The following is a 213,250-nucleotide window of genomic DNA, read 5'->3' as shown; positions in this document are numbered from 1 at the left end:
CCAGGGGTTGGACTTTGATGAGCCTTTAGAACTGAAGGTATTCTGGAACTCATACCTAGCTAGTCTTTTACATCTTTCATGAAGTTTATTATGATACTTCTACTCTGAAGTCTTTTCAGTCTTCTTTATCCAGGAGCAAGTAAATCTAAAATTTCTTCAATCTCTTATTTCTATGTCACAATTTCTAAATATCTTCTCATATTACTTTTTTTTTTTTTTTTCTTGACTCTCCCTGTTCTCTAAGCTTCTTGTTAAAGCTCAAGTTTGAAAACCTTCCCTAAGCAGAACTGAACAGAATAATTACTTCATGTTTTACATATGTTTTTGCTTAGAGGGATAAGAACCAAGTAGCCATAAAGGGAGAATGAAAATGATAAACCAGGTGTGAACACCCAAAAAACACTGCATCAAAGCAATAAACTCAGCACCACTAGACTTCCACCTCAGTAGACTTTTTTGGAAGGAATAGTATGTACAAAAAAAGAAAAGAAAGAGCAATATTGTTGTCTCAAAGGTGGCTGCAGTATCCTAAGGAAGGACAATCTCCCATACACCCTGTGGATCATAAAAGTGAGGACATAATATGCTGTACATTTACTCTTTGTGAGATACATCTAGCTCCTCCCTGCAGACATAATAACTCTGTTTAGAGTTCTGGAGAAGTTAGAAACAGAGCTGGGAATCAACAACACAGGCTGCAGAAATAATCTTCTTCTTCCAAAGGCGCCTGCAGGGAGATGTACACTGGTAAAAGAGGGATTGCTCATATAATCCAGAGTAAATGCAAATTATCTGGTTCTACCTTTGGCAATATAAAATGTATTCATTTCACATTAACCTACTTGAAATGCCTGAATGGAGGAATTTATTGACTTTTTAAATTACTGCTCATCTATCAGGAGTGCTTTCATGGTCTACTGAGAATAGTCAGAATGTTCTGTGTGCATGAAGAAAACAGATAACATTGATTCTGCAGCTTGCAAGGTTTCAATTATATCAATGCATGCTACATTTAGGAAGAGTATTCTAGATAGTCTTTCAGTCTGACTTCACATGACTTAAAATCTATTTTTGATGGAAAAAATCACCAAAGAAACTAAAATTGCTGTAAAAGAGGATAAAACACAAATTTCATTTTCATATTCTTTAGTTAGATAACTGATATACTGCAATAAATGTTATCATCTTCTCTAGAGGACTTGATACAATGACAAATGGAAAATTAGTAATTAAAGTGGAGAATCTGAAGATCAGCATTAGAACTGTAGGCAAGGTGAGAAGTAGTGTGAAATCAGAGTTTCTCAAAGACTGGTCTTGAGCCTCTTAAATGGTTTCTTTAATGACTTTGCCAAAAAAGGTAGATGTGCACTATTGTTCTTTCTCAGTGGCACAGAGCTGGGTAGCTGGTGAGGACAGAGGAGGTAGAAACATCTGACAGTAATGGCCCATCAGACTAGTGCCTGGGGTGTGCTGGTTCCTGTGTAGACTTACTGAAATTATTATCAAAGCTCCTTGCTTACTTATAGAGAAATAAAGTCATCATTCCTGTTCAGTTGCTTGTCTTGCTTATTTTGACATGGCTGACAGTTAAGCTGGAGGCAGAGTTTCCAGAAACACAGTTGAGGGAAAGCTGCAGAAAATTAGCCTTACTTATGTTTTTATCTTGTTGTGTGCTTTGCCAGTTCCTTTTCTAAGTATTTCATAACCATACTGATTCTTATATTAATATACTAAGTTATATATTTTTTTAATATAGTGGAATTCTTTTTGGCTACACAATAACATTTGTGAAAATTACCCACAATGTTCCTTTCAATAATCCCGTGGTGATGTATTATTTGGATTTAACATTGCACTTCACTTCTAGCAGAAGACACCAGCACGCTCCTTTATGGAATGTGTACATATTTTCTGAGCTGACAAGCAAGGTCATTCTAACCTTGCTAGGAAAGTAGAGCCTTTTTTGATTATCAGCAGAACAATAATGCAGTTCTGGTGTGTGAAATAAATGCCTTAAAATTACATCCTTCCCCATGCAGCTCTGTAAAGGCAAAACACTGAAGATTATCAGAGTAGATGAAAACTGGAGAAATGGAAGTGGGATTAAATGTAATTGTTCAAAATGCAAGTCAATGCACTAGAAGGTTAATACCAGGTAATTCTGTCAGATAGCAGAAGCTTATCACTTGGGAACGAGATCTTCCTAACACATGCAGGGAGGCAACAAAGCCTAAGTAGTTTTAAGGTGGAGCTTGATAACTTTATAAATGGATTATGACATGGTCCTGAGATAGCAGACGGCTGGGATTTGGTGACCCAGATAGTTCTTTCCTAGTCTGTGCTCCCTTTTTGTGGTGCTGCTACTGGGGGAAGAGCCCATTGGCTCTGGTAGGATGGAGAGGTGCATGTAAGGAGCTGTGATTTGGGTTTCACTTCGTGGGTGTTTCATTTTTTTTTTTTTTTTTTTTTTTTTTTTTTTAAGGTCTGGAGTCTACTCAAAACTCCAAAGAAATAAAGTTTTCTTTGGTGACATATGTGAAATAAAGGTTTCTGGTGGCATACAATAAGTCTGTCTCATCCTTGTGATCCATGCTAAGGAGTGGCTTTTGATACCTAGGCCAGACCATCTGGGAAACCAAATTAGGGATACCTGGTAAGAGCACCTGGTGTGGTGTCTGGTGTGGAGCAAGAAAGCTGAGTAGGTAGTGGGAGAAGAGTGTTCTGCATCTGTGGGGGGTGGTGGTGTGCAGTCTAAAAATTTTTCTAAATCAAAATTTTGCAAAATCAGGCTCTCCTTATGCATAAGGAAAAACCAGACAATTATGTTTATTTCCGGAGATTTACAGGTTGTTGAGAAATATCTGGCTGATAACCAAAGGATCAAAATGTCTCAGTCACAGGAATGGGATTTGTATGCAGCACATATATAAGCTCTTAAAAAACCTAAAACTTGATCTCCCAATTAAATGGGGCAAAACCAGGAGACAGAAGTCATGAATAATTTTCAGAGTTTGTAGAAAGTCCTTAGATTATACAGACAGAGCAGTAGGATAAAGATTTATTTCCAAAGTGTAACTACCAATTATCCAAATGTATCCTAGGACATTTGCTAGTGGGCTATAGCAGCCATTTACAGTACCAACAAAAATATACACATAACATTTCCTGTTTTGTAACATGTTTTTGGTAAAAAAATAAGGAGCGGTATTACATTAATAGGTACTTGAAGCCACGCATTTATTTCCATATAAATTCACTTTATTTTAGTCAAGCAATTATTTTAATAACTTCTCTATCCTTTTAAAGTAACAATCAAGATATACTGCCCCAAACTGAGGAATACCAGTACTCCCATTACTCTCATATTGAAAGCAAATAATATTAAACCTCTATTTTACAGACAGAACTTTTAGGAGAATATGCTGCCTAACATTCACAAATGTAAGACATTTAAATTAAGAAAAGAATGAATGGAATTCCTTTCACACAATTATAGCACTATAATTAAAGACAGAATATATATTAATCATTTCCTTTAAAACCAAAAAGGAACTTTGAAATCCCACAGGTCATTAAGTTGGCAACTCATTAAAAACAAGACATTTCCCATGCAGCAGCACAAGTGTACTCCTTAGTTTCACAGAATCCAGTGCTGTAAAACTAAAGTTAGATTCGTAAGAAAAAAAAAAGTCAATGAAAGTCATGAATGCAGTTAACTTTCCATCCTTCTGTTGTAAGTAGCATATATAGGTGTATGAACAGACAATTTCCAAAATGTTTCATCAGCCAGCAGAGAAGGTAGATAACATTCATCTGACTTGGCTTTGAAAATATAACGAAATAAATATCAGCAGATCATGTAATATCCCATTTGCAGCTGAAGGGATTAATTTCCAATATTATGTTGTGATTTTTAACTTTCTTCACTGCAAGGGATATTGTAATCTTATCCTCACCTGAGCAATTTACCAGAAACCCTACCCAGAAACTCTCCTCTCATGGGAACTTGTGTAGGGAATCTCCAAAGTCCTCATTATTTCAATACAGAAAGCCTTTGTGGTTACACTACCTACAAGAAAATCACAAAGGTTTTTAATGTATTGTTGGCCAAATCCCAGGTGCAGTCAGGAAGGCATTTCTACTTGTTCATATGATTGCAGGAATTTATGTCAGTGATGGCCTTTTCTCGGATGTGTTTGGCATTGGTCACAGACAACAATGGTGAATTGAACTACATGGTAACTGAGTTATTCTGGGGCTTTTTCCTTGCAGGCAATTCTACAGAGGCAATAATTTTAAGTAGGATTTAATTAGAAGTACTGTGACATGTTTTGATTGTATTCACACTGGGTGAGGAATGTCCCTTTTCCCCCCGTTGGGTTGAAGCTCTGAGTGCCTGGCTCAGCAGGGAAGGGGCTGTGGGAAGTGATGACATTTGCTGTAGTTTGGTTATTATTAGTACTACCCTGCCAGGGACACTGTGAGTTGGCTGGCAATGATATGGTGGCCAGAGTAAACCCACTGAAAAAACTGAGGTCACAGCAACCCTTCCAGGGGCTTTGTGGAGTCAGAGATCATCATGTCAGCTGCCTGCTCCCCTCAGGGCTTACCTCACCTCCCTGCCCCATCTACCCCATCTAGCAGGTTCAAAGGACTTTGCAGCTCCAGGGCAGCACATATCCCTCCTCCACAATCTGTCATGATGACTTTCTCACTGCCAGGGTAAGGATAAATGCACTCTGAAGCAATAAAAACATCGAAAAAATTTATTGATTTTCCCTGCCTAATTTTCAGTGGCAGGCTTGCCATTTAGGAAAATGGGTGCTCATTCATATCATTAATTGCACTGTGTAGAGATTCTCATCTTTGTCCTTCACAGTCTAATGCTGGGGGTTCTGATCATGCTTTTCTTATGGGGTAGTTTCACAATATAAGCCAGGTAAGTATAAGCTTATATTTCACAATATAAGCAGGCCTGCTCCCCACAGCCCTGTGCTCCCACACTGCTTCCCTGAGCTGGGATTTAGATGTGACCACAAGTCAATCAAGCAGATGATTCCACAGAAGATTAACCCTTTGAAACAAGAATAAAAGCTAATCATTCTCCCAAATCAGCAAGCTGATCTATCTCCATGTGCCCGTATTGGATTGGGTCCCCTGCAGAGGGGGTGGTGGGGCCAGACTTTTTTGGCAACAGTCAGCCATCACACCGATTTAATGTAATCTCACTCCTCTGGCTAGAGGTTTCCTTTGAAGAGGCAAGAAGTTTAGGTTCCTTCTCACTTGCTGAGAACTTTCCAGGGAGGCTGGTGTCCATGGTCTCATTTTACTGAAATTATCAGCAAGAGCCCCGTTACTGGCAACAGGAGAGATGTGAGTTCTCACACAGCATTCTTATAACAAAGATGGGCATGGAAGAAGCAACTGACCTTTGTCCCTCGGAGTCTGAAACGGAGGAGAATGAGATATGACAGAAGCAACTACAAATTAAACTCAGTTTTAACAGTAGCCTATGAAATTGCTGGGATTTCACCTTGGCTATATTATATGATGAGATTTTTGACAGTGGCCCTGCTGAAGTTCATGGAGATTCTCCCTTTATTGAGGGAGGTTTGTATTCTATCAGTTTGCGATCATTCAGATACATTTTCTTTGCTCCATTTCCCCAATTTTAGTTTCCTTTTTGCATTCAAACAAAGATTTCTTTCTCTCTAAACATCGCTTTTACTGCCTTAGGAGCATTGCCAAGCTTGTGCCCTTTTTAATTCTTTGCAGCTAGGCTGGAGCTTTTAATTCATGATATTTAAATAACATTTCAGCTTGATCACTTAACTCTTTCCTATCTCAGCTAACTTTCACATTCAGCTATGTAGTAGATCTTACCTAGAATAGTGTTAAGGCTTGAACCTTAAATGAAGCCCTTGTAGCATATTGCTTCTGTTTGGAAAACATGCATTTGGCTTTTGGGTTCTGTAAGAACTCACTCTATGCCAAATGGGAGCAGTATTTCAAGTTTAATCCATTAGAGTGAATTGCATTATATCCTACAGAGATACGGACATGCAGAAGAAAAACACTGCACAGAAGGGAGAGGAATGAAATTGCTAGTTCAAAGGCTGTGGCTCATACTATGACTATTCAAATGAATGCTTACTAGTAAAGGAGCTCCACTTGAAAAACAAGATTGGAAAGAGAAGAAACTGGGCCAAGGAGCACAAGTGCTTACAGAGTACTTTGTGACAATAAGACAGAAGCTGTAAAAATTATTTATTTTTTTTCTTTTTCCTTTGACTTCACAGAAACTCCTGGGATTATCCTGCATAACTTCAAGTGCTCTGTACTGTTTGCTGCATTCTTAGTGCTCTTTCCAAGGAGGAAGGAGTGTTATATATCAAAGCTGTGGTTATTTCTTTACCTTTGTTTGGGCTTATGTTCCCACTGCCATAACAGCAGAATCATTTTACTGATCTACTGGTATAGGCATCTCAATTCTCATTCAAAAATACCCTGAAAGAGAGCACGTGCTGGCCACTAAATCGAGAGATCAGGCCTGTCTTTATATAGAGGTAATCTGTAATGTGTAGAGCATTTCTAAGTAGACTATAGAGCACTCACTGATTGTATAACTTAGGGGTTTTCGGTCGATCAGCTGTGATACAAAGGTTTGTTATATTCCCACATACTGTCTGCAGTACATTTGAGAAAAGAAAAAAAAAAAATCCAGTCCCCTCCACAATGTGCAACTACCAAAGTCTTCAAAGATGTTGTGAGAGGTGGCTGTGCTGAGAGTTGTCTTTTCCTGTGCGCAGTCAGATCTTCTCTGTGATGAGGAATTTTCCATTATCTCAACAGCCTCTTTATCTGGACCAACTAAAACTGAGTCAATGCAAAAAGGAGGTATTTTTGAAGTGAGCCATACTTCATTCAATGTACAAGCATTTAAGTGGGTGCAGAGTTTGCATACCATGTAACAAATCTGTGAACAGGCTGTGATAGTAATACTTGTGGAAATGTTGGCTTTTTTTAAAGAATCAGCATTTTGGTATTGCATACATTACAGACAATTTGCATTCATTTTGTATACAAATTTGCTACTGCAAATTTAAAGCTATTTTGATTTGAAGTGTCAAAAGAAAGCAAATATGAATTCCTGCAATCATCTCATCTTGTTTTAATGTGTGCTAAACCATTTTACTGTGCTCTTTGTATTAGAAATCACACACTTTACACCTTATACTGTGGATGTTCTCTGAGTTGCTGGAGTCCTATGGGGTTAGGACTTTCTCTTCTCATGCTCCTTGTTTACAGAAAGTCATTGCCATCTAATATTAGGAACTCAACATCCCTGCCAGTTCCTGGGCTGAATTTAAAAGTGTTTGTTTTGAAACTGGTCTTTCAATACTGCTCATCTAATTTTCTGTAGACATGAAGCCATGCATAAAATCATTTCATCAAACTGCTGTGTGCTTTTAAAAGATATAATGGCATAATGTGATTTTCTGTTTTCATGTTTTTCACATGAAGATTTTCCTGGACTATGTAGAACAAATGGTCTGGGTCTGTCAACTGTTCTACTCCCTGTTCTTCCTAAACTCCCTGTAGTTGCATGTTGCAAATGCATGTTCATTAGGAGGTACACGATCTGGTGCCTCTGAGCAAATAACTTATCATCTTCTGTAGTGAGAAAGTACAGTCTTTTCTGATCATCAGCTTCAAATATATTCACATCATGCAAAAAACAGATATCAGACATTTTAGAGCTTTTTAAAGTGAAAGCAGTGTGGTGGCTCAAGGTGAAATAAAAAAGGCAAGATGGAGGAAATGGAGGACTGAATGGCAGGACATAATTTAGGTCAGTCTTCCCCCCCCCGCTTCTTGTCATCAGCTTTCCGCTACCGAGCTCGTTTCAGAGAGAGCTTTCCCTGGGCCAAAGCGGGAATTCCCGTTCGCTGCCGCCGCCGCCTCCTTGCGCCGCGTTCTGCGGGCCGCGCTGCCAGCGCTCGGCGGGCGGGCGGGAGGGGGCGCCACTCCCGGCCCGGCCATTCCCGGTCCGGCCACTCCCGGCCCGGCCATTCCCGGCCACTGCCGGCCCGGCCACTCCCGGCCCGGCCACTCCCGGTCCTGCCACTCCCGGCCCGGCCATTCCCGGCCCGGCCACTCCCGGTCCTGCCACTCCCGGCCCGTCCTTTCCCGGCCCGGCCACTCCCGGCCACTCCCGGCCCGGCCATTCCCGGCCCCTTCCCGCCAGCCCCGGGCCGTCGGTGGCTCGGCGCGGACGGGCGGCTGCGTGCCGGGGCCGGTGCAGCCCGTGTGTAACTGCGAGCCTTGGGGCCGTGTCCTGCTGCGGTGTTTCGCACACGGCCCGCACGGCAGCGCGGCCGAGCCGGCGGGAAGAGCAGCCCCCGGATCCCGCTGGGCTGAGCGGGCACGGACGGAGCGCAGTGGGCTGGCGAGAGCCGTCCGGGCATCACGGGGCCGTCACGGACATGAACCCCTGGCCAAGGACGTCTGACCCTTTCTTGACGCGAAATTAGCCCGAGAGCTGCCATGGTTCCGTCTTGCTAAACTCTCCTAATATACATATTTTCTGAGCTGTGATCTAGCGTTATTCCCAGGGGTTCTCCAAGAAAGGAAGTGGAGAATGTTCTTTTCAAAAGCATGAAGTGGGAAAATGTTTAGAACTATTTATAGCTGCACTTAAGCTGTGGAAATCCCAGACATTATAAACTATTTATAGTTATTCTCTGGGTTAAAAGGGTAAAGTCAGAAATCTTATTGAAAAAGCTTCATATGCTTCTTATCCATCAGTTAGATTAAATGAGACTTCTGAGCACAGGATGGGGCTGGCTGAGATTAATGAAAACTAGGAGATGAGGTGGAAACACCAACTCACAGAAACATGCTGTGGAAACAGCAAGGGCCCTGTGGCACCTGCAGACTTAGCCCAGGGCCAAAGGGTGGTATGGACATGCACATATTTGCATGGTGGACATGCACACTCACTCCTTAGCTGTGGCTGCTGACAGCGAGTTAGAGTTTTCCACTGCCACAGGCTTCTCCATCCTTCCTGTTAGGAGGCTCCCATGCCAGCTGCCAGCGTGTTAGAGCTGCTGTCTCTGCCTGCTTTGGTCTGTCAAACCTCCTTATGCTTTAAATCCTTGGGAGTTGGTGCATGAGTCTTTTCTTCAGTGAGCTCACTCAGGCATCGGAAGGCAGCACGGATCATCAGGGGCATTAATTTGTATGTTCTGGCTGTGCTGCCTCAGCAGCTCCAGCAGCTGGGGTCGCCTCCGTGCAGGTAGCAGTGGGCTGCAGGGATGGTTCCTTGGGCTGGATGGGGCTTCCCGTCCTCACAGCACCTTGGTGACTGACTACATTTCAGAAATAAATCATCTCTAAAGCTCTTCCTGCTTTTGTCAGAATTGTCTGGACCAAGCCTGAATTTGCTGTAATTAAAGAATTCCACAGAAATATCTCTTTACTGACAGTTGAACACAACCAGCAGATGCAAACTGACCAAAAATGTCCTGTATAACGCGAAAAAAAAAGCTGAAATGCAGCTTATTAGAACAGATATATCAACAATGTAAATGTAACTAATTTAATGGGAAGTTTTTCTTGCTGTAGCCTGCATAATGTCAGACATGAAATCCCAATGATGTTTGCTTCCCACTGCAGTGCTTCTCTGATGAACTGTGCAAAACCAATACTGCCTCTTTAAAACCTCCTGAAACAAAACATAAAGCATTATTATTATTTTATTAAAAAAATCTCCTGTCATCCAGCACTTTTTGCTCTGCCTGACTAGAGTATCTTTCAGTTAGTATCAGTGATAAATGGAGTGTTTCAAGTCTTGAAAGTAGTATCTCAGTATCTCACAAAAACCTCACTTTTCTTTGAACAGTGGATTTAAATGTCTCATTTCAAAGAAGAGGGTTATATTATTTTTGCTCTGAGCTGTACTTATCTTTGGCCCTGCCTAATGCTGAAATTTGTGCCAGTGTCTTTAAAGCTTGTATTGTTTGCTGTTTGCAATGATTTTAGTGTCAGTGAAGAGCTGCTGTGTGGTGATGCCACTAATCAGGTAGGCAGTAACTTCTTACTTAAAATGGATTTTTGCTTGCTAGTGCTTTTGTTGGTCCTTCCAGCCTTTTGGACAAGCCTGTGTGGGGATCTAGATTGCCCTACCTTCTGCCTGCAGTCTCTGTGAATAGAAACATGGGGTGTACAAACAAACATGTGCAAACTACCTGGGTTATGTTACCTTGCTTTCCCCAGCTTGGCTAGATTTCTGTAGTGACCCACAATGGGTCATACAAAAAGGTTTCTTAGAGTAAAAATAACCTTGGAAATAAGGTATCCTTTTTTCCTCCCACTTCAGGTGTAAGAGGTTTCATAGATGACACTGCACATGCTGATGATCACAGAATAACTCCCCCAGGTCACACCACAGCCTTCACTGTTGAAAGAAGAAGGCCCTAGAGCTCAGCATTGTGCACTTGTACCTTTACTACCCTTCATGGTATGAAGGGCTGATGACCTAACCTGAGGTAAAGTTGGTTTGACAAAGCCAAACTCCAGTTTAGGAGTGAGTTGAGTTTAGGATCTAATTTGTCACAACTAGCATTTTGATAACTCCATAAATCATTTTATTAACACTGCCATGATTCTTTCAATCATCCCACAGCATAAAACCCAACCCCACCCAACCCAAACCTCCAGACTTAAAAGGTTGCAGATAAACTTCTGTTTTAATAGGCAGACCTACTAGATGGCATCTTTTATTGGCAGTAATGCAACCATTTACAGCCTTGTTAGCAGCCACATGTACATTACTCAACAGTTTTCTATGACAATCCCGAGTGTTTCTAAAGGGTATTTTCAAACTTATCTTATTGCAGTATGCCTCCCTTCTTCAAAATCACAAATTCATCAAGAGTTGAGCTCATTTTATTTCCCTAAAAGACAGAAAAATATTGTACAGCACAATATTTTAAAAAACCCAAACCAAAGCAAGATGTAAAATAAATAGCGTAATTTGTCCGTAAACCACCAGGTTGTTCTGTAGGAGCAGTGGATAGACAGGGCATGTGCTGATTCAATTCTAATGTAGCCCTTTCCCCTTATTAAGGAGACCACAGGCCAGTAATGAAGAATCTCTGACCCTCTGTGGTGCAGCAGAAATAAAGTATGGAAATAAAGCTTCTCTCTGAATTGTCTAACTTGCAAAACATAGCTATCAGTTTTCAGGTATTCAGTTAGCTGAATAATGGACAATAATAATGGAGAACAGAATAACAGAAATCACTTGTGAAGAGGCAGATACTAATACTTTCCTTGTGCGAGTCATGCAAAAGAGCGCAGCTCCACAAGTTAAAAACAAACATTGCATTCTAGGTACCCATATTGATACTCTGCAGAGTTTATTAAGTCTGTAAATATAGCTGGATTCAGTGGCTCATTGTACAGATTATCTTGATATCAAACCCACAGCAAAGCAGTGTTTTACGTCACTGACTACCAGTAATAGCAATGCAGAAGCAGAGGTGTTGAGTTTAAATGTCAGCCATGACCTGAAGCTCTCAGCATTTTCCCACACTCAGTTTGAAACATCCAGAGATGTTTTTCATTTTCCTGAGAGACCCTTGTATTTGTACTTTCCTTGTATAACTTGGGATTGGACATTTGTACATCATTTTTTTCTCTGTGTTGGGAGCTGGAAGTCTAGGTTAAGAATATTTAGCCTTACTAGGGAGTAAAGTAGCAATTTTCTTAATGAATTGGTGGTTTTATAGAGTCCAGCTACTAAGAGAAATGAAAAAAAGATAAGACCACTGATATGAGTGAATTGTATTAGTTACAATACAACACAGCACTTGTTCCTACTTGGAAAAAAGTGAAGATTTTCTTACCTCAGTAATTGAAGTTAGTTCTGTCAAAAATACAAAAGCAGTAAAAGTTAACAAGTAGAGATAAGTACGGCTTTGGTTATTTATTGGTAAGTTCGCACTCTAAAACTATTCTTTAATTCATTGGAAAGAATTCTGGTATTATTTTAGATATAAACGCTAGTAGAATACAGGACACAGAGAGGGTTGGCACAGTACTGAGAGTCCTTGTAAGCGAGCAAGCTCTCGCACACACTGTGTGCCACAAAGAAGTGGCATCTGTGCCAGGAGAGTAGGCAGAGCTGACCACTTTGCTACTCATTTCCTGTGGCTATATACTCATTTCATAGTCTGGTCCATGGAAAGAGACAGGTTTTTCCTATTGATACTAGAAGCCTAATCTTTCAGCAGTATAGGGAGAACATCAAAAGAAGGAAGACACCCTTTACTTGGTGCAGTAGTGGTGGGGCCACAAAGTTGGATTGCTAAGATTATTTGGATGCAGACTTCTGCCTCCAGGGTTGGAAAAATGATAGTTAATTAGGAAGGGTATTCTTAGGATTTGACCTACACTATTTCAGGTTGTGCCTATGACAGTCACAACTGAAGCTGTAGCAGACTCAGGTGTCATTAGTTTCCTTGAACTGTTGCAGCTACAGATGCAACACTCATCTCTGCTGCCCTGACCAGTTGTAGTGAGTCATTGTCAGGATGTTGTCTCTCTGCAGTGTGGCAAACCACTGTAGATCATCATACTTATCACTTCCAGCTAGTTTTGGAAGGTGCATAGGATCTTGTACTACTGCCTGGCAGCAAAAAGGGCAGGAAGCACCTGGAATTGATGCCATCAAGATTGAGGGACTCACCATGCCATTCAGCAAGATTGTCCAGCCTCCAACAATTCCTACCTCAATTATTTTAAAATCCATATAAAGTTTTGACATCCACTAAGTTCCACAGCTTGATTCTAGGTGATGTGAAGAGTAATGCTTCCCTCTCAGCCATGTCTTTTGAATGCAGGGAATTCCCCAGTTATTGCAATCATTTCTCATAGAGTGGACACTTTGACTTTGCTGCCCCTCTCTGAACCTTCTCAAATGTCCTGTATCTGTTTAGACACGAGGGAAAACAGAACTGAATACCTCTGTGCTTGGAAATGTGAAGGAAGATGCTCTAGGTGGTAGGAAATAAAGAACCTTTCTTGAATTTAATGGGCAGTCATCTTTCGGATTGCTTAGGCCTTTAGCTCTCTAACTTAGGCATGAGACAAAGCTTCATAGGATACAAATCTCTCTTCATTAATGATATAATCTCCTGGAAAACTTCAGTTGGATATTCAGACAATCTTTATCAGGAGTCTTTGTGCTTCTGCTGTCTTTGTGCCTACCTACACTTTTAACTCGCATGCTCTAAATTGCATAGATAGCAAATTTAGTGGTACGACTAACCCTCATGAAGGTATACAGAGAGTTGAAGACCTGGGTACAAGACCCTTGTAAACCTGGACAGATCCAGGCTCAGCTGTCATGAGAGCTGTAGCTTCATAGTTTGTGTGTAGCTCACTGCTGGTGGTCTAGGTATGCAAAAGATTCCAAATGGGAAGGCAGAAGAGCAGATCTGATTCTGTAACAGAGGGGCTGTGATACTGTGCAAGAGAGTACTGCTTAGAGACTATGGGTTTCTGTCTCTCATACAACACTCTTAAAATGCAATATATATGAAATATCACTACTAACATCAAGGAAAAAGAGAAGACAAGAAAGCACAGAAGGAGAAGAGGCTGGATAAAATCAGGGCAAAGTGAATCTCAAGTTCTATAACTTCAAATTCTTTTATTTGCAGCAATGCCCTTTAATAGCTTCTATATGGGTCATCAAAATATGTTCAACATCCCTGCACTTAAGGACATTCTTTTCTTCATCAAGTGGGATACTGAGAGTAGCTGGGAATAAAATAACAGTGTTGATTCCCAGACTAGAGAACTCTGCTTTTAGCGTCGATTTTTATTCAAGCCTGTGTTGCCTGGGCAATGTCAGGGAAAATATAAATTCTCTTCTGTAGGAGGAAATGCTCTTCCTCCAACTTCTAAAATGCTTGTCTTTGTGTACAGCTGAAGTATGATGAAGCATGTGTCCAAAAAAGTGTATTCCCAAGTCAGCATTTCAAGTGGGTGTGAGTTTCAAGTTATTCAGAAATATTCAGTCATTTGTGGGGGCGAGGAGGAGCCCCAGATTTCTTTAAGTGTACATTAAAAGTGGCAAAGGGATGAGCCAGGCTCTTCACAGAGGTCAAGTATCTGCAAGCTTATAGCAGGGTTCCCAAGTGTCTTAATTGTCATATGAATTGACACATTAGGCTGTAATCAGAGCAGGTCCATATCTGTTCATTTCCTGAACTGAAACTTCTTCCTTCCCCACAAATACTGAGATCAAAAATCATGGATTTTCTCAACTTAATATCTAAAAAATACAATGTGTAATTTTGGATGTTGGTTTAGTTTTACCCACAATGTGTTGCACTGAACATTTAAAGTTATGACAATTTCCATACTGCATGCATAAAAGTCATCTTGGATTTAGGCTTATCTCTAGATCCATGGGACTACTTACTTGACAAAACTTCCCCTGAACTAATTTTAATTTGAGTGAATGAACTGGAATGTTTCACTCCAGAGCAGAAAATCTGGAAAATGTTCTTTCTCTACCCCATACTTGCATCCAAGTCAACAACTAAAAATGTAATTTAGAGATGACATCATCTCCCTAACAGCTCTCACTCATGAAGTTATCTCCTCCTGTGATTTTTAAAGTGTATTTCATTAGTTATCAAAAGTTTTGAAAAAGTAGGGTCTTAAAAAAGATCTATGTACTGCAAAAAGGAACCACTTGCAGAAGTCTTTCCAAGCTTCAGCTTCAGCTGCCATGACTGTCACATACACGCCACACCAATAATACTGTGAAACAGCCTCCCTTTGCACACTCCTTCCTAAAGACCTGGTTTTCTCTCTTAAAAGCCCTGAGTGTATAGCTCTATAAAATCTGTGATGAAGAAGGAAAAAACAAACCCCAAGCAAACCCTAAACGTGCCTGGACTGGTAGTACCAACCCTTTCACCAACTCACATGTAGCTGCACCTTTTTTTTTTTTCCTTTAAATATATCTCTAAGACAATGTGAAGGACATTTGTGGGCACTGATAAATCCTCTTGGAAAATAAACATGCCATGGCAGTTCCATCTGTAGCGGTAGCTCAGGTGCTTTCCAGACAACAGAAGCTACAAGGCAAACACAAGCTGGCACGGAAGAGGTCGCAGGAAGGTTCAGCCAGTGTGAGCTCGAGATTCCCAGGGGTGAGGAAGGTGAGGACGTGCTGGCAGGCCGGGAGGGCTGTGCCTCCAGCACTGTGCCACAAATCACTCTCTGAAGGATGTTGGCTCTGGCAGTTCAAGGGAACGTGTAGTCCTGCATCACACCTGGCTGCCACTTAACACCGCGGTCCTGCACGGGAGCCTGAGCCACTTGTGGGTGATTAGAGGTTGTTTCACATCTGTATCAACAGAAGGAGCACCCTGCTTTGCCAGGCCCCAGCAAAAGCTCTCAGCAGACACCTGTGCTGATAACAGCTTTTTACCACTGGCAGTTTTTAACCACCCTGTTATCAGCTGCTGCATGATGCTGTAGAACAGGTGATGCTCTTCCAGAGCCTGCTGTTTGGTCTTGTCATGCAAAGAGCTAATTCTGAAATAAAGCAATAAAACGAGATCAGAAATAAGACCTTGATTATTGCAATAGGACCACAGCCATTTGGTTTTATTTTATAAGAGCTGTCTTTAAAAATGACTGCTGGAACAGACACAGGCTTGTTAATACTTTTCAGTTTTCAGTGTGAGAAAATATTTAATTTGTTTTGTTGTTTTCTGTTTCTTTGGAGGAAAAAAAGTAGTTTAATCAGTTTTTAATCAGTTTTCTAGATATTGTTCCTGGTATACCTCAACTTTAAGATTTATAAATATTAGAAACACTGCTCCACACAGCCACAGTTCCTGCTCAGAAAGACTAATTTAGAGCACCTTTGCCTCACAGTCTCTAAGGTTTCACACACACAAAAAAAAAAAAAAAAAAAGTGTGTGTCTGCTGGCACCTTCTTAGCACTGAATGTGCTGATAGCACTTCAGCACATAATGCAGTTGTGCCTAAATTACATTCTGTACAGATCAACTCATATAACACAAGGTTTTTTTAGTGGAACTATGAACCGATGATCAAGTGATGCAATAGTTTTTATAAGTTATTTTTATTTAAAAAGGAACAATCTCCAAAAAGTTGACAATAGTTGAGTCAGGAAAATATCCAGAAATGTAAAACCAGCAAATCTGTAGCTTGGTAAGTCAATACCAGATGGTTCATATACTGGGATCACTGTGAATTTTTAGAGCCTTTTTACTCAATTGATATACATGCCACAAATGCAGTTACAATCTAAAACTGATTACAAAAACAGAAAAGGGGAGTAAAGAGGCCTAAGATTCATCTACCTCACTGGCAATCTTTCTTTCAAACACTTCCTTAGCCAATCTTACATTATTAGTCATTAAAGTATGATTTTTTTTTAGATCCTAAGCTATGTTTTATGGATGTATGGTTTGAATAGGACACCAATTTTGCTTCCATTCTGACACAGCTTAAGCAACACATTCTTCAAGGCTGTGCCTGTGTTCCTCCTCAGTATTTGTGTATTTGCTAATGTGAGACCCCACTAAATTATGCAAACTGGGGTAAAAGCTCTTCTTATCTATGGAAGAGGAAGAATGGGAGGGATGTTGGTGGTCTGTGCACCCAATTGGTAGCACCTATACCACTGATGCAAGTAAAATGAGTTAAAATGTGATGGGAATTAAACTAAATTAGCTCAGTTAATGTGAATCTCACAGAGAAATAATACTTATTTTGACTTTTCAATATATTTTAATTTAAACAGATTCCTAATCAACTTAAGCTATTTTAGAAAGACCTTTAATGGTGCTAATGGGACTGAGCTAGAGAGCCTTAAGCAGGGGAGCAGAAGCTCTCTGAGAAGGAGACACAGCAGCTATGCTGAGTCATATTCACACATGAATGGCAAAAGCATTCTTGCAGGATGAAAAAGGTAAGGTTAAGACAACTTCTCCTGAAAAAAACCCAAACAAACCAATAAAGGAAAATAATAAAAGTTAAGTAGATCTTCCTAATAAGGAGAGCCCAGTAGCTGTTTGCAGAGGAGAAAGAGCAGGGCTGTGCTGTGGCAGAACGTTTACTGACCACTGCATGTTACAAAGATCTCAGAACTCAAAACTACCCATGAATCACTGATGCTGCTTGGTGCTGGCTGTACTCTTAGAAAGCAAGTCAGTCAGGGCAGACAGCAGTCCTATTGTCCAGAATGTGAGATCAGAATTTGGAATTCAATTTCCTGCTGGCTATATATGCCTGTCTACTACAAATTCTGCAAGAGCCAATAGATAGGGATTTCTACCAATCATATAATTTAAGGTGGAATTATCTAAATTGGCAGACTGTTTTATTGGAAACATTTTAGTTTAGAAAAAAAGGATATTAGACTTTTCACTGTCAAATCTGTTACATGTGTGACTAATAAAGACCAACAAGATGATCCAAGAATTTACAATTTAAATAGCTGAGACTAATCTTAAGAAGATTTATGAGAAAGCTGATTTGGAATGCTATATTCTATAAATTAATAGTGTCAGATTTTTATGGACACACTTAGGAAATTACTACAAAATAAACCCAGGAGGTTGTTGTAGTCAAAGTTAAGCAGTATAATTCAAACAAATGATTCTGTCATTTGCTGGCATCTATATGTTCACATGCCACAACTTATATAAATATTTTTATACTACTATATAATACTTGGCAATTACCTTCTTAATAAAGGGGCTCATAAGGTCAAGGCTGAAGGGTGCGTGTTACCAGTGCTCTGCACTGAATAGATAGTTTTGATGATAAACTGTGCAATTTGTAGACAGACATGATTATCAAATTTTGTATCAAACATACCAGGTTTTACATCAAACATACTTCTCCTAGATGAGACACTGTTAAAAATTTGCATATCAGAAAACTAAGCTAGGAAAAGACCTCAGTAAATTAGATTTTGTAGTTTATATACCAAATCCAGCTAAGGAAAACTTGAAAATGAGTTCTTGACCTTTTGAGTTACAGATGCTCAGCATTTCAGAAAATAAAATCAGTTTAATTTTCTGTAAAAAATCATAATGTGGAGCTTTCAATTATAACTATATTTAGCATTTTACAGAGCAACTATACAAATGCAATTTGTGCCTGAAACAGCCTGTCACCCACAGATACTGCTGAACTTGTTTTGAAGAAAGAGATTATATAATCCTTGTTTACAGAACATCTATATTCAAATCTCTTTAAAAGAAGTTAGAACAACGCAACAGAATGGCAATGTAAAAATAACATAAAAATCAACCATTGTACTTCAATTTTCCACAATATTATCTCCAAATAATAATTTTTTGTACAGAGCTTGCATTTTCTTATGCTGAGGGAACTCTGAGGGAAACACTGAGTTTGGAGGGTGTGAGTTATGAGCTGCCTTTAAATTACTTGATAACATTACTCTCTGTAATGATACATCATTTTGATGGTACTTGGAAATCTTTAAAGGAGCTTGTACATTTATAGGTAAACAGGTGCTATGCAATGTACTTTACATATAAAACTCACTTTGTACCTGCTAAAAACAAATCTACAGATTAAAGAAGAATTAAACACGTAAGACATTTTTATGCATTGTGCAAGCATACCTAAAGGATTTCATAGTATCAAATTTTTCAACAGATTTAAGCATTTGAATGATTTGCTTAGTGCATTTAATTCAAAGTCAGTAACTGTGGTTTCAGCCTAGGTGTAAGGTAGACACATTTTGAGATTAAATTAAAGGCATTGAAATAAAACCATACCTTAACTACACATCTGAGCATAATTACTGAGTTTCACTTAGTTTTGAACACTCAGTTTAGAAGTGCAAGCAGGTAGGTGTGAGTTGAGTGCCATAGGCAACCTTATCCTTTTACCAAAGAAATGTATTTAGCAATGGTCATGAAGATGTGGCATCGTGGCCCTTCAGGTGTGTGAAGAGGCACTTGGACTTGAGGAGCCAACAGGATTCCTGCATCTGCCCTGGGAGCACAGCTCCTGCTGACTGCACCTGACCCAGCTCAGGCACACCCACCCACGCTGGGTGCACATCTCTTAACTGCACTGCAACAAGTCTTTGCTTGAAGACTAGAGAATTCCACTTCCTCCCAGTGAATAGTGACTCCTTCAGCTTTTAGTTCCCAAGGTTTTCAACAAATAAACAAAAGGAAGATGACTTTTTATTAGGGAAATACTTTATTTCAAAACCTAAAGATTTCACAAGATGAACACTTGCACAAATATTAAAAATATAGTAATTGTTCCTCTGTATTTATAAGTATGTAACTTGCATTTTCTTGGGAATTTCCTTCACAGCTTATTTTTTTGTTGAATCCAAGCTGTGTGTGTTTCCTTACAACCATATGGAAGTTCTTGAGTTAGCTCACGTCTGAAAAATGTAGTTTTCCATAGGACATATTGTATAATGAATGATGGAATCTAAAATAAATAAAAAACCCCAGGATTATTTAAAATAAAATGCAAAAGAAACAGATGATAAAGCAACAATGTACTTCAGAGCAGTTTCTGGTATAAAGCAGTTTGGTGGAGCTGAGAACCCAGAGAGAGAAAAGAAATGCCAACAGCTGAATGATAAAAGCACTTACCATTTACTTAAGTTTTAAAAAGCTGGTGCATTATTGACCTATGTGCTTTTTGTTCTGGTCAGTCTTGAGTGAATCAATTGGCAGCTGGTATTAATAGCAGAAAGCAGATAGCCATAAACCAACTGGATTGCAACAGCGAAGTGGGAAAGATTAGGAACATCTTCAGATCTGATTTATTTGATTAAGACAGCAATTTATGGGTGACACTGTTATGTTCATACTATTATGCACACAGTTGCTGAGAAAGGGACAGAGCTTCAAAGCTCTGTATCATTCCTTTAAAGCATTATATAGGAAAACGTTTTTCAGAGATTTGATGATTCATCAAAATTAATTACACCTCATTAACTGGAGTGTGACCATGCCTTGTAAGCAGGACATAGTGATTAGAAATCAGACTGCAAAAATGAACTGAGAAACCTGTAAATAGCACAAAAAAAAAAAAGTCAGCATTTTTTTTGTTAGCAGCTGGATACTCAATTCCTTCAGTCAACTGATGGGCTGAAGGTGGGCTGTCCAGCTGCAGGGAGCTCATGAGATCCTTGACCTGGGATAAGGCAGACCTCCATGGGACCAGTAGATGAGTGGGACACATGAATCACAAACTGCTTTCAATCATTACATTTGTCCATCTGGTGCACTATGACTGGAAACCTTTGTGTTTAATTTATTCTTATTTTTAGTCCTGCAAAAACCTCTGGTTTCATCATCTGCTTACTTTTTTTTTTTTTTTTTTTTTTGGTACACTTGCTCTCTAAGTCTTCTTGTAAGCTGGAGAAAGGTGCAATAAATAATGCCACCTTCTTATGCCTCTCTTGTCAATCTTCACAATTTTATCTTATACTTTAAGTAGGTATGACATAAGATGTGCATTTAGATGAGCATTTTTTCCCCTTATGGCTCACTTATCCTTTCTTCTTTAATGGTATATTCATTCAGGTTTTAAGACATTATGATCTGACAGCATTAGAGGTCAAGAGATTAGGACTTGCTTGGCTACTCTCATGTAACATCAACTCCTGTAGTAGTTTTATTGCTAGGGTATGAATGAGACACTTTCTGGAGAAGTTTGACAGAGCATATGATATAAATTAATCTTATTTTTTCTAAGTAAGGTCCCTTTTTGGACAATACTCTTGCTGAAAATACAGTCTGTCAGAATTTGTTGCAAATGAGTTGGAAAAATGATAGACTAAGAACTCAGAAACATAACAGCAGGTGTTAAAAAGAAACTTTTTGTAAGTGAAATGGAGACTGCAGAAATTGTCTTTCAGATGTACAATACAGCATTCAGGAAAATTTCAGAGGATGCCAGTCACCATATTTCAGTATTACTATGCCAATTTATACCAATTAAAACTACATCTAAAGTTGAAATGCATGCTGCTTTAGAAACCAATTCTCATATTTTCTCATAATTTAGTTTGCCCTAAATGAAACCATCATACAAAAGATAAATTAAAAAATATTTGGATTATATTTGTTCAAGGAAAAATTAAAATGGTGAGTACCAGAACCATAATAAAGCCCTCTTAGCTGTAAGAGAAAGATCTCACCATAGAGACAACTTTCCTGAAAATCTAGCTGTAGCAGTTGGTTCCATTTTCTTCCCTTCATAACCTCAGTTTAGTGAAATACTTTTGATAATTCTTTTAATACATATTCTACGATATTTTATAGGAGCTGAAATTTGCTGTCTTACCTAATACCCACTTTTCTGATAAAGATATTATTTCCTGGTACTTCTTTCCTGGTTTTTTTCCTATACAGATTTTTGCCTGACGTAAGGATTTACATATTTTCCCTCCTGCCAGCTGTATAAGTTCAATTAGCTTTTTGCATGGTGTCTGGCTGGTAGGAGATACAAACATGACAGGCTGGTTTGAAAAGAGATTCTGCTGGTATTTTCCTGTTGATAGATGACGCTGAAGCCTGCAGATCTGTATTTGAGGAAACAAGAAAATCAATTAACCAATGTGTTACATTTCCACTCAAAGTAAGGCTAATCCTTGTTTTTCATAATTCAGAAAAGAAAGAGAAATATATCAGTATGAACTTTATTTTTTCAGGTGTATCAGAAATTCTTGGGTAAAATATACAAAGAATTTGCTATACATGATCAACACAATTCCCAAACCAGAGTTTGAGATTATTTCATTATAGGTTAGATATTTTACCTATAAAACTTCTTAAAGCACTTGACAATATTATTTTTCACTATAGTCTTACATTCTTACATTTATAACACTGGCCATCACACAGAAATCTTAAAGGATATTATAAATAATTATAGTCTTGCAGCACAAATACGAACTGTGATAGCCTTTATAACAATACAGCATATAATGCTTGCCGGCTTGGGGAGTTTACAAACATATCTAATTCACAGTTTAAATTAGTTTAGGACCTCTTTTCTCCTCCTGTGCTCCACAGATACAAACTATATATTTGCTCAGGTATATGAAGTAACACAAATGTACCAGCACTCAGAGCAAAACATTTACTGTAAATCATTTTGTGTCCACAAAACCAAAAGAAATTTCTCTGTGAGTGCTGTGCAGCTTGTAACATTTGATCTTTATAACAAAAACCTGCTTGATCTATATACGGCAAATTTTCTTCTCAGTATATACCTGGCAGAACAGTGTTCCAGCAATTAAAGCCATTTCCTTTAGTTACAATATGCATAAAAGCATTTTACACAGCAAGTGTACACACCATGGTATGAAAAATAAAGTTTTCATACCAAAATTTAAAAAATGGTTGCATTTCTTAGTGTGAGGCAGCCATTTACTTGCCAGAGCAATGTAGGTAACAGCTCTGATTTTGTATTGCTTGTCAAAGTTTGGAAAATTTATAATGAGACTGGAGTTAATTGCAAGATGAGAACAAAAAGAAATGTTTCATATTATGTGATGCCTGGAATTTTTATAGAGATGACAACATGAGCATGGAGGAAAGGTCATTTTGCATATATCTGGTTTATATGAAACATCTGAATATGAAACTGTAGCATGTGAGAAGGTGTAACTGGAGCAGTGGAAAAAATTAGCTGTTGAGTGTATCCACTCAACACACAAACATGTATGAAACTATAGGCACTTAAGAATCTAATGTGATAATGTATGTGCTTGGCAGATGTGCTGCCAAAGTAAGAATCTCCCCCTCATTTGCAAGGTTTTATAAAGCCAAATGGTTCCATGGTCTGTTCACAGATAAAAGTCCAAGTGACTTAGCACTTCTGATCAGTGAGCTAGAGGAAGATCCTGCAAAGCCTGAAACATGTGGCTCAGTGGCTCTGTGTCACTGGTCTTTGCTGTTCTGGGACATGTCTATCCATGTCAATCTGAATTTTGAGACCTCTTCTGTCAATAAATAATTCAGCTTTCTCAGATTGTTAATTCCTTGGTTACTTTCCTGAGAATAAAACTAAGTTGGTTCTTTGCTTTCTGAATTCACTAAGTTATAAAGACAGTGACTGCTATGGATGAAGCAGACTAAAAAGACTCAATCACAACCCAAGAAATACCCTATATTTTCTATTCCTTTGTAAAGCTGAGTTTAGGAATGGCATGGCACACCTAATCCTGTCTCATAGCTGCTAAATAATTCTGTTGATCACAGTGTCATTGCAGAGTTATATTGCAGACTTTGGAGGACCCAGACTTACTGAATATACCCGATGGCCCTTCCTAAACCTGATGCCTTGCATGTGCAGATCTGGATTTGGACTCAGTGGAGTATTGCCTACCTCCATCTGAGCAGAATGCTCTTCTAAGAGTGCCTGTCTGCTGGGCATCTTGGTGTCAACAAAACCAGAAAATTAATAATTGTACTGTTTTAATACATGGTATCAGATTTGGAATTCTCTAGGGGTACCATTTGTGATGGGTCTTGTGAGACTTAGAGAACATGATCACTGTCTTAAAAGAAGACTAGGTCAGGAACATAACCATTTGTAATCTGTGATATAGAGAGAGAGCAGTGTGATTTCGGTATTACTAGGACTGCAATCATTAATCTTAATTTAAAAACTGTGCAGTTGTGAAACTATGCAAGTGCTTGTTGTAAGCACTTTCAATAAATTAAAGTATGCACTGTAGTGAAAAATAACAATCTCTTTGTATCAACCTTGTAACAGCCTCATGACAAATGCAATGCCATTTTGGTTCATTTGACACAGAGCTCTTTCAACTGTTTGTTGCACAAATCAGATACAACTGACAGAAAAAAAGACAATTCAAAGAGTGCTAATTTATCTACAATAGATCAGATTTAACTAAAAAAGACAAAAGTCACACTGGTTTTGTCAACCTGAAACTCTAAGATTTTAAAGATAAAAAATTATTTGAATTGATAAATTTTTATCTTAAGAAGGCAGTAGGACTTGTGTTAGAAGACATCAAATATAAATTGTTGCAATCTGATATTTCACATATTTTAGGGAATATTATTTAAAAGAGCTAATTGTATTTCTGCTTCCTAAAAAAAATGCCCTGAAAGGATTTATTTGCTGCCATTGTAGTGAAAACTCATTTATATGATACATCTTCCTATAGAAACAGCTGTTGGATGAAATTAATATTAAAGCAAATGTGTACATAGCTAATCGTAAAATCAGGAAACCCAAATTTTAAGGACATAACAGCTCTCAGCTCATGTCCACAACTAGCATGCTTTATTTATACATTCAGTACATAGTCGGGGCACCCAGAGAAGGGAAATGCTGCTGCGATATAGAGTGGGTTTTCTTAAACAGTGTTTACAGTTTCATATGGGTTCCTTACCAGTGCATTTGAGAGGTGGGCAGGACAAGAACAGAGCACATCCCGGTGGTAGCAAAGGAAAGGTTCTACATGGACTGTCATCTCTGCATTTCCTTTGTCTGTATCACCACCACCACTTTCCCAATCAGCTAAGACGGGATTTGCTCAAGCACACTGGATCCATTCGCAGGCCACAGAGAGGCACAAATCACTGCGTTTACATTCAGAGCTCAGAGAGGAGTTTGGAAGGTTAACTTTGCTTTCTGGCCCACTGGCCTGAGAGTTACACAGCTGGCCAGCTGCTGAAGGGTGGCCAGCTGCTGAAGGGTCGCCAGCTGACCACACAGGCTTTGGCGGGGGGATGAGAGGGCACAATCAAGCCCTTACCTCTGAATTGACTCAGCTGCCTTTGCAACATCAAAGCCTTTGTGGCACCCCAGGGGTGCTCCCAGTCCTTTGAAACCATACCCATTTCACACAAACTTTTACAAATAAATCAATAATTCCTTAGCAGAGACCAAGCCTGGGAAAATATCAGATCCCCAAAGCAACTATTTCCACAAACTGTGGATCTATAAGTTAGTAGTTATGGTTACAGTTGTGTTAGTGCCTATGAGACAGCACTGATTTTCGTTCCCAATGGTATTCTTTAGCAGATGAACACTAAAACCAAGTGTTACTGACCCATCTATTTAAGCTTTTTGGTAAGACTCTAACCATGAACCTCATCCTTTCACTGGCTGGATGAGTGGTAGAAAAGACACATTTTACATGCATACATTTCTAATAAATGTACCATTAATGTAGTTTTTTTGAACCTAAGTTTTAAATGGAAAAAAATTAGTGCTGACAGAAGTAAAACTAATGGGAATGTATGACAAGTAAATAAAGCCTTTCTACGCTATAAAATAAAAAATTCACGAAAAAGCTTCACCAACTATTGTCCCTCATGTGACTCATTTTCAATCCCCCCAAGACAGAAGAGCATGTAGTATAAAAACCTCTAAATTTCATAGTTTTGTCTAGCACTGTATGAAAATACCTTCTGCTGGGCAAGGTGCCAGAACAAACACAAAACCTCATAAACTCCATAAGAGACAGCTATCAAGTGCCACAAAATTATTATCTCTGCATAATACCTGAATCTTTGTAATGCATAAAAAAATAAATATTTTGGATGTACTTGGAAACTTTTAAGCACTGAAGCTGCTAATTTCCTATATACAGCACTCAATTTTCAAAGTCTAAACTTTGAAAATTTTCTGTTGTTCCAGAAAACAACATATGAAGAAATGTCCAGTCTAAATTGCTATTAGAAAAATAATACTTCACAAAAATGAAATGAAAAGTATGGTTATGATTTATTACAATTAATAGAAATTGTTCTTGTAGCCTAGAATTGATAACATGAAATACTAGGTTCAGTAATAGATATAATGTAGCCATCTTTAATGATAACATTTCTGAAAATTTGTGCATGCACAATCAATGTAAGCACTATTAATCTTCATTCTTAATTTCAATTATTCACTAGAGATAAATAAATTTTTAAAACCCAATTTGTTTTATTTTATAATTAATACTTGAGCATTCAATATAGCAATTATGAAAACATGGAAAGCTGTAATGTCTTGGTTATTGTTAATTGCAAAAATAATTAAATATCATCTATTGAATGCAAACAGCAGAAAATTAAATTGCAGACACAACTTTTAGGTTGTGTATTTTATGGTATTATATAGTTTATATCTATCCAAAGATTGAGTATTATTCCATATGAAATGGATGAGAAATTGCTCTTTTTCAGTAAAAAGAAAACTGACTGTTGAAGTGTTAAGGATTAGTTCACTACTTTGCAAATATTAAATGAAAAAAAAACCCCACAAAACTGATGAACACCAAACCCCACAGGCTTTATGCTTTGATAATATACAGATTTTGCAATAAAACAGCACATTAATTTAACACAGTTTAGTGGTGTTGCTTGGGAAATATTAAGTTCTAAGATTTTAATATTCATATTATTTTAGTATGGATCAATATACTGTCTAAATAATGTTTACATTTTCAGTTGCTGTAACTCTTTATGAAGCCCTTGTGAGGAATGAAATCAAAATTATATCTCTGTTAGGAATCATTACACTTGCATGGTGATATGCATATTTGGACAGTGCCATTTAGTAAAAATTTAAAAGAAAAACATATATGTGGAGCCCCATGTATATGTGGAGATCAAGGGCTTACATCCACACAAGTGAACCATCAGCCTGCTTCTGATAAAAAGGAGAGTATTGCAGTGTGCAGACTTCTGAAAGTACAGTTATCCTGCAGTGAGGAATTTGCAGAATCTGCAGGATCCTACAGGGATCAAGGAGGTTTGTATTAACAATGCAGTACTGCTGCAAGACAAAGAAGGAATGCTTTCTTTTTCTTCTTTTTAAATACCAGGTTTAATACGATAGAAGCAACTAATCAAGTAGCAACTCTATTTTTGTAGGAAAAACATGTGCCATACATTTTCAACTTAAATTAAAAGCTTATAATTTCAGGTGTGTTTTTTTGGTTTTTTTTGGTGATTTTTAGCACTTGGCTGAGTTCTTTTAACATATTTGGAATACCAAAATTGAAATACTATTCACTAAAAGCTTTAAAAGATATTGATATGCTGCACTTGATAAATAAATTGGTGCTCTCTGGCATGAAAAGAGCACGTTAAGAGCTGGAAACAACTTTCTTCAGCAAGCAGTTTGAAAAAAAAAAGATCCTCAGCTTTCAAGAATGTTGTTGCACTTAATGGAACACCACACTGACGTAGGATCCCAACTGCTTCAGGATGTACTGCCATCCTATTATCTCAACAACACCCAGAACCTTATTCCACTCCTCAGCACAACATGCATCTGTTATTGCTAGTGATTTTTTTCATTCTCAGAGCAAAACTCAACTGGCAACATTCACACAACATAAATTAATTACAAATATTGCATCTTTATCTCTGACTATTTATTGAAACAATGTTTTCTCATTGGTTATTGATAACCTTTGGCTGAAATAGAAGCTCCCTGTCTGTGAAGACTTCAGACAGCCAGAAGTGAAAATATTTTCAATGCTTGATAAAGCTACATCAGCACCCCAGCACAGGCACACATGCAGAGATCATGTGCAGGCAAACAGGCCATAGGTTTCTGCAGTAGAAAACCTGGTGCTCTGAGCCAGGAGCCAGAAGTGGAAGAGGATAGAGTAGAAAATTTGGTCCGGAAAAAAAAAAAAACAACAACCCTTCAATGTCTGGTCTTGAAAAATAAAAAAGGAAGCAAAAGGAGAAATGTCATACAGTTAAGACTGTATTATCTGAAAAGTTATTCAAAACAATTTCTTCTCCTCCTCTGATACTCCTTCATATAAGAGTTTCCTGGCCAAGGCGAGGGCGAAAGCAAGAACACTAGAATCCAGACAATTTAGCTGATATTGTTTCTTTCTACTGCGTTTTGGCAGACAACTGTGCTTCTCTCAAATCCCACAGACTGATAAGAAAAGTTAATTTCACCAATCTATTCTCTGAAAGACTGAGTCCCAATGGGAATACTGTATGAAAATGTTTGGCAAATAAATCTACTGTTTGGCGGATATTCAAAATTATACTGGAGGATGTCTGAACCATTTTTTTTCCGGCATAGCAAAGTTTTGCAGGAAAAAAACCCCCACAAATTCACTTATTTTTAGTTTAATTTCCTTGTTTTCCAGAGATAGAAATATTTTTAAAAACTACATAATTCAATGTAATCAACTATATATTAATAAAAACCAAATTAGGGTAAAGCAATGTCTTTTCCCTCTTGAGAATAACTACAACTTGCAAATCAAGGAGCTGTATTTCCAATACAAATACAATTTAAAACCACTCTGATAATATTGTAAGATATGGTTGCTTTACTATAACTATTTGTTTAGAACTTCAAAAATATTCTGAAATAAATATATTTGCATTTGGTTTAAACACAAATGAAATATTTTTAAAATTAAAAAGTCCTTTAATTACGAATTTGCTGACTAAGAAAGGATTTTTCAGGACCAGAAATGTAAACCTTTTTTCCGAAATACCTCATAACTTGTCTTTCGTTCATTTTGTCTTATTTCAAGAGAACTCAAGTGACTACCAAGCAGTGATAGGAATGCAAATTGCAACCGCAAATTTATATAAAAATTCTGCACATTATAATTGGGAAGGGTTTTCCTCAACAGAATATCATAAAGCAGCCCTGTTCCATGCCTCATGCCGAAGTGGTGTATGAGTATGGCACATGCCCCTCTGAGCCCTGCACCACTGGCATTACATGTACTACATGTGATAAGTCCCCTATAATCCCAGTAAGTCTCCAAGTATCTTTGAATTCAAAGATAGAAATCTTCCACTTCCATACACAATCTAGTCCAATGCTTATCTTCTCACACACGTTATATCTTCCTTAACGATATAACCTGAATTGCCTCTGATGCATTTTCAGCCCATCATTTCTTGTCCTAGTGCCAAGCGACATGGAGAACAGTTTCTTCTTTTCCTCTTTGCAACAACCTTTAAATATTTGAAGACAGTTATCATGTCTCCACTCAGTCGTCTCTAGACTAAACAAACACAGTTCTTTCAGTCTTTGCACTGGGGTCATATTTTGTAGATCTCTGATTGTTTTGTCACTCTTCCCTGGATTTTTGCCAATGGATCTCACATCTTTCCTGAAGTGCAGTGCCCAAAACTAGACATGGTATTCCAGCTCAGGCTCTAGCACTGCTCTCTGCACATTGCAAACAATTCATGTATTGTAGGAGCATCTTTCCCAACAATGCATCTTATGCTTAGCATTCTTGTAACACATCCTTGTATGCCAGCTTCTTTTATTGGAGTATAACAGAGGTTAAATATATTGGTTCACATCCTCTAAAATATTGAGTTGTTCTTGTGAAAGTGAGAAAACTCATGAGGTGAGATGAAGACAGTTTAGTAATTAAAGAACTAACAGAATGAATCTTCAGTTTTACTAACCTTAGGTCATGATTAATCAGATTTTATAGCCTGGTTGCTTAGCAAAAGCTTAGATAACAAATACAGTATATGGATGAAATAGTTGTACTTTTTATGCCAATGGTTCCTACATGTGCTGGTGTGGTGGTCTCAATATGTTTATGACAAAGAGCTCATGTGAGCATATATGGATCTTCTGTGCAAGAGATCTAAGTGAACAATGTTGAATCTACCATTTTATTTCTGGCATTACTGGTAGGATTCTCCAACTAACACAGTTTGTAAATGCATGCAAATTCATATACCTTAAAAACACAAAGCAAGCAAAATAAGAACAGAAAGTTTCTTCCCTTAATTCAACTGACAGTTGAACAAAAGCAGTTGAGACCACATACAAACCAAAAAAAAAAAAATCTCAGCCTCCAAATAATTTGATTTAGACAACCAGCCATGACTTTAAAAGGTATGTATGTAATACATGCATGTACCTGTTTTTCATCACAGCTGGCAAAGATCTATTCTTGATGGATCTATCCTCACAGGACCTTTGGCAAAATGATACTTACATTTCTACTGGTCTAGTTTGATGCAATTTTGGAAGGAATCTGTTAGTCCCTCCTAGTAAGTGTACTTCTCACTGTGGAGCAGCAATTGGGGCACAGACTGTACTCTTTGGATGGAATACACTCAAAAAGTGGGCTCAGTTCAGGGGCGAGGCTGGAATGAGCCCAGAGCCTGAAGCTCTCAGCACTCAATCACACACTCTGCAGATCCCTTCCCAGTTGCCTGGATTACTGACTCCAACACACAGGCACCAGGGAGCATGGAGTCACTTCTGGCAAATGTAACGGGGCAGTGATACAGGTATGGGATGCTTCTTTCAAATGAAATTATTAACTGCACAAACATAATGACCTCAACTAAATGTAGGCTATCTTTTAACAGTTGGAACTTGTCCATATTGGTATCTCATAGTTAATTCTCATACAGCAACAACAAGGAGGAATATTAGTTGCATTTGGCATTTATTCCCTCATAATGCAACCATTTATCCATATTTCATATAAGGTATCCTCTAGGCTTACTGAACTCTCCCAACCCACATAAGGCTTACTTTTTGTTGGGTTTTTGTTTTAAGCAGACCAGTGCCTATTGCATGAGACCAGTATGTTATTAATTTCAGTAGAGTAGCTTAAGGAATGAAGTATTAATGAAGTAAATAGCAATGTTTAATCATATGGGAGTAAACACATCTACATTTTCACAGACTCAAATAATACATTTCCAGATAACTATATTTCAGTGATGAAAGACCACACTGAAACAGAAATTCCATTAGCTAATAATATGCTGCACTTAATGGAAAAACAAGTTTATACTCCCCATGGTTAAATACTACAAATAATGAAGACACAAGGCATGGAAGCCTAGTATTGGCATTAAAGAAAAGAATTCAAAATCGTAAGCTCATTTCAACTACCTTAGGCTTTTCAGATATTGACTCATTTTAGACAGTCCAACTTTTTTTTTTTTTTTTTAATCAACACAGGATATTGTGCAGTGATTTTCAAGAATGACATTTGTTTTGCTGGCTTAGGGAAGCGGGGAATCCTTCCATTTGCCTTTAACAGTAAATGATAAATCCAATGCTGTCAACAGATTTGCTATACCTGGCAATGTGCAGATGAATAATACTTTGATAAATAAAAGAGTTTTCTATTCCAGTAATAACAAAGTGAGTGATCTTGTTGAAAGGAAAAGCCTGGCAAATGTGAAGGGTTACACAGATGCTCCCAAATGGCTCATTCCCCAAACAGTTGTATTAACCCATAATAAATGCAATCTTAACATTAAAAATAATTGCTAGTTTTATCTTTAAAATATGAAAATGTGAGTTCTTTTGCTGTGTCTCAGCAGACTCAATTGTTTTACATGAAGACAGAATACATTCTTCTTTCTACTGTTCAGTTTTAGCTGAATGCCATTGCAACGCCCAGCAGTAACTCAGTGTGTGCCAAACATGAATATTTTTAAATGTCATTTAAGTTTTAGAGGCTAAAGTATGTGATGGGAACACAATCGTCTTGGGAATCTACAAATAACTTTAAAAAAGCTCATAAATCTGACTTTCATGTTTAGGTTTTCAACAGCTTTATGAAATATGTCAAAGCTTGAACACTGTGAGTTCATTTTCCTTCAAATTTCTGAGGATAAACTTTTCTCAATCTTTTTTGATACGCTGCAGAAAAACAAATAAAAAAGACTTGGCTTTAAAAAATCAGGCATCAGCAAAATTAGTGGGTTTTTTTTTTTTTTTTTTTTTTTTTTTTTTTTTTTTTTTTAATGTCAACAGAGGAAAAACTAAGTAGGGCATCACAAAAATGTGATGTATAATGAAAAGATTTTTTTTTCCTTAAATTGTTTAAAAAAGATGCAGCGTAATGACTAAGCACAACAAAAACCTGGAGAGCTGCATTCAGATGTCCCATGCAAACTCTCTACTTACAGGGAAGCACATGCACTACAATCATAATTAGCAGGGAATGCTTGGTTTTTAAAATATGAACTAAAGGGTCAGTTGAAATTACATCAGAGTTGAACAGCAAAAATCTTTAAAATTGTCTGAGAATCACAAAAATGACCCAACTCAGACAGATTACCTGGCATCACACATGGTGCCACTGCTGTGGAATGCTGCCCACTGCAAAACTAGATCAGAATTGGGTTGCTTTCAGAAACTCCCAAAAGAACTGCTATTGTGATTACTTCTGCTCTATAACTTCCCTGAGTAGTACTCCTTGGCAGGAATACTTCTTTATGTGTAATAACATCTCCTCTTCACTTAATCTATGTCACAAATTGGAAGATCCCATAGGAAGACTGGAAAGCAGAGACATGTAATCCTCCAGCACTAAAAGTAGCAAGTGGAGTTGCCAGCACACACAGAGCAAAAAAAAACCCCTGGGTGTTCAAATATTTGACCAGGTACTCTTTATCAATGATGTTTTAAAATTACCATTACTCAAGAAAAGTTTTTTGGAGAGGACCACTTTCTTCATAGGTGCTAAACAAAAGACATGACTAATGATTTGTATTTGATGATTATTTTCATGAACTATACTTTTTAGCATGACAATAATATAAGAACTTTGACTATATTGTGATAGAAAAAAAAATACACCAAACACATTTGCAGTAGATTACCCCACTGTTTTCTTCACAAGAGTCTACAGGAGGCAGAGCAGACACTGTGTCAGTAACCTGATCAAATGCTGGGGGAAAACAGAAGTCTAACATGTTGTTGCTGCCAGTAAGAAGTTTGAAGCATAAGCCTTATTTAGAATATAATCTTATTCCTGATTAGGATTCTAGATGCATTTGTGGTTTCAACATGTAATTATATTTCCACTTTTTAAATTTTTTATGACTTATTTCTGATTTAACTATTTTAGTGACAAAGATAATGGAACAATAGAACAATATTAACTTGACTTATTTGATACTTGCATTTGGTCTTGCAGGAACTGTCTTAATGAAGATAAAATAAAACTATGACTCTAAAGATGAAGCTATTGAAGTACTAATCTAAAGTGGCAATCAAAATCAATTCACAAGAAAGTCTGTTTCTCTTTAATGAAAATCTAATGGTGATCTTCCAAAAATCTTAAAAAAAAAAAAAAAAAAAAAAATTCTTGTAAATTCCATATGGAATTTGGGTTTGTTTTAAATTTGAGCTTGCCAGTTATGACGCAGTTAAATACAGAGAACTAGGCAGACTTATTATGGTAGTGGACTTTCAGTGACTTCTCATGTTAGCTGGGCAAAGTTTGTAGGGTCAAACTCCTGACCCTGTCCTCCTTTCTGAGTTTCTTTCCTATATTCCTGCTGTTCTTAGTCTAAGAATGGTGCAGGATTGAATGTCTACTACTTTCTAGTCTATCTGGATTTTGCCTGAAATGCTTTAGCTTTAGTGAAAGCAGAAAGCCTTTTTGAGAAGCTGTCATATGCAGGCAGTTCCAAGTTGAAAACCAAAGGATACTCAGCAAGTACTGTACATAAAATATGAGCAACTGGGATTTGAGCTTAAATGTAATATAAATACCCTGAAGCACAGAAAGTCACAGTCTTCAAGCAAAACTACTAGTTATTTTCTAGTCGCACATCTGGATATCTTACATAAAATAAAAATTCTCAATAACTTCTCTCCTGCAAACCAGTTTTCTAGTAAATGTATGTAAATAAATGTTTATCATATTTGGCTCTGCCCCAATCTAGAATTCCCACAAGAATCCATGGGAATAAGGTTGGTGTATCAGGAATACAGCTTTAGTCCTATAACAATGCAATTTCTCATGATGTAACAGAAGATACACATACTATACACTACCCAGAGAATGAGGAAAAAGAATATAATCTAGCTTGTCCTGCATAAAGGAAAAAGTTTAAAACTGTCTTGCACACTCACTGGATCATGTGTGTACTTTTATTTTAAAATTCTATTAGGTTTAAAATTGAAGAGCTAACATGGTAGTTCTACTGTAACCCATGGAATTTTTTCTTAAAATGACATTACTGATTAAAGTGTAATACATTTGTCCTTATGCCGTGGACTGATACTGGGAGAGCTATAAAGCCATCATTGCTCAGACTGTTAATAGAGACAAGAACTCAATGCAAAACACTGGAATACTCCTGGGGTTAAACAGAGAAACAGTAATGATGTGATTTGGAGGGAATTCAATAAATCCTTCTTATCAAAGAGAGGCCAGTGTCATACAGACTTTGAAGGGAGGGGAAAGATAAGTCTTCTCCTAAGAAGAAACACACATAAACTCCAAAGTGGTTTTTAATGATTTCACAGCTAAACAAAACTACATGGCATTGTCATGCTTTTCTCTGCTATATAATAGAACCATTATTACAAACAAATATGACAGTTAAAAATGAATAATCCCATACTAAACTTAAAAGAGTAGTTTTATCAATTACAACCTTATCACAGCTGATTACTTCTTCAGTTTGAAGTAAAGCTGCAATAAGGTATAAGATGACTAGAGAAGGAAAAATCAAAATACTTTGACTAGGCAAGTTTTATATTATTTCATAAATAAAAGGAATACATCAGATTTTTTATTTTCATTAAAAGCTGAATATATTCACTGTGACAAACTTTGGTAGTGCCATCATGATACAGTCACAAAGCATGAACATCAGGGTGACAGCTAAAAAGCAACAGAGAGCTTTGCGCATAATCTAAAACTAAATCTGTATGTAATTTCCTTCCCTTTGTTAATTGAAGATTAAAACTAAATCAAGGGGAAGCCTTCTATGAGGCTACTTCCAACAACAGATGACTCAACTAGCACCTGAGAATTTGTTGTGCTTGTGTGTACTGAGGTTCTGAACTTCCTGTTTCAATAAAATACCAAACAAGTTGTGTTTCCTTTACAAATAAGCTATTACATCAAACCCTGTTCCTATAATTTCAGTTTTTGTCCTCATTCCAACATTTTCTTTGGCAAATGTAGAAACATTCTAATTAAAGAGAAGAGAAGAGAAAAACAAGCATCATTCATCATGGTAAGAATGAATGCCCGAGAGAACATCCTTACTGGTTACTTGTTCATTCAGTTTAATTTGGCTTTTTAAGTGCACTTAATTATGGCATGCAGTTCTCTGAAAACATGGGTAGCAGGGTTTCCACTAATAGTGTACTGTGAAAGCTATTAAAAGTAATAATTCCTCTAATGCCATACAAATGTAATACTAGCTGTGTAAAGTAATTAAAAATATTTTTAGAACACCATAATATTTGAAATACACAATTCTTTAATATATAATTTGAACTTCTTTTAAGTGGAAATGTTCCTATTCCTCATTCCTCAGCGTGATCTGTAAGAGCAATAAGAATGCTTTCCAATGTTCTCTTGCCTAAATTTTTAGCTTTTTTTTGTTATGTTAGATTCCAGATGAAAGATCTCGGTCTACTTCATTTGCAATTAACTATGAGAAAGACAAATTCTCATGAAAAGGTAAATACCAGACCTGCAAACACAGCATAATGTAATTGGCTTAAGTACAGTACATCCTAAATATATTACAACATATGTGGTTTCTTTCTTAAATGTATTTAATCACAGAACTGGAAGAGATGAGTCACCCAAGCAGAAGCTCAAACTTAAAATGACACTATAATAGGAGTTATAATTAATCAAACAAATGCCATTTTGGATAAATCCATGTTGACATTGTATCTTTGTGAGGAGCACTCCTCCTTTGTCTTATAAACCAAAGACTTCCAGCAAATGAAGTTTCAACCCCAGTCAGCTGCTCAGGGTTCTGTCCTAGGCAAATCTGGAATGCAGTAGAAAAAACATCCACTGCAAATGGTTAAAGCCAGTAGAGGATGCTGAAAATTTCTGATAAAAGAAACAACCCCTACGATGTCTGCAACATCCTCCAAAGGCAGCATGAAAATAGAAGTAGTGCAGTTAATCCTGGAAAAACCCTAAGTTTGAGAAATGATCTCATCAAAAAGGAGAATGACTTGGCAGTGTTACTGAGAAGAAGCCAGCAGCCCTAGAGCAGTGATGAGATGCTCTTGCAAAGAGCACACAACAGGAGATTGGACAGCAGTGTGCGCTCACAGCCCAGAGAGTCAAACATATCCTGCATCAGAAGCAGTGTGACCAGCAGGGCAATAGAGGGGATTCTGCCCCTCTGCTCTGCCCTCTTGAGACCCCCACCCAGAGAGCAGCATCCAGCATCACCATAAGAAGGGCATGGAACTCTTGGGGCAAGTCCAGAAAAGGTGACAAAAATGGCCAGAGGGCTGGAGCACCTCTCCTATAAAGACAGACTGAAACAGTTTGGCTTGTTCTGCCTGGAAGAAGAGAAGGGTCCTGGGAGACCTTAGAACAATCTTCCAGTACTTTAAGGGGGCTGAGAGAGCTGGAGAGAATTTTTACAGGACAAGCAGAATGGCCATAAGATGAAGGAGGGTAGATTTAGATTAGATATTAGGAAGAAATTCTTTACTCTGAGGGTGGTGAGGCAGTGGAATAGGTTGCCTGAAGCTGTGGATATATCCCTGGAATTGTCCAAGCCCATACTGGATGGGACTTTGAGCAGCTTGGTCTAGTGGAAGGTGTCCTGCCACGAGGAGGGGGTTGCAGCTCAATGATCTTTAAGGCCCCTTCCAATGCAAACCATTTTATGATTCTATGAACCTCCAGAAAAAAAACCCCAACCAAACAAATCCAAAACAAAAACCAAAACCAACAAACAAACTTGAAGCTAAAAACCCAAGAAAAAATATTGTCTACTTTCAATATCAGATGAACTACTGCGTGTCATTCAGCATTTTCTACACGAGTAAGCAGCAACCAGCCCAACCCACATCACACAGACAATAATAATAATGGGATCACACTTTGGTACTGCATCAAGAAGCATCTTTAGTTTCATAAGTATGAGCTTAGTCATACCAAAAGCCCAATGGGATGGGACAAACAGATCTTTGAATTATTTATGCCATTCCTATGTCATAGTTTTTCTTCTAAGCCACAATTGACTCAACTATATAGTTCCACATAGTAAAGCTTCATGCAAAATTTCTTAACATCATAGTTATCTGCCTCCTTCATGTTAGATTAAATCTAGAACTTGGTAATTGTCCTCAATAAAATCTGTAGAGTTTGGCCTTGCTTTGTGTTGAAACTGCAGCTGTTTCAAGGCACTTACAATGTACCTTGAGTCAGGCAGGAATCTCTGAGGCTAGGCAAAAGTTTTGGTAGATCAAAGTTTTGGGACATGTTTTTCAGTTTTAACATGATAGTGAGGACCCCTTTAAACTAATTCTTAAATGTGTATTTCCTTTGATTTTAGAAAGTTTTTAAAAACAGATTTTTAATACTTTTTCCCTGGATTGTCTTAATATGTTTAAACATGTTAATTTAAAAGATAGGTACTAATTAATAGTTACTGTTAAAACAGCCAACAAAATTCCACCCCATTCAGACTACCCATAAAATTCCTGTCCTTCAGGCAAGCATACTGCTGTTGGACTTCTCTAATAGATTTAAAAGTAGGCATGACATGCAGCAAAGACAAAGTTGAACAGAATCAGGCTGCCTCATCTCCACAGGTAAAAGTCCCTCATGTGAACCACTGCCAGAATTTTCTGTTTGAAATGCATTCGATAAAGCCTCCAGGCCACAAATAAATCTGGTAGAATGAAATATGGGTAAAGTGTGACCTTTCAGTCAGACTGGGAAAAAAGAAAGGACAGAAATATTCTTCTGAAGATCAAAGGTCCCTGGTGCAGACACTATCCTTTGTTTTGGATTTGTACAATGCATTTAGGTGCAAAGTCTGCTTTTACATTCAATGGAAAATAATGAAGAAATTCTACCTTCATAATAGTAATATACTGACAGCAAAGTGAGGCTTTTTTTTGATTGCAGCCTCTGGGACCAACTTCAGGCAAATATTAAATAATACTTTTTAAAAATTATGAATTTAGACCATCTTTTAAATACTTCTTTAAATAACTTCAATACAGAAGACATAAACCATTGTAAGAAAAACATGACAATTGAACTTCTTGTCTTTGAAAAAACCTCCAAGGTCTACAACAGAACCTCATCAACACATAATAAATCACAAAACAGTAAGAACAAGTACAGAAGTATATATAAAAACATATACTCACAAGCACAGTAAGTCAAAATCATTGCAAAGTAAATCAACTGTAGATGGAATTTAGTTTGACAACTATCTTAGGAATACATTTTAAATTTTAATTTTTTTGGTGTTTGTGTGGCTGGAGCAAAGGTATGGGAGTTAGGAATCAAAGGAGCCTATTAACGGGCTTCTATCAGGGAAACTAAGACTAGCAGGACAAAATCTGGCACATATTCTTGGAGTATTTTCTTCATATTAGCTGTGAATTACTTCAGCCTCAATTTTTGAGGACAGTTAAGACTGTACCTTAGACACACTTATGAAAGTGCCTGAGAAGATGAGCTGTATCAGCTAAAATGTATATTCTAAAGCTCTCAGGAGATGAAACTGAGAAATACATTCAGAAAACTATCAAGTCTATAGGCCATGATCCTACACTTTAGAGACATTGTCATGGACTTAAGTATCCTATTCTCTTCCAAGACCATGAACAGAGATGTAGTACAACCTTTTGCTTATGACTAAATGAAGAAACAGCAGGGAATTTATTAAAAATAAGGGAATTTTCATTAAATAAACAAGATTCATTTTTGCTGGAACCATTGCATGACACTGTGTTTTGAGGAAGTCAGATTTGTAACTGATTTCATTGTCTGGATATAGCGTACTACAACTATAATAAACAAAAGCCAACAAGATAATCTCAACAGCTCCACTAAAACTGCCAGACTAGAAAGAGTCTCCACAAAGTTCCACCATATTTCAGCTTCTTCGGCTATTCCATCTAGAACTACTCTTCAATAAGTGATTATATAATGAAAAGAGTCCATAGTTCAAAACATTTTTCCTCTTATGAAACAACATTTCTTGATATACACATTCTTCTGTGCTACATAGAAGTAGTTCTTTAGAATTTCACCTTTTAAATAAATGGAATGTATTTTGGACTGACAGCATTTTAACTATTACAGATAAACACTGCATATAAGCCTGATTTACTGTTATGCAATAAAATGTACATAAACAACAAAAAAATATAAACAGTTTCCTTCTACCATAACAAGTGAGAGGATCAAGTAAGACAAAGCAGGATTTCAGAAGCTTTAGCTGTATAACCCTTGTGGGGCTCCAATGGCTTAACCAACAAAAAATCATTATATGCAGGAGCCAGGAGGTTTTCTAGCACTTCCTGGTCTCATGAAACTCCAATTCTCCCATTTTGTTCATATATGGAAGACAGAACTCTAATTTTTCTGTCACTACCATCCATACATGCAGTAAGTTTCACTCATAAAATGCTGAACATGTACAGAGAAACCTCTTTTACTGAAGGATAAAGGTATTTAGATGGCAGTGACAAAAACAACCATGAATTTCTAGGCATTATGATAATATATGTTACTTACTGTAGGAAAAGAATATTAAAGCTAAAAGCTGATTATTAGCATCAAGCACTTTTGCAAAGTGTACGTGACCATCTGCCAGTGAGCTTGTAATGAATCATACAGACAAACACAATCACAGTGCAACATCACCAGAAGAGAAAACACAAAGGCACATAAACTTGACTGTTTTTTTCTACTGTGGAAAAAAGATCAAAATAAAACTTTGATTGTGTTTTTATATGGTAACACGGTTTCCCCAAGTGCTGATTTTCTAGAAGTGGAAGCTACAGTTCAGATGATAATGTAAAAGCATGTGTAATGTGCTACAATTGCAGCAAAGTAGTAATTTACCAAATCTACACCAATAGAACAATATGAACATCTATTCTTACTAGCAATTAATATTGGCTGCAAGGATGACTGGGCCTGGGTCTCTTCTTATTACCTGTACACTAGTTTCAGCTTCTTTACTGCAGTGTTTGCATGCTCTTCTTGTACCTTGTTATCACAGTATTTAGACACATCTCAGTATTTCTTTTCATTTAAGAATCATGTCCTTTCCAGAAACTCAGAAAACAACCCCAAAGCAAACAAAAAATGCTGCAGTTTTGGTTTATGAAATGTAGTCTATGTTTATGTGCAGAGGAAATTCTGGGCTGGAACAAGCTGTCCTACCAACACTTAAGACATTCTTTTAGGAAAAAAATTTACATTCATTCATTTTTCATTTCTGTGTTAGTCCAAACTAGTCAAATGCAGAGAGCAAACTGGTGGTATACATAACAACTACAAGCAAAATAACCAGTGAAAAGTTTTTGTGACCAAAGTATACCAAGGCATTCTATTAGTCAGATATATGAGGCCATTTTACTATAAGCAAGGACCACAGAGTTGTAAAAAGTAATTACAGAACTGATTTTTATCCTGGAAAATCAGCTATGTAAATAAAAGAGAGCTCTTTTTAGAAGCTAATTGGGGTATTAAAGTTATTTGTAAATCATTGCAGAACATAGTCATGTGCTCATAGATTATAGCCATGTGCATACATTAAGCACATCAGCCAGAGAGGCCACAGAAGTAGGTGAGTGTCCTTCCCAGGATGGGCTCCTGAGCAACAATCAGATGCATCCATTAAGTGCAACAGGTTTCTAGAACTGTTTCTTCTTGGCTATTTTGTCATGTGTGCCATGTATATCTGAGTATAATATATTTTCAAAAACAAATTTTGAATAAAATTGGCCTTTTGACTCAGCAGGTATTTTTTAAACTAACATTTAAAGGACGTATTCCACAAAAAATGATGCTATGTCTTCCTCCTTCCAGTTTGAGCCAATTTCCCTGGTATGGAAGCAGGATGTTCTTCAAGTTCTCATGTCTTCACTGGTAATAAAGGATAAAATTAGTGCCAGGCTCAACAATCTATCTTTATTAAATAAAAATAGTAATTTACATACACATCCTGAATATGTAAAATTTCCTTTCTTTCTTGTCTGTTAGCAATGTACTGAATACAGGGATTATTCTGAGTTTCACAGATGTAACACAGACAAAGAAACAGCAGTGATGGACTAGAATATTAGAAAACCAGCATATAACTTGCAGAAAGTAATTACCTGGTAGTACCTTTTTTAACCTAGCATGTAAAGTGAGATGCCAAGTAGATGATTTATGCTCTCTCTTGTAATATAGTTAATACTAAAACTGAAAGCATGATAAATGAAGGGAGATATTCTCAGGGTTCTTTCCATTAGACTGGGAGTTGAAGTGCTTAAAAATTCTCCACATGCATTAATATTATAAGAGTTCTACCTGCAGCCACAGTAAGTTTTAGCAAGTTAAACCTGCATGTGACTGTGGATTGTATTGTAGATAGGAACCCCATTCCAATTTAATTTGAAGTTTTCTACAGCTTCCAATGTATTGAGAGGACTTGCTTCTTATTAGGTACTGTAAACACATACATGCCAATAAAAAGGAGTTGAACAGCATGAGATTTATAAATAGGTACAAGAAAACAACATTTTGAAAGCAATGCCAAATATGTAGATGTTATCAGTATTTACTTTCACATTCTGGAAATGTGAAAGAAAGGTCTTACAATAGGATTCAGAATTTACATTTCTGGGACTGCTAACTGAACTATTCAAAAACCAAGATTCTGGCTTTCAAAATCATGCTGAAAAAGTATGGTTTTTATTTACTTTCTGCCTTCTACCGCCATTTTGCAAAGGAACATTTTCATGCTTCTGTAACCATGAGGAATAGAATTATTTCTCCTAAATTTAAGCTATCATTTCTGTCCTTTTCTAATTAGTTCACAATCTAGGACGTAACACACTAAAAGGACAGAGTAACACAATCACTGGCAACAACCAAAAACAAGGCAAGATTTATCTTTTACCCTAAAATTCTTGAGAAAATTTGTAACAGCTGCAGTTTACATTTCAAATACAATCTAAACTACTCATATACAAAAGATATTAAAAGGCTCTTAGGCTTTTCCAAGCTCATAGATCAGAGATACATTCTTACTTAAAGATGCAAAGGGAGACATACCAGGATTTTTGGAAGCCTCTAAACCTGCACTGAGAACCTCTGAAAATCTGTCATTCATTTATGAACATTAAACATTTTAAAGTTTTAACCACAAAGCATTTTAAAGTATAAAATACATGGCTATTCCTGTTCATTTCATGGCTATTCCAGATATTGTTAAAAGTTGACTCGAACAGCTGAGACCAGAGCAGAATATAAAAATTAGAAACAGAATAAGGATTTAGTAATCACTTATTCTTCTGGTTTTATTCTCCTGCCTGTAACTTTTATTTCTGCTGAACTTGGCAGATGTCCCACAGAATGGGGGATGTCCAGTATCACACAGTCAAGTCTTATGTCTCATATGAAAAGCATATGGAGTATGGCTTTCCACATATTTTCATTGAAACCAGGATGATTTTCAGATGCCTAGTAAACTGGAAAAATGATGCAATACATACATGGATAAAACCTTCATGTACAGCAGATGCACTCCCAACTACAGTGTATTTGATGTCCATGTGCAGAGCTGTTACACAGTACCAAATTGTCCTGAATTTTAACAATTAGTATTTAGGATTCACGTCTCTATAAAAGAATATTAACTGGAAAAAAAAGAAGAAAAAAGAAAAGGACAAGATAAGAAATCCTCTCTTCCTTAGTTCTAATTCTGAATACTTAAATTTCTGTTTGTCTTCTGTTCATTAAAGTTACTTCATTCCACCAGCTGTGATATGGTGCAATATCCACTAGGCCATCTGCCAGTTCAGTTTTTTGGAAACAGGTGCCTCCTTCTGACATGGAAGAGCCACAAAAGAGATGGAATCTGAGGAACGAACATTTAATGAAATTTAGGAACATTGAGAAATCAATGAAGGGAGCTAAGTTTCACTTATTGTAAAGCCTGATTTGAACCAGCCACAAAAGCCAATATTTTCACTAGTGATAATACCTCTTGAAAATGCTTCCAATTGTTTAACTAGTCCACAGAATGTTTGGTGAGAAATCTGTATCTTTAAAAAAAAAAATCTCACTGTGTAAAGCTAATGCAAATGGCAACTGTGTGAGGATTCACACATTCTGGTTTCTTTTAAAAATACACTTGCATTTCAAATAAAGACAGTTCTTGGCTACTGTTCATGTCATTAACAGTTATAAAAGCCTCGGGCCATCCTCTGTAAGCAGGCACAGGGCATCTGCAAATTACAATAATGCAGAACAGACCCATATTTTGTTTACTTCAGCAGCTTCTACTCATTTTCCATGACAGATGTATCACAAAAAGGTTGTGACTGATACTAGAAAAGTCTTCTAAATGAGAGGCCCCAGTTCACCTTTAAAGCATCACTTCTTTTTCTTAGTCCTCGAGGCTATCAGTTTATTGAAATAGCTCTCTCAAAGCATGTGTTATTTTTCTTTATTGGATGTACTGTAGTCTAAAACTGTGGGCCAGCAGAGTTAGGTCAGAGGTGAGTGAGTGCAGATTTTCTGTCCCCACTGCAGAATCAGCAAGGTAAAAAACATATGAATACAAAGGAGCCCATTTCACATCAAATAAATGTTCAAAAATAGAGGTTTTAAAAGTAGAGAAATTGATCTATCAGAAGTTAATGAAGAGCAATTTGATTTTGATGTAGTTTGTGGCTTTTTCAGTTCATGATGTCCATGAAATGCATTTTTAAAAAATTGTAAAATTGTTTACTGTAAATATGTTTTAATAAGTGTTTTTTTTTTTTAATTATGATAACAAAAGTAGCAATTAAGCCATTGATAATCGAGAATTATTTGTCTGGTTGCAAACTTCTCAGCCAAGAAGTGTTTTGTGTGGACAATAATAAGTCTATGAAGCACAGTCTCACTCTGATGCTTTTAGCAATTGAAATAACTATATTCTTTTGCATGTCATTGATGGAATTAGTAATATAAAATTAAGTTGTTCCAATATTGCAAAGAAATATGACACCATAACAAAAATTTCAAATATTATACACATTGCTGCATTATACTGGAATAATTGTGTTTAACCATTTGCAGGCATTAAAATTAACTTCTAACTGATAAGTTTAATTTAATGTCTGTGAGAAAATGCAAGAATTATTTCAACTATATTAATTATATTTTTATCATCTGAAGAGGGATATTTTTTCCTATAAGCACTTTTCACATGGAGGTCCAACAAAAACATTTTTCTTTCTTTCATCAAAGTGATGAGGTTTGATGAGAAAAATTAAGAGATGTAAAAGCTTATTAAATCACTTAATTCATACTGCTGCCAGCATGGGATTTTCCTTCACATTTTTCAGTGTTTTGCCATTTGTATTACTCATACCACAGGGATTCCACTGCTTCTCATGAGAGGCTTTTCCACAATCTCATAGATCTTAGCTTCAGAAGACATATCTTTATACTCTGAATGAAATAAAACAAATTTTAGGCCATGACTCCCTACAGTTTCCCTGCCTGCTGTAGTTCTGCCTGGAATACTTCCCAGCTGGCTGAAAACTTGGTCCATTGTTAGTCCATCCCTCCTCACCACGGGCTGCACTGGGGTTGCAGAACAGTCCCTGCTTAAACATTTCAACTGACATTTACCAAAGGTACAGTTCTTAGCCTCTCAAGATGTGCCTACAGCGTAAAAGAATTTTGCTTCCAGGGTGAACAATCTATTTAGACCAAATTTCTTACTGGCCTGTTTTTTTTTAATCAATTCACAGTCCAAGTGAATCATTACCAAAAGAGAAGAGTAGCAAAAAAATACAGTTTGGATACAATAATCTGAAAATTGTAATAAAATAAAATGAAAAATACTGATAATACATTAGCAATAGCACTTTAAGATGAGACAGTGAAACACATATGAAATCTTGAATAACCATCACTTATTTCCATAAGTTTCATGACATTCATTTCACCTAAATTTTGATGCTGCCATTTGAACTTGTTACCCAAGAGCCTCCTTCTGATCAACAGAGAGAAATTTCTCTGACTCCACAAGGAAATATTGGTTGACCTGATATATGCATTTAATCAAAGAAGGGCACCGTAACACCCTACACAAGGATATAATATTCATTATTAATCTTCAAAAAGAAAATATTCTAAGCTGGCTCAGTTAGGAGACACTGTCATTTCATTACATCATATAATAAATATTTGAATGTATGGATTTTACTTCCTAAAATGATACTCAAATGGATAAACAGGCAAAGGAAAGCAGAAATTAGTAGAAGAACATCAGCTGATCACTAATTTGATGAGCTAGAAATAAATTTTTATTCAAGAAAAATGCTATTTGCTGGACATTGCTATTAAGGCTCAGGCCACAATGCTGAAGCAGTACCAAATCAGAATGTATAATTTAAAAGCAAAGGTGAAGCTTTCTCAGTTATTTATAATAGAATTTGATCACAGATTTGACTGAAAATATTGACATAAAAATCAAGTTAGAGCATAAAAATACAAGTAAGAGGTTCTATAATCAAGCTTAAACCTCAAGCTATTAAGCTAAGATTGAACTATTTTATTTGCAAATAGAAGTCACTTTGTCTGTGGCTAGCCTGAATGTGGATGCAATGTAGATATCACTAATGTCATCTCCAAATTTCCGGCACATATATTTCGAGTTAGACTGAATAAAAATTTTTAAAGATTTGGATTTTCTGTGTAGAGAAATTACTCAAGTAATAATCCAGATTTAGATGAAAGTCCACTAAAAGGACTTTCTAATTGGTTTGTGCTGGAAAGAAAATATACCATTTTAATGATAGGATACTTATAAGAGATTTGGTCTTGTCTACATGTTCTACTGGGGATGGAGGGTTATCTTTCCAGCAAAGGATTTATTTGGAGAGATAAAGAGGAGAATGTTACTCAGCCAGTGAGGTACTTACGTTAATATTTACAGAGCAATAAGTTGTATAGAGGCATGGATTTCAAACTCAAAGAAGCCCTAATCTTGGCATCTGTATGCAGCTAATCTTTGTGCTGCCCCATCATGGGTTCTGATGCCTCACTAAACAGGGAGAAAAAAAACCATTTTAATTCCTTCCTTTGCTTGTAGAGCAGTAAGGCCAACAACAAAAATAATGCCCAGTTTTTGTGGCAGAATCAGCAAGAAGGGTGGGCAATGTTTTCGAGAGCTATTACAGAACTATGTTTATTAGTACTGAAAAAAAGAAAATATTTATCTTTATGGAGTGCAAAAATAGTTTGTAGTTGCTCTGTCCTCTTCAAATTACATATCCATAATACAGTTCAACAAATATGAATATATGAAAACATGCTGCAAATATTTTTCTTGCACTCTCCATAAAAAGGTTAGTGCATGTACCGTATTTTTTTCTTGAGGGAAACAGATGTCAGGAACTAGGTACCTTACTGTTGCCATAAATGTCCTCTCCCTCTCTGAAAGTGTTGTTTATTCCTCTTACACAGTTTTTCACTTCCTTTTCATTCCCTCTTTGACACCAGTTTATCTTTGAATTCAGATCTTAACTTGAACATGCTCTTCGGAAGTGTGACACGCTGTTATTATCAAGTAAGTGTGCTATTACCAGATGAGAGAACCTTCCGCTAACCTGCCTGACTGCTTACAAGAGGAAGGATTTAAATCAGTGGACTGGGGTGACTGGTAAGGCTATCCTGCTGTCAGCTGCTTAGACGTTTTAAAAATACATTCCTTTAAACAAACGGCATATGCATTTTTCTTTAGGATGTGAGTAAGGCAGATTTCTCATTTTCCAAAAGCCTTCTGGATTCTTTCAGAGTCTGCTGCCTTTTCACATCAACATAACACAACATTCACATAACAGAAGTCAAAACCTTACATAAAGATTTTAGGTTTAAATTGTCCAAATGCACAAACCTGTAATTTAAAGGACATTTTTCAAAGCATAGAAACAGTATATAAGCATACAGAGTAAGAACATCTGTTAAGTTTTTAAACTTATAATTCAACAACAATGAGTAAACATGTAAGTGCTATGGGAACAATTTTTTAAAACAGGTTTTAAAGGCTTTACTATACATTAGCACACAAGTTATTTTGTTCAGTTTCAACCAATGATAACCTGTTTAAACAAGTGCTTCATTATGCTTTTCCCAGTATGGGAGATAGGGCACAGCACTTAATGCTGTCAGATATTCAGCAGTGCAATTGTAAGATCCTTAACATTAGCTGTAATTTCCATGTTAGTTTTGAACTCGTTCTATTTGAGTTTAAGATGCAATTACACTTGTTACCAGCTAAAGTTTGCTATCATCACATAACTCTAGAGAGAATAAGCACAGCCTTTGGGCACTATAGCCAAACTATATAAAAATGTTAAGGAGGAAGGACATGTAGCAACTAATCTTCATAATCTTGGGACTCACTTCCTACTTCTGTATGTAGATGACTCATCTTTCAAAGATTAAAATAACATTCATTATTAGAAAATCCTCACAGTGAAAGACACTACCATCTGTCCTACAAACAGGAACTTCATTAATGCACAGTGAGAGTCTTCTTCGATATGTGCCTACATTATTTGTATAGACTAGAGCCTGATAGATACTTGTGAATTCTCCTTTAGATATCACTTGAAAATTTGGACTGAAAAAGGAAATCACTATAAAAGTAATGAAGCAGCAGAAATTAAAGAAACATTTTGTATTTAACAAGGTTTTGGAATATGGAAGTGATAATGAGAGGAATTTTAAAAAACTCATTAATTCATTTTATTGTTATTACTCAGGATGTGATATCATAAAGTCCAAATCTAAATTAACATGACCAATTATATTTTAGGTACAGGGGCATCAACAGCATACTAAGCACACACATATATACAGATATAACTATGTATATATAAATGTTAATGTTTAATATTAATACAATATTATATTAAAAAAGTGGGACACCAAAATAAGTCTATAATTTGAAAATATGATCACATCAAGTATCTGATTATCTGAGAAAAGATATCCCAAGTTTAACCCAAGACAGTCCAGGAAAGCCAGTCCAGCCAGTGGCTACAAAGAAAGCAATGAAGTTGACATATTGGTAGGACAGGTGCTGAATTTAGACCTTCCAAATTCAAAGCAATAAGTATATAAGCTACTTGTGTGAAGCTCTGATGGTTGTCTAACCATCTTTATGATAGCAAAGTTGACTATAATTTTCTGAGGCAGAACTAATATAATAAACTTGCTAAGCAAGTCATGTTTCAAATATTATGGAGGAGCCAGAGAGATTATGTTGATGATAAGGACTAAGATAGGGATTTGAGACACATTAATGGAAGCATGGCATCAAAAAAGAGAGAGAATAAAACATCAAATAAATAAAGGAAGCATAACTTGCAGATTTTAGGTTTAAATGCATTGAAGGATAGTGGCAATGTCAATAGTTAAAGAGAAAAAGGGAGCATGGAAGAATTTCCAAGGAAATACACAAAATCTGGTTATGGCTGCATTATGCTTCTACTGGTGCTGTGACATCTAGGAAAAATACTGTGTACTGAAATGATGGATTGGATGTTACAAGGCAAGATGGGAAAAAACAGACGGAGTCACCAAGACAAAGTGGTAACTGAAATTTTCAGTGGATCAGATTATTGACCCCTTGTCCCTTCAGGAGAAGTACAATATGAGAACTACTGGGCAAATGCCCTCCCTTGTAAGGAAAGGCACTCAAAGGAGACGTGATGGAATGTTAGAGATGGAACATAAAGATGATTATGAATTCACAAGATGTTACACCAGATGTTCTGAGTGATTAGAAATAAGCTGCAACTGAGAAAGTGAGTGGAATCCTGAGACTGTTAAAGAAGTCATGAGAGACTGGTGCAGGAGCTCAGATGGAATAAAAAAGATAACAAGCAAAAGGTAGGGAAAGTAGGAATGATTCGTAAGATATTGTCATTAATTTCAAAGTGCTAAAAATCTGAACTATGGGTAGGATGAAAAGAAATTGTTTGGCTTGTAGGAAAACACAATAACTTATCACTCCTCTCTTTGAAAAATAGTGTAAGATCTATAAACAGACAAGATTTTCAGCAGCCAAAAAATCCAACAGGGTCCTAGATCCTGTTCCCTGTTTTTTTAAGAAACAAGTTCATGAGTCTTGTCCTTGTTGACATTTGTTCCTGAGAAAAATGCTAAACTACTTCCAGTGAAGGAAAATATTTTGAAGACAGCAAATGCAACTGTCATAAACTAATATTAAAGTACCAGGAACCAAAGGTGGGAACTTAACATTGAGTGTCAAAATGTGAGGAATGTAAATGCCAAGAATTTATAAAAATACTTTATTAATTTATTCCATGATTCAGATTATTTTTCATCTCAGATTTGATTCTGAAGTTACATTACAGCATTTTCATTTATATATGTAGATCAAATATCCCTGTAAGAAAGCAGCACTAAAACCTGCTTGTTTACACGGTTTTGCCTTTAGTTTACACATACTTTATGATGTAGTTTTCCCTTCCTAAAATGAGAAAGCTCCTGAAATAAGAACTTATCTACTAAATCAACATCTTGAAAGTTTTAGGTGGCAAAGTTTGCAGATAGCAGACTAAATCCAAGCCAACATTTTCATATATTACCTAAGTTTATATGCTTCCTTTTCTGTCAGAGATCTCACAAAATCTCTGTATTTGCCTGTCAAACAGAAGCTATGCAGCTGTAAGTAAAATGATAATTGGAAAGATAACATTAGTAGAATTCAGGCATCAGTCTCAAGGCAGCCTAGTCATATGCTGTATGGAAGAAACCCGCAATTGGCTGAGTAAGGGAATTTACTGTTTCCCAGGAAAGGAAATTGCCTGCACACATCTGGGAAAATGTTCTAAATGTTTAGTTTTGAAAAAATACACATTTCAGCTCTGCATATAAGGTGAGTTCTATAGAGTGGGTATCTTCTTTCTAAAAAGGGAAAGATCTAATTTGTACTTTAAATATACCAATCCACTATTTGGTATTTTATGGCATATACTGTATACACTCGGCTCTAAAGCAAGCAGGAACTCACAGGCTAAAAGCTATATTTTAGTTTACAGGAAAAATGTATCATGAATGTAAATACAACACACCATATCGACAGCAGAAATGAAAGATGAAGAGAACAACGAACATGAAAGTAATACTGAGAGGATGTGACTAATCTGAATTATAATTTTTACTCAGTTTCTGACATTTATGAGACTCCATGCCAAATTATTTAAATTCCTCCCTACATGTCTAACAAAGAAATGGTCATTCTCATAACTGACAGGGGACATATCTTCTCAGTCATTCAGTTTTCAGAATAAGCCCTCCCTTTCAAGTAGACTTGTTAAAATGCCTCTAAGGCTCAGCAAAAGGCTGTATTCAGGCATCTTCCTTCCTCTTCCTCAGATTTCAAGGACAAAAATGGTTTTAACTTGCCTTACTTTTCACACCAGTTTTCTAAATTTAGCTGTTACTACTTTCTTTCCCCCTGAACTCTGACTGGCTTTGAGTCTCTGGAGAGGCAGAGAAGACCACTTCCTCCTCCACAGCTGGGAAAGCTGCTCCCCAAGGGATAGAAAGGGTGAAGGATCACAATCAACTGCTCCAAAAGATGCACCAAACACAGCACTAAGCTGCAGCAAAGGGTTAAAGGGATGTATATTTATTTTGTTGGCAAGGTGAACAATCACTGACTTTCCTGGACAGTGGGAAAGAGCACCTCATTAAAGCAATATGAGTCCATTGGACCCAGATGGGGAAACAGCAAAACCCTCTCTAGGTTATATGTGTGTGTGGGGGTTGTATTTCAGTTACTGCCCCTACAGCCTGGGATTATCAATGAAAAGTTGGGGAAAACATTACCATGGTGGACCTCAGGGTGTGACTCCAAGATCCAGATGAGAAATACAGTGAGTAGAAGCTAACTTGTGGTGCGTGCTGTGGCAAGAGCCTTCCATTAAGAGTTTGTTGTCACTTCTCAAAATAATACCTGTGCTTTCCATACCTTTTCCCTGCACTGCAGACAACCATAGCAACTGGCCATTTACTCATTCATTCATTCACAACAACAACAACAACAACAAAGGCACAAAACCCAAACCCAGCTTAAAACACAGTAAAAGGTGAACTTACTTCTCTTTCAAGTATTTCTACAACCACAGTTCTCCCTAGTGGAGGCCCAGGATACAGCAAGGCTTCCTAGGCAGTCTCCAAATTCAGTTTTACTCCTGGCCTCATTACAGCACAAGGGCCTCCCGAGGTCATGCTTTGGCCTTTCATAAAGGAAAAGAGACTCCCAGTTCAAACCTTTAGAGACACTCATTTCTCCTCCAAAACCCAGTGAAACTGAGCTGCCAGATTACAGCAGTGATGTGACGCGCTAGGGTGGCATACAGATGGCAAGCTTTATGGTCATTCAAAAGTACTGATTCAATCCAGCCTCTCATGGAGATCCTATCTAATGAATTCTCAGCAGATTCTCCTTTAAATCTTGTCTTTTATATGTGTTCAGTCCCTTGAGCAGAGCTCTAATAATTAAAAAGAAAACTTCTAGAAGACTACACTGCTCAGTCTCACATTTTCATTTAATATCTAACTAACGAATTAAAAAAAAATCCATGAAAATATAATCAGAAAAATAAAGATTATCCTCCAATTCTTCCCTATTAAGAGACAGATATTTCCAGGGCTGGGGCAATCTAATTTTCAGCACTACTTTATTGAGTATACACACGTGGTGGTGAAAGGAAGGATGACTAGTAAGATATGGCCCTTTATTTTTTCAGGCAGCTGTGCAAGGAAAACAGAGAACAGACCAATTTAAGGACCAGTTGCAATGGGAAATTCTCATTTAACTTAGCAAATTAATTAAACCTAAATGACAGAAAATACTGAATTGGAATGTCTGGTTAGATAGAAATGCTTCACAGAGTCTAGTGCATTAACTGATGCTATATTCTGTTTTCATTGGATAACAGTAGGTTGGTGAAATATCTTGGAAAGACTGTTATTCACATGGAATTAAACACTCTTTCAAAGACTTCATTGAAAATTAGAAATCAGTACACACAAAGTTTGAAACGATGTTATCAATTCAAGTAGCTGTCACATTTATCTGCTTGGCTATTGCAGTACAAAATTGAAGGGATGGAGAATGCATACTTCATATACCAAACCCTCCAAATACATACATTTTGTTGCAAATAATCTTGACCATTCCAAACATATTCCTCTGTTGCCTCTGGTTAGAAGGTTAGAAGTGGCATACGAATACTCCATAGGAAAAAAATCTGATAAATTGGTTTACTCATCACAGTCCAAATATAATCAGAATCTTTCTGGAATTTGCCAGAATTAAATTCTAGAGATTTTCCTTTCCAAAGGTAAAGGAAATGTACATAAAGAAATATCAGCAGCTTCCAGCAATCTAAGACATGAATTTTAGCTGCTACAACTATTTTTGACAACTCTGAATACAATTTCCATGATAAATAAAAATAAAGTCACATGAATACACTATATGTTATAAAACATGTTATATAAGAGTCTGTCTTAAGAGATCCTGAGACATGCTGGGATTTTCCTTGAGTATGAGAAACTTTGATTAGTAATTCATGTTAGTTTGACTAGCATGGGTTTATTTTCATTAAGAAAAATCTATAGTTTCTGGATCGAGACCTAGCCAAAATCACAGGCAATTCGTCTTCAGGAGTCCGTAGCCTATCATGCTGGTTTCAAGAAGACATTTCTCCTTACAGAGAGGTAAACTTTTCAAAAATTTCAGTGGATTGGACTCTTTGCCAGGGTTTGGTAAGTTAAGTTGGCTAGTAATTTTCCGCTTTTTCAAGATGACCGATCATTGCAGAGACCATGGGAGTTGGGAAGTAGTCCTTCTTACTCTTACATATAAATTTCAAACACTTTATTAGAATTCCCCTCCCCTTTTATGGGTATTTCCCACTCCCAAGGGCACAGAATTGGGCTAGGGAGAGCTAGCAGGGTAATTCCTATTCGGCCATGCCATTTCCTGAGCCATGCCTTACTGCCACTGCCTCAGGATGGTTTTTCCTCTTCCAGTCCCAGCTGACTCGTGATTTCTAACTCTTTTATTAAACATTAGAACTTCCAAAGTTAGCCATGTCATACAGAAAAAAAAAGAAAAAAGAGCGCCTTTAAAATAATAAATAAATAAAAAGCTTGTAAATGCTTAACTCTTGAAAGACATGCCTAAAAATGAGTGTTCATCTCAGAGATTCAGTAAAAGACAAATTCTGTATTCCACAGAAAACCTCTAATTACTGCTCCTCGTATTCTCTTTGCGAGGACATACCCAAGCCTGCTTTTGTATGCATGGGACAGTGTCTTTCTCTGTAATTCCACAATGTATTAAGCATCAACTAAATTACATCTTGGTTCAGTACATTTAAAAGAAAATAAATTAAGAACGAACAAGCCCAGGGACTTGTGTGTGTGTGTGTGTGTGTAGTGGGGGGGTGGTCGAGGGTGAGGAGCTTAAAAATTATTACCATCGCAAATAATTTACTAGCATAGTTGGAGGCTATCGGAACTGGTTGCTCTGTCTAGGAAACTCTTAATTAGAGCCGTGCTGCAGGAATTCGCAGGGGTCCTGCCGCTGCCGGCTCCTCCCTGGGGTTTCTTCTCACCGCCCCGCTCCCGCCAGCCGCCGTGCGCTGCCCCCCGGCCCTGGCGAGCCCGGGAGGGAGGAGCGGCTCCGCTCCACACGTGTGTCTGCTCTCACCAGCGCTGCTATAAGGGCAGGGGAGCGAGCAGCTCGGGTGCGAGGCGGCGGGGGCTCGGCGCAGGAAGGCAGCGGGCCAGGCGGGGCGGCCGCAGCTGCTTCCCGCGCCGGACAGCTGCGGGCACGGCGGGAGCGGCCGCACCTCCCCGGCCCGCCCGGGGCAGGCAGGCAAGCCCAGCCCTCGCCGGACGGCACATGGCAGCGGAGCGCTCGGCTGCGCCGCAGGTTCGCTAGGGCCGGGCTCTGGCCAGCGCATCCAGGCTCTCTAGGTCTGCCGAGTTACCGCAGGGATTAAAATGCAGCTGGCCGCCTGCTTCTTTTTGGGCTGCGGCATATTCTTAGCTTCAGGATACAACTCCTTCAGTAAGAGCATGGAGACGATAGGCAAGAAGCAGTACCAGGTTCAGCACGGGTCGTGCAGCTACACCTTCCTTCTGCCCGAGGCGGACAACTGCCGCTCCTCGACTCCCTACGTGTCCAACGCGGTGCAAAGGGATGCACCTCTGGACTATGATGATTCGGTTCAAAGACTGCAGCTGCTTGAGAACATCATGGAAAACAACACTCAGTGGCTAATGAAGGTAGGGTAATACCATTTATATCCCAGAAACTTAACATCCTGCTGTCTCTTTCAGTGCGATTTCTTTTTTTCTTGAACAGTGCCCAAAATTCGCAGAGTGCATTGTCTAAGCTAAATTTCTGAATTATCTTTCAAGCAAAAAGTTGTTTTGATGTCTGGGGCCGTACTATTAACTAGAAAAGAACAGTGAACTGCACAGTTCTGCAGAGATTGTACTTTAAAATTTGTCATTACATTTGAGTTGCTGGGACAGATTACACATACAGATGGACTGTGGGCATGTCTGAAGTTTCTGACATGAGAGAAGCAGTTACTAGTTTATAATTGACTGGCAAGGGCTATTTTAGATGTATTTAAAAAATATAGAATGTACCTTTATCCAAGGTATGCCTGAAAAATGTTATCTGAAATGTGATTTCAAAACTTGAATGCAGAAATTAACCTATTAAACCCCACTTACAAAGAACTGTAGTTCCAGCAAAGACTGCAAGTCAGACTTGCAGTGAAATTAGCCTTGTCAAGTGACAGAATTTCAAGAAAGTTCTTTAGCAGATATCTTTTGCATCCTGCAGCATTTTTCAGTGAAATGTGCACGATTCAAGGGAAAAATAGTCTGGAAAAGGTGTTACCGCAGAGCTTCCTTTAATGCAACTCCATTGGAGCTAAGAGAAAATGACATGTTTACTGCCAAAGAGGCAACATTTGTACCTGAAAGAGCAGGAACAAAAAACTTGCAGCATATATATTTATTATTACTGGAGAATAAACCTGATCAATCTTTCACATTTTTATAGAAATTAATTTGATTCAAAATCCTATGCAGCTCAACAGATTTTTGACTTGAAAACCCTTTATTTCACTACTACTTGGAAAAGTGAATAGTGGATAAAAGTGGATAGTATAGTCTAATTGCCTAGTAAATTTATGAGCATTTATGTTTTGTACTAAGATGCCTGTCTTCTACACAATAAATATTTTAAGGATTGGCATGTAGTTCCAAATAAGTATTCCAGTGGTGCCATAATGGTTTCTTCACAGTGAAAGAAATCTGTCTTGCGAATGGAGAGAATTCCATTTTTAAAAGAGTATAGCCATTTCATACAGAGTTATAAAATAATTTTACATTAGGGCTTACTACTCTCATGAGTTACGAAGTTACAAAACTTCTGTGATACAACCAGTGAAACCTGCTGGCAAATTTTTGAGTGTTAAAATTCACATTCCAAAACAAACAAACAGCACATGGTTTTCATCAACCTGAAAATGAGCCTTGAAGCTTAAATCCAAAATGCATACACTTGAAGGCTCCAGTGTGGAATTCAGATCTCTCTTTATAGGTTTAGGATGCTTAATTTGGAGATACAAATAATGTCAGTTGAGTAGGTGTTTTTTTTGGTTTTTTTTTTTTTTTTTGTTTTTTTTTTTTTTTTTTTTTTAACAGGCAAGCCTGCACTTACTTACCTTTTTATTTATTTAGTAATTTACAATGCTCAATATTGTATTGCTATGACCAAAATTAACAGATGTGCAATGTAGGATGGAAAAAAACACCAAGTGGAACAGTCTAATCTAGCCAGCTGCTAAGCAATTTCCTAACATAAATAGTAAATCACACAACACTTCAGTCCTAAATGCCACTTAAGTAGACAAACACAGTATCATAAGTGGCATCAGGTAAACAGAAACCAGAAAGCATCCTTATTTAGTAAAAACTCTGCTTTTTCCTGTCAGTCCCTGGGAACTCAATGCCAAGAGGAATAGGATAAGTGTCTCTAACCCATTCTTTGGGGGATCAAAAGATAGAATCTGATTTACAAGACAGAGAAATGTTTCTTGTATTTTAGCAGAGAATTCTGAATAAGATGCTTTAGAACAGCCTGTGGTTTTTTTTTTTTTAGCTCTTCCACAGCTAAACATCCTGTAAAATATCTGTTGTTTGCCTTTTTCACTATTTTAACACCTGCTCTCTATGTCATCTGTTTTGTTCACAAAGAGCCTCCAACAAAAAGTAGCTTTTCCTCAGATTCACTTTGCTAGAGACACCTGGTCTGCAAGTGAAGATAAAAAGCAAACAATAACTCTTAAAGTTGCTTACAGAGTTTAGTTGCTGGTTTTTTAAGGTCACTAATACACATTCTTAGGTTCATATTTCAACCTCCCAAAATATAGTGGAAGGTCAGGCAAGGTGGGATGAAAAAATTGTATTTGCTTAATTTTTTTAGTGTACTGAAAGTGTAATACAAGATTGCTTTCAAAAATAAACATTTAGATTCTCAACAATTGCACAAAAACCTTTGGACCTTTCTCTTTAAAAGTTATTTTTGTTCATTTAAGAGGCAGAACCCGTTTTGTTTTGAAGCTGTGTAAAATACACATTACAAACTTCTAGTGTGAATTAACCTTTAAACATTGTTCCTGAAATACTGCACATCCCCAAACACTTTTACACACCTCCCCCTCTCCTGCCTTTAATCCATCAACTAAAGGAAATGTTCTGTTTCTGAATGAACACTGGGCTGTATGAATGGAACAGCATGGGAAGTGTGTGCTTCATCTGCTTAATGGACAAACACAATGGGAAGAAAATGAGTTAGATATGTCCAGGTTCTTTTCTGCTCTGCTCCTGCATAGGAAGCAAAAGACTCTTTTCTACAGTTACTACAAATTGCTTCTTCATGAAAACACTTTTTTTTTTTTTTTCAATCTGAACTTTAATAATGCATTATGCCACTACTGTATGTGCCATACATAAAAATGGAGAATGTCTTTTGAAAAGCAGACTATGTTTAAGCATTCAGATGACAAGCTACAACAAACCACTCTTCCACCTAATCCACGGTTTAGCAGTAAGCCAGTAAGTGATACTCTGAGGCAAAGGCCAAAATCCTAGATCAGCTGTGCTGCCATATACCTGAAATGAACTTTCCTCTTTGACTTTTCCTATCTTGGGATCAATTTGTATACTGAAGTGTAGTTTTTTTTTCCTAAGGGGTGTGTGTGTGTGAGCAGGGAGAATAAAATTTTCAATAATAAAATTTTCAGTTAACTTGAGACAATAACAGGTTGGTGTGCAGCTGAGATACAAGACTGGAAAATTTAAATATATCTATATATGTTGGATATTATACTTTGGAACCTTTAATACAAAACACCAGTTTTTCAGATATTGCTAAAAGACAGGTAATCTCTTAGATTCAATAACTTAACTATTTCTATCTGAATAAATGGCAGCTTTCACATTTGGGTCACAGCACTTGTACTCAAGGAACTGCATTTTTTTTTCAGGTATTAAGACACTGAAATAACTGAATGCCAACTTGAATTTGCTTCTTAATATATTGACTGGACCCTATGACTCAGGAAATATGACTGTCCACAGCAACAGTGTAAAAGAAACAGGTTATATTTTCTTAGTCTTTCCTGTTACAAACAGATGAAAACAATATATGATCAAATTGATGATAGCATCTGGAATATAGGTAATTTATTTGTAGTGTACCAGCAGATCAAAAGACTAGCAAATACAAGTCTGTGTCAAGAGTCAACATTTAAACCCAAGACCAGAGCTTCATCCTGAACCATCCCAGCAGACTAGGAGGGGAATGCACTGCTGATAGAAATGCAGTATCTTTGGATATGCTTAACTGAGATTAATTTTCCCTTGTCTTGATACCCTGAAAGGTTGTAATTATTGCTGTACTGTCATTTGTCAAATACAAAAAGATACTTTGACATGCTGCCATTCAAAGGCATCTGCACACAATGGGTAAAGATAAATATATTGAACAGTATTGGTTTTTGAAGTATACAAGAGGAGATTCTGACTCTGAATCCTACATTCCTTTCTTAAGTAATGCATCTGTTTTTACTTATTGTGAAAAGTGCTTGTTTCTGTCTATCAACGATTATTTGCTAAGCAAAAGAAAACTGGCAGGACTCAAAAGAAAATACTTCCGTACTTTCAGGTTAGTATGTTACCAGATAAAGCTTCCACACTACTCTGGATGATATAATTATACAGTTTATTGTTGTATTTCCTGTAGGTAAATTTCAGTGAAAGGATTTGAAATGGTGCTATTGCATGTGTTTAAAGCCTATGTTGTAGAAACCATTTCTTCATCATTCCACAAATACCAAATTGGTGATAGAGGTATGAAACTGTACAAAATCAACAAAGAAGATAAGACTTTCTTGTACAGATCTACAAGACAAAATTGAAATAGAGAATTCACCACAGAAGTTATCAGTAAAAAATGGGATAAATAGAGGCTTGTTTTACAGAACCAGTCTCTTGCTAGCATTCAAGACATATTTTCCTGTGCTTTGTTTGTTGTTAACATGACCATAAACTTGTCATCTTTGACTGGTCCACATAGCAAAATGGGAGATTCTCTCAATTACCAACAGCAAGTGCTTAATTTCCTTTTTTTCTTTCTTTCTTTTCATTTTCTTTCTTCAAACGTACATATAGAAAATGAGCTTGAAGATACTTGAATTGCCAATTTCCAGCTCTTTTTATTTGCATACCCACTTAATATATAAAATTTAACAGCATAACCTTTAGAATATCTTTGATACTTTGTCAGAGAGAATGAAGTTGAGGATAGTTTCTTTTACAGAGGATTATTGTTACTGCTCCTTTTTTCTTCTTAATTATGAAAAAATTCAACTATTTGCATCTCACCTCAAATTTACCAAGTAAAACAATATAATTTGCTTGATTCCTAAGTTATCACTGCTTAGAATGGAAGTTAGCCTAGAGCACACAGAAATGGGTTAGACCCATTTCTAACCTTCTAAAATATGACAACTGTAAAATATGACAACTAGTATCTTAAGTGACTGTTTAATATTATCCTTTGCATACTTCAGTATTTGCTTTGGAAAATGTACCATATTTTTCTATTTATAATACTAAGCAGCTTAGTTAACCATTATTTCTTTGATTACTTTTAACATACTTTAATGTAAGAACCTCCTGCTGCATCTGTCATTTCATGAAGCTTGTAGAAGCTTCTACACAGCTTCAGCTGAAAACCAGGGTGGATGCAAAGTAAGACAGCCTTCCCCCACTGTTACTATTGTTATAGGGCTAGACAGGCAAAATGTTGCTAACTGACACAGAAGATACAGTCTTACATCTTACATTAGTTGTCTACAACAGAGAGGGGCTGGATCTTTGGAACTTCAGAAACTGAGAGAGTTTCATCAGGGGTCTCAGTCTATATTATTTAGCTCCCTACAGTAAATTGAATCAGCCTCTTCAACCTGAAGGAGACAAATAGGGGAATGGCAAACTTGACAGAAATCCCCCTTGAAGAGGCAGATTTGCCAGCATTGCTGAAGAACTTAAAAAAGCTAGCATGCTGCATGGCTCTCATCCTGACATACTACTTCAGCACTGAAGGTCATCAGCCTGAAAATCCAGGGAAAGTAGGTAGAAGGTACAACTGTAGACGAGACTGCAAATATCATATGAATATATAGATACACATTATGCTTCCCACTTGTTAAAATACAGCTTGAGTACAAAAGTCAAAGCAGGATTGATGGCTTTTCTGTAAGACTTTGGTGTCTTCCTATTTGCACATTGTGACAATCACACACTGGTTTGGTTTGGAAGGGATCTTCAGAGATCATCTAGTTCCAACCCCTCTGCTGTGGGCAGGGCCATCTTCCAGACCAAGCTGCTCAAAGCGCTATGCAGCCAAACCTTGAACACTTCCAGGGATGGGGCACCCACAACTTCTCAAGGCAGCCTGTTCCAGTGTGTCACCACTCTTACTGTAAAAAACCCCAAAAAACACAAACAAACAAAAAACCAAAACCAAAAAAAACCACCCAGAAAAACTACAGTAAAACCAACTAACCAAAAAACCTAAATCAAAAAACAAAATAAATAAAAAAAAAAACCACGAACAAAACCCCCCAAACTTCCTGGAACTGGGGATGCAAATTGTACTTCAGAGAAAAATGGTTCTCATATCAAGTTAACATGTGAAGATACTAATGGGAGCCTTGAGGATACTTGTACAGACTGTGTAAGGGAAAAGGGGAGAAGATAGGTCTTGAAAAACAAAAAAATCATGTATCTGAAATAAGGATGTCACACAGAGAAAACAATATGTCAGTGGACCGTAAGTATCACTAGATCCTTTAAGAAAAGGAGAAATTCTATGGCACTGAATAAGAAGTTTCAGAAATATGCACTGACAATTTTATCTGCCATTTTATTATTTGAATTTCTCAGATTAGCCAACTATAAACTAGTGGTGGTAAAATAATAGGAACTTCAGATAATTTAAAAAAGTAAAGCATTTGGGGAGAAAAATGTATAGCACAGTAATTTAATACATGGAAATGCTTGAAAGTTATGGCACATTACACAGCATTAAATTAAGTAACCTAATGCACACAATAAGTTAAAAAAGTGCTTTGCAACTGAAAATACTGTGATCATTTAATTTCCTTGACCAGACATATTTCTAGGAAATGGGGCATAGAAAAAGAGAATTTTCTTTATTCTCTAGTGAGAAAAAGAGAAATACTTTTTGGTGAACCTGATTTTCCAAGTTAAACCAGGCTTGGAGGAGATGTTAAAAAATTCTTCAGGTTACAAAATCCAGATCTATGTTTTGTAATAAAAAACCCCCACACCTAGATAGGTCTGCAAACACTCACTGTGTCGGTTCTTAAGCTGCCTAGACAAAGACATTACTACTCCTTAAAAGCTTTTTTTTTTAAAAAAAATCTTATGGTATTCCAAGTAATTACTGAAAATCCTGTTAGTTTTTATCTGTTTGTAGAACAGGTTAACCCTAAAATTAAGATGTTTACAAAGCTCAGCAAATGTATCCTGCAATTTGTATGTTTAAATGATATCCATCTATTCTCTTTCCAACTTCCAGCACATTGTGGCTTAGTCTGAAGGGAGCAGGAAGCTACAGGAACTCTTCTGCTGTCTTTATACTGCCCTTATGAAGCTCTATCAGTTTAGCTAACAATCTTCCAGGAGTCTATTAAGGTTGTAAAAAGGTCTTACTATTAAATAGAAAAAGCTGATAAAATATGCAACCCTCCCTCTGTTAACTTTTCTCTGTTAATAAGAGTATGGATGGGAATCTAGTATTCTTCACAGAATTCACTATTCACAGAAGCTGTAAGGAAACATTTTCCTCTCTAGATGAGCAAATACTTCAGAATTCTTAGATGACAGCAACTTTTTTTTTCAGTTCAGCTGTCTCTGGAGATTTCTTGTTAAAACCAAGCAGCATGTAAGTGTCATAGCTTTGCTTCAACTCCCTTTAATAATGTAGGGAAAAGATTATCTTTTTAGTTTTGTACTTGTATTCAGGTCTCAAGCAGCATGATAGAGTTTTAAAATAAAAACCACAACTATACAGAGTTCATTTACCCTCGAGGGAACAACATATCAAATTTGTATAATTGATTTTGCTCAGGTATTAAAATCAGTGTGTTGTGGTAACACATCTGAGAGCTTATTATTTCCAGTAGGGGGAATAAAACCACTTGCTTGATTCATTACTGCTCTTCAATATTAGAAACTGAAATTCTCCTAATAGGCATTCAGGTGTTAGACTGTGTAATAACTTCTAGTAATATAATTATCACGAGATTGAAACTAGCTATGCGCATTTCAAAATCTGTACTAAAGCATTGATGAGGACCCGAGTAGTTCAGTATAAAATCAAAACTATATCATGTTAGAGCATTTCAGTGTGCTACAGTATCATCATAACTGCCATAATTTGTACTTCAGAAGCAAAATTTTAGTATAGTTTTTGAATAAACTGTTTGTCAAAACCACAGGAAAACACACTGAGCAAATGTTTGATCTTTATGACTCCACTTAAATAAGTTTCTGACAGGGAGAAAACCTAGAAGTTCTCATTTTTGGAGAAAATAACTGTATCTATTTTAAAATAGTAGGACATCCTGAAAATCTCTGGAAAAAAGAACTGAGCAGTGTCTTAAGCCTTTCCAAACAACAGCTCTGCAGACCTGTTCATTCTCATGCTGCAGGCACTAGGAGTCATTCACCTCCTGCACTCACGGTATCAGCTTCATCGCTATGCCTGCTTTTTGGTTCAGGCCCTGCACCTGATGTGTGTGATCCTGGAAGGAAAAGCCTCTTTGTTCCATTCTGTCAGAGTGTGGGAATGGGGAGACACCCAGCTCAGTGGAAAGGACATTTCCTGGGCAATAGCCATAGCCCCCATAGCAGCTCCCCTACACGTGATGTGACATCTGTGATGTGACATCCGTGTGCCACAGGGCTGCTGCTCATCATGTGACCTGATGTACAGAGGTACCTGAGTAAGCTGAGAGGTTTAATTTTGATCCCTTCCAGCTAAAAGTCTTTTTAGTTTTGTCTTTCTTGACAGAACTTGTAGACATCATGTTATGACACTTTATATACTTGCTTTAGGTCTTTTCCCATGAACTACATTATGTTCTATGCAACAATTTTCCTCATTTTCCATTTACAAGGTATAACTACCTGCAAGATACTAGTTTAAGCCCATGGCTCCAGAATGAAATATAAACCAGCACCTTAAGGAGAATATGCCATTCAGTCAAGAAGCAATAGCCTCATTTTTCCAGGCTATCAGCTGTCAACTGACAATCTCAGCTATGCAAAATCTTAACATTCAAACATGAAAAAGCTGCATATCAAGACTAAAATACATGTAATAATGGAAAATACACTTGCCATACTTTAGTTTGCATTAACAGATACCCTGTCCAGTCAGTTTTCTTACTCAAGGAAATTCCCCAGTGAAGACCTAATGAAAATATTTCTGTATTTTTGCTTTTATTTTCAGAATTATTTTTACAAATAGAGTAATTCCACTATTCAAATGAAACACTAGTTTCCAGTTTCTTAGTACAACTTAAAAATTTTGAAAAAATAGGCAAAAGACAGCTTAAATTAATAAGTAAAAAAATACAAAAATCTTTTGTTTTACTCCTTCTAAGGAATTGACTTTAAAAACCCCTCAGCTTCCTTGCATGAAGTCTGAACTTTGACCATATTAACTATTCCTGTGTTTTCACTTATGTTAAACTGTCACCCTGATGCCAGATTTTCTGTCAGATATAATGTTTGCATATAAAGTAATAGTAAATTATAAAACCCTATTGTAATTGCTACTGGAGCCTTAATGGGAATGTTTTCTGAAAACTACTCTGTTTCATCCTATCAAAGTTCAAATAACTAGAAAGTAAGCCCCTAGACTAATAACCTAGCCCTTAAAAAGAGTATAAACTGCAACAAATACAAACAATCTGACCCTGTTGAAATCTTAGCACATACAAGCAAGGATTCTGACAACTGCAGTCTACCAGCTAGGCAAGAAAGTTTAAATATATAGTTAAAAATACTCTATTTTTTCCCCCTGACATGTAAGTTTATTTGACTTGAATCTTGAAAAAAAACTTAGCTATGTCTTGAGTTCAGCTTCTTTGTTATGGTAAACTTTATTATTTTAAAAAGGCTCTGAGGATAGCATATGAAATCCTAGCTCTGCTCCAAACAAGTAGAAAAATTCCCACTGACTTTTTAGTGAAACTAAAAATACTTCATTTCATTAATTAAGTATTAATAAAACAATATTGAAAAAGCATTTGAAGTTGATAATGGAGTAGACCAGTAAATTAGACATGTCCTTTAAGGCTTAATTCATATGGACTACCTCTAACTAAGTAAGGATGCTACTGGAATAGAAAAAAAAGTAATACTTTTCATCACAAGGAAATAAGCATTTTCCTTTTCTTGTCCCTCTCTAGTCCATGTGGGAGTAACATCTCCCAAGAGTCTCATCCAGTCAAGTCCTTTGCACTCACCATTTTCCTCAGTGAATTTTCTTCCAACTGCATGATGTGTTTTGAACTTCAAGCAAAACAGAGAATTCATTCCCTCAGCTGGCTTAAAGATCAGCCTTCCAGTCTCCTTTTGCAGCATACTGTCATTAAGAATTCCTATCCCTATTCCTATCCACATCCACTTTTAAAATTCTGCTCACACAGATTCATTTCCTTTATTTCTTTCCTTCTATTATAGTTATGCAGCTTCCTGGCAGTCCCTTTCCTCTACATTCTTCTCATTCAGAATTCTCAGTTCTGGATTCTCCTTATTGCTAAGTTTGTTTTTAACCTTCTGTACATACTTTCCTGAGTTTTCACAGAATCACAAAATGCTTTCGGTTGGAACGGACCTAGTTACCTAGGTAACCTAAGGTTGCCTAATTTCAACTACTCTGCTGTAGGCAGGGGCACCTTCCACTAGAGCAGGTTTCTCAGAGCTCCATGCAGTCTTGGGTTGAACACTTTCAGGTATGGGGTGTCCACAACTTTCTGGGCAACCTGTGCCAGTGCCTCACCACCCTCACTGTAAAGAATTTCTTCCTAATATCTAACACAAACCTACCCTCCTTCAGTTTATGGCCATTCCCTCTTGTCCTGTCAGTACGTGCCTGTGTGAAAAAGTCCCTCTCCAGCTTTCTTGTAAGCCCCCTTTAGGTGCTGGAAAGGTGCTCTATGGTCTCCTCTTCTCTAGACCGAAAACCTTCTCTTCTCTAGACTGAAAAATCCCAACTCTCTCAAGCTGTCTTCACAGAAGAGGTGCTTCAACCATCAGTCATCTTTGTGGCCTTCCTCTGGACCCATTCAAATCCCTTCTGATGCTGTGGGACCCAGAGCTGGATGTAGCAGTAGTCCAGCTGGGGTCACACCAGAGCAGAGCAGAGGGGCAGAATCCCCTCCCTTGCCCTGCTGGCTATGCTGCTTTGGATGCAGCCTGGGATACCATTTGCTTTCTGGGCTGCGAGCACACATTGCTGGGGAATGTTCAGCCTCTCACCCACCAGCACACCCAAATCCTTGGCAGGGTTGCTCTCTATCCCTTCACCTCCCAGCCCATGCTTATGCTTGGGATTTCCTGGACCCAGGTTCAGGACCTTGCACTTGGCCTTATTGAAATTTATGATGTTTGCACAGGCCCACCTCTCAAATCTACAACAGCTTTTTTTTTTTTTTTTTTTCTGGCTAGGTGCATATAGTATTAATGTCATTGTACTTTCTCCACTGCTAATGTGCTTACTCATCTTGACAGCAGAGTTCTACATCTAAGGAAGTCTCTGGAAACCATATTTAAAAAGCTCCCTGTTCAGTGGTCCTTCTTGTAAGATCTTGACAGAGAACAGTGTCCCCTCATAAAATACCCATCCTATAAAGTATAGCTTTGGTCCTCAGACATTTTTTTCTGAGAGTTTCTCCTCTTCTGGTTAATGCCAATAGCATCATTTGTTTTGAGAGGATCTGGCTTCTGGTCGTTCTAGGAGGGCACCACCTGGCAGCTGCAGGGTGTCAAGCTTTCCGGAGCACTGACTGGAGCTCAGTGAAGAGGTTACTTTCCATCATCACCTGAGTGCTCAGGGGGTACCAGAGGCAAAGAGGAAATTTTGGAAAGATCTGTCTTCCTGTTTCTGTTCCAAAAACCTAAGCTGTCTGCCTTTAGATGGATGATTCCAGCTATTGAGGGGAAAAAAAAAAAGTATTTTAAATGAGGATTACATAATTTAATTTTTTTTCCTGCATCACACACTACATTTTGCTTCTGCAATATGCTGCCTATATGTTCTGATCTTGCTTCCAAATATTGGTGTTTACCCTTATCTTTCAAGCATGGAATTCCTCAGAAGCTTTTGCTCAGAAGCTTTACTGAGCTAATGGAACAGTACAGAGAAATAAATAAATAGCATTTGACAAGAACATATAAGGATGCTATTTTTTTTAACCAAGCAGAGGTTATCACCTGAGCTTCTTTTTTTAAGGCAGCCTTTAGTGCTTTCTGTAGTCATGTTAAGGGTTGTTTGGTTTTTGGCTCCTGCTTCCTCCACCCAGTGTTTTGGAAACCTTTGGGAAGTTCTCTGACAGGTTTGGCCCAGCAAGTGAGGAATTTTCAAGAGGTGATGTAAATGTAGCAGTTCTCCAGACACCCCACTTCCCCAGTCCATCTAGCATTTTATCAATTGAAATGGTAGTGAGAAAGATGCAGTGCATCTTAAAAAATGAACTAGAGTGCTCGAGCACGAATTTCTTTTCCCCCCTCCTAAATCAGTGAATGGATTCTTAGTAAAGAAATTCAGTCTCTCAAAACTGAAATCAGTACCTGACATGTCCTTCAACAAAGTCTTGAGCATTCAAAATTTGTCTGGCCTTCAGCAAAAATTACTGGTTGTCACTTGGTAGCATTATTGAGGCTTATTCTACAGAAAAAAGGTATCATAAAAGCTCAATAAACTATAATTAGATGCCAGTACGTTGCAAAGCTTAAGAACTACTAAAATGCTTTCAGTTTCCTTAACCTGTGAACTTTAAAAATAATTTAATTTTTGTCATGCTGAAAGATGCTCTGTGAACACAGCTTTGAAACTGGAGACATGCAGTTTTATAGCTTACAAAAGGGACTAATTGTGTTCCATAGCTTCCTAACTAGTTTGATCCTTGAACTCCAAATCATTCTTCCTTCTGGTTGGAAATAGAATGCAAGATGACTGCTTCCCTAGAAAGCAATGCTGAGAACGAACTGCAAATGCCTAGCTCTTTCACTTCCCCAGTAACATGTTTTGAGAAGCAGAATTTGCTTCATATTCATCAAAAACTTGAACTCTGATTTGCTTCACCCCATGATGAGCTGTTCTGTAAAATAGACTGTCCCGTTGAAAGAGGAGTTCATAAAAAAACCTTGATATTTTTAGTTGAGATAAAAAAGATAAATGGCTTTAACTGTGACTGACACATTTGTTACATATTTTTAAAGTTTATGAGGCTACACAGACAATGTTTTTCATTAAAAATGTCACCAACATATCTGATAGTAAGTTAATTTCAGCTGCCTATTATTCAATGGAATGGAAAAAATACACAAATGAGAGAGGATTATTGGGATCTGGGATAGCAAGTGCTTATTTAGATGTTATCTTTGTAGGGTAGAATCTCGTCCTTACACTGGTCTGGTAGAGTCCTGATTCCCTAATGGTAGCATGCAAATCCAAAATCTGATTGCAAGCATGTAGGCGTGTCTCCAAAAATTTTGAATATTCAATTTGTGAAATTATAGCCCAATGCCATAACCTAGTATTTTAAATTTAAATATTGATTAGCAGTATTTCCTACACTGTTTATTGGTATGGAGTCCTAATTTTGAGTATTGCTGGCTTGTTGCATATAACAAAAAATATTTATATGGATTTCAGTGAATGGCAGAAGCATCACTGGCTTCTTGTCTTCCTGGCTTCACTGCTACTGAACTTTGGCAAAATGCCATTCATGACTCACACTATTTATTTATTTATTCTTTATTTTTAGACTAATGGGAACTTTATGAATTCCTTCCCTGATTTTTAAGAGAAATACCGCTTAACTGTGATCCAGAAAAATGGTGATTCAGAATCTTAAATTATTACCTGAATGAATAGCCTTAACTCTCAACAAGTATGGGTAATCACCAAATAATTAATTTTAATTTTGAAGATACTCTTGTTAAATTTTGGGGTTTTTTCATTATTTCCTTATCCGTATAGAAATTCAAAGTGGTTTGTCAAGTTGACTATTTAGTTTCCATTAACAGTGTTTTTTTTCATTTGCAATTTAATGTACAACTCCCCAGAAATGCACCATAGAAAGTATGTGCATCATATATAGTAGAAAGAACCTGTATCATCCTCCAAATGACAAAACACGTGTGTAGGAAAGCAGCAGTATAGTATTACATGTACAAAATAAGCTCAGTGTCTGGAATGGTGGGAGCTCAACTCTACGACAGCCTTTGGAAGTGTTTCAGCTGTGAAAGTCTTGTCCTATGTGCTCCTTTGCCTTTTCTACATCAGCACTTGGATTGTAACATTCATAGTTCAAAACATACAGTAGAAGTACAATCATGATGTAATAACTTTTAGAATTAGGTACAAAATACTTCCATTCAAGAACACAAGTTGAAAGTCATTCTTCATAAATATTTGCATAGAAAACAAAGACATTTCAGACATTTTGTTTCATGTTATATTAATGAAAATTTAGTTTTTATTTAAGTAGAGTTTTGCCAGTAAAGGAGGGGGGGGAATATTTTTCTTCCGTTAGCAAGTGTAAATTATAAAAGTGTAACACTTTCTTTTAAATGTATGTAATCAAACAGGAGAATAAGCTGTTAAGATTTCATTTAGTGCACAAGTGTCCCTACCAGAACCGTCTGCATATCATTTACTTTAAAGTCAGTGTTTACTATTTTAAGAGTTAGCATTTAAACTTTTAGTATTTTATTACACAATTTTAGCTTGAATATTTCCCAGTAAATCACAGCTCACTTCCAGATAGTATTCATTTATGATGTTACTTTCACCTTTTGTTTGCTGACAGGAAAATGAGATAAGAGAAAAATCTTAGCTGGAGGTCTGGACAGACAGACATGTTTGATGGGGCATGTAAGAATCTAATAGCGTAGAGACATCTCAGGCATTCCCATATACATTCCCAAAAGATTTTTCCCCCTCCCTTGAGAAACAACTCTTAGACCATTGGGACTTCCTGCTCTAGGGAAAAGACAAACAAACAAACAAACAAACAAAAACAAAAAAACCATACAAAACCCAAGACATTTTTAAATGTCTCCTTTTCAGATATGATTGTGTTTTATTTCTGCAGTGTACTAATTTTTTCCAAAAGTTACAAGCTCCTAAAATTGATAACTTACTTCCAGAAAATATGGAGAAATAAATTATTTTATTAAAAGCTGATTTAAAATAGCTTGAAGTCTGATTGATGGGGATTGATGCAATGCCATTAAAAATGTGTTCCCTTAGGTCTGTCAAGATAAATGACTCTTGGAAAGGGTAGTGTTTCTTCTATTTCCATTCTGACTTTAAGCAGTAGGAACATGGACAGACTGAAAATAAGTATGAAAAGCTATTTTAAGGAGAACAGAAGTGTCTGCAAAATTGAAATTTGGACAGCATTTTGTCTTCATAACACCAATGCATTAATTTGACATGATAATACAAGTACAAGCACACATGAAGTGCCTGTCAGTATGGTTACATACATACACATTAAGGAGCATATGCAGCATATATATGTTGGTAAAATACTACATATTGCCTGCATAAACTGCTGTGATGAAAATGAGGCAGTGTTTTCTTCTTTTTCAAAGAGTGCATTACATTTCACTATTATCCATATCCAATAGGATACAAGGTGGCTCATACCAAGAAAATCTTTCTAATGTACCGACTTAAATTATACTAAAAATAAACAATTTGAGTATTTAGTATTTTAATTGAAAATTAGGTCTGTTAAAATAGTCTTTTTAAAACCTATATTTTTGTCTTTATATAAAAAAGGTATCTGTGAATGAGAAATTTAAGGATTTTGTGGCATATAATGATAGCCTTTTACAATCAGAAAACTGCACATTGGCACAGCATTTAAAAAAATTCAAATTATAGGCTAGATTGTACTTCAGATGAGTCATGAAAAAATCAGATGTGGCCACAATCCAAAGAACATTGCCACTCTGAAAAAAGGGCAGGGTAACTAAGACCAAGCATTACTAGGTTAAAGATACCTCAAGACATCTGGAGTATGAGAAGCAGGAAGGTCTCATCTATACTCTGAAAAAGTATTCCCAAAGGAACAAATGAGACTCAGCAGTTTTCTTATTTTGCCCTGTTACTAAAACTAAGCAAATCTGATTATGGATGCTTAAATACATTTTCCATTTTGCTCACTTTTGTGCGTATAATGAACATCTTTGTGAATAAAGCACCAGAATGATGACCACAGGTATTGGAAGAGCTGATTAAACTCAAGTGGTTCAAATTTGCAAAGATAAGTTTTGAATAAAGCACATGACATTTTTATTAGAGATGTGAGAACCATAACTTAAAGCTTTTGACACCTTAATATATGTGTCACATGTCACTCCTTCGTGGAAGGGAGCACCTAAAACTCCTCAATGCCTTTGGTCAAAGAAGAGCAGCAAAAGCCAAAAGGGTCCAAAAGAAAAATGCTCACAAAGTTTTATTAACAGACTACACACTTGGCATGGAAATATGTTTGCCCTTATAAAGAGAAATGAGATAGGAGAGGAAAGGGGATCACCAGTTCTAGGTCTAGCACTGATCCAACCAATAGGGTGTCTAAGGTCCTGGTGGTGCTACCCAAGCTTTGTAGGGTTACCATTTTATAGGTAAATTTCCCTCCCCTGGGAATAGGTTTCCTCACTCTTCATGTAAATGTGAGTAGGTGCACTCCATTCTTCTGGACCTTTCTGGAAATGGGTTGAGGGTCTTTGAGGGTCTTTTGATAGTCTTGATCCTCCCTCTACTGGACTGACCCTGAGTTGACAGTTCATGCCTTATTCTTGACCCTGCTTCTGTCCATCTGCTGTCCTTTATGTCACCACAGACCAGAAGAGGGAAGTGGGGTCCAGAAAGGTGCTGCCCTACTTTTCAGCAGCCCCTCTTTCTAGCCACATCTTGTTCTTACTTGCACACTTGAATAACCATCAGCATTTGAGGCACAACAACACATTAACTCCTTACTGCCCAGGTTCCAACGATATACCAAACTCTGTAGCTTCGATGCATATTTAAAAGGTGCCTAAGATGTAAATGTATTTTTTGTTGCTAGGTTTTCTACTCTGTCTACTCCACTTTTGTAAATCCAAAACAAAAGTTTGAGGAAAACTATTACATGTGTGTCATTAGCCCTGCAGTTTTCTATGTATCTGCATTAGATGACTAAGTATGTAATATGTGCTGTAACACAACCTGTTCACACAGGACATGGCACTGTATAGAAACTCGTGATTAATATTAGCTCTTGCTGAAAATAAATGTTAGTTGACAGAATGAGTCTGTAAACATTAAGAAAATCACCAAGCTTTATTTGGAAAGCCTGCTCCAATAACTGACAAATTCAATAAAATAGAACAAACATCCAATACTTTGTACTATTTATATGGCGTAGCATTTGGCAAAGGAGGGATGTATGTACTCATGGAGCATAAATGCTGCCAGGAACATGACTGTTTAATTAGTATAGATTAAACATTTGGCAGCAAAGAAAAAATGCAAGACATAACTTAGAATGGAAAAAAATGGTAAATCAAATGTCTATAAAATACACAAATAAGTTGCTGATTCTTTGAAAATTTCTATAATATGGACATAAACTATACCATCAGGAAGACTTTTCATTTGACTGAATATTGATAGCCCTTCATAATGGGTTAATACTATCTCTACCAGTGGTTAGAAAACATACTTCTTTTAGTGCATACTCTACATGTTGTCTTTCCTTTCTTGCCAATTTAAAGCTTGTTTAAAAAAAATGCCTTGACTATAAAAGCAATTTGTTGGAATGTGCTCTAATATGATGACCTGTCCTTTTTTTTTTTTTTTGGCCACTTAGCTGAAGTATTTTTGCCAAATTTTATGATTTTATATGATTTGAAGTAATAAAGCATGATGCAGCCCCAAAGTGATGACCTTAGAGAATTTTTTCTCTAAAAATGCTTCCCTATAACTCTATAACAAATCTTAACTGTGAAAGTATTTCAATTTTCCCAGCTGTTTTTGCAATTTAAGCATATTTTGAGACATGTTTTTTCCCATCTGTGTTTTCATTTTTATACTTACTTTGTTCAGTAATACATGCCAGCCAAAATATTACACAAAAGATAGAATGTTTAATAAAAAATCCCAAGAAGAATCACTGAAATGCTATCAACTAACTATTCCTTCTTTCAAATATTCTCTCCCTCTTGCATTATCTTTAAGATAGGATTCATTGATTTGCTTACTCCCTTAAAAGCAAAATTTCTGAAAGAAGATGCATAACTTAATAGTCAGCTATTAGGTTTTAATATTTATTTTGTTCAAAATAACAATAATGTAATCATGGTTAACACAATTCTTATAATATTCAAATATAATTTGAATTAAAAACCATCACTAGCACCATGGCAATGGAGAAATCTGGCAAATAGTCCCTGTTTCACCTTCCAGATTTGACAAAATATTGAAGAAGACAGACATGCTGTTCAAACTACCAAGCCTCCTGACTGATGGATGGGGACTGAGGCATTCATTCCTGTGTCCTTCCTTATTTTAAACCTTTTTTTTACCCAAGCTATTCTTCCCCTTTCAGAAACTCTGAGTGTGCTACTGCTTACAAAGAAAGGAGGCTCCTTGGTAGGAGCTGATGAATAGTACTCTACAAAGAAATTTGCCACAAAGAACTGCAGTCCTGCAAAATGGCTGCTAATCCTCAGTGCTGTCATGTAGCTCAGTGGCTGTGGGAACTGGAGCTCGTGTTAAAAAAGTTCTTCCACCACTGTCTCAGCATAACCCAAGGGTCTTGCTTGCCAGGGGTATGCAGTGGGAACATGTTCTGCTGACACTAAGGTCAGTGGGAGATGGTGGGGCATTTTGGATGAAAGTCATTCTTTTATTACTCTTTGTAGAAAGATGAAAGTAAGCACCTGCCACTAAGAAAAATTTAGGATGCTGTAGTTGTAAAAAGTGCTACTTTCTACAGTTTTGTATTGTGTGATGAAGAGAGAGGGGAAGTAAACAGAGAGGGATCAGTGCACATATTGGTGCAGGTCAGAAAAAGAGATTTTATGATGTGTACATGCAGAGAATGTACAAAAGTGGGAGAGGATTAGTGAATATGAAGGAAGAAAACAGAAGGATTTTATGTAATCGTGCTTTGTAGGATTTTTAAGGAAAAAAACACAAGAAGCTCCAAAGCCACTTAATAGGTCATTATAATTTTGATGCTTCATGTTGCTCCAAATTAGAATAAATGAACCAGATAAAGAAACTGGCTTTAAATCTTAAATCCCTTTTGGTTCATTACATGCTTTCAAGTAAGCATAGATACCATATTCCCTAAATGACATATTTAATATTTTTTAAGTTGAAAAACAGATGTGAAGACAAACTTAAAACTGGAGTCAAGAGAATACTTCTGTGATTTGGAAATCTCCACATAATGAGAAATTATTTGAAAGAAATCAGATACTTGGAGATATGCTTACACTTACAGATATTCAAATATGACAAATTATGAAAATGCTGATCTGTGTGTCCAAACAAAACTGCTTTCCAAGGTTACAAGTAGAGTGACAAGGGGTATAGAAATCTGGCAACCAGAACCACCACATGCCTTAAATTGTAACAATGAGTTTTGCATACTGTATTCAGAGCAACCTTACATCTGTGTGTTTGAACTGGGCAATTGCCTAAGCTTACCATAAAATGTTTACCTTACCTTTAAGCCCAGAATTAACTCATTTTCTAGTAGTGTGTTTTGGGATAACTCAGTGATAACAATTTCAAAGAAGTCAGGCAATTCTGTAATCCTATATGCAGAGACGACTTTGCTCAGATTCCCATTCTACTCTCTGGTGAACAAAGAAACTCGAAGAATGAGGTTAAATATGTGCAATTATTTCATGAAAGAATCAAAGCTCATGGACAATCTTTCTTTGTTGACCTATTTATTACTATCTTCCTTTATATTTTGGGCCTTTTTTTAAAAATTAAAGATTATGCAATATTTTCAATGCATTAAGTCTGTCTGGTGAAGCTGTATCCTTGATCTTGATAAAGAGATTTCTGTGCTTAACTGTGATACTGAGGCAAATAAAATACATTCTGGAGATCTCACTTCATAGTCTTTTAACAGAGCTGTATTTGAGCAAAGTTTTTTTCAATGTTATCTATAACGATGTGCAGTCTTTCAGATTCAGTTGATAAAGTTAATTTGGAATCATAAATCATTTAATTCCATTTTCAGAGCAAAATATATTTGTTGTTCTCAGTCTTCATCTCACTTGAGTGAAAAATTACTTATTTTTATCTATATAAAAGTCTTCATTTTGCAAATGTCCTCTCTGGTGCACCAAATACCAATTTGCATTGCTTTTTAAAACAAATTACCGCTATACTCTGACATCTCATAGTCTAATGATCACGGACCAAAGATACCTTACTATTACTACTCAATTAAAAGGCACTGATTGTTGTACAACATAAAAGAAGCTGACCTAAAAGACGTCACCAAAGAATTCAAAAATTCCGACATGTTTGGTCAAATTAGATTTGTCTCTGGGTGGAGAAGCTTTTGAAAATGAGGAATAGCTTGAAGCAAAAGGTAACATGTAAGAATCATCCCTGTGAATAATCAACAACTCCAATTACCACAGTATGATGGCAATTGAAGATATCCATGTTAAATTATTATGTCAAAATGCAGTTGATTGTATGCTTACTTCTAGTATTCAAAAAGATCATTATGCAAAAAGCATGTAGAGGTCTGCCTAAAGGCTGGTTTTAAATCTTTGTGGCACACTTGAGAAATAAGTATGTTTATGGAGCAGAACAGTAGATGTGGGTGAAAGCTTATGCCCTGTCAGAAATCTCCCTGTTGTGCATTGCAGTTCACCAGCTGCATGGGGAGACTGGAGTAAACAAATACTGCTTTGACAGTTTGGTCACAATGGGTATCAAGAAATAGTGGTCACTTCAAATGTAAAAATATTCTACCAGTTTTAGAAGTTTTGATTTCTTAATATACCCTGTTTTCTTCATTTGCCACCTTTAAAATACAGGTGTGAAGTAAGAAAACTTAACCCAATAATTTCTCAAGTAATATTTAAGGGGGAAACCTTAAATATTCAAAGCTGATAGATCTGCCCATCAGTCTTTAGCTGGTTGGAAGTTAATGTTTATATATATTAAATCACAAGATACTTTTCCCTCACCGGTAGGGAAAGTAGCCATAAATGAAGTTCAAAGTGTCTTCTTATTAGAAGCAGTCATTCATATCAAGATAAGACTATAAAAATATTATTTTTAAAAAAAATCAAGATATCAACCTGTTTTACCATTTCAATTAGATAGGCAATTGGTGATGTATTAACATTTATACTTAATGACAATAGCTATTTTTCATTAGCTAGTATCCTTTCTGTAGGTAGAGTATGAAGCTCAAAATTTAATACGGTTCTCTTGATTGAACAGTGTTGGAGCGAAGTAGAAGTTTGATTCTAGAAATTTCCTCAGTCAATGGAAAAAATAAAGCCTTGTGGCTCAGATTTTTATGAATTCAAACATAAGCAATGACACATCAAAGAAATAGCAATGATACATCAAAGAAATATGAAATATTTGCAATTACTGACAAGAAATAAAGAAGTGTGAAGAAAAATCAGTCTGCTTTTTCATAATCCAAACAAATAGAAAGAAAGATTTACACAAAAGGCTACTTAAATTTTCTCCTTATTACTTATTTTCTCCTCACTTTCCTTGAAAGCAGGGTGTTCCGTTATAAAATAACTACTAAAAAAGCCTTATTAGTTTAGACAGAAATTACTTCAGAGTCAAGTATTTTAAACAACTTTTGCATTCCTTAATATTAAGCATTTAAAGTATTTATAGGTTTTTCTACTGTTTTATGTCTTTATTTGAAATTCTCTCTGATAAAAATGCATACATAACAGTGTTAAATGACATCTGACCTCTTGTCTTGACTTGTAGTCATGTGATGAAAAATGCTTTTAAAATAGTTAAGTGTAAATACAGGAAGATGACTAAACTCCTAAACTTTTATCTTCTAAAAAATTCCCACCATTGCCAAAGCTGGCGAAGCTCCTCTGATGGTTAAAATGGTGGGAGCAGTAGAGCAGAAAGGCTTCCAAGTGCCCACAAGCCCTTTAATCACTGTACCTACTAGCTAATTCCTGCAAATGTCTGTCCCTGCCTTTCGAAAATGAGTGGCCATATATTTGGTCTTCCTTTCACAGAGCTTAATGTTGGGAAACTTAACATAAATACAAAACAGACAAGGACAAGGACCAAATTTGTTTAGCAAGGCTGCCAGCAGGCTTACTGTACTACCCCCTTTCCAACTATCTTCTCTCTTTCCTTTCCCATGTAGCTTGAGAATTACATCCAAGACAGTATGAAGAAAGAAATGGTAGAGATCCAGCAAACTGCAGTGCAGAACCAGACTGCAGTAATGATTGAAATAGGCACAAACTTGCTAAATCAAACAGCTGAACAGACCCGCAAATTAACAGATGTTGAAGCACAAGTAAGTAATGAATTTCAACCTTAAAATGCTTCTGCTTCCCAAATACGACAGCTATACATTTAACGCTGTTTGGTGTTACACGCTTCTGTTCAACAATTAGAAGTCAATCGTTGTGACTGACCCACAGTTCTACCCAACTGAAGGAAACATTAGTATTTGGTAATAAATAGCTCCATCTCAAGCCCACTGTTGTCACTTGAGTGATTTTCATTACAGCAGTATTTTAAGTAAGTCTAGAAACACAATTGGTAAATTAATCTTTAAAGAGAATGTATTTAAAACTACTATACTATATCCAGGCATCAGTTGGGTCCTAGCACGCTTTATATGGCCCTCTCATTACTAATCTTATCTAAACGAGTCTCTTTAAACTGTCTTTGTTCCATTTACCAGCTTAATTGCTTTTTTAGACTGAATCTTTCCTTTTTAATTTTTTTAAACTTACAAGAGAACTATGTCTTTTCAATTAATGTTTTCACAGATAACTCTAAGTGGGATAACAGTTAATTTCCAGCACAATGCACTATATTATGGTTAACAAAGGGATACATAAACAAATCTGAAATTAATCAAGAAAAAAGAAATTAGGAGGCTGCTAGAAAAGTGTATTCACACAGAAGTAAACTTGTCTAACTTGTCTTTGTTAACTTCAAATAAAAAAACAAATGGGTTTTAATTGAAAAGCATTAAGTACAATAAAACATTCTGTTAAACAGAATGCAGATATTAGTAGAAGGACAAGTCCAATCCATGCAGAGTGGTATGTATTCGTAGTTTCACAGACGTGGTAGGAAGATGCAGATCTATAATTGCCAAAACAAATAATAGATATATCATGCAGCACATAGTATTTTGTATAATATAAAAAGTATGCAAAGCCTAAAATCCTTGTTAGACATTTTACTACCTGTAGAATGCATTCAATGAATTAAATTATATTTTTTAACCTAAATCATGACTTTGTGAACTCTTTGATAAACTGATAATTCGTAGCTCATAGGCATACTAAGTTCAACTTTCATTGTATTATTCAGGAGCCTAATATTTTGCAAATGTTGAGAGAATGTATTTGTTAATTCACAGTAATGTCTTTATGGAAATTACTCAATTATTTTCTGCTTAGAGGAAGAATATCATCACTGTAACTTTCCTTCTCTGCTTGAAATTACTGGTGACTGGGTTAAGGGCTTAATTAGCAACATAAGGAAATTAACCAAACAATTGCCCTCTCAAGGACGCTTACTTTTGGCAATAGTTTTCAATTACACTTAAGTGTGAAATCATGTCCTGAATGACTGTTTAACATGAAGGACATGAGTAATCAATTCTTCCTGTCAAGGAAAGCCAAATTCTGTTGAATTAAAAAAAGCTATTCTAAAACAATGAGAAAATATTTCTAGAAAACTTGCCTCAAGGTAATGCAATACAAATGGTTGAGTATCCTACATGTTTCCTAGTATCTGCATTCCTTCATTTAAAGATGCAAATACGTTGTAAACAATGCATAGAGAAAAGGTAATACTAAAATGCAAAGAATGAATCGACTAAAGTGTGGTTCACACAATAAGCACTTCAAAATATAATTTGGGACTGAGTAAAATATCTAAGAGAGAACTACCAAGTGATTTCAGGACTGTGCCAAGATTTCAGCAAGTGAGTGACTTACTTTCAACACCAGATGGGGAAAACAACTCATTCTTTGAGGCATAACCATAATAGTTCCAGTAATGAAATAAGAATTATCATAACAGAAGGGAAGGTATATCAACAAAGCTAACGTACACAGTAACTCTCATCAGAAACAAAGCACACTACTGAAATATTCCCAGTGATACAGGGTAATGTAATAACAAAACTGCTGCAACTCCATGTATTCTTCTTCATTCTGATTCTGAGAACATTTGTGCCTAAATTAAGTGTTGAAAAATATTTCTTAATAATAGGTATACATAGAGATTGGCATGATTTCACAACATAACAAATTTACAATTTATTTAAAAGAAGTATCTTTTAAGAAGTTTTTTTTGTAAATCTTTTTTTAGGTATTAAACCAGACAACTCGACTTGAACTTCAGCTTTTGGAACACTCTCTTTCAACAAACAAACTAGAAAGACAGATTTCAGACCAGACCAATGAGATAACTAAATTACAAGAAAAAAACAGGTAAGTTTGCACAGCCCAATAAAATGCTACTCCATGAAGTGCCCTTCTAATTGTTTTAGAAACAAGTGTACTCAAGTAGGAAAATAAGGGTTTGTACACAAGCTCTCCAAACTGATTACAAAATGTTACCTCCACTCATTACAAAGGTCATGTATTACTTAAAGGGTAGGAGATTCATGCAGGTTTGTTCTAGTATTCTGTTTATATATTGTACTTCACTATTTAAAAATCTCCTTTATATGAGGAACTTAAGGATAAAACTGAAACAGTACTTCAGTTGTACCCAATTTATATTCTTCTTTAGACTTAGCCAGATGAATTTGATCTAACCTGATTCAAACTAACTGAGTGTAACCAACATCTCCAATATTTTATTTCCATTTTAATATCCTAATGATATCCTAATGATTAACCAGGTCATTGCTACAATTTTTATCTAATGTAGTGAGAGAAATAAAGCACTAATCATATTCAGCATTCCTTAAGAGTAAATGTTTTGAAGTTGACCAACATCCAACTATTACTCCTATCCTTTTCAGTACTCAGCTATAGTCCAAAGGCTCATACCTTTTTTCAGCTAGTTTCATTTCCGTATCACCACGGTCTTATTTTACTTTTGGCAATAAATAGTTTACAGAGGAATCTAAAAGCAGTGAAACAGTAAGTTTTCTCCTTCAAAGCTATGTTTTTCAATGAGAACCATATGTGCAAAGTGCTTTTTCTTTGAAAGAATTAGCTTAAGAAACCCAGGAGACATGTTTTGACTCTTTTTTTCACTACTTTACTACATTTATATATGTTCCCTAAAGGTTTTATCTACCAACTTAAGAAAAACAAGCATCCTTATCAAATGGAAAGCAAAGGAAATACTGATTTTTAAAAGGTCATGTTTTTTGGTGTTGAACTCAGCAGACTTTAGACTACCCTTGTAGCATCCACATAAAATACAAAAGCATTGTTCCTCACCTAACAAAATACAATCTGCATTGAACTAATCTGCTTGAAACATAATTATATATAAGGTTCAGGATATTTTTTTCTGTAACAGCTAAATGGATTTTAGGTGAACTACTCTCTTCGGGCTATGAATCTTTTAACATCAGCTCTCTCAGAGTCTATATCAGAACAATTAGCAGTGAAATAGTGTTCCCAGCCAGTTCCCTAATAATACCAGCTCCAAAACTGGAGAAGGCTAACCCATCTTCAAATAACTATTTGCATGTTTTCCTGTCTAAATGTCATAATATTTATATTAAGTATGTATTTTATTATAGGATATTTGAAATATTCATAGTTACATAGTTAAATAAGTTTCCTAAGTTTTAATAGCGTAAACCCATGAAAACTTAGTCACCTTATTTTTCAATAATGTTGAATTATCAAACACCCAATGATTACATGTTTAAAGCCTGCAATACACACTTTATTTTTATTAGTGCACTTATATAATATATTAAAGCATATGGATCAAACTAAACTTCCATTTAGTTGTCTACTGCTTGCATAGCATCAGAAAATGAAGTTGAGTGTTTATGAAGAAAGAAACTTATAACAACATGCTGGATTCTCTTGACATCAGCTCAAAATTGTTTCTGGAGAGCCTAACTGTAATTTTTTTATTTAGCTTTTTAGAAAAAAGAGTTCTTGAGATGGAAGACAAGCACATGCTTCAGCTGAAGTCAATAAAAGATGAAAAAGATCAGCTTCAAGTCCTAGTGGCCAGACAGAATTCTATTATAGAAGAACTAGAAAAACAGTTAGTTACAGCTACAGTAAACAACTCTGCCCTGCAAAAACAGCAACATGATCTGATGGAGACGGTTCACAGCTTGCTTACTATGATATCGACACCAAACTGTAAGTTAAAGCAGACTAAAGTTAATGCTTATTTCATTTCAGGGCTACTTCCTAATTTATGTAAACAGTTATGGCTACACATTCAATTCCCTGCCTTGAATGTCATGTCTGATATGGAACTTGGACAGATTAAGAAACTGTTCTAAAAGACTGTAGAATCTGGTACAGTTGCCTGTAAAGTTCTCAGGCTGAAAATACACAAGCATAGAGAACCCCTAAAGAAAGGGTTTTAAACTAAATACTGGGAAAAATTGTTAAGAGTTGTCATTAGAACTTAAAAGACAGTACAGGTGGGTCTATGATACATTACTGTAAGGTGGATCATAGAAAAGGAAAAGGGTGTTCAGAAGTCCCCGCTTTTAGTATTGTCCTATATGTTATTATTATAACATAGGTTGTAAGTTTTTCTAAACAAAGTAAATTCCAAGTTTTTTGTCTTAATAACTGACGCTATTCCCTTAAATATCAAGGCTGTACATGTTCCTGCTGATGTTATCTGCTATGCTAGTGCACAAATAAGTAAACAAGTCAAAGTCATGTTGGCTACAGCACCATTAAATTGAGAGTGGAAAAAATAATGAGTGTTTGCCAAAAAGACAAAATTAGCAGGGAAAGCTTCTAAGACAGTATGCAAACAATAGAGTGTGGAAAAGCAATTAAAACACTTAATGTGTTATTTTTCTATTTAAGGCAAAGCACTTAAACAGGTAAATAATGAATAAGCAAGCTAAAAAGAACATAATAAGCAACTGAAATATAAGCACGTATTTATATGGCACCTAAACGTTTGTAGTAACTGACTGTGATTGTTAAATTAAATTAAAAGGGAAAATACACAGAACCAACCCCAAAAGGGTCAAGTATGAAATACCAGTCAGCAGGCAAAGTGCCAGGAAATTCCAACCTCCATAGTTAATAAAGAACTGAACAAAAAGATGAGCCTTAGATTGTTCTGTTGGATAAGAAGACTTAAGACATTTGAAAATGTATTTTTTATACAAATGAATCCCAGAAGATATGTCTCTTTAATTAGTTGGGTTGAGCTATCAAGGTTCAGCTTGGTACATACAAACTTGCTCCTGCTCAGCACAGGGAAAAATAATAAAAAAAAAAAAGCTTAAAACTTCTTAAGTGTAGTTCCACCAGTCTGCTGCATTATAAAAGGTTTCATAACTCATTTCACAATATAGGTATAATGGCCAAAAGCCGTTATTAACATAATCATTTGCTACTGAGGTATGTGTATAATAGTAGTTAATGCATGCATAGGTTGTAATGCATATAGGAGTCCATGTAGAGCAATGAGTGGAAGCAGGAACTGTTAAACTGAATGAGATGCAATATCCTGAGTTTTCTCATTCAAAATATCAATAAGTGTTGGCACTTTTCAACCTATCAAATGATCTCAGTCCTATCAGAGTAATGTCTCTAAGTGATACAAAGTAACAACACACATAGTAAGTACCTCGATCTGTCATTTCTTTCAGGACCAGACATATTTTTTGGAACTGCTTTAAGCCAATTACACCATAAATTGATTCTTAGCAACTTTCATTCATCTCCTCTTAATGCCTTCTATTTCTATTGTGTTTTTAACAGCTAAGAACAACTTCATAGTCAAAGAGGAGCAAATCAGCTTCAAAGACTGTGCTGAAGCTTTCAAATCTGGACTGACAACAAGTGGAATCTACACTTTAACAGTTTCAAACTCGGCACAGGAGAAGAAGGTAAGATAACTAGAAAGAGCTACCTGGGCATACTGCATATTAAAGGTTATTTGAGCTGGCAAATGTGCTATTTTAAAGGCTAGTTAATAGTGAAGTTTAGTACTTACCAAGTACTTTTTTTACAAGCATTTCATCACTCCTAGATCTGAGTATCTCACAGGAAGAAAAAAGTCCTTCAGGTGAAATCTTGGCTCAGTTGAAATGAATAACATTTTGCTGTTTGCTTCATCATGCCAGAATTTCATTATTTTTTCCACATAATTAATGTAATTAAATCAATAAAGTACTGTTATTTCTTTATAAAATCTGTAACTCCAACAGAGTTGCTCTGCATGATCAACAGACTCCTGTCTCCTTAAATTCTTAGTTCCTTCATATGCCCAAGGCTCTTCAGACGGCAAAAGGAGGTGAAGTCAGGGGCACAGAAGATTACTAATGGATTTATACTCATGAAAGCAGTCTAGTAGTACTGGACTCATGTATGGGTTTCAGTTCTTTGTATCACAGAGTTTCAAGGACATTTGTGTAGCAATTAGATTAACAATTAGACACTGTCTAACAGAGAGGACTTTTCTGGAAAATACTGCTCTGAAAAATACTACTACTGAATCATAGAAAAGGTGAGTTTGCAGAGGTCAGAGATCAGTTTAAATTCCTCTACGGATATTTTTTTTCCCCCATGTGTTTATCTGAAATGAACTTTAATGTCAAGTTAAGTTAAAGCAGTATGCCATACCTTTGTAGAGGAGACCTTGAGCTGAAAATGGCACTCAGTGGATGATAAACTGGATGCCTGACAGAGATATTCCATCTACTGAAGTAAATAAAATGATAAAGCTTCAGACAGTATAATTTAGTTGAAATAATCAATAGAATCTGAAAGGGAGAAAAGTCCCAGGTGGATTGTGAGGATAAAGAACCAAAAACCTGGAGCAACCATTCAGAGGAGTGGGGCTCACATGATGAAGGCACAGAAGGGTGAGGAGGCTAAGTGACATATGAATATAAAAAAATGCTTAATATATTTCTTAGACAAACACTAAATATTTTTGATGCTTTTATTTTCTAATTTCTACTGTAGCTATTTCCTTTACACACAGAAATGAAATATTTTATAGAATTTCTGAGTGTCTACTTTATTACATCAGAAAAATTAACAGAAAATGTAAAAAAGCACTGGAAAAAGAGGTGCAATGTGGAAAATCAATTGGTAAAGCTCTGACAGAGAAAGCATTTTTTCCCAAGCAAAGGTTTAGAAATTAAGTTGACCAGTGACTAGCCTCTGAAGTGACAGAACTTCATTTAGCTTAAGCCAGACTCTGATCTTTACACTCACAAAGCTCTCAGCAGAAGGAAATAAGCATTTTGTTTAGGTAAGATCTATAAAATACAGTAGATAAAACCTGTAATTTTTGTAGATACAGTCTAGAGAAATTATTTGCAGTCTGTTTCTCTTGGGGAAAAAAAAAGAAGCTGGTTTTCCTTTGGAATAATGTAGTCTAAATACATCTATTTCACAAGAAAATTAGTTACATAAGATGAAATGAAGGGTTTTATTATGCATGAAGCTGAATGGCATTTAAATAGCATAAATATCTACAATCACAATTTTAAAAGCGAAAGGAGATGAAAGCTTCTGCATCTCTAAAGTAATAGAATGCAGCAATCTTTGTTAGACAGCTCAGAAAACTTTACATTCCTTGGATCTCTTACTATGACTTGTATCAAGCTTTTATCTTTGGTTTTAATTTTACTGTCAAATATAGTATACAGAGCATGAATATTTTCTAAAAGCAGACACAAGTGCATGACATATTACAGAGTAAATATTTGTTATAAACTTTAACACTGCATTTTCAAAAGTGCAAAAGGAGAAATTTCCTGGACCATAAAATATAAAATGTTTTACATTTGAATATGGAAGCTTAAAATACTTAATGTTAATACCCATTCTGGTAATTGACTAGGTTAAAAAAGTAGTAAAAATGTAATAATTTCCCTTAGTATTAAATCAGCCATTTAATAATATTGAAGAATTAAAATCTTATTCTGTCCATTCCAGATAGAAAAAGACAGGGAAGATTTTACTTACTGTATGACATTGAAAATAAAGAGACTAAAAAGGTTTAACCTGATGCTGATGTTTTATACAAATATAAATGCATAAGAGCAGTTGTCAAGGGAAGTGAAGTTAGGGACAATCACCATGTTACACCATTTTCAACTGTTTATGATGTGGATTGCTACTAAGACCAGGAAACAGAGTGACCTTTTTTATTTGCCAAAAGTGCTGCACTGCTGTTTATGTTTTCGTCTTTTCCTCTTGTAACACCTTCTGACCTCCCAATAGGCTTATAAACAACTTCTGTGTAATCTGTAACTGATCCCACATTACTAATTTGTCTCCGATCATAATCCAAAACGAAGGAATTGCATATGACAACTGAGAGGAAAACAATTATTTAATTCCATTAATATTTTCAAACTTTCCCGTTCTGCACCAGGACAAAAGCTAAGTCCTTTTAAAAACACTGAGGAAAACAGCAAAAGACTGCTGATGCAAGGAAAAATAGCAGAGGCAAAACTACAAGAAGTCAATAGTTTTATGCTTACAGCAAGCTCATGAACAAGTTAGACTGTAGTTCTTATCTACTCACATCTCTAGGAGATAGAGATAGTAGAATACAAACATCATTGGACATAATGACTCAAATGTGTTCAGGCAACAGCTGAAAGTGATGCAAAGGGTCACTGCAAAGCTGTGGTGACTGCACTTGATTTGCTATAACAACTGCAGTGGCTCTTCATCCTGATAACTCAGCCTGAGCCTTACTGTTCACAAAGCAGGTCTGAAAACACTTAGACCTCAAATACCCTCTTACAGTGCTACAGCTGCTAGAAATGTAAGTACTGAAGCAGTTCACAAGATACATCAAATACTCCCCGTTCCAATTTGTTGTAACTTGAGAGATTAATCTCTTTATTCTTTTTGGCATCTGTTTGAAGACTCCTGCTGCCTGCCTAATCTTGGTATCTATTTTTACTAGTTTTATGAAATGTTACTTTTTTTTTTTTTTAAACGTAAAACCTAGAACAGGTTGAAAGGTCAGAAAAATTCTGTTCTAGTAATCGGTATTAAGAGGAAGACTTGGAGTTGATTGACATGAAATTATTTTGGTGTGGAAAAATTATACTCCCAAATTTATGTAAACTTTTAAAAATTGTTACTGGTAAGAAAAATCTACAAGAGGTTTCTATGGTCATCTCTTCTTCAATTTCTCATTATGTTTTTCAGTTCCTAGTGAGTTGCTTTTTCCTTTGGGAACTAATTTGCAGTACCCCAGCATTTATCTCAAAGAATCTATTAAACCTATTAAAGCTAGTTGTGTTACCCTTCACTTAAAAAATGGATACTGCCTGTAACAGGAATATTTTATGATAGATGTTCACAGTCATTCACTTTTTATATTTTAATCCCATTAGAACAAATTAAGTGCTATTTAGAGGCATTGATTTTTTCAAAGTATTAATTCCAAATAAACTGAAATTTAAATGATAGGCATAAAGGAAATTGCACGTAACATTCAAAAGCATCAATTAACATCTACAATAGGAATATCAGACTGAACCCATGGCTCAAATAAATTAATACATGGCCTCCCACTATATGTAGTTAAAAACTATGCATTTCAGAGAAGGGTGAAACAGTTCTGTTTTCCATCTGGCTGCTTATACTATTCTTTTAAGTGGGGTGAAACTTCAAAGTCAACACCTTTATCTACAACCAGTGATATTTGATCATTGTTAAATCAACTTTTTAACTTGTGTTGATGCTTAAAAAAAGTATTTGCATCTGCTTTAGCCCATTCCTAGTATCCGTCTTCATAGCCCTCTGTGGAAATTAGTATTCACATATACATTAACACACCATGAGTTAGCCTTCTAAAACAGACTGAACCTCTCTTACAATACCTTATCTTCTGCTTTTCCTTTGAAGAGAATTTTTATTTTAACTAAATTAATTTATATACTATTATCAAACTTTTACCAGTCATTAAATACAGATGTTAGTAAAACCAAACAAAAAACAGGCTTTGAGGTGTAAGGAATTGCATAGACCAGTATAAACTGAGATTGCTGCTTTCAATTAAATTCCATTCACAAGACATACTTTAAAAAATAATCCCTTATCCAACTCTTTTCCTTATTTATATAATCTTTCCTAAAAATCTCCAACGGAATGTCTTGTGATTCTCTGATGTTGAACAGAATCTACTGGAAGCTTAAAGTACAGTATCTACTTTGGATTTCCAATGTGCAACAGCCTGTTGGTACACTAATATATTTGATATTTGCAGCTGTAAGGTTTTTTTTTTTCTTTTCCTTTCAAAGGACTGATGCCTTTCAACAGTACATATGACACTGCTTGAACTGTCAATACTCTGATTTATATAACCATACATGAATATATAACATACATATAATAGACATACCCTAAAAGAGCCAACTATATTGAAAACTTAGTAAGGAGCACACTTTACATCCCAAAATGACACACATAACACTACCACAGCACAGAAGGAAACTGGCCTCTCTGAAGTCATACTTTTTCAATGGATTTCCAGGATGCCTAACAGTTCAAAGATCTCAATCTGCTAATGCTAACACTGAAGACAGTCTCCCATAGAAGAGGATGTAAAAGATGTTACAGCTTCAGTGTCATCCAGCCATGATTTGGGGCATTTATAGGCATATTGTGACAAGCAGCTGTTAGGCAAGAAGTAAGACTACTGAGAAAACTATTAAACAAAGAAGGAAACATTCACATTCATAATTAAATACTTGCCTACTTTCTTTTAAAAATATTTATTTAACTACTCTACAGATGAAATATCCTATCAAAGTGTAAGGAGTCAGACCTTGCCTATACTATAGATGAGAAGACACAAGTTCACTTATTTGATGAAAGATCTAGAATACAGATTAGAAGGTAATGCACTTTAATATTCAAATTAGAATTCAAAAATTTTCAAAGATGTGAAGTGAGTCTGAAGAAGGCTCTGGACTTCAGTATCTTGGCACAAAGTGGTCAAAAAAAATTAAACTTCTAAATGAGAAAACATGAACTGAGAATTCGCCAAACAGGAATACTTTTACAAGAAATTCAGTATCTTTCTTAAAGAAATTATTGGTACTAACATGCAATTTAAAGAGATACTGACTTCAGTTTCCTTTTATTGTACTGTCTACACCAGCTTATTTCCACTGACTTCACCCACCTAGTTATAAGTTTTGTTACTTTTAGAAAAGCAGAATTAGATGCAACAATTTGAAATCCTTTCTCAGGAAAAATTGTACTAGATATTCTCATTTTCACAAAATTTTATTGTTACTTTGTCCCCTACTTTTCCCAAACATCCAAAATTCCAATTAATTTTCAAAAGACATTTTTTCCATCAGCATCTCCCCAGTATATTGGCACTTTCAGTAGTACCTTTCATCTCTGACACTGAAGTGATTTAATCTGGGAAACTGATTGAACAAGTCACCTATAAACTTGAAGTTTACTGTGCCAGGGATGCACTTAGTGGGTATTCTAAAACTGGGTTCAGTGAACTGCTTATTACATGTCAGTCTTTTCAAATTTTTAGCAATAACTTGGTAAATTCAAAAGTGATTTATGAATATTTGGAAACATTATTTTTTGTTCAAGCACAGAAGATGTTCTTTGCAGTCTGTATAATAACATGGCTTTAAGATGCAACTTTCAGATAATACACTTAGATTTAACTTTGAGGTCAGAGCGTTTACAAAGGCACTGAACAATGACTGTGATAATAAAAATATATTTCAGTTTGTTCATTGCCTGAATTTAACAGTATGCTCTGACAAGTCATGGGAAATTTGAATGGATCTCTCACAAAATGATGGAGAAATGAAAGGTGTCATTTTTTAAGGTATTCTGTTAAGTGTGATATATATTGAGGAATCACATTTATTTGTGGACAACCACAACTGATTTGTATGAAAACTATGAAAACTTGTATTTTTAGGTTAAATCATATTTTGCACACAACTTGCCACTATATAGAATGATGCAAATTACATGATTTCTGGTTTTGTTTTGCTGTGACTGCATGCACTTAGGCTGTTACATGCTTACTCTGGTAGGCCTACTGTGACATGGAAACTGCTGGAGGAGGTTGGACAGTTATTCAGAAACGAGAAGATGGCAGTGTGGACTTCCACCGGACGTGGAAGGAGTACAAGATGGTAAACAATGTCCTCTGAAGCCTTAATATCAGCTGTTATTATTATTTGAAATCTAATATGCTAAAGTTACATTAATAGCATCCTTAGAATGTAAGCAACTTTAAAGTTGTCTTTGTCCTCAGATGCTCATTTTGAAAATGTCAGAGTAGTGTAAGTTGTTTGCCTAAGCAGACTTGCAAGTGTGATGTTTGTTTTTAAAGAGAAACCTTACTTTTTTTTAAATCAACTGTTCCATCATATGTCTACATTTTTTGAGTTGTTTATATTTGAGTTTCTAGTGGCAACAGTAGGAACTGCTCCAAGTCTACTAAGTAATATTGATTCACTGTTTCAGATTCCTGAGCTTGTCCTTGCTGAAATCAACTTTTTGAAACATTACAGATCAATAATCCCCATGGACACAATAAAATTCTTAGTTGACAGGCTGAAAAGGATTAAACTTAAAAACTGATAAAGTGATAATTTCAAACTCAAAAGGAAAAAAAAACCCACCCAAACAAAGCTATTTAAATATACAACTTGAATTACAGGGATTTGGTGATCCTGCTGGGGAGTACTGGCTGGGAAATGAGTTTGTTTCTCAACTGACTAATCAGAAGCGTTATGTTCTTAAAATACAACTGAAAGACTGGGAAGGAAATGAGGCATATTCATTGTATGACCACTTCTCTCTAGCAAGTGAAGAACAAAAATACAGGTAAGCAGAAAAATTAGATCTAATTAAAAAAAAGTTCTGATAGTAATCTTTCTAAACTGTGTAGATGCATGGCCTTATTTCATACAAATCATGACTATTTTCCAGTTCACTCTGAAAATAATGTTTTCTCCATTTTTCATCTCTTGCCTAAAAAAAGTCTTTTTCCAGAGAAGAAAAATATGTATTTTACTAGTGCATCCTGTGTGAGTATAACACACAAAATGCAAAGATGAAAAGATAGTATGGAATAAGATAGGACACATGTGCCAAAATAGTGGGTGACAGTGCACAGTCATTAGGACAATAGGAACCTGTCTGCAGTTGCTATCAAATCTTGATTCCCTGCAATAAACACATTTCTGGAAGGTGGATGACTAAGATGAATTATACTGCAAGGATTTTCCTTGTCAGTGGCTTCTAAGAACTATACTGTTGTCATAAAGAGTACACTGTGGTGATGTGGTCTTCTCCTTCCATGAGCCACTAGCTTAGATTCTCAAAAACCCTCCTCTCCTACCTGTGAAAATGGAGCAATTGTGCTTTTCACCCACCACTCATTTGTCAATTTAAACACCAAATTTTAATGGACCTATTTATTTATGCTCTAATTTATTTATGCTCTAATACTGTAAAATGTAAAGGTTAACAACTTCTTAATTCTTGGTTAAAAGAAATGATAAAAAATTTAAATAAGTATTTTATATAAATATTATCATAGTATTATACACTTTAAATAGCATCATAGTATTACACATTTTGAAATAGTATCAGCCACAGTTGAAATATATGGGCAGTTCACATTTCATTCACCAGGCTCTCTGTAAATGCAATAAATAGCTTGTTTTATTATAGAAGAATGTAAAGACTTCACAGTATAAAAGATGCTTTCCTACTACATGGCCCATGAAATGTTTCTTTGTAAGATTCTTACAGATTCATGGAGCTTTGGGTGACTGGACAGAAAAACTGTCAACACTTAGATTAATTTTTCCAAGATCTCTAGCAACTGTTTGTTGTAAATAAAGTCTACCTGACACATGAGAGAACTGATGCTGTTATTTCAAGTCCTATATGCAAACAAAGCAATTCAAAACTATCAGCATCTGCCCCCCACAAGTCCTCAAGTCCTATATGCAAACAAAGCAATTCAAAACTATCAGCATCTGCCCCCCACAATATTAGATCTTAATGCCTTGGTAGTATTTAGTTGTCTCAACTCCAAAGTAAATATTTTTTCATCTGGAAACAGTCAGAATCTACAGCAGAGATTTTTTTAAAGTAATGCTTTAAAATACTCAGAAAGGCAATTTTTGCAAAATGGGTGATTATCCTTCTCCATTTACAATATTAAAAGATGATTACTGAAAACTAAGATGGCAAAAGCAATTTTATTACAATATGCAACCAAACAAGGAATTCATCATAAAATTAAGTGGTTTAAGGAATATATTTAACATTACAAAAAAGAAAAAAAAAACCAAAGAAAGTGTTCAGTTAAGAACATCTTTCATGCCCCATCCCTGGCAGTGCTCAAGGCCAGGCCGAATGGGGCTTTGAGCAACATGATCCAGTGGAAGGTGTACCTGCCCATGACAAAGGGGTTGGATTTAGATAATCTTTAAGGTTCCTTCCAATTCCAACAATTCTGTGATTCTGTGATCCATTACATTAAAAAGATTAATACATTCTCAATGGTGGAAAGACTATGAGTTAGGCCATAAAACTTTTTTTTTTTTTTTTTTTTCATATTAAACTGAAATCATATTAAATTGAGATCAGAATGGACTTTGTTTGAAGCAAACTTCCTGATATCAAAGCTATAAAGTCAAACCAGGTCGCTCAGGGTTTTTCATTTGGGTTTAGATAACCTCTGAAGGTGGAGATGGCACAACCTATTTGTCTTTCCTCATGATAAAAAGTTTGTCTGATATCCAGTCAGAACATCTCATTTCAATTTTCATCTACTGCCTCTCATCTTCTGTTATACTAAACTGTACCTTTAAAAACTTATTATTAATAATAAGTAAACAATACTATACTTAAATTAGACTTCAGATGATATTTGAAGACCTAGCCTAGGCTCATTAGAACCTTTAATAGCATTTATGTTAGAAATTGGCTTACATAATTTTGAACTCATCTTAAGAAAAAACTGTGATTTTTTAAAAGATAATTAAAAGAAAATCTGTAATGAACTGATCCTTGAAGCTTAAATGAATATTAATTAATTATTAAAATAGGGAATATGAAATGGATTTAAATAATCTGTTAAACTACCAAAAACAATTTCTGTCATAAGCAGAGAATTACATGCAAGATGAAGACTCATCGGAGGACTAGTTAATTCTCCTTAGCGAGTCAGATCTACTCTTTAAACAAAAAATACTTATGAGAAGCATGAGCTATTTGATACAGAAATGCAATCACAAAAAAGGATTTTTTTTTTGTGGGAGCAGAGGGTTCAAGTCCTTCCAATTCAAGGTAACACATGAATAGCTGTGTAATTGCCCTGCCCAGTTCAGTGCTCTGTGTCTCTCCCCACTGAGACTCTTATTGGCACCTGTGCAAGCAGATCCCAACAGCAGCAGCCTCACTGAAAGCTTACCTTACCAGGGAATTGAAGCAAACTGAAATAGTTGTGATAAGCTAACACTAAAACTTAGGAATGATGTGAAAAAGATGAGTAATTAGGACAGTGGAAAGGGAAATTTTGAGAAACTTCAAAAATACCATTTACTAGCTCATAATTAATACTCCTGGTGAGGCTGTTCTCTCATATATGTGGGGTTGTAGCGCTAAGTTGCTGTGTTTTACTAAGAGCAAAATAGGAATCAAAACAGTTTTGGTTTAAACTTTTGAATGTAACAAAAATAATTGCATGTATTGTTGCATTGAAGTAAAAATATGCACCTTCAGTATTAATAAATATGTGATCTGTATGGAAAATCCTAGAAGTTACTATCTGCTTGCTCTCATTCTTTTTCTAATATGACATGAACAAACACATGCTCATTAGAATATTGTGCTGTTTCTGTTCTTCTGAAAACATTGTGCTGAAAAACAGCTTACAGCAGTACATTGGCCAGAAGAGAATTAAGCCATTTGAGCAGGATATTTATTGCAAAGTATTCCATCATTATTTTGCAGATAACTACCATCAACTTCCACATAATAATTGTTTTTCCATTTCTCACTTCTACAGGATTTACCTTAAAGGACTTACTGGGACAGCAGGCAAAATAAGTAGTATAAGCCAACCAGGAAATGATTTTAGCACAAAGGATGCAGACAATGACAAATGTATTTGCAAATGTTCACAAATGCTAACAGGAGGTACGAATGTTTTTATGTTTTTCAGTCTTCCTATTTTTATTGGCACTGAAATTGTCTAAGAGATAAACAGTGATAATTTGACTTAGTATATTTTGATTATTAAAAAAGTTCAAAAACTCATGGATAGAAACACTAGTATGGTGACTCCAGATGAAGTATTTTAGCATTTGACAGAAGTTAGTTAAAATAAAACAAGAGAAGTTAAAACTGGAGGGAAAATAAGTCCCTGAAGTTGGGGTACAAGAAAGTCTGTAATTGTGGAACTAATCAGACACACAGCAGATTCCTCTTCCAAGGAATGAAGTACAGTCAGAGATCAAAACCCAGCACCCTGCAAAAAAACTCTTTCAGAGATTCAGCTTGTCAGTTAAATAGCTCCTGATTCTTTAGGCATAAGCCCTCTCCATAACTACCCAAGAAGAAAAACCCTCAAGAGCTGCTGTATGCTGCAAGTGCCACAGAAGGGTATAAGAATTTAATTCCTTATTTCAATATAGTTATGAAGTGGAAAAGATATACCACAGATATATCTACATTTTTCTAATGATTGTTCACTAGTTAAATTTGAGTTCTAGGTGGTATTTTCATCTTCAACTACACAAGTAATTCTATATAATTTCTTAATCTAGAATTCCACATTCTGAAATGTAAACAAGTGCTTTGTGAATTTGGCTTCTCTTCCTGTTATCTCTTAAGCAATTGTTAATTTTCCTATAGCATAAGCTGCAAGGAAAAAAAAACAGCTTCAGTTTATCCAAAATGATAGTTGGAATACTGCCCAGCAAAACAGAACACACACACACTATCACCACCATAACAGAAATATAAAAATATTATTTTATTAAGAAAAATACTTTTTTTCTTATGACCCACTAACAAGTCACTCTATGGATACAAAGTACATTTGGGCTGGTTTACTCTCCTTTCCCTTCTTATGAAGTTCCAGGAGGTTTTGAACTGACCTGCCCAGAGAACTGAATAAGAATAATTCCTCTAGAAAGGATTAAGAAAGGAGTGTAAATTTATGAAGAACAGGAGTTTACCAAAGAGTAGATAAAACCAAAGGCAATTCAATATCATTATATTTCAAGTTGTGTTCTGCCCTCAGACTATCAGAAATGTCTGATGTTGTTAATAAAGTGATTGAACAATTTCCCTTCTCAATTTTAAAATACAATGTATTGTGCAAGATTCAAGAATATGTATTTGATACATAAATACATTTTTTTCCTGAGTTTGGGGCAAGTATTTTATACTGACACTTCCAAATCCAAAAAACTAGGTTTAGATTTCTTTCTCATTTCCAGGCAACAAAGTGACCTTAAATACTATTTTGACAATTACTTCTGCTGATGTTTGTCTTCTGTCTTGCAGGATGGTGGTTTGATGCATGTGGTCCTTCTAACCTCAATGGAATGTATTATCCATTACGGCAGAACAACAACAAGTTTAATGGGATCAAGTGGTACTACTGGAAGGGCTCAGGATACTCTCTCAAAGCTACAACTATGATGATTCGACCAGCAGATTTCTAAAGGCTTTGTCATTATGTGAATTATGTATTGTATAGTCTTCAAAGACTTATTTTACCAAGCAACTTGTCTCATTTTTTCAAGCCCAGAAGCATGCACTAGAGTTGAAGGGGTCAGTTCAGTACAGTTCCTGAATTGCAATCGCCTTGGTCAGCTAAAGGTCCTATTATTCAACCAGACACAAAGTCTAAAGCATCAACCTGTTATAACAGTGATTTGGCCAAATGACTCAATAAAAAGAATATCCAAGAAACTGTCAGACAACTTAAGGACTCTGTTTTACTGATCATTTATGTTATGTATGTATTAGTAAATAACTGGAACTGTGAAAAAAACCCTAAAATACTTTTGGGAATATGCATTTCACCTCACCTCTGAACTTTAAACATTAATATAAAACACTTAGCTAGATCCAGAACTATTTATCTTTCTGTGTCATGTGTGCCCTTTATGTACATAAAAAAATACTGTTGTGTAATTAGCTCAATCCTAGTTAGGGAATACATTCTTTCCCCCCATAGTCTCCTAAACAACTTGTTACACTTACTTGAGGATTTTTCCAGTAGCCTGTATGACTATGTTTAGCACTGGACAAATAGCATTTAAATAGTTTGCATTTATTCTTGGGAAATACCATTTACAAAAATCATATTTTTTTCAGTCTATTTTAGTGACTGTCTTTAAATTACAGAAAATCCCAATGAATTATGATACAGCATGTATTCCTATACATTTTTATGAAGATTGCACTATTTTTCTTCCCTTGTCATTTATCTGTAAAATAACTGACCAGTATTTTGTAAACTGAGACAACGGCATTAACACCAAATGTCCGGGTGTCTATGACAATCATTTATCACCTGGTGCTGTAATATATCTATGTTTTGTAAAAATAACCTAACTGAAAGACATATGCATGTTCTTTGATATTTTGATACAATTAAATTTATGCTTATGACTTAAGATACAAATTATTACATTTTAAAAACAGGAAGAAAAATAATCTGAACATTATCTAAGGTCACACTATGGGTTTTTTCAGTAAGGTTAGGACTTCTCCCTAAAAATTCTCTGTAGGTAGGCCCTCAATGTATGCCACAATGTGAATAAATTACTCTACTGGATCTTTGCTTTTTTTTTCCCCCTTCTTTTTATTACTATATGCTTTAAAATTGTGTACTAAACATGCAAATCAGGTTGAGAAGATATTTCTTCATCCATCACTGTATCCTAGTGGAGGTATCTCTCCAAATTAAGTTTAGCTTTAAATTCTCATGCTTATTCTTCACCTAATATTTTTGTAAAACTTTGATTTCAGCAAATGACTGAATTTGTTACAATGCAAGAACTTAACCTAAAACAAAACAAAATCCGCAGACATATTTCCAGAAGCTAACTTAACAAAAGGTATTTTAAGGGCAACAAGGCTTGTGAAGCATCTAGAAAAAATATCGTATGAGGAGGGGGTGAGGGATCTGGGGTTGTTTAGATGGAGAAGAGGAGGCTCAGGGGGGACCTCATCACTCCATACAATCACCTGAAAGGAGGTTGTAGTGAGGTGGGGTCTGGTCTCTCTTCTACTGTGCCAGCAGTGACAGGCCCAGAAGAAATGGCCTTAACCCGAGACAGGGGCGATTCAGATTAGATATTAGAAAAAAATTTTCAGTGGTCAGGCATTGGAACTGAATTGGAATTTCAGTGGTCATGGCAAAAATAATTTAATATTTCATGGCTAGTTTTGATTTGTTGAAAAAAAGTTTATAGAATTTGAGGCTTTCCGATGACTGTTCTGGGAGAGTGATCAAAAATACTGATGTAGACATTGAATGGATCAATTGTTTAATGAGACTTGATTTTGGGGGAAAAAGGATCAATTTATCAACACAAATATAAAATTTTAGAGGGAATATGTCTTTAAATGACATTTCATCTAAAGAAGATTACATGGCTTGAACTCCAAACACCAAAGTGAAGCAACAGGAGGACATGTCAGAAGGAAGGCAATAATAGGAAACAGAAGGCTGCAAAAACTGCTTTGGACTTGGTACAAAGAAGTAAAACATAACAGCAAGGTAAAACCCTTACTTTTAATTCCTTCCTGTAATCAAATAAACAGTATGTGAAAATAGAAGGTACTTCCACTTTCTCTAAGTACTTTTTAGGAAACAGGAAAGAAAGAAACAAAAAAAGCAAAATAAAACCAGCATTCATGCTTGAATAATAATAGCATCTTAAAAAATAAGGTATCTGTTACAGTAAGAAATGAGAGTGACTAAATAAGGGACTGATTGGAATAGTAATGGAAATATTGCCTTGGACTCCAACTTTGTGCCTTTGCAAGAGCAGTACATTGCAAAAAGAAGTGATTCAGGTTCTTAGCACAACCCTAAAGCTCCCTCATTTTTACATTCTCACCGTCTCTCAATTTCTCTTTCTGCTCCAGGAATAAAACCTCTAAATGGAATCTCAAAAACCTCTAAGAGGAATCACTTCTAAAGCATGCTATGTACATTGTTACTGATAGGATACTTTATTAATCAAGGTGGTCTGAAAAGAAACAGAAAACTCAAAGCAACTTAACATGAAATGCAGTGTAGATTTTTTCACAGTAATCCAGAATAATAGAAAAAAAGAGAATATGCTTCTTATTTATTTTTCACATTGTTTTACCATTCTTACTGTATTTGCTATATAAAACAATCTACTTTCTCATTTTATGAAAAAAATATGAAATTTTAATGGATAGTTAGTTTCTTTAGGGTTATTTGAGCATAACTGCTACAGTTTCCGTAAACTTTGAGAGCATACAACTTACAATCATGAAATAAAGCTTCATGTTGAATATATAAATTTACATAAGTTATAGATTTAGAAAGAATGCTAAACAGAAGTTCTTAACAGTTAATAAAATTACAGTAAAAATAAATCTCATATCCCATTTAACTGTACTTTCTTCATAGCCTGTATGAAACTTTGAGAAATAAATTGCAGACACTAATTTAGTGGAGAGAAAAATATTGGAATGATTGACTAGTAACCAGCTAGAATTCTACTTGTTTTAAAGCAGAAACAAACTTCCTGTTTAATAAATTACAATACATGAAGTTCACTGAGGTCTACATCATGCCCCCACATGCCCAGTTTTGCACTAGTTCCTAGTTCAGTACTTGAGAATGATTATTGGAGGCAGGAAAAATGCCTCATTTTTTCCTGTTTAGCAGTTCTAGAAGATCACAGTAATTTTCCATTACCCAAAAAAAGGGAAAAAAACTGGGCCAAAAAAATTGAGTCCCTGACCTGCAAATCTTTCTATTTGGCAATAACATGCCTCTCCAGTTTGTATACAGGTACAGATAAAAATAAAATTAAAGTACATTTCTACTTCAGTAAGATGCTGGTTATTCAGGTGTTAATTGATGAACCAATATTTTGCATTTTCCACATGTACCAAAGATTTTGCACACACTTCAAAAAGTAATGGATGAAGAAGAAAATAACTCCTTACAGTATCTGCTTTAAAAATTATTTTTCTAGTAGGCTTTCTTATTCACAAAACCTATTAAGAGGGCAAATAATTTCCCAAATAAACAAAAGAAGGTTCATAAGCTTAAAGGTTCATTAAACTTACAGGAGCTGCAGGGAAGCTGGATGAAAGCTCATATGGTTCCTCTGAGATCCAATGGCCTAATTCCAAAGACCATAAAACCTAAAATAAAATTAGTGGTAAGTAGAATCTTAAAATTTCTAAAATAAACTTTTTGAATGTGTAATTAGAAGTGACAGTGCTACTACAATAGCTGGTTTGCTATTTCATTTATCCAAACCAAATGATTTGCTAAAGAATCAATAAATCAGAAAGACACAAATTTTACAACTAAAAGAAACCATTGAAATATCAGTCATACTTCTATGCATAGCTATATTAAATTATAAAACATTGTGAGGATATTAGAAAAGTAAACTATTTTTAATCACAATACATAGAGCAAAAAATCTGAAAAGGGAAGTCATAATATATGAGTCCTGTTCTCTCAGTTCAGTAATCATTGAATTTCATGAGGTTCCTGTTGGCTCATTTCTCCAGCTTGTTCAAGTCCATCTGAACAGAAACACCCACCTAGTGTATCAAACACTTCTTACAGTTTTCTAACATCTGCAAGTTTGCCGAGGGTGCATTCTTCCCCCTCATCCAGATCATAAATGAAGATGTCAAACAATACTGGACCCCTGCTACTACAAGGATTATGCAACTATTGCATAGAATCCACATTACATATATAAATCATCCTGCAAAGAAGAATAATTTCAATTTCTTTCTCTGTGGTATCCTCCTTTGTCAGTGTCATACTCTAAAGTAATAAAAAGACTGCAGAATGCTGACTCTCTAGAAAATACATAATCATTTGTGTTCAACTGAGGTCCAAAACACTGGATTAATATGATCTTTAGAGACTAGTAATCCTAAAACTGTGGACCACTTGCAAATTTCTGCTCCTATCAGGACCAGCACCAAATGGTTAACAGAAAAAACCTACTTAAAATTGTTGTTTTTCCAATTTCTGAAATACAGTATTTTTTGGTGGGGTTTTCTTGGTAAAACTTTCCCCAAACTACTTTATCTAGCATTTTTTATGGATTGATTTTCCAAACATTCTTCAGAACAATTTATCATAACTTGCAGTTGGTTGTCTATAATATTAAAAGCTCCATGGGAGAGTATTCAAATACTACCCCTCAATTGGTAAAATCATCGTCTTAATGGGAAAATGGAAAAAGACAAAGTTCCTACATTGGCTCTGCCCTTGAGTTATATAAAGGACATTCTACTCCTAATTTGGAGACAGTCTAAATTCTGAAGCTATTCTGATGGGAGATGAAATTCTTTTCCTTATTGGTTTTATAGGTGGTGAGCAATGAAGATTGTCACGGAGATAAATCACTGGTATCTTCTTTGCCAAGTTTGTCCACTGTCACTCAATTCAACAACATTTCCCTTTTACATGTATTTGAGCTTCACAATGTCTCTTCTGTAGTTGCCATCTGGCACCCCTTAAATTCAAAAAAAGCAATATTACCAACCAGTGAGACATCTTGCTTCTCCTAGAGCAGGTGAAGCTAACTGAACAAGAAGCATACATATATCTCCAAAATGGCATATATGGAATTTATCAGAAAGCAAATCCCTGTTTTAGGATAATTCTGTCTCTCTCATATTTTACCTAAATAGCTCTCTAGCCATTTCAAACAGATGAAGTTGTTAGCAAAGGCATGCACTATTAAACTGTTGCCATTATTTTATTAGTTTTAATTTAAAATATAAAATGTTCCTTTTTAAAATAAACTGGCATTATATATACTGAGCATGGCAAAATATCCTTTACAATGTTACAGCTCACTAATGGAAAATTCCAAGCTGAACAAATTGATCATAAAGTAGCAATGTAAATCTTATAAAATGGTCCAATTGCATGTAAGAAAATAAGTTTCTGTAAAAGGCTCTTTTGCCCCAAATCTGTTGTTACAAGTAGTAAATTGCAAATTCAGTTTTCATAACAAAATTATTTTCTCAATAAGTTCTATAGTTTTCAGTCCAAAGTATTTTATGCCTGATGACTTGCAGGGAAACCAGCAACCTGTAATGTGAATTTCTACAAATGCTGTTGCCTTGTGTGATGTGACAAGTGATGTTTGACTTGTGAGGAGAGGTGTCCAATTTAGCAGGCTATTGGAAATGAAGAGTGATTTTTTGGCTGACAATAAAAAGCAGCATATCCTTAGACTTATTGCTAAACTTGATTACAAAACATCCAAAGAATATTATGTTTACTTTTAGAAAAAGAACAATCAAATATTTGAAAATGCAACAGCTGTGCAAAATCAGAAAATAATTTCTACAGTCATTGTATCATACCAAACATAAAAATAAGATTTAAGCACATTAATAAATCAATGACCTTTAAAAAAAATTTCAAAACCTTATAATGCATTGCAGTGTTCAGCTAAGAAAAGTATTGTAACTTCTTAAAAAAATACAGTTAAGACTGCAACTTAGGATTGTAAATTATGAATTTTAGAGTGGTACCTGTGTATAGTTTTTACAATTACTTTAACAATTTACAATAAGAATATCAAAACTTCTTAGCTTTGTACTTCTAGCTGTATATATTTATTGAACATAAAAGAAACTTGTTAATGCAATTTCTCTTTTAAACTTTAACTGAACCAAGAAAACTGTAACTTCGAATAAAATTAATAGAGACATACTACAGTAAAAGAAATTCTTCATAAATAAACTTGAGCTGGAACAGATGTACTGCACTGTATTACATATACAGCACGTCTTTATAGTACCAAAATTATGTTTGTATCAAAAGTAGCTGGAAAACAACTGAAATAGATTAAAATATAAACCCAAAAGATTAGTTATGATTAAGTAATCCTATTTCATTTTTCCAGGCCAATTCTACAGCAGTGACCTTTATCAACCCTTGTAGTATTTACAGAATTTTGTTTAGAAATGAAATTTGTTTGTCCTAACAAAAGATGGATTAATGCTTGTCTATCATGATTCTGGAATTGAGTACAAAGGCATCATATCTACTTTCCTAGATAAAAAGAAATTTGGATACTGAGTTCATGAACAGGTCCTGCAGTAAATAATTAGGTCACCACTCACTAAATCATTAAGTTTTCATGAAAACAAAGATGAGAGCTTTCCATTCCAAGTTACTGAAAGTTTGCTTCTGACTTTGGCAAATTCTCAAGCAGTTTTATTTTCATAGCAACACCAAAAAATGCTTCAGATTCACATAATTCAAAAACTTATGATTTGCAATATTATTCTTAGCTGAAATACTTCAGAATGTGTGGTTCGATTGAGAAAAAAGGGGTATCTAGAAGTTTTCAAATGTGCAGTTACAAAAGAGTTAGTTCAAAGGGTCTGAAAACATGCTATTTGATCAGTTATTATTTAAGATCTCTCACCTATCCAGCTAGCACACTGAATGATCATGTGGTATTTGTACTTGAATAATTTACCTTGAAAATGTAAATGGATAGCTATGCAGATTAAACATCTGACAGTAAATTTGGTATTTTTACAACATCCATCTTTAAAAATAACATTTTAAGTTTTTCTTGGAAGGAAAAAACACTTCACCCTAAATTATGTCCACATTACAAGTCAAAAGGCAGAAGTAAATAGCTTCTTGAAATGCTGATGTACATCTTCCAAAAGAAAATCATCACTGCCCAAAAGTAACACCATGTTTGTAAAGTACTACTAATTTTCCAGATTGACAGATTATTTTAATTATCCAATTTGAACTATTTCATCAGTGAAAATTATGAAATATTACCTGATGGTAGGATTGATTACATTTAAAGGATTTAGTTATGTAGCATCAATAAAAAGAGAAGGTTATTTTTTTAGATGAAATTTTTCTTACTAATTTCTTACTGAATTCCTCATTCTGGCTAGGTAAGGCTTCTTTTTTCTCTTATCTAGTTAACCATTTGGGCAAAAAGATGGCAAAACTATGCCATTGACACAACATGAAATAAGACAATAATGCTCATACAGGATATGATTCAATGATTTAACCAGGTGAAGAAATATTTTTTTAAAAAAGTCCAAAGCACTGTTTTATTTCAGTTAAATAAGTAAATAAGTAAATAAATAAATAAATACAGGTAATACATATTTATGGGCGAAGTTGGACCCAGTCTCTGTGATAGAGATAAGCACAGTTCTAAAAATATTTAAAATAGCAATTTTCCAGGTAAGCAGATACTATAAAATCAAACAAACTTTTGATTTGTAGATCTGAAGTTCATCTCTAGTTCTTTCTCACGTATCTCCCTTAGTAACTTCAAAACTTTGTCTAAATAACAGCTCAATAAAATGAGTGAAAACAGAACCAAGGTTTGATCCATTAACATCTACAGGGAAAACTAATCCTCGGAACAAATTAATTCAACTTCGTGGTATTACATGAGGGATACAGATCCCGTGATGACTCTACAAGGTAGACCATAAGACAGAAGAACATTTCCAATCAGTACTGGTCTATGAAGAGCATAGGTAGACATTTTCACCATGCGTTTGTTCACAGAAGTGCAGGGCATAAAATGGGCAATGAAATTTTAGGACACTTGTCGGAATACTGATTATCCAATACTGCCTTATCTACATAGACAGAAGACTATTTTGTAGTACTTATCTCTATCTTTAGCCATCTTAGTACTTATTTGAAGCTTTTTCTCAAGGAAAAATGCAGCTTTCATGTTTGATCACCCGGTTATGAAAAAGTAACTTGTGACAATTACATTATGACATGTTTAATGGTCCATACAAAGCTAAGTGTAGGACCTGCTGGCTGGAATGAGTCTGTGGAGATGTTCTTCTTCAAACCCACTCAAATATGTTCCTCTTAATGCAGCCAAGGATGCTGTTAGTCTTCTTTTGTCACAAAGGAACATTACTTGATCCTTAAAGTGACCAAAGATGAAAAGTCTCTATTCCAATTGAAATTAATCACCAAGAACTTCTGAAACACCTGAACTCCAGATAACTGCATATATATCATATAAGACAAGCTTCATACTGGCAAGTGCCAGACATCTTGAAAAAAAAAAGGCAGCAGTTTATTTTCCACCCAAAAGTAAATTTTAAATTATTTATAAGAAAGAGGAAACCAAGAAATTTAGTTATTCAACAAACCCTTTTCTGTATAAGACGAAGAGCTATTTCCATATACATTTCAAAATCTATGTTTTATAGTGCTGGAAACATGAGGAAAGCTGAGAAACTGTCATCTGCAATGTCAAATTGAGTGGTTAATCTCTATTATTACAGTGAGCAGTTGAGATGGTTTAAGCCTGGGCTGACAGATAAGTTCCCCACCTACTGACTACTATTTCTATTTTACATTTTTTCACACTTGCAGTGAAATACCTAAGAATTTCCCTTATTTTTTACCAATGCTGAACACAATACATATTTCAGAACACAACAGAAATGTATTATATCAGGACATAAAAAGTTCAATCTGAATATGAGTTGGCTAATGCTATGCAGAAATTAATCTGTCCAAAAATAATGCATGAGACATGAGTTTCTCACCCATGAGATAAGGACCTTGGACCTTTCTAAAATAGATAATGAGGTTCAACACAGGAATACTTTGGTTAAATTAAGCACTGAAAAACTGTAACTAACTAACAGATCTTCACACAGAAAAATTTCATCTAATTGAACTAACTCTAATTAAGCCTGAAAAAATTGGCACCATTTCATGTAACATGGACACAAACATGATTGCCATTTCAGCTACACAAACTAAATTTAATTTATTGTGTAATAAAGTTAAAAAGCATTTCTTACCCATTCATAAGAAACAATCCAACAGCCACGAGCAATTCCCAGCAAAACATTCAAGGTAGGACGAGGACTCCCAGTAACTACGTGACTTGTTGTTTCACACACTTCATTTGAGAACAAAAAGTCTCCAAGTTTTTTCACGACTTGAATGACTATATTTTGCTCCCTAAGTAGAAGAAAAGGTAAAAAAGCCCATGCAACATTGAATAGAGAAAGGCAGAATTACAAAAGCATATACACAAATTAATTCAAATTTACCTCATTTCATTCCCCACTAAACATTTTTTATTCTTTTGTCACTAAGCCTCCTACCCAGTTGCTAGCCCTTAATTCATTAGCTTCTCCACAGTCCTACCAGACCCTCTTCCATTATCACATAAACACATCTATTTGCACATCAAAGCCCTTTAGCCCCCCACATCTATCTTGTCTGTTTAAATAAAAGCTTTTGATGCAGAATTATCTGTTATGTTGCTAGTGTGCAATGCCCAACACAACAGAGCCTAATCCTTTGTTTCTTTTGTAGTACTATAAAAAATATTACCAAGAAATGTAAACATTTAGACACAGTACGCTTAACAGTTTTTCATTAGGAATCACCAAATTTTCAGCATCTGAATAATGCTGTGTCTAAATTTAGAGAGAACTCCTAAAGTTCTACTTGGCTTGCTACCCACACATCTATGCCAACGTTTCAATTAAAAATTCACTTATCCTTAAATACAACTATAATGAAATTTATAAAATTAGATCTAAATTCCAGAATGGCCATCTGTAACTGGAATTCTAATTTGAGCTCTTTACATAGCTGCACAGAAGCATATAAATATATAATTATGAAAACAGGAAGACCTTGGTATCACTACAGAAAAGCTTTTGCATGGTAACAATTTACTGCTTTTATTAATGATTATTTTTACAATTATAAATGATCCTTAAAGATCTGTAAATTCTGGTGGCCTCTCTGCTTGCCACACTAACTTGGGAATGTCCATGCAGCACAAGACAAAGCAAATAGGCACAACCTTGAACACAGTCACACCTATCACAGTAGTGATCCTTAAAGGCAAAACTTGTGAGTTAATCACAGATACAATGCAAGTGCACTCAGAACATTTCCAGAAGCCTCTGGGGTTGCTTCATTCTCACTACATTTAACTCCAAAGAAAGGAAGTCTGTTAAAACTACCAAAATATCCCAGGTAAAACAAACATTACTTAGCAGAATCCCAACAAAACTGCAAAAAAATTCTTCAAAAAATTGGAGCAATCTACTTTTAAAGATGTTTACAACAAAAAAATGAATAGTGAAAACAGTGCAGCAAATTAATCTCACAATTAAAAGGAGATATTGTATGCTGAGATACCTAAAATAATCCTATGACTAACCCTCTCTCCAGTATGAATTCTGGCCTTGGCTATATAGCTTTGATTGTCACTAGAATTCTTAGTATTCCTTTTTCATTTTCTGAGCTTTAGCTTGATATAGCCTACAAGTGAATGTTCTTGCAACACTGCAACCCAAAGGGGCTGGCTCTGCCCAGATTGGATGCTCCATGCTTTACCTGAACCTTTTCTAAGTTCTTCCTTTGTCTACAGAAAATTCCTTACAACAAGAAGAAAAATTTGTGTTGTACAAGTCTTGAATCAAGGACGTCTTACAAACCGCAGTGAAAACTCACTAGTTTACATTTGAGACAGCTGCAAAAACTGGTGGATGAAAATTTACTGAATTACAGCAAAATTTCACTGAATTTTTAAGTCATAAAATTCAGTGTGAATCAGTGTGGTTGTGAATCAGTGAGCAGCATTTAATATAATCTCAGAACCCAATGCTATGAAACCATTGAACTCATGCATCTTAAAATGTAAATTCTAATGAACCACTTTTGAGGCTGTAGCTACTGGGTAGAATTGGCTTTTGACCACTGGGCTGTGTTTTGGAGGACCGTTTTCTGTTCTTTAGTTGTTTCAGAAGCAATCTTTTCCCCTTCACCCACTTACAAGCTGATGAATGCCTACAATTGTAGTCAGCCAAAAGTAGTCTTGATGAAAAGGTTCTGAAGAAAAGCAATCGTTATCCCCAGACAATTTAATTTAATGAAATAATAATTGGGTAGTGGGAAAAGTCAACATATAAGAACATGAAAGCAATAATATATTAATGACCTCTTTAAACAAAAATAAATTTCCCCAGCTCAGCCAATATTTATTCTTCTCTTTCAGGCAGACCACAGCATCTGTTCTCCCCTACTATCTGCACTGTAGTGATGATCTTTACCTCCTCCACAGAGATTGCACATTGCATGACTTGTGAGGCTCATTTTATAGTCCTGGTGCTACTAGCATCCAATCATATTAAAGAGAAGAAAAATATTAATTCTGTTTTATGTTTCTGACATATATAAGTACACTTGTTAATAGCTATTGACAACCTTTTACAAAAAACTTCTGAAAGCATAGCCACTAAGTGCTGTTTCTGAGTATTTATTTCCATGTAACTGTCAACATTTAGTTACATCAAACCTGAAACAGAGTTTTGAGTAGTATAAACATCTTGAGTTTTGAAAAAGAATTCAAAAACTGTAAGCAAGTGTAGTATAAAATATGGAATCATGTTTTTGTTGGATGTTCCTTACACTTTAAGACTTTTAAGAGAATGATAAGAGCATGCCAGAAAAATTATTAACTCTCCCCCAAAATATGCAGTGGCAGCTGCTTCTAATGTTTTGAATCTAAGTTACTAAAAAATCTACAACTGATATTTATTCTGCAACTATTCATATGAAAAAACCCCCATTTTAAACTGATGTTTCAGATTATGACTTTTTAAATAGAAATAATTAAAATGTAGGGCAAAAAGGCTGTGTTGGGTTGAAGTATTTACTACATACAACTACTATTCACATTTCCCTCAGAAAAATTCAAAACTTGCTTAAGATTTTAGTTTTATTGCTCTGAAGCCCTGTTGAACTCACCTATGGAGCTACTTCAGTCTCCACAACAGCAATAAAAACGTACATTTACAGTGCAAATAACAACGACATAGCAAGTTTCTAGCTACAATACAGAATGAAATAAAGTGCAGAGCCCAAAGATAAATTTCATTTTCTATAGGCATAAAAAACTTATCCACATTCAAATTTAAATAGTGGGCTGAATAAAGAGTCAAAATGCTTAATACTTACTCAGAAGACATACTTGTCATGACTAGTGTCCTTGTTGGCTAGAGAAATGAAAGAAACAAGAAAAAAAATCAAAAATCTGAAAAAAACTCTCCTTTGAAAAAAGCCCTTAAATTAGAAAATGTTATGTTAAAAGGTGCAAACTACTTCATAACTATAATATCACTTGGGGAAGAGTGATTAACTTTATATCTATACTAATTAACACATATAATAGAAATACTAAACTTTGGGGACATGGAAGGAAAACCCTTCAATCATGTTTTACATCAAAGCATACCATATAACAGAAGACAGGAATGTAAGCTTTTTTTAGTAAAAGCAAAATGCAAAGGATTTCAAGCCTGAGATGGCACAGAAATAAGGACAGTATTGGTCTACTGAATTTTCATAAACGCAGTTTAACCACAACGAAGAAAACCTGTAATTTAAAATTCCAGTTTCTTCCAAAAGAAAGGTAGAAATGCTTCAGAAAAAAGAAATACAATTTAATGATTTTGTTTATATTTTGATAGTGCATTGGGGGGGGGGCGGGGGCGGGGGGGTGTCAGCAAAACTCCAGTATTTTATGTCGAGGTTAAGTAAACATTCTTTCACTCTTCTAGTGAAAGTATTTTCTAGTGAATAAAAAGTTGTCCAAGTAATCTTACACACAAAGTATACTCAAAGAATACAGCAAACCTAAAATCAGCAATTCTGAGACACTTTAAAAAGCACTCCTCCCTTCTGCAATACTCCCCATAGCTTATGTGAGAAGCAGGAATGTTTGCCCCACATGGACTTTAAATAAGCTTGGGAAGAATTATTATTACAGAGGTCAGAAGAGGAGGAAGTTCATCACCTGTGACCATGAAAGCCTTCAGTATGCACAAAGGCAGGGATGAACAGGAATTTTAGCAGTATCAGAGAAATACATAACTACACAGAACATAGTCATCAAAAAACATATGTAAGAAGAAGTTTGGATCGTCTTAGCTAAGAATTACTTGTAGCTAAATAAACATGCACAAATATATAGATACAAACATTTTAATTTTGTAGAAAAAGGAGACTGAATTTTATACAATGATTAAAAAAAAACTCATTCTAATTTTCAAAATCAGTATATATTTTCGAATTATTTCTCCATATAGCTACTGCTCTAAATGAAATATTAACTCCCACTTCTGCCTCCCTATATATTACCATAACCACAAGTGGTAAGCTCCTAAAGTCTCTGCTAAAATTCGTTTTATTTTGAGTAATGTACTGAGCTAAGAGTACACAAATATTTTGAATTGGGAGCACAGGCAAAAAAAAAAAAATAAATTTCAGGGCAACTCATTTTAACCACAAATGAATCAAAGAACAGAAGAGAGAAATCTGATGCAATTCCATCTGACCTCTGTTATCAATACAGAACAGTTCTCTGTTGAACAACCAAGTAATCTGTCACATTTAAGGAAAGAGTTGGAATTACTCATGTAGACTGTTAGACTAATAGAATGTAGAATAATAATGTGCACCATGACTTCATTATATGAATGCTCTTTGCATAAATAGAACATAATTTAGATACCATTGACAAGGTCGATTAAAGATAACACAAGTTGTAGTAATTTCAACATACACATGGTAATTTCCTTCTGTGTACATTTAAAACCCACAAAATTTAGATACTACTTAAGACTTCAGAAGTAAGGCAATGCAGCATACTCAATAATTTTTAAAATTCATGATGATTGTGCACTCAGACCACACTATGTAAGCTCTACAATACTTCAAACTGACTATGTGTACAGTGTGAAAATATAACCCCAAGTATCAATTAAACAGAATAAATCTTCAAAAGAAAAAAAGGACAGAACTTTTGCATTGAAATATTTGAAAGAAATTCTATGCAATATTTTTGGAAATAAAAGTTTCCAAATTCTAGCTTGTTGCCAGCAATACTTACTGATGATGTCTTACTCTACTTGTAGCCTGACAGCTGAAAAGAATATGCACTTATCTTAATCAAATTTGGTTCTATTCTTAGCCAAAAGAATTTCTACTGCATTACTTCCAACTCCAAACAAGCAGCCACATTTAATTGCTCTTGGAAGTTCCAACTCAATTCTACACTGGCGTTTTATATGTAAAGAATTTGAGCAAAAATAAATACAATGCAATAATATGCATGAAATATATCTATCATAACATTAATACATTAGTATTAAGTTACATACATTCAAAATGTGAGAATAAACACTCCAAAAAGACATCTAATAACACACTGAGTAAGGGTTCTTGTGGTAAAAGGACTGCACATTACTGCACAGGTTATGTCAGATGATTAAAATCAGATGTGAGGCCACATTGTTATGAGTATATGCCTCATACTGTCTTATTACACACTGTAGGATCTCCATAAACTCATGAGCATTAGAGGATTCTGGGTTGTAACAGCCTGGGAAGGCAAAAAACAAGGCTTAAAAACAAGGTTTCGCTTTGCTCTGTCCAGTCTTTCTGGGTGGAAAAACTCATCTACGTCAAATGTGTATGTTTCAGCATGGTCATGACACTCTCCAATACTCCCTGAAGCCAGTCCTCATTGCCATCACAGTCAAAGGTCCTTGTCTAAAAATCTGGAGTTAAATCCACACAGAGCAACTGCACTAGGTTCTTGAGAGTGTTTGTCTAGCATTAGCTCTAAAGTTGATCCTGATGTGTCAGTTCAGAATGTGCAGAAAAATATCCTTCCTCGCAATTTTTTATAAATGTTTTGAAAGTATTACTAATCATACCACTACTTTTGCCAAAATTGGGTTAAATAGAAGCCATACTATAAACCAAGGCCAGCGCAGCATGAGATACTACAGCTGCTTCTTCACTTCAGAGCAGAAATGTTTGTTAGCAATTCCTTAATACTTTGTCTATAGGTGAGTAAAAATACTGGATTCACACAAATCAGGAAATCTACAGCCTGTCCTGACCTTAACCTGCAAGGTCGCCTTTTGAATTGCAGCTTTTATGTTACAACACATCATGTACAAGATGATGCAGTGAATATTCTGAACAAATGTCTTCTCAGGGCACTTAGAAGTAGTTCAAAGACTGAAGAATGCAGAAGGGTGAACACAAAATGTAGAAATTGGAAATAAATTTAATTTTTTCAAGCTATTATTTCATTTGCATTCAGAACTGCATATTTTTGCAAGTTAAAGGTCATTTGCTAAGCAGACAATATTTTGTTTTATTGCTTCAGTAAGACAAGCAGTTCTCTTTAATTACAGTTACAAAGTGGAAAACTTAGCCAAACTATGTTCTAATTTTCAGTTCTACATTTTTCAAGTTAATTGCTTTCTCCCCTAGCCCCTAATACCCAATTTTTCTTCTGTGCTTTTTGTGTCTGTTTTATTTTACGTGTTGTTTTTATTGAAAAAAAAAAAAAAGAAAAAAAAAAAGAGCATTTACTTTTCTGACCAGCAAAAAGACATCTGGTGAGCATCATTAGGAGTTCTAATGCCTGTTTATAGCAAGATTATTATTAATAGAACACTGGAAAAGGTGGTGTTAAGTTAACTGTTCCTTTTATTTACCATTAATCTCTGAATACCGAAGAGTTATATCCATACTCTGAATCAGAGCACACGCTTATTTCTGAATTATTTTTGAGGTCTGGAATACAGACTTCATTATAAATGACAGCTTCAGCTTTCCTTTATATATTTCTTAGAAGCACTAAGTACTTCATTATTGTCTGCCAACAAGTTTTTCTAAGTCATCTGTAATGTAGAACATTCATTTCAGTAGCTAGAAGGAAACAGTATTTCTGAATCTCTCCAGTACTTATGAGTGATACTTCTATATGGTTAACCGACACCACAAAAGAGGTATCCAACATCAAAATGTATTCTTTTTCTCTTCTACATTTGAGCTGGTGTTTCTTGGAGCTGAAGGACAAGAAGAAAAAAAGTCCTGTTTTGTACAACCTGCTTTGCAAGAAGGTGAACTCAAACTTTGCTTCAATAAGCATGAGTAATGAGCTCTTTTTCATAAGTGACAAATGAATGAAAATGAGACCATAAAATCTTTTTCCAGACTAGTTCTCAAGAATAAAGTGTATTCATGGAAAGAACTAATTTGATAGGAGTAGATTTGGATTTGTTACTGGTTAAATTCCAACCTATGTATATTAGATCTCATTTGTCTTAGTCTCAAGAACCCAGGTCTCAAATATTTTTCAAGAAACCATTTCAACTAAAGCACTTTTAAACTGCATATTACTTAGTCCAAATGCTCCTCTTGTGCCTTAAGAGTTGACTAAAGTTCTGAAAGAAATAAGCCTCAGAGTAGCCTCAAACTCAGATACATGTTTTAGTGGAATGAAATGATCTTCAACTTCAGGACTCAACAAGACATCCTAGTTTGTTTGGCTGATATACATGGGATAAAAAACTTTTGGAGGGTGGGAGGCAGGCAGGAAAAAAACAGTGCATGTGTGAGCAAGAAAGTTTAAGGAAGAGTATATTATACTATCTGTTTTATGATCTTCAAATCCCTTTCTTCTCTGGCTATTCTAGGTCCATCAGACGTTTTTGAAATTTGTTTAGTACCCTTATACTCAATTTTGATCTTTACAACTGCATTTCAGAAGCAATAATCTTCAGTCTTATTAGTATACAAACCAAAAGACAGCTGTATGTAGCATAGGAATATTAAAAAATCAGGTTAATTTCACTCTGCTTGTATTTAAGAATGAGGACCCAAAACCTTAAGGCTTTTAGAAACAATTTATAAGTAGTACTACATTAATTTATTCAAGTAATTGTGGTTCATAGCTGAAAATAATCGTTAATTGTAATGAATGATTACTATTCAGTACTTTTAAACAGCAATTATTCAAAGCTGTAATTTACTTTCTGGCTGGCCTTTCTCTTATCAGTCCTTTGATACTGATAGTTTTCAAGTTTTCTCTGGCTGCAAAAGTCAGTTTCAACTGTAATTTCCTCACCAAATGGTACTTCTGCTTTGGTCCTAGAAAGATGTGAAAAAACAAGCCCATCCTAACCAAATCCAGTATTGCCATGTGGAAAAATGAAAAAATAAAGTAGTCTATTAGAAGACAGAAAAATTAGATGATATGACAGGCGCCTGGGAATAATTTTTCCTTCACTGCCAAATGCAAGAAAATAATGAGATATCTTGTAACTGAAGACATAGGAACCCCTAGAACTTCTGTTGAAAGATAAAAGAGAATGAATAGCTTTGGACTTTTCAGGCTAGCAGTGTCAGAGTTCACAACTTTCTGATATTTTCAGTTTTCTATATGCAACTAATCATAGCTAACCAGTATGTTTAAGAAAAATAAAAAATTCCAACCATAGGGATGCAAAATTGTAGCAAAGGATAGCTTTCCCAGCGTTCTGCAACTTTGAAGGACAGGTTTACCTTTCTGCGATCATTAGCAAGACTGAAGAGGGACTTTTTTCATTAGGATAGTCAAAAATGAAGGGGAGAGATGTTCCTTCCCGGTCGTTTGACTGCAACCAAAAAACTTTTTCACCAATCAGCATGACATTACTATTATTATTTCTACAAGCACAGGCAGTAGTGATTTTCACCCCAATGGAAAGCCCAAGCCTTTCTAGCAGGTACAAATTAGTAACTGACTTCCGGGTCCGCATCACTCAAGAAAAGCAGCAGCCCAGTTCTTTACTGTATTTCACTAGGAAAGTTTCATGTCTTTACCTCATTATGTGAAACCCGAGGAAACCGCAAAACCATAGAATATCCTTGGTTGGAAGGCACCCACGAGGATCATCTAAGTCTAACTCCTGTACCTGCACAGGACATCCTAAGAGTCACACTGTGTGCCTGAGTGTTTGAACACTTCTCAAACTCTGTCAGGCTGGTGCTGTGACCACTGCGCTGGGGAGTCTGTTCCAGTACCTGACCATCCTCTGGGTGAAGAACCTTTTTCTAGTATCAGAAAGAGACAGCAGGATTACCAGTGTGACAGAACCTCAGGAAGTGGAATGCTAAGAGGAAGAGAAAGCTACTTTATAGTTTAGATTCTAACATGATTAGATTCTAAGATGAAAGCTCAGGTGAAGGAACAGTAGTTGTTCACCCTCCAAAAAGTCACAAGACAGGAAAAAGAGGAACTAGGGCTATGTTACACAGAAAATTTGTATAGGCAAGCAGAAACATTTTAAAGACAACACTAAGGCACAAATTAATTCTGTTATTAGTACCAAATAATGTCCAATGTATACTCACTTCTCAAAAGATCTGTGAAAAAGTCATGCACAGTTAACCTTTCTCTGATGAAATTTTAGGCTATATGAACTTCTCCCCACACCAATCCCAGCCTCAATAAGATTAAGAAAACTAATTTTTACCCTTCTACAAATAATTCTAAAAAAAAATCAACTATTATATAGAATGAATCTGTTTCATCTTGTTCAAACAAAAAAATTGATTATGCTTTCATAATGATCCAGTGAAGTGAATGATGCCTCCAGACAGCTGACTTTATAAGTCTACCTCTATGGCCTTACTTTGAGATAAAAAAAAAAAAAAAAAAAAAAAAAAAAAGCCACAAGGGTAGTGGGCAACAGTAGAGTAGCTTCAGTAAAATTAATTGCTTGATACTTAAGACCATGTCAGCATTCAATTTGTGGTAATGATCATTTCCACCCTTCACAGAAGGTTCATTAGAAATTAATGTTTGCCTCAGCTACTTCATTGGAGACATCACTGGCTCATTAACTCTACTCACAATGAGCCATTGAGTGGAAGAACTGAGGCACAGAGAAACATCTCCATTGTGCAGGCTGCTGTAGATATGGAACCACTTTAAGAGGGAAAGAACCATTTTGCTTCACCCCAACTGTTACATGTGGGTTTGCACAACTGTTCGCAGTGTGAGGTTAATTTGGATAGTTGAAGTCTTTTGGAGACTGACAACTATGCAACAATGAGTGGGATTTGAGATGAAGATGTCTGCAGTCCAAAAGACTCAAGCCAGGATTTATGTTAACTTTGTGTTAAGAAACAAGATTTTAAACTTCAGTAAATACTTTGCTGACAAGATTTTAACCCACTCGTTGATGATAATCAACAACCCGACTTAAAGTTTTGCAGCCTTCTAGGCCATATGGTAAACAACTGGACAATATTTACCTCACACTTTAAAGTGCAACAGCAATATTAGGAAGGGTAGAATAATAATTTTTTTAAAACCTAATCCATTTTTTTTTTTAGTATCTCAAAGGATTAAGAATTAATCAGACTTCCAGACAAATCTTTGAAACTACAAAAGATTTTTGTAGTGCATATGTAATGTGTTGCAAGACTTTTTCCTATTTGACTGATTACATATTTATATTTCTGTTCCACACAGATTTGTTTGTAAGCTCATAATTCAATTCTACAAAGATCACACCAATAATCTATCAAATGTTTAATTTCAATGCAGAAAAGGATGGAGATATTTGTTAAATTATTAAAAAAATATTAATGAAGACATGTCAAATGCTGATGGATTTTGTTCAGACTGATTCTCAACAATTTTCAAGAGCTGCAAGACTGTAATTTAGAAAGGCAACCCATTAGCAAAACGATTTCCAGCCTGTAGAGACAGGCAAGATACCAACAGGTTTACATAGGGAAAAGGATCTGGGTCATCAGCACAGAAAACCTGTTCATCTGCACATATTCCCGGGGATGAAGTTGCCCATAGGGACCCCTTGAGCACAAACACAGGTTGATGACAAGGAGTGGGAGCCAGGACTGCATATGCAGCCATTCATATCCAAAAGCAACTGCTCAAGAAAATTTAGGGAAATATCTTTAAGGTGATGCTGCCTGTATTACATGTCCTCCTGCTGGCCAGCCTTCCCTGGACACACAAGAAGCTACATTGCAGCCATAAAAACAAGGACCTGCCATGTACCTGCCTCGGTTCAGCTGCTCTCATCATCAAGGGAAAAATACATTCGTGGGGAAAGAGTTTCTGCAGTGGGAATAGATTAAAACTAGTGTCATGAGGAGGGATTAAGAAATCAGTTTCCTGGGATCTTATATTCTGATTAATTAGAGCACTATCTCAACAAAAGATAAGGGCTCCATTTAAGGAGGCAATCACCAAACTAATTTAAAAAAAGCTAAATTAAAAAAAAAAAAAAAAAAAAAAAGAGGATCTAAGCAGCAGTTTCTTTTTCTCCTGATAGTTGCTGATTCCAAAAGGGAAAACAGTTTCAGTTTTACAGTTACTCTCTGCCAAGCCAGCTGCAGACCAGTGGATTATGTGGTTTTCTGGCATGATGGTTGTGAACAGAGTGCACCTCATCATACATATCTTCAGCAATGAGGTATGCTTCAAGCATGGACTCTATGAAATTACTTCTTGCACAATATTTCTGTACTGTTCCCCTCATGCTCTGAGCCAGAAAGCTGCATTTACTTTTTGCACCTAAGCCTTCCTTCCATCATTAAATCAAAGAGTGCCACAGACTTCTATTTAAAAGGATGGAGATGACATAAATTTACTTCAAATAACTTTAGATTCCAGGATATTATTCTTGGTGCTTATCCTTATCTACCATTCACCACAGATAGATCTTGAGCAATTTCCTACTTGCCTAAAAGTAGTAGTAAAAAATATGATTTGAATTTACTTGAAACTGCATAAATAGACTCTTAATCAAAAGTCACCAAACCTACCAATCTTCTGGGGGAAAAAAAGAAAAAAAGAACAGTGAAGTGGGTTTTTTCCTCCTTACTTCTATGAAGACAAAAAAAAAAAAAAATTAAAATTCTTCACCTACTTAAGCCTCTATGTCTTCTTCTGGAGGAAGGTTCTAAGAAATAATCACTATGCTAATTTGTTGAGTGAGCAGAAATTTAATGACAATTTTATATAAAAAGTTGGGAAAATTTAGTTCCTGGATCTTTACTATCCTGCCTGCTAAGATGACAAGCTACAGTCAACCACCTCATGTATCAGTGTCACAGCACATTTCCAGTGTTCCAAACAACAACACATATAAGAGTATGAACAGCAGCTGCAAGTATCCCTGGAACAACAGGAAACAGCTTGAGTTGAGAGGAGCATGTGCCTTTTGCCCTAGAAAGGTACTGATTTTAAAGGACACTTTTTAAAATTTAAGAAATAGACCACAGCACTTCAGTAAGTAGTCCCAAATAGCTAATATGAAACCTACCATAAAGAGAATGATTTCTAGGGACCCAAGGTCATAAATCAAGTCATTAGGTTCATCTACAGGAGATAATTCTGTCAGGAATGGCTGCATCCCTAAGGGGTGATAACAAAGCTGTTGACATTAGGATATGGCCCAAAGCTTGCAATATAAGGTAGAGTGGCAGATGACAAGGGTATGGCTTCTGTCCTGGAAGTCCTCCACTTGATGTGGGAGAAGTACAGGGGATAAATTCACTAGCTTCAGTAAATTCAGAATGGGAATTGCCTTGCAAAGTTTGAGTAAAAATAGTCATGTGATTAACCATATCAGAAGTATTTTTTTAAAAACTGTCCCAAACCATGGAATTCATAGGCATTTCTTCTCAGTGTTATCCTCTGACCACTCCCATTACATCAAGCATTTTCCCCAAACCATAAAGGGAGCTAGTTCCAGTTTTTTCTTTGTTAACTGTAACAGAGCTTGCATGCTTCCACCTTGTCTAATTCACTGTCCTATTCATTTGTGTCTCGAAGTCAATAACATTTCAAGTATCAGTATTTAAATATGTACCTATTTAAAGCAAATAAAAATCAAAACTGGAAGGAAAACATAAAACAATGTTGTCCCCTAAAACAATACAATCTAAGACAAGTCTGTGAATGCATATATAAATATAGCCATGAAGTTACTTTCCTGTATGTCTAGCAAGATGCTTCATGTTTTATAATTACAGATTTTTCAGGATATTAAAATTTGTTTTGCCATGAATAAAGTAATTAAAAAAAGGATTGTGATAACAGGATCTAACAATGGCCTGCTTCACACTATCTGTTCTACCACATAAGCTTAGATTGCTTGTAAAAATCTTCTCTCAAAAAAGCTCTTAAGTTCAGTGTTGATGTACCTTCACCCAAATCCAAGAGCTACAGAAATATGAGCCAGGATGAATTTGTTTAAAAACAAAACTGAAGGAATTTCAGTTACGTCCATAGTGTCTTCTTTGTAAAAATGTTTTTAATCATCCCTCACGACACTTATCTTTTTCACATGGTTAAAGAGTTTCTTCTTTTCACTCAGAAAACAGTATTTTAAAGGTTATTTTTAAGTTTACAATTTATTCCAATTGCATTTCTAGTGATGTGAGACTCTTAGATGCTTTAAAAACACCCATCATGTCTCATATCCCTCTAAAACTATAAACCAGATCTTTATTTGGATAAAAAAGGCAGTTTTTATAATAATAATAAGGTTAATAATAATGAGTCTCTGATCTTTTTAAAGTACAAAATATTTAATTTGTGACACGTAGCAGGTGCTGTGATAAATGTACTTTTTTGTGGTAATAAGCAATGAAATGAGCACTCAACAGTTCACCACTACTGTAAATAACTTGTTTGAATACACTTTTGGCCTTAAGACGAATTTTATTTATTTCACTTTCTCCTCCCTATGCAAGCAGCAAAGAACTATCTATCTAATTTCACAGAATAATTGAGAAATACATCACAATGAATAAAGGGTATATTTTATCCCTGCAATCCAATATCATCAACTTAGATTTCTAGACCAGGGAAGCCACCTGCTGACATTCACAAGCATTAATCGACAGTGTTTATCCTCACCAACTCTGTCTCAAAACTAAGAGTCAATTTTATAAATTTGTCTGTATGCACTGCCTCTGAGCATACCAAAAGCCCTGGTTTCGGGGTAGTGGTGATTAATGTTGTTTTAAATCCAAAAATCTTTTTTCTGAAGCCATTAAAGATTCCTGAAAATCTTACTTATCTTCCCCAAACATGCATGCAGCTGCCATTATAAACTATTCTGTCTTCATGACTTTTGTTTGTTGACAGTAAAATTTTACATACATTTGATTAGACATCTTCTACATTAAGAGTACAATAAGCATGCCTATATAAAGAGTATAGATACAGAAACTATTACTACTTTAATAGAAAATTGTCATATACAAGTATCTGAAGTCATTCTTAGTTTTGACTTCAGCTAAAACAAACTACAACAAACTCAACCTGCATGAGGTTTTGAAGAAAACAAAAGCATAAAACAACAGCACAGCAGAGAAATACAGAATTTTGGCTTGCTTTCTATTAAAGAAATCACATATGAAAAATTGAAAGAACCACAGAAGTAAATAATGTTAACACTTAGATCTAGTCATGTTTCCTGAAGATATTTTTCCATGATTTTTTTAATATTTACCATCACACAGTGAACTCCAAAGGCCTACTGAAATGCATTCACTGTACTGAATGAGTTAGAATTGTAGCGTTCGCTGTGGCATGCACCACAGTGAATGAGCTGTACAAAAGTACACTAATTACCTGATAATTATATTTCAGCAAGTATCTAAAATACTTTTAAGGAGGCATTATATTTCATACCCTCTTTCTGTAAAAAAGATAGCTGCAATTTACATAGTTGTCCCTTATTTTGGGAAGCAAAGTAATGAATTTAACAGATCACACAAGAGATTCCCAGCAATATTGTCTCTCTGAAGTCACACAGTCACATTTGTGGAAATGTTTGTACATGAAAGTATCTAGAAAATGGCATTTCTTCTGCAGTTGTATTTTTAGCACAGAATTTCTTTTACGATTTAAATAAATCTTAATAAATTCTTTATAATAATACAATTAAAAAAAAATTTAAAAAATATTTGCACCATTTCTCTCCCACTTTATTCTTTAGGCAAAAGAAACTAACTAACATTGTTTAACTTAAATTTTACATTGCCAAAAGTGAGCAAAAAGTTGCAATGTTTAAGCTGTAGCAACTGGAAAACAGTATTAAATAAAAATGGTGTATAATACTTGGTTGCTTTTATAAAGCTTCAAGAACATATTTTGATTGGCATGAGAGAGGTTTTGCAACATAATTATTTACAAACATTTACACAGTCTGATTTTGTTTAAAACAATATTATCTTAAAATTTAAACTTTTCAGTTCAACAGTCTCATTGGCCAGACATAGCACCTGGTGAATCACATAGCACCTTTTTATGAAGTTTTTTTATTATTTTACTTTTCAGTCAAATCCCTGTCCTTCCCCAAAATTGTCTCCATATGAATCTGCATAGTCAAGCTGACAATGAAAACCTTTCAAGTAAGTTTCTAAAAGCATTCATGACATGAATTAAATTATGCACTGCTATTTTATACATATTTGAGTGAAATGGTATTATCACCAAGCTGAAATGGGTGGAAAAAAGAAGCCATCTCAAAACACTGAATAGGAATTTTCTCTTGCACCTATTTAGCTTTGCTACTGTTAAACACCTCATAGAGCATGCTTTGCAAGCACACACCATGTAGAACCATTTAAAGATACCTCTGACTGCAAGGTCAGATCTGAAAAAGGGGAACAATAAAAAAGAATTTCATATTGCTTTTTATTTCTCTTCAGTATATAATCATTACATTGAGATCTTAAGAAAAATGAGTCAAAATTAGCACTGATGTATTATTACTTAACTCTAGTTAAGTAATTTCACAGGAGAAGGGATCAGTACCAACAAAACTGACAAATCTCCAAGCACCCTTTCTGCAAATAGCCTTAGAAAGAGCCATTGAGTGTGGTTTGTGGATTTACCTATACCAGCTTTAGTCAGATTTCTGTGCAAGGAAATGAAACTATTCTGGAGAGATACTTAAGCCTAAAGAATACACTATCTTAAATGCTTCCATAGGACATGCATCTCGAGTGATTGATACATTCTAGCTATTAATTTGACACATAATATATTCAGGGAAAAAAAGGGAATAAATACTTTAAAAAAGAGTAAAAAAGTAGTAAGATGTAGACAAGTTAAATAATAATTTTAATCCAGTGATCACTGGTCCACAGAGATTAATATCCCATCTTCAGGATGGGATGTTTAAAATGTTGAACAACTTAATATTGCGCCTGCACAAAACCTCTAAATAAAAAAGTTTCAAAATCTGTGATCAGTCTCTTTGAAACTCTACCAGTATCTACCAATAAAACACCCAACTTATTTCATATAGTTAACAACAGTAGACATCCTTTAGTGCTTTAGGATTTTCCATTCTCAAAAGAACTCAGCACTCATTTCAATTGTGACTTGCTACTTACTGATTAAAAGAATGAATATTTATTTTCCTGACCAGTTTTATACTTAAAGACTTTTACAAAGCGAAAACACTTAAAAAAAGATTCAGTGCTGACTCAATCCTCTCTGCCTTTTTTACAGCCAAATAGAGCTCAAATACTGAATTAAGAAATTTACTTTCACCAGAACCTAAAAGAAAATCTTGCATAAATCCGTATTCTGCAGAAACATCCACTGGCAATGACCCAGTATAAAACAAAAAAACCTGCTGCATTTAGTAACTCCTCCAAAAGGGAGAGGCATTTTTCAGGTAACTTCAGTGACTTTTCAGCTTTTTTCAGTTTCAGCCGGCTTACCAACCTCTTTTATGATGTCAGCTTGGCATGGACTCAGCCACCACGAGTTACCAGAGAGCTCAGTTTTATGGTTATACATCCAGACTATTAGCACAATATTTCAAGTGAGATTCAGGACAGTTTTAAAATTGATATTGCAAAGAGAATTTATTTTAATTTTTATACATACAAAGACACTCAATGATCCTCCATGAAAGAGCTTAATAAAGCAAATGTCCAGTGAAACTGACCTTTTGGAGTCTTCCAGCTTTTCTTAAGCCCCTAGTGCGCTTTTTTTGTTCATTAAAACTTTTGCAAGAGCCATCAGTAACACGACACTCTGAGATTTCATTTTCATCACCTAGAAACCAAATTTAGAGACTTAAAATGAAAAATGCAATCTTATGAAATGAGACTTTAACCTATTATTTTATCATAGCACAGTGAGCACTATGCACCTTTAAGATATTTCTTAATAATTTGTACCAGTTATTTTTTCACTGTATTTCAGTTAGGGGAAAGGAATGACACTCAAGCATCTGACTTCATCTTTGAGTATCTGTTCTTATAAATAAACCAGTTGCAAAACTCCCATTTTCCTGTAGTTTGAAAACCATATATTAACTGCAAGTAGAGAATCTGCGAAATTGCTGTTTATTATAAAATGTGCAATTTCTCTGCATAGAGGTATTTGGGTATGAAGCTTCAGTGGCTAGATTTTCTCATTGACACATCAATGCTTTCAGTACACACTTTGTTTATCTAAAATGACATGAAGGTCTGAAACTTGTTTTCAAACAGTTTGCACGCGAATCTAGAAAACTGTTAGCAGGCAAGGATTCTGTGCACATAAAGGCATAACAGACCTATTATACATGAAAAGGCACCATCTGTAAGAATGCACTCTGTCAAAAAGCAGTATTTTTCATTATGTATTTTATGAATTAATACATATTTAATTCTTCAACTCTGTCAGGATGACTTTCCTAAGAACTAAATAATAAACTTCTGAGTCATTTGAGAAATTAGCTTGCCTGCCTAAGATGAAAAATTTTGATCTATCTTTTAAACAATTAAGCTTTAATTATTCTAAATTGAGGGAGAGAATTTTTCCCAGAAGTCATTCAATAAAGTCTACTTTAGAGCATTTGTTCATTTTTCATTACAAAGAAATGGATGAGATCTGTAAAAGAAAGTTTAATTAGTGATCAAAGTGGCCTAAATGTAGCTCTTGCTAACAAAGTTTCTTTGATTAGTTTTTTGAAAATACTGAAGGGTACTATCCCTATTTATTATGCATATATAACTAAGAATCCTTTGTTTTTCCTCTGTCAGCTACTTAAACTCTAAATCCTTGAGGTAACAGCACCTCAAATTACAATCCATTTTGATTAGTCATTTTAAAATTATCTTTAAACTAGTAAAAATTTACTGCAGCAATTTTTGTGCAATAAATGTAAACCTGGTTTTCAGGTACAATTGTTAATTTAAATTCAATATTAAGGTATATAGTGCCATGTAATCAAGAGATAACTAATAGCTCATTGCACTGAGGCCCATAATTTTCAATCACTGAGGAAGAATGATGGCAAGTAGGAGAAAACATCTTGCTAAACAATAAAGAAAAAAATTACCTCTTTTTCCATAAATATTTGAACTTCTAAAGATGTATTTCAAATCTTAAAAAAACCCCCAAATTACATGACTGTATATAATATAAGGACATCATGTACTCCAGTGCTTTACCCTCAGTAGTCTCTGTTAATCTCCAATAGCCTATTTCAGGTTTTCCGGGGTTTTTTTGAGGGGTAGCTTGGGTTGGGGGTTAACAGTGAAAGTGGTGTAATATTAATTTTAATACTCTTGGCCTGAATGCTCATGCTCCACAGCACTTGTCCCACTTGGGCTTAAAGTCTTAAAACTTATATCCTTGGACTTCTTTCCAGTTAGGGTTCACTCCTGTGGGTTCTTCATATTTACAGGAAAGCAGGAAGAGGATAATGTCCATTATCTCTGATTATCAGCTCATGGATCTTAGGCACTACATTAATGAGGGTTATTCTTTGCTATTCTGTTCCTGTCTATCAGCACTTCTCAAGCACTTTCCAGCTTTTCCATCCTATAGTCTCAAGCTTCACTGCTTTCTGTTTTTTTCCTGATTACTTCTTTTTAAAGCAGTCACTCAGGCACAAATACTGAATTTTCATCTTTAGTAGCTTTTCCTAGAGGACTTCAAAGTTGACAAAATTTTTGAAGCAATTGCATCCAGTGTTAGTTCTCCCTGAACTAAGTTCAAATATGCAGGTAACTCCTGCCACTGTGGTCCATTAGATCCCCTAAATGTTCCTCCAAAATACTGCTTAATGATTGGCACCAAAATCAACAACTGAGCACTCTGAAGCATTGTCACAATTTAGTGATTTTACTTTGCAATTTAAGCCTCTACTCATGCATGATAATTTTGACATCAATGAGAAGAAGTTTTGAACCAGAATATTATCTTCAAAATTCCATTTGATATTTCCATTGAATTGATAAGCAATGTTTAGGCAAAATGAGCTAGTTCTGCTTGATCAAATAAACCACGTCTATCTAATAATTTTTTTTTTCTATAGTATAGTTCCCTCCTTTAAAAATATTGTTAGGAAGTGTCACTTAAATTCAACTATGTTGTATCTACCATTTTGTATCCATACTGGTATTTACCCCAACTATGAAAGAATTAAGTCCAAATTTTTCATCATTAGTAATCCTTCAGGTACACATGAACAGAATATTTAATACTCAGTGTTGTTATTATTATTGTAGAAATTGATGAAGCATGGGCAAACAACAAGTTTTTATTATACAGAACATAATTTCTTCAAGTCTTCTGAAAATGTATGTCCCCCTCCAGATCCTCAGAGAGAGCCTATTGATGGTTTATAAAAAATTTATGTAGTTTGTTATGTGCTCTAGGACAAGTGCCATCAGGCTTTGGCAAATATGACTACATCAAAATAATCCTCAACCTCTACTCAGAAATACTTGTCCACTTGTCCTCTTTTGTTTTAGTAATTAGTTACAATTCAACTTTTTGTGAAGATAAAGAAAACAAGGAATCAAAGAAGAAACAGTTTGCTTCTTCACGCCTCATTTGTATTTTACGATGACATAATAAAAGGCCAATAGAGGACATTATGAAATATTTTTAGTGAGCCTATGTTTTCCAAAGCTGGAAAAACCCAAAAGGTACCTCAAATCTAAGGAAGTTCTCGTGTACTTTTAAAGACATAAACAGTATTTAGCAGCATTAAGCCCCATAGGACCTAGAACCTCAAGTAAAACTCATTAATCTAAATTAAACACAGTGATTTCTTGCACCAAACAACAGAATGATATTCCAGATTTTCTGAACTACATTGAATACAGTACAATGGTTCTTAGTTTAAGTCTTTTTGCCAATTAAGATATTTGCCTTCCACATTACTATAAATATATAAAATTCACTTAGATAAGCCTTAAGTTTATTTTTAAAACTGGAAGTAATGCTGTGTTCAAATTTCTAAATGATGTTAGCATGATAAAAGCTTAAGGGAGTATACTCTTGCATTCCTTGTCCATTATTATTTATTGTTGTAGCTTTCAGATGAAGAGTCACATGACCTGAACTAATATGAAAATAAGTAGCAGTATTTATTTCAGCAGAAGAACTGGGCAGCCTTGAATGCCTTGAATGTGCCCTACAAAGGAACCTGAAGCTTGCTACCACATAAGCATTAGGCCTTGAAAATTTTGTTTCAGATTAGCCTGCATATTACACTTCTATTTCAAAATTAAATGTTCCAAGTAGTCTATGGAAAGAAAGCTTATCAAATCTTCTTGTCATTAAATAGACTGGGTAAAAGTGCCACTGACATAAAATCACAACCAAAAAATGGGCAAGAAAAATGTTTGATATTTAAAACATTTACAGACATAACATTTTATACAGCTATTTGATTACCCCTAGCCATATATGATGAAGAGAATTCATCAGTTTTTAAAAATATACTGGATTTACCAGCTTTCAAATAATGTACAATACACAGAAAAAAACCTCCAATTTACTATTTGCTAATAGAGACAAGAAGCAACATACATTTAATTAAAAAAAGGAAATGCTTAACCCATAATTAATAAAAATCAATTATTCCATCATAGAGAATCACATGAGTAAATGTAATACAAGATTTTCATTTTCTTCCATGAAACTTGCACTATTAGGGAAAACAACTTCTCTTACATTACTGATTCCTTCAATTTTTTTCATTCAAGCTGTCAAACTTGAGGTGCTACACAAAAGATGCACAAAGTAGTAGTACACAATACTACAAAAAAGATGCACAAAGCTGAATATATCACACTTGGGAAAATGGCCATCATTGATAAAACACAAATACTATTAAAATCAATACAAATTGAGACTTACAGACATTTCTAACACAAAGGATAAAAAACCATAAACATTGGATAACTTATGTTTGCTGAATCCTATTCCTTTTTATTCATCCTTTAAAATCTATTATTTTAAACACATTATTCAGCATGAAAATAAAAGTGTAACATGCTAGAGCTGTGATCATAATTTAGTTGCCAGAATTTAAAAGTTTTAATTACATCTAAAATCAACTGTAATAACTAAGTTTAAACATAGTAAATAAACCTGACAGAGTTCAAGAAGCATTTGGGCAATGTTCTCAGGCACATGGTGTGATTCTTGGGGCTGTCCTGTGCAGGGCCAGGAGCTGGACTTTGGTGATCTTTGTGGGTACCTTCCTTCCAGCTCAGAATACTCTGATTTTTCTCCTTCCCTATTTGTTTCCATGACTGTATAATGAAAACCAGACTCTTCTTTGACATTAGGAACTATACAATTTAAGGATCATCTTCTAGTACCTTGACACATGGCAAAAAGCCACATACCTATTAAATAAGATTACTGAATGGGGTGGGTTGGAAGGGGCCTTAAAGACCATCTAGTTCCAACACCACTGCAATAGACACGCATACCTTCCACTAGACCAGGTTACTCAGAGCTCCATCCTGCCTCACCTTGAATACTTCCAGGTATGAGGGGTCCACAACTTCCCTGACCTACCTGTTCCAGTGCCTCAGCACACTCAGAGCAAAGAAATTTTTCCTAATACCTAACCTAAACCTACTCATTTTCATTTTAAGACCATTCCCCTTGTCCCATCACTACATGCCCCTATGAGAAGTCCCTCTCCAGTTTTCTTGTAAGCCTTCTTTAGGGTACTGTAAGGCTGCTCTTAGTTCTCCTCAAAGTCTTGTCTTCCTCAGGCTGAACATCCCAAGTTTCTCAGCCTGTCTTCATAGGAGAGGTGCTCCAGTCCTGATCATCTTTGTGGCCTGCTCTTGTTCCAACAGGTCAGCTTCTTTCTTGTGCTTGGGGCTCCAGAGCTGGAGGTCTTAAACCTGGATTTCTCCAAACAGGCAGTTCTTTGTTCCCCCAATCCCTGCTTTCACCTGCTGCAGCATGGGTGGTGTGGCTGAAGCACGTAGTGAAGCCTGGGACAAAGAACCATGGTGAGTATGTCAGCCTTCTCCACATCGTGGGTAACTAGTTCTACCATTCCTTAGAGGACCCATATTCTCCCTAGTCTTACTTTTGCAGCTGATGCACCTGAAGAAGCTTTTTTTGGTTTACCCTTCATATACTTGGCCGGATCTACTTCTGATAGTGGTTTTGATGCCTTGGGAAGGCTGACCTGGAACAGAGACTGGACAGAGCTAAGAAAATAAAGTAGATATTTATTAAAAGGCCTTCAAGTATTTATTAAAAGGTTTTCAAGGATACACCTTGGGCAGTACAAGAGCCTGGCCAGGGCTACACCCAAGGTGTACCCAAAATGGTCACAAATGGATGACCAGTCATGAGGTCTCACACTTTTATGTTTTGGTCCTTTTGCATATTGGGGTTTAATTGTCCAATTACAGCTTCAGATTATGAAGTCCCATCCTTCTTGTTTTCTCTCTTCAGTCCTCTGTTGTTTATGCTTTTGGGCCTGAAACTTGTACCCATTGTCCTTGGTCTTCAGTAGGAAAAGGATTTGTTTTGTCTACCTACTCTGTGATGAGAGTTTACCAGCACTTAAGATGAGGTTCAGAGCTACACACCTAGGCAGCACAGAATCTGAAAAACATGAAAGCTAAAACTTATGGTATCACTTTAGCCTTCCTAATCAGATCTGTGGCTGTTCAATTTCTCTGTGTTCCTCCCAGGCTACCTTTCCCTGCTTCTGCTCTTCAAAAATTACTTGTTTGTGTTTAAGATTGTCCAGGAGCTCCATGTTCTTCCATATAGGCCCTCCTGGCATTCTTCCATGATCTCCTCGTTAGAGATGTGTTGTTGCTCAGTCTTGAGAAGACAATCCTTGAATATCATCCCTTGGGTATCTCTTCCCATGGTACTCTACCAAGCAAATCCCTGATGAAGCCTGGTCTCCTGAAGTCCAGGGTAGTAAGCTTGCTGTATGCCCTGCTTGCTGCCCCAAGATCTTGAACTCCAATATTTCACAGTCACTGCAGCCAAGGCTGTCCTTGAGCTTCACATTCCTCACCAGCCACTCCTTCTTGGTGAGAACAAAATCCAACATGCCATCTCTACTTTACGGCTCATCTATCACTTGGAACAGAAAGCTGTCATTTATGGGTGTATATTTATGCCTGTATAACATATACCCGCATCCTGTGTTTTTTAAACTGTGATGCACTCCAGATATTAAAATACAGGTGTAATGAACCCAAAATGGCAGCTCACAGTTCAGCAGCTTATTATTCACACATATAGGTAGAGTCATGGTTCAACATTTTCACTGGATTTCATTAGTCTGATAGCAAGTGTGTTGAGCCCTTTTAAGTTAATAATTAGCTCTATAACATTAATTGATGCACCAGTACAGAATTTTCTAGGGAAGATAGATTACTAAAATACACAACTATAGTTACAAATATTCAACTGCATGTAAAGCTTGACAAAACTCAAAATATCAAAATCTGAAAAGGATTCCAATGCAAGTTAGGAGCATCTTCTAGGGAAGTTCCTGAGATTCAATATTTTAGTATACATTTACATTAAAATACTTTATGCTAAACCAACTTGAAAATGCTTAAATACAAAAAAATACTCTGAAAATTATTATTAAAAATTAAGATGAATTCCATATTCAAAAGTCATGGTTGAAAAAGATGCTTACATTGCAACCCTTGCAGGTCTTATTTCATCTTCATCACTGCACAAGTTAGAAATTGCTAACTCAATTTTTTTTCCCACCAAGATTTTATGATCATAACTGCAATTTTGGTAACGATTTTCACTTGTGAAATAAAAATAGTTTGAACAAGGGAACCTATGATAACACCTTGGTTTCTTAAACAGATTATGAATAGCAACAGAAAGCTAGGAGATTAGGAGAAAAGAAGGCTCAACATGACTTTTGTTGTGTATAGTGAGCAGTTTCTTTCTCTCTTATGACTTTGTAAAGCATGAGAAGAAAAAAAAAGAGGTTTTTTTTTAATTCTATGCATTAATTCATTTTACAGTAATAAAGTCAGTACCACAGTATTTTCTTCTTTTTGTGTATTTCTGAAGTATTTTCCCTTTTGGAATGGCAGTTCATTTTGCAATTTAGTTGCATCAGTATATCTCGTGCAGTATGGCATCTTTTGATTTTGCAGCTCTATGTAGTAACTTACCAGTAGTATGAGCACATTCATTTACACTGTCGCAGGATTTTTCATGAGCATGCTGTGGCAGCCTCTTCACATCATCAGCATCTAGAGCTTCTCCAGTGTCATCTTTTTCATCACCTGATACATTTAATGGTATGCTTTCTGGATGTTTAGCTGGTTTGATTTTTTCCTTTACTGGAAAATCATTCACTGAAATAGGAGTCTTACTACTTTTCTCAGTAGTGTTATGCAGCTCACAGAAACTCACATCATGTAGGTCCATGCTTGTAAAAGAGGCTTTGCAACAAACTTCAGGAGGATTCTGTGATTCCTTTGGTACTTGTTTCTGTACTTCATTTTCATTTGAATTAGATGATGAAAAAAAGTCTTCATAAGAAGCGTCTTCAGTGCAGTAAGACTTGCTATATGTAGTAACTGCTTCCAAGAACCCTTTAGAGCCCAATGCACCCAGTTCTGAGGTAGGCAGCTTCAAACTTGGTAATGTTTCTAGTTTCTTCTTCTTCTTGTCTTCCAGAACACAATCATTTCTGTCAACAGGGAAGCTTTTATCCAGTGAACATGTATTTAAGTCTTCACTATTTGTAGGCAAATTAGAGAGACTGTCAATCAAAGCAGAAACAGTATTTAACCGGCTTATTTTTTTGGAAGGAGTAATATGACCAAAGCCCTCGAGAAGAGAACATTCATTTGCAATTGAAGTAGTCTTGCTCTTGTTCTTCTGATTTTCCTGTGGAAACTTGAAATGTTTCTTTCCTAAAGACAACCTGTCATCCAAAGTGTGCTGTATAATGAGTTTCTTTGTTAAACTTCTGGCATGTTGTTTTGATGTTAAGCTCTTCTGCTCATTGCCATGTGATGGAGAATTCACTGATGCGCTCATGGGTACATGAATATCAGTCCAACCATCAGAGGCATGTTCTGCTACCTCTGTTCTCTGTCTCTTTAACTTTTCAGTTCTCCAAAGATAATCACAACTTGAGTTCAAGCAGTCTTCCATTTTTTCTTCTGCAAAACAAAAGAAGAGTTGTAATATAAATGTATTGAACGAAACAGAAAGAGTATCAGTTTCTTAGTGAAATATATATGGAATTCCTGAACTGAAAAAACAAAGATTTAGCCACTTCTCTGGATATTATATGGCAAGTCAACAAAAATTAAACAGATAATGGATTAGAAACAAAGGACATTCTGTGTTGACAAGAACCTACAACAGTTTTAGCTATTGTACCCCCTTACCTGATCATAAGCACCCACGAGTCCCATTCTGCTTTCTTGAAATAAAAAAAGCAGCCGAGAAACTCATTATTCCTCTTGCACTTTTAGAGAAAGCATGATTATATGCTGATAAAGTTATCTTTAATAACAGTGGAAACTCAATAATCATTTTTGCTACCACATCATTAGTGCCACCTTAAAGATTTTGCAGTTAAGATGGAATTAAATAAAACACCATACTATCATATCACATACATCAACATAATGTATTAAAAATAATTAGAATAGGGATAAAGATTTTTTCTTGCAGCTATTCTTATGAAATTAATTTGTGTTAGGTGTCATACAGAATTTATTCATAACTCTTTACAATGAATTCCTCTGAAACAAGGTAGTATTTCTGATTAATCAAAATGCTTTTTTAAAAACCAGTTGCTCTACAATAAGATGATTGCAACAAATGTTTTTGCTAAAGTAGATGATGAATGAAACATCACAGCAGTTCTCCTGTAGGTTTAAGGAGAAGTCTTGATGCTATTTGCTTACTAAATATAGATAATATTTTTAAACATATGGTGTAGCTGACTATAATAAGCAAAATAAAACATATAGAGAGAAATTTCACATGATATGATCAGTCTCTCATACAGAGAACTGATGAAGTCAGCTTCAGTCCTCAAATTAACCTGGCTTCTTGAACTTTCTAAACCGTTATTAACCAGTCTCATATATCTCTTAGGCACAAACACAGAGGCCGCTGGCACAGACACTGGAGATGGAAGCTACACTGGATGTTGTCATGGGAATTGGCAGTCTGTTCTTAATGCAAAATTACACCATGCATTTGCAAAGCTGAAGGGCCATATGCAAGGCAAAGTTCTCAAATCACACTGTTCTACCTCGTTACCACATAACTAACCTACCAAAGTAAAACAGTTTGCTGGCACAGCTATGCTACTTCCAGTATTCAACTATCACTTCTCACTAATATTGCATGAAGACATAAAAAGCTGTTGCAGGCTGCAAGATACTCATCATGTTCTGAGGTAAGCCAACATGACAGAACTCCTTTATGATTTCAATGAAATACAACACCTCAAAACAGCATGTGGTACAGCATACTGGACAGCAGGCAAACTGCTCTAGTGGCCTTCATTACTAACTAAAGACTCCCTTCTCCTCTCTCTTCTACTGAGATCAAGGCCAGCATCTGACTTGAGCTTTTCACCCCTGTGACTGACATGAGGTCCGAAGCACAAACCCACTGCATACATAATCAATATTATTAACATGTTCACTGATACAGCTCAACAGAATTCACCATCTTCTCTTATGCCCAGCTAATACACCAAAACACAGGAACAAACTCTAACCTTGTAAGAATAATTTTTTGAGGTTCTTACCTTGCTCACAAATGATTTTAATCCATCTAAACCATAAAACATTTAAAAAGCCATTTTATTTCTACTCTTGTTATTTCTTCAAACTTGATTACTTAAGCTGAAAAACACATTAGTCTATCTTTCAAATTCAAGTTTTTCAACTGAAAATCTGGAAGACATTTCAGTTCTTTGAGGTCTTACCCTCAAAGAATTCAGACCTCTTTTAAGCCTCCCACATCACACTCATTGGTGTGCATTCTGTGTTCTATATATGATCACTATTAAGAGCAGAGAAGATTGAAACATGGAGGACAAAAAGTTATTAATAGGGAATGGTATGAGTAGAGAGGAGGAAGTGAGGCAAGAAATACAGTAATAAGGCAGAGGATTTATGCAGTGGTATTCCTCATGCTCCATTTTTCTTGACTTCTTAGTACAACATACCATCTTTAGTAAGGAAAAACTAAAACAATTCAGCTTTAAACATAAAAGATAGACAAAATAGGTACAGTTTTCGTTTCAGTATACTGAACTCTCCAAAGTAAGATATGAAGGCAATATATTATTTTTAGTTTCTGTAATATAGTAAGCTCTGTTAGTTACCAGGTAGCAGCACATCTTCTGAATTAGTTGAGATACATGTAGAAAATGGGCAGTCTCCTGGTGAGCTCCTTGGAAGTGTTTGGGTCATTTGTGAACCTAGGAATACAAAAAAGCTATTCGTTATTTGTAAGCATTTTTCTAGGTAACTCAGCAGCACGTTTTTCTGAAACTGTAGAATAATGTCAAACTATTTAGAAATTATTACTGATATTTCTAAGGCCTGTTGAGGCATTTCACCACAGAATCTGTGAAATCTTGCAACTGGTAAGATATTGTCTTGATATAGCAGACATGCTTTTAATGTTTGAAGGTTTACCTTAAAATTTGGAGAGAAAATAAATACAAGTCTCACTAAAATAAACTCAGATTTAATTTTAAATCCATGTATTACTGTTTCTTTACTTTCACAACTATTTTTGAAATGAGAATTTGACAGTCTAGCTGACACGCATGTCTTAAAACTTCAAATGCAACAAATTCTGCCCTACCAAAAGATGTTACGCATTCAACATTTTTTATAGCAACTGGCAAAATCTAATGACTTAGACCTTAATATTTTTTCAGTAAGGTAATTCACATACTAAAAAAAAATCTGAAAACTACAATCTAGAGTTCATTCATTAGAATGTGCATTTTAAAATTAAATAGATTTATATAATTATTCAAATTAATTTCTTTTTAAAGTCCTGTTCTTCAGTACCCAGACAGATATTACATCAGTTTTGGGCTTCTTTTTAAACTGTTGATGTGGGAGTAACAATATTACAATCATTGTCATGCACAGCATCCACCCCAAAATTTAACAGGAAGTAAGATTTAGAATCTCACTGTAAAGTTTAATCAAGAGGTGATAATATCAATTTACATGGCTAGAAAGTCTACCTTAAATTTTAGTCCTCTTCAGCAGTCTAGTGATCAAAACATTATTTTGCAACCACTGTGTTCCAGACATGCTATCAAGATATGAAAAAAATAGGCAAGAGCACAACAAGTGCATGAGAAAGTCAGCAATAAAACCAGCAGCCATTTGTGCATGTTTATAAGTAAAATTCAACTTCTTACTAGTAGGAGAAAGATTCTCTTTTTTTTCCTTCATTCTTCTCTCCATTATGTTGCATTGATCTTTTATCTTATTAGTAGGGCTGTATATAAGTGAACCATTGTCTTCAAATAATAAAACTGGTACATCTGTTCCAACACAAAGAAATTGTATTTATATATTAATATTTAAATGCTGTAACAGCTTGAAATTAAGTTTCTTGGGAAAAAAAAACAAAAAACAAACTTAGCAAAAAGCAATAGTTTTCTTAGGTCTAAGATAATTACAGATATCTTAACACAATAGAACTGCAAAGAACTCTGTAAAAATTACATCACCTTCATTTCTAATGGCAATATGCAAAAAACTCAAAAACCACCTGACCAACAAACACCAAAAGCCCATCAAGTGCTTTAAAAAAACTTCAAATATTTGAATCTTAGTAAAAAAATAGTTCTTACCAGCATTAACTTCTGTCTTTTGTAGAGCTAATTCTTTAGCCATTTGGTTCAATCTTCTCTGAAGCTTTCTATTATTTTCTGGAGTTTTTTCAACATAGTCTTTTGGCTGCATACATTTGTGCTACAACACAGACAAAACTTTACTTATACATATAAAGCTGCCAAAATGATGACATTTCCTATTTTGCTTACTACTTTGTCACAGTATTTATCATAGGTATTTAGGCTGCTTATCACCTCCATGAGAGTCACAGGTAATTGTAGAAACTAACTTTTTGCAAAGTAAACTTTAATATTAAATAAACTAACAATCTTTTTTTTTGCTTGCAGCGAAGTTAAAGATTTAAAGGTAGTATTTTTAAATACTAGTATTTGTTGCAACTCTGTACAACGTAAGCCACATAGTAGTTGTGGGGTTTTTTTATTAGCCATCATTATATAATTTGAATTTAAATTCTAATGTTTTTAATCACACATACAAAAACCTGATTTGTAGTATACTTTCTTCAGGTAAGATGTCACATGATCAGAGGAATATACTATCTTTAAACTTTTACTCAGATTTACAGGTAGTTTACAGAATGTTCTGAATATAGCTCAAATGCTTTAGGTCAAAAAGTGAAGTTCAAACTTTAAAGTTTTTTATTCTAGGGGTGTTTTAAAAGAAATTCACATACTTTTTTGGTTGGTAGTAGAAATCCTTCATTAGTGTGTACTGCAGGAAATAGGGATTCATCAACACGGACTCCAGTTTCTCGACATCTGTAGAGTAAATTAGAGAAGGTTTGGTGGGTTTCTATACTCTTGGTTTTGTTTGAAGAATGAGAACTTTTATTGCAAGAAGAGCCGTCTGAGCCTTGCAATAATGAAACACCAACCCTTCCTAAGCATGTAACTTTAAGGTAGGTATGTAATGTTACACCTCCCCAAGTCTATCTATTACACGACAAATACGTGATTCAAATTTTTGTGCCACTAATACCCTCCAAACTGCAGTTCTGGAAGGGCAAGATGCCCACTTCGGTTATTTTCCACACTGTTCCAAGCTGCTGGACTGTGCTCACAGCAGCCGCTCGCGTGGCTCTGGTGACACCTAGCGATGGAACCACGACACAGTGCGAGCCTGCACAGTCACGGCCTCATCCTGCCGGGGCTGGAATGGGTGAGAAAGACAAACCACTGCAGGTATTTGTCAAACCTACTGAATTAGAGCATAAAAGAGACATATTCACCAGCTGGACTTCAGTGACTGTTATTAAAGTCTGGATAATAATCAGCACAGATGTAGATTACATTAAAAATTACATTAATTCACAGATGTCACTGACTCAGAGAACCTAAACAGAAGTAAATTTTAGTATTAAATCTATGAATCTGTTACTCTGCAGACAAATCTAAATGTAAATGATTTATACAAATTATCGGGGGATGAGTTATCCTGCTAAGAAAACATAGGTAGAGTTCACAATTACACATTTGATGAGGAAGTATTCAGTGTTCCTAATTTGGGCAGATTGCAGTGCAGCTATTCCATTTTATATGGGGTTCTTTTTGTTCCTGGGTTTTGATTTTTTTTTTTTTTTGGTGGCTCACTGAAGTATTTGTGGTGAAGAAGTAAAAAATTTTTCCTCAGTGAACCCAAAGCTGTCACTCATTTTGCATTACACTTTAAATTTTTTTACATTATAGCAAGTCGATGACTTTTATTTGCTATTTTTAAAGTTAGACATATCTATCATTCTTAGAAAGAAAAATATAAAATAATAATAAAAAATATATATCAAAAAAGCAATCATTTTAAAATTTAAAATAATTTTATTCTGCAGTTATAAATTTTTCTGATTTTCAATTTTCATCTTAAGGAGTTGTCTTCTCAAATTACTTCCTAAACTGTAGAACTGCACACAGTTTAGGGTCAAATAGATGCTTATGCCTAGAGCACAAGCTTCTAATAAAAGTTTGAGGAGAATCATCCAGGAAGAATTCAACAAGGCAATGCTCACTAATGCACAAACCCTTCAAATGTTTCGGGGGTTTATGGAGAAATCTAAGTATTACAGCACTTTTCAGTTCATAGGGCATACTCCTCTGAGAGGCTCAAGCACTGCTCGGTGAAAGGTAACACTGGGATATAAGTCTAACAGGTTGGAAGTAGGGGTTCACTAGCTGGTAAATGTAGGAGTGTTTTCCACAAAGCAGAAGAATCAGGAAATGCTGGAGTAATTGTATATTACTTGCTTCCTTGTCCGGTATTTTCAGAGCTCAAACATCAAAAAGTAGCATCCAGATTAAATATCATATACCACTGCATCCCGCAGTATCCTCCAATATCAAAATTCCCAAGAGCATGTAAAAACATAAAAGCAAAGACAAACATTTTCAGTTTACTGTGTTGCACAGATTTCTGGCTATCAGATGGCTGGAAGCAATACTATATTTGGGTTTTGAGAAATTGAAGTGTTTAATTGCTTCAGCAATTTTTAAAACCCATATATATATTTGCTCACTATGGTTCTGCAACAAGGAGTCCTACAGCCTAATGCTGTTAATAAAACCCATCATTTACTGTTTTCTCTGAATCTGCCTCCAGGTGTATTGATGTAAGACTTTCCAATTTTTCTACTGGAAAGGAAAATATACATTCATTTCCCATTCAGCCTCTCTACACAAATCTTTGTGTTCACAGTACTCTCCCTCCTCCACTCCTTTTCCAGACTGAAGCATTCTTGTTTCTTCAGTCACATGTTGTAACAAAACTATTTTATAACTTCAGTCAAGCTCACTGCCATCCTCTGGCAATATTCCAAATATACCCATGATAAAATGCTGTCATTCCACTATATGGAATTTTATGCTCTATTTAATTTGATTTTTGATTACTGCTGAGGTAACAATGCTATGAAAATGGCTACTGTAAGTACCAAAATGCAATTATCATCTTTCTGATATGCTTAAGAGGACTGTTTTTAAACAGTCTTCTTAACACCAGCAAATTTTTATTCTCTTTATTAGCTTCTTAATAGAACTTCTTCCATTTTAAGTAGAACTCCTTTTTAAATTCAGGCCCTGTCATAGAATTTCTTGGGTTTGATGTTCCAGTATAAACATTTATACTGTAGAGATACTTACAACAAGGTTCTCTGACATAGTTTGAACAGCAATCCACAAACCAATTAAGACCAAGCAATAACTAACATACTTGGTTTTGCATTACACTCCTACAGGACTCATGAACCCCCAGTCTACACCAGAAAGCTGACATGTACTATTACCTTGCTGAGATAAAATTTCACAGCTTTTCTAACCATTCAGAGAATGTTCCACTTGCTACTGAATGAAGCAGCTGGTTAACCAAGCCATCTTTTTTAGCAATGCTAAATTTCAACTTTTAGAAACTCTGCATGGCTTGCTTACACAGTTATCATGTTCAAACTAAGTTTCTATTCACACAGGACCACAATTTTACGGGTACACATTATTCAGTCCTTCCCATTTACATTGTTCCAGGGTTCAGTAGACTGTGTTCTGCCTACTGGTGTCTGACACATGAATGTACTAGACATGTAATGTAGCCAGGTATTCTGGTTCCCTCATGTTATTACAAAAACAAAAAAATGGTATGTATACTACCACAGACTCATTTTACTTTTATACTGCCTGTGCCTCATTTGAATAATCCCATGACCAGTAAGAATATTTATTAGTATCTAGAATATTTATTACTATCTCTTATACAGGCTTTAGTGCTCCTGACCTATACCAGGAAGATGCTAGATGTCTCTTTCCTACCAAACAGCTTAAGTTTTCCCTCTAGATGTTTTCTCTTGTCTTTTCCTTTGTTGCTGTTATCCAGCAAAAGTTAAAGTTTCTTGAGGCTTTTACACTTGGATTTCAAAGCTCCATGCTGTGCCCCACAGTATTGCATGTCCAGTTGTTTCTATGCCCCAGCTTTCTACAGTGTTCATCCACTCAATGCCTTCCAGCAGTGCAGAGGAGACTCTTGTGGTGGAACTGCTATCACAAAAGGAGTATTTCTGTATGACATGTCCTAGACTTTCCCCTGTAAGGCACTCTCATCCTTCCATTGCTGATGGTACTCACCTAGACTTTTATGAGATCCTTTTTACTACAGCACATCCAAATCCTCAATAGTTTGTAGTTCATGTGACTAAGATTTTAAATTCTGTATTTATACACTTAGCCACTTGAAGAGCATATTTAATTTTACAACAGTATTGAAATCATCACCATCATCACACATTCAAATAGCATCAGGTTCCCAAAAGATATATTCACATAAATAAAATTTTGCATTGCCCTCATTTTTGGGAACTTAAAGTATTTCTTCCTTAGTGTTAAAGCTGGCTGGGTTGTGTAGCTGTAACTTCTATATCTGACATACTTAAAAAAAAAAAAAAAAAAAAAAAAGAAGAAAAAGAAAAATCCTGCTTCTGCAGATCTGCATGAGTTCATGAGCTTCTTTTTTGGCAAATGGACTTGCATCACAAGTTTCCAGGCTGTACTGGCCTATATTTAGGCACCTATAGCCTCCGATTTGCCCTCCCTCCTTGTGCCCCACTTTTTTTAAAAAAACAAGCCCAAAGTGTTTGCACTTAGACCACTACCTCTCCATGCATATGACAATTGGTGTCTGCAAGGTCCTCTTTACTTGATTTATATTCTAATTTCCATCACACATTGATTTTTACATTTTTAAATAAGAGTGTTTAACACATGCATATTCATAAACTGTGTTTTTACTCTTCATCTGAAATCTCAGTTAGGTCTCACAAGCACTTTGTAAATTCAGAGAAGCAGCTATGGACTAGCAAATTCTAAAGGACTGGTTGTAGAGATGAAATTTTTCTTTAATTTTTTTTTGAAAATAAATTACACTTTTTCCATATGGTAGAAGAGAATCTTCATGCAGTTTTGTTCTGAACTTGCCAAATATCTTAAAAACCAGGATTCATATGGATCTTTTCCCTTCTTGCTAGGATATATTCTGTTTACAAGATTTAAGTACAGAAACAGTACAATGCCTGTGATGAAATGTGATTTTACATATGAAAATGGAAGAATTGTGTTCAATGTAAGTATGGCCTTCATTGTCTATACATGCCATCTCACAGCACAGGAGTAGAACACTGTTAACAAATATACTATAAGACTATTTCACCACATTCATTTTTTAAGAGTTAGCATTTTACCCTTTTGTGCAAGTCACACGCTTTATAATAGGAATAATGTCATGGAAAAGTTATTTACTCACAGATTTATCACTATTTCAAGTACATTAATAAAATGGTTTCTGTATTTAAATTTTTCAATTAAAAATACTAGAATATATTATCACTGAAACAGGCCACATTCATTGTGGGGGTGGGCGAAGCCCCAGCTGCTTTGCCTTGGAGAGAGCCAAGCTGAGGAGTTAAGAAAGAATTTCGCAACTTCACCCAGAGCCCCTAAGACAAAAGACAAACCTTCTAGTCACGACGACCTGTCTGGAGACCCACAAGCCCCCTCGGGATCTTATGTAGATCTGTTACAATTTATTGGTTTTGTACTCTTTTCCTCCCACCCTGGTGTCCCATAAAAACTCCTGGGTTTCCTCTGGTCGGCAGAGGAAACTCATCCCTGGACCCCTTTCGCTGGTACCATTACAATAAAGTTACCACCTGCGGAAATTCCACACGAGGCCTCTCTCTTTCTCATTATGGCCAGCTAAAAGAGGGGCAAACTCACAAGGGCAGGAGCTGAAATCACTGAGCTGAAAAATCACTGCTCTGCCCTCTTGCTGAGAAGCCCCTCTGCCAGCTGAGGAGCGTCCTGACCCCCCAAGAAGCTGTTTTTAGCAAGACATCTTTTGGGGGTGGTTGTGGCTCTCTGGGTCCCAAGCGGCGGACCCCTCTACCAGCCGGAATAATTCATTATAACCATGAGTACTCACTTTTCCACCCAGAGTACAGAAACTATTTTTACGCCCATCTCCTGTGCTTTTTTCCATGTAGTCATACGTCCATCTTTGAAGACTACATGGGTCACATGCTTGTTCAAAGTTTTTGAAACCTGCAGAAATACAGAGAGAGTTCATATTTAAGTCTGTTAACTGGAAAAAGCTAATGAAAACAGGTAGTGTAGTCCATTTTTTTGTGTATAAACCATTAGTGTAAAAATTTAATCTAAACATTATGTCAAGGGCTCTTTTGATCTTTCCCAACATCACAAGAAGCCTCAAACAATCAAAACTCCTGACTCATTAGTCAAGCTAATGCAGGCAAAAGGGATGGAACAGCTCTTTGTTTTCAGTCTTCTCTAGGTTACTATTTTCAGACCTTACTCTAGCTGTATGGCTAATTTTGCAACATTTTTACTTATCCAGTGAAACGTAATTTCTTATGTAACAGCCAGGACAGAAAGCAGATGACACTTTGCAAAGAAATAACAAAACATCTTTTAAGCAAAAGAACTCACGCTTAGAGAGTACGGTTAACCTCACTTTTTAAACTAATTTTCATCAATAAAAGCACTTTTAGTTTTGAGGGGAAGGCTTAAGCTACTACAAACAAAAAATTATATGGAAATACTTTAAAAATGAGAAATACAGAAAATTAAACTCACTACAGATGATCAAATTTTCAGCTATAAGCATCCATTGGCAAGCTAAGTTTTCAGTTCTAGATACTCCATTTTTCACAAACAGGTGAGACTCTCCTGTGTGGAGACTAAGCACCCTACACAGAACTGCTTGATCAGTTGTGATTGTTGACATGCTGACATAAATTGAACTCATTTTTTACTGCAGCATCTCACCAGCCAAATGGAAATAGCTCTGTAGCTTTCTGCTGCACCCTCAGCTGCATCATTATACTATGCTTACAGCATGCAAGGTCTGTATTTAGCTTTAAGAACACTATTTAGCCTCTTCAAACATTGCTGATGGCAAGCTAATTATGACTTCTTAGAAGACAAAACTCCATGACATTTAAGTATCTAGGTATAAAATGATCCATTAATCTCTTACTGAATAAACTGTTACTCCAGATGCAATTGCTTACTCACTTTTGCCAGTATTTGGCTCACAGCCCATGTCCTAAGGATGCTTGATGTAGCTTTGCCTCCAAATTACAGAGGAGTACCACTTTATACCTCCTTCTAAACTTTCCCACCTCCTCCCCTTACCCTGTGCATCTTCTACTGCTCAGCTGAACTTTGAGATGTTTGAACCAATAATCTAATTTCCTGACACAATGAACCAAGTCAGCTTAGCACCATGTGTTCAGCCAGTAACAGGAAAGTGTCTGGAATAGGGAAGGGGCATGACCATCCCTATTCAGTCATAGGGATATGCTAAACAGGCTCATCTGTATCATCTGCCTGCACCATATTTGGTTATTTTGATCATTTTGAAGCATTTTGAAGCCTTGTGCTTTTGCCATATTTTCTGTGAGAAAAAAAATCATATACCATCAGAATAGAATTACCCAGGTCTGATAGTACAGCATAGAAATAGTTCTTGTTCTTTTCACTCTTTCTTCATTTAATATTTTTCTTTTTTACTCTTTAGAATTATTTATTGAGAGTTGTGTTTGTTTTAATAAAAAACGCAGTTATCTAAACTTTTCGGTCACATTCGCTCAGCTTGCTTCCCACAGAAAGAGAGTATTTGGGAAGAGAGATCAGCAATATTTACTAAATTATGGTAAGAGAAATCTACACATGCCCATTTTAAAGAGCACTGGGAGCCCACACAAGTATTTTTAGGAACTTGATGTGGGTTGTAAATATCTCTATTAACCAGCAATAACGTCCAAGAAGGGAAGATGTCAGTTTGACTTTGGTCTCTGGTTGAAATGTTACAGCTGGCAATTTAACATCTTTTGCACCTACAACTCAACCACATCTGTTTCAGAAAACAACCTTGAGACATATACTGAAACCCTTAAGATGTATTTCTACTAGCACTTTCAGGAATTGATACAAATTTGTGGGAGAACGAATGGAAGAATAAAATGTCACAGTACCTGGGTTAGAAAACATTGTACTAAGAACAGAGCAGCTGCTTACATGTTGACGAAAACAAGACAATATAAGGTACATACTTGTAAACCACAGGTTTTCAACATTTAGATTTGTTTTGCCCACAGTCTGTGGCAAGCCCAATACTTCTCAAGAAGAGCATGCTATTACATTAATATGCAAAGAGGTCTGTAGATGTAGAAAGGCTTTAAATGCATTTCCCATCTGTCAGTGGCAAGAATTTTACAGCACACTAGTCTATTCTCAGGCCTCTGATTTTCTCACTTCCTGCCCTTTAAAAACTCATACTAAAAGGAAATGTATGTGACAAGCGGAACAAGCAAGCTAATTTATAATTAAGATCTTTCGTATTCCATTTATTTCAAAATAGCCTCCTTACTTTTGCTCCCATATCATGAAGCTGGTGTTCGAAGGTTTTTGAGTAATTTTCTGTTCTGTTAGATGACCAAACTTCTACAAAGGCAGAAACACCTGGATTAGAAGAGAGAAAACAACTAATGAAGCACATACCATGGTAAAACTGGTTAAACTGCCTTTCCAGTAAGTTTCTTTTATACATATTGCATTCAACTGCAAATACAGCTTTTAGTAATTTGAGTGTCATATTTTAGCAGCAGAATTTTTTTTAATGTAGTTAACTTCTCATTTCATCTACTTAAAACACACTACTAGCTTAACAAGCAATACATTATCTTTACAAGACTACTCGCCCTTACCATTAATCACTTACCATAATCACTTTTAATCTTCAGATTAATTAAAATTTTGAAAACCAGTTGATATAACGCAACTTACAGAACAAAGTGACATCACCACAATAGAATTATTCCTCGCCCAAACTCACAGAAAATTTTGCAGAAATATTACTTAACAGTTTCCAATTTACTTCAATTTTCACTTTATTTATAAATACCCCAAATTAAGTGCATATAACAGGGGCTAAAAAAATTTCATATCAATTGTCTTATGCAACTTTAGATATTCACATTTAATTAGCTTGCTTCATTAAGCAGACTAATAAACTCTTCAAGGAATCAAGTCAGCTTTCATTGAGAATATCTCCAAACAACCAACCAAAGACAAAGTACTGTCAAGGAGGGATAAACAATTGAAACTCAAAACAATCCCTTCATTAATTTTACATAGGTCAGGCACCAAAGTGACCTAGAATTTCACTGGCCATGCCACTTTCCCATTTGAATGACAATTCCCAAAAATTCCAAAAACTGGAGAAATGGGAGTTCACCAAAAACAACTTCATGCAAAGGCCAAACAACTCTAAGGACTCATGAATAAAACTGAGAGTGAAAAACAATGCACTTGCATTTGAAAAGATAGTATCTTCCTCTCACATCAAACGTCTTAGAACTTTCGTAGCTAAATTCTCCAAGAAAAACAAATCGGAACATTTCAGTAAAGGCCTAACTAGGAACTTGAAGAGATGCTACTTCAAAACTCCATGCACCGGCAGTAGGTTCAAAGGTGTATTTTACAATAATTAGTCGATATTGGTTAACCAAATATATTCCAGCAAAAGGCAAGGCATTTTGCAGTTTTTGTACACTTAATGGAAAGGAAAATGAGGAGGTGCTTGGCGGTTTTTTGAACTAGAAGAGCTCTGAGTGGACATCGACTCTTGTAAACGCCAGCCTTAAAAGTTCCCAGAGAAGGCGGCGATGGTAGAGGAAAATGGCCGTGAAAGGACAACTTGGTGAGGCAGAAAATCTGTGATGCGTAAGAAAGCCAAGACTGGTCGGGGTCGGCAGAACAGAGGGGTGGCCGGGCAGTGCCGCACCGGGAGGCACCTACAGCGGCACAGGAAGGGAGGGAGGCGGCCGGCGCTGCCCGCCCCGGCGGCCACGCAGCGGGGCCGGGCCGGGCACAGCGCGCTTCCCCGGGGCCGAGCAGGCCCCGCCGCCGGCATCGGGCGGGTTCGCGGCGAGTCAGAGCAGCCCGCGGGGAGTCCTGGCCACGCCGCAGCCGCGGGCCGGGCCCCCACAGCGGCCCGTCACTCGCCCTGCCGGGAAGAGCCGGGGCAAGGGCCATAAGGAGACAGGGGCAGCGCGGAATCCGCGCCATCCCGGCGGCTCCTCTCGGCCGCGCCGGGAGAAGCCACCGCACGGAGAGCGAGCCGGTACCTTTCAGGACGGGCTCCATTGGCGGCACAGCCCGGGAACTCGCGGCCCGCCACGGTTCAAACCCGCCTCCACGCACGGCCCCGCCGCGCCTGCGCACGAGGGGCGGCGGCGCCCCGCGGCCCTGGTCGGAAATGGGCTGTGCTCTGCCCCGCTCCGGACTGGGCCGGCGACGGGGAAGGCTTGGCACAGCCGAATGCTGCTGGAGACCGTGTCACAGAATTAGATTGGAAAATACTTCTGAGATCATCGAGTCCAGCCTGTGACCCAACACCAGATTGTTGAACTAGACCGTGGCACTATGTGCCACATCTAGTCTTCTGTAAACATTTCCAGGACAGTGACTCCACCACCTCCCTCGGCAGCCCATTACAATATCCAATCACCCTTCCCCTTAAAAAATTCTTCCTAATATCCAGCCTAAAGTGCCCCCAGCACAGCTTCAGACTATGTTCTCTCATCCTCTCACTAGTTCCTGGGACAAGAGACGAACCCTCAGGTGGCTACAACCTGCTTTCAGGTAGCTGTAGAGAGAAATAAAGTCCCTCCTGGGCCTCCTCCAGGCTAAACACCCCCAGCTCCCTCAGCTGCTTCTCACAGGACTTGTGCTCCAGACCCTTTAGCGGCTCTGCTGTTCCTCTATGGACTCACTCCAGCTCATCAATGGCCTTTCTTGATTTGAGGGACCCAGAATTGGGCGCAGCACTCCAGGTGTGGCCTCAGCAGTGCTCAGTTCAGGGGGACAATCACTGGTCCTGGTCCTGCTGGCCACACTATTGCTGATACAGGCCAGGATGCCGTGAAGTTTTGACAAAGCCAAACACTTGAGTGAATTTTCTGTGTCACCATTTGCCATAAGGAGTCCTAAAGGGGCATTTCTGAAGAAGTTTAGTTTGTAGGAAAGTCCAGCATCAGAGAACTGCTGGTCTCTCAGCTCTCTGGTGGCCCAAACTGCAGTGTCTGAAGTGAGAAAACAAATAATAGAAAAAATGCAGCAAAATAGGGATTAGCAGAGAGCACTGTTTACCCAAGCGTGTAAAACTGCTTGAGAGCAATTGTGCTATTAACTGTAGTTAGGGAACTCTAACAGGAGCTGGCTTTGGTGTTCAAAGGCTATAGTGTAGTAAATGTGATACCAGAGAGAAGTTAGAGAAAAAATAATGGTTTCCCCAGGGAAAAATAATGAAATATTTAATAAAATAAGGGAATTGGTGAGTGTAAGAAGATTTGTTGTGAGAAAGAAGGAGCACATCAAGGAAAATGATGCTGCACAACTTTATTATGCAACTCACAGAGCTCAGGAGTTACTATATAGTTGTACAGATCGGTGCTGTTCTGAAATCTTCAATATGTATGTAATGCCAATTTCATCATCTGAAGAATAATAAAACTGACATGGAGAAACAACAGAGATGCAACGCAACACTAAGCAATTTTCACATGAGAAATAGCTATTTAGACGAGGACTTATCAGCTTGGAAAAGAAATGGTGGAAGAGTGATGTACTAGAGGTCCTTAAAATCATGTATATGTGCAGAAGGTAAGCATGGAGTGATAGGTTCCCAACAATAGCTGGAGAGCACCAAAAGAGACTACCAGATGGGGTCTTCTTAGAAGACTATTTCCACATTGTGCCTCATAAGGCTGTGGAAGTATTCAGAGTGCTGGCAAACCACATGGTTTCAGAAGCAAATCCAGCAAATTCATGAAAACCAATTTAGGACTATCAAAAATGTACAAAACCTTAATAAAGGCCTGAACTGTATATTGCTGGACTCTGAGAAGGTGCTGGGAACACTTCAGGTTTTTTGTGGTGGTTTTTTTGTTGTTGTTGTTGTTTGTTTGGGTTTTTGTTTGTTTGTTTGTTTTGTTTTGTTCTCCCCAGTTATTTTGTACTGGAGAGACAGTGCTGACCTAAAAAGGTTTTGGTGTGGTCCATTATGCCCATTTTTACTTTCATGGAGAGACTCATTTATACAGTTTGTTTCATTTTCAGGGCATTGATATGGCACTAGATCTGTGGCAAGTGTTGAGCATAAGTTCTTGGGTGTTTCCTCTGCTGAATGTATTACAGACTTCCTTTCACTTATGCATTCACTATGTGCGTAAAGTAACCAGTCAATTTACATATGTATGTTTGTTTTTATTTACTTATCCTTTGTACTTCTGTCAGTATGCTACACAGTTCTTTGCTAGGCAATAATAAAATGTTTTTACCAAGGTTCTCAGCTGTGCCTCAAGGAAAAGGGAGCCTTGTATAATGCAGGGTCTATGATCTGAAGGCAAGTTCAGAAATGGTGGTAGAGGAGATTTAAATGTACACTGAAAACCTTCAGTAAAAAAGCCCACAGGCTGTGTGGAGTTTGAGCCTTTAGCTGAAAGGTAGTAGCTGAAATGTTTTATAGATGCTAAAGGTAAATATTCTGAAATGTGCAATTATACCTGTATACTCTGATTCTACACTGGTAGAGACAATGAAAAGTAGTAATTGCAAGAAGATGTAATTCATTGTCAGAGCGGACTAGGACTACTCATGAGAGCACTGAGTTTGGGATGCTCACCTTTTTTATAATGGAAATGAATACCCAGAATACTGAAACTGTCACACAAATTTCCAGTTTTGTCCGGTTGGAGCTTTGACCTCAGTTTTACTTTAGGATTTAATTTAAGAACTTAATTTAAAAACTTAATAATTTGATTTAAGAACTTAATTCTCAGATGGTGACTAAACTTCAGAATTCCACTGGTAGTTAATAGTTGTCTGTTCTTGTGCCAGTGTTTTTTTGCTGTCAGTTACTCCTTGGCATTTATCATCCTCTAGTACTTACAGAGTGCAGTACTATAGTTTTTTTACAACTGCTATTTTGCCAGTTTGAATACATCAGGATATTTTAGCTTTCATGCCACAATGAACTTCTGAAAATGACAATGACGCTTATTTACATTAAGTAAACATAATGTAAATGCTCTCTAAATAGGCTTGTTATTTGGCTTGATGATATGTAATGTCATGGTGTCTATAAAGCTAGGAATATAGCATTAACTGTTATATTGACATGATTTCTCTACTATCAGGACTTACTAGGAAATACAGCTTATAGAATGCTGCACTAAAAATAAAGAGTTTTACAGGTTAATTATATTGAGAAAGGAAGGAACTGTGAAAGTTACATTTCATTTGACCTCCTAATCAAAAATAAGTAATAGTTCCAAAAAGGTAAAATCTCTATAAACACCTAAATGTTTCTCAGCCATCCAAAAAGTCTTGAAAAACTAAAAAAAAAAATCCATCAATGCAGTAGTTTTCCATATTTAGGTAAAATACAAAAAAGAGCTGTATTCTCAAGTGTTGCTTTGGTAATTTGAAAGATTCCTTCTCAGCCAGCCCTTAATTTATTAATATAAATTGGATGTAAACCTTGGAATGATATCTTGTAAGGCTGTATCACAGAGACAATTTCTCAGACATAGATTTCAGATGGTGGGCTATATATTACTCCCTGGGACTTGACATTAGGCATATGAAAGATTCCAAGAACAAATAAAGAGGTTTGCTATTATTAAGTAAAGTCTGATTTTGTATATTGATTATTGGATAGTGTTTATTTAACCCTTTTGGACTATTTTCTTTTAATCTTAAAATTCCAAGTGCGAGTTATGTCCCAGATAAACAACTACTTCCTCTAAAGTAGTAAATCCCAGTCAATCCGTTTGTGTATTTAAGATCTGAACACTTGCATAAAAACTGGAGTTATCATCTCTACAGTGCTGCTTGACCATTACAGATGCAGAGGTAGGAAGAAGTGCTTGCAGCAGGTACAAACTTGCATGCTGCTTTCATGGAGAAGGCTCCAGAAATCAGCTCTGATTGTCCACATCAACTGTCATTGTCTCCTCTGACAAGGCAGATGTCTTGTTTTCTCAGTAAGCCTAATAGACCTTGTCTATGCCTATTTCAGTTTAAATGTTCATTTTAAAAGTTGCATACAAAACTGTGAAATGTTTTGGCATGTTCTATGCCATTAATACTGGACTGACAGATAAACTTTACATGGCTTTAGTAAAGATTAGTACAGATTAGTATAAAAAAAAACCCAAAAAACAAACAAACAAACAAAAAAAAAAACACCCACAAGAAAACACCACAACAAAAAACTCAGAAAAACCAACTTTTAAATAGCCATTGTGAGCAATATTGGGGAAAAAATGTTGTATATGCTTGTGAGATCTATGTGTATTTGTCATTGTCAAAAAAAAAAATTACTGCTACTCTCAGTCCTTATTTGTGTTTCATGGAACATGGCAAAAATTATAAGAGACATTTATTTCCTGCCATAAAGAATGTGTAACATTATGGATTGCATAGTCTTACAAAATTGTTGAATGCTCTCAATGAGATGATTTTGTTCATTTTCCAATGTGAAGTTCAAGATTAAGAAAATGACATAAAGTAAGTATGAAACCTTTTTCAGGAAATGAAAAAAGCATTTAATGCTTTTTACTTTCAGCTGAGGCTGTGACCAATTTTATTTTCTTTTTCTACCCTGTAATTAAGAAATCACTGTTTTTATATCCACAGCTAATGTGCTGACACAGCACTGGCTTTATTTTGCTGTGTTAATAGAATACAGTGATAATAGGATAGAGATCCATCCTTGTTAAGTTTTAATTCACCCAGTTAGACAATGTCTTTGACGCACTGTGACCTCAGAGGCCTATCATGGAAGAAAAAGACAGCAACATGCTGAAAAATAACAGCCCATCATGTAATCGAGAATATGACTCAACAACATGCTAATAAGCAGGTGTCTGTGTCATTCATGATGGAATGGAAGACTTATGCATTTCCCATCTGAGCAGTTTTCACTGCCTGCAGTTCAGGCTGAGACTGCAGCTGTGAAGGGGTTGAAAAGCCAGTTTCTGACCTCTGTACTAAAATTCTATTGTGAAGATTTGTGATTTTCCCAAGCCATGTAGAACTGTGCCACTGAACACAGGCTTCTTGCTTTTCATGCATCTTTGTGGAGATGCAGCTCTGGACTATAAAAGACAGCATTAACAATGGTATCCCCAATGCTTCATGATCCTACTCTCACTTGGCAAAGCCACCCAAAAGATAATGTTTAAAAACACAGTCCTTTTGCGTGCGTTCAGGCAGGTGTTTCTTGAACATGTGAGAGCAATTTAAGTTTTCCATTTCCTACTGTAGGCGAATCCGCGGATGGCTGGGAAAAGGAATTCTGCTGACCTGTATGTTGTAGAACATGTGGTTTTATTGCAAGGGTCGTGGCTAAAAGAGCCTTGCCTTCAGCCACCAGCCTCGGCTGAAGGGAAGTTCCAAAGAGAGAGGGAGAAAGAACAGCAGGGTGAGAGCTAAGAGAGAAGGGAGCAAGAGAGCAAGGGGGCAGAGGGAAGAGAGCAAGAGTAGGGGGAAGAGGAAGGGTAAGAGTTAAGAGGAGAGGTAAGAGTAAGAGTTAAGAGCTGAGGTAAGAGGTAAGAGGTAAGAGAGAGAGGTCCTTGTTACAATACATTATATCTCCTTTTGTGATGACTATTCTAATTTACAGTGACCAACCAATACAAGACACAAAATCCTATAGAATTTACATACAGCCTATAAGAACCACTATATTACCATACTTTGTTATATTTTAAACTCTAAAAGCTACTCTTTAGACTTCTGTTTTGCTACATTGATCTTTGGATCCCTTAGCCAGCAGAAACGTATTGTTCAATCAAAAGAGATTCTCCTTCAGCTAGCTAGGCTATTGTTTTCAGGTTATATAGTAACTAGGACTCAGTATCCTACAACTCAAAGTAAGCTTTCATTTCTATTTCGATTACAGGTTTCATATTTTCAGAATCTTTTGCTAAGCAATCATATTTATAAGGTTTCCCTGATTCATCTTCCCCAACATCCTACTGTGAGCTCCACAGCTTACCTGAGTTTCAGGAAAAGTGATGGTAGGGTAAATTTGGAGTTAAGGCTGTGAACTGAAGCAGGACTCACATTTGCAACTCATCCAGAAGCGATGGACACAGCAAAGAGAACAATGGTGTGAACTTATATCTCCCTGAAATGAATGACCAAAACTCATTTGAAAGCATCTGAAGTGCTTTACTTGTCAGCTAGAATTTCTAACTTATATAAAGGACGACATGGTATACACAGGAAAGGAGCTTTCTGTTACTGTCTCTTTGGGAATCGGCAGCAAAACAAGGAATATTACTATAGTTATAACTGTAGTTTGCCTACATCCTATCAGCAGAGCCTGTCTCCCAAGTTAAGTAGGGTATGCCAGCCTCAAAGAAGAGTGACTGATGTGAGCAGAAGTACGTGATAGATTCTGTATGGTTTAGTGGGCCTTAATATTGTCTGGATAATAGCTAAGTGAGGGTGGCTGTGTAAAAAGAGGTTTACAGATGGCTGAGTGACCTGGAAAGGGATACTAGGGAAGGCTGTTTTCTGTTTTTCCCAGTAAAGTACAAGCATTCAAAGAAGTCAGTAGAAGTCATATTCATAACAAAACCAAAGTGTGTTTATTTCAACACAAGAGGAACTTTAACTGTAGTACTCGTAGCAGCTGGGTGTTGCAGCTGTCAGAAGTGGTCACAGAATTCAGGTGGGTTACAAAGTATTTCACAGTTATACCTAGTTCAGGAAATCCTGAAACCATAAATAGGTTGAAATTCTATCTGAGACAGGTTACTGGGTTAGATAAACTCTGACTGAGAATACATATTTTTTTATGTTTCTAAAGTTTCAAGTTTGAGAGCCTTGATGCTGTAAGAAAGAAATCCATTAAGTTTGTGACTCCAGCTGAGGGGTAATGTCAGTACTCCTGAGTATAAGACTGCCATTCAGAGGGACCTGAATGGGCTGATAGGAACCTTGTTAAATTCAACAAATAGTGAGAGTCCTGGACAGTAAGGACTTACAGCAATAATAAAGTGTGGTTTGGGTTCAGTGAAGAGCCATCAGGATTGCTGGAACATTTGTCCTTTGAGGAGAGATCGAGGTAACTGGGCCAAGCAATGGAGCAGGTTTCCCAGAGGGGTTGTGGAATATCTGTTCTTGGAAGTGTTCCAGAACACAGTGCACAAAGACCCAAGCAAATATTGTGTGAGTCCAGTGACTAGACAAATCCACAAGATCCCATCCAACTGGATTTATCCTTTAATTCTAGGAATTTTCAGCTAGATCACCTCCCTGAAGTAAGTCAGTGTGTGACTTCTGAGCAACAGTGCTGGTGCAAAGCAGGGACAGGGTCACATTATCGAAGAAGGAGCGGACGCTCATCTGGCCAGTTGTACCAGTGTAAGGTGTTATGGAACTGGTCCATGCCATTTTTCACCTTGTGCTGTAGACCAGGACAGTGTTTCTGAATGTGGAACAAAACACCTGGAACAAAACCACCTGCAACCTGATCTTGTAGAGAAGAAAAGGTCTTCTGGCCTTCCTGGGACCTGGGTTAAAGATATTATGAGAAAACTCTGTACTCTGGTATGACTCAGAGTATTATCGGTTACTGATTTTTCATGTAGGCAATGGTGAAGGTGAGCAAGGAACCTGAGGGCAATCAGGAGGTACTCCAGAGCCTTGGGGCAACAGGTTAAGGAATCAGGAGAAGAAGCAGTGTTCACTATTCTTCCAGTTGCAGGAAATGATGAAAGAAGAAACTGAAAAAAACAGCAAATCAGTACCTAGCTGTAAGCCTGGTGTCACTGGCAGATTTTTGGGTTTTTTTGATCCTGGGTTGATCTCTGTGACACTGAGCCTGCTGGCAGCAAATGGGATACACGTGTCTCAAAGGGAAAAGGATCTTTGCATAGCAGTTAGCAGATCTCACTGAATGAGCTTTAAACTAGATTTAAAATGGTAAGGGGATGAAACCAGGCTCCCTAGAGATAAACATGGGAGTGGCATGCCAAGTTTTGAAGGATCATGTGCTAGTGAGGTCCATGATGTGCTCATTACATGGAGTACATTTGAAATGTCCTTATAAAAAAATGTGCACACATGAGGAAGAAAAAGAAGAACTAGCAGCTTTGGCTCTGTCCCATATCTATGATATCACTGGCATAAGACAAAAATGATGGGATCAGTCCTATGATGGGTTGCTGTAATGAACAGTTACAGACTTTTCAGGACAGATAGGCAGGGCAGGCAATTCCAAAATATCAGAAGTCAAGTTGCACAGAAGACTAGCCTGGCTGCGCAAGGATCTTCTTCTAGATCTTAGAAAGTGGAGGAAAATGTATGGACATAGGAGACAAGGACAGGCAACATGAGAGGAGTACTGCTGGTCATCACTGTAGGGATAAAATTCTTGTTGCCAAAGATTGATTAGAGTTGGGAAGGACAACAATAAGGGCTTTAAAAAATATGTTAATAGCAAAAGGAGAATCAGAAATAATATCGGTCCTTGCTGTTAGGGTCAGTCACCCCCTAAGTAGGGATGTAGACAAAGCAGAGATGTTTAATGCTTTTTTTTTGCCTGTTTTGAACACTGATGATGGCAAATTGCATATGAATCAGCAGTGTCCTGGCAGCCAGAAGGGTGATCCGTGTCCTGGGGTGCATCAGGAACAGCATTGCCAGCCAGTCAAGGAAGGTGATTGTCTTTCTCAACACCTCACTGCTGTAGCCTCCACACTATTGTATGAGTTTTGTCTATCACAGTATAAGAAGAGCATCAAAGCATTAGAGAGTCTCCAGGCCAGGGTAACCAGAATGCTGAAAGTTCCTGAGGGCAGGACTTAGGAGACGCAGCTGAGATCACTTGGCTTGTCTGGCCTGGAACAGAGAAAGCTGAGAGGTGACCTCATGGCAATATAAACCTTTCTCAAGGCCAGCAGCAGAGAGGAAACGGCTTATCACTGGTGACAAGGATGTCACAAGGAAACAAAATGAAGCTGTGTCAAGGGAAGTTCAGACTGGAATTAGGAAAAGGGTCTTCACTGAGAGGATGGTTGGTTACTGGAATAGACTCCTGAGGGAAGTGGTCACAGCACTCAGCCTGACAGAGTTCCAGGTGCACCTGGTCAATGCTCTGAGTCATATGGTTAATTTTACATAGTCCTGTGGGGGGCAGGGAGTTGAACACAATGATCTTTATGGGTCTCTTCCAAATTGATATATTCTAGAATTCTGTGAATAGTTTACTCCTAGGAATGCTGTCTTCCAGAATATTCCAAAGCACTTAGGTTTTAGTGCAACATTTATTAAAGTTACTGATAGTGTCAACTGAAATTGTCATAATTTAATGCCTTTTTGTGTTGTACATTCTAATAAAATGATTGATCCTAAAAATTGACTTGTTTTAATTCTGCTTGTCCATTTCCCTCCTCTTTTCCAAATATGTTTAAACAGCATCTAGACTAAGAGCTGCAAAAAAGGTTTTGCATGCTTCCAGCTCTGCTTAGCCAACCTGTTATCACTGTAAATGGTGGATGAAGTGCAGCAGAACAAATTGTAACTCTTAGTACATGTGAAAGTAGATTGCTTTGCAAGCAGCAAAGGAACAAATGACAAATGTTAGATAAATGTTCGTTTATGTTCAAGTAGAGAAAACCCATTTTGATTGATTTTTTTGCTCATCATATGTTTTTGTCAAGAGGGACTAAACTAATATTTTATGCAATTCTAGTGATGTTAATAATGATTATGGGCCAGCTAATATTAAATGGAAAAAAAAATCAGGAATGGATTACAAGGAAGAAGGTAAATGGCAGATGGAGACTTGGGAGCACTAAATATTAACCCATTTTCTTTTCAGCTGTTTGAAGTTTGATTCTAATTTCTCTTTCATCAAGCCAGAGATAAAATATATTTGTATTGTCAGAATACAATGAAACCTATGAGAAGAATCAGCGACTTTCAGACTGTTCAAAACATAGCACAACAAGATAAAAGGGTACTCTGCAGTTAAGAGTGAGCTACAGATATATAGATCACTTAGTAGGGATTTGCAATATGAACAGCATTTGTTATGCAATAACCCAGTAGATATGAAAATTTAGTGACACAAAAAAACTGAAACCCAGAGAGAAGTAACAGGACTGTTATTTGACTTTTATAAGGCATCCTGAAGTTTTAGATCAAAGATTGCTTTGTACAAAGTCTGAGATAATTTTGAAGTGTTTATCTAACTACTTAATTTTCTGCATTCTTTAACCTAATGCAGTTTTTATACAGTGTAACACAAAGCTAGACATCATGTGAACTAAGAGATTACCTTGCTCTTTCTGTGTTGCGTTAATTTGCCACATGTATATTATATTTCCATATGCCTATTGAAAAGCTTAAAAATCTATTCTTTCATGAAGCCCAGCAGCACTGCATAACATTTCCAAAACTAATTTCTTTTCATCTAGTTGAAGTTTTCACATCAGTTTTTGTTGCCTGGAAATTAAGGCCTGAGACTCATGAAGATATGGCTAGCCATAAAAACACTAGGCATGAGTAGTAGGCGTCAGACCCATGACTAGACCTTTTCTGATAATTTTGGGTGCCTGTCTTTCAGAGTGGCAAATACAGAGCATTTTTGTTGCTAAGGTATGGACCTGTAGAGAAGTCACTATGGAATTCATCTGCTAAATTGTAGCATAGCAGATTGTTCAATAGCTGCCAAAAACTCTGCTCTTACCTAGAAACAAGTGAATGATTGATTACCCTTTCTCACTGACTCTTGAAAAAAAATATTTACAAGAGGCAAATTATGTACATGAGTTGTTACAGTTGAATGACAAATTCATTGCCTGTTCATGGGCTATGTTAACTTCTTTTGTCTTGATAAGTTGTTTATAGTCATTAAAATATCACCTGCCTTCCTCTGAAAAAAGACATGTAGAGAGGTTTGGGTTGAACATCTCAAACTGTTAATGGATTTGGAAAAATGAGGCCTAAACCCAAAATTTTCAAAAATGGCAGAACATCAGGGCAAAGAAATAGCTTATGAAATTCTCATGTAGGACTTGCAGATAGCAGCAAAAATGTGTCAGGCAGTAAGGGAGTAAATATATTACTAGGAAAAAGTTGCATCACTAGACTTGCTCGAATAAAAAATACTATATAGAGTCTCAAATGGGATTGTAAAAGTATTCATGCTCTAGGAATATACTCAGTGATTTGGAATTCATCTGCTTTGCCTTCCAGTTGGAACAAGGAGTTCTTACTGGCAGTATATTGGGCTATAAAAAGTATTTTAATGTCTCTTAAGGCTGAGGAAGAGACAAGGTGTTCTTACAGAAAGAAACTTCAGTAGCAGCAAAGCTTGGGAGAAACAATAGAATGAGTGAGGTCTGTGTCTTTTTGAGCAAGGTCTATGTCTTTTCTATTTACTTTAAGGGAAGCACTTTGGATGTAGAATGTGGATGCCTTATTGGAAGCCTAGAGAAGATATTACTGGAATGATGTATGCTTTACAACAGTTTAACAGGTCTACTACAAATTAGACTCATCATAATTCTAGTTTAGCAAATGGCAAGGGCATTTTGAATTTTACAATTACACCAAGGATAACATTTGACTCCTCTTGTTTTAAATGCAGACACCTTAAGTAGTTGGACACACAATTTTTGTACAGTATATCCATGATAAAATATCTTTGAAGGTGAAACAGGCTTAAGAAATTATCCCTTTCATACACACAATGGTAATACTGTTGTAATTTGCTGTCCGCTCTTAGTGGCAGTAAACTGTTAGATGTTCAGGGTGCCTACCCTGTGGCCAGGTTAAAAGTGACATTTTCTCCTCCAAGGCTCATTTCTTTGAACAAAGTTACTTCATTTTGGTGATCTGATTGAGAAAAAAAGTTGGAGGAGGGGAGGAAGGGAAGGCAGGGGCGGGGGGGGGGCAGGGAGGGGTGCAGAAGGAACTCTCCAGGATGAGAAACTTCAGCGTGCTTCATTATTAAAGACAGCATATCATCAACTACAGCCTCATTTTTGACAGCGGTGTTATGATGGCCTCTCTGCTTTGCATTATTCAGTGGTGATCCTTGTTTCTTCCAGACTGTGACCCTATGTTGTATGAGAAATGAATTCAGGACTTAATTCATATCTGGCCCCAGAGAGAAAAAGGAAAATCATGTTATAGTCCCAGACCTGTCTGTGATCATAACATCAGAATCACTACACCCTGATTATGCAGCTCGGCTCTGGCACATACTGCTGCCAAAGTTATGTTTGATTGCTGAACACAGGAAATGTACATATGTGGGAGGCAGGGGCTGGGGTGGAGCAAGAATGAAGAAAGAAACATCTGCTATTAAACAAGCACATTGGGTTTAAGAAAAGTAGGCTATATCCATCACATCACAAGAAAGAAGCATGATCTTTACATGAATCAAAGCTGATCAATGCTTCTGGTTACAAATTAAAAATCAGGGCCATGATTAAGTTTAAAATGCTGTGGGGAAAGCAGTTCCTTCATTTTTAAAAACAATTATTACATCACTTTTCAATATCACATGACTTTCAGAAGTCACCTAGAAAGTAAGAGTAAAATAGCTAGCAATTTTTGCAATAGTTTTATTTTACATCATAGGAACATTGCTCTTGTTCTCCTGATCTGAAAGTAGGTAATCTGAAAAACAGACATAAAGATATTATTTATTAAATTCAAGGGTAACCAAAGTGATTCATAGATAAGGACCAAAGGGTTTAGTTTCTGGATATGAACAGGTACCAACAAAGTAGCACAGGGGAGCCTATGTAAATATTTTTACTTTTTAATGTGAGAAACCTGCAATGATATATTTTCAACATCTTAGGAGAGGCATCTGTTTTCTTAGTCTGATCTAATCCTTCCTATTACCCTGAAGCAAAGGAATGCTATAAGAATTAATTAGTTACCAATTGTTCATTGCTTTTTTCCTAGGTGCCCTTATGTCCTGTTAAACTCAGAAGAAACATTTCAACTCAAGTTTCATTGTTTCAAAGGCTGTAATTAATTGTGATAAAATGGTACAGCTCTGTTGTTTTGACCAGAGCATGGAGTAAACATAATGGAGTTTTACATATTCTTTAAGGAAAGAGCTTTACTCTCTTATTGACAGTGTTTGTAACCAAAAGGAAGCAGAGTGATCAAAACAGTTTCAGGGAAATGAGAGAGTAACAGGGAAGGAACATGGCTGAAGTCCAGGTAAGATTGTCAGGAAGGAAGCAGGTCTTTGGCAGTAAATGTTGGGTACTACACTTCTTCATAAATATAAGAAAGAAAAATCTTTAGGGGAAAACAAAAGTAATGAGAATCATCAGCCATGTAGTTCCCTTACTGAATTGGTCAACTGCTTTTACAAAGCAAAATCACTGCTTAGTGACTCTGAGTTCTTATAGAACCATAAAATGTTTTTGGTTGGAAGGGAACTTACAGATCCTGCAGTTCAAACCCCCTGCTATGAGCAGAGATGTCTTTCTCTAGACCAGGTTGCTCAGAGCTCCATGCAGCCTGGCCTAAATTCCTATTACACAAGGGAGAGAAAATAGGGCTTTCCTTAGTACTGGAAATGAAAAGTATTAAATTGCATGTGCTAATATTGCCTGGCACCAACTATGATATCTTTAATGCTTCCTGCCTGCCAGCAATGCCACCTCTGTGTCCTACCTGAAAACAGGTTAGTCTTTGCTCACTGCAGTGCATACTTGAGATCTAAACTGAATCTGTCATTAAATATTGAAGCAGTAAGCCATAAGTAAATAAGTAAACAGGGATTTGTATAAACCTCCATCCAAGCTCAGAAATCAACCAAAAATTTTAGTGTTAGTTCCTAAAAGAGAAGACTAATCCCTGCTGCCAGAATATTGAGTGTACTTTGACACACTGTCATAACATGTGCCTTGCTGCTCTTTTGACCTTGTCAGTGTCCAGCCTTTTCCGTCTTGAAAAACAAATGGAAAAAAGCCATCCCAAAAATTAAACTAGCTTAATTTGGGACCAGGAACAACAGCTGCAGAAATGCCAGAATCTGCAGATACCTGCCCCTTGGTTCTTGGTCAGCAGCAGACTGGGGCATTCAGAGAGGAAGATGTGTGAGCGAGGAGGTCAGTTTTGCTGTACTCATTCTTCTTACCCATGCTGCTTCTCTGGATCCAAGAGAAGACTGCAGCTTGTAGAAGTCCTCATCATGTGAACCAAAAGTGAGACACTTGTGATGGGTGTACCTATAGTTCAGGTAGAAAAATGTAGCCCTGGACATAGCTCTAGAGTCCTGTTCTCTCATAGCTCATGTGGAGTGACAGCTCTCCTCCTCAAAACAAATACAACCATGCTGCCATGGTGTGAAACTGCTGCTCACAGGGCAGGCTTGAATGTTTTTCAAATATCTGTGGCATTTCCGAGTGCTTGAAATGTATATACTCTAGTCTTTTCTTGTCTGCAAGAAGGTTGATGTTCATTCCTTAACTTGACAGTAGATGTGGACTGAACGTGCCATTGGAGATGCATGGGACAACAGAATACGAGTAAACCAAAGTTGAAGAACCTTTCACTGTGAATAAAGACTGGGAGTAGAATAAAATGGGACATTACCATGCTGGATTTTGCTTCCCTCTAGACAGAGCTCTCGTGGAGCTCAGACTATCTCTCAACTTTCCCCAGTTTCACAAATTACCTCTTTTTTTCACATACTGACACAATGTCATCAGTGTGGTTGGTGAAAGGCAGGAGCATCTGGGACAGTAAAGTCAGTCAACTTATTTGTGAGGTATAGACAAAAAAGAGTTGAAAAAGCAATAGGAAGGCCTTTGGCATTTTACAAATATCTGTGAAAGAGATTGCTTTTACGAGCACACCCAGCTCTGTGGGGCTAGATTGGATGTTCAAAGGATGTGATGTTCATTGGATATTCACTTGCCTCATGGATGCAGAAAATACGTAGTGATCTGGAGCACCATGGCTGGGCTGATCATTAGGAACCTAGCTAAGTATTTGCTAAGGTTATAGATCTTCCAGTGAAGCAGAGAATCATAGCAATTTTTTGGTTTTATTTAGATGGTCTCTGTTAATGTAGAGAATGTTTGTTATGATGTATGACTGCTGGGTATGTTACAGCTGCTATCACTATCACTAAGATAGTGACTCCTGTGACTATATTAATATTCTGACACACTGTTCCACTTCCAGTGTGGGTAGCAGATCGACAGAGATTTTGAAGTATTTATTTTTTTTTTCTGGCTCTTTTTAACTAATTCAGGTTTATCACACTTTGATTTACAGATGCATAGTAGGTATTGGTTGGCATAATGGTCCTAATATTGGTTTATAGAATCTGTTGGGTTTTAATATTTTAAAATGTGAAATTACCAGCTCTTCTATATTTGCTTATTTCTATTTGGTTTGTTTATTTATTTTAAAATGTATTTATCTGAAAGATCAGGATAATTCTCATGATCCAGATTATGGAAGTTCAATAGAGTTGCAGGATCTGAATAGAAAATGAGGTACCATCTACAGCTTTAAAGTTTTCTCTTTCTGTCTGTCTCTGAAATTTCTCTAGCTTACTTGTTCCTGGAGAAACAAAGGCAAAGAAGCACTGCCATTAGCACTATGTCCTGAAAGTACATTTTGGTGATTTTAACTCTAAATGTTCTTTTACAATGTTAGAATGCTTTAGCTTATTTAATATTAAATCTAACTTCATGGAAAGTCATGGAAAGCTGCTTCCAAAAGTTCTTTCAATTGAAGAGTTGAATTTGTAGCAGCCATATGTTTCCCAGCATACCAACGAATAAAAGTGAATTATATAACAGGTTAAAACAAACTTCTACCTTTAAGGAGTTAAAATGTTGTCCAGCTTGTTCATCCTTTTTTTTCTTCAGCCAATTAATAATTATTTACAAGCTCTATACCATAACACTGAAGGCATATATACATGTGCTTTGCTTCTTTTCTTGCTGTCCCATAGCAACTCCCTTGTTAAGTCTATAGACCTGCACACAATTCTTCAACTTTGGTTTACTCGTATTCTGTTGTCTCTAAGAACAGGTAATTTCATTCATTGTAGCAGTTCGCTGTTTCTGCCACAGTGGAGGCTCTGGTATCTAGGCATACAGCACGACTTCTACTTTACTTTCATGAGTGGGTCGGGTCTTGTAACGGACGCATTGTACCAATATGGTAGACGGTTACAAAAGACGTTTATTAAGTAAAAGGTTCAGGTTTTATACTTCTTATCTATTACTACGTCAAACAGGATATTGCCACATTTCCTGGGTTAGTAGTTGGAGTGGAAAAGTACTGGCACATGTTAGTAGAGGGTCTACATTCTTTTCAGGGGTAGCTTATCTCGAGAGGGGGATGGGGCTTGCTTTCTTCCTCACCGTTACAGTCCGAGATCTTCCGCGCCGCCTGTCCCTATCCAACCACATCTCCCTCCCCTCTCTCACAAAAGAACGAGGTAGTTATACGTATATATATATATATATAGATATAGGCACTAAATGAGGTAGAAGGTTAGGACTTAATAAGGTAAAAAGGAGTTTATAAACTTGAGTAAATTTCTGCCAGGCAAGTTTGGAAATCTTGTGACTGGCAATTTTAAATTCACAGCATCTCATGTTGGCCTATGAACAGAATGTTAGTCTGATCTAGGCGAGCTTTGACAAATGAAACTATCTTGTTCAGCAGGCATGGTCCGAAGGTAACAGTTAGAAGTAGCATTGCCAATGGGCCTACCAAGGTGGAAATTAAAGTGGTTAACCATGGGGATTGGTTAAACCAGGATTCGAACCAGCCTTGCTGAGCTTCCCTATCTTTCTGTCTCTGAGCCAGTCTGTTTCGGAGTTCGGCCATGGAGTCCCTGACGACTCCGGTGTGGTCTGCATAGAAGCCTGAAAGCGAAGAGACTGACTTCTCCAAGTAGGAAATGGACTTCTCGATCCTCTGCAGGTCTTCATCTATAGTTATTTGCAGTTGAGACAGACTCTGGTGTTGTGTTGCCAGGGCTGAGACACCTGTTGCTGTGCCGGCTGCTCCTAAGTTGAGTAGCATTGCGATGGTAACACCTGTCAATATCTCTTTTTTGTGGAGCCTGTTGGATTCTTCGAGAAGGCTGTACATTTCTTTCTCTGAATGGTACAGGACTCTAGGAACAATCAGAACTTGGACACAGAAATTGTTAGAATTATCAAACTTGGGAAGAAATACATACGGACTTACTTCAGACCTCTGACAAACCCACATTGCCGATGCAGCAGGTATTACTCACTTGTTATTCTTTCTGTTAGGCTTTACAACTCTGGTGCAGACATTCCTTTTTCGCTCAGCCAGGGTTGCATTACCAAAGCATTTGCCTCGGCCTGAGACCTGACTTAGGGTGATCTCTCTGCGAGGTGTATTCCATCGGCACTGCTGGGGTGCATCAGCGGCTGAGTAACTGAATGGGGTGTTTAGAGCAACTCTTTTATAAAAAGGTGGTTGGACATCATAACAAAGCCAACAGGAATTGGTTAGGTTAGGGTTAGATTCGTTCAGGGATAGGAAGGTAGCTTCTAACATACGAAAGATTGGATCGGGATCTGACTTAGCTAATTTGTCCATCTGAAAGGCTTCTGCATCACTAGTTGGGGTCCTGCTGACACCTGTAGGTGCAGCCCTAGGGTAGGTCATATTTCTCTTTGTCTGTGTGCTTTTAATTATCTTGTTGGGCCCCACAGCTCTGGGTTCTGAGGGTTGAGACTTGGTAATTTGCACGTTCACCCACTTTTTTGACCCTTGAAGGACCACTGTCTAGGTCTTGCCCACCGTTCAGCTAGGATGAGTGGGTTGCAAAACTGTCATGTTATAGTATATGCATTTTCGGATTTTTGGAATCTTGTAGCTATATCGATAGGAATTCCCGTGTACAGAGAGAGGTGTTTTACAACCTGCGGGTGCCCAGGTGAATTGCAGGAATTTGTCAGGTTCTTGTGGGTCCCACCCAGGCCCTGACGGCCTGGCGTCTGTTACAATGGTCTCACATCCCCAATGTCCACAATATCCCCAGCCGGGGTTATTACAATAGCTTTTTCCTGCGTTTGAAGCTGGGCACCAATAGGATAGGTATGTGTGTGATGAAAATGGAGAATGAGGGTCTACCTTTGGTTGTCCTGGAAACAAATCGATAATACGAAGCACGAAGGATGGACTGTTTGGTGTGGTGATGTCTCTGAGCACCTTACCACTGGTAAGATGTCTCATGACCCACCTGAATGGCTGGTGTGGGTAGAAATCTGAGCTGGCTTGTCCTCTGGCGACAAACTTCAGCAACAAAATCACACAGGCATATCGTTGGTGCTTGGATCTCGCCCGCGCGGGTTTTTTCTGGTGCTTTCTGACGGCTTGGTGGTGCGTCTCGTTCCTCTGGCAACAAACTTAAATCGGTTAGTTTGCACTGAGTTTGTTCCTTTACATTGTTAAAAGCTTTGCTCGGTTTCGCTGAAAACTTTATAAAATCTGTTATCTCCGTTTCCGAATCGGACTCGGAGCTCTCTGTAGAGCTCGTCGTGGAGCTGTAACTTCCTTCCGTATCGGAAGTGAACTGGTGGTAAGCTTCCGGTTTGCTATGCCTTTTCCCCGGACTCCGCCCCCGTTCCGCCTTCCGCGGGTGGGCTCGGATGTCCCCTATACTTTGATTCTATTCCGCCTCCCGCGCCCGGCCCCCCCCTTCCGACTGGGGGTGACGCCGGCGCCTATCGCGGGGGTAACCCCACGTTCCCCCTTTTTGCTCGCCCCCGCGCCTGGTAGACGACACCGGTAAGGGACCTTGTCCGCGTGTTCGCCCCCCCCCGCTCTCCCGCGCATGCGCCATGTAGGTCGGTGGTTCCGGAATTCCTCCGACCCCCCACGCATGCTCGGTCGCGGGGTTTTGCACTTCCGGGTTCGCATCGCCACGTGGCGCCCTCCCCCGCGCGCGCTCCACGTGGCCGGCGCCATCTTGGCCACATGGCGGGGGGTGTATGCCCTCCGCGGCAGCTAATCTCTCTGCGTCTCTTGCCTGCCGCGCGAGTTCTTCTCAGACGAGTCGCGTACATTCCTCCGCGCGGCCGCGCCGCGTCTCCGCGCCCGGGGAGACCGCCGTTTCGGACCGTGCCGGGGAGCCGCCGCTCCGCGCGGGCGGCGCCGCCGCCGGTCCTAGCGCCATGCCGCCGCTCGGATCCTGATCGCGGCAAGGAGGGACTATCGGGGAAACCGCGGTTTTTTCGGGGGTGTTCGGATCTGGGGTCTCTCGCGGGGGGACCCGGGGGTTTTCCGCGTGCTCCGCGGCTTTTATGCATGTATTTGTGGAGGGGGATGAGGCGTCTGACTCCCGCTTTTCCCCTGGGGTCTCTGCTGCACTGCGCCCCCCCCCCGTCTCTTCCGGGGCTTCTCCGGAGGGTCCTGCGCCCCTTCGGTCCCCTCTCCCCGGCTGCTTAGCCGTGAATAAACACGTTTTTGCAGCGTTCCAAGCCTCCTGTTCTTCCATTGCTTTTCGCAACACTTTTTCAACTTTTCTCCATGCTTTTAAAACTTTTCCGCTGCCGGTGGCTTTTGTATCTTCCGCCAGGGCAACTGTATATTTCTCCCACCCCTCTGAATTTAATATATATATTGGGCGTTTTATAACGCTAAAATCCGATAATCTTGCAATAGCAAGAAATAAATCCCTTTGGTCTCGCTGTTTCCAGTGGACCGCATCTAAACTCACGACCATCGTCACGGGCTTTATGTTGTCCGCGGGGTCCTTGGGGCGTCCCCCTTTTCCTTCTCCTCCTCAGGAGTTCGGACCGGCCGACTCCTACCCGCTGTGCCTTTCCAAAGCGTAGCTCCCGTCCTCCGAGGTAATCGTTCCCGGGTTTCGGCACCACTTGTAGCAGTTCGCTGTTTCTGCCACAGTGGAGGCTCTGGTATCTAGGCATACAGCACGACTTCCACTTTACTTTCATGAGTGGGTCGGGTCTTGTAACGGACGCATTGTACCAATATGGCAGACGGTTACAAAAGACGTTTATTAAGTAAAAGGTTCAGGTTTTATACTTCTTATCTATTACTACGTCAAACAGGATATTGCCACACCTCCTGGGTTAGTAGTTGGAGTGGAAAAGTACTGGCACATGTTAGTAGAGGGTCTACATTCTTTTCAGGGGTAGCTTATCTCGAGAGGGGGATGGGGCTTGCTTTCTTCCTCACCGTTACAGTCCGAGATCTTCCGCGCCGCCTGTCCCTATCCAACCACAATTCATCCCAGTCCAATGACTGAACTTGTTTAGTTTGTAGCTTGGAGATTTTTTTTAACAGCCCAAAGCAAAGAAGCAGGCGAATTTCAGGAAAGGTCTTCTGTGTGTGACTGTCTTTCTAGATTTATTAAATCAATGTCTAGAATATTGTGTAGATATCCAGGTGCCTTTGAATATGCAGCCTTAAGTTTTAAAGCACAAGGGTAATTTTCATTTAGGAAACTGTAAAAATGATACAATGACCTTCTTAGAACTTCTGCTAGATGTTTTTATCGGCAGGCTTATATAGGTCTCTTTAGGTATTAAGTTTTTCCCAAATACTTCTTTTCTTCTGGTGTGTCCTGGGTTGTAGTTTAGGATGTATTCTATCACCATCTTCACTTAATGGCCCATCAATGCCTTGTGCATGATTCAATGGGCCATCAAGGCCCTCTTCCATGACTCATCATCCCATTGTGAGATGCTTCGCCCATGGGGAAGAGCCAAGCATTCTCACCTGTATATAAGCTGGGATTTGGGACAGTAGAAGCAATCCTCACCCACTGGATTCCCAGAGGACCGGAGCTACCAAATCTTTCTACAAGATTTCTGTTTCAGGAAGACCACCTCGTCTGGATTGTTTCCATCACCCTGATCAGGTTGTATTCTGACTCTGTCAGTGGTTTTTCTTTTTGTATTTATTTTATTTTATTTTATTCTATTTTATTTTCCTTTTCTTCTCATTAAATTTTATATCTGACTTAGAGCCTCTTATTTGGTTTGTTTTCAAAACTACAACATGCATGGAAGCATGCTGACAAACTAAAGAATTCATACATCAAATTACCCATTTTAAATTTTATGGATAGACTGCAGTATTAGTCTGCAGGTGAGATGATTACAACAAAGATCTTGACTCTGCACCTTCTTGCAGTCTGCATGAGATATCTCTGCTGTATTCAATAAGGAGACTGCTGCTGAAATTGGTTAAAAATCCTGATTGTGTTCCCCAAACACTAAAATAAATCCTACAGTTAAAAAAGAGAAAGTGAAATCCACCTGACTGATGAGTGTTTGCTTAGGAAAGGCTGAAGAGCCATGGTTTTGTATCCCACATTAGGAGGCTGTATCTCATAGATCTGCTACTTTTCTCTTTCCTAGGGACTTTGACAGAGCCTGACTGTACTAGCAGGTCTTGCTCACATCTCTGAGAACCGTGCAAAAAAATTCCCGAGATCATTCCTGCTGATACATGATGCTGAGATGTCCTCTGTCTGGCCACAAATCCTACCTACAAGCACACACAATAGAGACAAGCAAGTCAAATCTGCTAAGTTCCTGGTTATTACAGTATCTTCTTGCATTTATCTAGCAATAAATACTAAACAATACAAAGGAAGTTCATGCTTAAATATACTTAAAAATATGATTATTTAACATCTTATTTTTAATGAAAATAATGCTATAAAAAAAGCACATACTTTTAAAAAAAGGACAGCAGCTTTGATATAGAAACAACTAGATGGTGCTCATCTGCTTTTGAATTTCTCAGGGCTGCAACACAGGTGATTTAGAGCAGGTAGATATGATCTCTAGGAAAAGCTGTAATCAGAACCATCCTGTTCATAATGTTTGTTGCAGATGGCTAGAAACATTTGCTGACCTACAATTAAGGTTGTAATTTAGTGAAGATATAAAAATTGCTTGCAAAACATTGCAGCCTTTTCTTACAGTAAATCAAGTGCTTAGAAGGGTAGTTATCCACTCGTGTTTTGGAAATATAGTACATAGAATATATACAATACCATTTCTTTTAAATACAATGGCATTCATTTTTAAAATAGAATAAAAAAATTAAATTATTTATTCTTAAAGGATTTTAGCAAATTAGTTACATTACCTTTTAAAAGCAATCCTAGTCACAATGACAGCCACAGAGAGGGAACAAATCCTAAAACAATGACAATATATGAATATTTGAAGTCCAAAAGTTTAAATCTCTTAAGTGAAATACGACATTCAAAGGGGTGCCATTGACTTCACAATTACAACTGCAATTTAAAATTATCTATCTCCTAAAATGCTAGGATATCCAAAGATGAGAGAACAGGTTTTTTCTATCTTCTGATCATTTAGTATGTGCTTCTGATTATGTGCTATGTGTAGTCCATGCTATGACTTGGGAGGTTGTGCATGCTTTCTCAGATTTTGCTGATATTTGGTGACAAGATTAACAGTCAAGATGAAAACCTGTGGGCCAGGATATTAAAACAGACTGATGAAAGGCAGTAGAAAGGGACAGAGATTCATGTTATTGTCTTGGTAATGAACAACCGCCCATTTTCTTTTTAAATAGTAGAAAGATAATCATGTCTTTTGAAAGGAAATCTTAAAGAGAAATTTGCAAAGCAGTTTTCAGCTGTTTTTTTCAGAAAGCTGAAATATTTTGAACAAGTGAATGAAAGGTACTATGTCAATGTAAGTATCTTAGGGAATGTAAAAATCACAGTAATGTGTTTCATGGGTGAGGCATTGCCTCTTCTCCTCTCACTCATATCTAAGAAAATAATTTAATTTGTAGAAACTTTATAGCACTAAAAATTGCCTTATCCTCTTTATATTTTAGAACTTATTTACATAACAGTAATAAAATTTAAAGGTCCTGAAAATACTTTGAACTATCATACATTTTATCTACTTATATTCTTGTAATATGAGCATTGCCACTTTTATACTTTGGCATCATTTGATATGCACAGTTCTGTAGAACATGTTATTCATCATGCTGAAAGATAAATACATCCCCCACATAAAAAAGGAAAATGACAAAATGCTACTGTATCACTGCATGTGCTTGAGAAGTGTGTTATTTTCCAGGAGAAAAGGTTAGCTCTGTATAATTTTACTAAAAGCAGAAGATGGTGAATTTTTCAAGCTGGTACTGAGGCAGTTCCCTGTTTTTACTGATGACCATGTCAAATAATCATGTTTATAAACCAATCAAACTCAAACTAATATAATCTTTTCCTTAGTGACCCCAGAGTAATGGCTTATAGCAGTATGTGATTAAGTAGTACATTAAGTTTTTCTAGCCATACTGGTCATTTTTCACTACCAGATGTAGAGAATAAGGTGAACTTCAGTCTTGTAGACCCCTCTCTTGGTACTGGGATCCAGTATTTTTTTTACCAATTAAGAAGCTTAGAGCTTTGAAAATAGCACATAAACAATGGGCCTTCCTTCTCTGGACACTTGACTGTATTACCTGATGATTCCTTCTTTATTAAGTAATTTATTGAATTATCAGAAGATTCTTCAACTAATGAGATAGGCTTTATGCAAAACACATGGTTTCAAGATGCACCAGGGCATTATCTAGCTACTCCCCTCACTCCAGAATTCTGTCACACTTGTAATCTTCTGGTGCAGTCTTTTCTGCCATTTTTTTTGCTTAATCCCAGTCTGATTCTCCATTAGTGTTCCTGTTCTGCCCATGTCTGCATTCCTGCAGCCATGGCACAGTATGTGGCTTGTCCCAGTTCCCCCTCGTGGCGGAGCTCCTCCTGAGATCAGTACCACTGCCTCACCACTTGTCCTTTCCAGATCCCTTCCCAATCTCAATGTCACAATGCCTTCACAGCTAATTCTGTGCACTAAACCCTTTAGTTCTTTCTACTTGCACCCTATTTCTTGACTCTTGTTTTTTTCCTTATCTTGCCGTGTTTTCTAACCCAGTTGTGGTTTCCCTGTCTAGTTTCTACTGTTGTGTGATTGTTATTAACTGCAGCACTTCTAGTTCCAATTTTGAACTGCTCTCCCTCAGGTGGGCTATTTTTTTCTGAGTCCTAATTCGCTCTTATGCCTGTTTAGGTTCATCTTGTTTCTTTTCCCTTTTTGAATGTCCACAGTTCCTCAGTCCTCAGTGAATACATTGGAGAGTGCTTATGCTGTATGTACAGATGAGCAGAATTTGCTCCCAGACTCCTCATGGTCCACAGCCATTCAAATTATCAGAAAGTGTTACTCTATGCTGACTGAAGCCTCCTCACCCAGCAGAGTGAAGAGGCAACATCTACACCAACCTAAAGCTGTTAAGATCAAAAGTTTGCACAGAGCATGTGTAAATGGCAACATTCCAAATTTTCCAACTGGGACAATTTTAGATTTATTTGCATGAAGTTGGATAAGGCACATTATTTGAAATATGTCTTAAGTCAAAGCATTTAAGTACCAGATCTTCACAGGACAAATAGCCCTCAAAAATTTTTTTCCTTGAGTTTTTAATATAACTTACCCCCAGGAGAAGCTGATTAAACTAGATAAAGACATTCCCAAAGAATTTATTCTCTGAATTAAAAAGTTTCCATTGAGACTGATAATATTTTTCAAGATTTTATGCAGCTAAGTGCAGAGTACTAGGAGAATGTCAATCAAAGTGAATAATGAGCAGCCCCACTATTCTTATCTATAAAAATGCAAGAAATTGCCTGATGTAGATGAGTAATTTAGCATACGTGTATATTCCTTTAGTGTTTGATCCTGCACCCTACCTGTCTTCCTTTTCTCTAAAATGTGAAGATGTTAAACACTATCTTGGACAGTCTGACAGTGGCCTCAGGGTTCAGTGGTAATACTAATATAGGAGAATAGTGATAAATCTGTAAATCACTTGAGACATCATAGGAAATACTTTGCCTAATCCTCATTTTGAAGTTCAGGACTAGAACGTGTGTGAGCAACCATTTATTTCCCATTCTACTTTAATCCATTTGGATATAACCTTAGGGTTTTTTTTTTTCTCCTCTCTCCCTTAGACCTAATGATAATTAATTTAAAGTTTTGAACCCTAAGGCGTAATAACCATTCACCAGCCACAGTTCCAATTTAATACTGACAAAGTTGGGTGTTCTTAGCATTTATGTTTCCCAGGTTTCCTTCAGCTTTCGTAATAGCTAATTGAAAGGCTTCTTTTATGGACGGTTCAGAGTTGTACCCTAATTAAACTGTTGTGATTTTTTCACTGAAGAACTTTATTTTCTCCATAGATTTTAGAAAGAATCCATAGACAATTTTTTCACAAAGCTTTTAATCTCACCTCCTATATGAATAAGACATCCTCTATTTGATGTCGAGTGAATTCCATGTCATAATACAGTGATTGTCATAATATGGAATATTCAAAATTATTTCAAATAGTAATCAAATACTTGTCAATGAGTTTTTTACCATGTTGATTTAATTAATTGCTGTCTTACCCCAGTGATAAATTCCTGAATGTTTGCAGGACTGTAATTGCCTTAAAGCATTTGTAATATGCAAAATACACTTTTCTATCCTGTAAATTGCATGGAATTCTACACTCTTGCTCAATAAAAATGGATCCCCAAATCTTTCAGGTTTGAAATCTGCGTTGTCATACTTCCTAAATACAAAGGCACAACTTTTGAAGAGGTATTCAACATTGAATCAATTTCTAGCCTTAAATATTTACAATATTTTAATTTCAATATACCAAATACTGAATTAATGAGGGTTGCATTTCAACATTTTTACCTTTCCATTTTGAATACAAAGATATTCCTACCACCTGGACGCTAGTTATTCTGTTGCTTTACCTTTGTAAAAATGATTCTGGATATCAAACTGTAATAGACATGCAAAAGTCCATGCAAAATTGAAGAAACAAGATATCATTACTCAAATATCTTCTTAGTTCTAACCAGATTTTTTTAATGTAGAAAGAATAAACCCACTACTTGCTACTGATTTTCTCTTTGTAGCTTCTTTGTACTGCATGAAAGGTCTTATGCAGAGTCAGAAGTTAATTGTTATTTGTATGTTATTTTTATTTGCCATCTGTTTGTTCAGTTGTATCTGACTTGCATTTATTTATTTATTTATGCTCAAATTAAGTATTATGGGATTGTTTTTAACTTTCTTTTGATCATGTCTTATCCAGGTCTTTTTCTCTTTTGATCATGATGAGAAATATAAAACAATCTATTTGTGAAATCCTTTCAAATAAAGATAAAACAGATACATATCCAAAATACCTTTCCCAATTTGGAAAGCACAGAGGGAATGCATCACCTATTTCAAAGTTAACCTTGTACATATTCAAGGAATGTAAATAGGAAAAAACTCAAGAGAGTAAGCAAAAAATTGTCTTCAAACTGTTGCCTAAAGGACCTTCAAGGTGATATAAAGTGTTTTAGACTGGTGGTGTGACGTGCTTAGGATACTCATACATAACATCTATATTTTTATTATAGTGCTGTGTAAACAAGTTTCATTAGATATTTGGCTAACTTATCTTACATCCAGCAGAATTTTTTTTCTGCTTTAAATTCTGACTTAGAAAGAACCTTGTCCTGAGGCTTGCACATGAGCAAATTTAAAATGTTTCTTTCTTGCCTTCATAAGTATCCTAGAATGAGTTAATCCTAGATGTTTCTTGCAGAATGGAATAATTAAATGGCAAATAAAGGTCAGAAAAAAAGACTCTACTTCTTTTAAACTAAAAATATGTCAATATTTAAATATTTGCATTAGTGCTTTTTCCTTTATTCATTAGTTTAGGATTCCAGCTAATGGTCAAAGAGAGAGAAATGGAGGAAGAATAAATTTATATTCTGCTTTTATCTTTGTCTTCTCAACCACAAGGATTCTTTCTGATTTATTATAATGTCATCATGCATCTCTTGAAGCTCAAAATTCAAATTTACTTCAAAGAGACCTTCCTTCTCTGCCCCAAGTACCTTTGCCATGTTTTTACGATAGTCCAATTATTTGATCTACTTTTATATAAAGTCATAGTATCAAGCAGGACATCAGGGGGTATTTACAATGACTAGCTTCAGACACAGGAGGCTAATTACTCTAGACTTTCTCAGTATTTAGTAGAGATCCATTTATGAAATATTTCAGAGTAGGAGCCTAGTTTAATTTGTTCTGACATGCCTTCTAGAGAAAATGTTCTCCCTTGTTTAAAGTCTTCTGGCTCCTGTATAGCCTGTCCTATCCTCTGTCTGTACTTGGTTAAGTTGAGGTTATGTTTCCAAATCTGTACTTTACAATGGATAGACTTTCAAAAATTTTGAAAGCCCCAAATTCATTTTGATAAACATCTGCAGGTGTTACATTTTCTTAATAGACTTCCCACCTTGGTATACATGGATGTATATGTAGTTAGGGCCCAATTATGACGCGTCAATTTAGAAAAAATCATCGTACAAATATTATATGTTCATTATAATTAGTATATGCATTAAATAATCCATGCTGTCTATATTGCTCATATTGCATATCTTACACAAATGTTAACCGCCACTTAGTCTTCATAGTTAGACCCTTGCCCAGACTCTAATTTTAGGTCACATTTTGAAGAGCTGGGTGTATAGTGATTAATGATCCTCTTCTCTCTACTATTATTACTTTAGTGAAAGTATGAACATTAAATAGTGGGAGTTGCATGAACTTGTATTTCAAAAAGTAAGTATGTGCTTCCACAAGTTTTCCATTATTTTTTGAAAATGTCTCTCATTGGACCCTGCCAAGCAGATTCATGACAAGCTGAAATTTGCTTTCCTTAGGTCCAGGGTTGTGATTCTGCTATTTTTCTTGCTTGCTTTTTCTCTGAATTTTAAACTCCACAATCTCAGATTCACTGCAGCCAAGGCTACCCTTGACCTTCCCATCCATGGCTGGTTCTTTGCTCTGTGAGAGTACTAGGTCCAGCAGAGCTTGTCTCTAGTTAGTTGATCCCTCTCATTAGGAGCAACTTAATTTTTTGACAACACACCCCAGAAATCTCATAGATTGTTTGCACCAAGCTGTACGTTTTTCCAGCAGATAGCAGAGTGGCTGAAGTCCCCATGCTACCAGGTCACATCAAAGTGTTTTGTCTAAAGAAGCTTTTGTCTTGGTATTTCTGATCAGGTGATAGGCAACAGATACATGTCACAAAGTCACCTGTGTTGTTCTGTCCTCTTATGTAAAAAACTTGCACAAAACGCTATTGCAACACTTAATCATGGGAGCTGTTCCACCACATTTTTGTATCTGATATAATTTCTCTACAGATACACAAGAACTGGTAATTTGTCTTGATATTTCTCACACTTGCATCCATTGTGTACAAGCACTTGTTACAGGACCCCATTCATGATACCGATAACAAGAATCTCCCCCTTCATGTTTTCTTCTGGACACATTCTCTTCTACCCTCTGGCTTTTACTTCTCTTCATTTTGTAATAACTCTAGTTATGTGCTTAGTCATGGACCAGAAGCTTAAAATACTCTTTAGATGAAAGCAGTAAAAAGAGAATTAAAATACCACATTCATGCTCCTATTGAAATAAGAACCTGATAAATGGACCCTGATGCAGCAACAGTTACATATTCCTGTAAAGAATATTTTATACACATATTCTTGTGAAGGGTTTAACAATAGAGTATCTAAACATACTTATGATACTGGAAAATCCACAGTAAGAAATACAATCTCTTCTTAGGAGAGGGATTTGTAAACTGTGCATCACTGTTCATGTTTCTGCAAATAAGTCTTGTATCCTTTGCAAAGTCCAAGGTTTTGAGCAAGATGATAGTTGATAAGGGAAGTTTTCCTTTTTAAAGTATTAAATTCTGAAAATATGTATAGTTCAGGATTAACCTTCTAAAGTGGGAAAAATACTTGGATCAATTCTTGATATACCAAGGTGCTTCAAATTCAGTGTTTATTTGTGATGTATCCCTGGCACAATATTATTACCTGGCATGCTTTGAAAACTGTTGTTGCACTTGCACTCTGTTCAGGAGAATTAGAGTAACTGCACTTTTACAGTAGACCTCAAAGGAGAATATTCACCAAATTTAAGTATCTGCTCAAATCTCGCCTCATCTATTGAAACACACTCTAAATGAACATAAAGGTCAGACAGGAGGGTTTGTTTTTTTTTTTTTTTTGCTTCTGTGTGCATGGTTTGTTTTCATTCTATGCATTTTTATAGATATATTGCTGAGTCATCTGTGTATCTGGTGTGTTTCCATCTTTTTTAATTACATCAACAGAGATAAAAAGCTTACAATGGCATAAAATTCTAGACCAGTTCTTACTTCTCTCACTCCAGTCCAAATCAGCAAGTCAGAAAAACAATTCAGTCTTCATAATTCTGAAGGCAAATTCCTGCTTGTTACAAAGCTGATAAAGCTGCAAGGTGGAAAAAAAAAAAAAAAAAAAAAAAAAAAAAAAAAAAAAAAAAAAAAAAGTGACCTAAGGACCTCAACCTTTCCCTTCCACAAAGTCAGAATACCCTTCTTCAAGCACCTGTTCCAGCTGTCCTTATAGGAATAGCATGGCATGGAAGAAGTGAAGATAGGCTCTGACAGATTGTTGGCTGCCATGACATTTGGCAGAAGCCAAAATAAATCACCCAATCTCTGATCAGGGGAAATTAGGTTACCTAGGAAAAGATCAGCAGAGGGTAGGAAGGCAGTTTTATCTTCAACTGAATGAAACACAAATTCAGAATATTCTTCCCCTTTTTCTCAGGTTTATAAACAAAACTAGAAATACCTTTTCCAGTTTAGCATATTGGAAGACATTGTTTTCCGCAAGGGTGCTGCACTTGGTTGGGAGTACTGTGGGAGAGAAAGACTTGTGAACATGGCTCAAAGGAATCTCCTGTGTCAATTTCCTCTCTTCAAGTCTATTTTCTTTCTTTCCTGTGTTTTCGCAAGGTATGTGTTTTTTCTTTGTTTATGTATGATGACTTCTTCTGTCTTCTTCTCTGCTCTACCTATGCAGCATTTTCCTTTTTATGTTTTATTCTTTCACTTCTCAGCCCCTTCAGCTCCTCCAAACATGTTGCTTCTGCATCAAGACAGAGGAGCACAACCACAGGGGGGAAAAAGTAAGCAGTTAGTTCTTCAATGAATTATACTGCAGCCTCACTCCCAAACCTGAGTAAATATTTCTGGGTATGAAAGAAAAGAATAAGAAAGGCTTGTGAGATTTTTTTGGGGACTGTTGCATTGTTAAGGCAGAAAACTCATAGAAGAAAAAAAGAGAGAAGTTACCAAGGAAGGACCAGGCATAGCTTGGACCAGTCTTGGCAACGTGGTCCTGTGAGAGGAGCCTTTTGGGACTGAGAATTTTGTAAACCAAGAGACTTATTTAGTTCTCTGTTTTCTATTTTTAAATGTTCATGTAAATAAACAAGACTGCATTATCAGCATCTCCTCACACAAACAACCTGCAAGTTCCAAAGTCTGGCTTAGATCAAAAAAGAGGTAACAGTATATATTTATGCAGAGTGAATAATACATGAATCCCTTGCTCTCCAAGTGTAATAGTGTGTTCTTTGGAATGTCATTCATTAATCTATATGGCACAAGCAGTGAGAGCAGGTCAATATGTTTGAAGATAATTAGGAATTGATTAGCACATGAGAAGCCAAATGTAGAGACACATTTTCCCCAATGACTGAAACTGTTGAATAGTCTAGACCTAGATGCAATTTCCTTGGATATTGGTAGCATGGACCAGCTGTTTATGCTTACTTGGTAGCCCACTATGATTCTTACATGCGTTTTAATCACTAATTTTCAAGATACAATCTGTCATACTTGTGGATTTTGCCTGTACTTTTGGTTTCTGCCAAAACAGAACTTTGCATTTTGCATTAGTAAATTCTACACTGTTTAAACAGAAGCCAAACTTAGCAAGTGAGAGATACTGTTCTGTGTGAATCCTTTTCCTCATCATTATTTATTACTCTGCTTACTGTATGGTTGTGTAATAATTTTTAACTAGCTCACCAATGAAAATTTTGAATAGAACCAAGACTTGAACCTATGACTTTGGGACAACCAGAAAAACACTCCCAGTCAATGGAAAACTCTACAGTGAGAAGAGTTCTTGAAGGTATTTCAGTATAATCCAGTACTGAGTCTTAACCACATGGCTGTTGCATGTTCTTAGTCTTCCTTGTCTATCAGTCATTTAGCATGATCACAGGGATGGTTTATCCCCTTTTCAGAGACTCTCTTGAATTTCCATGATGAATCTGACTTTGCTTACTTAATAAGTTAATACATTTTCTAAAGGTATTTCAAGCTCACTTGCATTGCAAGCTTTGCATATTAACAATTTCCAAATAAAAATGATTCCTGGAATTTTCTCACACTAATTCATCTCTCTTCATCTCTCTGATTCCACTTCATGAAATATAAAATCAAAACCAAAACCAAAAAAACCCAAAACAAACAACAACAACAACCAAAGACAAAATACCCCCCAAAACTGCTAGCCCATAACCCGGGTGGCTTTGCTGGGTGGTACAATATATAATACAGACAGAGAGAATAGTGCACATCCTTTTAGATGACTCCAAGGGTCAGTCTAGGATTCAAAGTTTATACTGTCCTTGGTAACTTTTAAACTATATATCACATGCTTCATTGATAGCACATGATGCTCTTTTATTGCTTACAGTTAAATTCAGTGCATGTCAAATAATTTTTAAGTCTGTATATTAAGTGTATATAACTCCATTTGTCAGTTGTATGAAAAAATGAAATCGCTTTTGTTTGAAAAGACTTATTTCCTATAAAATCAAAATTCTGACATTAATTGTATTCCTGTCTTAAGTTTTTGTGATTCTCCAAAATTTTTCTTGGTTATTTTCTTGGTTAACAACCTAGTTATTCGTGTGCTAAAAACTTTTATTTCTTTAAAGATGTTTCCTTAGCTGCTCACATATCTATTCTGCAATTTCTCTACTTCGTAGCGTTTTTAATATGAATGTAAATCATACCAACTTTGTCAACTAATCATTTTAAGACTCCTAACTGTGAGACATGCCAATGCCTCTTTATCGGTCTCAGATGATGTGAAGAGTAATGTAAATTCATTCACTCTATCTGAACTTCATCTGAGCATTCAGTACATCACCATTTGGGAACATACTGGTTAAAATGAAGAACAGCAAAATAGATAAAAATACAAGAGAACTGGTTAAAGACGATATGACAACACACTGGTTGAAAGAATAATTACAATGAAAAAAAGCTTGTATGTAGATTCCTCAAGGATGATCTCATATAACAGTTTAATTAAGGATCTTGCAGAAGTAGTAGGACTGTGATAATAAAATTTGCATATGACAAAGTTTGGGAAGTATTATCAATACAAAAAGAAATTGGATAACCAAGAAGACTGCAGTAATAGAATAGTATTATATTTAATAATTAAAAGTGCCAGGTAATGCATTTAGGGACTAATAATAAGAATTTCTTCCAGAAGCTAGGGACTGATAAGTTAGAAATGACAGCAAAGGACAATAATCTGGGTCAGTAGGGGTATGGCAATAGGACAGGTATGTAGAAAGGAAACTTAGCACAAGGGTGTATCTGGCAACTATTTTCAGTAGAGAAAGCGAAGTATTAGTGCTGCTGTGCACTACACTGGTGAGACCTTCCTTTGGAATCCTCTTAAACAGCTCCATCTATGTTCAAATTTTCCTGAGATTTGTAAAGTTAGCCTTCCTGAAGTACTGGATATAGTGTATCAGTTTGTCTATCTTGTGTTTTCCTGTTGCTAAGCAACGTGTTGTTCCCAGGGTAAGATTTAACTTGCCTGCAACCATCATGAGGTGATACTTTGTTGAACGATGAGTTTTTCTCTCTTTGGCGCCTATGTACACTTTTGTATGCAATTTTGCTGCTTGGAATTCAGTGTATTATTTATATATAGATAGGTTCTAGCCTGTAAAATCTTTATTTTTGCACAATCATGACTGATAACCCCATCCCTAGAGGAGTATAGAGGGCTACAGATGGGAACTTAAGGACAATTAAAGAGAATCTTAATCCTTTATTGGATTTGAAGTGGAACTTAGTGGCAAATATGAAGAAAAGGGTGAAATACTTCATATCTTTTTTCCCCCCAGTCTTCAGTAATAATACCAGTTCTTCTCCAGGTACCAGCCCCCTGGGCTGGAAGACAGGGATGGGGAGCAGAATGAAGTCCCTCTACTCCAAGGGAAAATGGTCAGTCATGTGCTGTATCTACTACATCTTTTAGACATATACAGGTCTATGGGGATGGATAAATTTACACAAGGGTACTAAGGGAACCAGCAAATGTGCTCACCAAGCCCTTTTCAATTAGTCCTTGCTAACTGGTCCCAGGTGACTAGAGGTTAGCAAAGTGATGCCCATTTGCAGGAAGGGCTGGATGAAAATTCCATGGAACTATAGACCTGTCAGCCTGACCTCAGTGCCAGGGAAGGTCATGGAGCAGATCATCTTGAATGCCATCATGCAACACTTGCAGGACAACCAAGGGATGAGGCCAGCCAGTATGGGTTTAGGAAAAGCATGTGTCCATTTCTATAAAAAGGTGACCCTTTTAGTGGATGAGGAAAAGGCTGTGGATTTTGTAAACCTGGACTTTGACAACATTTCCCAGAGCATTCTCCTAGAGAAACTGTCTGCTTATGGCTTGGAGGGTGCACATTGTTTGCTGGGTGAAAAACTGGCTGTATGGCCAGGCCCAGGGAGTGGTGGTGAATGGAGTTACATACTGCTGGTGGCTGCTGATCACTAGTAAGGTTCCTCAAGGCTTAATATTATGGTCTGCCCTGTTTAATATCTTTATTGATGATCTGGATGAGGACATCGAGTACACCCTTAATCAGTTTGCAGATGACACTAAGCTGAGTGGGAATTTTGGCCTGCTGGAGTGTAGGAAGGCTCTGCAGAGAGATCTGAAGAGATCAATGGGCCAAGGCCAGTTGTGTGAGATTCAACAAGGCCAAGTGCCTGGTCCTTTACTTGAGTCACAACAACCTCATGCAGAGCTACAAGCTGGGGACAGAGTGGCTGAAAAGTTGCACATCGTAAAAGCACCTGGGTGTGCTGGTCAACAGCAGATGAACGTAAGCCAGTGTGTGCCCAGGTGCCCAAGAGGCCAATGGCATCCTGGTCTGGATCAGAAACAGTGTGGACTAGTGATCTACTCAGCACTGGTAAGGCCATACCTTTGTCCTGTTTTGGGCCCTTCTCTACGAGAAAGTCATTGAGGTGCTAGAGCAAGTCCAGAGAAGGGCAGTGGAGCTGAAGAAGGCTTTATAGAGTAAGTGCTATGAGGAATGGCTGAGAGAGCTGGGGTTGTTTAGCCTGGAGAAAAGGAGGCTCAGGGAAGACCTTATCACTCTCTGCAACTGCCTGAAAGGAAGTCGTAGCCAGGCAGGTGTCAGCGTCTTCTCCCCAAGTAACAACTGACGAGACTAGAGGACATGATGTCAAGTTTCCCCAGGAGAAGTTTAGTTTAGACAGTAGGAAAAATTCTTCACAGAAATGGTTGTCAAGCAATGGATCAGGCTGTCCGGGGAAGTGGTTGAGTCACCATCCCTGAAGATACTGAAAGATGTGTAGATATGACACTTAGGGACATGATTTAGCAGTGGACTTGACAGTGCTAAAGCATGAGTTGGAATCAATACCTTATAGGTCTTTTAAAACCTTGTTCACTCTATGATTCTATGACTTTAGGTTTCTCATACTCTTTACTTTACAGGAGAACAGAGTGAGGACAACTTTTAGTAATTTAGAAATCAAGAAGCATGTTAGGCCCTCACATTCACTCCACTGAAATCACTAAGAAGCAATATATAGTAAGCAATCTTATTTGCAAGAGCTTATCAACATCTAAATCTTCAGAAACTGATCAAAGCATGATAGATAATACAAGGTTGCAAGAGTCTCAGAAGAGTAATGGTCAGGCATATGGTTTGTAGGCTCTGTCAACCTTGTTTCCATCTTGAGGAAGCACACTGTCACCTTGGTTTCAGCCCAACAAAATCATTCATTAGACATTCTGGTGTGGTGAACAATCATTTTACAGTTTTTTCAGGGAGAGCAGCTTGGGAAGTCCCTTTCAAACTAAGAAATCCTGTTCTAATTATTTGGACTCTGTAGACACTGAAAAGCTTGGCTTAGACTCTTCCTTTGAGTTTCTCTAGGTTCACAAATTCTCTGCAGGAGGTGTGAAAGTCTTGAGTCCCTACTCATGAGCTCTGTGCTGTAAACTGGCACTCTCCAACTTCACAAGTCTAGTTGTGATACAAATGCATTGTCATAATCTCTGACCCAAACCCTGCGTACATAATGAGGTTTTCTGCAGTTCCAGGCCTGGAAACAGTAGAATCTCCAATTCTCATAACCATATTGCTAGCCTCTAAAAATCATTAAATTTGTGACTCAAGATCAAAGTTGAGGTTAGCTAGGAAAATAATAGATATCAGAGGCAGGTCTCCCCCTGTTCCAAAGGCTGCTTATGCCTGTGCTGTGCATTTATGAAACCAGAATTCTTATAAAAATAATTTTTATTTCAGTGGATTGGCATTTTTTGACAAAATCCTTGCTTTGTGTTTAGAATGTTTTATATATTGAAACTCTTGCGGGACTGGGCTTTAGGTTTATAAGGACAGAGGGAATTAACATAGTGTCAGTGTTCCTGATATCATCATGTTTCAAAGGAAGGTTGCCATGCAGTTTTGGACTGCCATTACATAGCCAATAAAGAGTGATGAGACACTGATGAAATGTTGCAACACAACATGGACATTTTGCTTTATGTCATAAAACGCCGCAGGTAGCAATCACAGCCCTATTCATGTTGTTCCTAAGGGAGGAAAAAAGAAGCTTCCTGCATGTCTTTACAGCTGAGCTGGCAGGTAGCTTTATCACTTGCTCACAGCTGTATATTGGGTTTTTTAGCCACAGGATTTACTCCATCATTGTACTAGAATACAGGTTTGTGTGTGTGTGTTTGTGGATAGAAGGATGGATCAAGTATCATATCTTTAGAAAAACAAAATAAAATACTAGTAGGGCTGTGGAGTTTTGCATGTTTTCTGACATCCATTCAGAGGCTTCACAACTCCAGAGGAGGATTTTAATTTTCTGCTTTCAAAAACAATTGTTCAGATGTGGTATGTCTAATGCTTATCACTGAGCTTCTGGCTCTCCACTCTTAGTATGAGCCAAAGAGAAATAGATGTGCCAGATATATGCCTTTTACTGATCCCCAACACTTTTCATTGTAAATTCATGAAGCATGGGGAAATGAAGGGCAAATGAAAGCAACAGCTAATGCAGTTTTTGTGGAAATGGCCACAACAGATATTTGAAACATGATGAAATGGTCTTAGAGGAAAAGGGGCAAGGCAAGAGAGACAATGGTAATTCTGAATTATATATCTTTGCAATATTTGAAACTGTACAGTTATTTTTCTTAGTAGCTTCAAAAGATGTAAATCAAGCATGAGAAGTAATACAAAAGTACTTTCACAATTGGTGTAAGAAACTCTTCACAAAATTGTTTGATATAGCTAGATCAGTTGAGGAATACGCATTTGAAGTGAAACATCAGTTCACTAACTGATGTATTCAGAGCATTCAGGTTGTGTTTGGCTTGGATTCACTGAGAAGCAAGTTAAGAAATCAGAGCTTTGATTCACCCAAAAGGTTAACTTTTCCACTGTTGTCTACACAGTTCTTAGAGGCTTTCTTCCAGCTTAATTGACTGAATAATTGTGTCAAAGTGTGCAACTGTAAGTGATCCATCCATTTTGCCTCTCTTTATCCATGTGCAAGCAGGAGAGCCATTGGAGATGGTTTTCTGGGGGTGAAGAGGATCTGCCATGCTGGCATCTTCCTCCTCCTCCAGTCTTGGACTATGGCACTGAAGGGAGAACACTGGATACATAGTGGAGACATTCTCAAATAAACCTGAAGAGATCAGCATAGAACTCAGGATGAGACACTGCAGATTCATAAGGCAAAAATTGCCATTTCTGGGAACCCAGAGAAGTACCCTGCTATGAAGCACTGCTACCCCAGCTTCACTTGGGTTTCATACTAGGGAGAAAGGTGCGGGACAGATATTCCCATTTTTTTTTAGTGGAATGAAGCCAGTAAGGAGTGTACTGCAACCTGTTTGTTGATTCCTTTGGATTCATGCCAGGTGTCATTGGGAATGTATCAGTGAGTGTCATTACCAGCTCCAAAGGCAGAGTCTTGATCAAAACAGCTATATTAGTTTTTTAATCTTTTGTGCAGCCAAATAGTCCCACAGAGTGGGAAGCAAGAAATTGGCATATCTTGAGTACTGTGTATCAGAGCTAATCACACTTTCAACACTGGATTTCTTTTTCACTTATTCTCTCATCTTGCTTAAATTGCAAATTAATAACTTGTCTGACCAGGAAAAGAAAAATAACAAATATATCTGAAAAAGTTTAAAACAGCCCTCACTGATATTTGCAATAAAATGTTATGCAAATAGTTATGCAAATTCCTTTGCTAGGAGGGGAAAGGGAAATGAGCCAAGATATGGTGACAAGGGAGACAAGCAGCAAGAATGGAAGACTTATCTTTTGCAAACGTGGCTACTTGATTGGTTGAATTGACCAGAAAAATAATTACCAATCTTCTAACTCATAAAGAGAAGGTATGGCAGCAGAATGCACTGCACAGCAAAGGCAAAAGCTTTTTTTGGAAAACAGTATCTGAGAAGCAACAACATATGACTGTTGCAACTCCTATGATTTTTAAGCAGTCTTGCATTCCTCTTTGAATATTAATACTCTTCACCACAATTACTTATATGTCTTCCCTTAATTAGTCAGTAGGCAAGTGGACAGATTTTGCATAGTTAAATATTGTCCTACTCATAACGTTTTTAGCATCATCATTAAAATAATGTGTAATATTGCAATTCCAGGTTTTTAATTTTACCTAATCACAAACCAGAGATGAACGTAATAACTTGCATGGGTTAATATCCTGAGTGTAGGAATAAAATGATAAACCTGTCATACACACATTTATGGTGGATGTTTATATCTGTATCTTGATATTCTGATTCAGGTTATGGCCACTGCAGAGGATTATGGTTTCAATGTTTTGCTGAGCCAAATTCCAGAAAGAAACTATTTTATTGATGCTTAGTTATTTACTGAAGCTAATGTAAGTTTCTCTGGTGGCCAGACTGAAAATAATATTTATACAGATGAGGAAAGAAGGCACTTGGTACTTAATATATAGCAGTATTTACCATCAGGGTATTGCAAGCATGAAGAAAAGCGCAACAAAATGGAATATTTATTTATTGAGAAGTAATTAAAATAATTTTTGCATGCTTTCTGAGATAGTTAAGCAGAGAATATTTTCTTTGTGGAATCACTCAAGCACAGAATGGTCAAAGTTGCAAGCTCCAAGAATATCTTTTAGCAGATGTCTTAGCAAACAGAATTCCTGATGACCCTTTTGGAGGATGTTTTCAGTCTAACACAATGACTAATTTACATCTTGTGTTTACATTCTTCTTTTCCTAAAGATTTCTGCCATCATGCACACCCCAGGCTTAGTTGTACTTACCAAGTTTGATGTCCTTAGATAATAATACCTTGAGGCTGGTGCCACGTCACTATTTTTTCAATAGTTTTGCTATATCATCACAAAGTCAAAGCTACCACAGCTGGAATTCTTCTAATATCATCTTCCAAAAATGTACCCTGATACTTTGAACATATCAGAAATTTCAAGATTTTTATGACTTTTAATGATGAAAAATTGTTCAGATAGCTTATAGTACCAAATCCATGTGCTTTCTTGATGTTCTGTCCCAATTTTAGGAAGCAAATTTCTTTCATCTTTATCTTGTTATGCAAAAAATATTTTGAATTACCTAAGAGAGATGCTTTTATCTAAAGCTTTTGTAAGTGCTTGTACACCTAAAGAGACCTTTCCTATTATAACTTGAGTAAAGCAAAAAAATTGCACTTGACTGCAAAGTGCATATGTGCTTTGCATTCTGAGTGGAGTACAAAGCTCAGTGTGCCTGAGTGCCTTAAAATCAGAATCAAGTTATGATGAAGTTCACGTTATAGGAACAGCAATGTTTTCTCAGTTTTTTATTTTTTTTATATTCTTGCACAGTTGCAAACACACTGGATTTCTGATCCAAGTGTAAGGTCCAAAATGCTACTCTAATAAATAAAAGAAAAACCTGTTATTTTTCTCATGATTATTCCTCTTTTATGCTGCCCTCAAATATTATTTATGTTGTGTTGTCTGTAAAGAATGTTTGATTTTCTGAATGTTTAATTCAGGAAAAAACCCCAAAAATGCAACCAAAAAAGGAATCTATTACTTTGTTTCTGTAGAACAATCTATGTAACATATATGCAAACTAGGTTTCATGGCAAGTAGGCATTGTGACACATCCTGCTTCTTGTTAGAGACTACTATACATATAATGGAAATTAATGTAAAAAATACATTGCTCTGATGAGCTCCATAATTATTTAATTATAGTGTATTCTTCAGTATAAGTTGAGGCAGGTAAATATTCTAAGTAGTTATTCACATATTTTTTTCACCTTGCCCCCCATTTTATGACCAATTTTATTTTATGCAGGTATGAGACTCTTTTCAGGGAGGAATATGTAGCATGAATCTCAGCAAGTGGGCTTGTACAATGAATTTATGAATTTTTAAACACTTTAAACAAAAATGCCTGGATTAAATGAGCTCTTTATATTCCAAGTCATTTGGTATAAAGGTGGAGTAACCAGTGTGGAAAAATTGAATATCTTATGGAGAAATTGTATGTTAGATAAACAAGAGAATTCTTTTTAAAAAACCCTCCACCCCTGTTTCTTATGTTTTGTTGTCTTGAACTTTCTGGGCCCTTATATTTTGTAGGTTTACCTGACTTAAGTTGAATAATTACCATAATAAGACTCCAGGATGCTTTTAGTGATTCATCTGTATTACCAGCTTAGTAGATGGCATTCTCCTTTTTGAGTTGATACTGATCAAAAGCCTCAGGTGTGCATTGTGAAGTACTGGTTGTGTTTTACCAGTGCTGCTCATCTTGATGTTCCTCACAAAAATTACTCTGTTTTATCCTATATTATCTTTCTACTTGCACATGGGAGTGCCAGTCATAGCCTGTGTCTCAGGTAGTATATACTTCCTAAGCAGTTTACAGCCTATGCAAAGGACAAGAGAACTATTTTTTAAAATGGGTGAGCATGAAGACAGACTGAGATAATTGTTAGCATGGCTGCCAGTGGTCTTAGCTATGAATCAAAGTTTCAGTAAGCAACTTGAAGGCAGAGAAAGAAATCTGCAATGCTTAGAAAGTATTCTATGAGTTTGCATTGGACAAGGTGAAATGTTAGAAAATGAAGTAAATAGATAGAGAGTCTGACCTCATGGAACAGATGGAGATGAAAGTCACCCCAGCCTGAACGAGGGCTCCTAGGTCAGGAGTGGGGTGGAGCCTGAAATGGAAGCATATCCTATGCTCGAGGTATTACAAAAATACAGGAATGAAAATATTAGTTGGTTGTCAGTGTCACACAGATAGTGTTAAAGATGTAATTGGTCTGACTTTTACTTTTGTTTGCAGACAGCACTACAAACTGGTGTAGAGTGAGACAACACACAGTTTCAGCTGCATTCTCAATGGGTTATATGTCTGGAGGCTTTGCAAACACTACAGAAACGACTTAAAGCAAAGATGTTTCCAGAAACAGACTGCTGGTAGTATTTCTGGGAAAAAGTACCTGTCCTGGGAGTAAATACTTTAAATAAATGTTTATGTTTATTTGGAAACATTTCTATGGGACTTCATTCTGTCATCTGCAGAATAATATAGGAAAGCTTGGACCAGATCTATACCAACATTTTGATACAGCTGCTGTTATATTAAGCATAAAAGTGGACATAAACCACATATATAATTTTCTGCAAATGGATATAAAAAAGTCCCAGTGCTAGGTACTGTTGAAGATCTGCAGCTTACTGCTGGAGAAATATTGTAATCAGAAAAATGCCATTTTAGTTTACTGTGTGACTGTGACATTGCAAGCAGAAAGAACATGTAACAAATTCTGACTTTTAACCATGAAAATTTGAGAGGATCATATTGTGACCCATATCCCTGACCAGGTTCAAAAAAAGTCAGCAGTGTCTGCACTGCACTACATAGGGCCCATGGATAGTTTCAAGTCTAGGTTTCAGGTGTACTGGCAAGATGTCTTCTGTCCTGCTCTGTTTTTCTCTGTTCTCTCCATGTTCAGAGAAACATGGCATTTGGTTCAAACAGGCATTTGTGTTAAATTTAGATTTCTTAACTGTTCTTCAGTAAAGGCTGCTACTACAGTCAGTGACACCAAGTATCATCATAATTCCGAGAGATCAACTAGACATGACTGTATCAATAGGTACTTTTGTTTTCTCAGCAATAAGGTTTTCTTTGAGCTTCACAGACTGTGAAGAAAATGTGGTTCCTGCCCTGAGAAAGGATCATAAGTGTATGTATTGTGATCAAGCCTTTTCTGCATGATAATATTTTAAACAAGGTTCTCTGGCAGAGGATGAATCCTGGATTATTTATTATTGGAAGGACACAGTTTGCCGAATGATGACTTATCCATTGTACATGCCAGTGGTTTGAAACATGATTCTTAATATTTCTCCATGGTCAAAGAGCATTAAGGTCAGTTTGTGTTGATCTAGAATAGTATTTTCTTCCTTCAGGAATTCATAAACACAGTCTCATATGCAGGCCGTGACTGGTCAGTCAAAACATATCCTACTGTTTTCAATTCACTCTGCAGCATAAAAGCAGTCTCCATTACCACTTAAGACAATTATTGTTTTGGAACCAAACTAAAACACATACATCTTATGGATTCAGAAATGGCTTTCTGGGCATTTGGATGGATGAAGCTTTTCTTATTCAAATGTCCAGGAAAAGGAGTTGTGAACACAATGTGAACTTTGTGAAGCAGAATTTAATTTTTAAATAGCATAATTTTTCTGCATTTTGAATAAAAATTCTACAATTTTGCATATGTAAGAGGGAGGCAGAACACCCAGGATCTGTCTGGAACCTGTCTCTCCATTGGGAGGAAGAACTCTGTATGAATAATACAGCCCTGGAGTGAGCTTCCTTTTGACTGGTGTATTAGGATGATTCTTTTGCAGAATGAACTACTTGCTGATGCACTGGAATGACAAGGCATATTAATGATTTTATATCAGCAATATAAAATTCATTGTACTAATTGATTACCAAAGGTAATGTTATTATTGCTATGATAATATGATTGTCATAGTTAAATTATGATTGTGCATCATGTCTGGGTTTTCAAAATAATGTATTAAAAAGGTAGCTGTAGTTATGGTCTTACCACTAGGTTTTCATATTTGTGTATTACTTGGCTTTAAATTTACTGACTAAAAAGAACATTATTTTCTTTTCCCATACAAATAAATGAACTTTTTGTGCCTTCTCTTGCATCTTGAACTTTTACATAGTGAAAAATATTACAGGACCAGATGAAGACCCAGCAGGGATAAGTCTAATTGTGTCAGTGAGAATGCTTTTTATTAAAAAGGAAACTTTTAAGTCATCGCTCAAGACCATAAGCAAAGCCTTAAAAGTCTCTGTTCCCTGATTTGTCTGGTCGTTAGGGGTCCAGACCTAGCCTGGCCCACCTTCTGACTATTTGCTGCTTTTGACAGATCAGTTTTGAAGGCAGGTGGCATACTTGCCCCTCACAGTAACTGAAAGCCATATGGTTAATCCCACATCTCCTGGGATGAGCTCTATTTTCCAACCATTATATGAGTTCTCTAAGAGCTAGCTATTATACAAATGGTGTACAACCTACCATCACAGCAGACTAAATTAGTTGTGTTGTTCACTGCAACAGATTTTTCAGGCTTACCACAGCATGGGCAGAGATTTGGTTTCCCACATGCTAAACCTGGTTTACAGTGGCCCATTAGGGAAGAGATAGGTTCATATATTTCTGGAAAAGGCACTCTGCACATGTATTAGTGACTTGAATGGAGCATCTGGGAAATCAGGGAAACAGACACAGGTATTCAGTAAAGAAAGACTAGTATGCTTTTGGGGACTTTGTATTTGGGTCTTAGGAATGGGTATTAGGCAATTATGTCAGAGCTTAAACAAGACTGAATAAGCATTCTTGTGTGCAACTTTAGGACTATTTATCAATGCTTGAGAGTTATTTGAGTATGTATGAAAGGTAGCTGGGTAATAATAATTTGAGAGTAACTTATAGAGGTTATGCTTATTATTTGAGAGTAACTTATAGAAGAACTTATGGTCTTATAGAAGTTCTAGCAGACAACATTTTGAGCATTCCATTGAATAACAACAGTTTTGCTGAATATAGATATCATTATTTCATACTGAAAACCTAAGGAGCTGTCTTTCACAAGATCAAGACTCATGACAGCTGAAATGACAATGCATGTTCCTGCTAGTGGTGAGAGAGAATTCAAACAAAAGGAATATACCATCTTGACTATCAGAGCAATGTCAAGATTACTTAGAAGAAGTTTTTGTGAGAAACCAACTCCTTGCAGTTTAGATTCAGATAAAGGACTTGGACTCATATTTTTAGGTGAGTACTCTTCAAAGGCTTCCAAAGTAGAGTGTGTGTACGTGTCAGGATGCTCAAAGCAATCTATTGGAGTATAGGGAAAAAAAAAAAAAACTTCAGAAGTGGGGCCCTGAGAACCTCATGCACTTCAACAAGTTCAAGTGCAAGATGCTACACCTGGATTGGAGCAGTCCCAGACATGATCACAGACTGGGAGATGAATTCATTGAGAGCAGCTCTGCTGAAAAAGCCTCGGGGATCTCATGGATAAAAACCTGGACATGAGCCAACAATGTGTGCTTGCAACCCAGAAATCCAACTGTATTCTGGGCTGCATCAAAAGCAGCATGGCCAGCAGGGTGGGAGAGGGGTTTTTGTCCCTCTACTCTACTCTGGTGACATCTCACCTGCAGTGCTGCTCCCAGCTCTGGGGCCCTAGTGCAGGAAAGGCATGCACCTGTTAGAGCAGCTCAACAGGAGGCCACAAAGATGGCCACAGGGCTGGAGCACCTCTTCTACAAAGACAGGCTGAGAGAGCTGGGCTTGTTCATGCTGGAGGAGAGAAAATGTCAGGGACACCTCATTGTGGACTTCGAGTACCTTAAGAGGGCCCATTGAAAAGGAGTTGTTATGAGAGGCAGATGGTGACAGAACAAATAGCAATGATTTTAAACTGAAAGATGGCAGGTCTAAGTTAGATTCTAGAAAGAATTGCTTTATTTAGAGGATGGTGAAGCACTTCTGATGTTGCCCAGGGACTTTGTGGGTGCCCTATCTCTGGAAGTGTAAAAGGCCAGTTTGGATGGGGCCCTGAGCAACCTGATCTAGTGGGCAGTGTCCCTACCAAGGCAGAAGGGTTGGGGCTAGATGGTCTTTAATGTCCCTTCCAACCCAAACCATTGTATGAGTCCATGATTTTTTACCATTAATAAATTAAAAAAATAAAATAATTTTAAAATAGTTTTTTTTCCTCATACTTTTAACTTTCTATTTTCATGTATGTTTTATAATATATGTAATATATTACTACAGGAGAAAACATATAAATGTTATAAATAAATAAATACTGGATATGTGTTCAGAAGTTTTTAGTTGATGGAGTGAACAATCAAATCAGTCTGGGAACCACCCCTCTAGTGTCTGTGTGACAGTTTTCATATCTCTCTGGATTAATAAAGAGCTGCAGATATAAGAAAAGTATCATGAGAAGGAAGCATTGAAAGATGTCCTGCAATTGTGAGTGCTTCTGTTGCCTTCATGTCTTTCTGTATTTCTAGCACGTCGATATTAGAGACCAGAAAGATTTCCCAGTGTCATTCATACTAATACCACAAAAACCTTTCATAGTCTCTCCTAAACGATAGAAGTTTCACTGAAAAATTCTAACAGTTCTAACACACTAACAGTGTGTTAGTGAAATGTAATAACTAACCACACATGTAACCCTACGAAAACACCTTGAATAAGGAAAATAACCAGTCTGCAGAACCTGCGTTCTTCCATTGTTAGATGTCACAGAGCCAAGCAAGGTGTGATGGCATTCATTCTGTCACTGTCTCACTCACTGGTTTTACAGAGTACCAGGAAAGATTCAGAAACACAAGTATTTTGGTTTCCAATACTATTAATTATTTTTAAATAGTAAAATTTCTATTTATTTTTTAAAATAGTAAGAAAATACAGTCCCATCAAACACCAGTGATTGATGGAAACTGTTTTTGAACCTGAGTATTTTTTGTCACAATCAGTTTTGTCTAAAGAAATACATAAAATAAACAAATTAAATCATATTTCATTCAGACTTGCTGTATAAAACTACCTTGCCAAACTATTGGACTTCCAATAATGGTCATGAGAGTTTTATGTCACTATTATATTCAGTGGTAGAGACAGAGGCTCTGTCTTAAAAGTAAAAATGTTATTTCTGCCCTCAGGGTCCTACCTGGAACAGGTGATCAAGTATATCAAGAGATAAGAGTTTGCTCTAATCAGAGCAGATCTAATTCTGTTGTACCCTTCAACTAAGGGAGAGGGAAAGGGAACAACTGAAGACACAGTGTTTATGTTCTTCTGCACATTCAGTCAAGTGCTTAGGGTTTCAGTGTCTGGGCTATGCTGTGTTCAATAGGTATTAATAGCAAAAATGATACCATGGTAAGCTCCAGAAAATCTGAAAAAATCTGTACTTTAGATCTTTTCTCTCACCCTGTCTTATATCAAAAGAATGCCTATTTTAGCAGGCACTTTTAACTTCAACTTTAAAAATTCTGGAGTGAAATAGAGAGTTATCCTTGGTACAGAACTCATATTAGCTTCTATTTGAAACTTTCTGCATCTTCCTTTTTAGGTCTAATTTTTCCGCATAGTATAAATAGAGCTGTTAATAAAGCTTCACACCTCTGTCACTGAAAAGGTGTAGTACTTTTTCATTATAGGCCTACCTTCCATGTTTTATCCTAAGAAATCATTAGAAATTGCTCTTTCTGCTTTAAAATTTGCATGCAAGGTTGGTGGCCAGCTTTTGACCAAGTTTAATAGCATTTAAGCCAGTCTTCTAATTTAGTTTTTAATAAAAGGTGATAGCGAAGGGTGACATAATGATGGATGCCTGCACTATGGTGTGTCAGGGCTTCTCAGCTGCCTGTCTTTCTGCCAGCAATTGGACATGCTGTGATCGTAAGTGCCAAGCAGCTACAACAAAATGACATTTCTATTTCTTAGTGCTGCCAAAACTTAAGTTTGGATGCTTGTAAAACACAGATGATCGGTATTCCTTAATTCCTCATTTATTTCAGTAACTAGCTTCTGATACATTTTAAGATATTTGACAATGAAGCAAAATAAAGCCTCATAAACTTAAAGAAGTGAAAAAAAAATCTACTTTACTGCTGTAGGATTTAGAAAGAAAACATGGTGTTGTTTACAGCAGAAGGTGCTGATATCTTATGATCCCAGAATGCAAGGCACTCCGAGTCTGTCAACTGCTATTTAAAATCCCCCCCACCCGTTTTTCTTTTTGTTTCTTTTTTTTTTTTTTTTTTTTTTTTTAAATTTCTTTTTGTTTTGTTTTGTTTTTGTATTAACACTATAAAGAAAAGAGGATGGTGTAGAAAAACTTATGTACCTTCAGATGCTGGGAAGCCATAGATGCACTGCATGAAACGGGTCTCCAACCAGGGCACAGTACACTGTGTGGATCCTACCCATGGCAAGTATATTCCTTTTTGATCATTTGAGATCTTACACATTGATCTCAAAAGAAAACAATTGTATGAATTTCTACTGTCAGAAAAAAAGGGTGTTCACATGAGACCATCTTGCTGCACTTTTTAAAGGCAAGGTCACAGAGGTGATGTAAATGCTGGTGCTGTGTGGGAGCTGCACACAAGCTCTGCTGTGACAATGAGGTCACTCTGCAGCCATGGGTGTGTGCAGCACAGCAGCCTGAAGGCCAGGCTCTACAGGCATGATAGCAGAGCACAGACCTGCACCCACTCAGGTTAAATGTTGTTTAATAGATCAATAGTTCTATGAGTTACGATGCTCTTCAGGGCAAGAGCACCTCAGGGATGCACTTGTAACCTCAAACACCAAGGGGTCCAAAAGTCTGGTTTGTATCTCTGTGCTGGTTTGTGTAACTAGGACATAGAATTATAAAATCATAGAGTCAAAGCATGGTTTAGGTTGGAAGGAACCTTACAAATAATCTAGTCCCCAGCACAGTCAGTTCCTTTTTGAAAGTGGGTTGTGCCCAGTGTTTCAGCTGCCTCACATCAGTCCTCTTCTATGGTATAGGTTCTTGTAATTAGACTACTTCTTTTTATAGCATTTAGTCATGCCAAGCCAAATGCAACTGTGCCTATACAAACAAAATACAGATTATAGCTATGTCCCACAGATTGGTGTCATCTATGAGGGCATAGCATGAGAATTACACTGACCTATCCTTAACAATGTATGTATTCTTATTCCCAAAAAATCTGCAATAATTTTCTGAGTTTTTGTGTGATGTTCATAAGTGAAAGATATGTGTTATGATTCAGAAATTCTTTGAAAAGTCACATGTGACTCTATGCTCTCTTGCCTTTTACGTGTCTCCCTCTGATGATATCTACACTTGCTCTGGAACTTATGTCTAGAATTTCTGAAAATGAATCACAGCAGCACAGGGAATTGAAATCTTTTAGGAATTTTTCTATTATTATCATATTAGGAATTTGTACTGCTGGAGAACCAGCTTTTCTTCAGTGGCTCAATTACTGCCTTTTTTACTCCAGAAGTTCCTCCTAGTATGTGAGTGAAGTGATCCTAAAACCTGTATTTGGGATCACATCCTCATCTGGGCAGAATTAGGACTATCTGGTGGTCTGCAATGCTAAATAGAGCTGGGAGCAGAACACAGGAATATGAAATGCCTGACAGCTGGGGGAATAGGAGGTAAAAAAACTTACATGGGACTGAAGAGTAGAGGAATGAGAAGCTGTTGGTACTGTCATTAATGAACTCCTGGCTGGGGTGTGCTCAGCTAGAATAAGCATAGACATAAAAATTTCTTCAGTGGGTGGAATAGTTCAAAGATACTGAAGTTAAACTCATTCACTATAAAATACTTTGAAATTTGGAATTTCCCTCAGGCACCAAGGAAAAAGTTTGTTACATATATCATTGTGGGATTTGATTTCTGGTGACTGGCTGTGGTGATGCTAAAATACAGAGGAGGATACTTACATCTCAGCTATGGCAAATACCAGTCTTTAAGCTCTGTTTTTATTTGATCATCTCTAATGCTTGACTTTGGATAACAAATCCCAGTGTATTATTTCTAAAGTTTATTCTCTCTTAACAGTATTTAAAATTTGAAACTCTTTTCTTATATTTTAGTTGTTCATGAGTCTCTAAAAAACAGGGAGTTACATCTGTATGAACTGTGAGTAGAAAAGATAAAATACAGCTTCTGATGAAGTCAATGAAGAATTTTCCAGTGACTCACATAGTGAGAGCACTTCACACTTGAAGTCTGTAAAGTCCTCTTCAGTATTTAAAAATGTTGAATACCTGTTTAGTTATCATGAGACATTTGTCACACTTGGGAATACACAGCATCGGTACTTGAAATTCACTCATATTCTCTAACAGTTCATTTATGTGAGGTGAAATATGATGAGAGGGTTTGATTTATGCCAGTTGATAGAGAGATTACACTTGTTCCTTGGATTAAGAATGCAATATCTGTAAGGCTTGAGATATATGCAGTTAGAGTTATTGTCAGGAAAACTATATTTCAACAACAACAAAAATTAAAACACTTCTAAATCTGAGTGTTAGAGAAGGAAGAAATAAAGATGAAAATCATAATGTGTTTGTAGCTTTCTGCTCTGGCATCACATGAGTCCCAATGCCATTATGGAAATAGGAAATACTGGGAATTTCAGGCTGGGGAGGATGGAAACATGCTTTGAAACACATTCAGACTCAAAGCCTTGGAAATGATAGTCTCTTGTCTGGAAATTTGACCTGATCAAAAGCTGATCAAAGTACCTCAGTTTAAGATAGGGTGACAGCCTATTTTGTTATGGAGGAAGAAGAACACATAGATGTATCATATTTTTAGGTATATATACTGCTGCATAGAAAGTATGAAGGATATTCTCCCTTTCTATTTCTGCTAAGCTCTCAAAATAGCAGCCATATTGACTTATGTAATGCACAAATCTTCTGCTGGGCAGGTGGTTTTGCTAAATGTATCCAGAAATGAAACACAGAAATGGTGCAGCTGCAACTCAGATTTCTTTTAAAATATGAATAAATAGTCATGGAGTTAGTTAAAAATATTTAGTCAGTTCTAACCCTTATTCTTTCAATTGAGGCTTACAAATACTTTGAAACATGAATAGGAAGATAATAATATTGCTTATGTGGAGAATTTTTGCTTTGTACATTAACCTAGGAGGAATGTCATTTGTGCTCAATGAATTCAGCTTCAGTTACTGTTAAACAAGCAGAAAATGTGTAGATTATTTATAAGATCCCAGTTATATCTATTAATTGATAAACATCTGCAAAAAAAGACTATTTTTCAGACTAATTGCATAGTTGCTAGATATCCTTGGCGTTGAATTCCAATGCGACTGAACTAATGGCATAAATATATGGAAAGCATGTGAAACAACAGTGTTACAGCTTCAAAATGTGGCTCATATTTTGTTTCACTATGAAGCAAATAGTGCATTTATAATATTTTTTAATTGATTGATCAAGGGTAAGGCACTCTCAGGAATATACCAGCATAGCATCTTGTAAGTATGAATGTGCAGAACTCATCCCAGGGAAGGTTACAGGTACATAGGTCCCCTTTGACTGGAAAGGATTTTCGTTGTAGTGTGCACACAGGTGCGGGTGTCCGGAGCTGTTCACCGGCTTGCTCACAGGTCCACACACAGGGGAACAGCTTTGTGGCCTTTGGTTCGCTGGGTCTGAACCTCCAGCAGAAGCATGGCCATCTGTGGAAGAAAGGACTCTCACATGGGTCGGAACTGAGGTTTATTGCTTCCAGTGGGCCACATGCAGAGTGACTTCTGGGCTTTGGGTTTGAGTTTAAGTACAGGGGGTGTGGAAAAATGCAGGGGGTGATCTAGAAGCAATGCCAGGTAGGATGGGAGTGACCAGAACAAGAAAACAATTAGCAGGGCATCTTATACATAATACAGGGAGGGGTAACAGAGGCTTTGCCAAATTACAGTGCAGCCCCACCAGAATTTTCCAGGCTTCTGGGCAGGATTACAGGGTGATTGACAAAACCACCACCAGAGAAAGACCAAGGGGTTTCAACAGGGGGTAGAGTGGACCAAACCATATTACAGAAATTTGATAACTTAAATTTCACAGTGCAACACACAGGACAAAGTACAAGCTCTTAGTAAAATGAGACAGGGCTTTGTGTTTCAGTACATGAAGAAAAGTTAGTTTTGCCAGTCCTCTGTCTCCAGTACCTTTGGGCTGTACCAGCATTCTATCTTCCTCTGGGAACCTGTGCACTATCCGTGTCACATGAACCCTGATGCTGAAATAAATCCATGGTGAAGATCATGGGTACGGCTTCTAAGCACTAAGTGACCTGTTCCTGAGAAGGTCATTTGTCTTCAGCACCTTTGTTCCAGTACCCCACATGATGATGATACGTTTTATGATAAAAGTGCTAACATGATGATGGCATGGTCTCTCCTGGGTAAGCAATGTTAAACTAAGTCAGTTGGAATCTCATAGGAATATGTATTTGCCAGGCTTGGAGACTACATTTCTGCAATCAATTGATGCTGTTTTTTCCCCCAATTTATCACTTAGAAACAGATGTTCTGACGTTGATACTCTTGGACCTAATTTTTTTAACTGGTGTATAATTTAAACTGTACTTTTGCTGCAGGTCCAGTGAAGGTTAATTTGTATTTGTAAATTTTAATGCAACAAACAAAGTGTATCTGTCCATCTTTGAAATTGCCATTATGTATTTTCTACTTAACTCTAGCAACAGACACACTTAGCTTTCTGGATAATGTCTTACTCCAAATGGAATGTGTTTGTGATAATATTGTGCATCACAGCTGTAGGTTACCTAAATAGGCATTCTATCCATTACTGTTATTTTACATTGTTCAATACAGCTATTATGTTTCATAAAAAATAGGAAAACATGAGTATTATAAGTAGCAAGAAAACCAGCAGGTTGATAATTGCTCTATGCTCACTAATGTGAATTACTAAATGGCTCATCTATAATTGTAATTAACACCTCCTGCCTCAGCTTTGCAATTAACTGATGTTGCTGCAAATTTTTGTTATATATTTAATCTTTATGTTGTTTCTCTGGTCTCCTCCTGTATTAAATTTATCATTAAACTTACAAGCTATGCATCGAGCTGCCATGGCATCTACTCATTAGTAACATAAGGCCCTTGTACAAAGGGTGACTGCATCTCCAGGGAGTTCACAGTCAACACACTCCATTCTGGTTTAGTAAATGTAACTGCTGTGTGTCCTTTCACATTTGCTGTATCTGTTTTAACTAAATTTGAATTCAGGTTGTGTGCGAGTTTTCCATGCTTATTAGTCATGAGCATTCATGAACTTTTCTTCTAGATACCATGTTTTTGGAAAGTCACAGAGTGAGTGAGAAAATCTGGGGCAAACCCACTTTCCATCAAAAAGATTTTGAGTGGAGAAATGTCAACAGGCCTGAGTAGGCAGGGTGAGGTGCAACCTGTCACCATGCCAGCCTGGCTGTTCCCCAGCTGCCATGCTTAGAGGGTGCCCAACTCCATGGCATCCCCCAGGGTGGGTGGATGGCTATCAAATCTCTCTCTGCTTCCTGCTCCTTAGGCCCGGGGTTCCGGGAACACAGGACTGCCCTACTCGCACAGCCTGCCAGCCCTCTGCTCCTGGGGAGCTGCCAGGTGCCCAGCCTTGGCAGTCAGGGAGCTCTCCTGCCTCGGCAGGCAGACAGGTGCCTTAGCTCCAGGGCTAGCCAGCTCTCCTGCTCCTGTGCCCTGCAGGCTTCCCTGACAGATGGACAGACAGAAGGCAGGCTGCATGCGGGGCCACCTCCCTGGGCAAGCTGGGAATCTAGGATGTTGGGGAGAATGTTTTGGTTTTGAAAGAAAGGGTACATGGGCATATTACATGTGGAGGGCAGGAAGATGAATTTTGAGGCTGTTGCTGAAGGCGTTGGCTCTCTGGTGTACAGGCAGTGTCTCTATAGTGTGCGGGCAGTGTCTCCATGGTGTGCGGGCAGTGTCTCCATGGTGTGCGGGCAGTGTCTCTATAGTGTGCGGGCAGTGTCTCCATGGTGTGCGGGCAGTGTCTCTATACTGTGTGGGCAGTGTCTCCATAGTGTGCGGGCAGTGTCTCCATAGTGTGCGGGCAGTGTCTCCATGGTGTGTGGGCAGTGTCTCCATGGTGTGCGGGCAGTGTCTCTATAGTGTGCGGGCAGTGTCTCCATGGTGTGCGGGCAGTGTCTCTATAGTGTGCGGGCAGTGTCTCCATGGTGTGCGGGCAGTGTCTCTATAGTGTGTGGGCAGTGTCTCCATGGTGTGCGGGCAGTGTCTCTATAGTGTGCGGGCAGTGTCTCCATGGTGTGCGGGCAGTGTCTCTATAGTGTGCGGGCAGTGTCTCCATGGTGTGCGGGCAGTGTCTCCATGGTGTGCGGGCAGTGTCTCCATGGTGTGCGGGCAGTGTCTCTATAGTGTGCGGGCAGTGTCTCCATGGTGTGCGGGCAGTGTCTCTATAGTGTGCGGGCAGTGTCTCCATAGTGTGCGGGCAGTGTCTCCATGGTGTGCGGGCAGTGTCTCCATAGTCTGTGGGCAGTGTCTCTACAGTGTGCGGGCAGTGTCTCCATGGTGTGCGGTCAGTGTCTCTATAGTGTGTGGGCAGTGTCTCCATGGTGTGCGGGCAGTGTCTCTATAGTGTGCGGGCAGTGTCTCCATAGTGTGCGGGCAGTGTCTCCATGGTGTGCGGTCAGTGTCTCCATAGTCTGCGGGCAGTGTCTCTATAGTGTGCGGGCAGTGTCTCCATGGTGTGCGGGCAGTGTCTCCATGGTGTGCGGGCAGTGTCTCCATGGTCTGCGGGCAGTGTTTTTCTTATTGAGTTCTTTCATTCCACTCTGTGGATTGAGCACAAAAGCAAAGCAGTTCCCAGAGCGCACCACCATAGCGCCCTCACTGTAGCTTCTCTCTCACTTCCAGTGCAGAGAAGCCCTGTAGCATTTCTTCTACTTCACACTGTGGAAAAAATGACCCATACTTAAAATTTTGTGTAATCTGGGGGAATTTTTGTCTGCTGTCACAAAACCTCAAGCTCCATCTTTTGCTCAAAAAATGGCTCAAAATTCTGTTTCCATAAAGCAAACAAAAGTATGTAAAACTCTTGTTTGGGCTGAATATCATGAAAATGCCTTTTGAGAACCTTTCCTCTATGGTTTGGTTGTTTTAAATAGAGGACATAAAGGAGCATAGATGGAGTTCAATCCAGTTCTTTTCAGCTCAGAGATAAGAGTTTTTGACACTAGGTGGTACTACAGACAAAGGCCAATATTTGCAAACTTTGACGGTAAGAAATTGGCAGCTCTAAACCTGGCATCTAATTTGATGGCCTGATTATTGACTTCCACATCTCATATTATTCTGGGGATAAATATATTCTATCTGATCTGGTTTTGGAGTGTTGTGCTTTTAGGTCCTCGCAAAATTTGTTATCAATCAGGTAATCTTTCAAAAACGTGTGAAATCATTTGATATAGTTTTATGATAAATCTAATACTGGATATCACTTGCCAATACAAAAAGGTATGTATAATATTTTGAGCCCTTTGTGCTCTATTCTGAAAGTATATTTCTCAAGAGCAACCCTGGGAATATATTGCTATATCACCTGCCCCCTCTACAATTTTTTCTGCATAATATGTATTATGGCTTTATTTAGAGCATAGAAATCCTACAATCAAAGGCATTTCTGGAAATATTTTCCTACCATCTAACATCAACTTCCACTCTCAGGTGATTGAGCCTGTTATTTTCTTGAAGTTTTACTCCTGTTTCTGAGTTTCTGCTTCCCCCCCCCCCGCCTTTCTATTTCTCTGCAGCTACATCTGCCTCAATCACTGCTAGATCAAGACTCTCTCCTCCTTCTTGTAAGTGCTGTGCTTGTTTAGAAGTTCATAGTCTTTCATCTGTTACCCAAGACTCTGGACTCCATTAGATGTGATTTTTGCTAACAGGTAAAGGATGATTGAAACTTCTTTGGATAGTGAAATACAGTTGATGCCAGAAGCAAGGAACTCTAGCCTAAAAAAAAATCTATAACTAGTTTTTAAACTTTATTTTATTTTTTTTCTGTAGTGTCCTGGCTTTTAACAAGTCAGTTTTTCACTGTGTTTATTACTGCAGAAGTTAAAATCAATGTGTGTTAGCTGTCTTTTCACAGGCATTTCAATGAACTGTCTGCTGGTCCTATGTGATTCAAATCACCCTTAAAAATACTTTATGTATAAGACAACACAAAAGTGGTTACTACAATACAACATGGATGGGTTTTTTCTAGAAAATATATCAGCTGCTCTAAAATTACACTATTACACGTAGAGAACCTGTCATCTACAATGGATGTGATGGTGAAAAGATTGATTTTTAAATAAATGTAAGTATTTAAAAGCAACTGAAGCACACTTTAGTGCACTGTTGGTAAATAAATACAAACAAGAGAACTGTGTTTTTCACATAATTAAAAAAAAAAAAAGCAGTAAGAATTATGCTGTTTTTTTTTTTTTTCCCTGACCCAATAAGCTTTTCAAATTTAGCTTTGCTTAGTTTTATATACATAAGCATATGCACTTATTTAACAGTTATCTTATATGGAGTTAAACTGGAAATGAATGCAGTTGGATTATTTTTAATTGTCTTTCTATTATATAAATATCTTCAACTGTACATACAAGAAAAGCATAAATAGAAGTGGACACGACACACTAAAAATATTACTTCAGTACAGAATGTGCTGCACCATGAATTGTTTATACTAAAGAATGGAAATCCTCAATAATGTATCTAAATTTGAAAAGATTTAGTCTGGCTTTTAGAAGTGAAAAGGAAAGTAGACCTAGCTGAGGTTATACTTCAGACAATCTAACTCAGGGTTTGAATTCTTTCCTGCTCAGTTTCTAGGCACATAAAGCTGGAAGATGAGGTATAACTTGAGCAGATGAGGTTTTTGTGGTAAATCCCAAGCAAATGTAACAGACCTAAATATCACTGGTTGTAGGCTGGAATTACTAATGATAAGGCTAACCCATTAAGGTTCATTTGACTCAGCATCTTCAGAATAAACCTAGGCTCACAAATACTTTGCAATAAATTGTAACTTCACAACTTTTCCAGGTTGTTATGCACTGCGTGAAGAGAAGCTCTTGTGGCAGCTGATGGAAGCATCATCCAAAATCAAACGCAATGTCCCTGAAGGGAAGAACAGAGCAGCGACAGCTGCCACAACCCTTCACAGCCAGCACCGTGCTCCATGAGCTGACGAGGTAGGGCAGGTGGAACCAGAGCTGCTCTCCTTGCCCAGGGTGTCCAAGCACTTCAGCTGGTTTTGAGTGCTCTGGGTTTTATTTGCTGAGAGCATAGACTATGTTCATTTTTGCCCAAATGTTAGGATCTGGGGAACTGAAATGAACCACACATAACCATGTAGAAAACCAATGATTGCTGAGGTCATCTCAATTGTACCTTGATTAGGTTTACTGCATAAATTGTTAAAATCTGCTTTTATATGTATTGCACTCAATTTCTCTTGTAGTTTTATTTAAAATGAGATTAAATGTCTCCTAAAACACATGTATTAATAAAAAGTAGTATCTGGAGAAAGACTCAAGAGAGATATTAAAACAATTTACTTAAGCAGCAGATTATAAATCAAGTCAATACTGCAGGACAGTAGTCTAATTGCATTTTAATTGCATGACAAAATGCCTATCCTAAATTAATCAAAAATTACTGTGCTAAACTCTGCTTTTACATAGGGAAAACACACTGCAAACTCATAACAGCAGCTGTCTTTTCTTTGTGCTTCCTGTTCTTGAGCAGGTTCTGCACAAGGAGGTGGCTGAGGAGGACTCTGCCAGGGCAAGACCACTGCTCTTGATGCTGCAGTGTGGGGCACACCAGTCAATTAGAGACCATCAGACTAACACCCAAATTGTTCCTCTAAAGCTTGACATAGGTATGACAAAGGCTTGGCACAGGTATGACATGGATTATTATAATATCCTAAGAAAAAATTTGGTAAAATATTCTGAGTAATAATGACCTTGCTGTAGGCAGTACTGCTGGAGTTACCAATCCTTGGATGGTGATCATTCCTTTTCCCCTATTTGAGAGATATGGGGAAGAGCCTACATTGCTGGGAGTATGGAAGAGGCAGGTGGAGGGGGCTGGTCTTAAGGAAATTTCTGAACAAAGCTTGGTCCACCTACCAAACAGACACTTAGAGACTGAATTTTGGAGAGACTTTGAACTTCTCCATGTCTTGGCTACTCTGCTGATATGGCCTCTTCTTTTTCTCCACTGATGAATTTGCAAAGTGGTTTAGAGGGAAGTCATGGAAGATGAGGGACTCAGATCTGTGATTGTCACTGAAGGCCTCATCAGGCCTTCAAATGGCAGAAGGATATTTTTGGTTAGTTTTGTCTTCTGCCAAATGCTAGGCAAATTTCATATACTTATTCCCTTTTAGGCAATGCACTGTATCTGCTGAATGCCCAATTCTGGTATTACCTATGAAGAAATGCTGTAGTGATGCATTTTTCAAATATGCTGAAACACTAAAATTTTAAAAGTAGCATACTGTTTACATGTGAAATAACTGGAATGCATGTCTATTTTATAAGGAACACAAACACACCTGGATTGGTAAATAAAGTTTCCATTGATATCTTTCAGGTTTACCTTTATTTCTTTTCTCCATTCTATTTTCCTTGAATACTGCAAAATTGAGATATCTCTGCTACAAATGGCACACATTAAAAAATTAATTGTCTGGGCTTATTACTAAAGACCTTTTCCCCTCCTAACATATTGTTTCCTTGGCAGTTATAAATATGTTGCAGAAGATGGCAGACATGCAAATCCATCAGTATATCCTTCAGTTACTTTGAACATTTACACTGGAGTCAGGCACCATGGCACTCTGCAAACCGAAAACTCTGAGTTTCAAATGCATTTGGGGAGCTGACTACATTGATTTCAAGTACTGAAATATTTTAGAGACACTGAGTTTTAGGAAACTAACTCTCATTGACTTTCAATAAGGATCTTCAGAGCTAAATCTTGCAAAATGCTGAGTATTTCTAAAATTCAGTGAGTAGCCACAGCTTTCCCTAAAAACAATTGGGTTCAAGGCTGTCCAACACTTTAGAAAACTGCTCAGCACTTTTCTAGGTCAAGCTTTTAAATATGTTTCTGTCAGGTTACTATAATCAGTTTGAAAATTCATGGCCACTTTTGGAAATGCTTGCAGGTCCTGAGTGTGCAGCTTCAGTATGAGCTATTAAAACTGGTTCACTAACAGGAAGATTTTATAATAGAGAACCAGACGGGTTCACTTTATTATGAGGCTCTCTAACAGCTCAGAGAAAGCTTTCTTGTTCTCTAACCATTTATTCATATTTAAAACGTGATCATTCTTTTAAAGTCTCCTTTAAAGAACTAATGTCTTCTACTATATAAATAGTGCTTTGAGTGTTACAGGGTATTGACTCCACATACAGCATTATGTCAACTGGGTGCCAACGGCAGTGTTTGTCACATTTTGGTGTGATAAAGATCATTGTGAAATCTTTTGCATCTACATTTAAAAAAACCCAGTGATTCAAATTAAAAAATTATTTCATCCTACAGGGAATATCTGAAGAGTTCTGAAGAGTCTGAATTTTAGCCTGCTCCCTGATGTGGATGACAGAGTTGTGTGAATATAAGCAAATAAATGCTTCTTTGTCAGTCTTGAGTGATGTACCAGGCTGCTCCTAAGACTGAATGAAATGCCAAAGATGATGTCCAGAAAAGTAATTTGTGAAACTGTAAATTAAAATGCAAGGTGCATTGACAATTTCTTTAGAATTTTGCAATTTCATGATTGTGCATCATCCACAAGGTTTTCAGGACTGCACCTTTAATTTCTCTCTATTTTAGACGTTTCAGCTTTCTCAAAACCTGCCAGCAGGCATCAGACTGCATTAAGCAATCATCATAAAGAAGTTTAAAGTTTGCTTAAGCAATGAATAATTTAAAAAGTAAAATTAAGATGGTTTTATTACCAAATATTTTTAAATGTATTTTTAAGTAATGGTCTAAAGACATTTTTAAAAAATTGAAAATTTAGCCCATTAGAGCAATTTGGAAATCTATATAATTCTTGTCAATTCACATTTATTAATTAAGAAAACATTTCAAGGTGGCTTTATCCCAAAATACTGCCTTCGTGTGGATTTACACAGAGGAACCAAGTGCAACTAGAAAGGAAACTGCTTTTTAAATGCAAATATACAAGTAAACCTAACTCTAAAGCATTTTGTTGAATTTCCAGAATTCTTAAGGAATATATTCCCAGCTTCTGTTTCCAGTTTCAGTCTAGAGCTTTGGTTTACCGCTGGCTTTCATAGACAGAAAATCATCACCAATATAATTAATTTCAGTTCTACTTTCTGGTTTCCTATGATTGCAATGTTTAAATTGCAAGTCCTAGCAATTTTTGATGTTTTTGATTATACCTTGAAAAACTTTGTAATGTTCTTTAATTCCTTCTGGATTAGTTCATGATAGATTTTTATGTGGTAATCATCTGAATTCCTAAAATAAGTGTAAAAAAATTTTAACAGGCAGACTTAGCTCTTGGTCATGAATAACTGGAGTAGGTTCACATAATTTTTTGGAGCTCTAGAGGTTATTCTAAATATTATAGTTAAGCAAGTTTGTTTCAGTAATGAACAGTAATTGTATGGTAATAGAATAGTAATATTTATAGAGAGGTCAAATATATTTCAGATGATCTTACTAATACAATTTTAAAGTTGTATTACTTTGTGAGGTACTACCTTAATATCAGGTGTCTTCTAATAACAGTCTAGTTCAGCTTTTCCATCCCTACTGGGAATCAAACAAGCCCTTTTCTTGTGAATTAATGTTAATAAGTCTTCAGTAGGTTCAGCTGTGGGATAATGAATGACTTGTTCTTGCCAGAAGAGTTCAAGTGGGCTTCTTGCAACATGCTGAGCTATTATTCCCTGGTGGGGTCATGCATCTTGTCAGCCACTTCACAGCAGTGGCTGCAGGACACATTTGCACATTGTGTAATCAGAATAACCCAAACTTTTAGAACTTCTTTGTGCGGATTTCAGTCTTTTGCAGGGGAATAATTGAAAGACATGTCACAATGTACTTACAGGGATAAGCATACATGTAAATTGGCTCCTAAGTTATTTAAGTTTAGTTTCCTTTTCTGCAAAATACAGTGATTTATGACATGACCATGCTATTTACTTTCTTATATTTAAAGTCACCTTACGAGTGTTTACATACAAGCAGTACAAACATCACTGTGCTAATTCCTACCTAACAGGTGGAACAGGTGGAAAAACCCTTCTGCTATTGCAATAACATTAATTGTTATTCATGTGTGATTTTCCTGGACCAGGAAGGAGTCATAAGAACAGACAGTAAAACAGCTCACATTTAGTCCTTTTATGTTAGGGTGTGCTTGGGTGGAGAGTATGCACGGTCATCTAGTTCCTCTTTCTTCCATTCAGTTGTTTACTGCATTTGATACTTGTAGGAAGCACTCTTCACGTTAATATTGAGGTGCTCTCAAGCAATCAAGGCCTCTCTGTGAGATGTTATATGCACAAAATAAAACATGGTCACTGTGCTGTAGACTGTGTTAACAAGTATACCTACAACTTCAAAGGGAGATTTTGGAAGGGTGATTCTGTTATGCCCAGGAGATTGATTCACTTGACACAACCTGTATTTCTCTCTACAATGTATTCCTTCTCTATTCATTAAACTCTTCCTGCAAGAAAATCTGTTATTGATACCTGAAGATACCCCGTTAGAGAATTTGTAGAAATGCTATCCCTCCACTTGGCTGGGCTGCCATTCCCTTTTCTAAGACTGTTTTTATCTTTTGGGCTTTTCCTTCTCTGAGGTTACTCCTAATTGCTACTTTTCTTCTGACTCTTCTTACCCTCTCCATCTCTCTTTGGACGACAACCTTTTCTACACAGCCACCTTATATTTCTCTTCTCTTCACTATCCCTTAGATTTTAGTGGTTTGTACTCTCATTCTTCAGACTTAGCTGAGATTTCTTTTAGGGAATGAGATAATTTCATACAAGCCCCTGCTTTAATTCCTTTACAGATACTATTTTAATAACATCTGATGCAGGACTGTTTTTATAAAGATCAGGTACAAACATGCTCAGAAGTAGCTTTAAGTTTTAGATCTACCTCTTTCATTTTCCTTTTTTGGCAATATTTTACTTTTCTACATTTTAGGAAAAGCTTTTCTCTCCCTGTCTTCTCCACTTTCTTATGCTGAATTTCTTTGAGACCAGATAAAAAGAAATGAAGAAGACTGCATCTTTGACTGTAAATCTATTTATGAACCACCTAAGCCAAAGTTTATCATATATCAACAATATGTTATTCCCAAAGACTTTCTTTGGGACTCACTGATTTTCTCTATTTGTTCTCTTATGCATCTTTTGAGCTGTACAGAACATTACACTTGGTGTAGCGAATTCTTCCTTATCAGTTGTTGGCAAGCAGTAGGTTCCATGCACACAGGCTGCATTTACACCTGTTAAGGACAATGGGCTGCAGTTACATCCATTTAGGGCTATGACTGAAAATATTTAAATAGCTGTTCAGATTGCTCACTGTCTTAGGTACAGTGAGAAATACAAAAACGGTGTCCATTTACTGAACTGCTCTGTAACAGAATGAGTCTGCCAGCTGACGAGCAATTTAACTGGGAGTCTGCTGCCAGCTACATCAAATACATGCTTTTCTTTTAAACTGCTGAGATCAATAATTGTACGTCTGATGGCAGAATGAAATCGGTGTCCCGAGCTGAGCCTGTACTGATCATTTTACCTCACTGAACCTCATCCCTGACTCATAAGCAGAGCTTGACTTCCCTTGTTGGATTGATAGTTGCAGCAATTTTTTAGCATATGTATTGTAACCAGTAGCCACAGAAAGTTAGGGTGACCTATCAAACACAATTGATTTAAACAAAGATTTGAATAAAAGCCTTAGATGGAAAAACTGTCTTGTGTTAAAATGGTTATCTACACAAATCTTTCAATGTAAACCATTTACAAACCAGCATGTGATCATTAACTGCTCATCTCTGAGCAGAATATCTGAAATAACCCCTTTTGAGAGGTACACTTGAGACTATCAGTTGCCTCATGTGTCACACTTACATTTCCTTTACACCTGGAGATACTGTGCAATTGCTGATGTATTTTATTTTGGTAATATCATTGTGATTATGCTTCTGTATAACATAGGACATGGTGAAACAGAATAAATGCATTCTTCATCCTTGTTATGAATCTTCCCTCTCTCTCTTCAAGTGTGCTATCAGTCTAAAACAGACATCTCAGTTCCCTCTCTGCTCTTTTCCTCTGTGTTCATCATGCAGTGCCATAGTAACTAATGGACAGGCCATTTAGATTAGATAGTAGAAAGGAAGTCACTTGAATCATATGGTATAATAATACCCACTTATATGCTCAGTAGATATAAAAGTGATTGAAAGCACAGAGGGACAGGCAATTACTGGATTTCCTTTATACTCAGTGCAAAGAAATGGCTGCTTCTGGTATGTCATTTGACCTAGATATAGACATGCAAAATAATTAATAAGCAATATATTCTGAAGTGTTTACTTATTTACTTCTTCCTGTTACCTATAAAAAGACATTAATAAAACAGTTCAGACTTAAATAAAACTTAGATAATGCTAATATTAATACTAATAAATATGTTCCAAAATGGAATTCTGTTGCCTAACTTAGGTGTTGAATGTCCTCTCAAGTTCAAGAAATCCCAGTCCTCATCTTTTTTTGCAAAGAAAGATATACATTTCTAAATAGGCTCTGTGTCATTCCTTCTAACTCCATGTAGGTGGCTTAGACATCCAGGAAGGTCTCAAATAGGTGTAGAGACCCATGTTTAGATACCTGGATTACTTTCCAGATGAAAATGGATGTGGGATGAATTGTACCCACAATATCAAAATTATCTTGAGAGGTTTAACAGGTTGTATCAGAAAGACTTTTAGCTTTGAAATAAAAGATCAGTGGAATTTGTCTCTGAGATTTAACTAATGGGCCACCATTACATAACGAATGCACCTGTTTAGGGGCTGATTTTATTATCACACTAAAAAACAGGGAGTGTAATACCACTGAAGTTTAACTACAGCAATTCAGGCTAGAATTAAGGCAGAATCAGATCCCAGAGAATATTCCCAACTTCAGTGACAAAATGCAAATTCTTTCAATGATAAAATGCAAATTCCTTTCTTTGAGGTCACGGAAGTTTATGACTTACTATTTGTGAGTGCAGAGCAATGGCTCATGAAATTGTATACATCTAGAAAAACCCCAAAACTCAATACTGTTACTACTGTTCTCTTAAAACCTCTTAATTGATCAAGTGTCTTCAAAGGCGTACTTTGATTTCACTGCTGTCATTCCATATCATTATTTACACTACATGATCAAGTTTTCAAACTAAGAAATTAATTTTTTATTTTATTAAGCATAGACTGCTAAATTAAATATAGACCAGTGTGTTACAGATTTTCTATGTATAAAATCTACAGCCATTATGAAATATGTTGCTCTACAAGAATGAAGTTACTGCAGATTAAAGTGTAATTACTAATTAATTAATTAAATGTAAGATTTGTGGTTTATATGGCTTTTTAAAAACTTCAGATGACTAACTATCCTGAGGTCAAGATTTACTTTTAAGGTAAGTAGTACTTATATACAGGAGTATAAACTGGATATAGATTTTTCTTTGCATATTTCTGAACTGTCCTCTTAGAAAAATAAAAAGAGATATAACCTAAAAGAAGTAAGTAGAAAGGAAAAGAAATAAACCTAACCAGGCCAATTTTTACAAATTTTTTTAAAAATTTTGTAGTTCTGATAGAAGTAGCTGTAATAAAATGGTTTCATGAGGACCATCTCTCTCTATCTGAAAAAGAACAGAAATAGATTACTCACAGCTTGTAAGTAGTTGAAAAAAGCCTTATTTTTTGACTTTGTGTGGGGCCATGCAATAAAAGCATGTTTATACATTTTCTTTTAATTTCGTTTAGGCAATATCACCTTCAGTGTAAGGCAGAAGGAAAAATAAAGATGTCAGAGAGAGTTCTTATGTTCAATTATCCATAGGTACTAAATATTTGCCCCTATTTCATTTAGAATATTTGTACTATGTATTGGTCCTAAAAAATCAGAGTTTTACGCTGATTAATATTAATAACTACTTAATAGTAACCAATAATTAATTACAATTGATATTAATATATGTGCGTGTTTGAACGACTCACATGCACACAGAATCACGGGGTTGGAAGGGACTGTGGAAATTCATTTTGTCCCATCGGGTCTTGAAAACCTCCAAAAGCAGGGATAGCACGTTTCTTCTGGTTGATTTCCTAGAGATCTTAGCTGTCCTCAAAGCTTCTCCTTCCTTACCAGCAGGTGGAGAGTCCCACCACCAGAGGGATAGGTCCTGGCCATCAGGAATTCAAGCACTGCCTGCCTCTTACCAGCCATGTGTGTACCATTTGAATCAAGGCAGGCATTATTTACATCGTCCTGGGGTACTCTGGAAAGGTTCATGTGCAACTGAATGTTTTGGGGATTAGTTAAGGGTTATGCAGACGGCAAGAGACGGCAAGAGACGGCAAGAGACGGCAAGAGACGGCAAGAGATGGCAAGAGACGGCAAGAGACGGCAAGAGACGGCAAGAGACGGCAAGAGACGGCAAGAGACGGCAAGAGACGGCAAGAGACGGCAAGAGACGGGGCTTACCTCATGACTTCCATGCATCTGACTTCCATGTGTCTGACTCCTATAGGAGCACTGGATGTCTGCTCCTACCTGTGGCTCATTTTTATCTAGGTGGAAATAGTTTGGCTCCTCCTTTCTGGGAGGTATTTGGAGGCTCAGCAGAGATAAAAAGAATGCCCCACCCAGTTCTCTGGTCTTGCTTGTTACCTGAAGGCTGCTGCCCTCTCCCTCCTGGAGTTACAGTAGGTAAGGAAATAACACCTCTCCACGTGGGAGTCTAATTGTGTTGTTGGTTCTGCGTCCTTCTTCATGGTCCTTGTAATGGCCCATTTTCAGAGGAGCTCTATCTTTAGGGTTTCTGGCTGCTGCCTCCGCTACATTTTGTAAACAGATTCTCAGTTGCTGTCTGATTAGATGAACAAATAACAAAGGGAGGCTCATGGGCCCCTGTTATCCATTCTGCAGACCCATCTGCATCTCTGCAGCAATGCACATAATTTTCCCGGACTTTCTGGGAATGGAAGACTTCAGTTTGGTGATGCACACAGAGAACTTACTTATCAGTGCACTGATGAACAGGGAAAGACAATGAGTGGTAACATAGCGAAGGTGGCTCTGAAAATACAGGGGGTCTCATTTCTTTCCATGACACCTGGATGATTCTGTGATTAAATTTTACTGGCCCTTAAGTATTCTATCCCCACAACTCAACTAATTTTGTTTTATCTTACAGGGTCTTATACGCCTTCTATATGCATTGTATATCATAGAAGTTAGGTCATATCTAATAAACTGAGTCATAAGCATTAGAGATGGAAAATTTCATTGAGCCATCAAATTCATTCCTTTTTCAGTGGAAAATGTTCCTATGTGGAATAGATTCTGATTTTTAACGTATAGTATGTTCAGTATTAAAATGTTTCTCATTTTAGTTGTTATTCCACAAAATTAATTTAGTCCTTGCTATCAGGGATTTCTATGATTATGTGGATTTTATTTTAAAACCTTTGTTTCACACCTTTTATTATATCTCCACCTTGCTCGATCTCCAGAATATAGCATTTGCGGGTAATACTTCTTTCCACCATTATTCAAAATATGAAAAGATGGGTCTAAATATGGAAACAATCCCGTGCCAAGATCTCTAAATAATGTGGTATCCTACTAACCTGAAATTTTATTTTCTTTTGCTTTAAAGCTAGCACTGACTCCTTGTCCTACATCCTGGCAGAACCTTTTCTTATTGGATTTTCATCATCAGATGCTTATGACAGGATTTTTTCTAGTTGTTATTGGGAAAAACAAATCACAAACAAACAAACTCAACCAACAGAATATTCCAAACCCAAAAAGCCCAAACCAAAACCCAAGAAAAAACCTGCTAAGTGAAAGGAAAAAGCTTGAATCTTCTAGTTAATTCCCTAGGGAACAGAATCTCTCCCTCTCACCATTCCCTAGAGTGATACTGTGCACAGTTGTTTTGCTTTGGTTTCCCTTTGACAGGACTCCCCTCACAGACTGGAGAAGCATGTACATGCAAAAAATAATTTTGAAAGACAGTAGGACAGCCAGATAAGGAAGACACTGAATTCTTCAGGGTTCCCTGCCCCAGAAGAGCACACCATCCTTAGGGCAGTTATGTTATTATGTGTTATTGTGTGAAATATTGAGCCACCAAGTACTCCTTTGATAAGTGCATCCTGCTCAGTGTGGGCTGCATGGGTGAGTCAGTGTCATTCCCTAGCTCTGGGTTCTGTTCTCAGCACAGATGTGTGTGATATTTAACTGGCCTTACTACAAGTCCTTTGTTGCATCTGAATTTAATATCTTTCAAGGACTTCATAGCTTTTCACCTCCTAGTCAAGAGGAGGCACTTATCCTTCAGCTGTGTGCTGATGAGATGACTTTTTGTCTTGGTAGCAGGTATTTGCTAGTATTTTACTACTTGTGCAATCATCCATCCTGCATTATGCGCGAGTGAAAATTCTGCAGTCAACATATGTACTGAATTCTTCCTACTGCTTTTGTCCAAGTGCTGCATTCTCCATTCACACATGGTGCCTGCAAGAGTGAAAAGGTGCTCAGTTTTCCATGTTACAGGTTCACAGAATCATTTAGTGTTTTGGGTTGGAAGGTACCTTAAACATCATCTCATTCCAACTCCCGTACCATTGGCAAGGACACCTTCCACTAGATCAAGCTGCCTAGGACTCTGTCCAACTTGGCCGTCAACTATGCCAGAGAGGCATTCACAGCCTCTCTGGGAAACCTGTGCCTTACCACCCTCACAGCAAAGAATTTTTTCCTATTATTTAATTATTCCTATTATCTAATCTACCCTCTTTCAGTTTAAAGCCATTTCTCCTTGTCCTAGCACTACATGCCCTTGTAAAAAATCCCTTTCCAGCTCTTCATTTTATCTGTCTGTTTAATCTTTATTCTTTTCTAATCCTGTCTATAAGCATAAAGAAGTGGTAAAGTACAGATTCACACTGTTGACTTTGGGCTATTTTCCTGTGACCATTAGAAATTTGTTTGTGTCAACATATCTGGTATTCCAGTGGATACTGAGCAGTAATGAGCTTTACCTACTGCCACCTTAGGCTAGCTTTTGTAATGTTACATGCTGTCTGTCTTCCTTGTTTTGTGTTCCATTCTGTATCTGTTAAATGAAGAGATCATTTCCATGGCAGTAAAAATAGAAAACCACTGTTTTTCTCATTTTTTGGTAATTGCTTAGCTATTGTTTATACTTTCCTGCTGGTCTTCTCTTCTTTCTCATTTTATTTACTTATTTGTCCTAGCATATGCATCTCTATTTTAAACCAGACCTTCTATTCAGTGCCATAATTAATATTCTGTAACGTTGAACCATATTTTGCTGCCACTTTGGCAACTGTTTGTACCTTATCAAGGCTATGTTAAAGTCTTTGAGATCATCATTAGATTGTTGACCAAATTCTTCCCTCCCATTCCTTTGTATTTGGCTTGTTGTGGAATGGCTTTGTCCCAGGGCTCTGCAGAACAACGATTATATTTTCTTCTCTTTATATGCTGTCTCCTACTTCAATTTTTCACCATCACAATATAATGTTCTTTTGCTTTGCTGATGGCTCCCAGCTCCCTCTCTCTGTTTCCTGATACTTCAGCTGCAGCCTATATTTTGTCGCAGTGTTTGGCAGAAATTCAGAACTGAACACCTTAATTTTAAAGTGAATTTGACCAAGATGGAAGTAAAACTAATTATCTCATGGCAAAAAATTGCAACAGCCCCTTCTGCAACCATGTAATTTAATATTCCAGTGTTCTCTCTGCACTTAAGATTTCAATATTGTTTTCAGATCAATGTTTTTAAAATAAAGACCAGGTAATGTATATATTCTGACAAGAGATGGGCTTATCACTTAAAGAATCCTGCTGGAAAGAAACCATTTATATTCTGTTGCCAGAGTGATGATGTTTTAGTCATTGACAATGTTAATCCTGTATTACTCAAAGAATGTGCTTGTGCTGATGTTAGGAGTATACTTAGTCCAAATCCTTCTTTACAGTTTATTAAGTTATTCCAAATTGCTAAACCAAACTGGTTTTTGCTAGATTATTCAATGTTTTCTTTTTAAATTTAATTTTAATTTTGAAACTTATTGTTGACTTACTTCTTAAGCTATTCCAAGACTTTTTTAGTGACCTTGCCAGTGCAGCTTTTCTCTCAAGGAGAGCAGGATATCACATTTTTCCTCATGGAATTTGTCAGTCCTTGTTAGGGGTTGGGTTTTGCTCCTTTTTACTCTAAAGAATTTTTTCCCCATGAGTTACCAGGGAGACTAAATGTTGTACTTAAGACTATTTACCAAAACAAAGAAGCTCAGAGGGGGGTGGGGGTTTGAGGCAGGTAAAGGGCAAAGCTTCAGGTAGTCTCTCTCTGGTTTTCGGTGTTTGAGGAGAAGGCATGGCTGGGTTGGTGCTCCTGCTGGAGGATTTCACTGCAGTCCAGTCTTGGAAAATCTGACATCATCTGCTTGCCCTGGAATTCTGAGCTTCTCTGCCACCCTGCGAGAGCTGGGCCAGCCCTGCCCTGCCGTCGTGGTTCCATCAGCACTGCTCCTCTTGCTACAATGTGGCCCTGCATCCCACCTGCCCTGCCGGGACATCCTGCCATCCCAGCTACCAGCCCGAGACTTTTCCACTGTTTCCAGCTTGGTGCTCTGAGGATTCTACAAAGGCACCGAGACCAAACTGCCCTGGGTTTTTGTGAAGCAAAGTCCTCGAGGTTCTTGGTACTGTTCTTGTTATCAATGCTGTAGTTGGGGTTTTTCTTTTTTGTTTGTTTGCTTGTTATACATACTAGTAAAGAACTGGTATTTCTATTTCCAAAATCTTTTGCCTAAAAGCTTTTAACTGAAAAATTATAATTGGAAAAAGAGTGGTGGTGGTTTATAATCTCCATTCCAAGGGAAGCTCTAGCTTTCCCTGGCCAATACCTGTCTTCCCAAACCAAGACAGTCCTCAGTGTTTTTCTTGATGATTTTGGCTTCAAGTTTGTTATTACTTGTGTGAACTTGTATTTGACCCTCTGATATTAAAATTACAGTTGAAACCTTACATCATTTATTGTGTTACCAGGAAATACTTGTGATACAATAGACTCAAAAATGCAAAGGAAAAAGTCAATTAGGAAAATATTGATTCTCCTCTAGTTATTGTAGTACCATTTTTCCTTAAAAAAGTTCAAACTGCTGAAGACTTGTTTTTCTTGACTGTATTTTCTGTCATTTTGTTGCAGTAACAATTCTTATGCTTTGAACACTTCTGTGTGGGTTTGATTTAATTCTGATGAACAATTGCTTTGATCAAGTTGAGTTATTCAAATTGATAAGGCCTAAATGTATACAGTGCTTTAAAATGTGTTTGCTTCAGAAAGAACCTGGGACATTTGCAAAGGTTGTGTTTCTCTCACCTCCCTCCTCTTCTATTCCATCTTCTGTCTTCATGTACCTTTAGCTTAGATTCTTAACTTTCCCCCCTATTCCCTCATGGTCAAATAAACCTTTTGTTTGAGAGATGAATCCTTTATCTCTTCATTAGTCAGATTTTGAAATTTGTCTGGGGACCTAGTTTCTGCCCTGCCAGATTAAACAGTTTATGTTGCTTAAACAAGAAAACCTGTGCTGAAGTTATTAGTCCTTGAAAACTTATTAAGTAAATTTTTTTAAAATTATTTTGCTGAAGAGGGAATAGAAAGCACTGATGAGCTAAGTGAGTTTGTTGACAAAATAAGAGAAGCTGACTAAATAATATTTCAGTACTGCTTGAAGAAACAAAAAGTGCACGGAGGAGAGGAAGCAGCCTGACAGATCCCCATATGTAGAATCTGCTGTTTGCATGTCGTTGTAATTGTTCCCATTCATGTTCTTAGCCTGCCTTTATTTCCCATGTTTAAATGAATTTAAATTGTGAAGAGTATAATGACTGTATTGGCATTGCTTCTTATCAGCAAAAAGACCCCTGAAGGTATTTAAATATGCTGTGTCCAGTGTCCATGATATATAAAGTGTCTGAGTAAACCTACTGTTTCAAATTTACAATTAAGGAAGATAAGGAAGATAAAAAAATCTCTTTTTCACATTAATGTGCAAAGAAAAAAAAAAGGTTATTTGCTTTTCTATTGTGGATATTTTTCATGATAGTGTCTGTATGTTAGGGAATCAATCAAGTAAAATACTGAAGGGCATCAGCAATCAGAGGCCATTATAGCCTTCTGAAAGGAATCTGCACACCAGAATCTCTCTCCAAGTAGGCTTCTGTCTCCAAGTAGACCTCTGTCTCCAAGTAGGTGAACTGGGAGTGCTGAGCCATTGGTGGCAACCCCCTGAAGTCCTACCCAAACATGTCAGTGTCTCCCTAAAGCACTGGTGTCTTCCTAAAGCTTTCACTGGTGTCCTTTTTCAGCATTCAAGAAAAAACAAGTTGTTTTCTCTG

At 36.8% G+C, this 213,250-nt stretch overlaps 2 protein-coding genes across 3 annotated transcripts; one reads left to right on the top strand and one right to left on the bottom strand.

The window, feature by feature from the left end:
- Nucleotides 1-19,227: 19,227 nt before the first annotated feature.
- On the bottom strand, nt 19,228-143,032 carry MCPH1 (microcephalin 1). The gene is made up of 14 exons (XM_066314907.1): nt 142,960-143,032; nt 141,201-141,292; nt 138,732-138,850; nt 133,459-133,543; nt 132,782-132,902; nt 132,344-132,469; nt 131,282-131,377; nt 128,085-129,086; nt 120,599-120,708; nt 106,755-106,792; nt 103,571-103,733; nt 97,814-97,891; nt 21,421-21,658; nt 19,228-19,551 (listed from the first exon to the last, which is right to left on the bottom strand). Exons 1-14 carry the CDS (start codon nt 142,976-142,978, stop codon nt 19,496-19,498), a joined length of 2,343 nt encoding a protein of 780 aa, XP_066171004.1. The 5' UTR covers nt 142,979-143,032; the 3' UTR covers nt 19,228-19,495.
- On the top strand, nt 54,003-95,555 carry ANGPT2 (angiopoietin 2). 2 transcript variants are annotated; one of them, XM_066314905.1, is made up of 9 exons: nt 54,003-54,418; nt 76,447-76,602; nt 78,645-78,766; nt 80,391-80,623; nt 82,223-82,350; nt 88,522-88,623; nt 89,154-89,320; nt 92,523-92,653; nt 94,028-95,555. In XM_066314905.1, the coding sequence occupies exons 1-9, from the start codon at nt 54,134-54,136 to the stop codon at nt 94,186-94,188; spliced, it is 1,485 nt and encodes a 494-aa protein (XP_066171002.1). In that variant the 5' UTR covers nt 54,003-54,133; the 3' UTR covers nt 94,189-95,555. The 2 variants fall into 2 exon arrangements, with proteins under 2 accessions (XP_066171002.1, XP_066171003.1); XM_066314906.1 differs by lacking the exon at nt 76,447-76,602.
- Nucleotides 143,033-213,250: the final 70,218 nt, after the last annotated feature.

This window comes from Sylvia atricapilla, chromosome 3, assembly GCF_009819655.1.
Source record: "Sylvia atricapilla isolate bSylAtr1 chromosome 3, bSylAtr1.pri, whole genome shotgun sequence".
Taxonomy (NCBI): domain Eukaryota; kingdom Metazoa; phylum Chordata; class Aves; order Passeriformes; family Sylviidae; genus Sylvia; species Sylvia atricapilla.
Note: the sequence above shows the minus strand (reverse complement) of the source record. Positions and strands in the feature narration are given on the sequence as shown.

Bases quoted from the DNA above. Each gene is read 5' to 3' on its own strand.
- ANGPT2 (XM_066314905.1), top strand. From the start codon at position 54,134: ATGCAGCTGGCCGCCTGCTTCTTTTTGGGCTGCGGCATATTCTTAGCT. The intron at 76,603-78,644 runs GTAAGTAATGAA...ATCTTTTTTTAG, and splicing joins TAACAGATGTTGAAGCACAA to GTATTAAACCAGACAACTCG. The intron at 80,624-82,222 runs GTAAGTTAAAGC...TGTTTTTAACAG, and splicing joins TATGATATCGACACCAAACT to CTAAGAACAACTTCATAGTC.
- MCPH1 (XM_066314907.1), bottom strand. The intron at 133,544-138,731 runs GTGAGTACTCAT...TTTACTCTACAG, and splicing joins TCTGTACTCTGGGTGGAAAA to ATGTCGAGAAACTGGAGTCC. The intron at 132,470-132,781 runs GTAAGAACTATT...GTGTTGGAACAG, and splicing joins AAAGACAGAAGTTAATGCTG to ATGTACCAGTTTTATTATTT.